At 40.5% G+C, this 222728-nt stretch overlaps 1 protein-coding gene and 1 long non-coding RNA gene across 11 annotated transcripts; one reads left to right on the top strand and one right to left on the bottom strand.

Annotated features, from left to right (window-relative positions):
• Positions 1-55683: 55683 nt before the first annotated feature.
• BICD1 (BICD cargo adaptor 1) lies at positions 55684-189427 on the bottom strand. 10 transcript variants are annotated; one of them, XM_081331433.1, is made up of 11 exons: positions 188706-189427; positions 129718-129930; positions 117121-117273; positions 110727-111164; positions 105434-106525; positions 100477-100628; positions 94075-94282; positions 92435-92597; positions 64426-64501; positions 62957-63130; positions 55684-57098 (listed from the first exon to the last, which is right to left on the bottom strand). In XM_081331433.1, exons 1-11 carry the CDS (start codon positions 188916-188918, stop codon positions 57014-57016), a joined length of 2967 nt encoding a protein of 988 aa, XP_081187559.1. In that variant the 5' UTR covers positions 188919-189427; the 3' UTR covers positions 55684-57013. The 10 variants fall into 10 exon arrangements, with proteins under 10 accessions (XP_081187559.1, XP_081187557.1, XP_081187561.1 ...); XM_081331431.1 differs by lacking the exon at positions 62957-63130 and adding an exon at positions 88667-88777 and having other exon boundaries at positions 92435-92625; positions 93965-94282; XM_081331435.1 differs by lacking the exon at positions 62957-63130.
• Positions 113657-119247, top strand: LOC308670163. The gene is made up of 3 exons (XR_014026959.1): positions 113657-114409; positions 114999-115039; positions 118302-119247. It is a non-coding gene; the product is annotated as an uncharacterized lncRNA (long non-coding RNA).
• Positions 189428-222728: the final 33301 nt, after the last annotated feature.

Raw genomic sequence — 222728 nt, forward strand, 5'->3', positions numbered from 1 at the left:
GCTCTTACCAACACCTCTTTTAATTTCAACCCACCAATTATTTATCCTGCATTTGTTTTCAATCAAATCAAGAATTGTTCTCTCTTACATATTTCCAGACTGCCATTTTATCTTCCCTATTCTTCTGTTTTGGCAAGCCAAACACACTTGACAGAGCCTGGCTTCCAATTCCATTATGATATGAACTGGTTCCAGTACTTCAATATCCCAAAGTTGGACACAGAACTGGTACCAGAACTGGACATAATACTGCAACTGCACTAGCACAGAGCCATTACTTCCCATGAGTTGAATATAATGCTTAGATTAATGCAGCCTCCAATTGCACTGTCCTTTTTAGAAGCTGCATCACACTGCTTGGTCACACTTATCTGGTGGTTCGTTGGCGCTCCTACATCTTTTCCTACCACAAGTAGAACCTTACATTTGTCACTGTCAGGAGCTAGAAATCAGAAAGCAAAGCGGTTCAAATGACTACAGGCATTCTTGTAGGCACAAAGGGACTTAAGACTGATGTTGTGTTTGACCCTCAAGCTCAGTCAAGTCATCTCCTATAATCACAACTGAATAGTACTTTGATAAAACAAATTAGAAATCAGGGTCCAGCACATATTAAACGGATATATCTTGCATTGATAGAGATTGACTCAGAAACAGAACTTGTTAAGGATTGTATGATAAAATGGGCCCAAAACATCCAAGAAGTTATTACAATGGACACGTGGGAAAAGATTTGGGTGAGGAACGTAAAATTTACACAAGCTCAAAATTTAAGAGAGAACTTTTATAAAATGTTTTATAGATGGCATCTAGATCCTAAAAAGCTTGCAAGTATGTACCCGAATTATCAGCCAAAATGCTGGAGGTGTGGCGATGAAGATGCAACATATTTTCACATATGGTGGACTTGCAAAAAGGTGAAGGCCTTCTGGATAAAAATTTGGTGGAATATGCAGAAGATTTTCAAGCAAAGGATAAAGTTTTGTCCGCAACTTTTTTTGTTGGGAATAATTACAGATGCTACGGTTGTGGACACCAAGTTGATGTTGAATTTAATTACGGCAGCAAGACTCTTAATAGGTCAGTATTGGAAGAAGGAGGAACTGCCGACAATAGAAGAATGGACTTTAAAGGTTTCTGACCTGGCAGAGATGGCAAAGATCTCGGCTTATTTGAAAGATCACTCGCAAGAACGTTATATCATGGAATGGAGAAAATGGATTGAGTATATCCAGAACAAATATAGGACTAAAAAGTTTCATGTAGCATTTGAATAAGTCTTCCTTTTCTTTTTTCTTTTTTCTCTTTTTTTTCTATATATACTTAATATTAACAGTGTTTGTATTATCCTATATGAGCCAGAGAGTGATAGATTTTAGAGTTTATGGTTGTTAGCATATGGATGTTTATGATTGTTTTTTTTGTTTTTATACCCTGTACTTAGCTCTGGGAAGTGGGGGGGGAGGGGGAGAGGGGTAGGGAGGGAGGGAGAAGGGAGGGGGAGGGGGGACTGTTAAAGATAAAATGTATGTTAAAACTTTTCAATAAAAAAAAGAGTATAGTCAACATTCAATCTGTTAAGGAAATTGAGGGTTTTTTTCTGCCAAGTAACTAGCATGCCATGTGCGAATATGATAATTTTTTCATCTTCTAAGTCAGTGTTTTTCAACCACTGTTCCGCGGCACACTAGTGTGCCGCGAGATGTTGCCTGGTGTGCCGTGGGAAAAATTGAAAAGTAATTATAAAATACTTTCTTTGTGTTTATTTGATTCCTATTCAAGAGAATTACTTTATATATAGTCAATATAGGCACAGAGTTAAATTTTTTAACATTTTCTAATGGTGGAGTGCCTCGTGATTTTTTTCATGAAACAAGTGTGCCTTTGCCCAAAAAAGGTTGAAAAACACTGTTCTAAGTTACAGTATTTATAGATATGGAGAATATCACTGAAACAACAAAAGAGTTGTGAGGAAACCCACTCAATATTTCTCTTCATAAGCACCCTTGGTGCTTGGTGTGTACAACCAACCTCAAATCCATTCGCCTATATTTTTACTCCTTGTCCACAAGGCTATCATGACATTCCTTGTCAAAAGCTTTCCTACAATCAAAGTACACCATATCCATAGCAGTCCTTTGGTCTCCCACACTAGTCATTCTGCCATTAAAAAAGAGAAAGTGAGTCACTCTCCTGAGACCATATAATTAACGAACTGCTTGGTGGAAACATTTCTCATCAGGCTATTCGACTTCAATACCAGAAGAATGAGGTATAGAATTAAATGAACAAGCTACATTATGATATAAAGATAATAACCTCACACTGACACTCAGTGGGATCCCTCCATTTTTCCAGCCTGATGCTAAGCTGATTGACACGTGGTCCGCTATTCATTGCTACCCCTACTTGTACAATCATGGATGCTCTGGAACAGGACGTGATATGGCACGGGTGGCAACAATAGACAGGGAAGGTTGAACAAAAACAGAATGCCCGGCCTTACAGGAGAGTATTTTATATCCATGCAAATCCAATGCTGGAAACAACTCACTGTTATTTTCTAATACATAGTAGGGTCATTATGGTTTCAGAGGAAAATGGAGGGCAATCTGAGGCATCTGCATTTTTTCTTTAAAAAGACAAAGCTTTTTGATTTCTTAGGGTTGCCCAGCAATAGCAACTGTTTTGCCTTCCCACATGCAGTATTATTAGAATTTCTTCACTATTCAGTAGTTGAACGCAGGGTTTGAAAACAGGAACATTTTGGATCATCTGCCAGATTTAACCTTGAGGCACTGATGCTCCCTTAGACTGGAACTCACAGACTTTTTAACAGTATCTTTTATACTAAAACCTTGAAAATGTAACAAAAATGAAATAAAATCTACAGACCATCAGCTTGAATGCAAAAGAGAACTCTAAGTCATTCCCATCAACATTCCAGAATAATGTGTCAAAGAGAGAGAAGCAGAAAGACTTTTCTGTTGGAAGGAAACAATTGGGTCAGTTGATTGCCATTCATCTAGACTTCTATACATTGAGTCAAACTTAATCACTCTATACTAGGTTTCCTTTTCAACCACTTCTTCTATACATGAGAATACAACATCTGTGGTGGAACCCCATGTGACCATTCTAATTCCTGAACAAAAGCAATGGGGTAATGTTTTCTTCTGTTCAGAAAGCAATCAAAGATTCAGTCTGGCATCTATTATAGCATGGATGCACAATATCTATACAATTTCCTATTTCCCTCTAGCAATCCTCAGACCGAATTTCCCAAGTTGTTTGTGAACTATATAAATAAAGATATTGAGCAAGATCAACATAAAATAGGGACACCCATGTAGATAAACATACCCCATATATTATCCATATTTAGTTTTTAAAGATTACTTTTACAAAAAAGGGAAGCTGCCTTATTCCCAAGGAAAGCACTACACTTTAGCACTGTCTTGTGTGTCTGTGTTGTGTGGCTCTGTTATAGGTCACATCAATATGAAAATAGAAATTGGCAGATGACTGCATCCCAGGGCTTTAGTAGATATGCACCCATCTGGCCATAACAAGAGACAGTAATAAATTGAGATAGTATAGATTATCTTGAAGCTAATCCCATCATTATATATTATGCCAACCATTAGCAGTCAATTGGAGATCCTATCCCTCATAGTAGGCATTCTTTGAGAATTCTGTCAGCATTGTTTCAAAATTTCAAATGTATTCACCATCTTCCCAAAATTTCTAACCATTGGTATAAAATAAGTTGTAGCTAACTGGGACTCCAATAACACAGATATAAACAAACACTGCTTGTAGTAGTAAAATCAGTTCCATTAAGCAACATAAAATGATATAAATTTAGCAGCACATCTTCCAGAAATGATCCACCCAACAATCATGATTGAAGCCTCAATCTCCATTCATTTAAATAACTGAATTTTCTGAGATCTTCTATTTTTCACACAAACAGGCGGATACCTAGGGAACACTGAGAGAGCAAAGTTTGAACTTTATGAAAAAAATAAATGCCTGAATCCAACTGAGGCACGCAAAATTTAACACAAATGATCGTGGTTATTTCTGTCAATGACCAGATGAAACAAAAGATATACAGTACACACAAGCTACAGTAGGAAGCATCTACACAAAGCATCTACACAAACAGCATACATTTGAGCATAAGGAAATAAGGGAATAATAATGCATACTATCAATAGTAAAAAGAAGAGGTGAATGTTCAAGGATGCAATAAGTTAACAATGTGAGTATAAATGTGCTACGGATTCTGATAGTCTGAGATAATGAAATATTGATTAGAGCGAGGTTTTAAAGTGATGTCGATTGATATTTCAATCCCATGTAACAGAAGGTTGGTAGATTAGGTATGGGCATGTATATATTACATCTTAAATACAGGTTTCTCAGGTTTTAGTTTCTGAAACACTTAACATTGTTCATTTTTATAAAAAAAATAGAAATATTTCATTAAAAATATGCGCAAATTTAACACTGAGGGGCTAATGTCCTTTTGGAAAATAATACTTGGAATGTCTTTGATCACAGAGAAGCTTCATATATGGATGGCAGTGAAGAGAATAGCCAATAGGGGACAAACTTGCCACTAAATTGTACCAAATATAAATTAAGGATGCTTGAATAACAGGTCTTCTGACCTGATCCAGTTGGGAAATTCTTACCATTATGGAGAATAATTAGCTTCATGGGAAAAACGCATTTAGGTACTTGTTTCATCAAGGAAATGGCATGTGGGGAAATGGTTCATTGCCTACCCAAGGCAACAGTCTAATCTTAGAGGAAGTGTACACATCTTTAATTTTATTTGACTTAATAGAGAATCCTATTCCGAGCTCTCCTGTACAAGATCTCTGGCTCTAAAATAGGTTTCTGACTTATACCTGCGTTCTAAGTGGAAATAACAGAGGGGGAAATCTTAGTTCTGAAGAATATGATTCAAGAAGCAACTATCACCCTCATATTGCAAAAGAAAATTATAATTGTATCAAGATCTAGTGTCTCTTTTCTATTTACTTTGGAGAATACAAGAGTAAAGAATCTTTAAATCAATGATAGTAAAGTGTGATTGCAGGGAATTACTACTCCTGACCTCTTCTTACCAAAGCCCATTCATTTCTATAGATTTCTCCATTATCATCACATCTTCCAGGTTTCTAAAGAAATAACATTTTGGATGCATGTATCTATATTTATAACCTTACATTTATTTTTTAGGTATTAATCTGCCACAAGCAAACAGAAACTGAATTCTGAGCAAACATACCAGGAATTGGCAAATAGTTCCAATACCACTAACTTTAGTTGGGAATTCACATTGATAGAACTATGCACAACACATTCTCACAATTTGCTAGTGCCCCATTGGCAACCTAGATCAAGTGAGAGGATAATAACTTACGTTACTACTCTTGCCTAAGACTGTAATTCATTACTACACCCTCCTGAATTACTGCAATGGATTCTACAAAAGGTTCCTTTGAAGACCATTCCGGAGCTTCAATTCGTCTAGAATATATAGCAACCTATTGGCAGAAACTTGCTGACATGAGCATATTACCATCCTGTGGTTCAGGCCCTCCAATGGCTCCCCATTAACTTTCAAGTGTATTTCTAAGTACTTGTTTTGAAGTACTTTAAAGGCTTGATCTTGAATTCCTTCAGGAATACCTTCATTCTACTTGATGCGGACATCCCAGAAGAAATTTCTGCTGCTCCCCAAACTTTTGTGAGGTAAGGGAGGGGCAGGCTTGTCAGCACGCCTTTTCTGTAAATGGACCAAAACTCTGCAAAAGCCTAAATTATTTACAAATGTATGAAAAATCTAAATTATTTGGAGATGTCTTAGGGGATGAGTTGGCACCGTCAGACTGACTGATGATGCTTTTTTAATTTTTTAATATACATTTGTATACTTGCATTTCCGCTGATACAAACAAACCCCACCAAGAGTTTTGGTTTTTTTCATCACAGCAATGTACAAATCTAATTTTTAAAAAAATAATTCCAAAGATGTCTATTAGGATGTTATGGTATGAATTCTTGAAGTATTATTGGGCATGTCCAACCCATGGCCCAAGGGCCTCATATGGCCCTAGACAGCAACTAATGTGGCTCCACAAGATAGTAAACTTTTAACAATATAATGTGATCTATATACATTAATTATATTATATATTTTATATGTCGGCCAAGACAATTCCTCGTCACTCAATGTCGAGGCAAACCGATCTTCCCAAGCAAACCAAAAGTTTTTGACACCCATGATCTGGCTCAGGAATTCTGGAAATTGAAGTGCACAAGTGCATAAAAGGGCCAGAGTTCCTCTGGTCTATACAAACACAGACCTTTGATAAATGTAACAACAATGCAGCACCAACACTGAACATGGTGCTTTAGAGTGTTCCTACACATAACAGATAACAAAGAAATATTCAAGGAAAATAGAAAAAGGTGAAACTGAATAAATATATAAAGTAAGCAAAAGATAAATCTGCTGTAACAGCAGTGGCCAGCATATAGGACAGCAAGGAAGAAGGGAATGGCTTTTGGACAACCAGACACCATTGGGCAGCAAAGAGCAAGGCAACTAAACTCATTAGAGGTAGTCTCTATTTACAACAATTCCTTTAATAACCAGTTACAATGGCGCTTAAAAAAGTGACTTATGACCGTGTTTCACTCTTACAACCATTGCAGCATCCCCATGGTCACATGATCAAAATTTGCATGCTTGGCAACTGACTCATATTTATGACAGCTTGCAGTGCCCCAGGGTCATGTGTTCACCTTTTTGTGACTTTCTGACAAGCAAAGTCAATGGGGAAGACAGATTGACTTAACCACCATGTTACTATGGTAACTTAACAACTGCAGTGATTTACTTAACTGTTTCAAGAAAGGTCGTAAAATGGGGCAAAACTCACTAAACAACTGTCTTGCTTAGCAACAGACATTTTGGGCTCAATCGTGGTCGTAAGTCAAGGGCTACCTGGATAAAAACAGAAGGATAGCAATGGCAAGAAGCGTTTTAAACGGCATGATCAAATTAAGAGAAAAATGAATATAGGCTAATCTGCATAAAAATTAAAGATCTAATATCTACTCTGATATGCTGATAATACAATTAGAAAAAAAATCAGAAGACCCCCATAAAACTCACTGTGCCCTACAGGACAATTCATCATTCAGTTCAAATCTAGCACTCACTTATGACTACTTTGCAACACAAGCAATCTTGCATTTCTCCTAGAAGATGGTACAGTTCTGGCAGAGCCCTCTGGGAAGGGAGTTAAAAGCCGAGGAGCAAACATTGAGAAAACTATTCCATTCACACTTGCTCTATAGAGAGCTCCTAAGGAAAGGTCACCTTTTAACAGTCACAGAGACCAAAAGAAGGACCTTCTCAATGGGGCAGTTGCTAATGTAAGTAAGCAATGTTTACATCCCATCACTCTGATTTCACACTAGGATTTACTTTTTTATTTTTATTTTTTTTAAATGTTAATGTACTTCAATTTTACCTGATTTGTACCTTTAAGAAATTCATGAGCCAGTTATTCCCTGTTCTGATCTATTAAGATGGGAAATATACAGGAAACTGGTAGAATTAACCAACTAACATAGTTTAATTAAAAGGCACTCTAGCTATTCCGTATTTCCACGTAAAATGAAAATGATAGCCTTAGCAAAAGGAACGGAGCACATGAGATGAAAAGGGGAAGGGCAGAGAATCCTCCCCCCAAATCCATCTTGTATAAATCTCGTAATGCTCGTCTTAAAATAAATCTGTTTATTCACAAATGGTTTTAAGAAGCAAAAGCCCACTTGATCAATCTATGTATGATTAGAACTTAACCCCGTTTAATCATAAATATGGATCGATTCTACCCATAGAGAAGTTCTATCTTCATCTACAACAGCATTTATAAAAGAAATGTTTAAAAAATTAGCAGCATGGAAAAAGCTAAAGACATTGCTTATGCTGCTGTAGCGTTTATCAAAAAAAGAAAAATGCCAAGAAAATCGTGTTGCTTTTTTTCCACATGCATGCATCTTCTGAAAACTTGTCCAAAAGTCAATGCACAATAATCACTAATGGTGTGGAGTGTGATTCAAGAGAAATGAGTCTCATAGTCAGTCATCACTGTTTCCAGCAACATCCGCATTTTATGCACAATTTTACCAAAACCAAATATCCATTGTCTTCATCACACCCCACAAACAACCAGCTCCTCTAGAACATCAACTATAGCTTTTAATATGGATTTTTTCATTATTATTCTAGGCAAGCCAACATGTGAATCTGCCATATATTCTTTAGATTCTATCTCTGCAGAAAGGGACATTAGGCAAAAAAAAAAGACATTTAAATTCAGGTATGGCTTGCTGAGACTGTCCCTTTAAAACAATATGAAATTAAGCCACTGGAAAGAAGACAAAAGAGCCTTGCTCTCTCTTGCTCTGTTCTACAGAAACACACACACAACCTCCAGGCTGAACATCTATAGAAAGAATGGCTGACAATGAGAGTTCATTGATAAAACATCAATATCATCAGCCATGCTGCCACCGATAACCCAAACGTTTTGCATTTAGCACTTACCTTTCACCGGCAAAATTCACTCCCCTTGGTGGCAAAATTGCATTTGCTTTTTTTAAAAAAAAATAAAAAAAAACAATAAACAAGCACATTTACATGTTTCTCCAGCAAGCTAGTCTAAGCCTCCCATTAACACACTCCATTGCAGATAATTGCAGGCAGTACACACACCCCTGCTTTTCCCAGTTCCCAACACACCAAGGATAATCACATTCCAGTGGGGAGTGAACAGATGGTGGATTCCATGGTAACCAGCCCTCCAAAGGCTATTGGTAGAAGTGTGTGACTACTGCTTATTTGGTAACAATTCCTCTTTGTGCTTTGGCTGTGCAAATCTTGAACAGAGGACAGGACGACCGCGGAGAAGGTTTTAGCAGGCGTGAGGCACGGGGGAGCAGGTGATTTGGCACACTGAACAGCACTGCACTAAAAAACCAACTAGGTTCAAACACGTTACATGTACACTCCACGCAAGGCTGTGTACTCCAATGTAAAACTCATTTCATTTATTTTACGTGTCTTGCCAACCCTACCGCAAAGCCTTGAAGTGGTTAACCAAGGGCAAGCAGCTGCAACAGGACAACAACAATCCGAATTAAAACTAACCAAAGCAAAGCTTAGCACGCACTTCCATATTTCTATATGGACTTGTACACTTGCACCATGCCTGGTTACCAAGTTTGAGATCTCCAGATGGGAATGCACTTCTTTTAATTCGGACTTTAACTTAATTAATTTCATCAGAACACATGTGATCCATATGGCCCTAAGCAAATAAAAAAGGTATTGACCAAACCCTACAGAAAAAAAGAAAGAAAAATCACATTTATAACAAACAGGTAATCCTTGACTTAAAACAGTTTGTTTAGTGACCATTCAAACTTAAAATGACACTGAAAAAAGTAACTTACAACTGTTTTTTACAATTACGTGACCTCGTGGACATGGGATCAAAATTCGGATGCTTAGAAACTGACTTGTATCTATGGCAGGTTGCAGTGTCCTGGGATCATGTGCTCACCTTTTGCAACCTTCTGAAAAGCAAAGTCAATCGGGAAGCCAGACCCACTTAACAACCGTGTTACTAACTCAACAACTGCAATGATTCACTTAACAACTGTGGTTAAGAAAGGTCATAAAATGGGGCAAAATTCACTTAACCATTGTCTCACTTAGCAACATAATTGTTGGGCTCAATTGTGAGCGTAAGTTGAGGACTACTAGTAATGTGAGTGTGCATTTCTCTACTAGGAACAAAAAATGAGAAAACCCAAGATATAAAACCAAAACTTCTGTTGGAGACAATCAGTGCCCAATACACAAAGCACTTAGTTTCCAAGGTAATAGGCCAAATTAATTAATTGATTGATTGAAAAAGACAGCTTACATTACACGGTCACGTTCATTCTTTAATACAGTCTTTCTCATCTTGGTACTTTCCAAAGGTTTATTTCAATCATATTTCTATATTCTCCAGCTGAAGACTTGAAAAATATATCTGAAAAAATATATCTAGAAATATACATACATACATACATACATACATACATATATGTATATATGTATATGTATATGTATGTATATGTATATGTATATATATATATATATATATATATATATATATATATATATATATATATATATATATATATATATATATATATATATATATATATATATATATATATATATGTGTGTGTGTGTGTGTGTGTGTGTGTGTGTGTGTGTGTTTGTATGTAGATCTTTGGTCATTCGGGTTTTTTCCCACATAGAATTGGAGGTATCAGGGCAACGTTTCGATGAAATCTCATCCGTCATCCTCAGGCTAGTGACTTCAGCTTCGTTCTTCTGGGAGAAGTATATATATATAAATATATCTGGAGACAACCATTTTGGGGGAGATTACTGTAATTTCCCCCTTCATGGATTACTGCCTTGTCGTGGCGAAGGGGCTTGCGTAATTCAATGAAGCTATGAGCTATGCCGTGCAGGGCCACCCAAGACGGACAGGTCATAGCAGAGAGTTCTGACAAAACGTGATCCACTGGAGAAGGAAATGGCAACCCACTCCAGTATCTTTGCCATGAAAACCCTATGGACAGTACCAAAAGGCAAAACGATATGACGCTGGAAGATGAGCCCCTCAGGTCGGAAGGCGTCCAATATGCTACTGGGGAAGAGCAGAGGGCTAGTACTAGTAGCGCCAGAAAGAATGAAGCGACTGGGCCAAAGCCGAAAGGACGCTCAGCTGTGGATGTGTCTGGTGGTGAAAGGAAAGTCCAATGCTGTAAAGATTTTTTCTCCATAGGAACCTGGAATGTAAGATCCATGAATCAAGGAAAGCTGGACGTGGTCAAACAAGAGATGACAAGACTGAACATTGACATCTTAGGTATCAGCGAACTAAAATGGACAGGAATGGGTGAATTTAATTCAGATGACCATCAGGTATACTACTGTGGGCAAGAATCCTTCAGAAGAAATGGAGTAGCCTTCATAGTCAATAAAAGAGTAGGAAAAGCAATACTGGGATACAATCCTCAAAATGACAGAATGATCTCAGTTCGAATCCAAGGCAAACCATTCAATATCACAGTAGTCCAAGTCTATGCCCCAACCACCAGTGCTGAAGAGGATGAAATTGACCAGTTCTATGAAGCACTACAGCACCTTATAGAACTAACACCAAAAAATGATGTTCTTATCATCATGGGGGATTGGAATGCTAAAGTAGGAAGCCAAAAGATAACTGGAATAACAGGCAAGTTTGGCCTTGGAGTGCAAAATGAAGCAGGGCACAGGCTGATAGAATTCTGTCAAGAGAATGCGATGGTCATAGCAAACACTCTTTTCCAACAACCCAAGAGACGGCTCTACACATGGACATCACCAGATGGTCAACACAGAAATCAGATTGACTATATGCTCTGCAGCCAAAGATGGAGAAGCTCTATACAGTCAGTAAAAACAAGACCAGGAGCTGACTGTGGCTCAGACCATGAGCTTCTCCTTGCAAAGTTTAGGCTTAAACTGAAGAAAGTAGGGAAAAGCACTAGGCCACTCAGGTATGAATTAAATCATATCCCTGTTGAATATACAGTAGAGGTGACAAATAGATTTAAGGAATTAGATCTGATAGACAGAGTGCCTGAAGAACTATGGACAGAGGTTCGCGACATTGTACAAGAGGTAGCAACCAAAACCGTCCCAAAGAAAAAGAAATGCAAGAAAGCAAAATGGCTGTCTGAGGAAGCTTTGCAAATAGCTGAGGAAAGGAGGGAAGCGAAAGGCAAGGGAGAAAAAGAAAGATACGCCCAATTGAATGCAGAATTCCAGAGAATAGCTAGAAGAGATAAGAATGCCTTCTTAAATGAACAGTGCAAAGAAATAGAAGAAAACAATAGAATAGGGAGGACCAGAGATCTTTTCAAGAAAATTGGAGAAATGAAGGGCACGTTTAATGCAAAAATGGGCATGATAAAGGACCAAAATGGCAGGGACCTAACAGAGGCAGAAGAGATTAAGAAGAGGTGGCAAAATTACACAGAAGAACTATACAAGAATGAGCTTAACGTCCCTGATAATCACAATGAGGTGGTCACTGACCTCGAGCCAGACATCTTAGAATGTGAAGTGAAGTGGGCCTTAGAAAAACTGAGCAACAACAAAGCTAGTGGAAGTGACAGTATTCCAGCTGAGCTATTCAAAATCTTAAAAGACAATGCAGTAAAAGTGCTACACTCAATTTGCCAGCAAATTTGGAAAACTCAACAGTGGCCACAGGATTGGAAAAGATCAGTTTACATTCCAATTCCAAAGAAAGGCAGTGCCAAAGAATGTTCAAACTATCGCACCATTGCACTCATTTCTCATGCTAGTAAAGTCATGCTTAAAATCCTACAAGCTAGACTTCAGCAGTATGTGGATCGAGAACTACCAGAAGTACAGGCAGGATTTCGAAGAGGCAGAGGAACTAGAGATCAAATTGCCAATATACGCTGGATCATGGAGAAAGCTAGGGAGTTCCAGAAAAACATCTACTTCTGCTTCATTGACTATGCTAAAGCCTTTGATTGTGTGGATCACAACAAACTGTGGCAAGTTCTTAAAGAGATGGGAGTACCAGACCATCTTATTTGTCTCTTGAGAAACCTATATGCGGGTCAAGAAGCAACAGTGAGAACTGGACACGGAACCACTGATTGGTTCAAAATTGGGAAAGGAGTCCGGCAAGGCTGTATACTGTCGCCCTGCCTATTTAACTTTTATGCAGAGCACATCATGAGAAAGGCAGGGCTAGATGAATCAAAAGTTGGAATTAAGATTGCCGGAAGAAATATCAACAACCTAAGATACGCAGATGATACCACTCTAATGGCAGAAAGTGAAGAAGAACTAAAGAGCCTCTTGTTGCAGGTGAAGAAGGAGAGTGCAAAACTTGGGTTGAAACTTAACATTAAGAAAACCAAGATCATGGCATCTGGCCCTCTCAATTCCTGGCAAATAGATGGGGAAGAAATGGAGGTAGTGACAGATTTTATTTTCCTGGGCTCCAAGATCACTGCAGACGGGGACTGTAGCCAAGAAATTAAAAGACGCTTGCTCCTGGGGAGGAAAGCCATGGCAAATCTAGACAGCACACTAAAAAGCAGAGACATCACCCTGTCAACAAAAGTGCGTATAGTCAAGGCTATGGTCTTCCCAGTTGCAATGTATGGCAGTGAAAGTTGGACCATAAGAAAGGCTGAGCGCCAAAGAATTGAGACCTTTGAACTGTGGTGCTGGAGAAGACTCCTGCGAGTCCCTTGGACTGCAAGGCGATCAAACCGGTCAGTCCTAGAGGAGATCAATCCTGACTGCTCTTTAGAAGGCCAGATTCTGAAGCTAAAACTCAAGTACTTTGGCCACCTAATGAGAAGGAAGGACTCACTGGAGAAGAGCCTAATGCTGGGAAAGATCGAGGGCAATAGAAGAAGGGGACGACAGAGAATGAGGTGGCTGGATGGAGTCACTGAAGCAGTAGGCGCGAGCTTAAATGGACTCCAGAAGATGGTAGAGGACAGGAAGGCCTGGAGGAATGTTGTCCATAGGGTCGCGATGGGTCGGACACGACTTCGCAGCTAACAACAACACTGTAATTTCTGCAGGTATTTCTTATTCTTATGTTTTAAACCATTTTTTTTCTGTAAAAGGATGGAATTTTCTAATTTAAGAATTTATTTTATACAATTGCAATTGTTATCCCCCCCACCCAGGTTTCTACCAGGGAATGTATGATCCTGACTAGTCTACATAATAATTTGGGGTCTTTTGAAGTTGTGTTGAAACCAAAGCAGAACTGGAAATCTCTTTGCAAAACTGCATCTCTGGGAAACTTAGTATTTTCTTTTCAGCAGGAATTTGTGGTTACCCACTACCTCTATAACAGGGGTGTCAAACTCAATTTCATTGAGGGCTGCATCAGCATTGCAGGGCCAGGTGGGTATGGCCAGGGTGGGCGTGGCCTACTGGGTGGGCGCGGCTAGAGTGCGTATGGCCTACTGGGTGGGCATGGCCAGCTCTACATCGTTCGCCTCAAGGGTGCCTATGGGAGCCTGGGCAGGAGTGGGACAGATCTGAGGGTCTCTGGCAGGAGGAGGGTCTCTGGGCCAGGGCCAAGGCAGTGGGGGCCGTTCCCTCACTGTTTCCAGGATGGCTTCACGGGCCACATGAAACCACTTCGCGGGCCGGATCCGGCCCCCGGGCCTTGTGTTTGACATGTCTGCTCTATAACATCAGATAAGGTGACATAATGTGATTGCAAGGGACGCGGTGGCTCAGTGGGTTAGGACGCTGAGCCTTGTCGATCAGAAGATCGGCAGTTTGGCGGGTCAAATCCCGAGTGCCGCATAGCAGAGTGAACGCCTGTTACTTGTCCCAGCTTCTGCCAACCTAGCAGTTCGAAAGCATGTAAAAATGCAAGTAGAAAAATAGGGACCACTACGGTGGGAAGGTAACAGCGTTCCGTGCGCCTTTGGCATCTAGTCATGCCGGCCACATGACCACGGAGACGTCCTCAGACAAACGCTTTGAAACGGAGATGAGCACCGGCCCCTAGAGTCGGAAACGACTAGCACGCATGTGCGGGGGAACCTTTACCTTTACCTTTAATGTGATTATTATTTCACCTTGTGAGACTTTTATTAAATGCAGTGCAGAAATAGTGTCAAGGAAGTTTGTATACTCACAACAGATCTTTAATTGGCTCACTTCACACCATGGCAACATAGAAGAGCTGATTACTTGCAGGCCATTTATTTTATACTCTTTTCCCATTAAGGAAGCAGGCACTTCTTGACTATCATTTTTGCATTTGCTCAGCTGCAGGAAAAGCAATTGGTTCTTGGTGGTTCTGATGTCTCAGAATTTTAACATCAATAAAAGTGAAGATGATTGTCAATTGGGTCTGAAATGCTCTGGTGGGATTTATGATGGCAACAGTGATGGTGTAAAATTGTTTTCAGGTTTTCTGCAAGATTTCCATGCTTCAATTATCAAGGGGAATTATCTTGAGAAGTCTATACAGGCAGTCCTCAACTTACAACCATTCATTTAGTGACTGTTCAAAGTTACAATGGCATTGAAAAAAGTGACTTATGACTGTTTTCACACTTACGACTATCACAGCATCCCCAGGGTCATGTGAACAAAATACAAATGCTTGGCAACTGGCATGTATTTATGACAGTTGCAGCATCCCGGGGTCATTGTGATCATCTTTTGCAACTTTCTGACAAGCAAAGTCAATGGGGAAACCAGATTCATTTAACAACCATGTTACTAACAGAACAACTGCAGTGATTCACTTAACAACTGTAGCAAGAAAAGTCTTAAAACGAGGCAAAACTCACTTAACAACTGACTTGCTTAGCAATGGAAATTTTGAGCTCAGCTATGGTTGTAAGTCAGGGACTAACTGTACATTGCTCAGTGGTATCCTTAGAGCAGCAATTATCACCTAACTATCTCTCATAAAGGAAAAACTATACTGTATGGAATTTCTGCATAATAATCCACTAATACTTTTTTAAGTGGAAGTACATTCAGATATGCTACTAATTAAAAGCAGTTTAGCAAAAAAAAAAACAGTTTAAGTACATTTAGAAAATGTGCATAAATAGAGCCTCTTGCATGTGTTGCATATACAACCGTAGCAATAATTGCTCATTTTGTTAACTAGGGATCAGGTAAGAACTCGCCTAAGACCCTTTTGCAGACTAAGGAAATTCTGACTAGACATTTTCAATTATCTCTTCTCATCTTTTTCAAGCAATTTTTACTCCATGGCTACCCGATGCAATCATGGGGAAAGAAACCACAGTACAACTGAAGCAGTCCCATTTTTGTGAACCTTCTAACATACAGAAACTCTCTTCTTCAGCTCTGAAAAAACAGGGGAGAAAGCAGTGTGGTTACAGTGTTCTGCCTTTATTCAAGGCTTAGGTTTGAATGACATACAAAATGCTGTTTTGCAACATTTGTAGAGCAAGGTCTAAGAGGCAAAATCTAGAAATGATTACAAACTGTTGCAAGGAAACAAAACACGATCCCTTCACTTCTTAGAAGAAAAGGACAGGGAGACTTATGAGAGGTCCAAATATTTTCAGATCCCCTGATAGCTGTGGGAACCCTGATGCAAGTCATCATTAAGTCATCGTTAATGTAGCTCTCCAGTCATCAGGCTACAATAGGAAGGGTTTGATGGACTAAGGTCCAAAACTGTTTGGGAAAGTTCTGCCTTTGGTGAAGATGATAGTCTTGTTGTCTGATGTACCTAATTTTTATCCTTGAAGCAACTACCTGCCCTAGCAGAGTTGGTCTTTGCTTGTTTATGGGAAAAGTGTGTTAAAAACTATTTGAAGCAAGCACTTTCTAAGCAAGTGAAAACAGCTGAACCAGAGCTGTTATATCTGCTGTTATAAATCAAGGAAACCAAACCATTAGTTAGCTCATTATACTGTCAAGCCCAGGACCTTGATTCAGCCAACCTATGCTCTTTGCCTCCTACAAATACCATGGATTTCTAATAGTTACTTTTTCTACACCTAGCAGAGAAACTTTGGGGAAAGACGGTCTTTCTCCCACTTATGGAAATTAAGGTTGGGGGTCTTGCTCTGAACCAGAGGCCCTCAACCTTTTGGGCACCAGGGACCAGTTCCGTGGAGAGAGGTTTGTCCGCGGACTGGAGAGTGTGTGGTTTTGTGTGCTGCCTGCATCCCACGGGTGGGGCTTTGTTTGTGCGGACCACTTGCTGTCATGGCGCGGCCCAGTACTGGTCCATGGACCGGGGGTTGGGGACCTCTGCTCTGAACTATAAATGGGTATAGTTCTTCATACCATGCATAGTTCAACAGATTACAATGCTATGCAATATATTGACAGCCACACATTTAGACAGTCTTTCAAGACAACCAGGCAATATTACGACAGGGTGTGTTTTTATGGCTACTATTATGACAAGATGTGTTCTCATGCCTACTATACTAGATGGTTGCATTTTATCTCTGACCACAGGCAATGCACTTTAAGTGCCAGCTGCTAGGAAGGAACAATAGGAAAGAGCGCTTGCTTTCACACCCCATTTGTAAGCTTCCTGGATGCATCTGTCTGGCCACTGTGAGATAGAACATCAGGTTGGAAGGGCTGTTTAATGTTCTCATGCAATGCAGGTAGCAAGTCCCTGGCATTTTTTGTTGCAAAAGCAATTGGCTGAACTAGATCCCATTAAACATACTTAAAGCCATCAAAAGATTAAAATAAAATGATGGCCAGAGTGAGCTGAGGAATGTGCCTTCTACCAGTTACCCAATGTTACAGTTGTCAGAACAATTAATATATAGGTTTGTTCATCAATTATACTGTAGACTCTTTATTTTTATTTGGTTATTTTTAGACATTTTAATCACATACTATAGGCTGACTAATTACTTCCTAATTGATAATGCATGCATACATACCATGTTTCCCCCAAAATAAGATCGGGTCTTATATTAATTCTTGCTCCAAAAGACACATTAGGGCTTATTTTCTGGTTACGGCTTATGTTCGGGAAAATATGGTACTAAATGGGTCCATCAGGCTAACAATTTTAACTGGGCCTTAGTTTTGGGGTGGGGGCTTATATTACAAGCATCCTGAAAAATCATTCTAGGCCTTATTTTCCAGTTGGGTCTTATTTTCGGGGTAACACGGTACATACTTACGACTAATTGGGTCCAGAATTTGTTGTGGCATTTCACCATTTAACTGCAGCAGATTTTATGACCATTTTTGCAGCAGTTGTTAAGCGAACATGGCACTTGTTAAACTAATAACTTTATACCCAATGAATATTTTTGCTGGAAATTGAAAGTATATTGGAAACCAACAAAAAAAATGCCAAATGTCGGGCACATGTGACTGCAGGGAGCCGTGTGCAGCAGCCAGAACTTCAAAACTGGGCTGTGCGTATCCCTTTTGGAGGATCCATCCTAACATCAAACAGTTGCTAAATGAGCAGTCATTAAATGTAGACTACCTGTATTCATGTATATTTGTTTGTTTGTTTTTTGCTATTTATGTCATGTCTTTATATTCTGAAAATGCACATTCTAAAACTAATTTTACAAATTCTTCTTAGCCATCAAATACGTAATAACTCACTAGTGATCTCCACTGGATAGATCAGCAGTACAAAACCTACCTGAAAATCTCAGAACAGCGTCTGAAAAATGTGAAGGTTATTATAGAAAAACAGTTTCTTCCCACTGTTAGACAGCAGCACTTTAAAATAATGCTCAGTTCCCTTTGAGGTTAAGTTTGCTACAGACCTAAAAAGTGATCTGCTTTTATATTCATGACACCCACGCCATACTTACTTTAAATAATGTTTTTGTTTACAACCCTTATATAAATTATTTAAATGATACTTTAAGTAAAAACAATAAGTCAATGGTTTCCTACTAGAATTATGTTATGGTTTGAACTCTGGAATAAATCTGGTATCTATAGTTTATATTCAAGCAGGTTTTAGCATTTCCAGCTACACACAGTTGTCTTCAGTTTTAATTAGAAATCCTGCTCTAAAAATAGAGCAGTTTCATATGTACAGCACTGTTCTTCATATACATGCTGATGGCCTCAGAGAAATAAATGCTCATTCTTCATAACATGAGGTGGAGGGAAAACTACCATGAATTGCCCTGCTTGTTTTACAGCAGCTAACAACATGGAGTTTGATAAAGACAATTTTGTTGCTTCAGGTCTTAGGCAAACTCCAAAGCCTGGCTGAACATCCACAGGCAGATGACAGGAAGCAGCTGGCAGAGCAAGATCAAAGCCACCATCACCCCCATCCGTGACATCCTTCTGAGGAACAAGAAACCTCTTGGCTGGAACAAAGCTGCATACAATATATATCTGATTAGGCATAAATCCTGACAGTCCAATCTGTGTACACAGGAAATAATGTTCACTTCATACTTTATAAGCAGCATTCTTTAGTCAGTCTGTCTTGTCTGTTTGTCTTATCTATCATCTACATTTACAATATCTATCTATCTATCTATCTATCTATCTATCTATCTATCTATCTATCTATCTATCTATCTATCTATCTATCTATCTATCTCAGCTATCACAGCTGCCCACCTCACAAGCAAATGACTCTGGGTGTTGCACAAGACTAAAACAATATTATTTTATCTGTTAGAGACTGTCTGTCTTGCCCAGTGTTCAGCAGCTCAATCCACCAACTGTAGTTTGTATAGACAGTCTAAGATGTTTATTTAAAAGTCATGCATTACTAAGTTTAGACACTAGGTTTTCTTCTACATGCGTTGACAATTTGTGTTTGGAATTATCCAGAATTATCATTTCTATAAAAGCTGCTGCCACGTTTCACATTATTGTATTTTGATACCTTTATTATTTATTTATATAGTGATAAATAGCAGCTCCCGTTATAATGCTCTCCTTTTCACTGTTTGGGATTCTTCAGTTCTCCAGATGAACTGATTTATGGATTTCACATAAACTCATATCCTTATCTTAATATATGAGCAATCAAACTATTATGCATTGAAGAGATTCTACATCAATCACTTTACATTTTAGTCAGCCTTAAATATTTATGGAATGATGCAGTCTAGTTGCGTGTGTTTTTGTGTTTGTTTGTTTGTTTGTTTGTGAGTATGTGTTGCGTGTGTTTATAAATCCTTTTTTACCTCTATGGGTGTTATGTGTCTTCCACCATTTCAGAAGCCTGGGAATTTGAGGGTTCTGTACAGTATCTTAGCTCTTCCTAGCACTGCAGTCTTCTGGAGAGAGCGCTATGATATTGCTTCTGGGATCTGTTAAAGCCCCTCTCCCAATTTAAGAGTCACAACCAAAGTGCTTCTACCACCATTATGACTTTTACTTTTTGTATCCTCTCTAGTTTCTCTTTCAGCCCTTAGTATTTCTCCAGTTACTTCTCCAACTTCTCATACTCCTCCTGCCTGATGCTGCTTCATTCAGCACAATATCACCACCACTGTCTTCTGCTCCTTGTCTACAACTATCTGGTTGACTGGCCAATGTCTGTCTGTCAGTCTAGAAATCCCACCAGATTTTAGCCCTGTTGTAGAAAACAAGTTCCTGCCTGCACCATGTTCCCTGACACTATTTGTTGGATTATCTCTGAAATTTCTCTTCATAGTTTGCACCTTGGATCCTGTCTAGCATGGTAGACCCTGTTTCTATGTATCTAGTGCTTAGTGCCTTTTCTTGTCAGAAAGTTAGTCTCATATTTGGTTATCTGCACTGCAGTGTGTCTGCCACAGGAGCCTCCCAAGTACCAATAGTTATTTATCTCCCTTGGCTGATTCCAAAGCAAAATTCAAATAAACATATTTCTGAGAGAGAAATACCTCCCTCTATAGCAAACCAGATTTCAGTTCAGTCAATAAGAAAATTGTAGCATCAAATCCATTGGTGACCATAACCCTCTGCTTTACCTAGTTTGCCCATGCAGTAAATTATTTAGATTTCTAAAATGGGGGGGAGGAGGCAGAGAAAGAGAACAAACAGCAAAATTCAATGCTCCTGGCATGTAGAATTGGTTCCAATCAGTTTCTTCTCGGGTTTTAGAGCCAATTTTCTTAGATTTGCATCATATTGTCAACACTTAAAAACAAATTCTGCTTTGGAGTTTAATAGCAAAAGCCAGTTCAATTCAGCCTAAGGAGGAAGTTGTTCCCACACAGTGCAAAAGAAAGGGGAAGGGAAAAGGAACACAGCGGGCTTACCGATAATGCAAAACTGAAAGTGCATCAAAGCCACCCACCAGAACACCATGGTGGTGAAGGGGGACGAACAAAATATCTGCATGCTAAATATTAACCAATTAATATCTGGGACGTTGTACACTACTGTTAACAACTCTAAGTAGGCATTTCTCTTAGAGACAATCCTGCAGAAACTTGGGGGGGGGGGAATAGCAACCTGCCAACATAATGAACTCATTTCTAAATCACGAAGAGAAACCAAAATGCTAGTTAATTTCAGACTTAGGTATACTGATCTACTCAGTCAAGTGGCCCTGTAGGTCAGGGGTGTCAAACTCAATTTCATTGAGGGCCGCATCAGCAGTGCGGTTGCTCTCAGGGGGCCGGGTGGGTATGGAGAGGGTGGGCGTGGCCTACTGGATGGGCGTGGCTAGAGTGCATATGGCCTACTGGGTGAGCATGGCTAGCTATACATCGTTTGCATCAAGGGTGCCTATGGGGGCCTGGACAGGAGTGGGACAGATCTGAGGGTCTCTGGCAGAAGGAGGGTCTCTGGGCCAGGGCCAAGGCAGTGGGGGCCGTTCCCTCACTGTTTCCAGGATGGCTTCGCGGGCCACATGAAACCAGTTTGTGGGCCGGATCCGGCCCCCGGGCCTTGTGTTTGACATGTCTGCTGTAGGTTGACCTAATTGTCATCCCACCACTGGAGAAAAAGTCCTCGACTTATGACCGCAATTGCTAAGCAAGGCAGTTGTTAAGTAAGCTTTGCCCCATTTTACAACCATTTTTGCCACAGTTGTTAAGTTAATGATTGCAGTTGTTAAATGAATTATGCAATCGTTAAGCGAACCTGGCTTTCCCCCATTGACTCTGGCTAGGAAGGTTACAAATGATGGTCACATGACACCAGGATAGTGCAACTATTATAAATATGTGCTTGTTGCCCAGGACCCAAATTTTGATCATGCAATCCTCATAAGTACAAAAAACGATCATGTCACTTTTTTCAATGCTGTTGTAACTTTGAATGGTCACTAAAAGAACCACTGCAAGTAGAGCACTTCCTGTATTTCATTAGCAGTATACTTATATGGTGTTTTCTGGACCTTTTCTGAACCCAAATTAAACAAATGTTCACAAACACAATTATAAGGCTTTATTCCTCACCGATAAGGTTTTGTTTGCCAAGAAATCGATCGATGTAGCTGTAAAGTTGGAATATTTATGCCGCTGTGACTGATCTGTAGGAGTGAGCTACCCTGCAGTGAAAGAGAGTATTTTGAAAGGACTAACACATGCCTAAAGCAATATGTGTCTCTCTATATAATCTATGCACTCAAGACTGCACAAAGCCACACTGTAGATGGAAGTATGCCACCCAGCAACTCTTTCCTCTTATCTAACCTATTGTTCTGGAGGGCCTATATGCTCAAGGCTGCCTTCAAGCCTGGTTATAGATGGCATATCAGGACTATCTGTAAGGGGTGTTTGAAAGAGAAGCAAAGTGACAGATTAAAAGAACACCGAGAGTCTAACAGTTTAAATGAGATCAAACAGTTGCGTCATTAATATATGGGACTTGTTGACATTAGATGTGGGGATAACCTTCCAAGAGCACTGTAAACACCATTTATGACATATTAACAATGGAGGTGGGTCACTGCTCTCCTGTCACTCACTGTTATGAAATTTCTGAATACAGCTATTTGGTCACTTGGTTACACAGACTGCTTATATGAGTCATTTACCTGATCCAAAAGGGTTGATTTTTAATGTTCTTATTGAGTTTGTATGTACAGCGTCAGTTCAGTTAGTACCAGCTTGCTCTGGGTCCTATCAACTAAATAACATCACCTTATGGGACTCAAAGGATATCCCTTCTCTATGCTGTAACTATCCCAGGGGTAGGCAACCTTGGCTCTTTTATGACTCGGGGATTTCAACTTCCAGAATTCCTGAGCCAGCACAGCTCAGATGGCGGCGCCTGGAATGGCTGCGGCTGCATTGGCTCTTGAAGGTGAATAGTTTTGGGAGGGATAGTAAGGGCTATAGGCCACATGATCAGGAAGATTTTAATGTGTTTGAGCAACATGGTGGAACTAAGGTAACATACGACATACGACCGACAATCTTTGCTGGCCTGGCGAGTTTCTAGTTGTTTTGGAACTGTTGGTGAGACCGTTAAAACTCGTTGGCGCTGTTTGAATTTGTTCTACCAGCAGCAAGATCTGACTGCTGGCCCAGTGATGGATTCTACTGCAAATCAGGGCTGTTTCCAGAGGAGGCAGAGGACCTGGAGTTTATGGGGCGAAGGAACTGGATGAGGCTGTCGGCAGGCCCAGAGGAAGAGAGAGAGGCTTTTGGAGGAGTTGGTGGCGGCGGCAGCAGCGTGCTCCAGGGGCGAAAAGAAGCAAGGCCTCTTTAAGGAAAGGATGGAAGAGTCAGGATCAGAAAAAGGAAAGAAGGCGAGGTTGTCAGAATACAAGCTAACTTGAGGGCTAATCCACAGGGAGCCCCATTTCCATCTGTCCTGTTTGCCATCGTTCACTCCCTAGAGACTAAAATGGACAATGTGAAATTTGAGCGGGCCCCGAACAAGGAGTATATATCGGAGGTGGTGACCCTTTGAGAGCTGTATGCAACGAAATTTCATTTTGATGTATGCCGATTGGTGTACATTCAAAGTGACAATAAAGTTATCATCATCATCAAAATAAAGTTATCCTCATCAACTATCCTCAGGAGCAGCGTTTTCCCATGGCCTCTATGATTCTGGCCTTGCTGCCTTCAGGAAAGCCTTAAAAAATCTGAATCTCCAAGCAGGCACCAGGCCAGAACAATTTGTGAATTCACTAGAATATGATATGATTGAAATGTCTGTCTTTGATGCTTGCAGTGGTTTTCTTTTCTGGTTTAGTCTTGTTATTATGATGTACTTCAACCCCTTTGCCTGCTACCATAGAACCCAAATAAATAAAGAAAATGTCCAAAGATTAATAAAACGTTCTAAATCTGCTTCTAGACAAGGTTCTTATGGGGCAAATCATCCTGCTTGCTTCAAGGGTTTTTCAGAAAGGATCGAGATGGATATACTTTGATTTTTCCCAACACTTCTGTCATTTTCAATTAACCAGGCAATGGCTTTTAGCTAAGAACATTAGAGTCTATCCATCTGGAAGCACCCAACAGTGAAAAATATTGTTATAACAGAATTAGAGCATCATTTAGATCACGAAATGATCTTCACCCAGAGAATAATGACCTTCCTCTCAGCATTCAGATTTCTTGTGATAATAGCTATCATGTTACAATTAAGCATGATTTCTTATGAGCAATTAGTAGAGGTTTCTGGAACAGAAACTCTTACCACAAGAATAATTGTTGCTAAACGTGACCTGGTCATTTCAAAATTGTTCACAAAATGTTGCAATAAGCCTACAGTTTTTGTCAAGTATGTAAGTTTAAATATGTATTTGGAGATGCCAGCAAATCTGGAAGAGCTTACCTTTTAAATTTTTAAAAGAAAAACAGCATTTTTGACTTTGTTTATTGCTACATTTATCAAATGCTTTTGTATTAATTGCAATTGCACCATTTTTAGAAAAGTGTTATGTGAATTGGATTATGAGCGTTATTGCTACTGTATTTTTATGAAATTAAGCACACCATCTGAATGGCTCTAATGTCCCATAAGATAATTTATAAAGCGATGCAATGAATAAAAACAACTCATTTTTCCCTCCAAGGTAAACCCCAATTATACCTAAGCAAGACATGTATTTAAATCATTAACCTTTTCAACCATTAATATGTACTGAATATATGGATTCTGCAGCACATCAACCCAACAGGAAGAAGTGTAATTCATACCACCAGTTTCCCCCCACCCCCAACCTTTTACCCTTTAGGGTAAATTATAGTTATAAACCACTGAAATAACAACAAACTTTCCAAAACAATAATGTTCCAATGTGAACCTTAGAAATCTTAATTCTGCTTTTCTACATTCTACATAAAAATGGCATGGCAAGCTAAGAATAGGAAAATACAGTCTGCGTAAACTTTTAATTATAAATCTGCATGAAATTATTCCTCCAGAAATGCAAATAATTGCATTTATAAAACTATGCATTGTTCCCAGGATATTTTGTGCCTTTTGTTGACAGTCCCCTGGTATAGTACTACCATGCCCTTAACTATCCAATTTCAAAATAACAACCAAAGAACAATCACTCAAATAAAACACAGTTATCCAGATTAGTAACAGACTACATTTACTTACAAGTATACCTGAACATATTTCAACTTGATACACTTCTAGAAAGGTCTCCGCTGCATTTCTAAGCTGTTAATCCTTTTCTTCACATAATTCACCATAGCTCTTTTTTGCATGAGAATCTCTTGCTGCAGTTTCCAAAAAGGAAGTGCTGACTTTCATCATTGTTACCATGTGTGATGTGCCTCAGGAAACATGCTAGAGTTTAAAAAGTACCAGCTGTTTTAGAAGAAAGAGAATACTAGATATTTACTAAGAAAAAAATAAATGTTATGGTGATTGTAAGGCACAATTCAGACAAATCTCTCCAAGTCTGATTTTAGAATTGATTTAAACATTTATTTCACTTTTTGCTGAAAATCAAGGGCCCCATCTCTTTAAACTCTGTTTATATTCTGTCTAGATTGCGCCTGTATTTCCTTAACCACAACTTTTAATTCCACCACCATTTGGACCCCAAATGTGTGCCGCTTGTGTATTTAAATTCTGTCTAGAACATGTCTGTGTTGAGCCCAGAATTATTGTCATAAGTTGTTGTCATTGTAAGTCAAGAGTTCATATGATCGGCCCCAATTTTTTGACATTGGGTAGGGGGAATCATACTGTTTCACCTGCAGGAAAAGAAACTACTACTCCTACGTTAAAAAAAATACAAATCTCACATGAATGTCAGGATCCTCAATACAATGTATTGAGTCTGTCATTTGTACCTCGATAACTGACTGATTTGGCACAGCAAGCAAACAGGGCAGGTACAGATTTCAACAGATAGTTAGGACTGCAGAAAAAAACAACTGCAACCAGCCTGCCTTCCATTGAGGACCTGTATACTGTATGAACCAAAAAGAGGGCTGAGAAAATATCTACAGACCGCTCACATCCTGAACACAAACTGTTTCAACTTCTCCCCTCAGGACATCACTAAAGGTAAAGGTAAACGTTCCCCCGCACATGCATGCTAGTCGTTTCCAACTCTAGGGGCCGGTGCTCATCTTCATTTCAAAGCTGAAGAGCCAGCGCTTGTCCGAGGACGTCTCCGTGGTCATGTGGCTGGCATGACTAGACACCAAAGGTGCACGGAACGCTGTTACCTTCCCACCATAGTGGTCCCTATTTTTCTACTTGCATTTTTACGTGATTTTGAACTGCTAGGTTGGCAGAAGCTGGGATGAGTAACAGGCGCTCACTCTGTTACGCAGCAGTTGGGATTCGACACGCCAAACTGCCGACCATCTGATCAACAAGCTCAGCGCCCTAACCCACTGAGCCACCACGTTCCTTAGGACATCACTACTGCATGCCAAAACAATTAGACACAAAAATAGTTTCTTTCCCCATGCCATCACTCTGCTGAATATTTAATTCCAACAACACTGTCTCATTTCTCATCTTTTCTCATCTTCTCATCTTTCCTACTATTTTCTCCTATTGGTTTCTTATGATTTATTCACTGTTGTTTGTAACTTATAATGATTTAACTATGATTTATGATCTATAGTCTATTACTGACTGTTCATATGTACACTGTGAGCTTATGCGTGTGTCCAATCACACACTTGGCCAATAAAGAAATCTATTCTATTCTACATATATTGAAAAAATATATGCCATTTGCCAACAATACTTCTCTGGATTCATAAGAAAAAGAAGTCAAACTGCTGAAAAGAATTAATGAACACAAGTGTGATATCAAAACTCAAATCAAGGACAAAAATAATATCAAAGCATTTCTTCCTCCCACGACATTCAACTGCAGACCTCAAAGTATCTATTTCGAAACAAATAACAAGATATTGGGCAATATATACGGACAGAAAAGAGTTAAAATGAAGCCAGAGAGAGTAAGGAAAAGTGAAGAGGAGAAAGTGTGAGATTTGGGTGCAAGACATAAGAATGAAAGAAAATGTCTCCAGCAGAGTGAATGGAATTAAAAATTAAAGTGAAGAAATTATCTGGGATAATAGCAATTAAATGAAGCAGTGCTAAAAGAAATACCTTACAGATTTATAGGGGAACACCAGTGAAAGTGGAATTGAAATGAAGGCTATGAATTAGTGACCAAGAAAAAAAGATGAAAAGAAACTCATAAATATCATGAGAATCAGTAAGGGTACGGATATATTTCGTATAAGTGGAGAAATATTAAAGAATCAGTGACATTTGCTTATATTTATTTATTTATTTATTCGGTTTATATACTGCCCTATTCCCAAAGGACTCAGGGCGGTTTACAAGGCAAAATTTAAAAACAATCCAATATAAAATTAAAATAAATTAAAATAAATTAAATTAAGTCTAGCCACAAAAATTAAATCACAATTTAAAAACATTAAACCCCTCAGTCCAGACCAGATAGCTCAAAGAGCCAGGTTTTTAGGTCCCGGCGAAATGAACGAAGGTCGGGGGCAGTCCGGAGTTCCACAGGTAGGTCATTCCATAGGGCAGGCGTGCCCACAGAGAACGCCCTCCCCCTGTGGATCGCCTGTCGGCAATCCTTGACCGGCGGTACCCTGAGGAGGCCCTCCCTGTGGGAGCGCACAGGACGATGGGAAATTGACGCTGGCAGCAGGTGCTCCCTCAGATAATCCGGGCCCATGCCATTTAGGGCTTTATAGGTCATCACCAGCACCTTGAATCTCACCCAGAGGGCAACTGGAAGCCAATGCAGCTCACGGAGAAGAGGTGTTACATGGGAGTATCGGGAGACTCCCATTACAACTCGCGCGGCTGCATTCTGCACCAGTTGAAGCCTCCGAGTGGTCCTCAGGGGCAGCCCCATGTAGAGAGCATTGCAGTAGTCTAGCCGGGAGGTCACGAGCGCATGGGTGACTGTGCGTATGGCATCTTGGTCCAGATAAGGCCGTAACTGGCGCACCAGGCGAACCTGGGCAAAAGCCCCCCTGGCCACGGCTCCTATATGATCTTCCAAACTGAGCCGTGAATCCAGGAGGACGCCCAAGTTGCGGGCCCTATATGGTGACAGTTTGACTTAAGGATGCTGCTATAAGAAGATAACATGTGTGCTGATGATTGGAAGAAAAGTATTATCATCCCCCTGCATAACAGAACAATAAGAGTGAACGCAGAAGCAACAGAAAAGTACCTGGGAAGGCATCTGGAAGAACTCTGACCAAAAGGACAGAAGAGACGACCACTGCAAAATATTAAAAGTGCAATGAATTTTAAGGTGTGCAGATCAGATTTTGTTCTTCTGCAGGTCACTGAAAAATGTACACAGATTTAGAAAAACAAAACGATAAAGTGAATCATGGAATATTTTGCAGAAACCTGTGGTTAATGGTTTGTTAAGAGCAGTACAAGTAGTCCTCGACTTACAACCACAACTGAGCCCAAAATTTATGTTGCCAAGCGAGACATTTGTTAAGTGAATTTTGTCGCATTAACAACTGTAGCAAGTGGTTAAATGAATCACTGCAGTTGTTAAGTGAGTAATACAGTTGTTAGGTGAATCTCCCCATTGACTTTGCTTGTCAGGTCACAAAAGATGACCACATGACCCCAGGACACTGCAACCGTCATAAATATGAGTCAGTTGCCAAGTGACTGAATTTTGATCATGTGACCCTGGGAATGCTGCAACGGTCATAAGTCACTTTTTTCAGTGCTCTTGTAACTTTTGATGGTCACTAAATGAACTGTTGTAAGTCGAAGACTACCTGTATATGGTAGAGATAAGTCATATAGTACATGAAAATGCAATGCTTAGCCACTGATTCAGCATCAGTGAGGCAATAAGACAAAGATGTATAAGTATCTCCACGATGTTTAATATATTTATGGATAGTCATACAAGGAATGGTTTGTTAGCATTGGCAGGTTTTTTTCCTTGAGAACATAGGTGTGGTTCTCTATTTGAGATGAGGCCACAGTATTGCCTGATAACCTGCTAAATCTATAACAAACATTAGATAAATCCAGGGCTTTTTTTTTCATAGAACGCTCAGAACGGAGTTCCGGCACCTTTTTTGGATGGAACCTTGTAGAGTAGGCAAGGCAGGTTGTATGACATGTGTGAGTTCCGGCACCTTTTTCTTTTACAAAAAAAAAGCACTGGATAAATCATATGATGCAACACAAGAAGTATGGTTTTGAAAACTACTCTATGAAAGACCACAGTTACGTATGTTTGGAAGGAAAGTGGAGTGAGCAACTGTAAGTTATATATAGATGGTGTTTTTCTAAGTCACAGCAAATAGATGGATTTGAATAGTCAGATAGAATGCTCACTATAGGTGCACAAATTCATGAAAGCATTTAAAGATGTGTAAATATTGCTAGAGAAGTAGTGAATAATATGAGATCTGTTATAAAAGAAGCAACTTCTGCCTATGTTCTTTTATGGAAATAAGAACTGAGTATGCCGGGAAAAGTAAAGAAGTTGAATGCAGTGGGCCTGGGAAATTTCAGATGTAATTGTGGTCAATCAAAAAAAGATAGGCTAAGGCAGGAATGGGTGCTGAACAAGTGTGACTTGAATACAAAAATATGTCAGCAGTGCAAGAGATGTATATTGAAATGATGTGGTCCTGTAGATAGAATAATTGAGGATCAAGTCAGAAAACAAATCTATGAAGAAAAAATAAATCAGCCAAGGGAAGACTGAAAATGTCAAGGCTAGATAGAATTGATGAGATCTTTAAAACAAAACGAATGGTAATTTTTTACAAAAATGGCTAACTTCAAAGCAGTATATCCATACAGTTGAAACAAAACTAGAAGTATAGAAAGAAGCACAGTGAGTTGTGTTGGTATAAATTAGTTTTAGCTAAATTTCTCAAGCCTCTAATTATTTTGCTCACTGATTATTACTCCTCTGCCTAATGTGCGTAAGGCTGTTTACTCCCCAAAGGGAATAAATCGTATGATAGTTGTGTGCCTCTGATTGCTGAAAATGTATGAAACATTTAACACCTTGTTAATGTTTGTTCTCAGTAATGGCATTTCAGTTATTAGAGTGGCATGCCTGCATTTTAATTTTGTAATAGATACAAGTCAAGTTCTACCTTTATAAATCTGAAAAAAAAATTCATTTTATTGGCAATTTTGGAGAAATAGTGGATATTATAGCAAGTCACAAAGATCCTATTAGCAGAAGTTAAACTAATCCATAAAATGCTCTCTGTCATCCTTGTAGAAGTGTGAGAGATCCAAAATATGCCTGCAACAAGCTAATATTAGAAACTAGCCTATTTAATGTTTAATATGTATATTATTTTTATCAGAATTGTGATAGGAGCCTATAGAGGTGTCCATGACTGCATCTATTCTAAATACATAAACCATATCTGAATAATAGGAGAAAGAACATATTAATATTCCAGAATAGTGGATATCATTTGTCACTTACCGGTAATTGAATAATACATCCGCCTTATTATTTTACAAGATTTCAGTAAAATGAATTCACTTAAAAGAGAACATTTATTTGATTTATAAGTTGCTCTTCATCAATGGCTGGACTCAGATTGTTGGGGGCAATATGCTAACATTGTAAACCACCCAGAGAGTGATGTAAAGCATTATGGGGTAGTATATAAGTTTAAGTGATATTGCTATTGCAAAGTATAGACAGAGACAGAAGACAAAGTCATCTCATTAGTAGAGAAACTGTACTTTTCTGCAGAAGCCTGGGGCGAAATTTCTCTGTTATGTATTAAATGTTATGTATTAAAGGTTATGTATTACATGTAAATAGTTATGAGGTAAAACCGGTCTGGAACACGCGGCAGCTTTTGACAGCTGTCAGAAGCTGCCGAAGGTAATGCGCAGGCGCGACGGCTTGACAGCTCTCAGCTGTCAAGCGCAGGAAAACAGCGCAGGCACGGCTAACATTGACAGCTCCGGGCTGTCAGAGCTAGCCGCCGCCGATTGGTCCTTGCCGGCAGCGGGAAACCGGCACGGCTCAGATTGGTCGCCAGCCTGCCAGCTGGGGTATAAAAGTAGGCACTGTAAATCTGTCTGTGCCCGGTTCCTCACCAATAAAGGTTGTCAACTTGAGCCAGCTGTCTCGCGTGATCCTTACCAGAAGACACTACATTCTCAGTCCCAGCGACTTTAAGAAGTGTGGACTATAACTCCCAGAATTCCACAGCTGGAGAATTCTGGAACTGAAGTCCAACAACTTAAAGTTGCTGAGCTTAAGAAACACTGCCCTGTGGTCCTACAAGAATTAAAAGACATTCTGTGAAAGACCAAAAGCAAGAAAATAGTTGAAACAACCAAGATATATCTCCAGAGTTTTTCATCTTGAGTGGTTTCAGTAGATCTGGCTATCTTTAATAACAGCTTAAATAACAGCCTGAAAAAGTTCGAAAGCCCCTAGCCTAACCTATGCACATAACTCCCTTCCTATGTTTATATTTATACCTCTAATTGAAATATAAATAGTCCTCAACTTACAACAGTTCATTTAGTGACTGTTCAAAGTTACAACATCCCTGAAAAAGTGACTTATGACCATTTTTTACACTTACAGCATCCTCATGGTCACGTGATCAAAATTCAGAGGCTTGGCAACTGACTCATATTTATGGCGGTTGCAGTGTGTCCCGGGGTCATGTGATCAGCTTTTGCAACCTTCTGACAAGCAACGTCAATGGGGAAACCAGATTCACTTCAGAACAGTATTACTAATTTAACAAGTGCAGCGATTCACTTAACAACTGTGGAAAGAGAGGCTGTAAAATGAGGCAAAACTCTCACTCAGCAACACAAATTTTGGGCTCAATTGTGGTTATAAGTCGAGGACTACCTATACTCTCATTTTCCTCAGAGAACACAAGCCTCACAAGCATATCAAGGTAGTACCTTACTGGTAGATTATGATTATTATACTTTTGTCACCCAGTCTGTCAGATGTTCTATAAAGCCCTAAATGGCATGTGTCCGGATTACTTACGGGAGCACCTGCTGCCGGCATCAACTTCCCTTCGTCCAGTGCGCTCCCACAGAGAGGGCCTCCTCAGGGTGCCGTCGGTCAGAGAGTGTCGACTGGCGGCCCCCAGGGGGAGGGCGTTCTCTGTGGGCGCGCCAGACCTTTGGAACCGTTTACCGGTTGAGCTCCGGATGGCTCCTGACCTTCGCTCCTTCCGCCGTGACCTAAAAACTTATTTATTTGAACAAGCTGGCCTGGTCTGATGGGTTTGGGGTATTTTAATATTAATTTTATTAATTTTTACTGTAATTGGGCTACTATATTTAATTTTTTCTTAACTTTTGTACATTGTATTTTTATTGTATTTATCGCCCTGTACACTGCCCTGAGTCCTTCGGGAGAAGGGCGGTATAGAAATTAAATTATTATTATTATTATTATTATTATTATTATTATTATTATTATTATTATTATTATTATTATTATTATTATTATTATTATTATTATTATTATTATTATTAGGCAGATGCCAATCTGTTTGAATGTTAAAGTCCACAGAATAATTTAGTTCTTCATTTTCTATTACTTTCTCTATTTTATAGTTCTTGCTTGCAAGCAAATGGTATAACTTTAGGTTAGGGGCAAGAAGGATTGTGCCTAATACTACTATTAGTGAAAGTTTTTGAATATATTCACACATATTTAGAGCAAAGCACACCAATACACACTTTGTCATATTAATGAACCAGCAGTATAAAAGAACACAAAATATACCAGTATGCAAATTGTCTCCTTAGTTTATGTATCCTATTTTAATAGGTCCCATTTTCAAAACTACCATTTGGCATTAATATTTACTGTATATTTGTTAAGTTTCCCACTAGGTTTCACTGTTGTGTATCCTCTGTTATGTAATTATTTCCAAACAAACAGGTTTTTTTTTAAGTAGACAATGACTGACGTGCCTAAATACAGGTTGTCCTGGACTTACAACAGTTCATTTAGTGACCGTTCAAAGTTACAATGGCACTGGAAAAAGTGACTTATGACCATTTTTCACACTTATGGCCATTGCAGCATCCTCATGGTCATGTAATTTACTTTTGGATGCTTGGCAACTGACTCACATTTATGACAGTCTGGGGTCATGTGTCCTGGGGTCATGTGATTGTCTTTTGTGACCTTCTGATAAGCAAAATCAATGGGGAAGCCAGATTCACTTAACAACTGTGTTACTAACTTAACAAGTGCAGTGGCAAGAAAAGTCGTAAAATGGGGCAAGACTCACTTAACAAATTTCTCACTTAGCAACATAAATTCTGGGCTCAAATGTAGTCGTATGTTGAGGACTACCTTTATATGTTTTATTTCCTGAAATAGCTAGAACATCCAGTTTGATTGCAACAAATCTTTAAGAAAACCAAGAGATTGTACAATTCTCTCTCTCTCTCTCTTTTTTTTGAATTGTCAGACTCAAATACATGCACAATCTAAGTAAAGAGTAAATGTGATATCATACTATCTGTTCAAAGTAATGTATTTAAAAATCACCAGTAAAGCAAACAAGAGGACATTGGCTTAGGAAAATATGAGTTCAGGTTGTTGTATTAACCTCAATTTGTTTCCTTAGTTGGGTGAACTTCCTGCTTATATATTCAACCCCAATATGCAGAGGACAGACAGTAGTTCAATATTGAAGGACTAGCAGTATCTCATTTCCTTTGTGGCTTTAAAGGTTCAAGAGAAATTATCAGCAACATTAGCAATGGGAAAATCTGAACGTAGGGCTTGCTGGAGTCAGAGAATGAAGTAATGTTCCCAGGTTTCTTCTGAGCTATGAGCTGCCCAGCTGTTATGTCCCATTATGCCATCTTCCCTTACAACCCTGTGAAACTAATGCAGTCTGATGTCCACTGTGTGTATTAGACTGAGATTCCCAGTTTTATACAGACCAGTCCAACCTATGACTATTCAAAGTTACAGTGAATCTCCCCAGCATTAATTACAACCCAGAATTGAAATGGCAATGGCCACCAAGCCCTCCCTTCCAGTCACATGACTGCATTTTCAGCAACTGGCCCTCATTTATGGTCATTTCCAACATCCTGCAGTCATGTGACTGTGATTTACCATATTATTTTTCTGGAAACTGGAATTTACTTCTGATTTCTAAGAAAAATGTCCATTGTGGACAATAGATTACTTAACGATTGCCATGTTCACTTAACTACCACCCCCAAAAAAGTTGTAAAATCAGGCAGTCACATGGTTAACACCCCCCCAACAACTGGCATCATTTATGACTATAATTTCGGGCTCAATTACGGTTATAAGTTGAGGATTGCACGTATGTGCCTCATCTCAAATGTAGTGCTTGTAATATAAAACTGCCTCCATTGGAATATCAGGAGTGGTCATTCAAGTACTCTGTCTGAATGTCTGGTACATGGCTCAGGCAGTATTTAATGCATTGTTTCTCAATCTTGGCAACTTTAAGATGTGTGGACTTCAGCACAAAGCATCATCCAAAGTTGCCTGCATGAAATGGCAATCTACATCAATGTAATAAATAAATAATAAACTTCCTAAAATTGGGAAGGGGTTGGGAATTCTGGTGTTTGAAATGATGTAGCCAGCTGAAGATCAATAGCTTGGTCATTTCAACACAAAGTAGACATCCAACCAAGGGGCAAAGTGGGATGTTTCTTATATTGAACTATTCATCTTCTTTGTGTAGTGAAGTCAAAGAGACACCAACCAGCTCTACGGCATCCTTAAAGCAGGATGTGATGCAAGGGCTTCTTACTTACAGTCACATAAATACTAGCTAAATTATGCAATTCTTCCCCATTTTACAAAAGGAAGGGAAACAAGAATATTCCCTTCATATTTATATATCTTTATCTATATTTGTTTGTGCTGCAATATTCATGCAAAAAAAAATCAGAAATGTACTTAATCTTAGGCAAAGCAACGAATATGCTATACCTCTTTCTAAACTCTTTCTAAAATTAATGTGCTTTTTCCAGGGTCCCATTCTTATATCTCATACAAAATCAATGTTAATCACAGAGGAGAAAATCTAAATATTATTGTCTGTGGAAATGATGTCACAGTGCACGTCAGACCTCCTTTAGAAATTACATGTAAACTTATGGAGGACTAATTCAGCTACAAGCTGTGTTTATAGCAAACTTCTGCATTCTATCCCTTGGAGCAGAATTTGAAACAACCAAACCACAAAGAGAAGTTGGCAATCCACAGTCAAGCAGGAATATAAATCAACAAAGCCTGCAAGGACTGGAAGAAATAATTATTAAGTTGTAGAATACACATCCTCAGTCTGGAACCAAATCAGCAAGCTTCTATTATAACAAGTTCATTTTTCATACTTAACTCAAATGGGCAGAATAATGTTTATATTGTCAAATGCAAGTAGGTACTACAAAGAACGAAAAATATGGATTATTTTTTTTATTGGAGCAACTGCACAAGCTGAAAAGCAAAACAGAAAACAAGGAACTTCCTAATCATTTCCTCCAGTGACCTCTATTGGGTGAAATGGTATAATGCAAGGGTTCTTTTTTTTTTAAAAAAAGTAGTAGAAGAAAGCATATTTCTACACTGTTCGAATATAGTAAAACATACAGCAAACCATTTATCTTAACATCCAGCTTGTTTCTTCGTGTACTTTTTTCCAATAAAAAAGGCAGGGGGTTTGTACAGATAGTCTGTTTCCAGGAGCACTGTCTGTCTGTGTAGCAAAAATTTTTTTTTAGGGCAGCTTAAAGAGTACTACGTATAGCAATATATTTCATGCTTTCATGTTATTCTATGGACTACAATGGACAGTAACCAGTACAGTTTCTGTTGGGGTGGGCAGTGTATGGCATCTGGGAATCAAATAGCACAAATAACATTTACTTGGTGTCAGCCAGATTTCCTATACCAACAGACTATTAAATCAGAAGCTGCTTCTTACAAACCCAAGTTCCAGCTTCAGTGTCATCTTTACTTCCACAAAGCAATAGCAGAAGCATTTAGACCTGTGGTGGTGAACCTATGGCACGGGTGCCACAGGTGGCACACAGAGCCTCTCTGTGGGCACATGCGTCATCGCCCCAGTCCTAGGCCTTCAGCTGAGTTTTATAAAACCTTTTCGCTTCAGGCCTCCACCGCTGTGTGCAAAAAAAAAAAAGTTCAATCAATCAATTTCAACTTCTTGCGGGGGGGGGGGGGAAGATCTCGCAAAGTTGGAATTGATTGATTGAACTTTTTAGTCCCACCCAGTCTGCCGTTACCACCGCAGCCATGCCCACCCAATGGGCCAAACCCACCCAATGGGCCATGCCCACCTGGCACCCAATGATACATAAGTGGGTTTTGGGTTGCAGTTTGGGCACTCGGTCTCTAAAAGGTTCGCCATGACTGATCTAGACTTATAAAGCACTCCATGGAGCTTTACAGAACTCGGGGGGGGGGAGTGTTTTACAACATCACCATAATGCACCCAACAATCTGGGTCCTCATTTTACTGACTTCAGAAAGAAGGAAAGCTGAGTCACCCTTGAGCCTGTCAGGATCAAATTCCAGGCTCTGGGCAGAGTTCGCCTGCAATAATGCATTCTAATTTCTCTGTGCCACCACGGCTCATTCAAAGGCCTAATAAAAATATAGATACTGTGGTGGCAATGTGGAAGACTATTGTTATTTTAATATTATTTTAACATTAAGAAAAATCTAGAAGTTTAGAGCTCATTCGGAGCTAATCTGCTTGTTTTTCATTCTTCTTTGCTGAATAACGCAGAAAGGGGGGGTGGGGTATGGATGTTTACACAGCTGCAAACCTGTAAAAATTTCATACTGTCAGTTCCCATCCCAGAATCATGTGCCACCTAGTCAAGATCAGGTCTTGCAATCTCATGAGCATAGCAGAGCCATGAAGTCACAGTGTTAGGCTTTCATAGAAACCTTGGGGTTGCTGTAGTTTGTGGGGAGTTTCTGCACAGAAGCTAGCACTGGGTATTGTGGAAATGGGCTGCCCTTTGTGTATCTCTGCTGTCATTATTAAAGAGCTCCTGGAAGCTTGAAAGAGGTTTGGCTATCATCTTGCTTGTTATGTACGCTTTTTATGGTATGCTTTTAAATCTGTTTGCTTCAGTTAACAATAAAACTTAAAATCTCTTTGTTTACTGGTGTGCTTATTGTTTCTAGATACTAAAGAACCATTTGCCTGGACACCTGATCACTGCCCTGATGCTCGGCAAAGCAGATAGTTGCACCAAGCACAGGTAAGATGAGGTGACAGGAAGCATCCTTAATGACTCCTTGAAATAACAATGGTCTTCCACACTGCCATCACAATATCTATACTTTTATTAGACCTTGGAGTGAGCCCAGGTGACACAGTGGTTAAAGTGCAGTGTTGCAGACAAAAACTCTGCCCACAGCCATAAGTTCAATCCTGACTCAGGTTGACTCAGCCTTCATCCTTCAGAGGTCAGTAAAATAAGGACCCAGAGGCTGATGGCACTACTCTGAAAAGCAGTGTTTCCTAAACTATGATCCTAGGACCCCTGGAGATCCCCCAAGACTCTGTCAAGTCTCCCCAACACCTCACAATATCTTTAATACCTAGCAAAATAATTTGCTAGGTATAAAAGGTATTTGAAAAAATTTAAAACAATGTCACTCTTCTCATTTTTGTTAAAAATATAGGGCATTTTCATTACAATGTTTCATTTATGTTAACATCTAACAGGGTAATATTATTATCCATTTTAATCTGTAATATGGTCAATATTGATAAATATAACCTTTACAAACAGAAGCTCTTTTAGGGTTTTTAAAAGTTGAAAAGGGTTCTGAGAGGAACAGTATTTAAGAAATACTGCTGTAAATTATCATGGCCTATCGTGACATAATACAGTTTAAACTGAGACAAAACGAACGAGTTAAAGGGAATGTGACAGTTCGATAAAGAGAAAAATAGAACTAAACTAAGAGGGACTTGCCTAGATTTTCTTTTCCATACAATCTTCTACAGCAGAAGCAAAAAGGAGCCAATATGTATAAACAAAAACAGGTTTAATTTCAAAATTATTATAGAGGGGAAGCAAACTTACCAACAAGTTTATGCCTGCTGAGGTTCAAAAACATTGTTGCATAAGAGCAGTTCTTACAAATCCAAAGGCATGCAATTATATTTTCCAAGCTTTTATTTACATTATGATCACAGCTGAAGATGTTTTAACTATTTAAACAAAATAAACACCTCTTTTCTAACAAATATATTTTTTTAAAAAAATGTCATACCACCATGCCTTCCAGGGTTCAGCTCTTAAACTAAGTGTTCAGACTGACACTTTTGCACCAATACACATAGTTTTTTGGTAATCTGACTGCATTAGACAAATCTTAATGCAAAAATTTCCAAGTTCCATAGGGTTACTAGGACAAAGTAAGATAATACAACCTACACATAATTATCTATTATAAGATTTGGACCACATATACAGTACATATACAGGCTATCCTTGACTTACAACCACAATTGAGCCGAAAATGTGTTCCTAAGCGAGACAGTCATTAAGTGAGTTTTCTTCCATCTTAGACCTTTCTTGCCACAGTTGTTAAGTGAATCAATGCAATTGTTAAGTTAGTAACCCATTTCTTGAGTGAATCTGGCTTCCCCATTGCTTGTCAGAAGGTCACAAAAGATGATCACATGGACCCAGGACACCTCAACTATTGTAAATACATGCCAGTTAGCAAGCATCTGCATTTTGATCACATGACCACAGAGACGCTGCGACAGTCGTAAATGTGAAAATGATCACAAGTCACTTTTTTCAATGCCATTGGCTTCCCCATTAACTTTGCTTGTCAGAAGGTTGCAAAAGATGATCACATGACCTGGGACACTGCAACCATAATAAATATGAGTCAGATGCCAAGCCTCTGAATTTTGATTATGTGACCATGGGGATTCTGCAATGGTTGTGTGAAAAATGGTCATAAGTCAGTGCTGTTGTAACTTTGAACAGTCACTAAATGAGCTACTATAAATCAAGGATTACCTATATTGAAAACTAAATGCCCGTGTTGTGCAGACGTCAAAACAGCTTCGCCTACAGTTTAGTTTCTTTCTGCTTGCTTAGATGATATTTGGTTAAAAATATAGTTTTAAGTATGTACTCAAGAGCTGCCCTTCATATTATTGCCACCAAGGTAGCTTCCAGGCAGAGAAAATAATATGAATTGCAAGGGCGGATCAAAATTATGCCTAAAATGTCATAAGCCTGATAACCTGGTTAAGAGAAATCTGCAACACAGTTTTATCTCTATTAAGACCTCAGAGCATTCAAGTCCAAACTGTTATTATAGATGGTCCTCATTTTGTGACTACAGTTACGACTGGCAATTCAATTGTTAAGCAATGCAATCACTAAGTGAAACTCAAGTGTGCTTACAATCTTCCTTCTGCCTTCCTCAGCTTTACAAGTCTCGGAAGGTCACCAGAAGGATTTGGTGGCAAAGTAACTTTTTCCTGACCTTCTGAATTGTGAAAGGTTGCTATACCAAGCAGTCACTAAAGCTAGAACTAACTGTGTTTCATTGCACATCAATTTTGCATATTTCTCATGTTACAGGTAATGATCCAAATCTAACTCAACATAAAGCATAAATAAAAACTGCAATAATTGGATCACCGCTTCTAGTTAAAATAAAAGCATCTACAGAACTGCAGCCATAGAAGAGCCTTTAGATATTACAGTGTTAACACCTTTCCTTGGATAAAAGATTTCTGTCTGCAGAATTGTAAAAATATTGAAAAAGATTACCAGTTCTGCAAAAAAAAATAGTTTTGGAATAAACACTAAGATAGAAAATCTATAACTTCCATCAATCTCAGGATGAAATAGAAATTATTGCAACTGCATGCTAAGAGCTAAATGTCAGAACCATTTAATCTTTTTTTTCCAATTTGAAAACCTAGTATCAGCAGATTGTGAAATCTTAGGGCCACAAAGGCTAAGAAATTTGTCACCTTAGTGAAAATTCTACCACCATTCTTTGAAGTTATAGAACTATTCCTATATTTGAGAACTGTTCCTGATGCTAACAGCTGCAGAAAATGTGCTTTACCAAGTGCAATTTCCAATGCAGGACAGTAGGATTTTCCTGGCAGACTTCACTTTCACCTTACCTGGAAGTGAGCCAAGACAAGTACTTCTGTTTCAAGGTGAAATGTAATCTGCCATCAGTTGAACCTAAATTCAATAAAAGTGAAATGCACACATAGAGGCAAGTCTCATGATTCTTTAATGTAGCTCAGGGGTGTCCAACTGCCGGCCCATGGGCTGGATGCGTCATGCCAAAAACAGGCCCACCCCATTACCCGCAATGGAAAAAAAGTCACGATACGTCGTGACAAGTCACATGACGTTGCAAGTTTGACACCCCTGATCTAGCTGGTTAACTGGATTGTGCAGAAGGGAGGTTTAATCATCTTCAGTGAGTACGGTAAATAATAAAAGGTCTCTAGCAAAAAAAAACCTGTTTAGGAAGGACTAATGAAAAAGGAAGCATGTAGAACCTCTGGGACATTTTTGAGTTTTCCTTTATTGATTTTATGATATGGCTCTCAAGACTTTTAACTCTTTAAAAATACCTTTCAGTTATAAGGTCATTTATACGGTACCCATGGTTCTAAATTCAGGCAGCATGTACATTGAATAACTTGTTACCTTTATTAACTTACCCAGAGGTTGTATCAGATAGTTTTCAATAACAGTGTTAAAGACTGAAATTATCTACTACATCAATTCTCGAAACAGGAATCCTTAGACGCAAAGAACATCACACAGAGACTAAGATGGGGAGCATAGATGGCTGAAATAAATGAACTGGCTTGCTCTGTTTTCTTTTAAATAGAACTTAAAAGATCATTTGGGAGTTAGGAAGTTGAATTAAAAGTGCGTGCATATTTTAAGCCCTCAACCCTGTATGTAAGACATCCATACATGAAAACTATCACCAGTAGATACCAGATTTATCTTTGGTCTCCCATCAAAGAATTTTATATACACATTTCTCATGGCAGAGTGGGTTTAAAGAAATAGCTTTAAACCTACCAAAAAAGGGAACTGTCATGGCTAACCAAAACAAGCACAGATCGTTTCTCATGACAGCCTAAAGCCACCCAGGAATGCGGATCAAGAAAAGTCACCAATCAAAGCTCTTAGCTTTAGCACCAGTGCCCTTGGGGGCAACTCAGTTTCCTATAGCAGCCTTCCAAACCTGATATCCTTCAAATATACTGTATTGAGACCAGATCATCAATAAATTCTTACTATTTTAACTGGGATTCTAAAAAGTGCAGTAGCAACGAATGTGGAGGATGTCCAAGAGGAATTAGGCAGAAAGAAATCAGAAAGGGTACTGATATATTAGTTGTTTCACCTGCTGATGTAGAGAGTAGACTAAGGTGTAAAGGGGAAAACCTGGAACATTTTTCAGTCCTTGTCCTTTGGTCTAACCCAGGGGTAGGCAACCTTGGCTCTTTTATGACTCGTGGACTTCAACTCCCAGCTGACTCAGGAATTCTGGGAGTTGAAGTCCACGAGTCATGAAAGAGCCAAGGTTGCCTACCCCTGGACCCATTCCTTCAGTTAATAATCTTGGAAGAGGATAGCATTTCTTCCCAACTGAACAACTTAAAACCAAAGTTTTTTATTCCATTCAATACAGAGAAGAAACTATTCAATCACAGCATCATTTACTGACTTCGGAAGACTTTTCAATTAATCATAAAGCACCCTTTAAGCCTGTACTGTACCACTGAAGACAGCATTTAGTCCACCAGATCAATGCAGGATACAGAAAACATAATATAATAAAATAATAAAAGATACAGAAAGAATAATATAACCATAAATCAAACAAGGGCTAGTAGCAAAAGAAGAAACATTTGGTGTAATCTTCCATTTCATTGAACACTAGTCGCTTTCTATTCCCTGAGTAGCTATAATAACTAGAATTTAGAAAGTAATGTATAGAGAATTCATTTCAGGTAAGACAAATGGGTCAACAGATACCAGGGAAATTAATTTCACATAGCTAGGAGCCTTTCTGAAACTCTCAAAACCCAGAATACTTTGGTTGAAATCCCCACTCACTCACAAAGCAGGGTAGTTGACAATCTTCAGTCTTAAAAGACTGAAGCAATGGAAAATTAAGGAAAGGAGAACATCATACACTGAATCTTAAAACCAGAGTATAAATGGTACATTTTAAAAAAATTATTACATTATTACATTAAAAATAGCACTGATCCGGGGGGGGGGGGAAATAAGCTAGGTTACTTGAAGTTTGTTGTACTTTGAAACTGTTGTATTGTATGCAGCTCATTAAAGTTAGTGATTAACTAAAACATCCTGACCTCTTATTTCCAGTTGGTTCTCACCTAATGTGGCATGTGGATTTTAGTGGCTTGGCATGGCTAGAGGTCTGCTGGTGTGGGGCAGCAAATAGAATGAGAACTTGGAGAAAGAGCTCAATTCTGGCCATGAGTGAGGTTGGTAAGCTGATCTGGCTCTTAGCCAGGGCTGTGGTGGAGCAGTGTAGACACAGCAATCCTATTATCCAGTCTAGAATATAGGTGCTGGGGACTGCGGGAAGAGAGCCAGGGACAAACAATTCCTTAGTTACTGGGGGAATATGATGATGGTCTGCCCAAAGTTGGGAAATGAGAGAGAGCAGGGTAGGATAGAAGGAGAAGACATAAAAAGTTGGTGCAAACCAAAGAGGCCAGAGAGAAAAATTGGAGATTGAAGTTATGTAAGTATTGCAGATCAGTTGACCGTTGTTGATCAGGGAGGGAAAAATGAAGTCCACCCGTGGTTTCCCTGGAAGAAAAAAAATCAAAAGAGGACATCTCCATGCCAGAAGGAAAAGAACACCCTGAAAGAGGTTTTTTCCACAATGGAGAAGCAGTAGGTGTTTGCTGACCAGATCCAGAAGAAAGTCATGCTGTGTTGAGCACAGTAAATCTAGCCCACTCCTTCCTTTTCACTCTTGATAAGCCTAGCAAGGGGAAGGAAGCAGGAAAGCTAAAAGGGGATTTTCTCTGGAAGGGAGACAGGAGGAAACCTGACTCCAGGTGAAAACTAGTACAGTGTCGTATTGTATGCACCTGTTGTAAATAACTGCTGTAATAACCTTATTGTAAATAGTAAAAATAAGTTTTTTTTACCCTTGCAAAGCAAAATACACACACACCAGTTCAAAAAGAACTTGGGTCACATGTGACACCTAAGACAAAACCTCCTTCTTCTTATGCCTTCTTGAGGAAGCAAGAAATGGGAAAGTTAGCTGAAAGATATTTCTGGTTCCTGTTCAGGGACACATTCATCTCCATCCTATTTATACTCTCTCTTGGATCCTGAACTAGTTTAGAAAATAGTTAAAGACAGGTAGAATTTACTTAATTACTTAAAATCCTGGTAAATCCCCTGGTGGCAATCATGCTGGAGATCTTGCTCTAAACAGGTATTTCCAAAGCTTATTTATCAAAATGTAATTAATATTTTTTCTAGAGATGCTCCACTTCCTGTTTATGTTAACACTGCTTTATATTATGGAAGTATCTTAGAATTTTCCCTAACGCTTTCAACAGTGTCGGCAAGCCTTCCATACTCATTTTCATTGCTAAGAGAGTCACAATCAACCACATACTATAAAACTGTGGACAATTTTTAAAACTACAGATCAACTGGAATGTATATTTAAGAAGGAAGCAGAATAATGGCTATCTATCCATTAATGCTGCAGTTGTAAAAATTCTCTCCCTGCAGCCATAACTCAAATAGCTAACATATTTCCAAACGCCTTACATGATTTATGTTCAGCAAGTGAACGGAGCACAACAGGAGAAAGCAGTGAAATTGGGAGACGTTCCTAAGGTCTTGTTCACTTTTTCCAAATGAAAAAGAGCATGTACAATACTCTGAAATTGTCAGGCCCAAAGAACCAAGAACCACACATGGAGTTATTTCTGAGTAGTCTACAAACAGAAATCTTGCCAGTCTAAAGCAACTATCTGCAGAATTATTAGATACAGACTGTGAATTGCTAGGGAGAGGCAACCCTCTTTTAAACCTCTTTCTGACAAACAAACTTACACAGTTCCACCGTCTCTTTGCCCTCCTGCAATTCCGGACTTCCCTCACATTAATCATCTGAGCTCACTAGGACATAACCTTAATTAGTATGGTTTTTATTTTCAATTTTTTACATGTCACATATTCACATGCTACAATCAGCTATGGTTTGGTTAAACTTAGCTTATTGAACAACCCATGCTTGGCTGGCTTTATACAAAATGATGATCCATAAGATGCTATTTAAAAACCAGAGTTATTGAAATCACACAAAATGCTAAAACTCAAAGCAATCACCATGATGGCTTAAAGTGTTGCATCAATCAGCTAGAATATTTCTCATGGTCAGTATTCTTATGGCTAGTCAACTAGATTTAGTCAAGTTTTGAATTATTCCCCCAAAAGAAAGATGCACTGTAGCTGAAGTGGGAGCTCTGTTGCTAAGCAACATGGTTGTAAAGTTTTTAACAGTCACATGACTGTGCCAACTTATCACAGTAATTCTGGCGGAAATCATTAAGCGATTCAGCATGGGTCATTAAGCGCAATGTCAGATGACTACAACTTGTGACTTTTTGTTGACTTTCCTCATTGGAAGCCAGCAATGAAGACTGCAAATGCCACGATTGTGGGATGCTGCAACTCACAAATTAGAATTGTGAGCCAGTCACCAAGCATCCAAATTGTAATTACATGATTGCAAGGATGCTGCAACAATTGCAATTCTGAGCAGCATCAGCAAATCTCTTTGTTCAGGGCTGTCACACCTTGGTTGTTGAATGAGCAGTCGCTAAGCAAGAACTACTTGTAACTCTCTGAGTAGGCTAAAATTTCCAATAAACATTTTGTAAATTGCTGAGATAACAAATGTTACATTTTTTAAAAAAGTCCTTATTAATTAAAATACAATATTTTCTGATTCTTTCCACAGGTCTTAAAAGTATAATATCATAAATATCAGATCTATTTTGCTACTTGATACACATTTTACCTCTGTGGGTACGCAGAAACTTTAATATTCATACATTGTGTTAATAATAATATTCTCATATTCACTAGCACATCCTAAAACTCTGAGGTGTGCATTCCTTTAAAAAAACATCAATTTCCCCTTCAACTGATAAAATTGATCAAATGCATTTTTCTTACAAGTATCTTTCTTGATTTATTAGAAGCCAGGAGTTTGTCAAAATGTCCTTTAATACATTCATATTAATTGCAAATTCCACAGTATTTGCCTGTTTGGTTTGGTATGGTTTAGTTTTAAGATGTAAAGTCTCTGACTGAGCCTATTATTCTGCACAAAGCAAAACTTCAAGATTTGTACAAGTGAGACCAGAAAGATGAATGGGTGGCTTATGCATCCTTATTTCCAATTGGCCCAGATCAGTGCTCTTTAAACTGGGAGCAAGTTGGGCATATCCTGAGGGTAATGGAGCAATCTGCTTGCTTGTAATTTGTGTCTGCTCATTTGTGAGTTGATGATCCAGTTTGGGACTACTGTTGCTGCTAAGACAGTGTGTAAAATAACAGTGTCTTTTTTTCTTTTTTCTTTTGTGGGGATAATGGTATTATTCCAGACCAGGAAAAGGGATAATTGGGTCAAAGAGTTTAAGAACCAGTGGTTTAGGTCACCGTGACTTTGGTCACCAAAGTGTAGGAGCAAGTTTTTAAAAACTTTAAACAGCATTCCTTACTAAAAAAAAAAAGTAAATCCCACAGAATCAGAAGTGTGTTCTTTGAGATGACAAGTGTAGAAAGAGTCTCGTATAATAGATTGTACAAGAAAATGGCCATTTTAACCTATGGTTAAAATAAAATCTTGTGGCACTGTAGAAACTAAAATATCCTATCCACATAACCTTCATAGGTCCCAATCCTTTTTGTCAAAAGTACACACTGTAGTCCAGAGAGACTGTTGACATCCTCACAGTTCTTGTTAAACAGAGAGAAAGGTGGACAACAGGTGCCAAGCAAATCTCACATTAATAGGAAAAACATAATAAGCAGGAGGATGTCTTAACAAAGCATTTTTTTTTGTTTAAACTACATTACTTGCAGAGATCATTCTCTTTCAAATGGCCTCTCCCACTGATGCCTGCAGGGATCCAAATGGACAGATCAAGTGAAGAAGCAGCCCAGCACTTAGTACTCTCGTTTTGTTGCTTGAAGTACACGTAGGCCCCGACTTACAACAATTCATTTAATGACCATGCAGTTATAATGGGCAAAACTCACTTAACAAATGTTTCACTTAGCAGCATAAATTTTGGGTTTAATTGTGATCATAAGTACAGTTAGTCCTTGACCTATGACCAAAATTGAGCCCAAAATTTATGTTGCTAAGTGAGACCTTTGTTAAGTAACTTTTGCTTCATTTTACAATTTTTCTTGCCACATTTGTTAAGTGAATCACTGCCATTGTTAAAGTAATAACACGGCTGTTAAGTGAATCTGGCTTCCCCGCTGACTTTTGCTTGTCAGAAGGCTGCAAACACTGCAACCTGTGAGTCAGTTGCCAAGCATCCAGATTTTGATCACATGAGCAAGGGGACGCTACAATGGTTATAAATGTGAAAAACGGTGATATGTCACTTTTTCAGTGTCATTGTTCACTTCGGTCACTAAATGAACCGTTGTAAGTCAAGGACTACCGGTATTTGTACAGGAAAAAAGGAACACAATTTAAACAACTTTGACTGTCACCCTTGGCTTACGACTGCAGCAAAATGCATCCCCTGCCTAACCCTAAAACGATCCTCACCCGAAGTGCAAACAATCCCTACGTGCTTTTCGACGCAGCTCCTTTAAAGCTTCTTATGTAAGCGCCCCTATTCCCTTCCTAATACAATACTTCGCTTAGTCCTCAAACTGCCGCGAAACTTATCCTCGGAGTTGGTACTACAAGGTTGTCGCTCCAAGGGGTTTGCAGCCGCTCAGAAAAGTCAGGGGAGGAAGGGACTTCGTTGGAATTTCGCCCCCGGGCGCTTTCTTCGCCTCAGCGACTTTTCTTTCTTATCGCAAAGCGACCTTAAACCCGCAAGTGGCGGGCAGAGCTCCAGGAGAAAAAAGGAAAGGCCGAGACCTGGCGGAGAGCCAGCGGGAAGTGTACCTGTTGCTGCCGCCGCCGCCGGTCCCACTCCCCTCGGGAGCGCCGTGGGGGTCTGAAGCGAAGCGGCGGCGGGGCTCTGGAAGACGAAAGCGGAGCTGTGCAAGCTGGGGCTGGATTTCCTACGGATGGCCATCCGCCTGAAATTGATGCTTTCGGCCCCGTTCATCTCGCCTTCTCTCCTCAACAAGCCAACAACTGGCGCCCGTGTCGAAACTGCCCTTTCCTCGGCCCCCTACCCGGAGCGCATCCTACCGGCGCCCAGCAACGCGCGCTTGGCCGGCTGACTGAGTTCGCCTCAACCTTCCAAGGCTCGCAGCCGCCTCCTGGCCCCGCCCGGCGTCGGTCGGCCGCGAAGTCTCCTTGCGCCGCGCGTCTCTGGCCCCGAGAGAGACCCCGCCCTCCCGGCGGGTGGAGGAAGCGGGGCGGAAGCCTCGGAGTCCCCGCCTGCGCCCAAGGTACGCGCGTACCTGGTTTTAGGGTTACCTGACCGTCGCGGAAGGTGCGCGCCTGTTCTAAGCGCTCCAAGTTACAGGGGTCTTCAAACTTGGCCCTTTTATGACTTGTGGACTTCAACTCCCAGAATTCCTTAGCCAGCGTGCCTGGCTGAGGAATTCTGGGAGTTGAAGTCCACAAGTCATAAAAGGGCCAAGTTTGAAGACCCCCCTGCTCCAAGAGTTCTCACTTTGGAATGGGGGAGGTGAGTCAAAGACGGCCCCGCTGTTCCCCCACCTCCTCAACTTAGGAAAGTTTTGCTCTGGCTTTGCTCCTCCCCATTTCGTGACCTTTCTTGCCACAGTGGTTAAATCAATCTGGCTTTCCCACTGGCTGATTGTAAGAAGGTTGCGGAAAGGTGACCCTGCATGACCCCAGGAAGCCTTGCAACCATTGTAAACATGAACCGGAGTGCCAAGTGCCTGCATTTTGATCACGTGACCATGGGGAATGCTGCGATGGTCATAAGTGTGAAAAAGGGTCATAAGTCAGTTTTTCCCAGTGCTGTTTTAACTTCAAATAGTCACTAAATGAACTGTTGTAAATCAAGGACTATCTGTACTTTAGCAGAACATGTAGCTCGAACACAGCCTTTAAATTCAACAGTAATCAGCCCTAAGAAAGGCTGATGTTTATTGGGATATGTGGGAGGAGATTACCAGTTAAGTATTTAATATGGTTAGGTATTTAGTTTATCCTGTTTGAGGGAGGAGCAGTATAAGCTTATTGACCAGGGATTTTCTGCCTGGGTTCACACTTGGTCCTTAAACCAGGGTATAAAAAAAAGGGGGGGGAATGGGGCAGAGTTGAACAGATTGGAATTAAGGAGTTAATTTGTAGTCTTAAACCCACTTTTAGTGTATGCAAAGCCAGGGATAGTTCTTGAATTGGCAAAAGCTCTGCAGTTTTATGCTAAGCCATGATGGTTTAATCTTGGTTTATCAAATAATCCACAATTAGCTGAGCTGATAAAATGTAGTAAACTATAAGTTACAGAGGTCCCTGCTATTTTCTTGGCAATTTTTTTCAATGGTGGTTTGCCATTGCTTCCTAAGTAGGGCTGAGAGAAAGTGGTTGGCCCAAGGTCACCCAAATGGCTTTGTATCTAAAATAGGACTAGAACTCACCAGTCTCCTGGTTTCTAGCCTGATGCCTTACACAAAACTGGCTCCCAGTGTTTATTACTTCACTTTCTTCCACCCCCACCCCCCACAGTAGTAGATCCCCCATTTTTTCTTTCAACCCTTCCCAGCCTGACCCTGTCCAAATGTCACAGAGGCACAGAGAAAGGGAGGTCTCGTTGATGTAAAGCCCAGGTCATGTAAATACTTCCTGTGTTGTTCAAATCCAGCACCTGAGTCATAATGTGATGGGGTGAAACAGAAGAGTGAGAGAAGCTAAATCCCAGTGATCATATAGATCAGTGCTTCCCATACTCAGCAACTTTTAAGATGTATGGACTTCAACTACCAGAATTTCCCACCAAGTATGTATCAAAGTTATCTTAAAGTTGCTGAGGTTGAAAAACACTGATATAGATGGTGGGGATTTTAGACAAAATAACCACTGCAGTAGCCTTTGTTTCTTTGGTTTTCTTGTGCAAAACACACAACCTCATAAGTCAAGTATTCAGGACAAGCATTCAACTGGGTCTGCCATGAACTTGAGAATGCACCAATATATTTAATAAACAGAAGGGAAAACTTGGCTAGAATTAAATTTGTTGTCAGTACAGGTCTTATTCCATATGTAGCAGAGTTGGGGTGCGAATGAGACCAGCTGAGAGGCTTTGCAGGAACCCTGCTGATTAGGCAGGAAGATGAGGAGCTGCCATGGGTCTGGTGGTGGGGCGTGGCTTGGAGGAGGGAAGAAAAAGGAGGAGGAAGCCAATAGAAGGGAGGAAGAGAGAAGGTTTGGTGGAGCTTGCCATTCTGAGCCAGCTGATCGAAGAGAGAGTAAGAAGCTGGGGTTTCTGATCGAAGAGAGAGTAAGAAGCTGGGGTTTTTGCATTTGCTTTTTTTGCTTTGTTACAGGCAAGCCGGATGAGAGGGGGAGGGATAGTAGTTGCTGGAGCTGTTTGGTTGAAACAGGCCAGGCAGGGAGGGGTAGAGGGTGAGAGTAGTTGCTGGAGCTGTTTGCTGGGAGAGAGAGAGAGAGAGAGAGAGAGAGAGAGAGAGAGAGAGAGAGAGAGAGAGAGAGAAATATATATCTGTATGTATGTATGTATATGTATATAGATATAGATATATAGAGACATAAATATAGGTACAGATACAGATATATATCAGTTTGATTCTCACCTGCTCAAGGTTGACTCAGCCTTCCATCTTTCCGAGGATGGTAAAATGAGTTCCCAGATTGTTGGGGGCAATATGCTGACTCAGTAAACCGCTTAGAGATGGCTGCAAGGCCATCTAAATAGTCTAAATGCTATTGCTATATTTAAAGTAATAATATGGGGTTAGGGCTGGATTTTGCTTACTGTTCTTTCCAGCTGGCCAGATAAGGAAGAGACTAAAAGGAAAAATTCAACACTCTGCTGAAGTCCTGCCTTTTGATGGAAAACAATTCCTCCCCATTTTCTCCTGCGCAAGAAAAAGCGGATTCCTTGCAAGAGGAACCTGCATTACATGAGCTCAGGAGAAGGAGATGAGGGGTTTGTCTAAACAACATTCAGGCTATGTTTAATCTGTCCCCGTCAAGATTATTTTGATTGTGGCTTGATCTGGACTTCATCTGTCTATCAGCTGAAAAATGGAGCAATTAAATATATGCCATATATTTTTCTGGTTACATATCTGAAACTAGTAAAAATAGAACAAATGAGATTTGCAAATATTAGCTGGTGAGGTATTGCAAATTTCTTGTGAATTCTGATGTCCTCTGGATTTCTGCATAGATGTTCCTTCCATTGGCAGAGAGCTCATGAATATGTAGGAATTCATCAAAGCAGGGACAGCACAGTTCGGTGAACAAAAAATGACCCATTTATTTAGTGGGATACTTATGCATTACATCATAATTTAAATTGGACATAATGATGTAAGTAAGAATCATATATAAGCTCCTAATTTAATTTATTCAGTTCTGGAGTGTCTATTCAACCTGAATTATATCAAGAGGTTTCATAAGCACATGGTTCTGGAATTGAGAATTAGTCAATATACTTTCCTTAAAACCAGTGGTTGCAACACAAGAATTCCTAACATTCAATCTTTAAATCATTGAGCACATCTATTTGTTTTCACCATCTAGAAATAATCATTCAACCTCAAAATTTTATAACAGTATCATTTCCGTTTAGAAATAGCCAACCTCCACAGCAGGCAGATTTAAGTATACAATCATGTTTAACACAAACTTCACCAGCATTTCAAAACCATTTGGAATATAACACAATACATTTTTGTGTGTGTGGTCGATTAGTTAAGAAACATTCATGCAAAGGGAAACATTCAGAGATTACAAAAGTCACAAAACATCAGGATTTAAAGTATTTTGAACAAAGGGACGGTTGAATTAATCCTTTAACAGTCAAACCAAAAGGTTTGAAATGCAGGATCAAAAACTAGTGAGGGTGCACTTCCATTTAATCAGAGATATGGTACACAAAGCCATACCCATGAATAAATTTTTAAAAGCTAGATTATTTTTATTTCTCCCCCTCATCAAACTCACATAGCTGGTTAGCAGAATTATTCCACTTGGTATCAAACACTTGTGACAAATTTCAAAACAGTTTTAATAATGAACTCAAGGTTTCAACAAAATAAGTGATTTATACTGCAAAATATAAAAACTTGCCACTGCTGTTGTTGTTTTTTTTTAGTGCATAATAATGGACAGAAAAGGAGCCCCCGCAGACTTTACTCTCCTAGTCATAACCGACTGTAGGGGTGGTGCTCATCTCCATTTCAAGGGCTGTTGACCCAGTGCTGTCCAAAGATGTTTCTATGGTCATGTGACCAGCATGACATTGCAGAACACTGTTTCCTCCCCACGGAAGTGGTACCTATTTCTCTACTCGCATTTGCTTGCTTTCAAACTGCTAGGTGGGCAGGAGCTAGGCGAAGACGGGAGCTCACTGCATCACACAACGCTCAGATCTCAAACCTGGGTTGTTGAGCCATCACACTGCCCCATAATAAAGAGCAGCAGATATATTTTTATGTAAAGATGCTATCTGAAAAACAAGACCCCTATACATCCAGAGTCTTATAGCAAATTAACACAGCAACAATCACAGTAATACACATCTATTTTTTTTTCTTTTGTATGTTGTCAGTTATCACCATGTTGCCTTCCAATTTAATAGAGAGGATTTCAAGAGCTCTGTAGAAGGGAAATTAAAATAGATGGAAGTCTTAGGTAATATGGCTCTTCACAAAGTTATACTGGCCTTGCATTTCCAATATGCAGGAAAAGGGAAAGAGAAATCTTCATGAAATAAAAATCCTCTAGCTTTATTATAGATGATTGAAAAGGGTAAATGAAATTAAGTCATGCAAGCTTTTTATTATATTGCATATTCAGATGCATTCTGCCCTGAGGCCAATGCAATTAATTGCTTTTTTAAATTTTATACACAGGATAATTTTTTTAAAAAAGTCAAATGCCAGAAACATTCTGAGTACTCTGTCTCGTTTAGCTTTAACAGATAGAAAATTGGAGAAAAACCTGAAGAACAAAATATAATTTTTAAGACAAGATATAAGGAAGAAAATCACTGTGCTTTTAATGAAGCAACTCAGCACTTGGAACATTAAAACAAATATTTCATAAGGAAGGAAAGATAATTAAAAAAATGGAATAGCTGTAGAAATCATGAAATAAAAGAATCAATTAGAAAATCATATATACCTTTCTTAGAGATTAGGTAACAACTTGAGGCTTTATTGGCTTTACTGATAAAAGGATAACATTAGACCCCCACAATAAAAGATTTACTCCTCTCCAGCTGTGCAGTTAGGCTTAGTCCTATGTAATTAATTCCAGTAAAGTTCAATTAAGCAAAAAAAAGGTTGGGTAGAGTACTGTATAATCACGTTTAGAAAATACTCCCTTTTGGACTTTTTCCATTACTAAAAGATTCCTTCCAAAGAACGAATAACTATGTTTTTTTTTACTAAAAGGCCTTCTGAATACTGTTATTTTCTTTGTAATATTCTGTCATTTTTCTCATTTGAGAACTTTCTAGATCTTGAGTTTTCATCACTTGACATAGCAGTAAAAAATCTGGATGTTTCCTTTTTTAATACACAAATTCACCCTGCTACAGACAAGAAAAAAATGAAACTGCACAAAAGTCCAAATCTTAACTCATTGAAAATTGATGTTGGATGTTTCCATGTCCAGCTAAGCCAATTTAAATGTGTGCACATATGTGCAAAATACATAGCAGACTCTCTTCCCTCATCGCTCTTCGTATTGTGAATGTACTGTCTTTCTCATCTGTTTCTAGATTTGAATTGGAAAATGTATGCTTGCCTATCTCTGGACTGGACCCATACTTTCAATATTCAAATGTCTAAAATTATCCACCAAAATTTTAAAAAGAAAGGCTTGGGAGATATGGCTGACTATAGTGTATTTCCAGTATTTTGAATACTCTGGACATTTCATGAAGATAATAAAGGTTTATTTCCAGCTATGAAGTATAACCCATATTAAAAAAAGAACCTGATATTTTAGCACAGTTACTCAGGTATGAGCCCATAATTTGTACAGCGGTAAGTGAAATTTATGTTCGAGCAATTCCATTTTTTTTTTACTTTTCAGCACAACTTTTCCTAAAGTGAGCATTCATAGGACTGCAGCCTGATATTACTTAAATATATATATATTTTTTGCAAAATATAGTACCAAAAAAGGCAAGAATGAGATTAGCCACTATAGCATAGCATATGTTGTAGGACCTATAGTCACAGCTCAGTTACATGGACAGTTTGATCTAACAGTTATTCTGAGGTATACATTAGGTCAGTTGAAATCATTTTTAATAGAATACAAATCAAAGTGAAGGTATGATCCAATCATTTCTAAGCACTTTTAAGGCCTTTTGATTTCACTGGCTAAGAAATCATGTGCTTCTCTCTTGCAAAACAACATGCATAAATTAATTTGCATTATCCACAAGTAAAACTACAACAAAACTCTCCATAGGACTCTTTTCATTGTTCACCAGTATTAGCTGCAACTTCTGTTCCTGGATGGAAATCACACTTGTTCAAAAACAACATTATCAAGTTTAGGATGACTGTTAAAGTGAGATGAATGGTTGAAGTTCCTGGTAATCTTGAGGAACTCTCAATTCAGCCACAAACTTCTGCTCGATGACTAACAGTCAATATAACCCAATGCAAAGTTGGCAATGGCAACCCTAGGAGATGCTGAAATATTCCCTTGCTAGATATGAACGTGAAGTGAAGCATTTAATTGCTCAATGTAGCACAAGAGAAGCAACATGGAAGCACACTAAATGAGAGCCATTAGCTCCTACAGTTCTAGCAACAGAGCTATGCATCATTTGGACTGTCGCATGGAGGTCATTTATTTCCATCTAGTCAATTCCCTATCGTGCTATTTGTCACTAGGACACTGGAGGTTGCTTTCAAGTTTGTGGATTTCATTGGTAACTTAAACCACTGTCTCTTGGCAAAACTTCAACTGCTCCACATTACAACAATTGCTGATTAGGCTTATCCTGTTTTTAGCACCTTGTTTTCAATGATATTTATTTTTAGGCACAAAGATGACTGCTTAAACTTCATAGTTCCCTTGGCTGAAGATCCCCCTTCTTCCCCCTTTTTGGTATGTATTCTAAGAAGGAGCATTTTCTTTAAGATTTTTTTTGGGGGGGGGGGGTTGATGTCAAGTCACTCCAGATGATCTGATATCTTTCAGAATGGATGATTTCCCCAGATATCTTACGATTTCTGTCTTTTAATTCTTATCAGCACTGCAGAGATGGAACGAAGAGACCTGGATCTACTTAGCTCTTCCTTGTTATAATGTATTAAGGCTATCTGACTCAGAATAAGAATTCCACCAACAGGAGAAATTGGTAACAGTATAACTGAGAGACCCAGCAGAAAGCCCAAAATAATAACTTGAAATCTTGCAAGTAAGCCATCTTTCTTCTGAGCATTGTGCAAAACAATGTAGTTATCCTTCTTTTTCTTTCATACCCAGCATTTCTCAAATTTATTGGAGAAATACTTGAAGAAAGAACGCCAAGCCATGCAGAAACAACCTGTGTGCTCTGACCTGAGTTATTTGTTATGGAATGGGCTAGAATAAAAATTGCTGACATCTCTAAAAGCAAGAATCTAAAACTATGTTCTTCAATCCAAGATACAGATCCCACTTCCTTTGCTCAATTCACCACCAAATGCACTAATTTTGATCATCTGATATTCCACCCCACTTGATTTTACCAAAGGAAGGCCCTAGTCCAGTGGTGGCGAACCTATGGCACGAGTGCCAGAGGCGGCACTCAGAGCCCTCTCTGTGGGCACTCGCAACATTGCCCCAGCCTCACCTCCCCCTGTGGCCCCCCTCCTCACCATCAGCCCCCCCGGAGAGTCGCCCCTGAGCACAGCCCGCGTGGAGCAGCACAGCCAAGGACATGGCAGCCGGGCAGCCGGGACAAGACTCCACCCTCATGCCCCGTCGCGCACAGATGCTGCTGCTGGACCGTCTGGGCAATCTGTGGAGGCAGTGGGTGGCCCTGTGGATGGGCGGGGCCAGTGTGGGGGCAGAACAGATGGGACGGGGTGGAGCGGGGGCAGGTGGGTGGGACCGTTTTTTGGACACTTGGTCTCTAAAAGGTTCACCATCACTGCCCTAGTCTGATAATACTGGATTTGGGAGTAAAGCGAAATGCATCCTGCACTTTTCAATTATCATAAAAATATAGTATGTTTACTTCAAGTTCATTTGAATTGTTTTCTTTTGTCTGGATACCAAACAGTAAAACAGAAAAAAAAGCACCAAGTCATTAACTTGCCCAGAAAAAAAAGGAAGGATCTTTAAAACAAAATGATACCCTGAAACACAAAAATAAGCACAAGGAAACAGTTATACATATATTTTTCAATAAAACCCCTTTTCAGGCTTAATCAGATTGAAGGTATAAAGCATGGGTGTCAAACTTGCCATGTCATGTGACGTGTCGTGACGTATCGTGCCTTTTTTGCATTGCTGGAGCTGAGGTGGGCACGGCCTCCGTATGATGCAACCAGCCTGCGGGCTGGCAGTTTGACACCCCTGATATAAAGGAACCAGCAGCTAATACAGTATTGTATAAAACAACTATGTAAACAATGCCAATGCAGCTGAGTGCTGTAGTACCAGTCAAAAGACACAGTTCAGAGAAAATCAGGCATGCCAGAATTCTGTTGAAATCAATGCAATTTAAGTGCTTCATTGTGTGCCTATTTATTTTAATTTTGGCACACCCAACTTCCTCTACATTCCCCCCCCCCAAGTACACATTCATTTCAATGTATCTTCTACAATGTTGTGCAATAAAACAAACCAACACCGGGCTGTATTTTGCCCAAGGTGAACTATCTCCAAATAAAATATATACATCTTTAAATTTAAAAATAAAAACATATCCTAACTGGGGAAAAAAAACAAATCTCAATGTAAATTATCTCTATATTACTTTAAAAAAAGTGGAAGAAATCCATCAATGCGTCATTTCTAATAACCATATTTTTGGTGCAAATATGTCAGGAAAAAATAAAATAAAATGCTATTTAAACCTCAGAAAGAAACATGGAGTCAGTAGCTTGAGCTGAATGAGCAAAATAAGATTTGTACTGTACTTTCTTTGCTTTATTTCAGTAGGAGTCTAGGTTCCCAGCACATTAGTAGTTTTAGCCAAACAACTGGAAGGAATAAGTTTGACTTCCGTTGTGTAGTTTTGATCAGGTGATGTACACAGAGGAACCTTGAAGATTTTCAGCAGTCTGGGCACTGTGCTTTAAGCTTTTCCACATGCCTTCCTTTGTTAAGACTGTACATGGTGCAGCAACAAGGCAGTCATGCTTGATACAAACTGTTCCTTTGCTGTCAGAACTCGAATTCAGTCCATGTGGTTAGATTTCCCCCAACTCTTAAATTGCAAATGAAGCACGATGTTAAGGAGGAGGCTTAAGTAGACAGCTGACAGGGGTATATTGAGAGCTGGAATGTGGCTGTTCTTCTGGAAGAGCTACATCAGGACTGGAATGAAAAAAGCAGCTATTTAAAATACATGTCAAAGTTAGAAATGTGCAAAGAAAAAAACTGTTATCATGGAGAACGGTGACACTTTGCACCTTCATGGTATTTTAATTATTCTGCATCTACCTATAATTCTTAAATTATATGGAAGTAACCGTATGTGCACATAGAAGACAAACACCGAGCCATCAGTGCCATATTTACAATGAAACCAGAAGAAATTATATGATGTTAACTTAATTTAAACAGCCTTCTAAACCATCTTGGAATAGATGGGAAAGATGATTTAGCCCAAACATTCAAAATTAGATGTTTCTAAATAAGCATTTTTATTGCTGTTGCTGTTGTAAGAATTCCAAGGAGTATCAACAATTTTGAAGTCTGTTATCCATATACTGCAATCCAGAATCATTTATGAAAAATTATGAAGTGGAAATAGCTTTATTTGAAACACCTGTTGACATATAGATTTTGGCCAGCAATCTTCAGACCCTGCTCTACACTGGAAGATTTAACATGTTCACCAAATAATACAGCTGTAGCCTGTAACAATTATTTTTAGAGGAAATTAAAACACTTTAAATTAGATGTTAAAAATACAAGGATGCATGGAAATGAAATGTCTGCTTCAGATCTGTACGTATGTTATATTTCTATGCATTTTAAATTATTTGCACTATTTTGGATTTATTGGACACAGCTTTTCAGAAGGACATTTATGGGTGCAGTGATATCTTCTAGAAGCAATTGAGTCACACATTAATTTTGTTCCACAAAACTCATTGATTTCTAAGCCTAATTTTATAATTCTGAACTGTGTATCAATGGATTAGGAACTAACAGGATTGCAGAAATAGATAATTTATGACTACAAAACTATCTTCACTACAAAGTTGAAGTGAAACAAATTCTCAATGATTAATCCAGTGATCTGACAAATTCTCTTTTATATTTGAACAAGCCTTTTGCACCAAATCCTCTATTTAGAGCATGAGTGTCAAACTCGATGGTGTCATGTGATGTATTGTGACTTTTTTGCCTTTGCAGAACTGAGGTGGGCGTGGCCTGTGCGTGACGCATGTGGTCCGTGGGCCACCAGTTTGACACCCCTGATTTAGAGCATTTTTGGGATGCAAACTGTACGTCTGCGTTTAAAAACAATTTCTTTTTTTATATTACATAAAAACATCAAAATGTTAATTCTGCAACATGAAAATAATATATCTGAAGTATTGGTTGGTATACTTTTGTGGAACTATTTTCTCTCTTCTTTGTCTTTCTTTTTTTCTTTCTCACTTACATAGTAAAAACAATACAAATGGACCTATTGCAGCAAAACATGCTTCAAGGAACTCTAACCATTAGAAAAAACAGTTGACATCATGGATCACACCATTTTAAGACTCAGGTGAAGAACCCCCAAGCTGTATGTGACCCTTGTTTCTTCACAAGGCAACCCCTGCCCATTCTTTTTCCATAATTAGCCCATCACTGAAGGATGGAAATAGTTTGCTGCTTTTCAGTAGCTAATATCAATAGGGAACTAGCAGTCTGGGGCACACTCCCACTGACTTAATATTTTTAAAGCACAAACATGACAATTAGCAGAGCTAAAATTAACATGCCATAAAGTTGCAAGTTTAAAGGAATAGAGAAAAAAAATAAACATGTATTAATGTAACAGTTTGCTTTTGTCCAAATGAGAAAGGATGATCTAATGGCACTTTAAAATCAAACAAATGAAGATAAAAAATTTAGGATAGTTATCAAGAACAACATAACACCAGTTAACAATTTTACAGTACAAAATAAGTATCTTTACAAATTGCTTCAGATTGCATTTTCTAATTTTTCCTGACTTACTTTTTCGTTCCATCACAACCATGTGATGTGCAGAAATATGGTTTTCTCAGATACAGATATACAGTGTTACAGAATGGAATTACAGCAATGAAATATCTGTTAATAGTTAATATTTTAGCTGAGGCCTGCTTGGTGAGTGACTCCAGAGCAGTTAGCTATCTTGCCCAACAACTAAAAGAGGCTCTGTCCATTCCTTATGGAACCAAAAGTTATTTTGATGGAACATACAGTCTTCTCTCAGTAGGTCATATCATATCCAAGGTAGGCTAAAGAACTTATTTTGTAGTTCCTTAAAATATTTTGAAAAAATATATTGAAATAATAAACAGAACAGCTAAAAAGCCACATAAAACCAGGCACCATATAAATACAACGCCTAGAAAAGCCCAGCGCACGCATTCTGGAGAGAGAGAAGTTTCCTGAGGATGGGCTTGGAAGAATAAACCTTTTTTTTTTTGTGGCTGACTCAGATTGAATCCTATATAACAGCTAAGATTCTGGAAGTTTAATTATGGAATATAGTCATATAACTATTGTGCAGATAAAAATATAAAGCATTTGCCAAACAATAGGATGCCTTACAATCTACTGTTTTGAAATTCTCAAATGAGACTGCAGTTCAATATCATGCCTAGAGTTCTATCAGTTAGATAAATATCCGTGTAAATTTGTTTCATAAATAAATACATTTTTGAAGCAGCAGTATTGTCCAGGTTTGGAGCAGTAAGCTTCCCTGAGCATTCATGTAGGAAAACTGCAGGAAATAGCTCATGCTAGAAAGTCACATTTCAAAGCAAAATAATCCTTTGAAGTATTTTAGAACTTTCCACATATGAGAAGACCTGAAAAAAATCAGGTTAGGGACAGATCATAATGGGGAAAAATCTAACTATGTGGTCTCCAAGAGTCAACGATAACTTAATGGGACATAATCAATTCCATTTACGGCATGGTCTACATAAGCATGGAAATAGTTAGAGACTCTATCCACAAAGTATCTCCTATCCCATCACTAAACAAGAACATTGTGCAACATAATCTGGCTTACTACAAAGATAAGGAAAGGAATGCTTTAGTCCAATTCCCCTCAAGGATTATGATAAAGCCACTTTATCTTAGTATTTCTAAACAAGATTTCCAACTCATTAAGTAGAGAGCATACACATATCATTTTTGCTGCATCTTTGCAAACAATTTCATAAAATGAGTAAACAATAAAATGTTTAACTAGTACTGCACCCTGAAGTTGTACCTAATTGTATCATTTATTGACAAAGTTAAAAAAAACATACAATCGGGCCGGGGAGAAAACACTAGAAGATAATTCTCCATATAATATTTCTCAACCAATGCATTCCAGATGCTTTGAATTTCTAGGTAAAAATTAGAATGGTGTTCAGAAATAAATCCAAGAGAGTGGATAACAATAGACTGGAGAAGATTGCTGTGTAGCTCATCTAAACACCATATTCTTATTTTTTTTACTTTTATTTGAATTAATAAATAAGAATAAAGATAGTCACTGAATTTTTAGATTGCAAAATTTGCGGTTTTTCTGATTTGCTGATTAGATAGCTGGAAATAGAGGAAAGCAATGCCTATTTCCCATCCTGACATAATGATTTTTTATTTTAATCCTGCTCTGCAATACTTTCCCAGGTGACTTTTCCAGCTTCAGTTTGAAGAGGAACCCACCATCTTTCTGTCACTGGTTCCATATTATTAGGATTTTTTTTCTTAACATTCAGCTAGAATCCATTTTTCTATAACACCACTGTTCCTTGTTTGAGTGTGTGCAATTATGTTTGCTGTTGTGCATTCATTTCCTTGGGCACCATTGTAATTCTCCTAGCAAGCTCTGCCAAACAAAATGAGTTTGTTGCAACTGCAGTGTTTAATTGATGTGTGTGTGAGAGAGAGAGGGTGAGGGAGGGAGAGAATTTGTTATGATTTGTTAACAGAATGTTTAACAAAGTAATTATTCTTGCTGATAGGAAAAAATGTTTGTGACTCAGGATTCAACTGTGGGGTCCTTGGTGCTCTCTTAGCTTGGTGGTTTTCTTGGAGACCTTTCATTACCAAACTAGATAACATCATCAGTGCATTGTTTTTAATTTAACTGTTATAAAAATGGATAAAGCAGTGAAGGTCACTGAGGACAGTGTCTATTGTCTCATGTTCCTGCATATCTAAAATAAAGACTGGAGATATCTTTTTTTCTGGCATGAAGTCACTTCTTAAGATTAATGATGGGTGGGAACTAATGGACTGGACTTTGCCTTCCTTCCGTTTTGGTCTTTTGTCAACAGGAACAGATCATTCTAACTTCTGTTATCATACAAAGACTGCATATGACCCCAGTGGTCAAGATTGGTGAATCCTGATCTAACACTGAGACAGGTTAATGCATCTGTATTCCTTTCAAACCAACCATTTCAACCATGTCCGGCAGGTAAACTACAGAACTCTCAATGAATTTCAAGGAGCTCTGTCTCATGCATCTATCAGGCAAAAGGATGATATGTTACCCAAAAATTATTCAGCCCAGATATTAGGCTCAGTGTGAATTCAGTACACCAGAGAGTAGCTAAATCAGCTACTTGGCAACTTTAAGACTTGTAGACTTCAACTCCCAGAATTCCTCAGCCACAAGTTCTTAAAAGTTGCCAAGTTTGGAGACCCCTGACCTAAATAGACGGGGCCTGATAGTACAGGTGGCTGAAGGCACAATTAATTGCTTATTATAGCGACACAATACACTAGATGATACAAAATAATGGGACTGTATCTTGCATGTAGATGGGGCTTGGAATTTAAGGCTTTGTAGAGTTCAGGTTTTCTTTAAATAAAACAAATGTTAATCCCAATTTTAAGCTTGGCTTGTGGCTCACCCGTCTTCCCCATTTCAAAGCTGACATGCAACTGGATTTCAGTGGTGCATCTGTCTGAGGCTTTGGGAAGCACAAAAAAGGCCCTTTCATCTTCCACTTCAGTTCTAGTGATATAGCAATTTTTTTATTTTATTTTATTTTAATCCCATTTATATCCCGCCTTTCTCCGAAGACTCTAAGCACAAATCAATGTGCTTAGCAATAGCCTTCATTCTATGTATATGCCTGCTTATTAGGGCTTTTGCCCCCCCCCCAAGCGGCATTATTACAAAGTCAGCTTAATTGCCCCCAACAATCTGGGTCCTCATTTTACCTACCTCGGAAGGATGGAAGGCTGAGTCAACCTTGAGCCTGGTGGGATGCGAACCTGCACTAATTGCAGGCAGCTGGTGTTACTTAAGGAGGCATTAGCCCATTTAAATGTCATGCTCAGATCTAGGTGTGCCCACAAATTTAAAGCAGTCACCAGGAGTCCAGTTCCAGTTAAAATTATAGCCCAGAGGGGATAAAAGCAATTGGATTAATCTTTTCATCCCATTTTGTTTGGGAACAAACAAGCCCTTGAGAGTTTGTTTATTTTGGCCAGGGCAACAGGAAAAGCCAGCATCCCTTCTCATGGTGAAATCCCTACCCGGCTCTTTCCACATTTGCTTCATGTTGTGCAAATAGGAATCTGCCTAATACCATCTCAGACTGGTCCGTCAATCTAAACCATACCTGTTCTGACTCTCAGTGGCTTTTTACGATTCCACAGCTCAGTCCTGTCTGGAGAGGCCAAGCATAGAACTTAGAGCTTTCTCACCCACAGCATGTCAAGGGGTCCTTGGTGCTCTCTGAGCTTTGTTGGGTTTTTTGCAGATGTTTCATTACCCAAACTAGGCAATATCATCAGTGCTGGTGATGTTACTTAGCTTGGGTAGTGAAAGGTCTGCAAAGAAACAACCAAGCTCAGAGAGCACCAAGACCCCTCATTTCAATCCTGAGCTACAAATATTCTCCTTTATTGGCACAGCATCTCCTTTCCCACTCTGTTACAGTGCTTCCTATAAAGGAAAAAGGATGTATATCCGATCTTCAAGATGCTGTAAGACAGAAGCCCCCAACCTTTTGGGCACTAGGGACCGGTTCCGTGGAGAAAGATTTTTCCATGTACTGGAGAGGGAGAGGTTTTGTGTGCTGCCTGCATCCCACGGATGGGGCTTTGCTTGTTTCTGCGGACTGGTTGCTGGCATGCTGCGGACTGGTACCTGTCCACGGCCCGGAGGTTGGGGACCCCTGCTGTAAGACACAACCAGAGGCAACACAAGAAGCTGATCAGAGTGGTATGTTTATTGCCTATTGATAGGAATCTCACCAGACAAATGCACTTTAAACAGAACTTCTAGATAAACCCTGCAAAGCTTTGGGAGGATCACCTTTCAGCCATTTTCCTCCAGTGATTCAAGGCTAGCCAACAGTTTTACTCCTCCCCTCAACTCAGCTCCAGAATGTACCACAGATGCTACTTAAATAGCTTCCTAAATTAAACATTTAATGGTCTAATCCTGTGTTGTTTTCAACTTTGGCCATGTTCAGATCTGTGGACTTCAACTCCCAAAATTCTCTCCAGGCAGCCATGCTGAGGAATTCTGGGAGTTGAAATCCACCTATCTGAAAATGGTTAAGGTTGAGAAAGACAGATCTAATCCTTGTATATTCCTATTTGCCTACACAGCAGTGCTATTTTCTTTTAAAACGCAGACACTTTTGCCTCGGCTTCACAGGTAGTCCTCAATTTGCAACCATTCATTTAGCAGCCACTCAAAGTTACCAAGGCACTGAAAAAAGTGACTGATGACTGGTCTTCACATTTATGACTGTTGCAACATCCCCACAATTATGTGATCAAAATTTGGGTGCTTGGCAACCTGTATGTATTATTTACAACAGCTGCAGCATTCTAGGATTATGTGATCGTCATCTGAGACCTTCCCTGTTGGCTACTGATAAGTAAAGTCACTTGGGGAATCCAGATTCACTTAAAAAAAAGCTCATAAAATAGGGTGCAAATCACTTAGCAATCACCTTGCTTAGCAACAGAAATTTTGGTCCCAATTTGATCATAAGTTGAAGACTTCCTATAATCTGTTTGCTACCCACAGATTCGTAGACTTAACATCTTTGTTTTTGGTAGTCTGCATGTGAATATTGTAGTGGTGCAGGCAAGTCTACAAAAGAAATGGCTTAAGTTTTGCAATTTTATCTATTGTCCAGTGATATTACCTTCTTTAAGCATGATGTGTTAATACATATTGTTGCATGATCCCTGCAGTCATGCAGGTATGATTAACTGCTTGAACACCACACCACAAGTAATCTTTCCACATCAATTACAAAACTTTAAATTTGATTCATTTTAATTTGCTTTTTCTGTTGGTTTGTTTTAAGGGTCTGCCAAACATACTGATAGCAGCCAGTTGGAAGACAGAGTAGAGATTAGGGTTGGGAGTAATAGATGCAGGGGTGATGAGAATCCCTACATAGCATGCAGAGAAAGCCAAAAGGTGAAGAAAGGAGATTTAGCAGAACATTACCTGACAGTCTGGCAGCGTTGCCTCCTGGTTAGTTGTGAGCCGTGTGGCGGTAGTGAGGCAGCAGGCTGCTGACAATCTACAAGAGACTGATAAATTAGGCATATATACAAAGAGATGACACAAAAGGTTAGTAAGTAATAAACACACAAGGCAGGTGGTAGAAGAGATTTAGTGAGGAATGCATGCTCTATTTACAAGTCAAGAGGGTTAGTCGGTTAAAGCATTGATAAATGCTGACAGAAACACTCAACTGTTTCAAACAGGAGTCTTATTTTAAAGGTATCCCTGAGGTGCTCTAAGTTAACAGCCTGAGTTAACGTTGGGCAGTTTCAAAGTGTATTCTCAAAGATCGCTTGCTAATCTAAGTGGTATTTACTATTGCCCTACTAAGTTGTCATCCTCTGTGGTTCTCGGATTGGTATAGGATGCAGAAGGGAAAGAAGATTGATCCTTGACTACAATCAACTGGGTTAATTTCTAAACCTTGGGTTTAGAAATTGGCTTTGCTTCTTTTATTGCAAAATCTAGTAAAAAAAATTGCTACACTTGAATTGAAAAAACATGAAATCATTTATATTAGGTGCAAAGGGACTGTGATTAATTTCAACTGTACTTGAATCAGGCTATCAATAAATAGATTTCCTCCAAGTTCCTAATCAATATCTAAATTAGCCATAAACATAATTTTTGTTTGGTGTTAAGTAATCTGAACACTGTCAAATTCTATAAAGGTCTACACTGCCCTCCTATGGCATATATGTGGTATGACTGTTAAAGCAAATTACAATGGTAAAATAGGACTGTAGTGGTGTATTTAATGACCTTGAGAAGGAAAGTGCTACATTTCACAATACTATTTCACCAACACAACTGTAAAATGTTGAGTAATGCTCTGAGAAAAGTCATTTATATTTCAGATTTGTAACTGTATTTATAATTATATACTGATGCCTGGAAAAAAAATCATGGCACATGATAAAAAAAATTATAAAAATGTTTCATCATCTGAACTCAGTACTCAGTTAAAGAACTTGAAAATGGGAGAATTTCCCTCAGGAAAAAATCTTGTTGATTATTTTAAAAAGTGTAATTGCATTCAAGAATTTAGATGGATGTGTTCAACCACCTTTATCTCACTAGGTTCTAGAGCAGTTGGAGAATAACCTACATGGAGTACAAAAGGCAATTTATTTATTATTTTTATTTCTACTATTTTTTTAAAAAAAGCAGGATTTAAAAGAAACCTCTAGTGTTTTAGAAAAAAATATAAATAGTGGTGTTTTATATATAAGGACTCTAAGTGATGGGAGAAGGTTTTCAGAAAGAATTTCAGTTATTTTAGAATATTCTTATAGTTTGATTGCTGGAAGATTATTTGAATTTGTAAATTGAATTTTTATATAAATGGTGAATTTATATATATTTTTGTTTGGTATTAAGTAATCTGAACACTGTCAAATTATATATATAACCAATAATAATATATTAATACATATTAAAGACAAAGCAGTGGAATTCTTACATTTTCATAATGTAAGAATTCTTACATTTTCAAAAATGACATAAGAACATAAAAGGGCTTAACAAGAGCTAGGAGAGCCTTCACACAACTTCATGTTGTATGCCAGTTGTGCTGTTTCTTGGATCGTGAGGCCCTGTGCACAATCACTCATGCCCTAGTCATTTCCTGGCTGAATTACTGCAACACACTACCTGGGGGTACTCTTAATTCAGAGATGAGATCTGCTAACCCCCCACCCCCACCCCGCACTCTGGAACAGCCTAAAACATGGCTATGCTGTTTAGCCTAGGGTCCCAATAGAGGTATGCTACATGGGGGTGGGGGGATGACAGGTGAATATGCTTATCCAGGCTGCTGATCTTCTTGGTTCTTCACTTTTAATCTTTTTATTCTGTTTTTTTAAAGAACTTTTTACTTTTTATTATTTTGTAAGCCACCCAGAGTTGCTGAACTAGTGAGATAGAAGGTCTATACATTTAACAAATAAATAAACAAACGTATGGATCTTCTTGGTTCTTCACTTTTAATCTTTTTATTCTGTTTTTTTAAAGAACTTTTTACTTTTTATTATTTTGTAAACCACCCAGAGTTGCTGAACTAGTGAGATAGGTGGTCTATAAATTTAATAAATAAATAAACGTATGGACCTCTTCTTGTAAGAATCTATCACTTATAAACTTCTTTGACAGTTCTCTGTTTCTTTAGCTTTGGTTCAGTATAATTTGAATCCATTTCCACCCTCCCACAAACCATAGCAAAGGCACTTATACATACAAAAAGCATTAAAACTTGCCTCCACAGATTATTATCTCATTGCCTGAAAGATGGGCGTCTTTATTTCTGCTGTCAGCAAAGCTAAAGTTTTACATTCTGAGTAATTTTCTAGCTACTTCATACTGGCCCAATTTGTAGAATCGAAATATAATGAATTGGACTATGTACTTGTGTTTAATAAGCATTTGTGTGTGTGTGTGTGTACAATTTGAGGTGTGCAATTTAAATATGCTTATATATAATTTATGTGTGTGTGTCTTTGTGATAGGTGTGTAATTTGTGTGTGTTTGTGTGTGTGTGTGCATGTGTGTATATAATTTAAAGATGTTCCTAATTTTACCAGCAGCTTCATCCAATTCATCCTTTCATTTTTGTGGATTGACACACTGGACAAAATATGTGATATATTTAGTTTTGGCTTATTGTGATAAGTTCTAAACTAAGTCTTAGTGCAATATGGGAACCCAGTGAGTATATGCATGATTTTATAAACTGAGTTCACACATATGTGATACATACATACATATGTGGTTCACACAACATGCAAAACTAAAGTCAGAAAAACTATATTACAGTATGTTGTGCAAACCAGCTTAAATCTTAAATCTTTTACCTGACATTTCATCCACATCAAGGTCTCAAGGTGGCTCTGGGGGATAACCAAGGAATCACTCCATACATATGTTGACAGATAGCTCCATAGTACATCAAATACTTTGGATTGCCTTCTGACCTTTAGCCTGACGTGCATTTGTCAAGTGGCAAGTGTTTTTAGGAGTTTATCTTCTCTGCCTGTTTTTCATATGAAAGTGTGAATCTGAAGAAATGTAAATGAGCCATAACTATTTGCTGAATATTTATTTGTTCAGTCTAACCAGCATGGCAGCAACGTTCCTTAACTTTAACAGTAAGGATCAGGGAATAGCACACGCCATGTTCCATTGTGGCCATGCTAAGAGACTAAAGGAAAATAAATAAAGGTTATTCTTTTATAAATTGTATCAAATGTAACACTAAGATGTGAGGCTATCTATTTCCTGCTCAGACAGAGAACTCACAAATGGTAATCAGCAAGGACTTGCTAAAAGCTTCCGAGAGACAAGAACATAGGCCCAAGGTGGAAATTACAACCAAGGTGGAAATTACAAGTAAACGAGATAAGATCTAGATAAGATCATAAGGGATAGATGGAAATGGTCAGAAGGACCCCTTTAGAAATAGGAAACAACTTCAAAGTATGACTTAAGCTTCTTAGGAATGGCGTGTATCGTGAAAGAGTATAAAATGCCTACTTTGAAACTTGCTCAGGGCGCTCTTTGAACCCAATCCAATTTGGGAAGGGTCTAAGAGGCCGCGTTTGCAAACATTTTCTTTCTTTATTATTTTCTTTATTATTTTCAATTTTCTTTTCAATAAATCTTTGCCTTTGTTAACCAGACTTGTCTTCGAGTTCTGAGTATCAGATTTTGGGTTTTTAAATCTCACAAGACCATTTTCTTTCTGTTTCTCCCACATTTGCCTTTTATCCTTTTTCCCAATAATTCTACTTCTTCATTAGAAAGGATGGAAATGCCACTATGTTCTTCTTGTGAACTGACTCCAAGAGTTTTTGTTTTCCTAAGATGTGGATTGGGGTGGGTCCTGACAATATGCAAGGATCACAGCAGAAGAAAAAAGACCGAGATGAGTAGGTACAAAATCCTTTCTCAGAACAAGTCAGAGTTCCTTTCTGAATTATATCTATTTTCTTTTACAGAGAGAAGAGGCAGACTGTGATGACATTAGCAATGTTTTAACACTTAGCTCAATTATGTTGGAAGTCATTACATGACTTAATAATGCTATTCAAAGAAAATATGTTGAAGCACATTCTGTGAAACATTGTATTTTCACATTTCCTTCATTTCCATTCCTAACACAGAGAGTGCTAGCCTATATAGTTGGATGTCAAGATCAGGTTGCACAACCCACTAAATCATAATATATTAAGGCCACATGTGATGTACAAACACAAGAAACACTTTATGTTTACAACAAAAGACTGCACTGTGTCTTTTTCATCTCATCATCTAACTAGTTTGCTTATCATCAGTCTTCTCTTGACCTGGAAGGATAAGTAGGATATTCTACTTATCTTTCTATTTTTGTTTGTTGGTGAGTTAAGATCTTAACCTTCTAGAAGTCCCTGAGGATGCTAATTTTAATGTTTTATGAACAGTTGATACTGTTTCTCCTGTTTCTTGATAGACCTAGCAATGGTCACCTCAGTTTCTTGCCTAAAATATCAAGTCATACTAAACCAAAAATCCATCTAATCCAACATCTTCAGTTGCTCTGTGAGGTGAGCAGTTTCTAAATTTAATAAAGAAACAAAGAAGCAAATAAATAAAATCTTGACTATTGGCCAACACTGCCAAACTCCATTAACAGCAATTGCCACAATAGTTGCCACGAATCTTTATCACTAATAGCAATAGCACTTAGACTTATATATTACTTCAAAGTGCTTTACAGCCCTCTCTAAGCGATTTACAGGATCAGCATATTGCCCCCAACAATCCGAGTTCTCATTTTACAGACCTCAGAAGGATGGAAGGCTGAGTCCAGTTTAATAAGAGTACAGTTTAATCTGGAGCATATTGAGTTGGAGTTATACTGTTTGGAGCAGCAAATAAGGTTGAAGTTGTCCATATCTCTGTTTTGCCATAAATGTGGAGATTTAAACTATGAGGATTGTGTTAAAATCTGTTTAATAGATTTTAAAGAATATTCACTTGTGGAACAAATATCAGAATAAGACTACAGCATATTATTTGTGCCTCATTACCAATTTGCTTTCAGATCTCAACAATCTCATACGGAATATATCTATTTGTTGTTACTCCATGGGGAAAAACAATCACCTAATCTTCATTTATAAATCACAGTAAAAAGTGAGATCACATTCTGCCAATGCTTTTTATAATAACATAGATGTGCATATTATTAGTATATTAGAACATGTTTAAAATCTAGGGTGAGTTTGGGTTAACTATCTCAAGTAGATTTGGGACAAGCAAAATAATTTTTCATGTATACATATCAGACCTCAAGATGTGGAAATTTTCATTGATTTAGCTAACTTTAAAAAGGGTATTAAACACATCATGCAATTTTTAAATAGAATTTCCATAATCAAAGACATTATACCATTGAATTAGGCCCTAGAATTTAAAGAATGAAGAAGACTTTTTCCTTCACAACCTACTTGTAAGCATCACCATGGACTTCTTGAAGACCTTTGTCTCTGTCTTACCATTGTAGGAAAAGGGGTCCTTAACATTAACAAACACATCTTTCTGAGTCTTGGATTTTGCACTGTAAATTCTAGTAAAATGGGAGGGCATCATGTGAGAGACTGTAGAACAACTGACATTCTGACTTGCTCAGAAGCAAGAAAACAAGCATTCAGCTCTTACACTTAATATATGCAAATGTTCTTCTGTTACAATTAAATGATATCATAGACCAGTGTTTCTCAACCTTCGCTACTTCAAGATATGTGGATTTCAATTCCCATGCTGGCTGAGGAATTCTGGGAGCTAAAGTCATGCATCTTGAAGTTGTTAAAATTGAGAAACACTATAATAGATTAAACAACATATATGTTGACACTGAGTACAGAGTATAACCATGGGATTCTACATTTAATTTTTTTTAATACTGAAATTTTCTACAGAAATACGATTTTAGTCATTCCTCACTAAATCAGCTGAAAGATTAGCCAGCAGGTTAGTGAAGTAGCAGACACAGACAGACAGAAAAAGTAACATTTTTCCTTTCTTTCCTTCAGAAATAATAATGGGCAACACTTAAATGAATGTACTGTACCTCCTCATTTAAATACATAGCACATAAATTCAAGATTCAACAGAAAAAAAACTTTCAAGATATCATTTTGCAGAACATAACTCTGAAGAAAGAGGTAGCTTACTGCTCGTTTACTATATTTTTTTACAATCTCTATGGGCCAAAATGTAAAGGTAAGTCCAAAATTGTTCCCTTAATGAACTCAATAGTATAGGTGTAGGCAATCTTTAGATGATGGAATGGGGGTAGTCATGCCAAGAGGGTGGGGCAGCATTTTCCAGAGGGGAGCATTTTGAGGGGAGCTTCTCTCTGAATTTTTTGAACTACATTCATCTTATCTCAGCTTTGGAATAGTACTCAAAATGGCGGGAAGTTCTGCAAAATTACCATAACTGTGGACACAATACAACTAAGTGATATAGTAATAATTTACAACAAAAACATCTAGATAGTTAAAAAGAGAGAGTTCATTCATTGTGCAACTCTTGCTGCAGTGAGTGTGTGCCAAACGGATCACCATTCAAATGTGAGCACAATTTCAGAAATGAATGTAAATCTGCTTAATGCAGACTAAGCACTTTCTATCAAATTGCAATTTGTTTTAATGAACCCATTTCAATTTTTAAAACTACATGGTGCGGAAACCTGACATTTCATGGCAAGGTAGAGAGGGTCCGCAAGGAAGATTGGAATCAATATGTTACAGGTGCAATCAATGTTGCAGTGCACGTAGAGTTACTCTGTAGGAACAAAGGAATAAGTAGAATACTTTTAGATAAGGAAATATTCCTAGAGAGTAGTAAATTTAGTAAGCTGGAAAATATATGACTGACATAGTGGCCTATCAACTGGACCCAAGGAGAAGGGACTCTGGGGCTGGAAAAAAATCGTACTTAAACTGCTCAGATCTGTAACTAGGTGTGGTCTCTTGATTGAAGCTCAGAGTTCCACTAGCCTTTGCAAATGCTTTGTTAATAAAAACTTTGTCATCACGAATAATTTTAGTGTGAGCCTTTTTTCTCACATCAGGGAACAATTAGGATTTCTCCCAGACAATCATGCCTCTCAGATCCATTTCATTCTTCTTTTTCTATACTCACTCACAACCTCCAATACAGGAATGGGCAACTATGGTCCCTTTGTTACCTGTGGATTTCAACTCCCAGAATTCCTGAGCCAGCCATGTTGATTCAGGAATTCTGGGAGTTGATGTCTTGTAAAAGAGCCATAGCTATCCACCACTGAACTGCCTAACTGCTGCATTCATGCTCATTGGTCCATATTGACCAATTCTGGGGTCTCTCCACAGTTTTTCCCCCAAGTTTACATTTACATTTACACCAATTTCTGGATTCCACAGGTCCTGTTTTAGCACTATATCTACTAGCCATTTATATAGCAATTATATCAATTTCCCAGATTTGAGAAAAAGCACAGCTCCACAAAGCTTTTTATCTGTCATTTGTGAACTTTCCATACAAGATTAAAAAAGGTATGGTTATTTTCTGCCTGTAAAGATGGGTACAATTGGCAATTAGACTATTTTGTATCTGCTACATTTCTAGGATGAAAAAGAAAGAGAGCAACCAAATCTTAAGTATTCCCATGTGAAACTGTTTTTCTGATGGATACATCTACATCCTCAAATTAATAACCCAATAAGATTTGCTCAAATAGGGTTAAGAAACAACAGGCTACACATAAAGCTCTCATTAAGCCTTCCAGGAAAAATGTTCTAAATATATGCATGGACATCTTTTTTTTAAAAAAAATGTTCTTGTTAAAAATATCTACCGGTATACTTTCTTCTTTTTGTCATGGTTTCACGCACTTTGTTTTTCATTCTTTGAGGATGTCAACTGTTTTATTTGCTGGTCTGTGACCATAATGTATATCATCACAAAATGTTCATTTCTGGAATTCCTAAAAGATTTCAATAAATATTTAAGAAAGTGTGGATATAGTGCAACAGCAGTTTTATGCAGAATGATTTATAAGTCAAAAGCTTCTTTGTTTTGGTTGAAATCACCACAATTAGGAACATCATGCACTTTGCCACATGCAAGGTAAAAAGATCTGAAGAAAATACGTGAGAAAATAACTTGTGATATCACAAATGCTTACATCATGTTTCTTAGAATGGAATGTAAATTCTCAGACTTGACTAAAGGACACAAAAATATAACCAGATCTTAGAAAACAGCTCAAAGCAGTGGCACCAAGAGGTAAAGTGTGATTAATTAGTTGGTTTGCTAAATAGATTAAATCAAATAATATCCTTGAATTCCTTCCCCTTCCCTTGAGGGGAAATTATTTCCAGATTTGAAATAGGATTCGCATAAAATTGTACCACCTCTGGAATGATTCTGTGCATATACAATGCTCACTGAATTAGTTCAGTGCATATTATCCAAACGTGGTTGACCTAAAATAATGATGAACAGACACTGGTAAAGGATATATTAAACCAAAAACAGAGAATCATGGACACAAAAGAATACTTTAAGAAAATGGAAGTAGGTTTGATAAGGAATACTGTTTTTCATTTCCCAGCAGAATTAACTAATTGCCTAAATACAGAATGCAGAAGTTTTTAGACTTCCTACTCATCCACTTTGGTGAATTCCATGTGCAAATAAGGTTCTCTACTTTTATCTGAGGCCTCATTCATTTCACTTTTTTTCTGTATACAGGTAGTCCTCAATTTACAGCAATTCATTTAGCAACTATTCAAAGTGAAAAAAGTGACTTTTGGCCATTTTTCACACTTATAACCATTGCAACATTCCTATGGTCAAATGATCAAAATTCAGATGCTTGCAACTGACTCATATTTATGATGGTTACAGTGTCCTGCAGTCATGTGATCCGCTTTTGCAAACTTCTGACAAGCAAAATCAATGCAGAAGCCAAATTCACTTAACCACCATGTTACTAATTTACCAAGTGCAGTGATTCACTTAACAACTGTGGCAAATAAAGTTGTGAAAGGGGGCAAAACTCACTTAACAAATGTTTCACTTAGCAACAGAAATTTTGGGCTCAATTGTGGTCGTAAGTCAAGGACTATCTGTAGTGAATGGGGCATACATAAGCCATAAATCACATTCACGTTAGCTTGCAAATATCAACCAGGATGGCTTTATAATGTCTTCTTGTTTGAACTATATAGTGCAATCCCTTTTCACATGTTCTAATCTCAATGTACACATGTTGTACTTTGACAATAAAGGTTTATTATTTCTGAAATTCAGCCTTTCTTAGCTATAATTATGACTGCCAGAACATTATTATGATGATACACAGGGGCAGCTGCAACAAGAGAAAGGACCGGGGAGTTCATTCTTGCATTCTTGATAAAACACAAGCTGTGAACTTTTCCCTTGAATAATCAAGCTCTGTTAAAACAATTATCCAGCTATTGTTTGAAATGCATACATAAATCCAAGCTGCATGTGAAAATACTGAACATATGGCAGGTCTGTGGGAGAGTTGGCTGCCTTCAAATGAATTGCTTTTTGTTGTTTTCCATGGCCAGGACTGGAGTTATGAAAATTGCATAGCCAGTGAGAGCAGTTTCGTTGTCCCATCTTCTCATTAACTAGAATAACAAGTATTTTACTACATAGCTCCAGAATTACTGTAGATCTTTGCCTATGTTAGGGGACAGGTCTGCCACAAAATGGTATGCAAATTGTGCAGCATACAAGGGTACCTACCACATGATTGGTGGCACCAGTTGCCTTTTTAAAAACAAAAATATCAAAAGCTAAATGGTACAGTTATATAAAAAGAGAAGAAGGACCTGGAAGGGGACTTTTAAACTGTTTTTTTTTATTTTAGATGTTTTAAAACTTGGGCGGCCTGGGAGAGGACACAAAATGGAATTCTACACAATGGTGCCTTGTATGTCAGCAGTGGGTCTAGTTAAGGATATGAAGGAGGTTCCTCTGTATCACATATAAATGATATATTAGATCAGGGGTCCACAAACCCCAGTCCAGGGACTGGTACCAGTCCACAGCATGCCAGCAACCAGTCCGCACAAACAAGCAAAGCCCCATCCACGGGATGCAGGCAGCACACAAAACCACAGACTCTCCGGTCCATGGATTTCTAGGTAGCATGGACAAGGCTTGACTGATTTTTGTGAGTTAATTCTTTTAATAATTTGTTCTAGACACTGGGTGGCAGCTTAACCCAACTGTTTGGAAGCAACTTTAAACAATGTCTGGATGGAAGAAAACCTGTCCCATATGTAAAGGATAATATAATGAGATCATAAATTGTTATCGTTGGAGTTTTCTGATTGTGGGACTTGAGGAAGTATGAATCCAGTCATAACAGTATGTAGCTACCATAAGTCTCTAAGCCAATTTATAGCATGGCTTGGTTCAGAAACCTTATCTGCTAACACATTCTATTCTGGAATGCTTGTCAAATATAGTATTGAAATGAAGGGGCAACATTTGAGTTTCTTTCCAGATGGATGGTTTGCTGGCAATTGTTAGATTACTTATTCTAATTCAGTCCGCCTTAATATGTATGAAATACCAGTATTTGTTTAAGTATCAGAAAAAAATCACTGGCAATTTTCTAATAACTTTTTGCTTTGTATCATCTTCTTTGGAACAATTCATCTCCCTTATAAACACTCATGGAAAAACAGCTTAGTTTATTTCAAGTAAATGTAAAGTGATTCAATACTGATTTTATTTCCAAAAGTTATCTTAAATTTTGAAAAACTTTACAAACATTGTGTTATTTCATCCTGATGTAATTCATACAATTAAAATCTCTAGAAATAGCCCTTTCAGATGAAAGATTTAAAGCCATCAGAGGATCAAAATACCAGGTGGCATAGATGAATTACCTTCATCCATCTTCATGATTGATAAATTTGTTTTCATATTCATCCACAAAGCTCCTAATCTGCTGGCCCATAAAAACCTTAATATGGTATGATCACATCTAATGATCAGAAAATGATGACAATACTACTAGTAATTTTAATCATAATAAAACTGTTTGTTCAAAAAACATTCCTCTTAAGTCAATCAGACATGATTAATGGTTGCAAATGGCAAAACCATATGCTGTTAGACTAACATAAAAGTGATTATGTCAGAAAACAGACTAGTTAGCAAGATAAGAAGATAAAGATTGCATATTCCAGGTACCAAAAGAATAACATGATTTTTTAATACAGTTGAGCAAGTTAGCCATTTTTAGCAATGCTACTTTATTTTTATTTTTTTCTTTTAATGACCTTGTAATCCCTTGTACTGGTATGGAATCAGGGCAACTGAAGAGAGCTTGAGAATTAACTAGCCAGATGCCCTTCCTGACATTTACGCAGAGTTCAGAGCAGATAATTACTCACTGCACCCAGAAAGAAATATCTGCTGCTGCCTAGGATCAAACTCACGCCCCCGTGATTATGAGGTGAGAATTCTACCTCTAGGCCACCATGCCACTGAGTAATGCTACTTTAAATATCAGAATAGAAATACTCAAAAGGCAGGCATCGCTGAAAACTAGGCATTGATATTGGAGGATGTTTTTTTATACTATTATGTAATATTATTTTTAATGAGATGCAATATAGTAAAGATAAAGGTAAAGGTTCCCCTGCACATGCGTGCTAGTCGTTTCCAACTCTAGGGGCTGGTGCTCATCTCTGTTTCAAAGCCAAAGAGCCAGCTCTTGTCCGAGGACATCTCCATGGTCATGTGGCCAGCATGACTAGACACCAAAGGCGCATGGAACGCTGTTACCTTCCCACCGTAGTGGTCCCTATTTTTCTACTTGCATTTTTATGTGCTTTTGAACTGCTAGGTTGGCAGAAGCTGGGACGAGTAACAGGCACTCACTCTGTTACACGGTACTCAGGATTCGACCCGCCAAACTGCCGACCTTCTGATCGACAAGCTCAGCATCCTAACCCACTGAGCCACCGCGTCCCTTGATGTAATATAACAAATGCTTTAAATAAGTGAGAGTTAATTTAGGAGATTATGTTTGCACAGTGCAGCAAGCTGTAGTACAGTTTATTTGAGGCTAGTTTATTCCACGATTTTACTCTACTTCAATAAAAGATAAATTACCAATGGATACGATAAAGTATACATAAAGTTTAGTCAGCAGACAGGATTTAATCTTCTTCATCTCTTTCATGACTTTCTTACATTGGTAACATCTTTGCTATAATTATGAGGAAAAAAATATGATTGACGTAATTGTTCTTCCTCCCTGACCATCCCATCCCCATTGTTGTATGTTGGAGTTCGCTTATTGACAATTGGGATACAGTATTTGGACTACAAAAATCCAGATGATTAGTGATGCCTCCATTGAATGGTTGCCTTGAATGGGACAACCAGATATGATATGCCTACATTTCTCCACACATACACAAAGTAAGAAAAATTGGGTAGGCTGCTCTAACCATGGACATGATTGATCAAATGCTCATAAGCACTTTTCACTTGAGGGAGCAGCAGATGTCTGTGTCAAGTTGCACACAATCAAGCTGGACAGGAGTAACTGAAAGTTCACAAGAACCTGTCAGAAGAATAATTTGGGGCTCCAACTCCAGCCGGGATTGCACAAGAATAAATAAAAATGAGATCCAGAAAACTGTGAGGAAAGAAGAAATATTTATTCCTAAAGGCAAGGTATTTGCCTTTAGGGACAGTTGCAGATAAATGGGCTACAGCAACATAGTTCTATAGGGGAGTTTGTCCTGGGTGTGATAGTGTCTATGTGCTGATATTAGGGTGACACTTGAGAGGTGTGTGTGTGTGTTTGTGTGTGAGTGAGTGTGTGTGTGTGTGTGTGTGTGTGTGTGTGTGTGTGTGTGTGAGAGAGAGAGAGAGAGAGAGAGAGAGAGATCATGTTTATTCTTGTGAACATGCTGGGACACCAAATTTAATTAACTCTGTCTGTGTTTACAGACTTTATCCTTTGATATGTGGATTAAGTCTGGGTAATTTATTTGGGAATAAAAGATTTTCCCCCATTTGCTATTTTTATTTGATTAACTTAGTTTCAGCTTGATTGTCAACTATTTAGTGGAGATGCTGATTTGCAGTCCATTATAGATTCTGTTAATGTTTTAAGGGAAGATAGACTATAAAGCAGGGATCCCCAACTTGTGGGCCCCGGTCACGGCTTATTGGATACTGGGCTGCATGAGTGGCTGGCTGGTGCACACGGGTGCACCCATGCAGATAGCCCCACTTGCGCAAATATCTCTGCAAGCACGGGCGTTTGTGGCCCCACATGTGAGCGCTTGCGTCACCACGAGCATTGCAGGCGCCCGTGGCCCCATGCACACAAGCGCTCACGGTCCCACTCAAATGAGCAATGGGTGTTCGTGTGCGTGCATGTTTGTGCATGCATTCACACATCCCCACAAAACCATTCCTTTTTTCTTGCCTCCCCCCCCACCCCGGCCACCAACCGCAAAAGGTTGGAGAACTCTGCTATAAAGAATAAAATATATTTTGATATAAAACTTCCCACAAACCTGATAAGCAATGTTTATTGAAGAAAGTCAGGAGGAATTCCAACAAGTACCATGATTCAAGAACTAGCCATTTTTGTAGAAATAATGTTCAAATCCTCTTTGTGGAAAACAGTAAAATGTTGTTTTTGCAGCAACCATGCCTGACACACTTTAAGAACTTTTACCCAGGAAGCTGACACGGCCAAGAATACTAAGAAAGAGCAAAGGGAAACATTTGTAACCTAAAGATAGGTAGTTAGACCATAAGAGTTTGCGGAAAGCATAAATTGCTGTCTCTGTGTCAGTTACACCTGTCTGACCTTTAAGAATGTGCACTCGGAAGTTGATGTGGCTGACAATACTGAGAAAAGAGTAAACAGTAAGCTTGGTAGGAAGCTTTTCACAGCTCCACAGAGACGTAGCTTAACAGCAACAGCTTGCAGAAAGGCATGCAATGGAAAAGCATGATCTAGTAATTTTATCTTCCAAGGTTTAAACAAAGAGGGAACCAAAGCAACTACAGAGTGCTGTATATGCTATAAAAGGAAATAAATAAGTAAATAAGGATTAGGGAGCTGGTAATGGAAGATGTCAACAGGGGTGGAGATACACTTGGGGTGAGGAGACACTGGATAGGCAGTGCACCTTGCAGTACTCAACTGATGGGGAAACAGGGGAGGGACTTGTACTTCAGGAAAAGGGAATAAATATGTAGCCATTTGATGCCTGGATGTGCCTACTTGCTAACCACCCACTTTTGCAAGAACGTATTTTTCAATAAACTGCTTGCTGCTTCACTTAATGACTCTGTCAAATCCTTGGAAGCTCAGTGTGTTTCTCATACTCTTGCATTTCATTTTCCTTCTGTTCTTTGTAACAACTTGTGGCCTAGTGGACCCCCTTTTATGCAGACTGACCTTGTTTCTGCAGTGATCAGATTTACTCATATCTTGTTTTATTTTTATTATTGGTAGTGTGAAAATTAATTCTCACAGGTCAGAGAAGAGCAAGGAAAGACTATAATTGCCAAGAAGGAACAGTCAAATATAATTATACTCCCTACAATTTCTGTTCCCCGAAGTGGATGTGTGAACATGGGATGAACACTTGGGTAACTCCACCTTAGTTTCTTCAATTATTATATTTATATTTATATTTATTAGATTTTTATACCGCCCTTCTCCCGAAGGACTCAGGGCGGTGTACAGGGCAATAAATATTAAAATACAAAGTACAAAAGTTAAAAAAACAATTAAATAATTCTGCCCAATATATACAATAGTTAAAACCATATTAAAACCCAACCCCGAAACCCATCAGACCAGGCCGGCTTGCTCAAATAAATAGGTTTTTAGATCCCGCCGGAAGGAGCGAAGGTCGGGGGCCATCCGGAGCTCAACCGGCAAGCGGTTCCACAGGTCTGGCGCACCCACAGAGAACGCCCTCCCCCTGGGGGCCACCAGTCGACATTCTCTGATCGGAGGCACCCTGAGGAGGCCCTCTCTGTGGGCGCGCACTGGACGGAGGGAAGTTGACGCCGGCCGCAGGTGCTACCGTAGGTAATCCGGACCCATGCCATGTAGGGCTTTGTAGGTCATTACCAGCACCTTGAATCTCACCCGGAGGGCAACCAGCAGCCAATGCAGCTCGCGGAGCAAAGGTGTAACATGGGAGTATCGGGAGACCCCCAACACAACTCGCGCAGCTGCATTCTGCACCAGTTGATGCCTCCGAGTGGTCTTCAAGGGCAGCCCCATGTAGAGAGCATTACAGTAGTCCAAACGAGAGGTCACGAGCGCATGAGTGACTGTACGCAAGGCATCCCGGTCCAGATAGGGCCGCAACTGGCACACCAGGCGAACCTGGGCAAAGGCCCCCCTAGTCACAGCTCCTATATGATCTTCTAAAGAGAGCTGTGAATCTAGGAGGACCCCCAAGTTGCGCACCCTATCTATGGGGGGCAATAACTCACCCCCCATAGTAAGAGATGGAATAATCTGAATTTCCCGGGATGCCGGCATGAACAGCCACTCAGTCTTGTCAGGGTTGAGCCGAAGCCTGTTCCTCCCCATCCAGACCCGGACCACCTCCAGGCAACGGGACATCACGTCGAGGGCATCACTGGGGTGGTTTGGGATTGAAATGAAAAGCTGGGTATCATCAGCATACTGATGATACCCAACTCCAAAACCACGAATGATCTCACCCAGAGGCTTCATATAGATGTTGAACAGGAGAGGCGAGAGGACCGATCCCTGGGGAACTCCACAAATGAGAGGCCTCAAGGTCGACCTCTGCCCCCCTGCCAACACTGACTGCGAACGTCCCAGAAGGTAGGAGGAGAACCACTGAAAAACTGTGCCTCCCACTCCCAACCCCCTGAGAGCCGCAGCAGGATACCATGGTCGATGGTATCGAAAGCCGCTGAGAGGTCTAACAGGACTAGGACAGAGGAACAACCCCTGTCCCGAGCCCGCCAGAGATCATTCACCAGCGCGACCAATGCCATCTCCGTGCTGTACCCGGGCCTGAAACCCAATTGGTACAGGTCCAGATAATCAGCTTCATCCAAGAACAAAGGGAGCTGTTGCGCCACCACGCTCTCGACAACCTTCGCAAGAAAGCGAAGGTTGGAGACCGGACGAAAGTTGTTTAATACAGCTGCGTCCAGGGCAGGCTTCTTGAGGAGGGTTCTCACCACCGCCTCCTTCAAGGTGGCGGGAAAACTACCCTCACTCAAGGAAGCAGTTATCACTGCCCGGAGCCAGCCTCGTGTCCCATCCCGGGCCGCATAAATCAGCCAGGAGGGGCACGGGTCCAATAAACACATGGTGGAGCTCAGCTTCCCCATGATCCTGTCCATGTCTTCAGGAGTCACAGGATCGAACACCGCCCAGATAACATCGACAAGATTGCCCGTGTCCTCATCATCAGACTCTGCCCAGTCGGAGTCCAAACCGGTCCGAATCCGAGCGATTTTGTCCGACAGATATTGGCTAAACTCCTTGGCACGACCCTGCAAGGGCTTCTCCCTCGCCTCCCGATTAAGGAGGGAGCGAGTCACCCTAAACAGGGCGGCCGGGTGATTATCTGCGGACGCGATGAGGGTAGCAAAGTGGTTAGACCTTGCCATCCTCATCGCCGCGAGATAAGATCTCGTGAACGACCTTAGTTGCAACCGGTCGGATTCAGATCAGCTGGACCTCCAACAGCTCTCTAGGCCCCGTCTCCGACGCTTCATCTCCCAGAGCTCCATAGAAAACCATGGAGCCCATTGGGATCTGCACCGGGTCAAGGGCCGCATGGGTACAACTCAGTCGAGTGCCACTGTGGCCGCCTTTTCCCAGGCTTCCACTAGGGCATCGGCCAAGCTGTGGGCAAAGGAGGCAGGTGGGGACCCAAGCGCTGCCTGGAACCGCTCAGGGTCCATTAAGCACCTAGGGCGGAACCAGCTCATTGGTTCAACAGCCCCATGACGGGGGTGTGTGGCAAAATGGAAGACCAGCCGCAGGAGATGATGATCGGTCCATGACAGGGGTATAACAATTGGAGAACCCCCACCCAGATCATCTAACCACCATCCAGATAGAAAAACCAGATCGAGCGTGTGACACCCCCCATGAGTTGGACCCTGAATAACTTGCATCAGGTCCATGGCCGTCATGGAAGCCATGAACTCCTGAGCTAACTCAGATGATCCCCCCAGGGATGGTAGATTGAAGTCACCCAAAACCATAAGTTTGGGGAACTCAATCACCAACCCTGAGAGGATGTCGAGAAGCTCAGGCAGGGCTGCTGCTACGCGACTGGGCGAAAAGTACACCAGCAGCAAGCCCAACTGAGCTCTAGGGCCACATCTCAGAAGGAGGGACTCACACCCGACTATTTGGACCATGGTGGCCTCCCACGGACATAAGGTCTCCCTCGCAACTACCGCCACTCCACCGCCCCTACCCTGAGCCCGAGGCTGGTGCAGCACCCGGAAACCTGATGGGCAAAGATCAGCCAGGGGGACACCGCCCTCTGGGCCCAACCAGGTCTCCGTAATGCAAGCCAGGTCCGCATGCTCCTCCTCAACCAACTCACGTATGAGAGGAGCCTTATTCATTACGGACCTGGCATTAAAATACACGAGCCTGAGCCCAGGTGGCTGCTCATCCTCGCTCCCGGTACCATGGGCCGAAACCAGAGGGTCAGAGCTCATCACTGCTTGGAGACAGCAGGGACGCACTCCCAGATATTGATGCGGCCCTCTGTTCACACATCTGCTGCCATTCCCTACCGCCGTGGGAATAGGCAATCCCACACCCCGCTCCGGGGCCCCAGAGGCACCCAACCCAAGCCTTGTCATGGTGTGATCAATCCCAGGCCTGGTCTGAGTAACGGTTGGTGGAACCCCGCCAGTTTCCAACCAAACCTGTGAACCCTCCCCCCTCCCTAACCCCACAAAAAATTTAGCTAAAAAGCGCACCAGGGGCCTCTTATTAAATTTGTGATAGAGGCTCCTGTCCCTGCCCAACCATCTCTCAGGGTCCCAATAATTGGGCCCGTCATCAAGAGGAAAGGTGGAAACAAAGGCGGGTCGTGCCCAAGAAGGGGGGCACCCCTGAGCGCATATAAATCTGTGCTTGAATAAGGCAAATAAACCATTGTCCGGGTAGGTCCAGCCAGGCAGTCCCATAGTCAGTCAGGAAGATGTAAAATAGAAGGTCAAAAATGTCCAGTCCACCAGCTCCCTGCCACTTGAGCTGGGTATTTTCCAGGTAACTTCTGAAACAGATCAGGCACCTCCCTCTCACGGAGGGCCCAAATCTATCTGGGAGCGGACGGGATACCAACCCAAATAAGGCATAGTTCCCTAGATCTCTCACCTCTAGGGAGGCAGCAGATGGTATAGGTTGGTATAATTGATGGTACATATGAGCCACCCTCTCACAGCAGCTCATCCAAGACCTTCTGAGTCCAATGGGTTCGTGGGGGAAAAGAGAAAGAAGAGCAACAATTGCCAGGCATAACAACCTGAAGATGACAATGTTCAAATTGGAGAGGTTCTTCTCAAAAGCGGGGAGAGCAAGGAAGGCTGAACAGCAGATGGACCCCAAAGCAGGCAACTCAAGTCCAAATGGCCAGAACACAGGCGCCACGAGCTAACCTGTGTTGTCCGGCCAGCAAAGCACCAACAGTCCAACACCAGCCGTAGGTCTCCCCCGCTGAAAACGGGCGTGAAACAGCCTCAGATAGCCACCAAACGGACCACGAACAAACCACGAACAGCCGTAACGCTCCCACTTAACTCTCTGCCCGCTGCTCCACAGCAACGCCGGGCCATCCTCCATTTCACGAGCATACGGCAATTCCGGAGGCCACTCTAGGCCGCAGCTCTATCGGCTCTGAAGATCAGCTGCTCAGAGCCCTCCAAGCCGCGGCTCCTCCCAGCTCCATATGCACCCATTTTTTTCAGTATTTCATACTTTCATTCACTTAGTATGCTTCTCCAAAAGATATGGTTCATGTGACCATGCAGCTCCAAAGCTGATCATGGTGGATATGGAATTCTGGGAGTTGAAGTCCACACATCTTAAAGTTGCCAAGATTGAGAAACACTGCTCCACTGACCCAAAGATGCTTTTTCACGAGGCAACGGGACTTACTTGTTTTTCTTTGAAGACATTTCACTTTTCATCCAAGAAACTTCTTCACCTCTGACTGGATGGTGGAGAATGGAAGGATTTATACTCCTTGAAGCCAGCTGGTCATTTGCATTATTTTAGAGAGTCACTGAGGCCACTTGGAGGTTTATCTGAGTAGTGCAAATTTGTGTGGACTTTTAAAAGACAGAGGCCACTCTTTCTAAGACAGCAAAGTCCACATTTTAGACAGAGAGGACCACTGGTTTGAAAGAGGGTCAAAGAGGCCATCTATGTCAAAATTGAACAGCCCTCTCTCAACAGAGGGGGAGGGCTACGACACCATCTATCTCCATTCTACAACATAGTCCTTTCAACAATTCCAAGAAGGCACTCCACACATTTGTGCTACTCAGGTGACCCTGATGACACAGATAAACCTCCAAGTGATATCAATGACTCTCTTAAAAGGATGCAAATGTTCAGCTGCCTGCATGGAGTATAAATTATTCTATTCCCCACCATCCAGTCAGAGCTAAAGAAGTTTCTTGGATGAGAAGCAAAATGTCTTCAAAGAAAAACAAGAAAATCCAGTTGCCTCATGAAAAAACATCTTTGGGAAAACTATGACCTGGATGACTGAGAATCGCCATAGACATATTCCTCCACTGACTTAGTAGCTGCATCAATCCTTCCATGTCCCTGCCCAATTGTACTAGCTTGATGAGTTCCTTCAATACATTGCTGTTCTTTTACAGCATGAGAAACAAAATCTGTATTTATTTAATAAAGTACAAAGCAATTTAAATGTTCTTGTAAAGATGTTAAATTGTATTTAAAAATGCATTTAGCACTTCCTGCTTAAGAAAATGATAACTGCATTAAATACTGTAAGCCTGTGTGCCTTATTTACATTCTCTTCTATCATATGGATCGCAATGAAAGAGGCAACAGTTTTAACTAGGAAGCTACACATATATTTAAAATACTGCTCTACAATCATAAATGGGGAAAGACACCTGTCCGCCACTATCAAAGGAGCAGATGTTCCTCTAGTTGAAGTCGAGAAATTCCAGTCAATATTTTAAAACTTCAGGCAGTCTAATCTTTGTTTAGAAAACATGGCCACTAAAAAGATAAAAAAAATATCAACATACTTTGATCCTACAATTGTTCATGCTTACACTGAAAATTAATTCATTGCTGTTATTTTCACGATCTGTGAAATCTGGTTGTTTAATTCCCCCTATGCTGGTTCCCATGTACTTGTATAATAACTAAGATGGAAATGTGAAACATGCCTACAAAGAAGTAAGCATCATCCAACAGTGGAGGTCTTACTTTCTCAAGGTGTGGAAGCCTAAAGGGGAAATATCTTCCAGTTTTTGCCTGCTCTTCACATTTCTGCAATTCAAAAGTATAATTCAAACCAAATCCATTCATTTGTCAATAAAGGAGAATGTTTGTAACTCAGGGTTGAAATGAGGGATCCTTGGTGCTCTCTGAGCTTGCTTGTTTTCTTGCAGATGTGTCATTACCCAAAGTAGGTAACACTGATAAATGTTACCTAGTTTGGGTAGTGAAACATCTGCAAGAAAACAAGCAAGCTCAAAGAGCACCAAGGACACTCCTCCCCCTTCACTTATTATTGGCATGAATAAGATTCTAAATAATTTTACCTCAGCTGCCCACAATCTTCTTTTGCTTTATACAGATTTGGACACTTACTAATACCCTTGGTACAGACTCTGCAGATCTCACCCATCAACTATACACAAGTGGACTTTCCCTATGCATCCACTTGACTAGGGACTTTTTTTTTGCTATTTACAAGGCACTTATTTTGGAATGCAAAAGTCATCCCTTCATCCAGTCCTTCCTTGCCTTTCCTTGTGTGAGCACTGTTTACAAAAAAAAATATTCTTCACTCCCAACTCTTTTAAGCACTGTGGACTGAATGCTATGTTTCATTTTGTTTTTAACCATTTAATTGTGTCCAATTCTTGGTGACTTTATATAGGCAAGTGCTCTCCATACTACCCTGTCAAGCACAGCTTCTCTCAATTGTTGTATGATCACCTTTGCATCAGAACTGATGTTATCAAGCCAGCATGTTGCCTCTTCTTCTTTGTCCACTAACCATTCTTACCATCATTGCTTTCTCCAATGAATTTGCAAGCCTAACATGGCCAAAGTAAATCAGATGTAGTCTTATGATTTTATCTTCCAGGGATGTGTCTGGTTTTATACAATTTAACACCTCTCTGTTAGTTACTCTAGCTGTCCATGGTATACACCAGCACTCCAGTTCAAAGGCATCAATTCTTCTTCAATGAGCCATTCTCAGTGTCCAACTCTAATAATGCTACATTTATTGCAAATATGGGTGGTTCATTTTTAAATGATATTTATAATTCAATTTTTGGAATTCAGTTACTCTGAGTTGCCTTTCACATTGTTTTTTTTATTTTTATCCTACCATTATACGTAACTCAGGGTGGTGTACAGTACTTCTTCCTATTTTTCCAACACAAAAAAAGCTGAAAGAAAGCAACTGGCCCAAAGCCACCCACCTGGTTTTCTTGCCTAAGTCAGGATTAAAATTCATGGTCTCCTGGTTTCTAGGTCAGCACCTTAACCACTATACCAAACTGAGTCTCTACATTGAAAATCATATAAAACAGATTAAATAATATTTGAAGTATAAATACAGTAGCTTTGAGCTACACGAGCCAAAGCAAAGTATCACACACACTTTAAAATGTATGTTGTAATAACTGGAGTTAATTTTGCAAAAAAGAGAGAATTATAAGGAGTACACAGGTGTACCTGTGTTTTTCTATTAAATATGTGGCCTGGTTAAGCCTCTTTTTAATAAAAGCAAATTTAGTGTAATGTATAGTTTGAGCTTAATATATCTGATTGATCTTAAGGAGACAGCCCTTTTAACCTATTTTATTTATGCATTGATATATCATTTTAATTCATGTATTGCTTATTATTTACTACATAGCTGTAGCTGTGGCATTTTGTACCTATTTCACTGGTTAATCTGCTTGTTAGCTGTATATGATGGCACTAGAGGGAAACCAGACCATCCCATCTTCCTTTGCAATTAGGAATTCCTGCTTGTCAACATGATAGATAACAGCCTGGCACCAAGTTACGTAGGAATGTTTGTTAGTGCAGGAATATTATTGTAAGATAAAAGCCTTTGAAAGGACCTTATTGTACTTATGATTTCATTATGCTTATGATTTTATTATGTTTAAGTTTGACATTAGTAGTGTTAGTTTGTAGCCATTTTATATAAATTTACTTATATGCAAGCAACCTTACAAGTGCCTCATATCAGGAAATTACTTACATAAAAAAGCAAGTGTTCATGTATATTGAAAAAGCAATGTCTCATGCCAAATATACAGGAGATTGCTCAGGAGGATTGCTTACATGAAAAAAGCAAGGTAAGATCCAGTGGTCCAAGAAATAAGAAGGAAGGAGAGGAAAATGAGTTATGGTTGGAACTTGGATGGATGTGTATGAGTCATCATCTTGGAATTTGTTTTTCTGTGCTTCCTTGCCCTTGGTACAGAGACCTGGATCTCTTTGTTCTGAAAGAGTATAAATGGTAGAAGAAATGTCTTCTGGGTGTGCCTTCGTCCCTCTAAGCAGCCACGAAGAGGGAGAAGGTTACCCAACTCTATCTTGGCCAAAATAAAGTTGTTGTCTTTACTGGAACCTCGGCTCAGGAGTTTCTTTTGGCTCTTTGAAATTTCTGAGTAGCGCAGAGAAGTCTGTGAGGTTAAGTGGAAAACCTTACAACTCCAAGAAGAGATATGTGCTCAGTTTGAAATTTCCTTCTGGGAAACCTTTTATTTTCAAATAAAAGCCTTACTCCTTTCCACCTATGTGGTGTGGTTTATCAGGCCTGGACACAGGGTGAAGTTCCTGAGCTTTCAGAATAACAGCCTCAATAAAGAGAGAGACAAAGTGGAATAACTCAGAAGTTCATGTGTATGACTTTACTGTGAGCATATATATACTGGGTGTTTTCAACATTACAGTCCTTGTAGGGGGACTATGAGGTCATCTTACAACTATAGACCCCAGTTACTGCAATAGGCACTCTTTTGGGGAAAGATTGTTCTCCCCTCAATCTGAAAGAAGGAAAACCTGTTGGTGTTACTGCTGCGGCCTCCCCATATCTGTTCTGTGTAGAGTGTAGCTGAATAGAACAGTGCATTGCAACCCTAGCAACTTTAAAATGTGTGAACTCCCCAGAATTTAAGTACTCCCACGTTGGCTGGAGAATTCTGGGAGTTGAAGTCCACAAATCTTACAGTTGCCAAGATTGAAAAATGCTGGAATAGAATCTGATTTCTTTCATATTTTTAATTTTTTTCTTGGCTGATACTTGTATCTGTAATTTAGAAAAGGACGAATAACCAAAGGAATCAGTCTCTGAGATTGTGCTGGCAGTGTTATAAAAGATGTTCTTTTCAATTCTCTTCGTCTCTGGAAGTACAGAACCTAACCCTCACTGTATTTCATTTTCTTTGTTCCTACAGGCATTTTTAATGGAAATATTATTTAATGGAAATAAGGAAAAGGCTGTTTTCCCTTTATTTGCCTTTATAAAGAAAAATAATAAATATAATATTTCCCTGGAACATTTTATTCTATGTCACATTGCTTTGAAACATTAAAAGGGCATTCAAACAAACTTCTCTACATTTGAGTGGAACAATAAAGCAAAAATATGGACTATAAGAAATTACAAGAGAGTAATTGGAAAAGGGGTGTTGGGCTATTAGTCGTCTCTTGCACTTAACATTTAAAATATATCAGTTCAACCTATTTCCACCAAAGACACAGTATCTTGGGACTAACTTTAGCACAATCCAACAAAGTAATTATTAGTGGTGGTGGAATTACTTATATAATTAAAAATACCCCCACCTTGTATTTGGTAACATGTTTTGGGCCTAGATGCCAAATCCATCAACATGGCTCTCAAATGTTCCTCATGAGAGATGTCCTGTACTGGGAAACGTTGCACTGGAGCCACGACTTTAAAGAGGTAGAAGAGAGGAACTTGTAAGTAACAAGCAAGGTACAAGAGAGATGATTTTGTCAAGGTAACATTAACAATGATTTGTTTTGATTGCCTCTCACAATGTGAAATTTCACTGTATGTGAAATCATACAACGGTTTAAATTTGAACAATGCCACGCCATTTGTTTTCATCCTTTCTTGTTCACTAGAATCTCGGCCATATAACCTCATCAAAGGTGGGCTGGCCAATTTCTGATTTTTTTTTCCTTCCATTTTTCAGTCAGGACTTTAGTTAAAAAAGAGCATTTTGCCTGGATGCTTCTAAAGTTATGGGAGATATTTTTAGAAGGGCTTTTTGTGGTACGTATCTGCTAGGTCCTATAGAGATAGTAGATTCTGGAACATCACAGCAAATGGCAGTACTTAGCGGATCTTGAAAAAACTAACTGCAGGTAGTCCTCGACTTACAACCACAACTCAGCCCAAAATTTCTGTTGCTACACAAAACATTTGTTAAGTGAATTTTGCTCCAGTTGTTAAGTGAACCACTGCAGTTGTTAACACAGCAACATGGTTGTTAAGAGAATTTGGCTTTCCCATTGACTTTGCTTGTAAAACGGCTGCAAAAGGTGATCAATCACATGACCCTTAGACACTGCAACCATCATAAATATGAGTCAGTCGCCAAGCGTCCAAATCTTAATCACATGACCGAGGAGATGCTGGAATGGTAATAAGTGTGAAAAACAGTCAGAAGTCGCTTTTTTCAGTGCCGTTTGTAATTTTGAAGTCACTAAATGAACTGTTGTAAGTCGAGGAACTATCTGTACAGTCAGACGAGGCGGGAATTCACCAGGAAACTCTAATGCTGTAAGAAGTTTTTTATTTTTTTAAAGGCAATGGCACACTGCTTGCATAAAACCAAAACACCAACATGGATGTTTGCATTTAGAGCCCAGGAGTCAAGTTTGACTCACTAGCTCAAAAACGTGATGCTTGTGGAATTTTGCCGGAATATAATCCCAGCCACAAAATTATATATTGGATTATAGTTTTTTAAAAATATATAAACTGCCTCATATTCTTTGAAGTGTACAAAATAAAACACGGTACAAAACATAATATAGTAACAATAATAAATCTGTAATCAACAGTCAAGGATAATGAGAACGGGCTTCCCTTCAAATGTGGAAGTTATACAAAGGATGAGTGACACCACTGCAGTTTGTTGAAATGTGTCAAGGTTCTCTGTCTAAGAAAATATGCCAATATGAGTTTTCAGATTTTACTTATACTAAGTAGTAAACAGCTATCTTTGTTCTAAACTAATTATTCTTGAGCTCCACATACAGTATTCTCTCAAACTATGCTTTGAACTGTAAACGTATGGCAAGATTTTCCTTTCTTATAAAACAAGCACCTACAACTATTTATAACCTTGTTCTTCACGGTCTCCAAGATATTTAGACAATTTTTAACCTGGGTTCTTTGAGACTGTTGAAAAACAAACAAGTTGATATTATACAGTTCCATATCAAACATAGTAGTTTAGACTGTAGTTCTATTACAAAGTGAATTCCAATTGAGTTCCAGGATGGAGCGGGACAGATTTGTATCTTAAGATGTTTCCTCTTCAGCATTCCCACACAGCAACTTAAAGCTGTACAGGAAGGTGGTGTAAGTACTACAAAGTTCTCTTTTGCAAAAGTGGTATTTGTTATGCTTTGCGGAGGAGGGAGAGAAATCAGACTTCAGCCCTGTCTTTTATTTATGTTCTGTAACTAAATCACTTTTTTATTTTTTAAAAAAACTGGTTCTGTTGAAAAAAGAAATCTGTTTTATATTTTGACTGTCTACATACCACTACAGATATTTCTGCGGACAGCTGTTCATTTTCTTATTGGCCTGGCAGTCACTTTATGAAAATGTTCATTGCATTTTATCTAACTGATTAATGCGTCCCAGATCAAAAAGGATGAGGTATCCCAATTTCATTGATATTAAATCAATTGGTCTAGGGAAACATTTAACCCATCTTAAACAATGTATAATTAATGCTTGGTATCAACATTTGCTCCCTTTAAGAATTTTTCATTTTGCACTAAATCAGTATTATCTACATTTTCAGAGCAATAGTCTTTTTCTATGAAAAGCAACAGAAAAAACAAACCAGGAGCATTCTGACATTGCCAGAATGCTAGATAAGGAAAGGGTTGAGCAGGGAAACTTGAAGGTTGAGGGTGAATGAAAAGGGAGGAAATGAGGGTGAGAGGAGCAATAAAAAGCAATTTAGCCAAAGGAATGTTTTTTTCTGTTTTTATCTTCTCTACTCTCATAGTTTTACATATTAGCAAGGGTCAAGACTTGAAAACCAATTAAAAATAAGCTAGCATTATAATCTTGGCCATAATAAACATAGCACACTGGCATTTTAAAGTAAGTTTAAATCATGGCTACAGGTTGGGAATAATTGCAAAAAATATATACAAAAAGATTTTTTTGGGGGAGTCAGTAACTTCTGAAGGTAAATCCATGGTTTTTTTGAGTATTTACACTAATGTTTTGAGACTGCATATGTTTTCACCCTCTTTGAAGCTGATTGACATGGGTGACTAAAAGCTCTGTTACGGTAGGAGAAGGTTCTTGAAAATCAAAGGTGCAGAACAGCCAAAGCCCTCCAAATATCAGTTCAAGAAAAAGATATTTCTTTTAGAGGTAATAGATTACTTTCTGCCTTGTGTGTGCAGTACTTTCCTAAGCTTCTGTAGATGTGCATTTTTAAAATCATGATTCATAGGGAAAGTAAGGACTTATTCTTATCATAATGTTCCCAAAGAATGCAATTTGAGAAAATATTGTTTTCTGTATAAAAATATATCCATCGTATTCTATTTGTATAGTGTGTAGGTATGCAAAAGATTTCTTTTTGCTATATTTTTCTTTTGCTTTGCCAATATGTTATACTCACGGACCTATAGAAAGGAAATTTAAAAGATAGTGGCTAAAGTATTATAGGCACTGGTCACATTACATGAGACTTCATAAACCATTTTTACAAACTGTGAATCAATGTTGGGACAGAAGATCTTTTCTGTCATTCGTCCTGTGGTTGACAGCCTTCAGTATTTATCTAGAGAGCATTTCTACCTTTGAACTCGGAAAAAAAATTGTCTTAACTTTTATTTAATCCAGGCAAAACACATACCTGTGGCTTAATATGGGCTAGAAAGTCTACAATTTACTTAGTTCATAATGAGAGAAGAAGGGCCAGGGAAGCTTATTTCATTGAGATGCTTTTATCACTAACTCAGTGTTTCTCAACCTTAGCAACTTTAAGATATGTGGACTTCAACTCCCAGAATTCCACATACCTTAAAGTTGCCAAAGTTGAGAAACACTGATCTAACCCTTCACCAGCTGGGTTAGAGAGAAATATGAACCACTATATCTTTTGTGTAGTAGAAATTTAAATAAGTAAATGACACTTTGTATTAAACCCTCCGTCTGCTTAGTCAAAAATAAGCTTTGGGAAAGTACTTTGAGGATGCTCATCTCTAAAGAGGTGAGCATATGTCCTAATTAAAGATAGCATGTAGAGCATTTGGAGAGGATTCCCCTTCTACTTAAGCTAACCATTTTACACTAGATGCACCCAAGGAAAAAATGTTTACCTGGGATGGCTACGGTTAACCTTTTTTCCTTGCTGAGACGGTGCCCATGGAAGGATTCATTCATGGAAATGGGACCCCTCAGAAGAAATGACTCTGTGGAGGTGTGACCTGGGGGGGTTCTTAATAAAGGCAGTAGATAGGTCCCTGAAGTCCTGGAATGGCTCTGATCACAAGGGGAAGGTGAGAATTGTCTTGCAGGAGATCCAAGAAAAAAATACATACGGAAACAAAGAGTTTTTACTTTAATTACTGAGCAATGACCCCTGGAATTACATCACACATCACCCACCCTCCTGAAAAATCACCCAAAATATTTTTTTTTAAATTCCATTTATATCCCGCCCTTCTCCGAAGACTCAGGGCGGCTTACAAGCTTAGCAGTAGCCTTCATTCTATGTATATGCCTGCTTATTAGGGCTTTCACACACACCCCAAGCGGCATTATTACAAAGTCAGCTTAATTGCCCCCAACAATCTGGGTCCTCATTTTACCTACCTTGGAAGGATGGAAGGCTGAGTCAACCTTGAGCCTGGTGGGAGTCGAACCTGCACTAATTGCAGGCAGCTGGTGTAACTTAAGGAGGCATTAGCCCACTGCTCCACCAAGGCTCTTTTTATTGCTAACATCTTCTATAATTGCTGCCATCCCATAATAGAATGCTATGGGGGAGGGGGGATTTTGTATAGCTGAGGGGGAAAATAGGTATTCAACTTGAGTGATCAATCAAGCCAAGTCAATACTGCGATGTCCCAGTGAATGCATTCTATACAATCTATTCTTGCTGCCACTTGCCACACTAGGATGGCATCTGCCCCTCCATTTCTTGGAGATGGTTTTTGGCTGTTGCCAGGAATCAACATAGTTCTACAGCAACATAAATTTACTACAAATCAACATCGTAAATACATTGTCATGTATGGCTTGGTGGGTCACCGGCTGTTCTTTCCTTAGAATGTAGACTTCCAGACATATTTACATGATTGTAGTTAAAAGTTACACCGAACAGAACTGTATCTACAGGGACACACTTGAAGTGGTTCTTACAGTGGTGCAGCCTTTAGCAGGATAGTCAAATATGTGTTTGTCTTAGACGTTTGTTCTTTCTTTGTGCTTTTTTGACACATACACTGAGAAGCACATGGGAATGAAAACACCTCTACCCACTGAGGGAGATATATTAGCACCAAAGTTTATTAGAATGTTCCATTTTCGGTGGATGTACTTTTTTTCAACATAGGCTCAGCCCTGCACCTGAGGTATTCAGCTCTATCTCAAACAGAGGCATTCAAGACATTCAGACTATGCTGAAATACTAAGAAGATAAGAACTAAGACCGTATCAAAAAGGACAAGAAAATACCATGGCAGATGGAATTAACAGCCCATGTTTACAGTTTGAAAAGCCATTACTTCTCTTCCCCCCATCCCCAACCTCTTCTTATAAAATATATAATGTATTTGCAATTCAGTGGATGACCTTAAATCAAGTCAGGCCATTACACTGTACTATAAATAGGACTGCATGCATACCTTTTCCTCTGAGTGCCACTGCTGACCAGTATGTTTGGTGGTTGTGGGCCCTGACTATGCAGGAGGAAAGTGTCTATGGTTGACACGGTGGCTGATGCCTCCTCACTTACTTTAGGGCTGCCAATCTTGGTTTTCCCAAGTTTGCCTTTGCTCCGCCGGGACTGCTCATGATCAAACTCTAAGTCTTCCAAGCGTTGAGTCAGGGCGAGTTTTTGCTGGATAGCCATCCGCAGCAAAGAATCTAAGGTCTTTTTCTCATCCTCTGCAGCTGCCAGTTGCCTCTGCATCTCATCCAATTGGGTGACATACTCATCACATCTGGAGGGAAAGAAGGAAAGAGGAACAGGTCAAGCTGTCCTGGTCAGCATTTTTCCCCCATACATCAAGCATGTCAAACTGCCAGCCCGCGGGCCAGATGCATCACGCCGAAACCCCGAGCACCCTATTGCCAGCAATGGGGGGAAAAGTCCCAATATGTCATTTGCGATGTCACATGATGTCACGAGTTTGACAGGCCTGGCATACATGAACCATGTGGACATCAGCACCAACACTTTCTAAGTGAGGAGAGGGGTCCTGACAGTGAGAAGAATCAACCAATAGAACAGACAGCCTTCAGATGTTGTTGGTGTTTCTTCACTTTCAAGAAGAGACTGAACTGCCATCTGTCAGAAATGATGTAAGGACTCCTGCTTGGGCAGGAGGTTGGACTAGATGACCTACAAGGTCCCTTCCAACTCTGTTATTCTATTCTATTCTATTCTATTCTATTCTATTCTATTCTATTCTATTCTATTCTATTCTATTCTATTCTATTCTATTCCTCTTCTGTTCTATTCTATAAGCCATTCCTCTGGGTTTCAGCAGCATCAAAAGTCCTTTGAGGCACTTCAGATTCAAAATAAAAAGGAGCTTCATAGAGGCTAGTTGCAAACCTGGCAACTGTCAGCAACTCTTTAAAATAACTAGACCTTTCATCAAGAGTGTTGCCCTGACTTGTTCACACCTCCACACATTCCAGAGCAGCTTTTGTTCTTTCTGGCACAGCTTTTGCCCTAATCTTACCATGGATATACTCTTATATACTCTTACTGAGTCCTTCGGGAGAAGGGCAGTATAGAAATTACGGTAAACTATTATTATTATTATTATTATCTACTCTTCTTCCAAAGCAACTGAACTAAGGATAACTTGGGTACACAAATCCATAACAGTAAGTGCTGCCTAAAGCAGAGCACTCCAGGAGACCCACTGAAATAAAATTTAGCCCTTGACTACCAATTGCCTCTTTTAACAACTGTTTGAAATTATGACAGTGTAAAAAAAAAGGCTTTCAACCTTTCATTTATGACTGTCACAGCATCCTACAGCCACATTATTGCATTGGTGTGCTTCGTAACTGGCTTGCAGGAAGCAGTTAATAAGGAAGGCAGAAGTAAAATCATAAGTCTCACTTAAGGATCTTGGTGATTAACTTAATGGTCAAAGGGACATGAGTGTAGTTATCCTAGACTCCCAAAGACTTTTTGCCTTCTATATTGAAAGTTGTAAAGTTCTGCATTCCTGTCTTTAGTGATAAACCTCTGCCTCCTCCATTTACAATTGTATACAACAAATACCTCTGCCTCCTCCATTTACAATTGTATATAACAAGACTTGTCTCCTGTAATTGCCCTTGCCTCAAGATATGGCTTCCTGTCTCCTGTAATTGTCCTTGCCTCAAGTTATGCCTTCCTGTGATAACCCTTGTCTTCTCTGTTAGCATTTGTATACGATAAGTTATGCTTTATTGCTTCCTGTGATGACCTTTGCCCTCTTCATTAGCAGTTGTATGCAATGAGCTATGTTTTCCTATGACCTTCCATATGTTAATTCCTCATGTGTGTACTTCCCCCTCCCTGGTGAAACTGCTCAATAAAAGAGTGCTGTGCAAAGCTGTTCGGGGGGCAACACCATCCACCCCGGGCACTCTGTGCTCTCTCACCTTGAACAAACTCGTGTTGGTGCCTCAGTTTGTCCTAGGATTCTGTTCCTGCGCTATCGCAGTTCCCGAGTGTGACCGTCGGAACGTCCGGCACACCGGGTCGGTGGCAAAGGGCAAATCCTTCAATGTTCAAGGTGTTCACCCTTGCGAGGGTCCCTCTAAATTCTCACCCCTGTTACGGGGCTCTAAGAGTTGAGGCCGGAACCCTGATCGGTCGCTCGACGCGACACATGAGATCATAAGTCTGTTGCTGTCACATGATGCTTCACTTAGTGACCATGGTGCTTAGCCATGGAATTGCCGATCCTGTACTCTTAACACCTTGTCATGTTTCTACCAATATGGTATTCTATATTATATATAGTGACTAATAAGCGTTTAGCCTTCTCCTCTCCCTCTGTGCCACGTATTAATATGAAAGTATTAACATTTATGAATATAGAATATACAAGACCATCTCAAAACAGAACTTAAAGGTCAAAGAATTGTTCTGATAGACATTAGCTTCTGCAATATGTCAGAAACTACCAGAATAGACAAGACACAACAAGAGGTGCTTCTCAAAACAAGACATGGGTATACAAAATGCTTAAAAAGATCTATTCTGAAATGCAATTATGAAATGAAACCTATAGGTATTTTACACTATTTCTATTTATTTTTATTTCTATTTTGAGTTATTTCTATTATTCTGTTATTTAAAAGTATTTTTCATGCTTTATTGTATTCATAAACCAGCTAGCTACTGAAAGCACTTTCCTTTCATTTGCTTTTGCTGCTACTATATTTCTTACTTTAAAAGTGACTTCCGCTGCTACATTTACATGGGCTGTTTTCAGGGTAGGAAGATGACTGTTTCTTTTTTAAAAAAATTACCTTGATGCTTGATGTAATCATCATTTACAAATTGGAACAGAAATTATCTAGATCAAAACAGTATTTTTCCAGAGAGTCACATACTGGGTTATTGTTTCAGTCACTGAGTGAAGCATCTGTAATTTTACTGATTTTTTTTTCTCTTTGCTTACCGAAATATATATTGTATATAAGCCAAGTTTTAGAAAATCACATTATGCTGCATTTAAGTGGAGTCTGACACCATTATTTATCAAGGGCTCAGACTTAATTCTACAAATGTTTTAATGGCTAATATAAGCAAGAGATTATAAAATAAAACCAATGGGAAATAAGAATGGTAGTTTTGTACATGCAACATACAGAATCAACAGATTTTGGAAAATTGTATTAAATAGTATAAGTAAAAGATTTCTTCTAGACAGGGCCTTTTTTTAGTCATAGGACACACCGGAACAGAGTTCCGGCACCTTTTTTCGACGGATTTTCCAGAGTTGGGTTCTTTTTCTATTGTTTTCCTTACTATCCTCCTTTGTTTTTGAAAATGCCCCGCTGGTGGTACGGTGCGAGCGGGGTCCCCTCCGGCGCTGTCTGCCTCCTCTAGGAGGAGCCATGAGGCACCAGAACACCAGAGCCAGAGCGAGGCTTAATTGGCTGGGTCGGACCATGTGGTGTGGAAGCCGATGGGAGACACATAAACATGGAGGCCATCTTTCAAGAGAGGGTGAGCAAGCCTTTTGCCTTCCCTTACAGAAGGTGCCAGGTTAAAAAGAGGCAAAGCGAGAGGAAAGAAAGGTGGCTGGCGTAGAAGCTTGCCGGACAGCGAAACGTTACTGTTTCAGTTCCTTGGGTAGTTCAAAGGCTGGGATGTCTACGAAAATCTCTTTTTAGTCTTTTACATTTTATATTCAAACTGCAGAGGGGAAGAATAAGAATAAAGCAATATCTTGTGATTTGGAGGTATTATTATTAATAATAATAATATACATTAATTATGTATTGGTCAGATGTAAAGGTAGACCTACAGTATAAGGTTTAATCAGATCTATTTATTAAATTGGGTTTAACTTAAAGGTAAATTAATAGTAATCTGTTCACTGACAAAGTTTCAACTTTAATTTGTTGCAAGTCACTATCCATATTAAACTCCAAATGTAAATTTTTCCAACTTGTTTGACAACTTCTTAAAAATAATTCAATCTTTTACAAGCAACCAAATTTTGTTTTATTGGGCCAATTTCATTCCACATAAAAAGCTGACATTTCCACTCATTAAACTAAAAGGGTATGCCAGTGATAAAATGTCCCAAAAGATTAATAAAATGCCTTCTTGTAATTTAAAGCCACACAGTGCATGGTAACATTAATAGTATTAACTTACCTTGAACAAAATCCTAGTTTTTTAGATACACTAAAAATTGAAGGGTTGTTTTTTTTCCAACTACAAAGATAAACCTTGTAGGGTAGGCAAGACGGGTTTTATGACCTATAAACCCTGTGAGAGTTCCGGCATCTTTTTTTTTTTTTTACAAAAAAAGCACTGCTTCTAGATGCTTAATCTACATTTTTTATTACTTCCTTTCACCAAAAGCAAATTGAAGGGACTTCTTTTATGAGCTGCCATATGGTGCTCCTAAAGCCTGTTTAAAGTTAACAATGAACCAAGAAAAGAAATAACATTTTTTTAAAAAAAATACTTAATTTGATAAAGTATCAGGTTAAAAAAAAAGTTGACATTTTAGAGGATTTTTTAAAAAGTTATCTGCTTTGTCTTCCTTCTAAACTACAAAATCCTAAAATGTAAATATTGTGGAGGATATCTTTCTTGTTTCTATGCACCTATCTGTGTGTTTACAACTTCCCCTATTCAAAGTGGGAGAGTGTTAGATTAGAATAACCATCAGCTTAATTGGTTCCCACAGGCTAAGTATTCTGCATAACAAAGTGTTCTCACACAGGGGCAGTCAGATTCCTTTGTACTCTTAACTGTCTTCCTTATCAGGGCTAAAATAATTATTGGTCAATGGTGAAATGTGTACTACACTCAACTTAAATCTCTACCACTCTTTGTAAGAGTTTGATTGGTGTTCTTCTCTCTTGATAGCTGGAGAACAGAGACTCACTGTAACTTGTTAGCTTTAATAAAATAATTCTTGGATAATTTCCAATTGCTAGTGTATTCTTAAGTGATTTTTTCCCCATTGTCGATATATCTTGAAGTCCACTTTCTTTTCTTATCAGCTTCACCAGTCCACGTTATGCTCATTTTTATCCTTTTAAATAAATAAGTGTGGCCTTGGTAAGGCCACACTTGGAATACTGCATCCAGTTTTGGTCACCATGATGTAAAAAAAGATGTTGAGACTCTTTATATGAGAACGGCTGCTGGAATTGGATACTGTATGTCTAGTTTAATGAAGAGAAGGACTGGGGTGACATGATAGCAATGTTCCAATATCTCAGGGGCGCCACAAAGAAGAGGGAGTCAAGCTATTCTCCAAAGCACCTGAAGGCAGGACAAGAAGCAACGGATGGAAACTAATCAAGGAGAGAAGCAACCTAGAATTAAGGAGAAATTTCCTGACAGAACAATTAATCAGTGCCTCCAGAAGTTGTGAATGCCCCAACATTGGAAGTTTTCAAGAAGAGATTGGACAACCGTTTGTCGGAAATGGTATAGGGCAGAGGTCCCCAACCTTTTGGGCACCAGGAACCATTTTCCATAGACCAGAGGGGGCTTGGTTTCGCTGTCTGCATCCCAGAAATGGGATTGCATGCCGTGGCCCGGTACCAGTCCATGGACTGGTGGTTGGGGATCCCTAGTATAGGGTTTCCTGCCTGCGCAGGGGTTGGACTAGAAGACCTCCAAGGTCCCTTCCAACTTTTTAAAATAATAATAATAATAATAATAATAATAATAATAATTATTATTATTATTATTATTATTATTATTATTATTATTATTATTATTATTATTATTATTATTATTATTATTATTATATTCTATTTTTTTTAAAAAAAAGAATAGGAGCGAAAGGAAGCATGCTTACTGACTTTACTGTACCTTCACAAATTAATACTATGAACAGATCAGAATCTCATGGACAAATTATTTAGGGATGCAGATATATAGAGCTAATACATAATTAGGAACTGATTGTTCTGGAGAATTTTTCTGCAGATAAAGTTAAAATCAACCCTTGCCTGAACCCCTGGAGAATAGTTGGCTGAGACAATGGCTTGAATACTGCTAGGAATATAAAACACTTGATAAAATTATGTCATAGAAAAACTGCTCCCACGGAGTGGTATTGCATACACAGAGAGCTTGTAAGTCAGCACCCCTAATTCAAGTGCCTGTTCCCTCCATTTTGTTCTCCAGGATTCTGTTGAATTGGCTGAAATGGGAACCATGTGTCCTGAGTATGGAGAAGACTAACAAAAACCACAGTTCTTAGAAGAATATGCTTGAATACTTATTGCTAGGAGAATAAAAGCTTACTGTTGAAATCATTCTAGGCCCTTCCAGTTTTATGGGAGGACCCACTTTTGTTCAGATCTGAATAAAAGTGTGACTGAGAGTGACTGGTCTTTTCCTCTTTGTCTGCACCAAGCCAAACCTAAACTCCTGCTTAATAAGCTAAACTCCTGTCTTAACAATTAGTTTCTGTACCTGGTTGCAAACATGGCTCTCAAGGATGAGAAGGTTGCTGCATCTTCTTTCAAAGCTTTTAATTCGTTGCGCAGTTTAGTCATCGTTTCTGTTACCATGCCTTTCTCATTCTCGTATTTATTTTTCAGGTTGGCCAGGGCCACTTCTGCTGTCTAAAACAAAGAGACATATCTTATGTCACCAAGCAAAGAATAAAAGCTTGCTGTTGAAATCATTCTGGATTCTTCCAGGTTTATGCATTTATTGTAAAACATATGCATTTATTTTCATCTGGTTGATACAAGTACGAGATTGAACTCAAAGGATAACTTGGAATTTTCTTCTTGGCTGAAAAGAAAGGTAAATCTATAATAACTAATCATGAAGTGCCTAAAAGAAAGAAAGAAGACTTCCTCAACTGAACAATATAGAACTGTGTTTTCCAAACTTGACAACCTTAATATGTATGGACTTCAACGCAGTGGTGGGATTCAAATATGTGAACAACTGGTTCTCTGTGTGGATGCCACTTCCGGACGTCCGTTCTGGGCCTGGGCAACAAAAAAATAGCCACCGGTTCTGCCGAACTGGTACGAACCGGCTGAATCCACCACTGCTTCAACTCCCAGAATACCTCAGCATGCTGGGTAAGGAATGCTGGGAGTTGAAACTCACACATTTTAAAGTTGTCAAGTTTGAAAAACACTGATTTAGAAGGAGACAAATGTCAAGAAAATCCCCTTCTTTTCTTCTTCATTAAGAGATTAAAAGGTTGGGAGGGAAAATAAAGTTTAGGAATTTCAAATAGAAGAACCTTTTTAGAAACATGAGATTATAGTAGAAGATTTTAAGAAAATATTTTATGTATTGGAATGGAGAATTTGAAGGATATATACTATAGTTAAAACGAAGATGATTTTAAGTTAGCCTTCTTTCCCAACACATCTGAAGTGCACCAGGCTGGAAGTCTGATTTATGGAAACCTTTATTTATATTGTAAAAATTACACCAACATTCAATACCTGATATGTGCTAATGTGCTGGGTTGAGGTATGTCCATGTAGTGGTAGCATGTATTTAGGCCTTCATAATTATGGGATTAGGACAATATTGGGTAATACAGGAAAAAGTCAGTTATATGCTTTCTGAAATGTTTTATCCCTTTTCAGTTCCACTGTTTTATACCTTAAACACAGAAGTGCATGACCCCTGGGGTCATAATGGCAATTGAGCCAGTTCCTTGTTCCTGTTCACACTCATTCATGTTCTTACCACAACTTTCCACACTACCGTTCCAGCACATATCATTGCAAAATGCACATGCCATTGCAAAACCAGTTCCTCAATTCCCATACTTTCTGGTTCCTTACTCTAAGGCAGGGTTCTTCAAACTTGGCCCTTTTATGACTTGTGGATTTCAACTCCCAGAATTCCTCAGCCAGGAACGCTAGCTGAGGAATTCTGGGAGTTGAAGTCCACAAGTCATAAAAGGGCCAAGTTTGAAGACCCCTGCTCTAAGGACATGAGGAAATATATAGATGCTACAAAAGGATAATGTTATATAGAAGGCCACAATTCAAGCTTTGCTTAAATCACTCTTAACAGGCACTTAATTATCAACTATCTCTGGTAGTTAGCAACCTCCTTTTTTATCTAGGAGATACTAAACCAGATATAAACCAGATATAAAACTGAATTTTTTTTCCAGTTAATCATAGAATAGTAGATTTGGCTGGAATATATGCTATCTTTTCAATTTTAACATCCACATTTTATTTTCATATTGGAAATTAATATAATGTTCCTGAGAAATGTCTCAACAAACATACAGGATATATTTCAAAAATCAAGTATCCATGACATATTAACAAATCAAAAAGTGTCACAATATCTTAAAATATCTAAACTATAGACCTCTAATTTCTGAAATTAATAATAATAATAATAATAATAATAATAATAATAATAATAATAATAATGATAATGATGATGATGATGATGATGATGATGATGATGATGTTGGAAGGGACCTTGGAGGTCATCTAGTCCAACCCCCTGCTCAGGCAGGAAACCCTATACCATTTCGGAAAAATGGCTGTCCAGTCTCTTCTTAAAAACTTCCAGTGTTGGAGCATTCACCGCTTCTGAAGGTGGGTTGTTCCACTGATTAATTGGTCTAACTGTCAGGAAGTTTCTCCTTAGTTCTAGGTTGCTTCTCTCCTTGACTAGTTTCCATCCATTGCTTCTTGTCCTGCCTTCAGGTGCTTTGGAGAATAGCTTGACTCCCTCTTCTTTGTGGTAGCCCCTGAGATATTGGAACACTGCTATCATGTCCCCCCTCATCCTTCTCTTCATTAAACTAGACATACCCAATTCCAGCAACCATTCCTTATATGTTTTAGCCTCCAGTCTCCTAATCATCCTTGTTGCTCTTCTCTGTACTCTTTCTAGAGTCTCAACATCTTTTTTACATCATGGTGACCAAAACTGGATGCAGTATTCCAAGTGTGGCCTTACCAAGGCATTGTAAAGTGGTATTAATACTTCACGTGATCTTGATTCTATCTCTCTGTTAATGCAGCCTAGCACTGTGTTGGCTTTTTTGGCAGCTGCAGCACACTGTTGGCTCATATTTAAGTGATTGTCCACTAGGACTCCAAGATCACTCTCACAGTTACTACTATTGAGCAAGGCACCCCCTTTACTATACCTGTAGATTTGGTTTTTCTTGCCCAAATGTAGAACCTTACTTTTTTCACCATTGAATTTCATTTTGTTAGATAGCGCCCAGTGTTCAAGTCTGTCGCCTGTTTTCTGCAGTGTTGGCTATTCCTGCCAGTTTGGTGCCATCTGCAAATTAGATGAGTTCCCCATCTATCCCCTCATCCAAATCGTTGATGAAGATGTTGAAGAGCACTGGGCCCAGAACAGAGCCCTGGGGCACCCCACTACACACTTCCCTCCATGTAGATGCGGTTCCATTGAGGACCACACGCTGAGTACTGCTGGTCAGCCAACCAGGAATCCATCTGGTGGTGTTGCTGTCTAACCCACATTTTTATGTCTTATCAAGTAGTAGGTTGTAATCTACTTTATCAAATGCCTTACTGAAGTCCAAGTAAATTATATCCACAGCATTTGTCTGGTCCACTAGAAGAATTTTGTCACTTTACTAAAGAATGTAATAAGACTTGTCTGGCATGATCTGTTTTTGACAAACCCGTGTTGGCTTTTAGTAATGACTTTGTTTGCCTCTAGGTGTTTTCTGATTCATTGTTTGATTATCTTTTCCAGAATCTTCCCAGGTATTGAGGTCAGGCTGATAGATCTTTTAAATATGAACAGTCCCATAATCAGGAACTTCGTTAAATAACATTGTAGGATGAAATGTCATATTCATATAGCATCCCTGCTACCCTCTCTATTCATGAAACTCACAGCCTCACCTGAAGCCAGAACATACAAGATACAAGATAGAAGAAGAAATAATGGTGTGAGAATCTCTTAAACGTCTTTCAGCTGATAATTAACAGCCAGATAAGTTCAGCCAGGCTGAAACTGATAAAATCATCTGTCTCACAAAGAATAGCAACCAGATGGGAAGCTCCTTCCCCCTAGAGAATGAAATATTTGAGGGAATATTAAAAAAGGCAGAATATTAAATTTCCCCCTAAAGGAGAAGAGGAGAAACATGTTCTTAAAGGCAGAAATAAAAGAAACAGCTTCAAGCAGAAGCCTGAAGTCTCTAGAAATGGAAATTTTGGGGGGCCTGTTCATAAGCAAAATGCCTTCAGCCACAGCTCCCACAGAAGGCTGGAGGTGATGGGATTAGAAAAACAGAGACTCCTAAAATCTACATTCCCCATCCAGCTCCAAGGACATGACCTCCCAGCCACAATGGGAGTCAGGCAACAATACTTAGAATACGAAAAGGGCACACTCAAACACAGGCCAAAATACATTTCACAAGGAACAAGCATCTCAAACACAAAGTCCTCCATTTTATTTTTCAGTGTCTTTTTCCCAGTTTGGAACCGGACCTGATTCTTCCAACAGAGCTTTCCTGGATATATAAACGTGTCACCCCAACTTCAGCACATAGACATACACAAAAGGGAGATAAGGACAGATTCCTCCACTGGAGTTGCACGTCCACCAGAATAAAGATTTCAGATGACACATTCACAAACCTCACAAAGGACCAATTTTCCTGTAATATTACCAGTCCCAATACCACAAATTTGTAGCTATCTCAATTGCTGAACTCTATGCTATCAAATAAAGTATAGGTAATCCTTGATTTACAACAGTTCATTTAGTGACCATTTAAAGTTACAGTGGCACTGAAAAAGTGACTTATGGCTATTTTTCACACTTATGACCATTGCAACATCCCCGTGATCACGTGATCAAAATACAGATGCTTGGCAACTGACTCATATTTATAATGGTTGCAGTGTCCCTGGGTCATGTGATCATCTTTTTGCAACTTTCTAACAAACAAAATCAATGGGGAAGCTAGATTCACTTAACAACCATGCAGTGATTCACTTAAAAACTGTAACAAGAAAAGTCGTAAAATGAGGCAAGTTTCACTTAACAAATGTTTCATTTGGCAACAGAGGTTTTGGGCTCATTTGTGGTCATAAGTGAAGGACTACCTGTACTTTCTTTTCAAGCAGCTCATCCAGTGCATTTCTTTCATGATCCAGCTTGAAACCAGATCAGAATTTTCTAACAGTATCAGAACAAGGGTAAAAATTTAATCCAAGTTGATTTGAAATGTAATTAGCAAAATGTACCTGTTTCTTGTCTTTTGGGACTTCATACAAACCTAAAAATATTCCACTGTTTAATTTCACAAAAGCTCAAAAATAAACAATTGTAAAGTCAACTGTAAAATCGCTCTTTAAGCAATTTTAAAAATCCATAAATTACATACCAAATTATAAAAAGGACATTACAGTTTCCAAATTACCTGTTTGTTGGCTTTCAACACTGCCCTGAGGGTTGCTATCTGCTCCCGTTTTGTACTCAGCAGGGACTTTAATTTCATTATTTCTTCCATCAAAGCCTCCTTGTCCTTATCAATCATAGGTGCCAGTTCACGGGCCGCTGCGCGCTGCCGGGACAGCTGCAGTGACCGGTCTACCGCTTTCTGCAAGTGCTTGATTTGGTCCCGTATTATGGCATTGAGGTTGTAAATATTCATCGGCTCTTTCCGAATGTCACTGGTGTCGGAAACCGGGGAGGAAGGAGGGGCTGTAATGACAGGAGAAATGGTGGGGGTCTTTGTTGGACTTGGCTCTTTATTGGCTTCAGTGCTCTCTTTTGAACCCTGTTCGGTTGGCACCCTGGCTTCGACAGGCAGCACCGTTGCTCTTCTGGCAAGGCGGGGAGATAGAAGTCCTCTTGGATCATCAGGCCCCTTCAAGCTCCCGCTTCTAGTAACTCGGCTTTGCCTGTAGTAGTCCAGCATAACCCTATTGGGCGTCTCATTGTTGCAGAGACAGACATGGTGATAGAGCTGAGCAAGCTCTTCACTGAAAGTCACCAGCTCATCCTGAGCGGCATTGAGGGTGTTGTGGTTCTCGTTGGCAACGCCTGTAATCCTTTGCAGCTCCTTCTCCATCTGCATCATTTTCTCGTGGCTTTCCTTCGTTGACTTTTCTAAGCCGGATACCTGCTCATCGTAGATTTGGATCTTGCTCTCATACTTGTCCTTTTCTTCAGTGTAGCTTTCAACACATTTATTATACTTCTCTTTTAAGGCTTTGATTTCGGCTTTGAGGTCTATCACCTCGGTAACAGCTACCTTGTATTTACACTCTAGGATCTCTAAGCCATTTATGTCCACTTCATAATCATGGGTTTCTTCCCCAGAATCCCGGCCTTTCTCAAAATCCACGTCTTTCAGCTCTTTGTGGCTTTGCAGTCCCCTCATTGCGTTGACATGTTCAGTGAGCCTGTGGACCCGTTCGTGCTGCTCGGTGAGGGCCCCTTTGGTGTGTTCCAGCTGGGTCTGAGATTCCTGAAGATTTGCCAGCAGAATAGCTTTCTCGCGCTCCACCTGCAATAGCCCAGAAAAAGGATATAAATATCTCCAGAAAGGAACTGGGGTACAAGGGCTCTACAATTAAAGGTGCAGTTTAACAGCGGAACCTTATACAGTGCAAGTATCCTTGACGTAATCATCATTTGAAGTTACAACGGCACTGAAAAAAGTAACCTATAATTGATCCTTGCACTCAGACTGTCACCACATTCCCATAGTCACGTGAAATTTGGGTTCTTGGCAATGAGCATGTATTTAGGAGGGTTGCAGCATTTCAAGATTATCTGGTTGCTATTTGCAATCTTTCTAGCTGGTTTCTGACAAGCAAAGTCAATGGGGGAAGCCAGCTTTGTTTAATCACCGCATGATTCACTTTAAAACCATGGCAAAGAAAGGTAGTCTGACTCACTTAACAACTGCCTTGCTTAGCAACAGCAATTCTGGTCCCAACTGTGGTTGTAAATCAAGGATTACCTGTATCTGTGCATGGATTGCTGCACAGTTCAAGAAGCATGTTCCTCCTAATTGAGTCGTATTTCCTAATCAACTGCATACAGCTAAAATAATCCAAGCTTTATCAAATGCACTATTTCAAATGCCACTCGGCAGACAAGTTGACTGTGTATAAAATATTAAGTCTATGTGAGTCTTTTAAATAAATAAATAAAACCTGAATCGCTTTTCTATCGTCTGAAAAAAATGTAAACATTTACAGTAACTTTAAGATAATAGAAATAGCTTGAGCGGTATGTCTGTTTTATTACTGCTTTGTCCTTATCATAAAGCAAGGTTTCTCAGTCTTGGCAACTTGAAGATGGGTGGACTTCAATTCAAGTTTTACCAACACTGTCATAAAGCATCTAATGTTGCAGCAACCGCTTTGCAGCTGATCAGCAACAAAGCAAATATATACTTCCTCATGAATATAGTCAGCTATTAAAATGAGACTAAGGGGTATCAAACACTGCCTATAATTTTTCTAAACCTGAAAAACTTCAATGTACAGTTTCAAATGCATATTTTAGTGCATCTAAAAAAAATCTTCTAACAATTTAACCATAAAACACACTGACTAAAATCAATCATTTTAAATGTAAATGTTTTAGCTTGCTTGATGAGTAATAACGAAACCAAACTTAATTAGTTTGCTGCAGTGTAGTCATTACTATTTCAAATCTCTTGATGCATAAAAAATAATTTATGAAAACATTTAATGGAAATATAATTAAAGCACAGCTGAAGATTGACTGGTTGGATTTATATCCTGTTGCAATCTCATAATGACAACTTAGTATGCAGCATCTGTAAAATCTGGGAAGCCAATCCTAAGAAAGGGATTGAAAATCAAACAACCAACATGATAGATGCTGTTAAAAAATCTGTGCTATATCTATCTCTAGGATCTGATGTACAATTCTGATTGTAAGATAAAACGGTGCTGGAAAAAATCTAAAAAAAAGGGCAACCAAAGTGAGTAGAGGGATTGGGCCCTTTGTGTACAAGAAAAAAAATATGATCGAGTGTTTTTAGGTTTGCAAAATGGTTATTGAAGGGCTGCATGTTCAAGGTATAGGGAATTGTACACAGTATGGAGAAAATCAATGGAAAGAATTTTTTTTTTCTTTCCCTGTACAAATACTGAGACCACAAGTCATCCAACGAAGCTGACTGGAAGAAGGAATTAACTTGAGGAATGCATTAACATAAGACATAGCAATTGCCACTAAACTGAATATCTATACAAGGCAACCTGTTATGCCAGGAACCCTGGATTCTTAGCCTGCTGTTCCCACACCAAATAGAGATCTTTTTCCAATTCACTCCATATGGAAGAAAAGGATGCTTGGGATTAATTTCACAACACTCTCAGCATCACAATTTATACATTGCTACAGAAGGAAAACATAAACTATCATTGGTTCACAGGACTGGAGGCACTGAAAATCCTTTACTTAGTAATGTAAATGATGGGGCAAAAAGTAGAAGGGCAAAAGATGGGACAAGATAAATTGTATTGTAGTGCAAAATAGACTCATAAAGTATTTCATTAGAAAGACAATCAAGTTCTTCAAAGAACATCAGAAAAACAAGACAACACTGGTCAAAAACTCTGTCAAATAGGAGGTAAATGAGCTCTTCTGTTGAAGCAGGGTCACCCATTCAGATGGAGATAGAGGGCAATATAACAATTGTCTTCTCCCAGTTAACAAAGCAAGGCCAGCAATGATCTTAGGCAGCATCAGGAAGCAATAACTTGGACATTTGTCAATTCAGTTGGGTTTACAACCTGCAAGGGACCTCCCTTGCCTTTCCCAAATGAATGGGGAGGTATTAAGCATAAAGTCATAAAGTATTAAGATGCAAATGTGACATTAATACAAATGAAATGACCCACTGTAATACATGCTCAGTGGCTTAAGCCCTCCTCATCTCACACTCGCCTGTTGCAATGTGGCCTTCATGGGGCTACTCTTGAAGAGCATTTCGGAAGCTACAACTACTGCAGAGGGAGGCAGTGCCAGCAATTCTTGGGGCCCCTTGGGTTGGGAACAACCTGCCTCTAAATTCCAGCTGCAGGAAATAAGTGTGGGAGAAGGTATGTCTCCAACTGGCCATTGTAAAAAACAAATGCTAGGCTTAGGTGGACCTTGGCTCAATCCAGCTGGATTATTTTTTTATTTTTATGTTTATTTTTATGTTAGATGGGTGCCATGGCCTCCTTAGAGGCGGATTCAGAGGAAGAGTTGGAAATGGGAGCAGCTGACAAGGAAGGCACACCAGGGGCTGTGGGTGATGCAATCCTGGGCCTCTCAGGCATTGGGGGAGGTGGTGGACAAGGCAGAGAGCTGCCTGCCTGCACAGACACAGGGGAGGAGTGGCTGCTGAGGGCAGTGTTGACAAGCAATTAATCCCCTATGATGAGGAACAGCTGCCTACTCCACTGATCCAAGGACAAGGAGAGTGGAGCATAGGCATGCCCAGAGAAGGGCTGCAAGTCTACTGAGGAGGAGATTGCCCCACCCCTTCTCACAAGGAACACCTGGAGGGGAGTAACTTAAGAAGAACCTGTGGAGTTAGTCTTTGCTAGAAACAATTGTTTGTTTTGGATTATATTCCTCCAGCTTTGACTCATGACATTTGCCTTGCTTTGGGAACTGCTGTTTGTCTTGTACTAACTTTGTGGACCGCTTTTGGCTCTTTGTTTTACCTCCAAACTATCTTTGCCTTGTACTTTGTTGTTGTCCTGAGGAATTTATCTTATGCCTGGACTTTTGCCTTGTGGACTTTCTTCCTAATTTATGGGCTATTGCAGGGGTGTCAAACTCAATTTCATTGAGGGCTGCATCAGCATTGCGGTTACCCTCAGGGGGCTGGGTGGGCGTGGCCTACTGGGTGGGCATGGCCAGCTCTACATCGTTCGCATCAAGGGTGCCTAAGGGGGCCTGAGCAGGAGTGGGACAGATCTGAGGGTCTCTGGCAGAAGGAGGGTCTCGGGGCCAGGGCCAAGGCAGCGGGGGCCGTTCCCTCACTGTTTCCAGGATGGCTTCGCGGGCCGCATGAAACCACTTCGCGGGCCGGATCTGGCCCCCGGGCCTTGTGTTTGACATATCTGGACTATTGTATTGGGGACTGTGGGTGGAGCCTTACTGGTCATTGGAAGGGAATTTGTTTAACACTTCTCAAGAGAAATAACTCTAGAGGCCTGTCTTGCCTTGACCACCTGGATCATAACAATGGGCTACAAAAAAAAGCGGTAAAATGGCAGTAGCAATTCAAAAATGAATCCAACAAAAAAAGTGAAAAATTGATAGAAGAGAATGTGTGTAGCTGAGGATTGAACTATGGGATCCTTAGTGGTCCCCGAGATTGGTGATTTTCTTGCAGACAATTCATTACCAAACTAGGTAACGTCATCGGTCCTGATGACGTTACCTAGTTTGGTAATGAAATGTCTGCAAGAAAACCATCAATCTGGGGGACCACTAAGGACGCCAAAATGAAAAATACATAAAACACGAAACCACATTGTTAAGATACAGTATATTTGAAGTGGAGAAACACTTTTTTTTTTAAAAAAAAAGGCACGTTTACTTCTTTTTCCCAAATAGTTTTTTCTCAGAGGAATAAATGCTCTTGGTATCTTTGTACACAATATGAACATTTGTAAGTAAGGTGATCTCTTCTTACAAAGAACCTCTTGAATCTTCCATGTTACCTGCATGAGCTGCTGCTTCAGTTTCTGTATTTCAGAGATGTTCAGCTCACTGAAGAGATCAGAGGCCGGGTGCAAAGATTCTCCTTTCCTGACGCTGGGAGTCCGAAAATCCCCATTCAGTTTCATGTGAGGTCCATGAATGTGTCCATTCATTTTGTCATCATTATTAGGTTCGTTCCCATCTTCTCCAAACTTTAATCCATCTACTGAGATATTAATATGATTATTATACATGCTATCATTTAAATTGATATACTGAGACAGTTCCTTCCTCAGACTGTTCTTCTGCTCTCTTTCATTCTTTAACGTCTCCAAGGCCTCCTCTAGCTGATGTTCTGCAATCTCCTTTAACCGGATGGCGTCTTCTAGCTGGCTATTAAGCAACACCGTCTCTTCCTCAAATCGTTTTATCTCATGTTTCAAGCCTTCATATTCAACCTGAATTAAATAAAATAAAGAAGATTCATAATGCTAAAAGTTGGATTTATACACCATCTGCCATTTGCCGCATCTCTTCAAATAAATGTCTACAAATGAGGCATTATGCCATGGGTAAGGAAAGGATATATTACAAATTTAATAAACTTAGCCCCATGAAGTCATGGTAATTCTATCATAATTTATCTCTGCTAATAATTGACAATTGTGTCACTACAGAATTGCCATATATTAGCAGAGATAAAATATAACAATAGAATTGATCCCTAGGTCAGCCTGTTTTCCAAAGCCCCAGGAAGTAAGACAAGAAATGATGGAAACTAATCAAGGAGAGAAGCAACCTAGAACTAAGGATAAATTTCCTAACAGTGAGAACAATTAACCTGTGGAACGGCTTGCCTCCAGAAGTTGTGGGTGCTCCATCACTGGAGGCTTTTAAGAAAAGGCTGGACAGACACTCATCTGGAATGGTATAGGGCACTGATCCCCAACCTTTTGGCACCAGTTTTGTGGAAGACAATTTTTCCATCGATCAGGGGATAGGGGTGGAGGATGAACACACAACCTAGATCACTCGCGTATGCAGTTTACAATAGGGTTTACACTCCTATGAGAATCTAATGCCTGATGATCTGAGGTGGAGCTGAGATGGTGATGCTAATACTGGGGAGTGACTGCAAAAACAGATGAAGCTTCACTCACTTGCCGGCCATCCACCTCCAGCTGTGTGACCCAGTTCCTAATAGCCCATGGACCGATACCAGTCTGTGGCTCAGGAGTTGATGAACCCCTGGTATAAGGGGTTGAGCAGGGGGTTGAACTAGAAGACCTCCGAGGTCCCTTCCAATGCTGTTATTTTGTTATATTTTATCTCTGCTAACCTATGGCAATTCTGGTGCTAAATTTTATCTCTACTAATATATGACAATTCAATCACAATATTTTATCTAATAAGACATAGGTCGTAAGAGTAACCAAGATTTGTACGGTTCCCGTCACCAAAATGAACATTATCAAGCCCATTTCATGATGCGCATTTCTCAGTAAAATGAACTGACCTTTAAGCATAACCATCATATTCAAAAGGGAAAAGTTTTAAAAAAACAAAGAGTTCAAGTGCTTTTAACGTGCTATTCAGGCCACAGTAATTACAGGTTTTTAAAAGGACTGTATACAAAGATGTTCCTTGCATAAAAAGATTATATTCAGGGATCGTCTTTGTAAAAAGTATTTGCTGAGAGTTCCTAATCCCTTTACTGGCATAAGGACAAATGCTCACTCTTCTTTGTTGTTTGCTGCCTTCCATTTTAACTACAATACTGCCTAATTTTGACTTTGCCTCTTGATTTTTTATATTCTTTCTCAACAGACTGGACTCTCTCCACATTAGATATTAGTGAGCAAACCCATGCGGATGCCAGCCTCTCCCCCAACATTCCTATAACTGAAAGACATTCATATGTTGTCTGCTGTTATGTTGACCTCTTTCCAAGCTCTTCTCACATCTTTTAAATACTGTCATTCACAGGTTGCATTAGCTATGCCCAAGAAACCATTACATCCCTGCCGTTCATTGAAAGTTGGTGATTGGGTTCTGACAAAAGTATTTCAGCATAAGAATTGCTGGGCTCCTCATTTGAAGGGACCGTTCCAGATCTTGTTGACCACCAACACTGCTGTGAAGTGTCAAGGTCTGACCTCCTAGGTCAGGGGTGTCAAACCCGTGACGTCACGTGATGTCACACAATGTATCGGAGCGTTTTCCCCATTGCCGGCAATGGGGTGGGCGTGGTTTTGTCATGACGCATCCGGCCCACAGGCTGGCAGTTTGACGCCCCTGTCCTAAGTGCATGCTTTGCACTATATGAAGGCACTGGCCCCAGATGAGGAAGCTGTGCAACCCCAGCTATCCAAATCCAGTGAGACAAAGACTGAAGCTATGTTCAATAAGGGAGCAAGTGCTAATCTCTGCTCCCCACCAGCATACAGTCATCAGCCCAGTCAGCACCAACAAGCAGTGGGCTCCGATCTGATTTTCTCAGACAACTGAAGACCTTTATGCCACCTTTTCCAACACAATGGAAGCCCAGAAGTGCATGAACGATGCCTCACGCCTGCTGTATGGCCTAGGGTTGTGTTGTTGTTTATTGCTACTTGTTTCAGTTTGTATAACACTGTGATGCCCTCCTGTGTTAATGTAATGTATGTTTTCTATATTGGTGGTCCTAATTGTGCTGTTGTCCTGAAGGACAAGAAGTGGGTACTGTGAAAGGAAAAATATATCAATAGCTATTTTATGAGTGATCTAATTAATTAGATTAATTAGCTTTCACTTGCTGCTGACCTTCAACAGGAAAAGATGACTGTTTCTGGTTGGCACGATTTTCTTAAGAAAAACAGAACATAGAACAAGAATGTGGAGAAAAGAGGAACTGAGCCCTGTGTATGGGTGCAACTTTTGCAATGACACATGTAGGAATGGTAGTGAGGAAAGTAGTGGTTAGAACAAGGACAGGAAAGAACAGGGAAGTGGCCCGATAACCAGTACAACAGCAGAAGAATAAGGAACTACCTTAATGGTCAGTTCCAAGAATAGGGAGGCAACCCGAGGGAGGATTCTGAGAAATATGATGTATTTAACAAGAAAAGGCAAATGGGATGGCTATTGGGTGGCACCAAAATGCTAGAGGTGGGCACAATGTTAAGATATAAAGCCAGCCTCAAAGATTTGGGTGTTGTATTTGGCCCAGCCATCACACTTAATGACTGCTGTCCATTTGGTCCTTATTACAATAGGTTGTTGAAATGTAAGTACTGAATTTGAGCGTCAAATTTAAATAAAACTCTGGATCCTAAAGTGAGAATTTTGTTGTATGTTGTCTTTTGTTTCTCAAGTTTTTCCCCTGATACACAACAGTCCTTGATTTTATATTTGGTAAATTGATTGTGTATCATCAAGTTGTTGTCAATGCTTAGTAATTTAGATTTTCTCCAATCTCTACATAGTACCTTTATTTTTTTACATTCTATTTTTTACATTTTATTTTTTTACATTCTATTTTTACATTTTATTTTTTTACATTCCCTAAATATATTATTTTATATTTTCTGAGACTGGCTGAACCAAAAGGAAGGAAAGGGGAAAGGGGAAAGATAAAACAGCTGAAGAATGCAGAAGTAACCATCAATTAGCACCCTTCAGGACTGATAAAAGAAACTAAAGGTTGTCTAATATGAATTCCATGGTTAGTACAAATAAACAAAGCAGTTATTGTGTTATTTCAGAACAGCAAGCTCCACCAAGCTTTCTCTCTCTCTCTCCCTCCCTCCCTCCCTCTCTCTCCTGCTTCCAGCAAAGGGCTCCAGCAACTACTCTCACCCTTTATCCCTCCCTGCCTGGCCTGCTTCAAGCAAAGAGCTGCAGCAACCACTATCACTTTATCTCTCCTCCTTTCATCCGGCTTGCCTGTAACAAGCAAAAAAAAAGCCAATGTGAAAACCCCAGCTTCTTAATCAATCTTCAATCAGCTGGCTCAGAATGGCAAGCTCCACCAAGCCTTCTCTCTTCCTCCCTTCTATTGGCTTCCTCCTCCTTTTTCTTCCCTCCTCCAAGCCACGCCCCACCACCAGACCCATGGCAGCTGCAGGAGCTCCTCATCTTCCTCCCTAATGGGCAGGGTTCCTGCAAAGCCTTTCAGCTGGCCCCATTCTCACCCCAACTCCAAGTTAAGATTCACCTTCATTTCATCTGGATAGAGTGCCCTTTCTCAAAGCCCTTTGGTCTACTATGTGGAAAATAAAGGTTTTATTTTCTTCTTCTTACTTCCCTTTTAGAGTTCCATCCTTTAGATAACTTGTGTTCATATGTATGAATGGTAGGTATGCTTATATATGTTATAACTAAATATTTCAAAACAGTTTAGCATGCTCTTGGCCTCTTAAATAGGGCAGTCACTGTGCCTGCTCTGACATTGCATATAAGTTCTTTAAAAGTTACCATAACAAAAACTGGGTTGATAGTCAAATCCTTACATATTTTGTAACCAAAACCCTGAGCTGTGCTGAAGCCAAGAAGACACAAAGCAATTTATTTTCCTTAAAAGAATCCCCATTTTGTAAATTGGGAATGGAACAGCAAACTTTCCATTCTGAAATGGTGAACATATTCATGAAGTGTGGGCAAGGGATTTAAAATTACCAAAAGAAATTACATTTACCTTATTCACTTCGATTTACATCATTTCCAAAATGGCATAATTATGCAAATGGCTTAGTTATGTCATTTAAATACATAAAACAACCAATGTCAATTATGAATTTGCATAAGACAATTGCATAAATGACATACTTCTGTATTTAATAGGCATTGGGGAACAATGAACATCCTCTCATCTCAAATTGTTACTAAAATCAAGATTTCATTGCACTGATAAGAAGTGATAGTAGTTATTATTATTATAATATATATTAATTAATTCTTCAGAGTGTTCACTGCAAAACCCATTTACTATACCTCAATGCAACAGACTTCATATGCAATAGACCAGAATTCTTCTGTAATTTGCATTATTGTTATTTGCAAAATGGAATTATCAGTCAAATGCTGTATTTCCTTCTGATGCCCCTAGTCTCTGACTCAAAATTGACCTTTCTCAATAATAGTGATCCCTTTAACCGATCAATAAATTGCAACAAAATTCCTTTCCTTCTTTTCTATTTTGAAGTGACTTTAAAGATACTTTAAATATTGTTTTCCTATTTATCTGAGTTAAAAAGTCATCTCTATGAACATATACATCCAGGGGATTCTTATTCAATCAATCAATCAATCAATCAATATTTATGTATGTATGTATGTATGTACGTACGATGACCATGCTAATCCCATGTAATATCGGACTACATTGGTGTTGTAGTAAGATGCCTTTAGAATTATTCTTAGTATGATTCAACATATTGTCTCAATCAATTACGAGTAAATACTGTACTACAAACCTGTTTAAGCCTTATTAAGTATTATTGTTAAGGCTCAACATAGTGTCAGAGGAAAGTTTTGGGTTCAAATCTAACTGGGTCCAGAATAAATATGCTGGGCAGCTGCTTGAAAAGAAGGGTAGTTTTATTCAGATATGTCAATTGAGGTGTTTGCCCTGAGGATGTGTGAAGTCTAATGGTGAGGAAATGTTTTCTCTCACCCTCCAGATTACCTTAATCTGGGGTCTGGGATTTGAGTGAGGGGGTGGGGCAGTATAGTGATTAAGAAATTTACTTATTTTGAGAAAATTTTGCTTCGTGGGAACACTCAATTTGTCAGTTTTAGCCTATATAGGATGAAAGGGCTTTAAGTGGTGTTTTTTTTAACTTTTTATGTGGGCTTTTTAGAAGGTTTAAAGGTAAAGGTAAAGGTTCCCCCGCACATGCGTACTAGTCGTTTCCGACTCTAAGGGCCGGTGCTCATCTCCGTTTCAAAGCCGAAGAGCCAGCACTTGTCTGAGGACGTCTCCGTGGTCATGTGGCCAGCATGACTAGACGCCAAAGGCGCACGGAACGCTGTTACCTTCCCACCGTAGTGGTCCCTATTTTTCTACTTGCATTTTTACGTGCTTTCGAACTGCTAGGTTGGCAGAAGCTGGGATGAGTAACAGGCGCTCACTCTGTTACGCGGCACTGCCGACCTTCTGATCGACAAGCTCAGCGTCCTAACCCACTGAGCCACCGCGTCCCTTTGTTAGAAGGTTTAGGGAAGGCTTTTGCCTGTGAGATGGATTGCAAGGGATTGACCCGGGTGGCATGTGGGTATTTTTGTCTTACAATAGTTACTGAAATGCTAGAATTTTTCTTGAAACAGCATCTCTCTTATTTATAGGCTGCATTTTGTAATAAGTTACTTACTGCATCTGAGAATTTGACATTACTATTTTTTAAATCTTTTATTAAAAATTCCATCTCTGCTCACCTGATTCTGCTTCAGTGTGGAAACCAACTTTTGCAAAGTGATGTTTTCTTCTTCAAGTTCAGTGTAATCCTGAAGAAGCCGCGCCTCCCTAAATTTATACTCTCTGATTTCATCTTTCATCCGAATTCTCTGCAGCTCTGCCATTTCACTGTTCTGAAAAAGAGAAAATAATTCAGCTTATTAGTTTTTCATTTCCAAAATAATAAACAAACAAAAAGACACAATCAAACTCTGTTTGAAATATAGAATCAAAATACCATTGCTAGGAGGGGGGACTAGCCTCAAGTTTTGTTTTTCCGTTGAACACAAACACGCAGTCATGACATGAATAATTTTTGATTTTGATTGTTACAATTTGGTAACAAATTGTGGGTGTACCTTTGAGGAAAACAAGTCCCTAAATTTTTCTTGGCAAAATTTTGGGAAGTGGTTTGTCCTTCCTAGGGCTCAGAGCGAGTGGCCCAAGGTCTCCAGCTGGCTTTATACCCAAGGTTTCATGCCCTCCTGCTTTATAGCCTGGTACTTAGCCAATGCAGATAGTCCTTGACTTACAACTATTCGTTTAGTGACCATTCAAAATTACAAGAGCACTGAAAAAAGTGACTTATGACCATTTTTCAACTTATGACGATTGCAGCATCCCATGGTCACATGATCAAAATTTGGACTCTTAGCAACTGCTTGGTATTTATGAAGGTTGCAGTGTTCCTGGGTCCTGTAATCACTTTTTACAAATTTCTGACAAGCAAAGTCAATGGGAAATCCAGATTCATTTTACAACCACTCTACTAACTTAACAACTGCACCCATTAACAACTGTGACAAGAAAGGTCGTAAAATGGGGCAACATTCACTTAACAAATGTCTCACTTAGCAACAGAAATCTGGGGCTCAATTGTGGTCGTACGTTGAGGACGACCTGTACATCCAACTCTCAAAGATATTGTAGCCATATCCCTTCCACTTGACCTTCTTGACTGTATAAAGTCATAGAGTTACAGGCTTTAGAAGGCTATTATTCTGTATGTTCCAATCAATAATATTGGCCTATCTTTCATGGTTACTGTAAACAACATTACTTCAATTAAGCAAAATATGTTCTATAAACTGAATGACCATTATTATTAATTGGCTTACATTGTCTGAAGTAAAAATACACTGTAGTTTTTCCTCCCTATCAGGGAACTTTGCCTGTTGGATATCCTGGGAACAAAGAAAAGGAAGCGAAGGGAAGATCAAGTGAGCTCATCTTCAGTTGAAACGTCATGCTGATTGGCAGACCACACCATCCCCTCTAGGTATGGAAGAAAAATGCTTCAATTCAACTCTGTTTGACTGACTTATTGGCCAGCATTTGTTCCCAGGAGCCAAGAACACATAGGCTCTCCATCTGGATACTTTCCAAAGAGGAACACAAAGGCACAACCTTTTATGCATACTGACGCAGGAAATTGCACTTGGCAGAGATGGCAAATGTTCACGAACTCAGCAATTCAACAAGACATCCTTTCATCTGATCATGAAACAGTTGACTTTTCCCTCCATTCTCCTTTCCTTGTATGTCTTATCCAAACCTGCATAACATGTCGCTGCTGCATTTTTCTTTTTTGAAAACTTAGAAAATATAAATTGTCCCTCTCTTTTGGAAATAAACTGTGGGAAGATACTGTCAAGATGACTACTGTAAGCTACTGTGAGTCAGTTTGGTCTAATGGTCAAGGCACTAGACCAAAGTCCAGGCTAGAAATCTGGAGACTGTGAATTTTAATCCTGCCTTAGGCATCAAAGCCAGCTGGGCCATCTTGGGCCAGTCACTTCCTCTCAGCCCATCCCACCTCACACGGTTGTTGTTGTTGTTGTTGTGGGTAAAATAGGAGGAGGAAGGATATTATGCATGTTCACTGCCTTGAATTATTTATAAAAGTAATAAAAGCGGGACATTAATAAATAAAATTAATGAATGAATCAGTAAGATTGGTCCCTTTGCTGTAAGTCTCCAAACTTATAAAATGTATCAAAGAAATGCTGAAACTTGATCTGAAGAATCTGATGGAAGTTCTCCATTGAAAGAGAAAGAAAGAAAGAAAGAAAGAAAGAAAGAAAGAAAGAAAGAAAGAAAGAAAGAAAGAGCGAGCAAAAAGACTGGAATGGTCCAATGACCACTTCATTGGACAAGAAATATCCAAACACTATTGCATTATTTATTTACAAACTTTCTGCAATAAAAATCTGAGCATATGACGCAGCTGGCTGCCTCTGTTTAAATCCCAAATATGCTTTTTCACGAGGCAATTGAACTTTCTTGTTTTTCTTTGAAGACATTTCACTTCTCATCCAGGAAGCTTCTTGGAAAGTTCAGTTGCCTCATGAAAAATCAGCTTTGAGATAACTATAACCTGGATGACTGGGAATCTCCATAGCCTCTGTTAAAAAGAAATCCAGTTTGTTCCAAGCTGGAACAACCAATATAATGCAAAACATTGGCATTGCTTGAAGCAGAGGTGAAATTTATGTTCCATATCAGAATACAGGGAGAGTATCAGATCAGCAATTGGATGTGGCCACCCAAAGTTCTTGCCACACGCGTTTTTCATACAAAAAAAAACCCCTTGCTTTTGTTCTCTGAAGTTGCATAGAAAAGAGCTCAGCCATTAGGAATACCTTAAAAATGTAATTGACAAGTTCTCCAAAAGGGAGCAGTCTAGGTCAGATAACCTCTAAGATCAGTTACCCTGCTGAGTTTTACTTTTCTGCTCATTTCCTCTCAATTAGTATTATAAAGAACAATGGCAATTTCATGAAAGAAAGGAGATTTTTTTTTTAATGGGCAGAATCTCTGACATCCTGAAAAGGAAGTTTACCTGAATGAGCTATTGCCTTTGGCCAATTTCAATCTCTTTGTCAAGTTTGTTAGCTTTTGTTGTTTTTGTATAATTTTTCACCTTTTGTCCTGGAAAATGAGTATGAGGCACCCTTGCCTGGGAAACAAGGGAAATTGAAAGACAGGGAAGATTTAATTTTCTTCCCACCCCTCCACAGTTAACTATCTGCACAGCAGTAGACCAAAACCGAGCAAGATATTCCAAACATTTCTTCAAGAGAAATTGAATATAATGGAAAGAAAAACCGTTGAGTCACCCTCCCGTTTCAGTATTTTGTTATACTAAAAGACAAAATAAAGTAGCAAAGTTTCTTGTAAGTGAGCCAAGAAAATTCAAAGAGCTCAAAGATGAAAAATGGAAGAATTTTCTTTTTAAGTATCACCTAACTAACAGACTCTGCAATGTGAAGGAAAAGATCAACCAATCCTTAAAATGTATAATTCAGTAAAAGCATTTAACATAAAATTATATATTTCTAAGAGAAAACTGAAGAAAAGAGAAACGGGTCCCTCTGCTATTTGGGTTCAGCCTAGTCATCAAGGCAACCACCTAAGCTAGACTGGGATTGTTCTAGTCATTAATATGATTGGCTACGCTTGCAAGTTAAATGCAGGGACAATAGAGTGGTAAAGAACTGTATGCTGTGGAATAAGAAGCGAGAGAATCGGGAATGTATAAGCGCCGAATGAATCAAATACTTCTCATCCCAATGGGGTTGGCCTGCCCAACCCATGCCAGAAGAGGAGGCATGCTGTAGGCCCCATTGGCATGAGGGTTGTGGCTGGCAGTATCCAGGAGGAGAGCCTTCTCTGCTATGGCTCCTGCCTTTTGGAACATCTTGCTCCCTGGAGTGAGGTCGGGTCCCCCCCCCCTCCTGATCTTCCACAAGAGCCTGAAGACCTGGCTCTGCCAGCTGACTTGGGGTTCCAGTGGGGGGAGCATCAGGATGGAGGCATTTGATCAATTAACAACAGACCTCATGCACTCCCATCCTGCTCCTGCCCTCCCCATCTTTTAATTGTGCCAGAGTTACCCTGTGGTAAGATGAGAGACCAATAAATTTTACAAATAAATAAATAAATAAATGGTCACCATGGAAGAAACACAATGAAGCTGTTTGATTATATACAGAAAGTCCAATAGTGACTGGAACAGGGCTCAGATTCCAAAGACAAACAAACTCACTTGGGATTCCAGGAACAAAAGTTTTATTGGAACATAACATTTGCAAAGGCTGGTGGATTTACCGTATTTTTCAGACCATAAGACACACTTCCCCCCCCCCAAAAAAAGTGGGGGGGAAAACGAGGGTGCGTTTTATGGTCTGAAGGTGATCCGTATGGCCAGCCCCAACCTCCGTAAGTGGAAAGCAAGGGAGATTGCCAGGAGCACGAATCGGCACGTGCTGAGAAACGTCGATCTCACGCTCCTGCACTCTCCCTCGCTCGCAGTGGCGTAGCGTGGGTTGTCAGCACCCGGGGCGGGGCAAGGCAACCGGAAGCGGAAATAGAGGGGCGGGCGGGCGGTGACGTCACGGCACTGCTGAAAAGACGCGCCCCGCAGCGGCGCTCTCCAAGCAGGAAGCGCAGGCGTGAGACCGCGTGCACTTGTTCACTTCGGGTTTTGGGTTTGGACCAGATATTTTCCATCGCCGGCTATCACGGAGCCGAACCGGGCGACTTTTAAGGAAGGCTCTTATCTGGAGCAGTCCGGTGCGTTGAGAAAGAAGGGACCCCAGTTTCTTCCTTCGCGGAACTGGAATCCAAAGTCACCCTGCCGCCGCCCTCCCGCACGCCCGTCCGTCCGTCCACTACCCTTTCTGGCTCGCTCTCCCGGAGCGGATGAAGGAGACACAGGAGGGGGCGGGGGCCGGGAGAGGGGGAGGGCCTCTGCAGCAGGGGGCCTCTCCTGGTTGGGCCCGCGTGCGCCGCCTGTCACTGGGCGGCGTGTATGTCGGCGGCCTGGCCCCGCCCCGCCTCTTCGCAGCCCGCGGCGCGGACAGAAATGACACAGAGCCTCGGTGGCTACCGAGCAGCTCAGTGCGAGCGCGCCCCCCCAGATGTTGCGCCCGGTGCGGCCGGCCCCCCCTGCACCCCCCACGCTACGCCACTGCTCGCTCGGTTTCAGCTTCCCTTGCTACAAGAGAAAGCAGGCTGAAACGGAGCAAGGGAGATTGCCAGGAACGTGAATCGGCTGATCTCACACTGCTGCAGTCTCCCTCGCTCCGTTTCAGCCTGCTTTCTCTTGTAGCAAGGAAAGCTGAAACCGAGCGAGGGAGATTGCAGGAATGCGAGATCGGCCGATTTGCATTCCTGGCAATCTCCCTCGCTCGGTTTCAGCTTGCTTTCTGCAAGAGAAAGCAGGGCCGCCTCCGCGGGTACTGCTCTAACGCGGAGAGGGAAGGACAAAGAGGGAGGGAAGGAAGAAAGGAAGGAAGGAAAGAAGGAAGGAACAATGGGAGAGGGAGGGAGAGAGAGAAAGAGAGAGAGAGAGGGAGAGAGAGAGAGAAGGAGAAAGAAAGAGGGAGGGAAATAGAGGGAGAGAGAGAAAGGGAGAAATAGAGGGAAAGAGAAAAATAGAGAGGGAGAGAAAGAGGGAGAGAGAGAGAAGGAGAAAGAAAGGGAGGGAAATATAGGGAGAGAGAGAAAGGGAGAAATAGAGGGAAAGAGAAAAATAGGGAGAGAAAGAGGGAGAGGGAGAGAAAGGGAGAGAAAGAGACAGAGGGAGAGAGAGGAGAGAGAAAGAAAGAGGGAGGGGGAGAGAGGGAAAGAAAGAGAAGGAGAGAGAGAAATTAAATTAGTAACATGATTTGTTAAGTGAATCTGGTTTCCCCACTAACTTTGCTTGTCAGAAGGTTGCAAAAGGTGATCACGTGACCCTGGAACAATGTGACCATCATAAATATGAATCGATTGCCAAGCATCCGAATGTAAATCACATGACCCTGGGGATGCTGCAACGGTCGTAAGTGTGAAAAATGGTCATAAGTCACTTTTTTCAGTGCCATCATAACTTTGAACAGTCACTAAGTGAATCGTTGTAAGTCGAGGACTACCTGTACTTTATCATTTTTTTCCTTTTTTGGGGGGGTCAAGTTTTTAACACTTTGCTGGGCGACTGGTGGTACTCGGACATTGCCTTGTCCTAAAAGTGGTACAATGGATGAAAAGGTTGAAAAGCCCTGTTTTAGTATACCGGTAGTATTTGGTTCAGAATATTTTTTTTCTTGTTTTCCTGCTCTAAAAACTGGGTGCGTCTTATGGTCAGGTGCGTCTTATGGTCCGAAAAATACGGTAACTCGCACAGGAGAATAAGACACACACACAATTTTCAACAGCATACATTTATACCCTTTCATGAAGCTGATTTCCCCCACCCCTAACGCACTCAACAGCGCACCTGCTTATCTCGATCAGCTAATCTGAAGCGCCTAAACAGAATACATTTCCTTCCCCCCTCCCAGGAAGACCCGTGCACCTGCTATACCTATTGTGTTTAACCATGATGTACTTTTTGCTAGGCTAAGCTCTATCTTTATACATCATTTTGTACGATTGCAAAATTCATAAGAATTCCTTTCATAAAAGTTTAACCATATGGTTGTTTCTGACATTCCCGAAGTCGCGTTTATTTTTGGAAAAAAATACTTCCCTACATTTTGTAATGTGCCTTCTTGGAGTAACAACCTGTCACTCATCTTCTATTTAAAGAATGCATTTTCTCCTTGAAACCATATTATTAAAACTGGCTATGATCCAAATATGTCATTAAGAAAATCTCTAGTGACTTGATGGGTTCCGTAAAGACCTTTACTCTCACTCTTAAAGCTTTTGGGAGAACATGTTAAACTTGGATTTTCTAAAAAAGACTTTTATACAATTAAGCAGCTAAAATAATGTTTATATCATTATATTTTTGTTACAGAGTATACTATTGCATTGATATTTTATATTGTGTTTTTATTATTCTGTACTCCACCTGGAGCAGAGTTCCCAAAAATTTCCGAGTCTGCGGACCGGCGGGTGGGGGAGGGAGAGGAGATGGTTCCATGTAAGCAGTGCAGCTCCGTTTGTGTGAATGGCATGCACGCATGCCAGCGACTAACTTAAATGGTGTGCCCGCACTCTCACCTGCTGCTCAAGCAAGTGAGGATGCACACGTACGCTTCCGGCTGTATCCGTGGCCCGGTTGCAAGCCCTCACAGCCCACTAGTGGGCCACAGCCCACAGGTTGGGGGACCCCTGACCTAGAGTTTGTGGACTAATGTTGTTATATTCTTGGAGTTAAGTAGCCAATTAATGTCAAATAACAATAATAGATACCTTGGGAGCAATCCCAAAACAATTGGAGCTCCATGTAAACACTATTGGCATTGACAAAATCCCCATCAATCAACTGCAAAAGGCAGCTTTACTTGGAACAGCTTATATCTGTAAACCATCGAAGTCTTGGAAAAGACTTGATTAGGCAGACAAAAATTCCAAATCCAGTCTGAACACCTCGATGACTGCATGACTAACCATAATAATAAGCCTGAAGGAAAGGTAAATAAAGTTAAAATCTGGCAATGTCTTACAAATGTAACATTTAAAAAAGTGAAGGCTCGATTTTGGTTGCTCAAGAGCAAAGCTATCCAAAGTAACACAATCAAGGCCCGAATTAAAAAATATATATCATGAAATGATACAAAGGATAGATTGTGCAAAGAAGAAATAGCCAATCATATACTTAGCTCATGCAAGAAGATTATGCAAAGTATAAACAATGACATAACACTGTCATCAAAATGATTCACTAAACAACTATGAAAAATATCATTTGCTACTAATGATAAATTGGTGGGAAGTCTTGGTGCATAATTCAAAACATTTAACTGCAGTAGAAAAGAAGAAAGTGTGGACAATGAATATGGCAGTATCAGGAGATAGTAAAAAAAAAAGGAGTCCCTACGGATTTTACTCTGCTAGTCATCGCCGACTACAGGGGTGGTGTTCATCTCTGTTTCAAAGCCAGAGCTGTCCAAATACATTTCTGTGGTCAGGTGACCAACATGATATCATGGAGTGCTGTTACCTTCCCACCAAAGTGTTACCTTTTTTATTTATTCACATTTACATGCTTTCAAACTGCTAGGTTGACAGGTGCTGGTATGAAGACGAAAGCTCACCCCATCACATTTGAGCCCAGGGTCTCAAACCTGGGCTGCCATCTTTCCAGCCGAAAAGCCCAGCATCTGAACCTCTGAGCCATCGTGCTGCCGCCATGAGGGGATAAAACAATATTTTTAATTTATTTATTTTTATGAAATTTATATGCTCCCCATCTCACTATCCAAACAACTCTGGAAGGAATAGAAGACAAAGAATTGGAGAAGATGATGAAGTATCAAGATCTGAAAATCTAAATTTATGGCATAAATCGACAATGATGGTCCCAGGGGTTATCAGCACACCAGAAGCCATACCAAAAAGTCTTGGATGACATTTGGAAAATCTGCATATTGACAAAATTTCCATACAAAAGGCCACACTGCTTGTGAGGGCCTGGGCCTGGCGTATGAATCTATTAACCTATACATAAATTATTAAGGGCTTTTACAAATAAGTCATGAAGCCGCTGCAGTTAAAACCATTCTATATTATTCATTCTATTCGTGCCTTGATAAATGTTGTTAGGATTAGCTGTTAAGATTAGATAAACACAGCTGCTCACCAGTGGAGACCACAAGCTAGAGGTGTTGGTTAAGATAACGAGATAGGATCTTGCAAACCTAGAGCTGAAGGATTGTGGTCTTGCTATTTTGCTTAGAAACTTTGCAAGTGGGCTGGTTACTAGGATACAGCAAGGTAACAAGACATTTACCGGTAGCTTAAACTGCGGTTAATGACATCTGGGCATTCACCGATACATTACAATATTCTAGGTTTTGGGAAGAACTTGGTGAAAAAGAAGGCCAGCACCAGCTAGCAAAAATTGGCAGCTCTGATTTCACCCTTTGGTGTATAATAAAAATAATAATGCCTATCCCAGGTCCTTGGGAAGGACTCAAAAGGTGGACAAAAATGCCAAATCCGGTCTGAACTTATAGTTAATTGTGCGATGAACAGTAATAAGTTTTTTAAAAAATCAAATGAGCAATTAACATATTATTGAAAAGAATATATGTAACATGTTGGCCTAAAGGAAGAATATGAATTTTATAAGACAATCAATCATTTAATGATATCCATTCAGTATTATTACTTTTAAAGAAGCACACAGGCAAGCTGTAATTATGGATAAGCAGCTGCTACTATATATCTGAAGCATTTAAAGCACTGGTCAACTAAAATAATCAAACTCATTCAATCCTAAAGCTTTGGTAGATTTGACCATCACAATGAAAGAGTCCAAATAACCTTTGTATCTCCTTCCTGAATGCTGACAGGCCTGGCTGCTGAGAATTACTAAAAATAAACAGCTTGCCCAACACACAACAATGCAATTAAACAGACTGCCACCTCTTTTCCATATTCTGCTTTTCTCCTAAGAATAGTAGGACAAGTCACAGAAGAACCCATTAAACCAGAAAACAAGAGCCAAGAACTTGTTTGCTCTAATAATGAGATTTGGGATTTCAGTCAAAAAGGGAATTAAGCTACAGAATTTAACCTCCAGGGAAACACGTAGATTAGATAAGTAAAGGCATTCATTATAATGCACAGCATGATCTGCATTGTATGTCTTTATAGATGATTATTTTCTGTTCAATAAAGTGACATAAGGGTAGCCAAAGAATAGGCAAGATTAAATCTATATTTCCAATTTAGGAAAACCGACTTATCATTTAATTTGTAAAATAAAGTTATCTAAGCAGATTGGATTGCTAGCTGACTAAGTGGGATGGATGACACAATGTGTGAGCATGTGACCAACGAGGCGAGTATTAGAACTTCGGAACTGGGTTCTGAAGTACTCTCAGGGAGGTCCATCATAACTGGTTAATGACCAGTCATAAATGGAGGACTATCTTTATATACAAAAATATCTCAAGTCATTACCCCAAATAACAATGCACAAAACAGAAGCTAATATGCAGAATATATTGTCTTAATATGCAGTATGTGTTGAATTAACCACAAAAATTATATAACTGAACATATCTATATTTGAAAGAGGATTTTTTTCACTCAGAAAGTAGTTTGAAGGATTACTGCAAATTTAAACAAGATATCTTGATTTATATATATTATTTTCTTTTCTTCCTTATTATTAATAAAAACTGATTTAATATTTTTACCCTTCTAAGATTAATGATAGTGTAGATTTATAACACTGTTATTAGAATATTTGATGATATTTATACTAGCTACATTAAGAGCAATATATCAAAAAATTACAACAAAACAATGCTGAATCAGACAATAAATAGAAATCCTTATAAAATAGGTTTGGGTTATTTTATTAAGATTGAGATGCTTCTTATTTTTAAGCCCCAATAATATCAGTATTTTAATTGTGATTCCTGTTGTGTACTGGGTTCTTTTCTTGAAGCAAGAGACAAGGCGAGAGAGTTCAGGCAGGAACATGCTTAATTTGAACTGCAGGAACTCAACTGAGAAACAGGGCTGCAATGCAGCTATTTATACTCTGGCCTCTAGGCGGCGGCCAATAGGTTTAAAGCAACCTATTGCTGCCCTAGAGTCAACCAATGACAGTCCTGGAGACTCACTGTCTGAGGAGCTGGCGACCGTTAGCCAGCTCCTTGCTTAAGCAGTCTTCCAGCATTCAAACCCACGTGGTACCCTCAAGTTAAACAAGGCCCAATACATTACAATTCCTCCATCTAATTAACAAAAATTGTTGGACAATTTCTTCAACATTGCTTTCATTTGTATCTTTCCATGATTACCAACTACTGTTTTTCCTCCTTCCACAAAAGATCTCTATTTAATGTTTTCACAGATAAAATCATACATAATATGAATAAATAGAAATTTATGTGTCATCCACATGCTGGAACTCAGAATCATCAATTAAAATTAAATATGGAGAGATTCAGGATGAATAAAAGTACTACACATAGTTAGCTGTGGAATTTGCTGCCAGCAGATACGCTGATGGTCATAAATTTAAAGGGTTTTAAAAGAGAACTAGATAAATCCAAGAGGCTAAAGTAGACAGTTTAATGACAGGATGTGATGTCCCAATTGCTAGCAATTATGCTGTCAATACCAGCCACCATTAAGCGAGAGAGCTATCACTTTCCTCTTTGTATTTGTAACATTCCTCAAAAAGTATAGTTGCTCTGTATGTAACACGAAATGTCTTTTGTGGGCCAGGCCAGAGGTCTGATCCAGCTGAATTCTCATAATCTTATCAATTAGAGGCATTCTCAATGGCCCACTTTAAACTTGATTTAAAGGAGAAACAGCAAGAAACTTCTAAGCAAAGATTGAAGAATTTACTTCCAAGTTTAATCGCACCAGAAGTTCTCATTTTGTCCAAACTGGGTTGTCTACTTCAGCCTTCACACCATGTTAAAATAATTAATGAAACCTGGCTTATGTGACCCATTCATTTACATACACTGAAAAATGAGTTCATTTAAAACAAGTAATTAATAGTTTCTTGTCCATCTCTTTTCCTTCTCCAATTTATTGTCTGTAGATTTAAAAGATTATTTGAAACATGATAAATATATGGAAATATTTATGTATAGGGAAAAGTGCAAGCAGCATACAGATTACTTGACTACAATTTTATAACCTTATAGGTTTCTGCAAAAACATTATAAATCACCATTATGTGAGCACAGGATACATCAAATGGCTATAAATGAAGACCGCATGACAAGTGCTCAAAATGCAGTCACATGATTGCAGGAGGCGGGCCATCAGACCTTTGGAACTGGATCATAAGTACCTTTGGGGAGGTATGTTGTAACTTTTTTTAATAAATATTTTATTAATTGCCTAGTTTTACAATCAAATGCTTAATAGACAACATGTTGTCTGGGTCCATTAGTAATTCAGTGGTATATATTAACTTCTTCAGTCTAGATCCAACATTACACCAGCAAACGTTTCCTCTCTTCTTCCAGTAGTACCTGTTTTCCCACACTAGGCAAATACAGTTCCTATTGTTATTAATAAATATACAATTGAATATCAACATCTTTGTTACATTTTTTTCATAATAGCAATAATGTCAATTTTAGATAACTTTTCTAACCAAAACATATCTTAATTGCATTTGCACTTAACATCCGTATGTTCAATCAGTATCCTGTTTTTTGTTTTGTTTTTTAATTTTAATTTCCCATCAGTGTTCAAAATGTCTCTATTATTTATAATTTCAAAGTAAGTTATATTTGGGTAACCAAAAGCTTCCCTTATTCAAACTTCTTAGCGTTTTCCTGTTTCCCTTCTTATACCAAAATCTAATATTCTAGTTACAAATCTTATCTTTCTAATTATGATAGTACTTCCATTTCTAGCAATTATCTATTCTCCACCATATTCAAACATCTAGTTAATAATATAATATCCCATCCAATGGTATGTTGCAACTTTGAATGGTCACTAAGTTGAGGACTACTTGTAGGTACGTCTTGAGAAACAAAGAGTATGTGAGTAAATCCAATTCAGGGAACTTCTCCATCCTATCTTTATATCATGTGTTTTCAAACTACATGAAATTAAAACATTTTTCACACGTTCTTAACCTGATTTACCTCTTTCAAGTCCTGCATAACTGCTGTCAACTGTTCGTTCTCTGCTTGAACGTTGGTAACCACAGTTCTGCTTTGCTTCAGCTCGTTCTGCATTTCCAAAATCTTCCCAAGGTAATAAGCTTCCTTTGATGCTGACTCCTGCAGTAGTGTCTCTTCTCTGGTCTCACCATCTTCCGCTACTTTACGGTGGACTGAGAATGAGTGTCCAAATGCCTGCAAGATTAAAATAAGAGCCCACTGAATAAATAAGTAAACAGACAAGCGAACAGGTAGTCCTCAATTTACAGCTACTGGATTCAGATAAGGTCTCCTAAAATATCCAATGTCAGCAAGCAGATTGAATATTAATTTTAAAACAACAGACACCATTTTAAATAACTAATCAATAGATTCTCTAGCAAGACCCCAAGCTACATGGCAATACAAAGGATGATGAGCAGCATTTTGTTTTGTAAAGGCAGAACTGAAATTAATAATGATCATAAAAATTAAATATAACTTTATGGCATTATTTATTATTTAAACAAAGTTCTGTGATCAATTTTATAAAATACAATTGAAAACAAATGAAAATCAGCACAATAAAAGCTAAATAAATCCAATAAAAATAATAAATTTTATTTTAATGTACAGCACATAAAGTCATAGCAAAACTAACAATTGAACAAGAAGCATAAAAGATAATTAAGATGAAACCATTATAAAAGCATAAATATCTTGATTATTTGTATATGGATAAGAATTTCAGTATGATCAAAGAGAGTTCCACAATTTGCATAGTTTAGAATGGATGATATCATTTATTCAATACCCAGATACTGCTGACCGAATAATTATAAAACACATAAGTTTCTGACAAAAAAATCCTATAGGCTTTACGCTTGTTTCAGAAGGATGAGATTCCTTTCTTTTAATAATAATAATAATAATAATAATAATAATAATAATAATAATAATAATAATAATAATAATAATAATAGAATTGGAAGGGACCTTGGAGGTCTTATAGTCTAGTGTCTGTTCGTTCCAAAGCTGTGAATTTAATAGAAATCACCAGACAAAGTGGAGAGGCAACATGTATTTATTCACCCAAAGTTGCTTTGAGTTGGAGGCTGCTCCACAGAATGGTTTTCTCCATCCTTTTATATGTCTTTTAGTAATTCGGCCAATCAGAATGCATCACTTATCTCAATATTTTTTGTTCTACCAGCATGAACATCTGGTCTCCACATCCTGTTCCTCCTAGCATGACATTGTTCTTTTGTATCCTGTTTAAATGTTCTCTTATATCAAAATTACGCCAAACTTCCTTATCTATGGTTAGCAGAATCTCTTTTCTATAGCAAAAGGAAGAAACGTGGCTTCCTTTGCTACATGATACACTCATTTGCCTATTTGGGAGTCAGTTACTGACAGGAACCGGCATTATTATATTAAAATACAGATCTTCCTTTCCTTGTTGGAAATGAATCCGCAAATGAATCCGCAAAAGAAGACCTTGAAAGGAAAAATGGAAATAATAAAACATAAATTTGTTGGACTCAGAATAATTGGCACCGCAAATAAAAAGAGCAAAACCTTTTTGAAAATGCAAATAAACCAGGAAGATGGTTAGCTTATAAACTTAAAAAACAGTAGGAGAAGAAAATGATAAACAAATTAGTAGATGAAAAAGGTGGTCTACAATTTAAAAATGAAGAAATAAAAAAGATAATCAAAGAATACTACAAGAAATTTAATGACATAGAAGAAATTCCAAGAGAGAATGAGCCAATATTTGGAAGGAAATAACCTTCCAAAAATTCCAGAAACTTATAAGACTATATTAGAGGAAAAAATAACAATGATGGAAATAACAGATGCCATAAGAATACAAAAAAATGGAAAAAAAAACCCGGGCTAGATGGACTACCGGCGGAGTTATATAAAACCCTACAAGATACACTAAGAGAATCGTTGAAAGACGTTTGTAATGAACTCTTGTTGGAGGCTAAACTTCCAAACATATGGATAGAAGCAAATATTACTTTAACACCAAAAGAAGATTCAGATTTGACACAGATAAAAAATTACAGACCGATATTGTTACTGAATGTGGATTATAAAATCTTTACTTCAATAATGGCAGAGAGACTGAAAAGATATTTAACTGAATTTATACATTCAGACCAGAATGTTTTTTTTTATCAAAGAGACAAATTAAAAACAATTTAAGAGTGATAATGGATGTATTAGAATACTATGAATTGCATCCAGGAAAACAAATGGCACTAGTATTTCTAGATGCCCAAAAGGCATTTGATAATGTTTCTTGGCAATTTATGATTCAACAATTCCAAATAATGGACTTTGGACAGAATTTTACAAACATGATAAAAACGATATATAACAAACATACAGCGAAAGTGATTGTGAATGGACACTATACGAAGAACTTTGAGATAAGGAAAGGCACAATGCAAGGATGTCTATTATTTCCACTGTTATTTATTTTCACTTTGAAAGTTTTAAATAGAAATTAAAGGATTAGAAATAAAAGGCGAAACATATAAATTGCAAGCATTTGCTGATGATTTGGTGTTTATTTTAGAAGAACCTTTGGAGATGATTCCTAAACTATTGGGAAAGATAGAAGAGTATGGAGAAATGGCAGGACTGAAAATAAACAGAGAAAAAACTAAAGTAATAGTTAAAAACCTTATAGACAAACAAAAAAAAATATCGGAAAAAACAGAATTGCAGATAGTTAAAAAGGTTAAATATCTGGGTATACAATTAATGGCAAGATGTTCAATGATAAGAAGATAATTGCACAAAATTATTGACTCAAATAAAACTGGATTTAGAAAAAAGGAAACAATTGCAATTGTTAATATTAGGAAGAATTTCCACAGTGAAAATGAATTTACTACTGAAAATCTTATTTCTATTTCAAACAACTGGAGAATTTTTTTTTTGAAGATTTGAACTCACTAATTGTGAAATTTATTTTGCAAGGAAAGAAAGCTAGAATTAAGATGAAATTATTACAAGATGCCAAGGAAAATGGAGGATTTGGCCTACCGGAGTGGGTTCTATATTATCAAGCATCCGTATTAACATGGGTAAAACAATGGATAATTCTTAAAAATGAAAGGTTGTTATATCTGGAGGGGCATGATTTACAACTGGGGTGGCTCGTATTTTTATGGTATGGGAAAAATAAAGTTCATAAATATTTCCAAAATCATTATATAAGAAATGCATTGTTGGCTTCCGGTTCCGGATTTTTGGTGCAGCCAGACGTGTGAGGGAATCACTCCTCATGTCACCTGGATTTCTTCATTGGGGGGGCCCTGTAAAGGGGTCGAAAGTCACCCTGGAGGGGCAATGAGTGGGGGAGAGGTCTCTCCAGTTGGCTGTAGAAGGGCGGCGGCCCTCCCATCAGCTTGGAGCTACTCTCCGAACCAAAGAAGAAAGGATAGGCCACTCCCATGGCCCCTCATTTTCCTGCTGAAGCCAAAAGCACAACAAAGCACTTGAAAGCACTTGAAAACTGGGTGAGAATTGCCTTCTTGTTTTCCTAATTGTTTACTTTCCCTGCCAAAAGCTTCTCAAATTTGCTTCCACCTGCGAGGAGAGAGGGAAGGGATTTTTTTCCCCACCCACCTTAACAGCGGCCTTTGTCTACATTGGGAGAGAAAAGAAAAAACCTTCTACTAAATTTTACTGATTTACTGGACTTACTGCCTTTCTACTTTTGGCCCAAAGTTCCTATATTTACAGAAAGGGACTATTCTACTGATCAGTCTAAAAAAGGGGATCCCCCAAAAAAGAAATAAATAAAAAGATACTGTCTGAAAAGAATTTGAAGTACTCTGGGGATATCTAGTGAATACTATTGGCAAACAAGCTTGCTTACATTTTGGACTGACCTTGGCATTAAGATAAAAACCTGAAACAGCTGGAGATGAATCTGGCTTAGACTTGTGGAGGTGGACTGTTACTGATTTTTGTTTGAAAAATAGCCTCCACCAAGGACTATTTATAATTATTACAAAATGGAGAAGGATCAGCCACAAAACTCACTTGACTATAACCTCATACTTGAAACAATCTACAGAGTCACTGAGATGTCTATCTCCAGATTTAATAATTTACATGCCAACCTTAAGTCACAAATTGAAACCCAGACTGCAACTAAAGAATTTATACTTCAGAATATAACAAAATTCGAAGATATTACTATTGAGACAGAGGAATATAAGCAACAACTATCCAAAGAACTGACAACTCTAAAAGTACAAGGAATTATCACTATGGCAAATCACCTTAAGGACCAACAACAAACTATGGGAAAACTTAACACTGAACTTCTGATTCCATCAAAAGAACCTATAACTTTAGAAATATACTATGTACAAGGTAGTGATGCCAACATAGAGGATGTGGAAGATCAACAAAGACAGTTTCCTGAAAGCCTGGATAGCCAAGCATTAATTATAAAATTGGATAAGACTCTTTACTTAAAGCAGATGAACCCAGATGGAAGAGGAATCCAGACCGAACTGAAGATAAAGTTTTTAGAGCAGAGACTAGAACTAACAGGGCAACAACATAATGATTACAAATGGTTTGGTTTTTGTGGATCACTGATGGCTAGATGGCCTCCTTCAATTCAAATAATATGTATTGGAGTGAAGGGAGACCTATCTGGCAATGCAAAGGCCTTGGTCTGGAAACCTGATTGGCAAAAAAAGAAAGCCAGAGTTAGATTTTTAAAGTGAGTTCTTACAGAACCATTAAAGGTTATCCTCTTAGTAATCAGTGATCTATCAGAATCTAAAATAGAAAATGTTTATGAGATAGAACTAGAATGTGTTTATGTATCTATTAGGCTTATTTTAGACATTATAATTTGTGCACTGACATAATGGAAATTTGGTATATAGATCCCATGTTTGATGTTAAAAGACATTTGATTATTCTATTTAAGAATTAAGAATTAGCTAAAATTTAAAACAGAATCTGGTTGTGTATAAATAGTTGTAGATTGATAAACATAGGCTGTGGTCCTGTCAGTAATGTGTGATGTATTAGGATGTGAAACAGACGATGTTTATTAGGTAGAACATAGCTACTCAGCCACTGCATACATGTTAGATGCTATAGTTTTTGCTGTAATGAAATAAGGGAAATTTGGGTTGTGAATATTATTTGGGATGTTAAAGGCTAAATTTGAATAATATAATTAAAATTAAAATTAGGTAAACTTTAATAACAGGACATAGATATATTTCAATGAAATTTAATTGACAAATTTTTCAACTGACCATGCTATTTCTAGAAATTTATTAGTTTAAACTGGTTGTATGAAATGTTAAGGGAAATTGAGAAGGATATTTTGATAATGTAACTTGAATTATGTACTGAAAACTCTGTTACTGAATCTCTGATTACCCAGTCATCATGATGCTTTCTAAATATGTAGATTTTAACTGAAAAACCAATAAAACTTGTTTTTAAAAAAAAAGAAATGCATTGTTAACAACATGGGAAAAAATAAAAAGTTAAATATATTTGAAAATTCCAGGGTGGTTGTCAAGCATTTGTACACCCAAATTTAGTGGACTTTGAAAAAAATCTAGACATATAAAGATATTCTAAACTCTGAAGGAAATTTAAAATCTAAACAAGAAATGGAAAATCAGGGTATTAACCTAACATGGTGGACACATTTACAAATGCAAACTAGATATGATAAAGATGTTAAAATGTATGGATTTTACAAGGAACAAACTGTGTTTGTTAACTTTGTTAACTTCGGATGAAAAATAAATTAAGAAAATGTATAATTTTTTATTAACTTTGGAAAGCGAACATGTCAAAGAAACAATGATAAGATGGGCGAAAATTTTTGGTTATAATATAGAATTAGAAAAATGGCAAAATTTATGGGTAAGAAACTATAAATTGACAATGTCAGCTTCTTATAAAGAAAACTTATATAAAATGTTTTATAGATGGCACTCACCAGCAAGATTAGCAAAAATGTTTAAAAATATGTCAGATAGATGTTGGAAATGTAAACACAAGTCAGGCACGTATTATGTTTGGTGGACATGTGATAAAGTAAAGAATTATTGGAAAAAGATACATACTTGGCTAGAAAAGATGTTAGGAGAACATGTTGATTTTAAACCTGAACTTTTTTTATTAGGTATAATGCCAGAAAAGACTAATAAACAAAGCTTATACTTGACTTTGCATGTCACAACAGCAGCAAGAATTATATTTGCACAACACTGGAAAAATGAATACCATCAGATGAAGAAATAATAATAAAAAAACTAAAATGCGCAGAGATGGACAGATTAACTATGAGACTGAAAGAAAAGGAAGAAACGGACTATTATCAAACCTGGGACTTATTTTACCATTGGCTAGAGGAAAGTATAAAGGATTAGGAATTAAATATGTATTAGTGTGTAAATTCAGACAGCACATTGGTTGAAAAATTACTATTGTATGCATGGAAAAAATGAATAAAACACTTCTATATAAAAATGGGTTGAGAGTTGCCCTGTCAACAAGCAAGGAGGGGACCCCCGCTTGATCGCGGGAGGGTGGTAGCCCTTCCGTCAATCTGGGGCAGCCCTCCAAACCGGCGGACAAAAGACCAGCCATAGATATATGGCACGTCACTAGGCTACAGACAGCTGAAGTCAAACTTACCACCAGGCACTTCTAAAGCAGCGCGGATGAGACTGGGTGAGATCTGAACCTCTCTTCAATCCCAAGTATTTTCTTTTCCTGTAAAAGCTGCCCAAAGCATCTTTCCCCCTGTGAGAAGGAAGGGAACTTCCATCCCACCCTCTAAGAATAGCAGTGACTGACTATCCAGGGGAGTTAAAACCCTGAAAGAATAACCTTAACTTTAAAGAATAACCTTAAAAAAGAGCCTTGGTGGAGCAGTGGGCTAATGCCTCCTTAAGTAACACCAGCTGCCTGCAATTAGTGCAGGTTCGCATCCCACCAGGCTCAAGGTTGACTCAGCCTTCCATCCTTCCGAGGTAGGTAAAATGAGGACCCAGATTGTTGGGGGCAATAAGCTGACTTTGTAATAATGCCGCTTGGGTGTGTGTGTGTGAAAGCCCTAATAAGCAGGCATATACATAGAATGAAGGCTACTGCTAAGCTTGTAAGCCACCCTGAGTCTTCGGAGAAGGGCGGGATATAAATGGAATTAAAATAAAATAAAAATAAAATTAAATAATCTAACTGGATTTATATGCTAAAATTTGGGAACCAAAAGATTTCTAATCTTTACAGAAGACTTTGGTTTTTATTTACAAAAAAGAAATAAAATTGGAAAAAGGATTATAAAAAATTTGGACTTAAAAAACCTTATAATATTTTATTAGTTTTCCGATGTTTACAATAATATCTTTAAGAAGCAACGTGGTATCCGAGTTACAATATTTTCATTTCAAACAAATACATATTATTACAGATCTCCACATTATTATAACCAATACTTCCTCTCTCTTTTTTCTTCAATATATACTATCTCTTATCTAAATTAACATACTTCTTATTGCTATCCATCAATCATTTAATAGTTTATTTTATTTTATTTTTTGAATATATATCCATCAATCTTTTAGTATATTTCATATTTTAACATTCCATCTTTAAAACATCAAACACCTTATCTATTTTTTCTAGCTTAATTTTACATTATTAAAATTAAAACATTTAAGATTTCTCAATTTCATATCACTAAAAAATCTCTTTTTCCTTTATACAATTATCTTCAATATCTAGTAATGTAATCTGGTTCTCATTTATCTCATTTCCATATCTATAACAATTATACAATATTTAAAATAGTAGTCATTAAAATACAAATCACAAGGAGGAGAAAAAAAGGGGGAAAAAGAGGAAAAAAAAGAAGAAAAAAAGGAAAGAAAAAAGAAAAAGAAAAGAGGACAATAAAATATTCTTATTTCTCATTTATAGTTTCCACGTATTAAAAATTAACCAAAATTTGTTCCATTTTAACATTCAATACATCCTTCATGTCTCTGCATCCAAATATATTAGTTATATTCTATCATTTTTAGCATATATACATCTTATTTATTTATTTATTTATTTATTTATTTATTTATTTATTTATTTATTTATTATTTATTAATTCGGTTTATATACCGCCCTACTCCCAAAGGACTCAGGGCAGTTTACAAGGCAAAATTTAAAAACAATACAATATAAAATTAAAATTAAATTAAATTAAGTCTAGCCCCCAAAAATTAAAATCACAATTTAAAAACATTAAACCCCTCAGTCCAGACCAGATAGCTCAAAGAGCCAGGTTTTTAGGTCCCAGCGAAATGAATGAAGGTTGGGGGCAGTCCGGAGTTCCGTTGGCAGTTGATTCCATAGGGCAGGCGCACCCACAGAGAACGCCCTCCCCCTGGGGATCGCCCGTCACCAATCCTTGACCGGCGGTACCCTGAGGAGGCCCTCCCTGTGGGAGCGCACAGGACGATGGGAAATTGATGCTGGCAGCAGGTGCTCCCTCAGATAATCCGGGCCCATGCCATTTAGGGCTTTATAGGTCATCACCAGCACCTTGAATCTCACGCGGAGGGCAACTGGAAGCCATATCATTTAGAAAAACTCAATATTTCAATGTTAATATTCATACATTTGTATTTTATTATTTATTTTTATTATTATTTTTATTAATCAATATTTTTATCTACTCATCAAAACATTCTCGTAATCCCAGTACCATCCTGTCTATTTTAATATTATCTATTTGGCCTCTTTAAAATGTTCATATTTCTTCAATCTTATTCTTGCTTTCTTCCTTTGCCATGTCATTTTACGCTTCTTTGCCTCAGGGTCATCAAAGCATTCTTGTATTACTATATCATATTGAAGTGGACCCCCAGACTCCACCATTGAAGAATTAAAGAATCTGCCAACAGCACCAAATCTTATTATTTTCACCTCTTGGTACAATTGTCCTGGTCCAAATAAACTTCCTTCCATATTTTCTCCATCACCATATTCAAAAACCTGTATTTGTTGACTATTTAATTCTTCTGCCGGTATATTTAATTGCTCAATTTCTTCTGTTAAGTTCTGTCCCAGTAAAATATTAGTTGTAGTCACAGCCTGAATTTGAGTTTGTTTCATCAAGATACTTTCTAATTCTTTCCCAAAAGCTCTTATTTCATCGCCAGCTGTAGAAAGGAGCTGATAAGTTTGGTAAGATATTTCCCACAGAGCATGAATTTGTTTTTGAAACTCTTCCATTGTAAGCTTTCACATCTGGTGTTCAAGGTTACTCTTTATCTTATTTTCTTAAATATTTTCTTGGTTTTTTTTTAAAAGAGAAAGTCAGAATTACAATTTCAAATTTAGCCACTGGGTGTCCCCAAGTACTTTAAGAATTCTTTTCTTTTGTTATTTCTTTCTTAAATGTTCTTTTGTTTCCAAAAAACACCCCTGAGTTTGTTCGCCGCCTTCCGAAGGGAGGGTTAAATTCCCCCTCCCTCTCCACAGGGGGAAAAGTAATTAGCAGCTTAATTAGGTGAAAAGAAGATGATTAAGGTACAAGAGAGGAATCTTACCCTCATCTCTTCCATGCTGCTTTAATGTTGCCTGATGGTAGCTTGACTTCAGCTGTCGGCAGCCTAGGAGCTGGCCATATTCCTATGGTCAGTCTTTCGTCCGCCGGTACAAAGGGAATTCAGGCACTAACGAGTGGGTTGCTGCCCCCCCATGTTTCTGCAAAAGCCCCTTCTGTCTGGACACCCCTCCAGGGCGACTCTTCGGTCCTTTTAGGACCCCCCAGCAATGCGAATCTGGAATGGAAGATGGGAGCCATCCTCCAAGTGTCCATTTATGGCTGTCGGCAAACCGGAAGCCTGGACTTAAAAAACCTTAAATGGCATTGGTGACATCTTGTGGCCAGGTTTGATATTACAACTTATTGTCTAAAGGAGACTTGGCTTGAAGCCCAGACTATAGATAAGGTTTTTTCAACCTTGACAAATACCAGCTGTGAGAAGCTCAGCTGTGTCCTATACCCAGTTATAAAATTATTTTCATTCTCTGACTTTAAAGCCCTCAACTTACCATCAAGAGAATATGGGTGAAGACCAGGAACAGATTCTTTTTATGTTGAAAGCAATACATGAAACCATTCTTTCAGCTTGTGATGAAATAAGATGCTACAGAAAAGAACAACATGTCAGCCTAGATATACGAATCCAAATTTTGATCACAATTAAAGAATCAGCTACACAGAAGATAACAGAAGAAGTGGAACAATTAAATACTATCATAGAGGATTCAACTGACCAACAAATACAGTCAATGGAAAATCCAGAAAAGGGACTGACAACACTGAAAATGGAAGAAATTTGAGGAGCAAGAAGAACAGACTGAAGGGAAGACAAACATATCAGGACAACTATGGGGATTTGGAATAATAGAGAGACAATTCGTTAGCCCTTCCAAAAAAATGGCAACTGGATGGTCTCTCTTATTTCAATTAATATATATAACAACAGAGGGAGATCTATTTGATAACTTAAAAGCACTGACATGGAAGGCGAGCTGGCAAAGGAAGAAAGCTAGAATAAGGCTGAAAAAAATTGGGATTTTGATTTATTAGACAGGATTTTATATTACTAATTAAAATAGAATATACTCAAATAGACAAGATGTGTATTTTGAATACTAGATTTTGTTATGAATTGAGATAAAAAAACTTTGGTCACTTAAAACTTGGAAGTATAAATATTAAAAGTTAAATTTGAATATTGATGGGAAATTAAAAATTGGGGAAAACAAATAAATAGGATATTGATTGTCTATAAAAATTGAATGTAAAAGTAATTAAGATATGTATAAACTGAAAATTTATTGATAAATGTAATAAGCATGTTTTTACTTAGTTGATATAATAAGAACTGTATTAGCTTAAATATGAGACTGTAGATATTAAGGGAAAAAAGGAGGAAGTATTTGATGTTGAAATAAGGGAAATTTTGGTCATTAAATTTAAGACATTTGGAAATTAGTTGAAAATAAGGATGTTATATATATTGTATTATTAACTAGATGATGCAAGATGGTGGGAAACAGAATATATTTAAATAGGTAAGATGTGTATCTTGAATATTAGACTTTGTTATGAATTGAGATAAAGGAAACTTTGGTTACCTAAAACTTGGAAATTATAAATATCAAATGTTAAATTTAAATATTGATGGGAAACTAAAAATTGGGAAAAACAAGCAACTAGGATATGTATAAGCTAAAAATTTATTGATAAATGTAATAATGCTATTTTTACTCAATTGATATAATAAGAACTGTATTAGTTCAAATATGAAACAGTATATATTAAGGGGAAAAGAGAGGAAATATTTGTTGTGGTACCTTGAGATTTGTAGTAAAGATTTTTGTATGCTATTGAATTATCGATTAACCCAGCCACCACGTTGCTTTTTAAGTTTGTTCTTTTTTATTTTGGTTTTAAAAAACAATCACATATTTATTCCCTCAGTTTATTGCAAGGAGAAACATTTAATCAGACTGAATCCTTTGTTTCTTTAACTACAAATTCATATCTCTGTAATCAAATTTTCTATGCTATTTTGCAATTTTATTATGCGTGCAGTCTGCCACTCTGGTTGCTTGAGGCTATGTAAATTCTGGCAAATTAGTTTTATTGTGCTTTCCCATCAACATTACTTGTAGAGTTTTGTAGCCATGCAAAGTTGTTTTTAATTTTACAGCAAACATTAATTTAGACTTATAGTATATAATTGGCATCTGATTGAGGTTCATAGATCTGAAAAACATATAATCCTGAGAAAATTGGATTTTCTGCCTAGTATTTCTGCTTAACAAATTTGTTGAGCCAATAGCAAGGAGTCAGGTGCCTGGTTCTGCGGAACTTCAGAAAGGGAATCGCACCAAGTGTATTCCAAGAATTCTCAGGGCTACCTGCCTTCCAGTGGTGGGATTCAGCCAGTTCACACCACTTCAGCAGAACTGGTAACTAATTTTTTGTTGCCCAGGCCCAGAATGGACTTCCAGAAGTGGCATCCACACAGAGAACCGGTTGTTCACAAATTTGAATCCCACCACTGCTGCCTTTCTGATTTTTTTGTAAGACTTCAAAGGCGAATAAGAGTTGCTTCTCTTCCTTCTTTCAGAGACCACGTTCTTCTGCAATATGGTCATTCTCTGACTAACAATGTCTCTTCTATTTCTGAAGCTTTTCAGACTGTCCATCTTCCAGGTTTAGACCATCTGTGTTCTGCCCTGGAGACTGGGTACTAGTGAAATTCTGGACTACTGATGATCTGCCTACCAACGATCTGCTTTCTGAGAAGTGGAAGGCCCCCTATCTCATTCTTCTTACCACACACACTATGCCAGCATCCAGACTTGCATCCATCACACCTACTCAAAGACCTCTTTTCCACCTGTGGATTGGGCTAATTGAACTGTAGCCCCTCGTGCTGAATATGACCTTGGGATGAAGCTTTTATTCAAACAGCTGTGTTCTTGTACTGTATGTCCAGTACAGACTTCATGCCAGCTCTTTAGGAAAGGAAAGGTTTTTATTGCGCAGGTTCAGACAGCTAAACAAAGCAAAGGGTCTGAACCCCGAAGGGCGTATCAACAAACATATTTATAACCCACCATTTCCTGGTTGGACATTGTTTTTTATATGGCTATTTTCTATACATTCTTATCAGGAAGACAGTTTACAGATGACAGTTGCAGAGGAGCACGTGTAGTTACAAAAACAGGATATGGCTATCTGGATCAGCATCTGTCTGGAGGACAAGAATATCTTTTGCTCATTCAGCAGTTTTACCAACACTCTGGTATTTTTCCACTTTACAAATGCCACCACATTTTATCAGATTGTTCCTGCTCAATTGCCTCATCAATTTTTTTCTCCTTTTGTTCTGTCCTAATCATTTCCATTTTTCACTGGGGGGGGGGGAAGACTATGAGAGCTGTAAGAATGAGATAACTGATGCACAGGTGATTTAGACTATCCATTTGAATGGTAAAATGTTTGACAGACTGGTTGCCTGGGTGGAGATGGCTTAATGAAATATTCTTGTTTTTACTCTTCACTGTTTTCCTGATTCTCTTTTTGTGTTGCTGCCTATGTTTTACATTGTTGTGCATGCAAGCTTGCCCTCAGAAGCATATCCATCCCATAACTATACTTCCTGTTTTCCTAAGCAGTACCTCTCTGCAATGCTCAAAGTATCAAAGGGGGGATTATGTCGACCAGGATTCTGATGATTAAGATTTGTATACCGAAATGACTAAAATATATTTCACATGTCCCGACTAAGGGAAAGAACGATGGGGAAACAACAAAGGTTTTGAGAGAAAGTCTTGCTCAAAATATGTATTGCAGTAGGATATGGTCACAGTTTCAGTAACTTCTGTATTTTACTTTTGTACAAACAGCTGTATTTCCTGCTTGTGTAACCATGTAAGATATAAACGCTTGTTGAAAAAATCATTCAGGACTCTTCCCAGCCTTATAGGCGAACCCACCTTTGTCCAGAGCTGAATAAACGTGTAACTCAAAGAGAATTTGACTTTGCCTCTTTCTTCTATCTCTCTATCTGTATCTATATATCAAGATCTAGTTAAGCCAACAGGCTTGGAGGCACCAGGGATGGGTGAACACGTGACGTGGCTCTGTTATTATTGGCATCCCTCCGTCTATTTTTTTTTCTCGTTTAGCTCTACTTTTATAATTTTTAATATTTTAATAATAATTTAGCATGGTTTTAGACAATGTTTGTTTTACACTCATTTGTTTTATTTAGGTTTTTTAATCCCACTTTTATTATTTTTTTTAGATAACTCAAAGTGGCTAACTTTCCTAATGCTCCTTCCTCTTCCTTTTTCCCTCACATCAACAACCCTGTGAGATGGGTTGGGCTGAGAGAGTGATGGGTCCAAGGTCACCCAGCTGGCTTTATTTGTTTGTTTGTAGGTATCCCGCTTTATTATTTTTACAAATAACTCAAGACAACAAACATATCCAACATACCTTCCTCCTCCTATTTTTCCCCACAACAACTCTGTGAGGTGGGTTGGGCTAGAAAGTGACTGGCCCAAAGTCAGCCAGCTGACTTTTACTTTTACTGCACTGCCCACAATCATTTTCAGTGAGATGGGCAACAATATCAATTTGATTAATATCTATCATCTATCTATCTATCTATCTATCTATCTATCTATCTATCTATCCATCCATCCATCCATCCATCCATCCATCTATCTATCTTTTATCTATCTATCATCTATCTACCATCATCATCGATCTATCATCGATCTATCTCAAAACACAGAACTTTCCAGAACTGTTGATCAGGATTCTGATAATTCTGACAACTGGTTGAAAAGGTTCTTATGTTGAAATGACAGAATTGAAGTTCAGGCTTTAGCCAGCCTTTAGGGTTGTGGAAAGTTTCATAGGAAACCACAAACCTGTAGGTTAGACATGTGATCGAAACCACAGAATGCATACTTGAGTATTTTTATAAATTTATACCTTATACCTTACCTTTTTTTTTTTTTTGCCCAAGATGGCGACGGCCGCAACCTAAGCTTCGGGCGCTCTTCGAGGGCTCCAAGGGAATTAGCTTAGGGAGGCCCACGGTATGTTCAGGCGACTCTGGGGGTGGGGGATTTAATAAACAGCTGCTGGGCGCTATTCTTTGCGGCGCTGAGCCCCCCCCCTCCGAACTAGCAGCGCTGGAGAACTGCCGCCTGCCGACCTGTCGAGCTCCATTATGGCGCCGAACGCTGTTGCAGCGCCGTGAAGCCCGGGACGCCTTGCCTGATTTCTTTCTTCTGCCGGCTTGCCGAGGCGACTTTGGGGATTGGGAGGATTCTGGAACAGCTGCTGGGCACTGCTCTTCGTGGCGCTGAGCCCCCCCCTCCGAACTGGCAGCTTGCTGATCTGAACTGGCGGCGCTCGAGAACTGCCTGCCTGCCGATCTGCCGAGCTTCGCTATGGCGCTGAGCACTGCTACAGCGATGTGAAATCCGGGACGCCTTGCCTTGCTTCCTTCTTCTGCCGGCTTGCCGAGGCGACTTTGGGGATTGGGGGGATTTTAAAACAGCTGCTGGGCGCTGCTTTTTGTGGCACTGAGCCCCCCCTCCGAACTAGCGGCTTGCTGATTTGAACTAGCGGCGTTTGAGAATCTGCCTGCCTGCCGACCTGCCGAGCTCCGCTATGGCGCCGAGAAGTCCGGGACGCCTTGCCCTGCCTTCCCTCTTCTGCCTGCTCGCCGTGGATACCCTCTGCTTGTCGGAGGGGCAGCGGCGACGATCCCACCGGTCGGAGATCTTTCTACGATCATCAACTGGCTGGCGCCGTTTTTTGGCGGCGCGGAGCCTTTTTCTCCTCCCGGATGGTGGTTGCAGACGGTGGGCCTGGTCATCGGCCTCGGCGGACATGTTGGCGAATTCCCGGACTCAATACATCTGCTGGGATTGCCTCTCTCCGCCGTTGGAAGATTGCCTGGACTGGCGGACGGGCGTTTGGGAAAGAATGCTTCTGTTCTCCCCCCCCCCCAGACTGGCGGCGCTGGCCGGAGATGCGAGGATCGACAGAGGCCTGGCCTGCCTGTTCTTACTTTCCCTGTTGACAGGCAGGCATTATGGCTAGCTCCATGCCTGATGGGAATTAAGATCCCTCCTATTGATAGTCCAGTGTGGCCGGGACCGGACCGTGGTGGGAGGACGGTTTTGGACTGGTCAGCGACCACCTCACTGGTGTGAGAGACCAGTTGGGGTGGCCCTGGCTCAGGATCCCCTTTTCTCTCTCTGCTCCAGATTGGACTCCTCAGCCGGAGTGAGAGGACGACTGAGGTTGTCCCTTGGATTTCCATCTCAGGTGAGAGCTGAGATGGCTTTGCAGACTAGGAGATATGCCTACTGGACTTTTTTACCATCTATACACCATCATTGAGCGATCCTTTGGACATATTCATAACATCTGCCCTAAAAGACTATTCCAGCGCAGTATGATTTATCATTACTCCGAAGCGGACTTGTACGCCCTTAGGGCAGTTCCTGCCTCATGGGCGCGACCTGTCGCCTGTTTCCATACTCCCCTTAATGACGATCCCAAGCTTTGGGACTCCGAGAGGTGGCTGGGCTTAGATAGGGGCCTCGAGTCAAGACATGCTAAGAGGCCCCTGATAAAATTTTTAGCCGGTTATTTTAAGAGGTTAGGGAGGGGGAGGGAGGGGGGGGGTAGGGAGGGAATCTTTAACCGGCACTCAGTCTGGTCCTGTTAGAGGTCCTGACGGGACGGGGTCGGGGGAGGTGGCTGCTGGTTCTGGGAATGTGGGGGTGGGGCTTCAAATCTCCACGGCGATAGGGAATGGCAGCAGGTGTTTGCGCGGAGGGCCATATCAACATCTGGGATCGCGCCCCCGCTATCTCCGAGCGGTGGCGCGCTCCGACCCTCCGGTTAGCGCCCTCTTACCCGGGGATGAGGGTGATCAGGCCCCTGAGCTCAGGTTGGTCTATTTTAACGCTAGATCCGTAGTTAACAAAGCTCCCCTCATCCATGATCTGATCGAGGAGGAATGTGCGGATCTAGCGTGCATCACGGAAACTTGGTTGGGTTCGGAGGGAGGGGTGCCTCTCACCGAGTTATGCCTGCCAGGTTTCCGGGTGCTGCACCAGCCACGGGCTCAGGGCAGGGGTGGTGGGGTGGCAGTGGTTATTCGGGAGACTTTGTGTCCCCGGGAGGCCACCATTGTCCAGATGGCCGGGAGTGAATCCCTCCTCTTGAGATGTGGTCCTCGGGTTCAGTTGGGCTTGTTGCTCACATACCTGGCGCCCAGCTGTGTGGCAACAGCCCTGCCTGAGCTGCTCGACACCCTCTCAGGGTTGGCGGTGGAGTTCCCCAGGCTTATAGTCCTGGGTGACTTCAACCTGCCATCGCTGGGGGGGTCGTCGGAGTTAGCTCGGGAGTTCATGGCTTCCATGACAGCCATGGGCCTGACCCAGGTTATTGAGGGCCCTACTCACGAGGGGGATCATACTCTCGACCTGGTGTTCCTGTCTGGACAGTGGTTGGATGATCTGGGAGGGGGTTCTCCGTCCATCACCCCTCTGTCATGGTCAGATCATCACCTCCTGAGGCTGGTTTTCCGTCATGCCATCCCCCGCCGCTGGGCGGCGGAACCGACCAGGTGGTTCCGCCCCAGGCGCCTAATGGACCTGGACCGGTTCCAGAGGGCGCTTGGGCCGATACCTATTACCCTTACCCACAGCCCAGTCGATGCTCTGGTGGAGGCCTGGGAAACGGCTGCCGCCAGGGCACTCGACTGCGTTGTACCCATGCGACCTCTGACCCGGCGCAGATCCCGCTGGGCCCCATGGTTCTCTGTGGAGCTCCGGGAGATGAAGCGTCGGAGACGAGGTCTAGAGAGCGGTTGGAGATCCAGCCGATCCGAATCCGACCGATTGCAGTTAAGAACCTTTATAAGGTCTTATCTTGCGGCGATAAGGACGGCGAAGTCCAACTACTTTGCCGCCCTTATCGCGTCCGCAGATAATCGCCCGGCCGCCCTGTTTAGGGTGACTCGCTCCCTCCTTAACCAGGAGGTGAGAGAGGATCCCTTGCAGGGACGAGCCGAGGAGTTTAGTCATCATCTGGCGGACAAAATCGCTCGGATCCGGACTGGCCTGGACTCTGACTGGGCAGAGTCTGATGTGGAGGAATCAGGCGGTCTTGAGCATGTTATCTGGACTGAGTTCGACCCTGTTTCCCCTGATGATGTGGACAGGATCATGGGGAGACTGAGCACCACCACCTGTTTGTTGGATCCGTGCCCCTCCTGGCTAGCTTATGCGGCTCGGGAGGGAACACGAGGCTGGTTCCATGCAGTAATAACTGCTTCTTTGAAGGAGGGTGTCTTCCCTGCCGCCTTGAAGGAGGCGGTGGTGAGACCCCTCCTCAAGAAGCCTGCTTTGGACCCGGCTGTTTTAAACAACTATCATCCAGTCTCCAACCTTCGCTTTCTGGCGAAGGTTGTTGAGAGTGTGGTGGCGCATCAGCTCCCTCTATTCCTGGAGGAAACTGATTATCTGGACCCGTACCAATCGGGCTTCAGGCCCGGACACAGCACGGAGACGGCATTGGTCGCGCTGGTGAATGATCTCTGGAGGGCTAGGGACATGGGTTGCTCCTCTGTCCTGGTCCTATTAGATCTCTCAGCGGCTTTCGATACCATCGACCATGGTATCCTGCTGCGGTGTCTCAGGGGGTTGGGAGTGGGAGGCACCGTTCTACGGTGGTTCTCCTCCTACCTCCAGGGCCGCTCGCAGTCGGTGTTGACAGGAGGGCAGAGATCCGCCCCGAGGTCTCTCATTTGTGGAGTTCCTCAGGGGTCGGTTCTCTCGCCTCTCCTGTTCAACATCTACATGAAGCCGCTGGGCGAGATCATTCGTGGTTTTCGGGTGGGGTATCACCAGTACGCTGATGATACCCAACTCTTTCTTTCCACCCCGAACCAACCCAGTGATGCCCTCTCCGTGATGTCCCGGTGCCTGGAGGCGGTTCAGGTCTGGATGGGGAGAAACAGGCTTCGTCTCAATCCCGCCAAGACTGAGTGGCTGTGCATATCGGCATCTCGGGTTAACCAAGTTATTCCACCTCTAACGATGGGGGGTGAGGTGTTACCCCCCCGTTGATAGGGCTCGCAACTTGGGCGTCCTCCTGGATTCACGGCTCAATTTTGAAAATCACATAGGAGCCGTGACCAGGGGGGCTTTTGCACAGGTTCGCCTGGTGCGCCAGTTGCGTCCCTATCTGGAACGAGATGCCCTACGCACAGTCACTCATGCGCTTGTGACCTCCCGTTTGGACTACTGTAACGCTCTCTACATGGGGCTGCCCTTGAAGACCACTCGGAGGCTTCAACTGGTGCAGAATGCGGCCGCGCGAGTTGTAATGGGGGTCTCCCGATACTCCCATGTAACACCTCTACTCCGTGAGCTGCATTGGCTTCCGGTTGCCTTCCGGGTGAAATTCAAGGTGCTGGTTATCACCTATAAAGCCCTACATGGCCTGGGTCCGGGTTATTTGAGGGAACACCTGCTGCCGGCATCAAACGCCCTTCGCCCAGTGCACTCCCACAGGGAGGGTCTGCTCAGGGTTCCGCCGGTAAGAGATTGCCGGCGGGTGACACCCAGGGATAGGGCCTTCTCAGTGGGAGCGCCTGCCCTCTGGAACCAGCTGCCGGTGGAGCTGAGGACCGCCCCCGACCTCCGATCATTCCGCCGGGGCCTGAAGACCTGGCTCTTTGAGCTCCCGGGCCCAGGCTGAGGAGAAAATTTTTAACTGGGGTTTTTAAGAGTACAGGGTGAATTTAATATTTTTTAACTTGGTTTTTAACTTTTGTATGTTAGATTTTTAATTCCCTGTAAACCGCCCTGAGTCCTCAGGGAAAGGGCGGTATACAAATGTAATAAAAAAAAATAAAAAAATAAAAAATAAAATAAAATAAATAAATTTACTGTGTGCTGATTTCCTCTTATGTAACCAAACAAAACTAAGAAATCTATATATACTTGCTTCCAATTACATTAGGAGTTCTTCTAATCTTATGGGAGGACACACCTTTGTTCAGCTGAATAAACGTGTCCATTTATCAATAGAGAACTGGACTCCTTCACTTTGTTCACACCAAGCCACACAGTGGTCGGATTTAGCCCGTACACACCACTTTGGCAGAACCGGTAGCTATTTTTTTGTTGCCCAGCCCAGAATGGACTTCCAGAAGCAGCATCCACACAGAGAACCGGTTGTTCACATATCTGAATCCCACCACTCAAGCCATACCTGATCCCTCTTCCACAGAACCACTGGAAATAGTACTGTGGGTAATTACTATGGAAAATACCAAATAGTGTGGCTTTTTGTTATTCCAACCTTAGCCCTTTTGTAACAATAGAAAGACAGTGATGCAAAGTGAGGATCAGATGATTCTGCCTCTGCAGCATGAAAGAAACATTTTGTGCATGGGGATGATGTATCTAATAATATAAACTGTGAAGGAGCACTGATGGGAAATAATTTATCATAATGATGTATTATAGATGGAGTCTTTATTGCTAATGGAATATTGATTCTACTAATGTGTTTCTGTACTGTCATTTGAGAGTAGAATATCCCTGTTTATTAAGCAGTATTTCAGTTCATTCAAGGTAATGCTTAATGTAACTGGACCCTGTAATTCAGCAAGAGAATTTATTCTGAATTTTATTCTCAGAATGACTTATTGATGATTGGAAAAGCTTACTCAGAGAGTACAAAACCAAGTATCCGGTATTTAGAGATGGACCATCATAATGGGTCTGGTCTCCATGTTATACTTGATGATGCCAGCATACCTATAGTTACCAGAAAGTTATCTATTCATGATAAACAGCTGATTACAATGTTCCTTTCCCCATCACATCAGATTGCTCAGAGATATCAAGTCAAAAGCCTTATACAGCAGTGGCCAAAATTGTGGAAACCTTTTGGGAAAAGTGTATTTTTGAGGTTTGATGGCTAATAACACCAATTTGGGGGGAGTAGCACCATAAAATTATATATCAATGGAAAGATAATTTAATCAAGAATGTAATGCAACAAAGTTTGTTCAACTGTTCAATTATCTGTACTGTATTCTATGAAAAGTTATAGCCAAATAACAGAAAAAGGAAGCACAAGTTGCTTAGGTTGCTATCAGGTAGCTTTCCTTCATCAGATTGTAGCCAGTGAGCACGAGTGTTTAGAGACCCAATCAGGTGTCATCCTGTTTTGGCAATGAGCCAATCAGATCATAGTAGGATTCAGTTATTGATGTCATGTATTGATGCTGAGAGGAGGACATTTGTCAGTGTGTTATGTGATCGCTGTCAAGTTGATTGGGATTTTTGTGTTCTTTCATTTAGTGAGCTTGTAAAACGTAATAAAATTAAAGTAATGGTGCAAAGAGTTGACTTGTTGCCCAGAAAGCAATGTAAAATAGTATTATCAAGTGAACAAAGCTACAGTTATAAAGAAATTAGAACTAAAATTGGTGGAAACTTAACCAAAGGTGGCATTTCTACTGTACACTTTTCCTAAAAGCTTTCCACAATTTTGGTCACTACTGTATATAAATTAGACCTTGAAGACATGGGACAAGCCATGAAAACCTAAATTTAACTTGGTCTACAAAGAAGGAATAAATCACCTGCAGGAAGATCAAACACTTGTTTTGGAGAATGTTTCTATTATTTAAATACCTTATGTTGCAAATGTTGTAAATAACATATCATATTTGACCACCAGAAGATCAGGTCAAGGTTTCCCAGAAAATTATTCCCATAAGCTTTTCCTAGCAGATTTGATTGGAACCAATTAAACTGACCCACTCTTTCTTTCTGGCTCAATTGTACCTACGCTCATCAGCATCTTGATTTTTTTTAAAAATGGTTGTTTTGCTTTGAAAAAGAATTAAGGAGAAATACATGATATTTCATTGTCTTCGAAGAGGACAGTACTTGTTTAAAAGGTAAAGGTAAAGGTTCCCCCGCACATGCGTGCTAGTCATTTCTGACTCTAGCTCATCTCCGTTTCAAAGACGAAGAGCCAGCGCTTGTCCAAGGACGTCTCTGTGGTCATGTGGCTGGCATGACTAGATGCCAAAGGCGCACGGAACGCTGTTACCTCCCCACCATAGTGGTCCTATTTTTCTACTTGCATTTTTACATGCTTTCGAACTGCTAGGTTGGCAGAAGCTGGGACGAGTAACAGGCGCTCACTCTGTTATGCAGCACTCGGGATTCGACCCGCCAAACTGCCGACCTTCTGATCGACAAGCTCAGCATCCTAACCCACTGAGCCACCACGTCCCTCAGTACTTGTTTATGAGGACAAAAATATAAAGGATACACTCAGATATCATAAGGTGCACTGGAAATAAAGAGAATAATTCAATAACTATATAGCTCAAAGGTCCCCAACTTGTGGCCTTCTGACCACCAGGCCATAGGACAGGCTGGCCAGTATGCGCGTGTGCGCGTGCACACCCCCTCACTTGTGCTATAGGTGCGGGCCGCAAAAATGAGCTGCCGCCTCATGTCAGGGTGCGAAAATGGGCCACCACTGCTGTGCCTTCGGGCGCGAAAATGGGCTGCCGCACCGCAGGGTGCAGAAATGGGGCACTGCCACACTGTGCGGTACAAAAACAGGCTGCTGCTACACTGTAAGGTGCAAAAATGGATGCTACCGCACTGCAGGGCGTAAAAACAAGCCGCTGCCATGCTGTAAGCTGCAAAAATGGGCTGCTGCCTTGCTGCAAGGTGAAAAAACAGACGTCGTCACACTATGGGGTGCAAAAATGGGTGCCGCCACACCACAAGGCACAAAGACAGGCTGCTGCTGCTCTGCAAGGCACAAAAATGGCTGCCACCGAGTGTTGAGGCTGATATTTATAGGTCAATTGATCCTCTGTCGTGTGAACACATCTTTTGTGATGTTTATTCTGATGGATGTGCAGGTCCGATGGGGGTGTAAGAAAATAATAACAATGAAGTGTTGTTTTTGCATTAGACTATGTTTAATACATTTTAAGAGCAAAAAGTTGGAAAATGAATGTGGCCTAGAATAACAAGAAAAAGCAAAGATTAGAACAGGAACTGTCTGCAGTCCTAAAACAAGCTAGCTGACAGTTTTAGCCACAACAGCTCACACATAATGTAGAAATAAACTGCTTGTTTTGGTTTATGCAGCTGAGTTCGAAGAAAGCAGGAACTGTGGGTTTAAGCAAAATTGCACGCATTGCTAATAGAAAAACCAGCTTAAAGGGCAACGGTGATTTATGGAAGTTGCAAAAAGTGGGGAACTGGGCATTCCAGAAAGATTGTAAACTTTGTGTTCCTCGTCAAATGGGATTGCAAGGGAGGGACTTGCACTTCAGGCCAAGGGAATAAAATGCTATTGAAATCTATTTTCGGGTGTGCTTACTTGCTAGCCACCCACTCTTGCAAGAACACATTTTTCAATAAACTGCTTGCTACTTCACTTAATGACTGTCAAATTCTTGGAAGTTGAAAGTGTTTCTCACAGGGGAGACGTCCTTATTTCACTTTGCTGAGCGTTTAGATCTTTTCCTTTTTCGTATGTGCTGAATTTGAGGCGCTACTTTCGTATGTTCAGAAAAACTCTGTATAAAAGGGATTTCTCCTGTTTACTACTCTTTGGGGAGATGTGACTTTATCCACTTCAACCCGGTGGTCAGTTGAAAGGAGCTTAAGCAATCCTCACAACATTGAATTTTTGTTTGTTTGTAACATAATCTATTCTGGTTTCAGTTAGGTATAGTCCACATTTTATGATTAAAAAGTGTGTCAGAGATGTTGATAATTTTTCCTTGAATAATGTTCCTCCTATAGGGCTAAAAATTATAATTTAACCTTGTCAATCACAAGGATTAAAGAAAACATACAAGTAGTTCTCATCTTATGACCACAATTGAGCCCAAAATTTCTGTTGCTAAGCGAGACAGTTAAGTGAGTTTTGCCCATTTAATGATCTTTCTTGCCACAGTTGTTGTTGTTTTTTAATACAAGTTTTATTATTTTTTTAATTTTACATTCAGGTATTTATGAAGCAATACGGTGGTTGGGTAGTTAAAAGTAAACAATAGCAAATAACAAAATCATTTGTAGATAGCTCAAGTTACATCAACAAAAATTCCCTCTCCAATTCCCTTAGTTATAATAACATAGTCAAATTAATCAAATTAATACCTTTCTAATTTTAACACAGTCAATTAGAACAATTTTCACAATATTTTCACTTATACATATCCATGTCCTGTTTTTGAGTTTTACCTAATTGCAATAGAATATTTCAAAGTAGCCTATAATATATAAAAGAAAACTTAATTTTCAGGTAACCCACATTTTCCCCATTTCATTATATAGTAATTATCCTGTCTAAAATACATACATTGTTCATTTCGGTGCATTCTTATTTTATACAAGTTTTTTCTGTTTAACATCTTAATAGTATAAATCAATTCTAATAGCTAACTTTCCTTTCCCTTAAAGGTCTAAAAGTTAAGTATAAAATCAGTATGTATCTTTTAAAGATTCCCCTTAGCCCATTAAGAAAAATTTTAAGCTCTATCATTACAACAAATATATTCTATTTATCATGTTAATAGTTCATCAATTATTAAAATAATATCTTTTATTATATCCTTGCAAATTCTATAATATAATTCAAGGTTATGTTCTAATAGCTAATCTATTTCATTATATAGTAATTTTCATATCTGAAATACATACATATTCTATTTGTCATCCTTACAATTCATCTATAATTAACAAGGTATGTATTATTGTTTGTGGCTAATTTTCATTCCCTTAAAAATCTAGATCTTAAATATAAAATCAGTTTATATCTTATAACAGTTCCCCTTGGCCCATTAAAGGAAAATTTAAGCTTTATTATTGCAAATCCCAACATTTACAACAGAAAAAAAGGGGAAAAAATCATTTTTTAAATCTAACTCTAGCTTTCTTCTTGTGCCAGGCAGGCTTCCATATTATTACCTTTAACTTCTCAAATGTGTCTCCCTTTCTTGCTACACACATTGTTTGGATCCAGGGAGACCATCCAGTTATCAATTTTTGAAAGAGAGTGACCCCTTTATAGTCATTAAATTTTCATTGTAATAAATCCAATCTCCATATTTGGCATAGTACAGTTGTCATTAATTCAGTCTGGTCTTCTTCTCCTTTCAAATCCATCTGGCTTAGATAAGAGGTCATGTCTGGTGTTGTAATTATTGTTTGGTTAGTTAAAGTCTTAATGTACTGTATTTGAAAGCCTTTGGCATCCTCCATCTTAGTATTGCTTTCTTCAGCTTCTATTGTTTGTTGAATTGTAGGTTTTATAGTTGAAATCAAAGTTTGGGCATCAAGGCTCTCAGTAGATTGTACTTGTTGAACTTTAAAGTCCCCTATTTTGTTGTTGATTTCCTCATCCTCTGTTAGTTTTTGGGTTGTCAGTTTGTCAATTGAAGTCAAGGTCTCATTAGGTGAATTTATGCTGTTAGATTTGTCTTTAAGTCTGGCTTTTATTTCTGCAGTCATTGCCAAAATTGTATCAAGTATGAGTTTATAGTCAAGTGGTGGGATGTATTCTTCCATTTCTTTAGCATTTTGCAGATATGCCTTTAGTGGAGGCTAATTTAAGAAAAGTTAATAAATGTCCACTTCCATTATTCCTAAAGGTTGTTTTCAGTGCCAGGTGTTCCCAATTTTTATCTTTAAAGATAATGTCAAGGACAAGTCTGTTACACCCATATCTCAGAGTAAAAAAAAAGGTTTACTTGCTATACCAGGTTTCGCCACAAGATGTCCTCAATAGCATATATAATCCTTTTCCAAACTAATATAAGGCTTTTATCCAATTAATTCATTTTTAGCAGTAAATAGGGTAGTAGGTCCCCGCAGAAATAAGCAATAAAAACTTTTTAGTAACCCAAAAATTCCAGAAGTAGAAATAAGGTTGCTTAGTTATTTAGCTTGGTCTTTTGATTTCTTTTGAGGCTTTAAGGTTTTAATTCCCCAAGTGAGCAGTCGCCTATCTTTCAAGAAGCGGGGAAGAGATTGCCGGGAAAGTCCCACAGGGAAGTAATTAGGGAAGTAAGAAAGGTAAGGTCTCACCCAAATCCTCCAGATTGCTTCGTTGTGCTTGATAGTGATTTTGGCTTTTGGCAGGGAACGGCTTAGTGATCGGCCATGTTAATGGCTGATCTCTTCTTCTTTGAGCCAGAGGAGCAACTCTGGATCAAACGGAGAGCTGCCGCCCTTCTGTGATCGCAGAGAGAGCCTCCTCACAGTGGTTGCCCCTCCAGGGCAACTTTTAACCATTTTCAGGGTTCTCCGAAGAAGAAAGCCCAGACGGCAGGGAGAGGCTTCTTCCCTGCGTGTCCGCCAGCACCGTGCACACAAACCGGAAGCCCCCACAGTTTTTAAGTAAATCCATGCAGTCGTTAAGTGAATCCAGCTTCCCCATTGACTTTGCTTGTCAGAAGCTCACGGTAACCATCACCTAAATTTTGATCACATGATCATGGGGATGCTGCAACAGTTGTAAATGTGAAAAACAATCATAAGTCCCTTTCTTCAAGTCTGTTGTAACTTTGAACGGTCACTAAACTAACAGTTGCAAGTCAAGGACTACCTGTATACTCACCTAGAAAACACGAATGGGATTCTACCCTGGAAGAAAAAGACATGTTCCTTGCTTTCCCAGTAATCCGATTTCTCCTAGCTTTGAGGGAGGGGAGCAGCTTGGCCCATTAGCCTGGACAATGAACCAGACTAAATTTGGTAAATTTAGTTCCTTTATTCTCTTACGGCAAGAAAATTACATTCCACAAGTAATGGAAGTTTCCCCCCCCCCAGCTCAGTATATGTGACGTTTTTATAGAATCAAATGGCAAGCAATTAATGTCAGCAATTTTGTTACAACATGCAATGAGTAATAATACAAATTAGCAGTTTTTTACACTCTTCCTGCTGGTAGCACCACTGGTGTCAGACCCTCACTTATGCTTTTCCTTTCTATGTTCAGGTCTACCATTCTGTTGGGAGGGGGCAGGAGGATTCTCTGCTGTTCTGCTGCGAGGGGGAGGCTGGTATGTACTTTGATGCATCAGGTGGAAACGGAAGAAGGAATATGCCCTGAGCCATTTATGCCCTTCAAGTGAATACAATTTGGGGGGACAAACTGCCTGGAAATATTTTCTACAACCTTTCTTGAAGATAGATTATGTATCCTTCTAAAAATGTGCTTAACTGGAAGATGATGCATAAATATGCAACTCTCCAACCACTAGATGGTGCTATCCATATTCTTAACACAGCCCTATTAAAATAGGTCCATTCTAAAGATATTCTAATACCTTTACCACACATTGAACCAAGTGGTTGGGTCAGGAATTTTAGGTTGGGTCATAATCAAATCATGAGATCAGCAATCCTGATGACAGAGGATATATTTAAATCATAGAATATTTGTTTACGTACTAAACACTTGCTCCATATTCTGTATATTTTAGGAGAGAATACTGATGGACTGTGCACTTTGCCTGCAGAATATTCAAAATGCAATCCCTTAAATTCCCAGGTAAGGCTGGAAAAACTGGCCTGGAAAGTCATGGTCAGTCAATGGCTAGGTTCACAGATAAATGAAAAACATTTAAATGTAAGCATTTAAATAACATAGAAAAGACCATGGCAGGGTAATGGAGTTCATGCTTCAGTGGCAGAAGCATGTTCAAAAGAATTAGTTTGCAAGTGATGCATAAAACTATATTAGATGCTTTCCATTCTTGACCTCTTATTTGTTTCTTTGTTTGTATTTTGCCTTTATTATTTTTACAAATAAAGAAGGTGGCAAACATATCCAACAGAGCTTCTTCCTCCTGTTTCCCCAAAATAATAAACCCTGTGAGGTGAGTTGGGCTGAAAGAAAGTGACTGGGCCAAAAGTCCCTCCAGCTTGCTTTTATGTCTAAGGCAGAACTTACTCACAACCTCCTGCTTTCTAGCCTGGAGCCCTAACCATTAGACCAGGGGTAGGCAACCTTGGCTCTTTTATGACTCATGGACTGTGCTGACACAGGAATTCTGGAAGTTAAAGTCCATGAGTCATAAAAGAGCCGAAGTTGCCTACCCCTGCATTAGACCAAACTCTACTATAATTATGGACCTTGCTCTAGAATGCAGTATGCTTTTCCAGAGGACCTACTTCTATTGGTTTATTTCAGGAGCCGCAATATGATTTGGGATATCTTAGCTTGTGAGCTAAGTTGCTATGAAACATAGTAAAGTTTATTTTGTATGGACAATTAGAAAGAATTAAATGATAGATGATAAACAATCCTGTGTATCAGTGATGGAATAGGCAGGAGATATAAAATTAAAACAAAGAAATGTTATGTATGGTCCCGTACTGACCTTCACGGGTTGCTGGGAAGAAAGCAGATAATTCAGTTGCCAAATTCCTTTCTCAGAGCATCTTATCAGTAAAAATTACACCAAGTGAGAAGTTTAATTGGTGGGAGTTGAAACCGAGAAGGGCAAAAGAAATCTCCCCCACAGAACAGAATGAGGCAAGAATTAAGCATGCTAGCAACAGAAGAAATAAGATAACCCCAACCAATCAGATCATATTTCCCTAGCAATAATCTGCCCATCTTCTCACTAACAGTATCCACCTTTGGGAGTATTGTGTTAATTGTGTTAACTGATGAAACTGCAGTTATCAATAATGTCATGACTGTAGCCTTTTAAAATCGCCTGCCTTAAAACAAATCGGATGTTTGATTTGGAAAGGAATATCCTTTATTCAGAATAAGGTTATTAAAGAGATTCCCTGTCTTGCATGCTTAATTGGCTTTGTATGCCAGGTGCAAAGGACCCAGCATTTCATGGGAGAACATAAGTGAGAAAGACCTTGAGAAGTTCCCATTTTCCTGTTATTGATATTAATGAGGTATATTATTTCAAGACTGGCCGTGTTTTTGAATACTGCTGTTCTTAGTTCGGTTAGGCATTGATGAGCCAGAGCGTTGAAACAGCAAGCATCTTTATTAACTCACAATAGAAGCAGCCCTAAAGGCTGCTTAACAGCTATATATACATGGTTGCCTCTAGGCGGCAACCAATAGGTTTAAAGCAACAGTTTCCCACCCCAAACATAATTATCAGCTTGGAGACAGACAGTCTGCATTGCAGTAACAGAAACCGTTAAGCAATCCTACATTTAAATACAGCAACTAAGGTCACACATTAAGCAAGTGATTTCAACAGTTGATGCCAATACATTACAACTGCTGTCAGCAGATTTCTGGGGGCTGACAGTAATAATTAACTGTGCAATTAAAAATATTCCTGGCTATCAATAGACATCCTCAGTCCTGTGATATAAAGACCCAGCAGCCTGTATTCTACCTAGGTTTCATATATGCCAAAGTGAAAGGTAAATATTCTGAATGAGGTCATTCACTCACTACTGTATTACTCACTGTTGGTAATGGAATATCTTCAAGCCTCCCAAAGGTCTATTAAAAAAAGTCATGCTTGAGCAATGTATAATTCTTTTAGTATATTTACCAACCTCTTTACATGGACATTTTCTGGGGCAATAAACTATAGTCCTGAAATTCAAAATAATCTCCTTTCAGATGCTTCTCTAAAAAGACCACTTGTATACCAGAATTCATTCCCAGACTATAAATTGGGCAGATAATGAGGCATACATCAAATCCTCTTCAAGACTGAAAGTGCCTCTGACTCTTACACTACTCTAAAAAAAGTGAAAACACAAGAGCCTTGGCCTAGGCAACCGTTTCCATGGAGAAGAGACATTTAGTACATCTGAGCTCTACTTGAACTGAGAGGACAAACACCAACCCACGGAGAATTACCTCATGCGATATAATTAGCAAACATGTTAATTAAGAAATACTGGTTGCTGATTTAGGCAGAGATTTGTCCTCCAAACTTGCTGCTTGGCTCCTGTGTTGCAGAAATCAAGAGACTCAGACCCCGGAATCAAAAGAAGTTTGTTTTATTTGCGCAAAGGTTCAGAGCAATATAGCCGTAGCAACATCTGAACAAGTTCTTATGGAAAAGCAAGCACATATATACTCTTCAGAAGCAGCAAAGCACGGAAATGTATCTTACTAGCATTGATTGGTTACATGAGTTACAGCCCCCTGTTGCTATGCTGAATTAGCTAAATATCTTGCTACCTATCAAGGTCACAGGTGTCTTGCAAAAGCACCTAAGTTCCTAACATGTGGTTAGTTGCAAGCGAGACATATGTGGTTAGCTGTCACTGAGCTCTGTGCTTGACAAATAGGTGTGACAGACAGATGAGCTTGTGGTTTGACATTTTCCATTTCCTTGTTCTTTTCTAACTAATATACACATATCACTATCTATAAGGCTCATGCTAGTACAGGGGTGTCAAACTCAATTTCATTGAGGGCCGCATCAGCATTGCGGTTGCCCTCAGGGGGCCGGGTGGGTATGGCCAGGGTGGGCGTGGCCTACTGGGTGGGCGTGGCTAGAGTGCGTATGGCCTACTGGGTGGCCGTGGCCAGCTCTACATCGTTTGCATCAAGGGTGCCTATGGGGGCCTGGGCAGGAGTGGGACAGATCTGAGGGTCTCTGGCAGAAGGAGGGTCTCTGGGCCAGGGCCAAGGCAGTGGGGGCCGTACCCTCACTGTTTCTACGATGGCTTCGCGGGCCACATGAAACCACTTCGCGGGCCGGATCTGGCCCCCGGGCCTTGTGTTTGACATGTCTGTGCTAGTATTTCTCTATTTGCAATACTTTTCTTCTTTATGTCCTTCTTTATGGCCTGCCGCACCTGGACGTTTTGTTACCAAATCAGGTACCATCTTCAGTTGGGGGGGTGTTTTGCTTTGGGGGTGGGTGAAGTGTCTTGTTCATTTATATAGGTCCTGGGTAGTCAGTTGGTCTTGTAACTAGCTGAATCACAGGACTGACTGAATCACAAGGCTGGTTCATTCTCAAAACTGGTTCTGGACTTGTGACTTCTGACTGCTTGCCAGGTGCGAAATTCAGCTGGTGAGGGGGTGGTCAGTTCTGTAGTCAGTTGGTACTTCGGATGGTCCACTTCCTTATTGGTTCATACACTGGTTCTAAGTCAACGTTGATGGACCTGTTGGTAGAACCAGTCACAAGACTAAACGACCACCCAGGATCTATATAAATGAACAAGACTCTTCACCCCACAAAAAACCCGCTGAAGATGTTACCTAGGCTGGTAATGAAACATCCGGGAGCCAAGCAGCAAGCTCAGAGGACAAATCTCTGTCTAAATGTACAACCTGAGCTATGGATATTCACCACATTTTCTAAACTGGTTGCTGAGTTCTTCCTGCCCAACTCATATTCCAAAGAGAGGAAGTCAAAGGTTGATCAATTTCTCTGTGATGCTACAACTCTATCTGAAAAGCTTCCGACAGCTGGGACATCAGATGGATCAGACAATCAGACCCCATAAACTGAGTAGGTAATCCAGCAGCTTCAGTCAGAGGATGGGATCTGCTTTACACAGTGAAATCCATTGAAATCCTCCATGGTATTAAGAAAGGCTTAGTATACCTCATTCTTCTTTCAGAAGGCAGGCAGCTAAGAGTAGATAGATGCAAGCCCTCCCTTTGGATGATCTGGGGCAAAACCAGGTATTAATAACAGTATGTAAGATTACTCCTCTCCCATAAAGGAAAGTTTAATATAAGTTCAATATTAATATAAGGCCTATTAAAATCTATTTATATCCTGCCTTTATTTTCTACAACTCAAGGCAGCAAACATAAAGCTTCTTCCTATGTTCTCTACAACAACCCTGTAAGGCACTTTGTGATGAGAAAGGATGGCTTTCATGGTCTGCCAATTTAGTCCAGTACTTCAGAGGTCACCAATCTTTGTCGGTTGGCAGACTGGAGGAAAAGGGAGAGGGAAGCATTTTACACACACGTATGGGGCCAGAGCACACATGTGTCACAAACAGAGTGGGGCTAGTTAGTGCCCACATGATAGTCACTAGCTCTGCCCTGTTCTTGCATGGTGCAGCACCTTGTTTCAGCGGCCATTTTTGCGCCTTGCACTGCGGCGGCACCCCATGTTTGCACCCCACAGTGCAGCAGCAGCCTGTTTTCACACACTGAGGCGTGGTAGTGGTGGCCCATTTTCTCGCCCCAAAGTACAGTTTTTGCACCCCATGGCCACAGTGCTAGCATAAGTAAGGGGGTGTACATGCACACATGCACACACTGGCCAGCCTGTCCCATGGCCCAGTGGCCAGCAGGCCACGGCCCCCTACTGGGCTGCAGCCTACAGGTTGGGGTCCCCTGCAGTACTTAAACCACTACACCAAACTGGATTTTGAAAGCTGTATCTTGCTGACACTAACCATAGTTGGATAATGTGGAAAACAACAAAAGGGAATATTTTGGAAAACATTCTATTATCTAATAATGAAAATCTCAATGTGTAAATAGAAAGTTTCTTTACCAAAGCTGCAATAGTTATTAGATCTTCCTGCTGCAGATGCTGATTCAAATACCAAAAATCATACGTATTTATTAGTATAGGAAATCTTCGACTTACCATACTTCATTTAGTGACTGTTCAAAATTACAATGGTACTGAAAAAAGTGATTTATGACCGGTTTTTCCCCACTTACGACAAACATCCCCATGGTCATGTGATCAAAGTTCAGATGCTTGGTTCATATTTAGGACAGTCGCAGTGTCCCAGGGTCATGTGATCACCTTTTGCAACCTTCTGAAAAGCAAAGTCAATGGGGCAGCCAGATTCACTTAACAACCATGTTACTAACTTAACTGCAATGATTCACTTAACAACTCTGGCCAGAAGAGTAGTAAAATGGGGCAAAACTCAGTTAACATCTCCTTTAGTAACATAAATTTTGGGCTCAATTGTGGTAATAAGTCAAGGACTACCTGTATTTGCTCATGCTTAATCGGCAAATTGACTTTGCCAATAGATCCAAGTGATTTGAATCACATAGTACTGTATTTATGCCAATAATTCCTTAGTATGCTTAGCATTTTTCCTATCTTGGTAATTTTTGTTAAGTTTGTGATTGTGGGAGAAGGAATGGTAGAACCTGGGGGTGGAGTCAAAAGAGGAATCAGCCTACAGTCTTTATGTTGCCCTGAACAACTACTGTATTTCCCCGAAAATAAGACCAGGTCTTATTTTTGGAGGATTTCTTTTATACTCACCTCTGGCACCAACACCTCCAGCACCCAGCCGATCCACTTCTTCTGTGGCCAAAGGAGCACTTTCATTTTGCAGCTGCATTCTGGCCTGCATTTCACAGTCAGGTCCTTTTCAGAAGGCCTATGCAGCCGAGTACCGAGCAAAATGTAGGCCTGGCTGCAGAAGATGCCGCAGAAGAAATGGGCCAGTGAGGAGAGGCCTGACTGCAAGGTAAATGGGTGCAGGTCGCGTGAGGCAGGTCCACACTCCCCACCCTCGCCCTAGATTGATTTTTCAGTGTGCGCTTCACCCCCAAACTAGAGCTTATTTTTGGGGTAGGGCTTATATTAGGCCCACTGCAAAAATCAAGCTAGGGTTTATTTTCAGGGTAGGTCTTACCTTTGGGGAAATACGGTACATCCAGCCTCTCTTGAATTCCGTTGCCCTCCGGGTGAGATTCAAGGTGCTGGTGATGACCTATAGAGCCCTAAATGGGATGGGTCTGGACTATCTTCGGGAGCACCTGCTGCCAGCATCAACTTCCCATCGTCCTGTGCGCTCCCACAGGGAGGGCCTCCTCAGAGTGCCGCCAGTCAGGGAGTGCCAGTTGGCGGGCCCAGGGGGAGAGCGTTCTCGGTGGGCACGCCTGCCCTTTGGAATCAGCTGCCTGTGGAACTCAGGATGGCCCCCGACCTTCGCTCGTTTCGCCGGGACCTACAAACTTGGCTATTCGAGCTTGCCGGCCTGGACTGAGGGTTTTGGGTTAAGGTTTTAATTTTTAATTATTTTGGGGCTATTTAATTTAATTTTATTTTAACCTGTATATATTTTACTGTGTTAATTTGCCCTGTAAACCACCCTGAGTACTTCGGGAAAAGGGCAGTATATAAATCGAAATAAATAAATAAATAAATAAATAAATAAATAAATAAATAAATAAATAAATAAATAAATCTAATGCCAAGATAGTGCTAACTTGTAGCTGAGTAGATTCATCTGCATAATCATGATTAGTAATACATCAATTTAATTGGAACTTCATGTGTGGTCCTATTCTTTCACACCTGACATTACCGTATTATATTGTAACTTGTATGTTATTGCTTATAGAGTCAGATGACTTACAGCTAAAAAGGACATACAGTAATAAATAAATAAATACTGTCTGGAAGTTCAGGTTCACCTCAGACCTTAATAAAGGCAGATGATGCCATACTAATTGACATAATTATCTCTGTTACTTAAAGAGATGCTAATATCAATGCGTACTAAGATCAGAAATAAATTGTTTCCTTGCTCTATGAAGCCACCAGAATTTTATTCATTTGTGTGTGTGTGTGTCTGTGTGTGCAATAAAAGATTTGTAGTCAGAATTAATTACAGAAGAATTTCAGACAAATACCAAAACAAAAAAGAAATGTAGACTCGGAGGAGGAAGACAGTATGATGGATTCCAGAAGAGGCAACAATTCATTCTAAAATCCCCCACATTCTTCAAGACTTAGATTTCCATTTAAAAGGCCATTAAATACTGCAGATCTTTCTTCTTACTAATCACGTGCCTCTCTGGAAGTTCCTGAAGTAGATCCCCTTCGTCCACTGTTATTTTCCATGTTAAGGACGGCAAACGGTTCAACAAGTCAATATGTCCCCATATTGTGTACTTACAAAAACTTTAAAATATTCAGCTTTTCCATTTTCCAATAAAAGGAGCATTTAAATATATCTTCTTATTTTTAATGCTATTTTTTTCATTCAAAATACCCTAAAAAATATAGTGACTGGGTGACCTTGGGCCAATCACTCTATCTCAGTTCAACCCACCTCACAGGGTTGTTGTTGTGAAGAAAATAGGGGGAAGAAAGATTACCAGTAGTCCTCGACTTACAACAGTTCACTTAGTGACCATTCAAAGTTACAACACCACTGAAAAAAGTGACATGACCGTTTTTCACAGTTACAACCTTTGCAGCATCCCCATGGTCATGTGATCAAAATTCAGATGCTTGGCACCTGATTCATATTTATGACATTGCACCATCTTGGGGTCATATGATCCCCTTTTGCAATCTTCTGATAAACAAAGTCAATGGGGAAGCCAGATTCACTTAACAACCAAATTACTAACTTATCAACTGCAGTGATTCACTTAACAACTGTGGTAAGAAATATCATAAAATGGGGCAAAAGTCACTTAACAAATGTCTCACTTAACAACAGAAATTTTGGTCATACGTTGAGGATTACCTGTATTCTGTACATTTGCCACCTTGAGTTAATTATAAAATTATAAATGCAGGATAAAATTAATTAATTAATTGATTGATTGATTGATTAAATAGTTGATGAACTATGCAAACTGCTAAGAAGAGTATAAGTGCCTGTGGGCATGTATTTTAATTAGCAGCCATTTTCTCATTGATTTCCATTTTAGCAATTTTTATGAATGTAATCTCTTTGTATTGTTAACCTTTGTTTTTTTCAGTACTAAACCCATTTTTAAAAAAAGCACAAAGTAAATGCAAATTATTATGTTTTACTGTCCTTCCTTACTTTAAAATAGCAAAAAGCTATCTAAATAAACCTTCGAGGCCATGGAATTTTAAGATTCACTATTGATTTACTGGTCTTTAATTATATAATTTTTGCACACTGAGCCAGATCATAGTTCCTGAAACATTTTGACATCAATACGAGATGTCTCGCATATCAAATAAGTGTCCTAAAGAAATGCCACTTCCAAAATATGAATTTTTGATTAAGCTTTTCTATTGTAATTTATGTGTTGGATGAAAATAGATCCTATTTACTAGGAAAAGTTTACTGAAATCCTCAAATGGTAGAAATGAAAATACACTTTAACAATGAAATAAAGATCTGCATCTCATTTCTTCAGAGATCAAATGCTTTCAAAAACAAATAAAATAATATGAACAATAAAAGCAATAATGAGAATATAAGACCAACAATAATAATATATATTATTGTTGGTCTTGTATAACACATAGCCAAAATGTTTCCAAAATGTTTCCAAGGACTTTTAGAATACAAGTAGTGCTTGACTTACAATCATCATGGAGTCTGGCCATTACGGTCGTAAGTCATGACAGTCGCAAAGCAGGTCATTACATAATCAACCAGATTTTTTGTGTTGGTTGTTAAGTCTATCACCATAGTCATTAAGTGAATCCTCAGCCATTAAGCAAACCTTTGTTTGCTGTGGAGCATAACCACTGGTTTTCAGCAAAAATGCAGTACATCGCAGTTATGCAACTATGGGACTCTACATATGGCCATAAAAGTTGGCTACATACCATGGTGGGATTCAAATAATTTAACAACCGGTTCTTGGAATGAAATCCTTTAAGAGCTTTCCTGCTCATCATTAGTTGCGCTGGAAAAAGTTCCAGAGCCACAAGCCCAGCTAATACTTGGTGGCCTCGTCCCCTTTCCCGTATGCACCAATCGGGAAACTAGAGAGATAAGCGTCTATTCCTGAAATTACCTCTGAGAAGCACCACCTAGTTTTCACCTGAGTGACGTGATCAAACGCGTTGTGTCTCTCTTGGACTTTTGGGGAGGGATTTTTTTTTCCCACCTGGAAGTTGGACAAAAACCAGACATGTTCTGGAAAACACAGATTTATCATAACCGGTTCGCTGAACTCAACAAAAAATTAGGTATGGTTCTGCTGAACCAGTGAAAACCAACTGCATCTACCCTCCACCTAGATGCAGTTCCATTGAGGAATACACGTTGAGTGCGGTTGGTCAGCTAGTTACGAATCCATCTGATGTTTTTGCTGTCTAACCCACATTTTTCTATCTTATCCATTAGTAGGTTGTGGTCTACTTTATCATGCCTTACTGAAGTCCAAGTAAATTATATCCACAGCATTCTTCTGGTCCACTAGAAGAATTTTGTCACTTTGTTAAAGAATGCAATAAGATTTGTCTGGCATGATCTGTTTTTAACAAACTCATGTTGGCTTTTGGTTATGACTTTGTTTGCCTCTAGGTCACAGGTCTGCAACCTGCGGCTCCGGAGCCGCATGCGGCTCTTTCAGCCGTCTCCTGCGGCTCCCAGTCCTCTGCCATGTGCAGTCCAAAAAAAAAAGTGGGACTAAAAAAGTTCAACCAATCAATTCAAAAATGCAGGGTAGGTGCGTATCTCGCGTTGGCTCCACTCTTCACTCAAACCCTGTTCTGCGCATGCACGCATGTACGCCCATGCGCACACATTTTTTGCGGCTCCCAGTTTTTCCTTTTGTGAGGGAACCGGTTCTGAGTGGCTCTTTCACTGTTTCAGGTTGCCGACCCCTGCTCTAGGTGTTTGCTGATTCGTTGCTTGATTATTAGTTTGGTCTACAGGTTAAGGCACCAGGCTAGAAAGCAAGAGACCATGAGTTGGAGTCCCATCTTAGCCATTAAAGCCAGCTGGATGACCTTAAGCCAGACATTCTCTCAGTCCAACCCACCTGTTGTTGTGGGAAAAGTAAGAGGAGGAAGGAGTGTCGGATATGTTCGTCGCCTTGAGTAATTTGTAAAAATAATAAAGGCGGGATATAAATAATCAAATAAAGAAATAAAATAAATCACTGGTATAGAATGGAGTATTTTCATGCTCATTCAGACATGACTCTTTCCTTACTGATGTTTACAAACAAATGGATCATTTTAGCATAACTCTTTTATTAAGCAACTACTACTTATGTACCTAATTATCAATGAATATATTCACAGTGGCTGTTTGGTGCTCAAACATAGATATTTTACTAGATTTGGTGAAGTTCTTTCATATTTTTTTTTCATGGACCATCCCAACATGAATTGGCAGGTGGAAATATAAAGTGCATAATGCTTAAAAAGGGGGAGGCTTGGTTGAAGAGATAGGAGCCTTAACATCATATGAGAAGAATAGTGTGTAGAAATGTAGTCAATCAATCTCTCAAGAAGGTTGCTAGAAAAAATATTTGTTGTTGTTAGCTGCGAAGTCGTGTCCGACCCATCGCAACCCTATGGACAACATTCCTCCAGGCCTTCCTGTCCTCTACCATCTTCTGGAGTCCATTTAAGCTCACATCTACTGCTTCAGTGACTCCATCCAGCCACCTCATTCTCTGTCGTCCCCTTCTTCTCTTGCCCTCAATCTTTCCCAGCATTAGGCTCTTCTCCAGTGAGTCCTTCCTTTTCATTAGGTGGCCAAAGTATTTGAGTTTTAGCTTCAGGATCTGGCCTTCTAAAGAGCAGTCAGAGTTGATTTCCTCTAGGACTGACCGGTTTGATCGCCTTGCAGTCCAAGGGACTTGCAGGAGTCTTCTCCAGCACCATAATTCAAAGGCCTTAATTCTTTGGCGCTCAGCTTTTCTTATGGTCCAGCTTTCACTGCCATACAACTTCCCATTGCAACTGGGAAGACCATAGCCTTGACTATATGCACTTTTGTTGACAGGGTGATATCTCTGCTTTTTAGTGTGCTGTCTAGATTTGCCATGGCTTTCCTCCCCAGGAGCAAGCATCTTTTAATTTCTTGGCTACAGTCCCCATCTGCAGTGATCTTGGAGCCCAGGAAAATAAAATCTGTCACTACCTCCATTTCTTCCCCATCTATTTGCCAGGAATTGAGAGGGCCGGATGCCATGATCTTGGTTTTCTTAATGTTAAGTTTCAACCCACGTTTTGCACTCTCCTTCTTCACCCGCAACAAGAGGCTCTTTAGTTCCTGTTCACTTTCTGCCATTAGAGTGGTATCATCTGCATATCTTCGGTTGTTAATATTTCTTCCGGCAATCTTAATTCCAACTTTTGATTCATCTAGCCCTGCCTTTCTCATGATGTGCTCTGCATATAAGTTAAATATAGGGTGACAGTATACAGCCTTGCCGGACTCCTTTCCCAATTTTGAACCAATCAGTGGTTCCGTGTCCAGTTCTCACTGTTGCTTCTTGGCCCACATATAGGTTTCTCAAGAGACAAATAAGATGGTCTGGTACGCCCATCTCTTTAAGAACTTGCCACAGTTTGTTATGATCCATACAATCAAAGGCTTTAGCATAGTCAATGAAGCAAAAGTAGATGTTTTTCTAGAACTCTAGCTTTCTCCATGATCCAGCGTATGTTGGCAATTTGATCTCTAGTTCCTCTGCCTCTTCGAAATCCTGCCTGTACTTCTGGTAGTTCTCGATCCACATACTTCTGGAGTCTAGCTTGTAGGATTTTAAGCATAACTTTACTAGCATGAGAAATGAGTGCAATGGTGTGATAGTTTGAACATTCTTTGGCACTGCCTTTCTTTGGAATTGGAATGTAAACTGATCTTTTCCAATCCTGTGGCCACTGTTGAGTTTTCCAAATTTGCTGGCAAATTGAGTGTAGCACTTTTACTGCATCGTCTTTTAAGATTTTGAATAGCTCAGCTGGAATACTGTCACCTCCACTAGCTTTGTTGTTGCTCAGCTTTTCTAAGGCCCACTTCACTTCACATTCTAGGATGTCTGGCTCGAGGTCAGTGACCACCTCATTGTGATTATCAGGGACGTTAAGCTCATTCTTGTATAGTTCTTCTGTGTAATTTTGCCACCTCTTCTTAATCTCTTCTGCCTCTGTTAGGTCCCTGCCATTTTGGTCCTTTATCATGCCCATTTTTGCATTAAACATTCCCTTCATCTCTCCAATTTTCTTGAAAAGATCTCTGGTCCTCCCTATTCTATTGTTTTCTTTTATTTCTTTGCACTGTTCATTTAAGAAGGCATTCTTATCTCTTCTAGCTATTCTCTGGAATTCTGCATTCAATTGGGCGTATCTTTCTTTTTCTCCCTTGCCTTTCGCTTCCCTCCTTTCCTCAGCTATTTGCAAAGCTTCCTCAGACAGCCATTTTGCTTTCTTGCATTTCTTTTTCTTTGGGATGGTTTTGGTTGCTACCTCTTGTACAATGTTGCGAACCTCTGTCCATAATTCTTCAGGCACTCTGTCTATCAGATCTAATTCCTTAAATCTATTTGTCACCTCTACTGTATATTCAACAGGGATATGATTTAATTCATACCTGAGTGGCCTAGTGCTTTTCCCTACTTTATTCAGTTTAAGCCTAAACTTTGCGATGAGAAGCTCATGGTCTGAGCCACAGTCAGCTCCTGGTCTTGTTTTTACTGACTGTACAGAGTTTCACCATCTTTGGCTGCAGAGCATATAGTCAATTGATTTCTGTGTTGACCGTCTGGTGATGTCCATGTGTAGAGGTGTCTCGTGGGTTGTTGGAAAAGAGTGTTTGATATCACCATCGTATTCTCTTGACAAAATTCTATCAGCCTGTGCCCTGCTTCATTTTGTACTTCAAGGACAAACTTGCCTGTTATTCCGCTTATCTTTTGGCTTCCTACTTTAGCATTCCAATCCCCCATGATGATAAGGACATCATTTTTTGGTGTTAGTTCTATAAAGTGCTGTAGGGCTTCATAGAACCGGTCAATTTCATCCTCTTCAGCACTGGTGGTTGGGGCATAGACTTGGACTACTGTGATATTGAATGGTTTGCCTTGGATTCGAACTGAGTTCATTCTGTCATTTTGAGGATTGTATCCCAGTATTGCTATTCCTACTCTTTTATTGACTATGAAGGCTACTCCATTTCTTCTGAGGGATTCTTGCCTGATGGTCATCTGAATTAGATTCACCCATTCCTGTCCATTTTAGTTCACTGATTCCTAAGATGTCGATGTTCAGTCTTGTCATCTCTTGTTTGACCACGTCCAGCTTTCCTTGATTCATGGATCTTACATTCCAGGTTCCTATGGAGAAAAAATCTTTACAGCATCAGACTTTCCTTTCACCACCAGACACATCCACAGCTGAACGTCCTTTCGGCTTTGGCCCAGTCCCTTCATTCTTTCTGGCGCTACTAGTACTAGCCCTCTCCTCTTCCCCAGTAGCATATTGGACACCTTCCGACCTGAGGGGCTCATCTTCCAGCGTCATATCGTATTGCCTTTTGGTACTGTCCATAGGGTTTTCATGGCAAAGATACTGGAGTGGTTTGCCATTTCCTTCTCCAGTGGATCACGTTTTGTCAGAACTCTCTGCTATGACCTTTCCGTCTTGGGTGGCCCTGCACGGCATAGCTTATAGCTTCATTGAATTACGCAAGCCCCTTCGCCACGACAAGGCAGTAATCCATGAAGGGGAGGGACAGTATAGGAAATATCAATTGTGAATGTGCAGATGGCCCTACTGTCTTTGGGCTCTTGCACAGTCCTGGATGCAGGGTCATAAAAGGCCAGCAAGGAAAATACCCAATGTCCTAACCCGCCCAAGAACCTACGATATCTTTAGGGAAACACCCAAAAGGGAACATGTTTGTTACTTCTGCTCTCTTATCTACAGTATACCAGACTTACATGGTGAAATCTTTATCGTATGCATGTCAGCTTTGCTGGATGGCTTGCTTATGTAACCAGAAAGAATAAATACAAGGATTTATTGTCTTTTGGGGCTGCTCTCATTTAGAGGAGCCTGTCTTTTTGTTCAGCTGAATAAAAACATAAAACTTGAAGGCAACTTCTGGTTTCCTGTATTTTTTACCAGCAAAACTTCAGACCCTGCATATCAGTATCACTGAGATAATACAAATTTTCATTTCATTATAAACAGGGTTCATATTTCATACGCAGCGGTTACAGACACTCTTTAGTAATTACATCATATCTTTTCTACGGTAAATATAACTGAGTTTGCCTTTCTACAAATGACTGAATTTTCTCTAAATACAATATCAGCAGTATACTTTTTTCCACAGTTTTTAACATTATAATAGTTCTATATTTTAGATTAGTAATTTTACCATTCTATTTTTCTAAATAATCATTCAATTGTCTAATTCAAATGGCATAATGCCTTACTATATTAATTTTAAAGGCCAAAATTCTTAAATTTGCAATTTTGCTTGTATTGTTATATGATGTTATAGCTTGTTTAATTCTAACAAATTTCTGTGCTATATAGGCTGCGTTGATATTCAGTGAGTTAAGTCTGACTCTTTTTTCAAAGAACTGTTTTGCCGGTCTCTGAACAAAATAAATTGAGTGATTGGCCAATTGAGGCTGTGTCCTTGGTCCTTAGGGATGCGGTGGCTCAGTGGGTTAGGACGCTGAGCTTGTCGATCAGAAGATCGGCAATTTGGCGGGTTGAATCCCGAGTGGCGTGTAGCAGAGTGAGCGCCTGTTACTTGTCCCAGCTTCTGCCAACCTAGCAGTTCGAAAGCACGTAAAAATGCAAGTAGAAAAATAGGGACCACTACGGTGGGAAGGTAACAGTGTTCTGTGCACCTTTGGCATCTAGTCATGCCGGCCACATGACCATGAAGACGTCCTCGGACAAACGCTGGCTCTTCAGCTTTGAAACGGAGATGAGCACCAGCCCCTAGAGTTGGAAACGACTAGCATGCATGTGTGGGGGAACCTTTACCTTTACCTTTTACCTTGGTCTTATTTTTGAAGACTTTTTTATACTGTTAATTAAGGGAAGCCTAACACTTTGAATCCAGTGTGAGTACTCTCCCTGTATCTGTCAGGTGTTTTTTAAAGAAGCTGCAACTTTAAGGAAAATCTGCTATGCAAAATCTTAAGCATCCTTGCTTGCTTCAGATCCAAATACTGGACACCTCTAGCCCTTGAACTGCAGATAGTCACCCACCCAAGAATTATCCATATCTGATCTTGCTTAGTTTTTTTTAGTGAAGCAAGATCAGCTTTTGCTGCCATTTGTTACAAGCATTAGGCATTTATTCAGGGAAAGTGCCTTAAATGTAACTTGATATGTATGCACATGTAATCTTATACACAAAATCACCTTCATAAGGTAATGTGAGTCCTTTTAAAAATGTTCAGGACTTTCAAAAACTCATTTTCCTTTTATGTAATTCAGTTTTAGAACACTGCTTTTGAAAACATCACACAGGCAGTGCACATATAGTATTTTCTTGGCTGAAACTGGCAGAATTACTGCAATTTTTGCTCCCAGGTTTATGTCTTATGCTATTTTGAAGATGTTTGTCCCTGAAAAAATATAAATTGCATCCCCTCTTTTAAAACAGACCATTCATTATTTAGCTTCAAGGAAAAAGGCTGAAAACATCAGTTGCCCCATTATACAGAAAGCCAACTCTGTGTAGTAAATGGCATACCACAGTCTAAATATATTGTCTCCCAAGTCAACAATTTTAGTTCAGAGAACTGCTGACACATTTCTAGCTTTATTTAGATATTTTTCTTTTTTTTTATTGAAAAGTTTTAAAGTACAATTTTCCTTTAAAAATCCCCCCTTCCCCCTCCCTCCTCCCCCCCTACCTCCCCCCCTCCCCTCCCCCCCTCCCCCCCCCGACTTCCCAGAGCTAAATACAAGGTATATATATAAAAAGCAATCATAAACAATCATATGCTAACAACTATAAACTCTAAAATCCAACACTCTCTAGCTTATATAGGATAAGACAAGCCTTAATAATATCAAATATATGTAAAAAGAAGCTAAAATAAGAAAAGAAAAGAAAGAAAAAAAAAGAAAAAAATACGAAAGAAGACTCATTCAAATGCTACATAAAACTTCTTAACCCTATACTTGATCTGGATAAACTCAATCCATTTTCTCCATTCCATAATATAGCGTTCTTGCGAGTGATCTTTCAAATAGGCCGAAATCTTCGCCATCTCTGCCAGGTCGGAAACCTTTAAAGTCCACTCTTCTATGGTCGGCAGTTCCTCTTTCTTCCAATATTGGCCTATCAAAAGTCTTGCTGCCGTAATTAAGTTCAACATCAACTTAGTGTCCACAACTGTAGCGTCTGCAATTATTCCCAACAAAAAAAGTTGCGGACAAAACTTTATCCTCTGTTTAAAAATCTTCTGCATATTCCACCAGACTTTTATCCAAAAAGCCTTAACCTTCTTACATGTCCACCATATGTGAAAATATGTTGCATCTTCATCTCTGCACCTCCAACATTTAGGCTGATAATTCGGATACATACTTGCAAGCTTTTTAGGATCTAAATGCCATCTATAAAACATTTTGTAAAAGTTCTCCCTTAGATTTTGAGCTTGAGTAAATTTTACGTTCCTCACCCAAATCTTTTCCCAGGTGTCCATTGTGATAACTTCCTGGATGTTTTGGGCCCATTTTATCATACAATCCTTAACAAGCTCTGTTTCTGAGTCAATCTCTATCAATGCAAGATATATCCGTTTGATATGTGCTGGTCCCTGATTTCTAATTTGCTTTATCAAATTTTCATCAGTCATTGTAAATCCATTTTTCTGATCTTCTTTCCACCTGGCCCGTAACTGAGTATATTGAAACCAATTTTGAACAACCTTCTCATCTCGCAAGAGGCTATATGATTTCAAACACCAAACATTTCTTTCCAAGCTAAGGATCTCCTTGTACGTAGTCACATCATGTTTGAAGCCAGCATGTATATTTTCTATTGCGTGTTTTGGAATTGCCCACAATGGTATCTTGCAACTTAACTTATGTCTATACTTCTTCCAAACTCTCAGAAAATATTTAGATATTTTTCTGTACGGCTGTGCAGTAATCCAGATTTGAAGGACAAAATGTGATTTGTGGGTATGCCCATAACATTTAGGAGGAACAGGGTGAAACAGCTAATCTATTCCTATGGAGCTGTCTTGTGTGGTTCCCATAAAATCCTGGGAAAACACATCCAGGTAGTCCATAACTGACAATCATAATTACGACCATAATTGACCCCAAAATTTCTGTTGTTAAGTGAAACATTTGTTAAGTGAGTTTTGCCCCATTTTACAACTTTCCTTGCCACAGTTGTTAAGTGAGATATCAATTATAGACTTAAGAAAAACACAACCATACTTCGTAAATAAAATAATAGCATAAGGAGGCATAAGGAGGAAGTATCCATTCTTGAATAAGATTTTTTTAAACAAAATTAGAGAGAAAGCTAAACATGTCAACTATATGACTATAACTAATGCTGAAGTTTTAAAAATATAAGTAGCAATTAAAAAAGGGCAGAACAGCATTAAATCAAAAGGGGGAGCTAAAATTTCCTATAGCCCACTGTTCTGGAAAACTCTGAAAATCCTATTTGCATAAGGAAAAATATTACAGGCTGCATTTTAATAAATTGGACTTTAAGAGGGCTAATTTCAATAAACTTAGAGAGAGCTTGGGAAAAATTCCACGGATGAGAATCCTCAAGGGGAAAACAAGTCAAGAAGCTTGGGAAATTTTGAAAAGTGAGATTATAAAAGCCCAGTCTAGCACAATACCAATGAAGAAGAAAAATAACAGCTCTCAAAAGAAACCATCATGGCTGCATAAAGAACTCTCTAATAAATTGAAAGACAAAAAGGACAAATATAAAATGTGGAAAGAGGGGCACATAACTAATGCAGAATATGAGCAAATAGCCCAAGCCTTCAAACATGATTTGAGGAAAGCTAAGGCTCAAAATGAACTAAGGCTTGCAACAAAAGTAAAAAAGTAACAACAAAAAAGCTTCTTTCAACATGTAAAAAACAAGAAAAAAGTTAAGGAAATGATTAGTCCATTAGTGAGAAAAAATGGAAAGAAGGTGCCAAGCAACAGGGAGAAAGCACAACTACTTAACTCAATTTTTGCAACCTTCTTTACACAAAGGGAAAAAACAGTCCAACCTATCAAAAACAGTACCGTAAAAAACAGATTACAAACACGTTAAGATACGCAAAAAAATGGTAAGTGAACACCTGTCCACCCTAGATGAGTTCAGATCACCAGGACCAGATGGATTACACCTCAAGGTTCTGAAGGAACTGGTAGATGTGATCTCAGAACCACTGAACTACAGTATATCTTCTAAAGATCCTGGAGCACTGGGGAACTACCAGAGGACTGGAAAAGAGCTGATGCAGTTCCCATCTTCAAAAAAGGGGAAAAAACATATCCAGGAAACTACAGATGTATCAGCCTGACCTCAATACCTGGGAAGATTCTGGGAAAGATAATCAAGCAATGAATTAGTGAACACCTAGAGGCAAACAAAATTATTACCAAAACCCAAGAATGCAAATCTTATTGCATTCTTTGACCAGGTGACAAAATTAGTGGAGCAGAGGAATGCAGTGGATATAATTTACTTGGACTTCAGTAAGGCATTTGATATAGTAAACCACAACCTATTACTTGATAAGATAGAAAAATGAGGGTTAGACAGCATCACCACCAGATGGATTCGTACCTGGCTGACTGGCTGTACTCAGCATGTAGTCCTCAATGGAACTGTATCTACATAGAGGGAAGTGTGTGGTGGGATGCCCCAGGGCTCTGTTCTGGGCCCAGTGCTCTTCAACATTTTCATCAATGATTTGGAAGAGGGGATAGATGGGAAACTCATCAAATTTGCAGATGACACCAACCTGGCAGGAATAGCCAACACTCCAGAAGACAGGCTTAAGATACAGAAGGATCTTGACAGGCTTGAACATTGGGCACTATCTGACAAAATGAAACTCAATTGTGAAAAAAGTAAGGTTCTACATTTAGGCAAGAAAAACCAAATGCACAGGTATAATATAGGTGGAATCTTGCACAATAGTAGCAACTGTGAGAGGGATCTTGGAGTCCTAGTGGACAATTGCTTAAATATGAGCCAGCAGTGTGTTGCAGCTGCCAAAAAAGTCAACACAGTGCTAGGCTGCATTAACAGAGGGATAGAATCAAGATCACGTGAAGTGTTAATACCACTTTACAATGCCTTGGTAAGGTCACACTTGGAATACTGCATCCAGTTTCAGTCACCACAATGTAAAAAAGATATTGAGACTCTAGAAAGAGTACAGAGAAGAGCAACAAAGATGATTAGGAGACTGGAGGCTAAAACATATAAAGTTGTTGGAATTGGGTATGCCTAGTTTAATGAAGAGAAGGACGAGGGGTGACATGATAGCAGTCTTCCAATATCTCAGGGGCTGCCACAAGGAAGAGGGAGTCAAGCTATTCTCCAAAGCACCTGAAGGCAGGACAAGAAGCAATGGATGGAAACTAACCAAAGAGAGAAGCAACCTGGAACTAAGAAGAAGGGGCGTTGTCTTACCTGAACGCCTTTTCTCAGCATGATGATAGAGAATCCATGAATGGGTTAACTCTTTCTTCCTGCCCAATTAGACTAAGTCAGTCAAACTTGCCACGCTCTCCTGGGCCAGTACACCTCCCAGTCACGACAAAGGCGAAGCAAATGACGACAGTCTGACGTGTTAGCTCCCATACCCCTGACATAGGACCTGACGGACACTAAGGGGTGGGTGTGGATTCTCCATCATCATACTGAGAAAAGGTGTTCAGGTAAGACAACGCCCCTTCTCCAGCATGATAGATGTAGAATCCACAAATGGGACATACCAAAGCTGCCCTGTCCCTATGGGAGAGAATCCGTCTGGGCCTGTGTCCCACCCTGTGGCACTACCTGTTGCAGCACTCTCCGACCAAATGAGGCGTCTGTGGAGGCAAACCTATCCAGTTTATAATGCCTCATGAAAGGGGAAGGCGAGGACCATGTCACCGCCCTACAAATGTCCTCAATGGACGCCTGTGTTGTCCAAGCCACAGAAGTTGCAGCACTAAGAGTGGAGTGAGCAGTGATATGCCTGAGAACTGACAGGGAATGAGATTGGCAAGCCCCTGCAATAAAAGCCCTGATCCACCTGCTTATAGTGGAGGCAGAAACCTTCTGCCCCATAGTAGAGGGTTGAAAGGAAACAAAGAGAGCTTCAGAAATGCATCTAGCCGACGTGACAGCTATCAAAAAGGCCACCTTAATTGTCAAGAACCACAGAGTACAGGTCCTGATGGGTTCAAATGGAGGAGAGGTAAGGGCCTGCAAGACCCATGACAAATCCCAAGAGGGATACCAGTGAACCACTGGAGGTGTGGTGTTGGTCGCTCCTTTGAGAAATGAGCGTACCATAGAATGTTGAGCCAATGCCTCTGAATTGCCCCAAGTAAATATGGTGGAGAGAGCTGCTACTTGTCAGTGAATGGTATTGGGCACCAAGCCCTTGTTAAGCCCCTCCAATAAATAGTCCAAGATCCTTGGGATAGTAATAGCTGAAAGATCTAACTGGTTCTTATCACACCAACTACAGAAACTCTTCCAAGTGGAGTCATAGATCCTGTTTGTTGTAGGCCATCTGGAGGCCTGAATCATCGTAATTACCTCCAATGAATAAGACTCATATGTCAGGAACTGCTGTTCAAGTGCCAAGCGGTCAACTGGAGCCACTGGGGTTCTGGATGATGCAGAGCTCCCTGGCTGAGTAGAACACAATCTGGAGGGATCCTCCATGGGGGAGAGATTGACAGACTCACGAGGTTGACAAATCACAGCCGTCTTGGCCAGTGTGATGCAACAAGTATCACCTCTGCCCGCTCTTGCAGTAATGTGCGGATGACTGCTGGGATGACCTAACCTCTCCAATATCTCCTCGAAGAGACCGGGATGCAGGCGCCATTCAGAGTGATCCACTATCGACCTGCTGAGAAAGCCCGCCTGCTGATTTGCTTCCCCCAAGATATGCTCGGCCCTGAGTAATGAGAGGTTGGTCTCTGCCCAAGGGACCTGGAACGGGTACCCCCTTGCTGGTTCACATGGGCTTTTGCTGCTACGTTGTCCGTGAGGACCAGAACATGTTGTCTCGCCACCCTGTTGCAGAAGTGGCATAGGGCCAGATGTATGGCTCTGAGCTCCAACCAATTTATGTTGTGCTTCAGGTCGGACCCGGACCACCGGCCCTGAGCCAACTGAGATCCTAGATGCGCCCCCCAGCCAAACAGGCTGGTGTCTGTAGTCAGGGTGATCCTAAAGGGCTCCTGGAACAAAGAGCCCCTGGCTACCTCTGGCGAGGTCCACCACTGGAGGGAGTTTAGGGTCTGAGACGGAACCCTTACCCTTTGGTTGGAGGAGCTGGTATCCAGTCTCTGAAACGGGAGCAAAAACCATTGCAGGTCCCTGGAATGTAGTCTGGCCCATGGGACTATTCCCATGCAGGAAACCAACTTCCCTAACAGTTGGGAAAGAACGGCCAGGGTAACTACACGCTCCCTCTGGACCTGAAGGACCAGGGCTCTGATGCTGTTCTGATGGTCCTGAGATAAACAGACCATGCACAGTTCAGTGTCTATGACTCCGCCCAAATGAAGAAGGTGGGTTGAGTCTGGCTCTTTTGAAGTTCACCGAGAAACTGTGGTCCTGGAGAGTCTTGATAGACAAAGCCAGATCCGATTGAGCCTCCTGGACTGATAGGGACTGGATGAGAATGTCATCCAGATAGCACTGGATGCGTATGGGGACGAACCTCAAATGCACAGTCAGCGCCACCAAGATCTTTGAAAACACTCTTGGGGCCTATTAAAGGCCAAATGGCAAGGCTCTGTACTGGTAATAGTAAGTCTTTTAGCAAAACCTGAGGAACCTCCGGTGGGCGGGAAGGATGGGAATGTGAAGGTATGCTTTTGTGAGGTCGATGGACATCAGGAAGTCTCCCCTCCTGATGCTGGCCAAGATGGACTGTAGTGTTTGCATCTTGAACTTCATGTATGCGAGATGAGCGTTCAGCCCCTTTATATCGAGTATTGCCCTCCATCCTCCAGACGTCTTCAGAACAATGAAGAGGATGGAATAGAACCCCCTTCCTAGCTGCCCATCCGGGACTGGCTCTATGGCCCTTATTTCTAAGAGGTGCTGAATAGCCTCTGACATGAGAGCCTTCCTTACCACATTTTTTGATAGCGGACAAGGAATGAAGCACTGTGGGGGGACAGACATGAATTCTAGGGACAGACCACTCTTGATAAGTGTTGAGGACCCAAGCATCTGTGGTGGTGGTCTCCCATTTTTGAACAAACAACATCAGTCTGCCACCAATTGGGGAGATCGCCCTGAAGTCATTTAGATTTTCTGAAGGGATGGCCCCTCGTGCCTCGAAAAGGCCGCTTTGCTTGGAATTGTGACTTGGGTCTTTTTCTGGTTCCCAGTCGGTCGAATTGATGGTCAGACCTGGGAGGGAAGGAATGGGGGGGGCTGAGCAAACTCCGATCCTGACCCAGACTGGAAAAATTGTCTGTGGACGTACGGGGTAGGCCATCTATCTGCCCATCTAAAAAGATAAGACATCACCTTATGCTTCTCCTTGTTTTCCACCAAATAAGCTGTCAAGGCCTCCCCCAAAAGCTGACCACCATGGTAAGGGGCAGCTGCCAAGCGCCACTTGGATTTAACATCCACTCGCCAGTGTTTGAGCCACAGAAGTCTTTGAGTGGTAACATTGTAGGCTATGGCCCTAGAAGAGAACCTGGTGGCATGTAGAGATGTGTCTGCCATGTACTCCGAAGCAGCCACTAACTTGGCTAAGTCCTGGTGCATTCGGACTTCCTCCAGGGGTACTCTGGCCTGAAGTTGGCGGAGCCAGAGAAGGGAGATTCTGGCAAAGAAAGAGGTGGATGTGGCCACTCTCACCGCCCGTGCTGAGCCCTGGTGGGTCCTGCGGAAGGAAAATTCAGATTTCCTGTCATCCACCTTCAAGGTCTCAGCCATATCACTGGACACCATAGAGAAGAAGAGTGGAGTCAGAGGTTCATCTACAGAAGGAACCGCTAGCACTTCCAACAAGGCCAGATCAACATTAAAGAGCTTCTTGTCCATCACCCCTGGAGAGGGAAAAGTGCCAGGTGTTCCCCATTGCTTCTGTACCATGTTGAAGAAGAGAGGGGGACAGGGGATGTGATGGTCAGTGACCACATGCTCTGAAAATACCGGCCTTGCATCTTGGCTGGTGGACGAACCAGGATGGGGAACCTGGTCAGGACCAATCTTAGCAGTAGCGCTGGCCTTATGAAGCAGAGATTTAAAGAGCGCCGGATTGAATAGACCAACAAAGGGAGGAGGGTCCGGAGTAAGATCCTCATCCTCCAAGAGCGGCATTTCCATCGGGTCGTACTCCTCAGAAAAAGATACTCCGCTGCCAGGAGACCAGGTGGGAAAAATAGGGTCAGAATATTCTGGTGCTCCCAACTGGGGGAGATAAGGCGGTGTCATTGAGGCCACTGATTTGGGTGCATACCTTTGTTGACATTGTAAGGCCAATCCCTGGGCGACCGCCTGGGAGATCAGAGCCTGAAACTGCTCCGGCGACCACACTCCCTGTGCCTCTGAGGGCCGAAGCCCAGCTGCTGTGGGCATAAAGGTGGCCTCAGGCCTGGACTGCATTGCTCTTGGGACTGGAGGTGTCAGTCGAATACCTGGTCCCTGGGTAAAGGAAACCATCTGCTCCTGCTCAGCCCTGGGAAGATAAGGTTGGTCATCATCATCCCCCTCTGGAGACCAGATCCTCTGGGCAGACGAGGGAGGAGGAGCAAGCTGTGGCCCAAATACAGATTCTTCTACCAGAGGAGAAGAGACTTGTTCAGCACCCATCGTGCCCTGTTTCTGGGCCTTGGCAAACTGCCTTTCTAAGGCCTGGTGCTTCCTGCTGGCCTCTTTCTCTGCCACCTTGGAGGACCTTTTGCCAGAGATGGCCTTGGCTTTGGCCTTGAGCTTTCCAGCAGCCTCCGGATTGGAGGACTTATGCTTTGATTGTGCAGGAGTGTTGGGGGCACCGTGTCAAGCCTGAGGTGTGGTGTTGTCTGCCATCACAATTGGGAGATATCTCAGTGGAATGCTGAGGGGGATCTCAAACAGAGGAGCAGAATACTGATCTGAGGCTGTGTGCCACTCCCAGGGATCAATAAGTATTCTATGGCAATGGTGGATGCAGGACCAACTTAATGGACAACTGGGACACCTGCAAAGCTCCTGATGGACTTAAGACCAGTTGAAGCACCTTTGGAGCACAGGCCAAGTCTACTGTGGTGGCGGATCACCTCAGTGATAACAGCCAGCTCACATGTAGAAACCTAGTGGCGACAGATCACCTCGGTGATAACAGCCAGCTCACTAGTCCTAGTTGGTGGTGGCGAGGCCAAGAATGGCATGGCCAACACACATCTTCTGTTGGAATCGAGAATTAGACTGCTAGGTTGAGGCTAGAGCTACAGTTGAAGCCTCCTGTACTTGACCATCCACTTTGAAAGGTTTTGGGCAAGGCAAACAATGATTGTGCTACAGTCAGAAGGAATCTGAACTCAGAACCCTCTGCAATGATTGGGAGAGGAAGAGCCTGAAAAAGGACCCCTGCGAACTGACCAGAGGCTCAGGGACCAACTTCCCTGAGCTGGAAAGCAAGGTAAGCACCTTTGAAGTCTGTGGGGTTTTTTTGGGGGGTGGGGGTGGGTGGGGCTGAAATCTCCCCCCTCCTTCTGCTGATAGTGAAAAAAAGAGAAGCAACCTGTCCTTCCCGCTTAATTCAGGAGAGAAGGCAGGCAGTTCTGAGAGTCTTCGCGTGCCTCTGATGCTATCAACGCACTTTAAAAAGGCTTTCTGATGAAGAGCCTCCTCTTGGCCAGCTGCTGGTAAGCTGGAATTCAAAATGGCGGCCACAACTAGCATGCCACAAAAGAACAGCCTGGGGCTTCTGAGAGAAAGATAAGATCTTGAAAAGAACTACAGCGAAAGCTATCTAATTGAGAAACCTTCCCCACGGACTTGCAACAGTGAAACAGTTGTCCGGAAGGCTGAAGCTCCATCAGAGCTACAGCTGGAAGGAGAAAAGCAAACTGCGTATCCTGAGAAGAATGCTATCTAATTGAAGAATCCACGAAGGGGAAAAAATATATATGACCTGCTTAATTACTCAGAAGAGATGACTCCGCAAGATTCTGGGAGCCAAAATTACCATGTCTATTCTGGGCACAGACTAAGTCATGACTGGGAGGTGTCCTGGCCCAGGAGAGGCATGGCAAGTTTGACTGACTTAGTCCAATTGGGCAGGAAGACAGAGTTAACCCATTTGTGGATTCTCCGTCTATCATGCTGGAGAATTTTACTGACAGTTAGACCAATTAATCAGTGGAACAACTTGCCTCCAGAAGCTGTGAATGCTCCAACACTGGAAGTTTTTAAGAAGAGACTGGACAGCCATTTGTCTAAAATGGTATAGGGCAGGGGTGTCAAACTGCCGGCCCATGGGCCGGATGCATCATGTGGAAGCCGCACCCACCCCATTGCCAGCAATGGTAAAACTGTCCTGATATGTTTGACATGTTTGGTATAGGGTTTCCTGCCTGAGCAGGGAATTGGATAGATGATCTCCAAGGTCCCTTCCAATTATTATTACTATTATTATTACTATTATTATTATTATCATCATCATTATCATCATCGTCATCCTAATTTAATCAATGCTTATAACATCACACCTAGTTTAGCCTCTGGTATCAATATATGCTATGTTCTAGTTACTTCCAGGGCCTTCCAATCTGTAAAGCACTTTTTTCCTGGTAGTCCTCACTTAATATCATTCATTCAATGACCATTCAAAGTTACAACAGCACCAAACAAAAGGACTTACAGTCCCCAAATTTGGTGGGACTGCCATAGTAAGTCGGTATGGTCGTGTGATTTTTTCACTTTATGAGCACAGGGCTTAACAAAGAAGTTGCCAGCCCCAGCTATCATCATTAATCCATGGCTGCCTGTGATGACTTTTTAAAGAGAAAGTATTACTATACTATAATTTTCATCCCGAACTATTTGCATGCATTTATGTTTTCATGCATTTTTAATTGGTGTTGTCTTAACCTGACCTAACTGCTAGAATTAGATATTGTACAGTATTTTTCCTACAGCCATACACTTGTTCTGTTCTGGCAACCAGCAGTGTTGCTTCAAAATAATCCTTTGGTCTGAGTGTGGAGACCCATACACAAGGAAAATATTACAAGTTGTGTCAAAACATGTTGGAAATGGTTAACATGATGAGCAGAGTATTATAAATTTCATTACATGATGATTTGAAGCACAATCCCTCAAAGTGCCCTGAACAATGAAAGATGTGAGTTTGTGTGTGTTTGCTTGTGTTTGTGCATCTGTGTGTGTGGAGGGAGGGAGGGAGGAAAGGAGAGAGAGAGAGAAAGAGAGAAAGAGATAGATAGATTTATTAGCTGGCTAATATGCAGTATAGGTTGAAATACATAGCTTGGCGGTTTTACATTTAGAACATATGCACATCTTGGGTGTTCCTTATCACAACAAGAAGCTTCTGCATTCTCTCTGCTTAACCATTTCTAATAGAAATTGGAGTTTAGGGAGTAAGTATATATCTTGAGGTTAACTGAAGTTTAACTTTCTATGCAGGCTAAGGTGGATGCTTCTTTCATTCAAAGCACATCTTTTATTAAGAAATTTGTCTAAATATAATCCCTAAAGGTCTAAGAATGAATGAATCAATCAATCAATCAGTCAGTCAGTCTGTGTGGAGTGTGTATATGTGTTTTTTTGTTTGTGTATGTAGGACGCTGAGCTTGTCGATCTGAAGGTCGGCAGTTTGGCGGGTCGAATCCCGAGTGTCGCGTAACAGAGTGAGCGCCTGTTACTCGTCCCTGCTTCTGCCAACCTAGCAGTTCGAAAGCACGTAAAAATGCAAGTAGAAAAATAGGGACCACTACGGTGGGAAGGTAACAGCGTTCCGTGTGCCTTTGGCGTCTAGTCATGCCGGCCACATGACCACGGAGACGTCCTCGGACAAGCGCTGGCTCTTCGGCTTTGAAACGGAGATGAGCACCGGCCCCTAGAGTTGGAAACGACTAGCACGCATGTGTGGGGGAACCTTTACCTTTACCTTATGATGTAAGATTAAAATTCTATCACAACAACATTGGTATGGCACTAGTGAGTTGGCACTGATGAGTCAGATGTCAATTAAAACAAAAAGAGTGGCAAAAAAGTTGAGGACTTCATTGTTGAGGCTAAATGGCAACCACTATAAGACCAACTCAACAATGGGAGTTCACTGTGTCGAGGCTCAATCAGTAAGCCATGGTGTACCCAATAAAATCAGCCACTTTCTATCCCCTATGCCTATGGAATGACATAGATGCTGACACAGCAGCCCTTTGCTCTGCTCTTCCCAGAAAGCTAAAACATCTGCAGACCTACTGCAGATGTTTGTATACAAAATGAACTCCTGGTGAATTCACTGGGGCTGAAGAATGCAGCCTCAAGGAAGAAAGAGATCCAAGAGGGTCCCAGAATGCTTGTGATGGACTGTAAGTATACAAATAAATAAACACAAGAATGCAGCAGGTGAAGAGAGGATTATCCACGAAGGGCACCACCCAGAGCCTTACAAATACGTCTTACAAAACTTATTTATTAATAAATAAATAAATAAATAAATAAATAAATAAATAAATAAATAAATAAGCAAACTTATGACAACAGTACCAGAATTATTTCACGCCAATAAAAATAAGCTGTATCCTTTTTTTTCTGGTTAATTCAGCTGCTTCTTAAATTACTTCCAGATGCCTCTGCAGGGTGCAAAGTGGCTGTGCAAGCATACACATGCAAAGATAGTCACTGAGGAGCATGCCTGGCTGGGGAATTCTGGGAGTTGAAGTCCACAATTCTGAAAGTCAACAAGGTTAGACTTCTTTGCTTTATGTATTGAGAAGTACTTCACCCAATAGAAAACCTATGAGCAGTAGAAAACTAATAAGCCGTGCAAGTTCTCTCTGCAGTTTTTATAAGGTTTGTGTAGCTCTATAATACATACTGTACATTGTATAAATGCAGTGCTAAGACTGGATTATCACAGGGTAAATCCAATTAGAAGATTACTTCCAAAACTGATAAGGTTTATCAAGCTATTAATTCAATCCCATTTTACTTGATTGTATTTCAGACCAGTTAATTTTTTAACACAATCAGTTAAACTAAAAAATATCACATTGCTGTTTTTAGTGCATATAAATAAGGTTATCAGTTAAAGAAATCTTAACGGCTTTAATCAAATCAGCAGAGTAAATCTAAATATATCTGCATGATATTTACACAAAGACATGAAAAAAACACTTTATTTTGTTTTTAAGCAATGCAGTCACGTTTAGAGAAAATATTTTAGAAGAAATATAAGTATCACTTTATAAAATAGGCTCGCTAACTTTTCTTTTACACTTTGCATTCAACCAATGCATGTCTCTTTATTGTGGGCATGTCAAGCAAAATGCTAGTTGATCTATTGTATTTATATATATTATTTTGGTACAATGGATTTTAATATCAGAAATTACAGGTAGTCCTCGACTTACAACAGTTCATTTAGTGACCAAGTCACAATGGCATGGAAAAAAGTGACATTTTTCACTTTTACATTTACAACAGTTGCAGCATCAACATGGTTACATGATCAAAATTCAGATGCTTGGCAACTGACTCATATTTACAGTACGAAGGTTGCCTAAAAGGGGGACATGTGATCCCCTTTTGTGACTTTTGATTAGCAAAGTCAATGAGGAAGCCAGATTCACTTAACAACTGTGTTGCTAACTTAACAATTGCAATGATTCATTTAACTGTGGGAAGAAAGTTTGTAAAACGGGGCAACTTTCACTTAACAACTGTCTCACTTAGCAGCATAAATTTGGGGCTTAATTGTGGTCATATGTCGGGGACTACCTATACTACTTTATGAAAATGCTGAGAATTATATGTAAAATTATAAAATCACCACTGCCATTTCTAAAATAAAAGACCAATGAGACCTCTTTATATAGCAACATCCAAGCATCACCGTGATGATTCTTTATGAATGAAAATGAACTATATATTACTACAGACAGGATATAGTACACCAACAGTAAACACATTGGATTTACCTTTTTTCCCATGCATTGAGAATTTTCTTCATTACTCACATATTCAGGTTGCCACTGGAAATGATCTTCCTTTTTCTTCACCTCCTGGTTTATCAATATGGTATGTCATCCTTCTCCATGCCAACCTGCCTAGTCATTCTCTTGCTCCTGATGAACTACTCAGCAATGCCTTGTTTTTCCCTGGAGCTATCATATGCCTAATGGTAGGACTTATCTTACACTCTGATCCTTTTCTCATCCAGACTACACACTGCCAGCAATTGTGCAACCTCTCCCCCACCCCGTCCTTTGATATTATACTAATCCATTTCACTTTAGCAACTAACATCTATGTAACTTTTATTTCATAAAGTCTCCTTCAAGTCTAACTTGACTCATGATGACTTCACAGACAATCCATGTAGCTAGCTTTCCTGGCCATGGTGAAGTCATTTCCACTGATCATGTGCAAAATGTTTTTCAACTTCCAGTTTCCTATAATCTTAGCATTTCCAGGTGGTGTCCAAATCAAGTACTAATCCAATCCAATCCTTCTAAATGTTCAAGATCAGTCCATATGATTTATGTTGTCATCTAGCTGACCTCATTGCATAGATGTATATTAGATTTTTAAAGATTTTTGTTAATCCCACCTTTATTATTTTTTATAAAGAAGTCAAAGGCAGTGAACATGACTAATGTGCCTTCTTCCTTCTATTTTTCCCTACAACAGCCCTGTGGGGTGAATTTCTGTTCCTATCAGCAATAGTCAGCTTTCTTCGACAAGTTCACTATCTTCAGTGGGAGAGAGTTGTAATCCAACATATCTGACAGATATAGACACAAACAGAAATTTCTACTAAACTTTAGAGCCAGGACCCAGAAGCTTTGAGGGAACAAAGTCAAATTTTCACTCGCGTCCACATACCAAAGAATATTGCCAGTTTGGAGTAATGGTGAAGGTACTGGCCTACAAACCAGTAGACTGTGAGTTCTAGTCAGTGGTGGGATTCAAATATGTCAACAACCAGTTCTCTGTGTTGATGCCGCTTCCAGAAGTCCATTGTGGGCCTGGGCAACAAAAAATTAGCTACCAGTTCTGCCGAACTGGTTCGAACTGACTGAATCCCACCACTGGCTCTAGTCCTGCCTTAGCAATGAAGGCATCTAGGCTACTTCAGGTTGGTCACTCTCAGCCAAGCCCACCTCAGAGGGTTGTTTTGTTCTTGTGGAGAAAATAGAAGGAGGAAGGAGAAATATATATGTTCACTGCCTTGAGTTACTTATAAAGTAATAAAGGCAAGATTTAAAAAGTCAGTTAAATAAGTAAATATTCACAGGGAAGAATCCAGCCATTTCAGTTACCACTGATGTTTTCTATGAGCATTTTTGTCAAAATTGAGTACATACATACACAGATTCATTGAGTTATACTTATTCCCATACTAGTGCATATCAGAATTTACCTTTAGGTTTCTATTATTTGTAAAATATAATATACGGACATAAATATGAATTTAGAATTCACAATTTGATTAATTTATCATAAATACCTATCTGCAATCTGCATTATGAGATTATAAATCTTTGCTTGTATTTCTTCAATAATATGCCAAAAAAATACAGATTGCTCAGTAACATGCACAGATTAGATACCTATTAGTTTCTTTTTAGGCAAACATGACTGACCCAGAACAAATATATCTTTCTAGACACAAATGGATGCCTATGACGTATCCCATTGACAGGTAAATTATAAAAGGATGTAAACAAATGTAATAAAGAATTGTTAGTTTTTTAAAAATGTAAAGATGTTCATGTTTCTTTTTAAATGTGTTTTTCTTGATATGAACCAAGCTATTCAGTGCAACATGCATGTTTACCCTCAAATATCAGAAAACCAAAAGTCGTGTCTATGCACAGTTAAGCGGTGCATGTATTGTCATATTTTGATCAGTAATACATTTAAAGTCAGATCCCTAATAACTTTTAAACTTCTTTGTTGACCAGTGCTGGTCCCTGTATCTTGAATCACTGCCATTTCAGTCTTATCATACACTTATAGATCCAGATTCAAAATGTTTGGCCTACAATACACTTCTTTTTAGATGAAATAGTTCAGAAAATACCACAAAGCAAGGAGATCTGGTGGATATTTTCCTTCCCTTTCTTTTTTAAGCATACATGGCATATGCCAGGAATCAGGACAGAAAACAAAAAAAGATGATGCCATATTGAGGAATGAAGAATGAGATCAGCCGGTTTTCCAAGCCAACTCACCTCTCTCAGCTGCTCCAGCTCCTGTTTGAGGACATCATATTCAGCTTCTAGCTCATCGTACTGCTGTTTAAGGGTCAGCTTCTCTTCCAAGACCACCAGCCCATATTCAGCCGCCTGGATCTTTTCATGGGTGGTCTCTGTCAGTTCTTTGGTCAAGCGCTCAATCTCAGATTTATAGTGATCCACAGTCTCCAAGATCTTTTCTGCAGCCATGGCTTTGGAGGATGGTGGTGGCAGCAGGGGAGGAGGGGGGAGGAGGGGGGAGGAACAGGAGAAAGAGATAGAGAATGAGAGGAAGAAAGAAGGATGGAGACAGATGGGAAGAAGTGGAAGGGAGGGCGAGGGAGGGATGAAGGCAGCCACACGACGGATGGATGGAGGGATGGACAGCAATTCGCCCTGGATGTTGTTGGGAAGCAGCCAGGCAGCCAGCTACCTCAGCTTAAGGCCAAGGGAGAGGATGAGATGCAAGATGAAGAAGTAGATGCGAGGGGAAGGAGTCCAAGGCTCCCCAAAGCTGCTGCACCGTTTGTCCTTCGGCCGCTCCGCATCGGGACAGCATAATTGCGCTGGGGAAGGAGGAAAAGGGGAAATCGGGAGGGAGCCTGTTTCGTTGCCCTCCCCACCCCCGCGCTCAATTTTTGCTTATTCAGAGGCCCCGGTCCGCCATGTCTCCAGGGCAGCTTCTCCGCAGTCTCTCTCTCTGTCTGTCTCTCTCTCTCTCAGCTGCCCACCTGCTCTCCCTCGCCCTTTCCCTTTCCGGGCTGCCGCTGGTGCTGGTGCTGCCGTCGCTGCAGCGCCAAAGGGGGCGGGGGAGATGCTGGAAATGCAAGTCAATCAATAAAAGCAGGCAGCCCTGGCTATATATGGTGCAGCTTCAGCCTCCTGATCCCCTGGAATCGAATGAGGAAGGAAGGAAGGAAGGAAGGAAGGAAGGAAGGAAGGAAGGAAGGAAGGAAGGAAGGAAGGAAGGAAGGAAGGAAGGAAGGAGGGAGGGAGGGAGGGAGGGAGGGAGGGAGGGAGGGAAGGAAGGAAGGAAGGAAGGAAGGAAGGAAGGAAGGAAGGAAGGAAGGAAGGAAGGTGAGATAGGCTATTACCAAACAGAGCTGCGGAAGGGAAGCGACCATCCAAGAATGCCTCCGATTGCCTCGCCGGCCTCTTCCTCCTTCTTCTACGTGCGGCTGGGCGAAAGGACAGCGGGACCGATGACGAGCGCCTTTCCCTCCTCCTCCTCCTCCTCCTCCTCCTCCTTAGGGCATCTCTCTTCCCACTCTTGTAAGGAACGAGCAGGCGGAGGAAGGCTGCGCTCCTCTACCGCATTTCCCAGCTTTCTGCTCCCTCCTTTCAGAGACCTGCTCAAAGAAGGAAAGCCGTGTAGGTGTTTAACCTGCCACTAAGAGGTTGGGAAGGATCCAGGTGTTTCTTTACCTGGCCAGTGTTTCCCATTCCCCTGGAGGATGATTGGTCCTTCTTATTTCAACAAGAAATAGGGTAAAGCACCCCGCCCAATATGGCAGTTGAGGCATGGATAGGGTTTGCAGTCTGCTGAGCCCTCATATGATTGGTTTGGCCTTGGTGGGTTGTGTGAACTCAGCCACTGGGATTTTTTTTTCCCCACAAGCCACAGTATAAAAAACTATATAATAATTCTAAGGATGTATCCTTTCGCTGGATTACTTAAGGAAAGGAACAAATTGTGAAAAAAAGGGGAATTCCATGCTGGAGATCTTTAGGAAAGGGCATGACAAATTAAAATGCCAACATTGTAATGCCCCTGCAATAGAGAAAAGTCCACATCTGGAACACTGGTTCTGATGGCCACATGGGAAAAAGCTTGGGGGGAAGTACAGAAGTGAGCTACTAGCCAGTTTGAACACTTTCCTTAGGAAAAAGAGATTAGAATGCCGGGGATTTTCTAGCTTAACAAAAAGACAGTTGGAGGGGGACATATGATTGAAACATGAAAAAATCATGCATAGCATAGGGCAAGTGGTTATGAAGATTTTTTTTTCTGTCAGAATCTTAAAGCTGTCTGGGAGGACATTAAAAAGAGACAAAGCATTTTTTCACACAGTGCAAAATTAATCTCTGGAATTCATTGCCACAAGGGAAGGTTCTGGCCACTAACGTGGATGCTTGTCAAATGCACTTGGATAAACTTGTGAAGAACAGGCCAACAGTGCTGCTGGACCTAAAGACTCGGTGTATCCACTGGGTTGGAAGCAAAGATACCTCCAAATTCCAGATGCAGGAAGGCTGCGTCTATACCTCTTGCTTACACGCATGGTAGATATCTTTGGCCACTGTGAGAAAGAGATGCTGTACTAAGATGAGTCTCAACCTGATCCAACAGGGAAGTTCTTATTTTCAATGTGACTATAAGCAACACGGTGTATTGTACAGTATAGATCTACTTCATCTGACCAACTTCAAAGCAGTATTCTATTTTTCTTTACATTCTGCAGCAGCAGTAATGCCAAATGTGACAATATTTCTAAAGGAAATATTAAAAGGAGAGTAGAAAATAGAAAAGAAAGTAACTACCAGTATTTATGCCATCATAAAGCATGATAATATTTTGCTTTGAGTGGGATTTGTTTCCCCATGTGATAGCAGTTTCTTCATAAGATGGCTTCTGTTTTAGCCACATTACTTCTCTTTCATTCCCAAAGGTGTTTTCCTGTTAGATCACAGGAATATTCCCCATACTCGATTATACACTCAGAAAACCTTCATTATTTTTGAGCCTAATGATCCCAAAGGTTTATTAATTGCTGTGCTTATTACATAATTTGCCAATACAATGGACAACTCAACAAATCAACTATTTCTCCATAAATGAATAAACAAGCCTGGATGATCAAGCCAACATCTTATGGTCAAAGAACTCTCTTACAAAAGCCCAGCATCTTGTTCCCATTCTGCATACTTTTAAATTTATGAGTAATTTATCAGAGAGCAATAGCACTTAGATTTATATACCGCTCCATAGTGCTTTATAGCCCTAAGTGGTTTACAGGGTCAGCATATTGCCCACAATAATCTGGACCCTCATTTTACTGAAGAATGGAAGATTGAATCAACCTTGAATCGGTCAGGATCAAACAGCTGGCAGAGGGCAGAGTCAGCCTGCAATACAGCATTCATTCCTGAGTCAGAGCATCTATCCAGGATTCCTCTCTTCTAAACACTCCAATAAAACATTGGGTGAATGATCTTACCAGGTTTGGTATGTTTTAAGTGGGTTGCTAAGATCCATGATTTTGCAATGGAATGTTTTAATTTCCTCTGGTCTGTCAAGAAGACTGGATACCAGATGCAGGAAGCATGAGATGGCTAGACAAGATTTTACATTACAACAGTCTTGAAGAACCTCTCAGTGTCACTCTACCCTACAAAGTCTTGTGGTCTTTTCTTGTTATCCAAGCAATTTAACCACATTCTTGGAACTGGAATTTCCTACTGGCACTTACTTCAGTTAGACTTTTTCTGTTCCAGATTGATCTACTCTCTTATCTCAAGATCACTTCACACAAATTATGCAACCTACCTTCCTTTTAGGAAACATCCTTCACATAATCTTAATAAAGGTACCTAGATGTAAAGGGAAGAAGTCTTGGGTCCAACTGTATCAGTGGCCCTCATGATAGTTCATTTCATGATATTGCCCATGGCTTCATCTCTGCAGATGTTTGCAGTCTTGATCTTCAGCCACTTGTCTAAGTTATTTTGTTTGACCATATATCATGCTTCCCTCTTGTTTCCTCCTTATGGAAGTAAAGCAAATATGCTAATTGACAACATATCATCAAGCTATGGGGTAGGCAACCTTGGCTCTTTTATGACTCGTGGACTTCAACTCCCAGAATTCCTGAGCCAGCATGGCTGGGTCAAGAATTCTAGGAGTTGAAGTCCACGAGTCATAAAAGAGCCAAGGTTGCCTACCCCCGGTATAGTAGATCATGCAAAATGCCATATCAAACAAAAACATCAAAATCAAGGGAAATTCCCAGATATCAATCCAGGAGTCAGTCCCTACAGCTTCACTGCAAAATCATGCACATGTCTTAGCTTTGTTGAAATAAACAAAAGTACATTGTCATATTTTGCATTGTCATTATATCTCTGATTCATCCCCTTTCTTTCCTTTGACAGTAAAGTGGGAAAATTACAGTGCTGCTTTGAGTTTGTGTATTTATTCATCTTTGTTTCAACTGTAAGTGCAGTTCTGATGTGTTGTTATAAATAGAAGCTGAGATTCATTCCATTTATCCATCAGCATGGGGCAAAAGCACAGCCTGTAGACTTACTTCACCTGCTATTTCAACAAGCTGGTTGCTATGGAATAAATACTGCCTGTTCCAATCACAGGGAAAACCTGGGGTTAACTATTGTGCTTGTGAAGTAGGGTTAGGAAAGCAAAAAGTAACATGTTTAGCTTTTTTTGAATTGGCATAATTTATTTATAGTGTGCCTATACACTATGTCTTGCTAGCAGTGGCCAACCAAAGCTAAGAGGTACTTTTAGGATTCAGAACTAGGGTGTTTATTTGCTACCAGAGTTAAAGTACTCACAGAGAAGCATAAGGAAAATATCAGCCAAATACATACCCATTCTACTGCCAGATCATGGAGAAAAATCTATCTATGTAGTCACTAGGAGTTGAAAATGGCTTGATGGCACATAATCAATCACTGTACTGCCAGAGGCTCCTTTCAAGCAGAAGGCAACCCCCAGCTGGTCCAATTAAATGAAGCACCTTTCAACCCATTCTATGCCTAACCCTCTCCCCCCCCAATCTGCAGGTGTCCTTGACTGACTTTTATATTCAGACTTGTTTTGATGATGCATTTGCCTTTGACCCAAATGACAAGAACAGCATTATCTGGGTATGTCTGATGTAGATGTACTTTTAGGGAGCATCCGGATATTAGGTAGAAGCATCCATCTATATAGCTTTGGTTTATTTTTTTACACTGTGACAAGTCCAAATACAAATGGATAAAATGGGAAAAGAAATAAACTATTTTTAACCTGTTCATGTGAAAAATCTGGCACCTCACTAAAACTCCTTGCCAAATCGTCCACAGCACCAATACATATTGCATGTACTTAGATAGTACAGGTGACCATCTAAGTTAGACAACAACCAATCCTTACCAACTAAGAGGCAAACCAAGACAAACACCAAGAGATGAGGCTGGCTGAAACAACGTACTCAAATATTAATCTCCGCACTAGGAAGTTTGGCTCCTCCTCATCCTGGGCTCTCTGGTTGATGAACTTGGCACCTTACCTTATGTTTAATATGTGGCTCATCTGGTGATTGGTCTGGTTCTTTAGAAACTCTCTGGACAAAGAGGGCATAGGAGATGACCATCTGTGGTCTGGATGGTTGCTCCTCATGAGGAGATTGCAGGACAGTGATTCCCCTCCCATTTCAGTGCCAGCAGACAAGGGGTTTAAGTTCACAAGTGTAGTGGAGCCTTTTAAAGGACACTAAATTCACTAACCTTGTTTCGAATCACTTTCTGCCCCCGGGCAATGGCGGCGTCTCCGAAGACCAAGGAAGGCGCCGCGGATCAGCTGGATCAGCTGGGCGGCGGAAGTGGCAGCCGTTGCAGCCACCCTGAGCAGGACCAGAGTCGCTGCTCTGCCTCGGCCTCCTGGCCTGCCCCTGATTAGCGGCGGCATCTCCATGGGATCAAGGAGACACCACAGACCGGCTATGCGGGCCCGATCGACCACCCTCCGAGGGGCCTTTGACAGCGGCGCTAGCAGCGGCGGCGTGGCGTCTCCGGCCCGCCCCCTGAACCTCTGCAGCCGTCTCGAGTGAGGGCCAGCGCCTCATCCTTCCCCGACCACCTTGACCTAGCCCTAGGCGGCGGCACCTCTGATCTACATCAAGGAGACGCCGCGGTCCAGCGGATCAGGGGAACAGCTATGCAACGGAGCAGCAGCGAAAGCCTCTCCAGACCCCGGTCGACCACCTTTACCAAGAACCCTCGACGGCAGCACTATTAGACGCGGCGTGGCGTCTCCGGCCCGCACCCTGGGTGCCGACGGTGTCTCCGTGCCGATCTTCAACCAAAAGACGCCACGATGCAGCTGATCAGTGGAGACAGCGGCGACTGGACCACCAAAGCCATCATCATCTTGCCTCTACCAACTCTCAACCCCCCCCTGCCCACCCTCGCCCCACAGGACATGATGGGCCTGGGTGCAAGCCATGGTGGCAGAGTGGCTTGACCTTACACCTGCAGCCCCATAGAGGTGAGAGCTCTATGGGGTATGCTTCACCCAGAGTGGGTCCTGGACCACCCCCGGAAACAGAGTCACAACTCATCGTGAGAGGATGGGGAGTGGCCTGCTTCTGGGGTTCACCCAGCCAAGTGGCAGTGGCTGGGTGACGGTCCAGATACCCACCACCCATCTCGACCCTCCTGCCAATTCTCCATCCAGGGGACCGCCTTCCCAAAAAACCCCGTGACTCTATGCTTCTCCAATATTTGAGCACAGACCTACACGCCCTCAGGGGTTCCTCCCTCTCCTGGGTGCGTCCTGCCTACAATACATCCAATCTCGATGACGGGCCCGACCATTGGGCCTCTGAGAGATGGCCGGGCAGGGTCAGGGGCCTCCAGCACAAGTCCAACGAGAGGCCCCTGGTTAAGTTCCTAGTTAATTTTTTTGTCGGGTTAGGGAGGGGGGCGGGAAAAGACTATGGTTGTTCGGCGAAGGGGGGCCTTCCAACTACCATAGCGCAGGCCAGGCCTACGACTGTTCACGAAGGTGAGGAACGAGGGCCAGTCACCGACAAAGCCCAGTGGCGAGCTGACAAACAGCCAATTCCCAGGATGGTGGGGAACGGCAGAAGGTGCACAAGCAGAGGGCTGTATCGTCACCGGGAGAGTCATCTCCACTCTGTACAAGCGGTGAGACGCTCCGACCCTCTGTACTTCCCCCGAGGACCCGGGAGCGAAGGTGTGCAGCCTCCTAAGCTCAGGCTGGTCTACCTAAATGCCAGGTCCGTAGCTAACAAGGCTCACCTTGTTCGTGACCTAGTGGAGAGTGAGCACGCGGACCTGGCTTGCATCACGGAAACCTGGCTGGGCCCAGAGGGTGGTGTCCCTCTGGTTGACCTCTGCCCGCCTGGTTTCCAGGTGCTGCACCAGCCTCGGGCCCATGGGAGGGGCGGAGGAGTGGCAGTAATCATCAGGGAGACCCTTAGCCCGCGAGAGACCACCGTCCCTCAGATAGTCGGGTGTGAGTCTCTCCTTCTGAGATACAGCCCGGGGGCGCAGTTGGGCCTGCTGCTGGCGTACCTACCACCTAATCGTGCAGCGGCAGCCCTGCCCAAGCTACTCGATGTCCTCTCAGGGTTGGTGGTTGAATACCCAAAACTCATGGTCTTGGGCGACTTTAACCTACCGTCCCTGGGAGGATCGTCCGAACTAGCTCGGGAGTTCATGGCTTCCATGGCGGCCATGGACCTGTCGCAAATAATTTCTGGACCGACTCATGAGGGAGGCCACACCCCTGACTTGGTGTTCTTGTCTGGACGGTGGCGTGATGATATCGGTGGGGGCGCCACGACCGTTATGCCCCTGTCATGGACCGATCATCACCTCCTACGGCTAGACTTCCCCTTTGCCACCCCCCGCTGTGGGTGCACGGTGCCAACCAGATGGTACCGCCCTAGGCGCCTAATGGACCCTGATAGGTTCCAGGCAGCGCTTGGGAACCCACATGCACTCCCTGCTCACAGCTCGGCGGACACCTTAGTGGAAGCCTGGGAAAGGGCAGCCATGGAGGCTCTGGACCGAGTTGTACCCCTGCGGCCCCTGACCCGGCGCAGATCCCAGCGAGCCCCATGGTTCACCGCGGAGCTCTGGGAGATGAAGCGTCGGAGACGGGGCCTAGAGAGCCGTTGGAGATCCAGTCGATCCGAATCCGACCAATTGCGACTAAGAATCCTCACCAGGTCTTATCTCGCAGTGATAAGGGTGGCGAAATCCAATTACTTTTCCACCCTCATCGCGTCCGCAGATAATCGCCCAGCTGCCTTGTTCAGAGTGACTCGCTCCCTACTGAACCAAGAGGTGAGGGAGGAACCCTTACAGGGTCGAGCCGAGGAATTCGGTCAATATCTGTTGGATAAAATCGCTCGGATTCGAACCGGCCTGGACTCCAACTGGGCAGAGTTGGAGGAACAGGACATGGACAGTCTTGTTGACGTCATCTGGGAGGAATTTGATCCTGTGACTCCGAAGGAAGTGGACAGGATTATGAGGAGGTTGAGCTCCTCCACATGCTTACTGGACCCGTGCCCTTCCTGGCTGGCCTATGCAGCTCGAGAGGGGACACGAGGCTGGTTTCAGGCGGTCATCTCTGCTTCTCTGAGCGAGGGTCACTTCCCCACCGCCTTGAAGGAGGCGGTGGTGAGACCTCTCCTCAAGAAGCCCACCTTGGACCCAACCTCATTGAATAACTTTCGTCCAGTCTCCAACCTTCGCTTCCTTGCGAAGGTTGTTGAGAGTGTGGTGGCGCATCAACTTCCTCAGGTCCTGGATGAAGCGGTTTATCTAGACCCGTGCCAATCGGGCTTCAGGCCGGGCTACAGCACGGAGACGGCATTGGTCGCTCTGATGAATGATCTCTGGAGAGCCCGGGACAGGGGCCATTCCTCTGTCCTAGTCTTATTAGACCTTTCGGTGGCTTTCGATACCATCGACCATGGTATCTTACTGCGGCGCCTCAGGGGACTGGGAGTGGGAGGCACGGTTCTGCGGTGGTTCTCCTCCTTTCTCCTGGGTCGCTCGCAGTCGGTGCTGGCAGGAGGACAGAGGTCGACTCCGAGGCCTCTCGTTTGCGGAGTCCCTCAAGGGTCGGTCCTCTCGCCTCTCCTGTTCAACATCTACATGAAACCGCTGGGTGAGATCATTCGTGGTTTTGGAGTAGGGTACCATCAGTATGTTGATGACACCCAGCTTTTCATCTCAACTCCAAACAGCATCAGTGATGCCCTCGACGTGATGTCCCGCTGCCTGAAAGCGGTCCGGGAATGGATGGGGAGGAACAGGCTTCAACTCAACCCTGACAAGACTGAATGGCTGTACATACCGGCAAGCCAGGATACTCAGATCATTCCATCCCTTAACAACGGGGATGAGTTATTACCCCCTATTGATAGGGCCCGCAACCTGGGTGTCCTCCTAGACTCACAGCTATCCTTGGAAGATCACATAGGAGCTGTGACCAAGGGGGCCTTCTCCCGGGTTCGACTGGTGCGCCAACTACGACCTTATCTGGACCTGGATGCCTTACGTACAGTCACCCATGCACTTGTGACCTCTCGCCTAGACTACTGTAACGCTCTCTACATGGGGCTGCCCTTGAGAGCCACTCGGAAGCTTCAACTGGTGCAAAGTGCAGCTGCACGGACACTTTTGGGGGCCTCCCGATACTCCCATATCACACCTCTCCTCCGTGAGCTGCACTGGCTTCCGGTTGCCTTCCGAGTGAAATTCAAGGTGCTAACAATGACATACAAAGCCCTACATGGCATGGGTCCGGACTACCTACGGGAGCACCTTCTGCCAACGTCAACACCCCTCCGTCCTGTGCGCTCCCACAGAGAGGGCCTCCTCAGGGTGCCACCGCTCAAGGAATGTCGGCTGATGGCCCCCAGGGGGAGGGCATTCTCAGTGGGTGCGCCAGCCCTCTGGAACTGCTTGCCTACCGAAATCCGGATGGCCCCCGACCTCCGCACCTTCCGGCGCGATTTAAAAACTTACCTGTTCCAGCAGTCCGGCCTGGCCTGATAGCTCTTGGGGTTTCAGTTGTTTTTACTATTGTTCTTCTCTATTGTTCAATCTGTATACCTACCTTACTCTGTACACCGCCCCGAGTCCCTCGGGAGAAGGGCGGTATATAAAAACAAATAAATAAATAAATAAATAAATAAATAAATAAATAAATAAATAAATAAATAAATAAATTAGAAATCTAGAAAAAGGAGAGGAAGGAAGGAAGGAAGGAAGGAAGGAAGGAAGGAAGGAAGGAAGGAAGGAAGGAAGGAAGGAAGGAAGGAAGGAAGGAGGGAGGGAAGGAAGGAAGGAAGGAAGGAAGGAAGGAAGGAAGGAAGGAAGGAAGGAAGGAAGGAAGGAAGGAAGATAAAATATTCACAGCATTCTGAATTTTATACTGTTTCTCTCTGAGGCTTCGAAATGAAGATTTGCTGCTAAATACAAGTAGACCTTGACTTATTTATTTATTTATTTATTTATTAGTTTTTATAAACCGCCCTTCTCCCGAGGGACTCGGGGCGGTGTACAGAGGAAGGAAGGTATACAGATGAACAATAAAAATAATAAAAACAATAGTGAAAACAAACTGGGACCCCAATTAACGCTATCATGCCAGGCCGGACTGAGCCCAAAATGTCTGTTGTTAAGTGTGTTTTGCCCCATTTTACAACCTTTCTTGCCACATTTGTTAAGTGAATCTCTGCAGCTGATAAATTAATAGTCTGGTTGCTAAATGAATCTGTCTTCCCCACTGACTTTGTCAGAAGGTCGCAAAAGGTGGTCACATGACCTTGGGACACAGCAACCATCATAAATATGAACCAGTTGCCATGCATCTGAATTTTGGTTACATGATCATGGGGATGCTGCAAAGGCTGTAACTGTGAAGAATGGTCATAAGTCACATTTTCCAATGCCACTGTAACTTTGGGCGGTCACTAAATTAACTGTTGTAAATCGAGGACTACCTGTAGTGTCTCTGCTTAGACTGAAGTATATTTATAAATAAATGAAAACTATTTAAAAAACGCAGAAGTTGCAGGATCCAATCCGGGTCAGTCACCAGGACCAGAGTTCTAGTCTTCCAGGCTTTCAGACTTGTGCGGGAGCCCATCTTCAGGGAACTTCTCTCTAGCAGAGTACGTGCTTTGGTCTATTCTGTATGTGGTATTTATATGGTGCCTATTGTTAATCGCTAGCTGTAAGTCATTGGTTATTGTTTCCTTGTGTTGCCAAGCCTTCACCTCCTAAGTACTTGATAAGCTGGTGGTCAGGGCTTTTTTTCTCATAGAACACTCAGAACGGAGTTCCGGCACCTTTTTTGGACAGAACCTTGTAGGGTAGGCAAGGCGGGTTGTATGACATGTGTGAGTTCCGGCACCTTTTTCTTTTACAAAAAAAGCACTGCTGGTGGTAAACTAGCATTACTGTTGACTGCTCTTCCATTTCCCATAGAAGTCTTTATTCATTCAAGAGGGGGTCAAACTATTCTCCAAAGCACCAGAGGGCAAGACATGAAACAATGGTTGGAAACTGACCAAACAGAGAAGCAACCTGGAATTAGGGAGAAACATCCTGACAGTGAGGACAATTAACCAGTGGAACAGCTTGCCTCCAGAAATCATGGGCGCTACATCACTGGAGATTTTAAAGAAGAAACTAGGCAGTCATTTGTCTGAAATGGTATAGGTATTGTAAATGAAATTATGGTATAAAACAACCCATACATTTATAGTATAATAAATGAAGCAATAGCACTTAGATTTATATACTGCTCCAGAGTGCTTTACTGCAGGATGTTTCAACTGATGGTACATGTATCACTGGTGGTACATTGGCACCTGTCAGGTGGTACGTGGCCCTGCCCAGCCCAGCCAAGTAAAGCAGGGGAGGGAATGAGCCAAAGCGGCCCATCACAGGAATTGCCGCAGGATCGGCACTTCTGGCACACCTGGAAGAGAAAGGAGGAGGGGGGTGGATACAAGCAAGACTATAAAAGGAGGTAGTTTTGGGGGGAGAGGAAGAGAAAAAAAGAGGCAGAAAAGGCTTTTGTCAGAGAAGCGGTGAGAGGGGGAAAGGCTTTTGGAAAGGCATGTATGCGAGAATGGGGAGGATATTAGAGGAACATGTGTGTGAGAATGGGGAGGATATTGGAGAAATGTGTGTGAGAGAATGGGGAGGATATTGCAGGAATGTATGTGTGAGAATGGGGAGGATATTGCAGGAATGTGTGCATAAGAAAGTTAGGAAAGGCTTTTTGTGAGAGAAGCCATGAGGAGAAATGGAGAAGAGAAAAGAAGGAAGAACATGGGAATGAGAAAGAGAGAAGGAGGGAGGGAAGGAGACTAACACTAACCCCCTCCACCAGAGACCCCAGGATCCCCCCCACAGGTGCCCCCTGACCTGTGTGATGTAGAGCTGCCCCCACCCACAGTAACCACAATGCTGATGCAGCCCTCAATGAAATCGAGTGTCAAGTTTCCGACGTTTGGGCTTTTCAAGTGACTCTGAGGCATTGTTTACCTTAAAAATCCTTTATTAGCCTAATACACCGGGAAATGCTTGCTCGAAGGAAGCTGGAATATGAAATCTCCACCCCTTGCACAATATATTAAAACACAATTCTCCACCTTTCTAATTTTGTCATTAATCATATTCTCCAATTAATTTAAAGAATCAGTTTCCCTTCTGTTAGAAAACCCGCCAAGGTCTTATCTTCTTAGTTAGAGATGGCCTTGAAAGGTGCAATCCAACTTGCCCACACTCCCATCCTTAAACTAAATGTCTTAAAGCAATACACAAGTTTAACTTATGAAATAACTACTTCTTCATCTCTTGTCAAGCAATAACATTCGATGTTAGTAGCATTGACATCAAGTTTGACTCCCGATATAAAAGGAGGAGGGGGGAGAGGAGAGGATATATAAGAGGAGGAGGAGAAAGGAGAGGATATAAAAGGAGGGGAAAGATGAGACGATATAAAAGGAGGAGGGGGAGAGGAAAGGATATAAAAGGAGGAAGGAGAGAGGAGAGGATATAAAAGGAGGGGGAGACAGGAGAGGATGTAAAACAGATTTGTCAAACGCCCAACGTCATGTGATATCGCACGACCTATCAGAGCTTTTTTTCCATTGCCAGGAATGGCGTGGGTGGGGTTTCCTGGTGACATATCTGGCCTGCAGGCCAGCAGTTTGACACCCCTGATGTAAAAGGAGAAGGGGTGAGAAATTTGTTAAATGAGTTTTGCCCCATTTTACGACTTTTATTGCCACATTTGTTAAGTGAATCACTGCAGTTGTTAAACTAGTAACATGGTTGTTAAGTGAATCTAGTTACACATTGACTTTAATTCAAATTTCTCCCCTCGCTTTTATCCTGTTTACTGTTCCGCTTTAAGGATCAATTGTTCGCTGAGCTTAATAGCCAAGCCTCCTGGAATTTAGTGCCTACGTACAGTTTCGGCTTGACTAATCCCTTAACTGTTAAACAATGGAAACCTTTTATTTTTAAACTTCCTTGTTCCTCACAAACCCATCCTTTCTATTATTTAAACTTCTTTTAAAAATAAAACATACTCTGTTGTGTACATAGTTGAGGTAATTTGACAGCTCGGCCACTGGCAACAGCAGGTGGTGCCAGTGTGCACTCGGATTGGCTGACCAGCAATCCGTGGGATATTCCAACATGGGGATTGGTCAAGAGCGCACCGGCTAGAGTATTTAAGGGGCTCTAAAAGGGCTCTGGGTTTGTCTTGTTCGGAACTGAAATAAAGCTGAGTTACTGAGTCTCCGTTGTCAGCTGTTCCCTCACGGTCCAGACCACACTACATTACAGTGGCGACGAAGGTGGGATGGATACTGCTTCATGCTGAGCTGAAGCACTAGCTGAGTCACTGGGAAGCTGGAAAGAGAAAACTCTTCCAGGGAAAAAAATTCCTTCCCGCTGAAGCAGTATCCAGGACCGGGACAGCATGACACAACTTGGGCACATCTGCGAGTTCGATATCCGCTCCCTGATCACTGGGAGTCGCATTTAGGTCATATCGAAGGCTACCTCCTGGTAAACTGAATAACAGAAGACCGCATGAAGGCGGCGGCTTTGCTGTGCCTCAGCAGTCCAGCCATTTACGATATAGCCGTCAGATTGTGTAACCCAGATCCTGTCACAACCTTATCATACGCTGACCACACCGACAAACTGAGCCAACATTTCATGCCGAAGAGGTCTGAACTTTTCTGGCGGCTACAGTTCATCCAGTGGAACCAGCTCCCCAGCGAATCATCGACTGACTTTGTCACGGCAGTATGGCAAGCCGCTCGCATGTGTAAATTTCCCGATCTGGAAGACCGGATTTGAGATTGAATCGTCTTCGGATTGAGTGATGAGCGGCTTCAGCAAAAAATAATCGCTAAGCCAACTCTGAGCCTGTCAGAAGTCATTGATGAAATAATGGCCCAGGAGGCAATCAACCAAAAGAATACACTCCGACCCAGCAACAACTCCAGTGGATCTGTACACCAGGAGAGCGTTGCGGACGGCGGAGGTGAAGAACCCAAAAATGAAGCGGAAATCAATGCCATACTACAAAGGCTTGAGAAATTCAAAGTCCGACGCGACAACAGTGTGAACCAAAAGAAACCGGGGACAGCCAACAAAAACTCAAGATACCCGAGCTACAGTTCCAGAGACAATGACCAAAGATTTGCCAGCTGCCGCGGCAATCATCCCAGAGCGTCCTGCTGGTTCCGCAGCGCGAAGTGCTGGTTTTGCAGTAAAACCGGGCCCATATGAGCCATCTGCCACAACCGCGACTACATCAACCTGAACGAACTTGACTCATCGCCAGCAGGTACAGATAACCTGCCATTTCCCGGCACTGAGCCCACTGGGACCCTGTCACAAACAATTGTAGAAAGTATGGAAGTGGTGTGCCAGTCAACAATCCACCAGTTGCTTAAGCCAAAAATCAAAATTGAGATCCGTTTGCAAGGAATTCCTTGCAAAATGGAAGTGGATTCGGGTTCATCTGTCTCAATAATATCGTATGAGACATATTTATTGATTTGTGGCCAGAGCAGGTGACGGATTCCTTGGAGCCAACCCAAATTAAATTAGCGGATTTCCAACGCGCCCCAATTAAAATGAAGGGACAGGCCACAGTATTAGTAGGTTATAAGGGGTTCCTGGGTCACTTAGATGTATTAGTAACGGAGGGCAAGAGGACTAATTTGGTGGGGCTGGACTGGTTCGATGCCCTGGGCATTTGGCTTGGGGGAGTTAATACCATCCAGTGCGGAAGCCTCGAATCTGTCTGCAAAAAATTTGCAGACGTGTTCGATGGCAAACTGGGAAAATACACGGGGGCCCCCATTAAGCTAAAATTAAGACCTGATGTCCTGCCGGTAATGGAAAGGACGCTGAAGGGTATTCCTGGAGTGTGTCCGTATTTTGATGATGTTTTAATTGCTGGGGAGTCAGAGGAAGTTTTAGCAAATAGGCTGCAGGCTGTATTAAGTAGATTCTGTGCTGCTGGCCTCAAACGTAAGAAGGAAAAATGCAGTATTGGAGTGGCTTCCATGGAGTTCCTAGGATTCAGGGTAGATGCACAGGGCATCCACCCCACCGACTCCAAGGTAAGAGCAATTAAGACAGCTCCTACCCCTAAAAACAAGGCAGAGCTACAGGCTTTTCTAGGGCTGCTTAACTTTTATCATTCATTTTTGCCCCACAAGGCAACTATTGCAGAGCCATTACATAGGTTACTGGACAAGAAAACCCCTTGGAAGTGGTCCACTATACATGACAAAAGTTTTAAGAGCCTTAAGCAATTGCTGTCCAGCAATTCAGCAGTAACTCATTTCATTGAAAAGAAGCTCATCTGTTTAGCATGCGATGCCTCTCCTTATGGTGTGGGATTGGTCAAAAGCGCACCGGCTAGAGTATTTAAGGGGCTCTAAAAGGGCTCCGGGTTTGTCTTGTTCGGAACTGAAATAAAGCTGAGTTACTGAGTCTCTGTTGTCAGCTGTTCCCTCACAGTCCAGACCACACTACATTACATACTCTATTTTTCAAATGGTTTGAGACTTTCCCATTTTTCTGATACATTCTCAAAATCGATTATAGCTATATGCTCAGTTACATCTTTTAACATCAACATTTGCTTGTTGTTTTTATTAGTCACGTCTACCATTCCTTCCACGGTACTCTGTATAAGGCTCCTTATTATGGGAATTAAACAGGGTAAGCACATTAACCCTAAAAATATTACCAACAACATGAATAAAGCCTGCTTCCATTTTCTAAAGATTCCTCCCAGAAATCCTCCATCATCCAATATTCCAGTCTAGGTTTGTACAGGTATATGAGCTATTTTCCTCATATTATCTGCAATTTCCTCAATAGCTTTCCCTTTATTATCAATCTGAAGACAGCAATTTGTCAAGTTGAACTTCCCACAAACACCTCCTTCTTCTTTTGCTAATAAATAATCTAAAGCTGGCCTATTCTGATAAATAGACGTTCACATCTGGGTGTTTTGTTTAGCCAAGATGTTAAGAGCTAGGGCAGTGTCATTTGTTACATTTTCCAAAACCGCCTGTAGTCGTATGATGCGGTTTAACATATAAATAGGGGTTTGGTATCCCCAGGATCCGTCTTCAGCCCAAGTGGCTAGTCCATATACCTGAATGATTCTTTGAGGAGGCCATTCATTATCTTTCCAATTCCCTATCTCTAAGGATCGTTTCCTTCTTATACCCTTTTCCTCGTATACCGCTACTCCAAATTTTTCTCTCCTTGTGGAATGGGAAACAAGAAAAAGCTAAGTTTAATATTACACAATACACAAGACCCGCACCAATTAACAGGCAACACAGTGTATGCAAATTTTCCACATATCCAGTAAAATCCTAAGGAAGCAAGCCATTCTTAGAGGCATTACCCCATAATTCCTGCAGGAATGTATTATTAAAGGGGTTTTCTTCCATACTGTACATAATACCCCAATTTTGAATGGTAGAGTTCCCATATGATCATTGGCCTTCACATACCATAGTACCTACTTCCTCCTGGTCCTTTGAACAGTTTCATTGGAAGCAAAAGTGACCTATAATAGAAGTGGTTAATGCCCATTTCTGATTTTTCTTAACAGGTTTAGTTGTCCAATTAGATGTAATGTTAGTATTTTGAATATCCACTTCCCTAGCTTCCCAAGGCCACTGCTTTCCCATATTTGTTCCTCCACACACATAGCAGTTTTTCACTCCTAATGTGGTGGCTATTTTTCGGCCAGATCTATAAATATTTTTTTAGTCATGAAGGTAAGACCCAAGGTATCAGGATGATCAGCTTTTCCGAGCTCCTCATAGAAGGAGTGGAACAATTTCCTTTCTATTGGGGTCAGGTCTCTTCTGGTCACATTGATGGTGATGCAGGTATTTGGGTCTCCCTGTTCCTTCAATTCCCAGTCCATACTGTTGTGATCCTCCTTCAGGGTCTGCAAAATGCAAACATATAGGGGTACAATGGTCTTTTGAACAGTCAGACTGTCCAACACCCTTGGTTAGATTGAACCAACTGTCCTGTTCTGGCCAAACTCTGGGTGGGCCCTTACCATCTGAATACCAGTAGGTTTGAGAAGTGCCCTGAAAGCTTCCTCTCTGTTGTTGTAAGCTGTAAACATATATCCTTTGCGTGAGATAGCTTCATTGCCAGTTTAGGCCCCAACAAGTAGTCCAAGGACCAAACTACATTGCATAGCAAGCATTGAAGCAAATCTGGCTTTTGTGATTAGCGGAGGTGCTGGTGTTTCATCCTAATAGGAGCCCCTGACTCTTCCCACTTTGAAATGCTAAAACCTGGATGGTTTTCTGATATTTTATATTTGAGGGGTCAACTCATGTGATCTCTTTGGTATCGTTACAAAGGGAAAATCGGGTGGTATTATGGACACAACTTCCGACAACATTATTGCAGTTTTTCTGAGTGTGGTATATCAGGGTTTCAGTTATTTGATTTCCTCTCTTAGTGGTTTTGATACACTCTATGCACTCTTTTTCTTTATTTACTTTTTCTGGCCTTATTTTCCTAACTCCTGATATGAGTATTAGGATTATTATTATTTGCCTAATCATGGGCATACCGAGGTAAGATAGTCTTCCAATTCTTTCCAAGTTTGAGGGTTTGTTTCTTGGATCCCCTTTACTGTTACTGTAGACAGGAAAGGTTTCCCGTATTTGAGGTACAAGTCTTCTATTACAGTGTTTTTCAACCTTTTTTGGGCAAAGGCACACTTGTTTCATGAAAAAAATCACGAGGCACTCCACCATTAGAAAATGTTAAAAAATTTAACTCTGTGCCTATATTGACTATATATAAAGTAATTCTCTTGAATAGGAATCAAATAAACACAAAGAAAGTATTTTATAATTACTTTTCAATTTTTCCCACGGCACACCAGGCAACATCTCGCGGCACACTAGTGTGCCGCGGAACAGTGGTTGAAAAACACTGTTCTATTATTACTATATCACACTCTTCTTTACAGTCCCCGTGTACTGGGGCACAATCTGGAGAATGGGTACAACAACAACAATCACACCGACATTTACAATCGTAAAACCAACATATAAGAAAAACTTTTCTCTAGATACTATTAAGACTTCAAATCCTATCTTTTCTTATTATTAACTTCAGAGGATCATGCTGTGGCACATTTTTCCACTCAGTAGGAGCCTCCACTGGTCCTTTAACTCTGGTGTAATGGGTCTAGCCTTTCTCTGCAGTCCAGACAGCCGTCTCAGATTTCAACAAAACTTGGAATGGGCCTTCCCACTTTGAAACCAGCTTTTCCTCCTTCCAACTCTGAATCAGCACCCAATCTCCGATCTGGAATCTATGGACAGGAAACTCCAAGGGTGGTGCTTATGCCAGCAATCCTTGTTTCCTAAGATAATCAAAATATCTGGACAGTTTATGCACATATTGTCTCAAGACTCTATCTTTCGTTTGCAAAGAATCTATATAAATCTGTCCTGGAGTAAATGTGACTCCGAATAACAATTCATATGGTGATAAACCAATATCCTTTTGGGGTTGTGTCCTGATTCGTAACAAGGCTAATGGTAAACATTTTGTCCAAGGCATGTGAGTTTCTAAAATTACTTTGGTTAATGATTCCTTTATTTTCCCATTAGCCCTTTCAATTTTCCCACTGCTCTCTGGGTGCCAAGGGGTGTGAAATTTCCAATCCATTCCCAAGGCTTCCATAATATTCTGCAACACCTTTGCCTTGAAATGGTTCCCTTGATCACTATTGATCTGAGTGACCATCCCGTACCTGGGAATATTTTAATCTAACAACACCCTGTATACCACCTTGGTAGTAGCATTACTACACGGATAAGCCTCTACCCATCCAGTTAGATGACCAACAAAAACTTTATTTTGCCTCCGTGAAATCTACCTGAATTCATTGGAATGGTCTCAGGACAGGTGGCCTTCCTCCTAGTTGCTGTTTTCTCATAGGTTGTCTTTTGATTTTCTTGCATATTAGACATTTTTCAATGACTTGTTTGGACAAGGTATAAATTCCAATACACCCATAATGTTTCAGTAGCTCATCTACCAATGCCTGAAACACTCCCCCCCAGTGACTTCCTTCATTTAACTTCTCCAATAATCCCCGCGCTATAAGTTTATTGATTACCTGCCTCCCATCTGGGAGAAACCATTTACCCTTCTCTCCTTGTTGTCCACCTATCTGCACTATTTCTTTTTCCTCTGTTTCTGAAAACCCAGGGACTCTTCTATTGTTTCTACAATGGGTATTGGGACATTTATACTTCATTCATTTGCTGCCCTTTTGGCTTCCTCATCTGCAATCCTGTTGCCTATATTCTCAAAAGAATTGCCCTTGTGGTGAATGCTGACATGTGTTACCACTACCCTCTTGGGCTTACAGAGAGATTCCATTATTTGTTTTATTAATTCCTCATGAACTAACTCCTTTCCTTTACTATTAACCATTCCTCTTTCCATCCATATTTTCCCAAAGGTATGGACCACCCCAAAGGCGTATTTTGAATCTGTATAAACAGTTCCAGCCTTGCCTTCTAACAATTTTAGGGCCTGATTTAACACATACAGTTCGCAAGTTTAGGCCGACCAGTTTTTTGGCAAGCTGCCGGATTCTACCAACTCTTTGGTGTGTCCACTTATGATTACATATCCATTTTTCTTCAACCCAATCTTTATCCGGGAGGAGCCATCTATAAATAATGCCTCTCTGTCTTCTAGTGGGTATTCTTCCAGATCTGGTATGATTTTAGTTTGCAAATCAATCACCTCTGTACAATAATGTTCCAAACCCTCTTGATCTATTTGTCTAGTGTTGGCCAGAAACTGGGCAGGGTTTAAATTGTGATCAGTGGTTAGTACCAGATCACTCCTCTGTATTAATATGGTTTCATATTTTAAAATTCTAGAATACGTAAGCCACCTTCCTGCTTTTTGTTGCAATATTGTCCTGACTTGGTGGGGAGTACTTACGATAAGCACTCCTCCAAAGGTTAGTTTTCTGCTTTCTTGAACCAAAAGCGCAGTGGCCACTATTGCTTGTATGCATATGGGCCACCCCCTTATTACAGGGTCCATAATTTTTGAAAGGAAGGCGACTGGCTTCCTTTGTCCAACCCAGTTTTGGGTCAATGCCCCTTGTGTTATTTCATCTTCTGTATTTACAAACAGATGGAAAGGCTTTTCGAAATTTGGGAGACTTAAAACTGGAGCTTTTACTAAAGCTTGTTTCAATTTTTCAAAGTTTCCTCTTTCGTGGCCCTCCCATTTTAAATTCCTTGGTTCAGTATCTATTAATTTAGAATAAATATAAGGTTTTAGTTAAATCTGCATATCCATCAATCCACAATCTGCAATATCCCACTAATCCAAGAAATTTTCTCAGTTCCTTTTTATTTTTGGGTAGGGGTTGTGAGGCCACCCCTTCTATTCTGTCAGGGGTGATTCACTGACTCCCTTCACTAATTAAATGTCTTAAGTATTTTACCTCCCTTTCTATGTACTGCAGTTTGGTTTTGGAAACCCTCAGTCCCTGTTATCCCAGAAAATTTAGTAACACATTGGTAACACATTGGTAATATCCCAGATATTAAAAGATCATCTACATATTGTATTAAACATGTCCCCTTGGGTACCTGCAAAGCCTCCAAAACTTGTTCTAAGACCTGTCCAAACAAGTTGGGAGATTCTGTAAACCCCTGAGGGAGTACAGTCCATTGATATTGTTGCTTCCTTCTGGTGTAAGGAATCTCCCATTCAAAGGCAAACATGGACCTTGACTCAGTATCTAGAGAACATGCCCAGAAGGCGTCCTTCAGGTCCACTACACTAAACTATTGGTGGTCAGGGGAAATTCTTCCCATTAACGTAGAGGGGTTTGGTACAACTGGGTGTCGGGTCTGGTCAATTTTATTCAGTAGTCTTAAATCTTGGATCATTCGATAGGTCCCATCTGGTTTCTTAACTGGTAATATCGGAATATTATAAGGTAACATTGAGGATTCCAAAAGACCATCTTTTAAGAGATTATCAGTCACTGGTTGCAGACCTTTTCTCCCTTTCATTGAAATGGAATATTGTTTTTGCCTAATTATTTCATTAGGTTCTTTCAAGTTGATTTTTAAAGGAGGGATCTATAATCCCCCTCGGTTCCCCTCTTTCACACAAACAGAGGGGTCGATCTTATCTTCTTCCTCCTGGGTCAATTTTCTCATGAATGCCTCAGGCTTGAATTCTAATTTTAATTTTAATGCCATCAGAGTATCTTGCCCTAACAAATTTACTCCAGCCTCAGGAATATTAATCTGAATATTAATTTTCTACTCCAATTTCCAGGGGATTTATTTGGGGGACTTCAAATCCTTCCCCTGTTACCCCAGAAACCTTTATCATTTGCCCACTTAAATTCCTTTCAGGGGTTAATACAGAAATTGAGGTTCAGGCTGCTCCTGTATCTATTAGAAACACTAATTCTTCCTCTCTGGGTTCCACTAATAAATTTATCAAGGGCTCTTCATAGGATCTAAATATAAAGTGCCCCTGATGCCCCTAATATTGATTCTCATCCTCTTCCATTAACTTGTATACTTGTATTTCCTTCTGTTGCACGGGAAAATCTCTCTTAAAATGTCCGGGTTGGCCACACCCAAAACATCTCCTTATGCATTCCTCTCAGCCCATGCTATTTCCTTGTATACTTCCTCTGAATCCTTGAGTCCAACTTTCTCTGTTCCAATCTGTTCTCCCATGTCCTGGTCCTCCTTCCAGAGCTCGAGGAGTTGGGGGTCCTTGTTACTTCACTACCTCCTTAACTGTAGCCACCATCGTTCTCGCTTTTTGCTTTACTTTTGCCGCATTCCTCTGGATATATACTTTCTGAGCTTCTTTTAATGTTAACTATGGATTTGGTAGTCCAATTATCCAATTTTTGCAATTTCTTTGAAATATCTGGCCATGCCTTTGCTACAAACTGGATTCTGACAAGCGGCACATTAACTGTGTCATCAGTACTTCCTGAGTACTTCCTCATATCGTCTTTTAATCACTGAAGGAAGGTGGCTGGTGACTCTTCTTTTTCTTGTTCTATATTTAAAGCTTTTATCATATTTTGTGCTTTGGGGATTGCCTCTTTTATTCCCCTTATAATCATATTCCTCAAATCTTCCATATTTTCTCTATGTGCCTGATTGTTATTATCCCAATTAGGTCTCACAAGGGGAAATTTATCCCCTCCTCTTATATTATTATTACTTGCAGGGGGGTGATCCTGCTCCCAGACTCGTATTGCAGCGGTCCAGATCAATTGCCTTTCTTCTGCCGAGAACAACATGTTTTGTATTGCCATTAACTCATCCCATGTATAAATATTAGGACCTAATAAATTATCTAGTTGTTCGGGGATCTTCTATGATATTCTTCATTTCTTTCTTGAAAGACCATACCTCAGAAGATCGGAGGGGGTCTTGTACAAAACTTATTACTGGCTGACCTTGAGGATTTATTCCATTCGGGACTTCCCTCAAGGGGAACATTGTTAGTTCTTTTTCTTCTATTAATGGATACTGTTTGAATGGAAAGTTTTTTATATCCTCTTTACACTGTTCCAGCTTTTTCCGTAAGGCTCTATATTGATTAACCTTTTGTCTTATTTGGGGGCTCCCTGCTGGTGATGGCACACCGGGTGGAGCCTGAGCTATATTAATCGGACCCGGATTATAAGGTGGGGGTAAATACTTTCTTTTCTCATTTTCTTCCTCTTCCTCATTTACTAGGAAGACACTAGAAGAGATTTCTTCTAATATATTGGTCCATTTCTCCAGATTCTAGACCAGGGCATAATCTATCTCATTATCCAGGGATTTACAAGCCTTAGTTTTAACGTAATCATATAAGTTTTGGCAAGCAAAATATTGTTAGTTCCTAGTTGGGGCCATATTCTTGTTCTCCCACCATATGAAGCAACACAAATTTACCATGTCTTCTTTTGTTAAATTTAACTTAGTAATCAACTTGTTATATGGTGGTTTATCCCAGTTTTCTAACAATTTTCCTAATGGACTGTGGGGATCTATTTTTAGTTTTGGATTTTTCCTAATCTTTTTCACACACTTCTTCTCCTGGGACCCTCCCAAATTACCCATGGTTGGTTTACCATATAATTCTCTTGTCCTTACCTATCTAATGAGACCACAGTTCACTTCACCAAGCCGCTTCCTCCTTTTCCAACCAATCTCCTCACGGAGGTATGGAAGTGTGTACTTAGGAGTCCACTTTCGCTTCGCCTTGCCAGCCCTTATGACCCTCAGGGCATCTCTCACACACACATCTCACAGATCTTAGACTCAAACTGTCCTTCCCAACCCTCTGACTGCCTAGGTTTTATTGCTTGGTTTACCCCCAAGATTGTGCACAAAGATACCTGGTCCGTTTCTGGCAATTCTTTGGTCCCTCTCCTCTGTTCTTACCAATCTCTATTTGGTTGTGGACCTGACTCCGTTCTGCTTCCTCGACCTGCGGCTGCAACCTTGGACCATTGAAATCAACGGGGCGTGCTGTCCTCAGTTGACCTCGCCTCCCGAAGATTGCAGGAACTGAGGCCCAAGGCCCCACGTTTGGGTGCCAATTTGTTGGAAATGGAATTAAAACACCAACAAAATTGGATTGGTATGAAAAGAGTTTTATTCTTCAGAAAATAGAAAAGCAGTTTGCAAAGCACGGTGGATCCTGGTGAAAGACTCCAACAGGAATTTCTAAACCAGAGACCACACACAAGCATTCAAATTCATGATATTATATACAGTTCTATCGCAATGCCTTGTTTCCTTCCCTTCGGTCCCATTGAATAGGTCCTCCGGGTGTACAGTCTGTCTGAGGCACCTAGTAAGAATATATTATCCCTACCTTTGTTTGCTTACATTAATTCAAATTTCTCCCCTCCCTGTTATCCTGTTTACTGATCCCCTTTAAGGATCAATTGTTCTTTGAGCTTAATAGCCAAGCCTCCTGGAATTTAGTGCCTATGTGCTGTTTCGGCTTGACTAATCCCCTAACTGTTAAACAATAGAAACCTTTTATTGTTCCTCACATATTCAAGGTGTGCAGCAGTGTGCAGCAGCAACCAAAAAAGCTAATACAATCCTGGGTTGTATAAACAGAGGCATAGAATCAAGATCACATGAAGTATTAGTACCACTTTACAAAACCCTAGTAAGACCACATCTGGAATACTGCAGCCAATTTTGGTCACTATATCAGAAAAAAGATGTTTGGGAAAAAATCAGAGAAGAGCAACTAAGATGATCAAGGGCCTGGAGGCTAAAACATATGCAGAAAGGCTGCAGACTTGGGTTTAGCTAATCTAAAGAAAAGAAGAAACAGGGGAGACATGATAGCACTATTCCAGTATCTGAGGAGCTGCCACAAGGCAGGGGGGGTCAGGTTGTTTACCAGAGCACCAGAGGGAAGGACGAGAAACAATGGTTGGAAACTGATCAAGGAGAGAAGCAACCTGGAATTAAGAAGAAACTTCCTAACAGTGAGGACAATCAACCAGTGGAACCGCTTACCCCCAGAAATCATGGGCACTCCATCACTGGAGATTTTTAAGAAAAGACTAGACAATCACCTGTCCGAAATGGGGTAGGCTCGCCTGCTTGAGCAGGGGGCTGGACTGGAAAACCTCCAAGGTCCCTTCCAGCTCTATTCTATTCTATTCTTATTCTGTTCTATTCTATTCTATTCTATTCTATTCTATTCTATTCTATGATTTGATTCAAAAAGCTGATGGAATTGTTGCAGTGTCTACTGTTTCCATTTGCAGAGGGGAAAAGCTTTCTGTATTTTCCTCCTCTGAAGATAGGCCTTAATAAGCCTTTTCACTCTACCATAGACTTGATTATAGATTATAGGTAAAGGTAAAGGTTCCCCCGCACATGCGTGCTAGTCGTTTCTGACTCTAGGGGCCGGTGCTCATCTCCGTTTCAAAGCCGAAGAGCCAGCGCTTGTCTGAGGACATCTCCGTGGTCATGTGGCCGGCATGACTAGACGCCAAAGGCGCATGGAACGCTGTTACCTTCCCACCGTGGTGGTCCCTATTTTTCTACTTGCATTTTTACGTGCTTTTGAACTGCTAGGTTGGCAGAAGCTAGGACGAGTAACAAGCGCTCACTCTGTTACGCGGCACTCGGGATTTGACCCGCCAAACTGCCGACCTTCTGATCAACAAGCTCAGCATCCTAACCCACTGAGCCACCGCGTCCCTTTATAGATTATAGAACATCACAAATTAATAAAATAATGCAAGAGAGTAATTACAATTGGGTAGATAGCTTGCTTTTGCTCTGTTTTTTGTTAATGTCCAGCTGAATCTGGAGAAAAACAAGCAAGCAAGCAAGCTGGATAGCAGGAAAGGAACTAATATGTGATAAATATGATAATAAGGGAAAGGAGTATTTGCAACAAGTGGCAGCCAGCAGCAATTTCCCGAGTGGCCCCAGCAGATCCACCAAGTTTTCAGACATCAAACTACTCAAGAACAAATTGTGTTGCAAGAGGATCAAATGAATTCACATGGAATCTGTCCTTTTAAGCAAAGAGATTCTTGATTTGCAACTCCAATTAGCTCTAAACTTTGTTAACATTAATCCTGATTCCTGGTTTTCATGAACTTTGAAGTATAAGAAGCAGCTCAGGAATCTTCAATTGGCATTTTTCCTTTCTGTGCCTTGTGGAGCAAGAAAACTTAGCTGTGTTTAAGCAAGTTTGGCATCTCCTTTATATTACAAAAGAGTTGTTTGATTCTGAAAAGCCCTGAGTATTATCCCTTCCCCCTTTTGCATCCTATTTGTGCAAATGGCAAAATGACATCATGCAAGAAACTTCTCCTTCTCTCTTTCCCTCCCTCTCTTCCTTTGTATGTCTTGTTTTCACAGAGTTCCTTGACATATATTAGGCACCAAGTCAAAATCAGACTTCTGAAGCAGTTCTTAAAGGAAATTGGTGAAATTACTTCTTCTAAGGATTTATTTTACCTGTTTTCTTCTTCTTGGAATACAGTAAAGCATTGTTGCTAATGCAACTATGCCATTCTCTCCTTTTCTTGCTCCTGCTTTTTTCATTGCCTACTCCTGTTTGTTCCACTGTATCAGCAACATGTATAGCATTTGCTTGATAAAACAAACATACCATTCTAAAGCCTGTTTTCATTAAGAGCAACAGCATTCTGGGGACAGAGATTGAAGTCTTTTCCAGACAGATCTGTCCTGAGCAGAGATTAAGTCCAGGATCTTCTGTACTGAAAAACAGACTTAGATCTCTTAGTTAGTTAATTAGTTTGAGGTTTTTCCTTCATCTGGGAAACAAAATTCAAACAGAATTCAATTTGATTCTGACTGGCTCAAGGCTGACTCAGCCTTCCATCCTTCCAAGGTGGGTAACATGAAGACCCAGGTTATTGGGGACAATATGCTGATTCTGTAAACCACTCAGAGAGGGCTGTAAAGCACTGTGAAGAGTTATATAAGTCGAAGTGCTATTGCTAATAGCAGGAGGATTGCCAGTGTTTAAAACTGCTTATTTTCATATTGTTGATGAAGTGTTGTTTTCATCAGCTAACACAATTCAACTTTTACATTACTTTAAATTTATATTGCTTCATATTTTTTGTTTAGTCACATTTTTAATTTTTAAAAATGCTTAGTAGTACTAGAAAATACAAAGGGATGCGGTGGCTCAGTGGGTTAGGACGCTGAGCTTGTCGATCAGAAGGTCAGCAGTTTGGCAGGTCGAATCCCGAGTGCCGCGTAGCAGAGTGAGCGCCTGTTATTCATCCCAGCTTCTGCCAACCTAGCAATTCGAAAGCACATAAAAATGCAAGTAGAAAAATAGGGACCACTACGGTGGGAAGGTAAGTGTTCCGTGCGCCTTTGGTGTCTAGTCATGCTGGCCACATGACCACAGAGACGTCCTCGGACAAACGCTGGCTCTTCGGCTTTGAAACGGAGATGAGCACTGGCCCCTAGAGTCAGAAACGACTAGCACGCATGTGCGGGGGAACCTTTACCTTTACTAGAAAATATGTATATAGTTTCCAGTATTTCTCAGCAAGTTGACCAGGAGAGATAACCTGACCTTGAAAAATTACTAACTATTCTTCTTTTGGGGGAGTCAACTGAAATACTCAACGTCTGGGCCATGACCCACTACCGGGCTACGGCCTATTCACAACCAAGCTGCGTGAGTGGCAGGTTGGCACGCTCCTGTATGCTTGCACAACTCAACTTGCATAAGTTGAGCTGCGTGTGTGTGTGCATGCATGCATGCTGGCCTGCCAATCTTGAGAGTTGAACTGCTAGTGTGCACACCCTCTCGCAGTTCACGTTGCTCAGTTGTGAATAGGCTGGTAGTGGGCCATGGCCCAGAAATTGGGAACCCCTGATCTAGGTCCTCATTTTACTGACCTTGGAAGGATGGATCAATTTGGGAGCCTGTCAGGATTGAACTCCAGACTGTGGGCAGTTTGCTTGCAATACTGCATTCTGACCACTGGGCCATCAGGACTCATAATATCAAAAACTGTTGCGCCTGTATTATTCTTTGGTTCCAATGTTGGACCAAGGCATTGATTGGCTGCCATGAAGCTGCCAGGGGGTCTGTAGCCATTGTATTAATCCTATATGGCACGGGTGTCAAACTCGCAATGTCATGTGACAAGCCGCGATGTATTGTGACATTTTTTGCCATTGCATGGTTTTGCTATGATGCATCTGGCCCACAGGTCAGCAGTTTGACATCCCTGCTATATGGCTCTTCTATATTAATGGGTATAGAATGATCAGTCAAGTTGTCCAGCTTCATACTGGAGTGTAAAACAGGAATGAGGCCACATGCACAAGTTAATGGCCCATTGCAGCATAAAGTTGTCAGACATGTTTATATATTCTCATGGGATTAACCTGAGAGTTTTGTTCCACAAAGTTAATGGATACTTAGCACAACTTTAGGTGAGTTTGAAAATGGGTGATGGCTGTATATCTACACCTGGAAACTGCTGGTTCCTTCATCCTCCTCAATCCTACAGTTTGATTGAACAGAGCGAAAAGCCACCCTCTTTAAAGAAACTGATGATTACTTTGTCTTGTCAATAAAAAATGTTCCATTACAGTCTAAAACTGTAAACCAGGCATCATTTAAAGCCTGAAGTTATCTTCCAAATGATCCCACGGGGAAATGAAAAAGGTATAGGCCAGTTTTGCCTGGTGTTTGAAAAGGATTATAACTGAGTGGGGAATTTCTTTTTTTAAAAAAATTCTATCTATTCAGCCTGTCAGCATGAGATCATTTAAAATTTGAGGTTTGTCATACTTTCTGAAAAAAGATTACAGATAGTCCTTATTTAGCAACCATACCTGGGACTGGCAAAGAATCACAAGATTGTGATGTTATGACCTTGCTTTTGCTACAGACGTCAAGCAAATCTGGTAGGTTGTTAAGGAAGACATCACATGACTGCAACTTGCCATTTTAAGGCCGGTTTCTCAGTTGTTTCTGGTTATTGAAAGCCAGCTATTAAGTACCCAGATATCAATCACATGACTGGGAGATGCTGCAATGATCAGAAGTACAAGGACTTTTGTAAAGTTACTTTTTTTTAGCCCGCATGCCAATAAAATATAATCAACCATCAACTTGGATTGCATAGCAGATGGTATGATTTTAGTCTTTATCTTACACATTCACCCATTGCTATGAAGCAATTCAAGTTTGTTAAAAGTTTTGTGGGTGATGTTTATTAACTCTTTGTAATGCCAGGATTGATTATTCTGATGCATCAGAAATCCATCCTTGCTTTAACACAAAATAGGTTTCATAAGCAAAAAATTCCCTAGTACAGAATATAACAACTATACTGTCATCTAGTGGAATCGACAATAATGTCCTGTAATCCTTTCCAGCATATTGCGTATCTTTTATTTTACCTGCTCTTGTCTTTGTTGTCTTCTGTTTCACCATTGTTGGGATGGAGTTTTGTGGACTTTCCACATCCTCTTCAAAACCTGAGAATAGTCATTATTTTACTTCAACATAGAGCTTGTCAGTGCTGGAGTGCAATTTTTCCAGGAAATGTGTGGATGCTTTAGCAGGAAATTGCAAAATGGGAATTACTGTCAATTTTCAGCGATTAAGTTAAGGTAGGATTCTAAGGGCTACATCCTTGAGAAAATATGTTGGAATGGAATGGTCCAGATTTGGGTGAAAGCTGTTGTATTTGAACTTCTCTGTTCTACTGTGCTCTCTTTATAGCATTTCCCCAGCCTTCAATAATGCTACACAGAACAGTCAAGGGACCCAAATAATTGTACTGTCCTATGGTTGATGGGGAAATTCCTTGAAAGTGGGCACATCTCACTAATTTTTAGAGATTAAAAATTGCTAAATCCAGTGCCCTATCAATGCTTTACTGCTGCAAGTCTAATATGTATGGTAATGCTCTTAGCTACACCATATGCATAGTGCAGCAATAGTAAGACAAGTCGAACCATATCAATTAATACTCCATTTCTTGAGCACGTCTTAGCAAGAGGATGCTATTTTTTTAAAAAATGCCTTCCATTGAAAAACAGTTCAGCTATTATGGTCACTAGAGTTATCGGTAAGATTGAAACAACCAAGTCGTTCAAATTCCTCATGTCCTGCACAAAGTAGGAGATAATCTATAGTTAGCTTAGGTGATGGCTCCCTCACACCTTGGCTCGGATGAGTAGGAAGAGCTGGTATTGGAGTCATTCAAGAAAGACTATTGGGAGAGCATCAGGGAAACACTGGAAGGGTCTGTGGCTTAGTCAAGACCAGAAAGAGCAGAAGTGGGTGATTGGGGTGAAGCAGTCGTGGGATGTTGGGGAAATCTGAGCGACAGAATCCAGTTAAACAGCCAGATACGCAATCCAGAGAGGAGATGCAGCTGCAGTCAATCAGCACTGACAAGAAGTTACCACCCTTGCCTGATCCAAGGATGTGCAAGGCACAATGGAAAAAGGCACAACGGTGATCGGTGAGGCTACTTGAGAGGAGGCAGCCTTGCACCTCTTAATGAGGCACACCAGTCAGTGTCTCTTTAACTAGGGTTTGGAAATTGGTCAATGTCAAAGACAACCTCTTTAGTTCTAGATAGCTTCTCTCCTTTAGTTTCCATCCATTGTTTCTTATCTTGCCTTCTGATGCTTTGGAAAATATGTTGACCCCTCTTCTTTGTGGCAGGTCCTCAAATACTGGAATACTGCTATCATATCACCTCCTAGTCCTTCTTTTCATTAAACTAGCCATACCCAATTCCTGCAATCGTTCTTCACATGTTTTAGTTTCCAGGCCTCTAATCATCTTTGTTGCTTTTATCTGCACTCTTTCCAGAATCCAAGTGGTTCGAAACCTTTGACCCTTTGCCTTGATCCTGTTTGAGTCTCATTGGCCTTTGTCTTGCTCAGAATTCATTGAAGTCACATTTTGCCCTTGTCTTGCCTTGGAGTCACATTTGCCTTCATTCTGTGTTAAACTCGGGAGTCAAGATAGCCTTCATCTTGCTTCAAACCTATTGGGGATTTCTTTGCCTTAGATATGCTGGATCCATGTTTACCTCAACATTGCCTTGAACTGATGAGGAGCCATGGTTGCTTTTGTTGAGGTAGTACTTTGGAAAACACTTAAACGGGACTGCCCAAACACTTTACATGCAGAGGGGGCTTGGGGAATGTCCATGGTTAATTGTGTGCATAAACACATCTAACACCTTAGTGGATCTGCATGCTTGTGTCCTGGAACAGGACAGCTTTTGTTTAATTCAGCCTCTCTCTGACTTCCTCCAGAAGATCTGAAATCATGACTGAAGTAAGATTTGAGGTATTAACTAGAATGAACGTTAAACAACTTTTCTAGATAGCATATATTCAACTAGTGCTGGGATTTGCATCAAAACATCAAAAAAGCAGCCTACTGCACTCTTTTTAAAAAATATGTTTTATTAATTTTTAACATACACCTTAATAGTTGGTAAACATTGTGTTGTCTGGGTTAGTATTTAAAAAACAATCAATAACAATTAATTTCTATAATTCTGTAGTCCATATAATAGCTTTACTTGATTTCCTCTTCTTCCAATAATATTCTTTTACAAACCTTAAATACAGTTCTTATTTAAATAAATGACAATTAAATATAAACATTTTTCTTATATTTCTGCAAATAATAACCACATCAATATAAAGCTTCTTTTCATTGATCATCTTGATTGCCTCGTCATAAATCCTGTTTACATTCTTATTTAAATTTCTTTTCCCCACAATATTGAAATCATTCTTACTGGTTAAGATTTTCTCACAATTACGGTAGTTACACTTAAGTATTTAAGTCTTTTTTCTCATACAAGCCGTCACATTTTTACATTTCTCATATTTTTTTAAAAAAATGAGAACAAAAAAAGACAAAACAGAGAAAACATTACTTTTATGTAAACCATCCCAACATTTTTATATTTCTCATGTGAAAAAACTAAACACAAAAGAAAAAAAAGAAGGCATACTACCGTATATTACTTAAGGGGTTCATCCCTCTTAAACTAATCTTCATTTATATTCAAAATCTTTCTATTTCTTTAACCATATTCAAACAAATGTTTAATTTTTAAATACTGCCTCTGGTAATTCCCATCATCTAATTTCTTAATTCTCACTTTAGCCTTTTTTTTTTTGCCCAACATCTTTCCTATTCAATAAAGGTAAAGGTAAAGGTTCCCCCGCACATGCGTGCTAGTCGTTTCCAACTCTAGGGGTCGGTGCTCATCTCCGTTTCAAAGCCGAAGAGCCAGCGCTTGTCCGAGGACATGTCCGTGGTCATGTGGCCGGCATGACTAGACGCCAAAGGCGCACGGAACGCTGTTACCTTCCCACCGTAGTGGTCCCTATTTTTCTACTTGCATTTTTACGTGCTTTCGAACTGCTAGGTTGGCAGAAGCTGGGACGAGTAACAGGCGCTCACTCTGTTACGCGGCACTCGGGATTCGACCCGCCAAACTGCCGACCTTCCGATCGACAAGCTCAGCGTCCTAACCCACTGAGCCACCGCGTCCCTCTTCCTATTCAATATGCTTCCCATAATCTTATGTTATTGCAGCTACAAAAGGCAAAACCGGTAAGATGTTTTTATAGGAAGGTTTCGCCCCTTCGTATTTATTGAAAATCTTTTTTTTCTTTTTTGATTTTATTATTTTTTGTCTCTCAAGTTCTTGTAATTCTTCTGGCAAAATCCATTTTGCCAAAAAAATTTCTTATAATAATAATAATAATAATAATAAAGTTGGAAGGGACCTTGGAGGTCATCTAGTCCAACCCCCTGCTCAGGCAGGAAACCTTATACCATTTCAGGCAAATGGCTGTCCAGTCTCTTCTTAAAAACCTCCAGTGTTGGAGCATTCACCACCTCTGGAGGCAGGTTGTTCCACTGGTTAATTGTTCTAACTGTCAGGAAGTCTTGCCCACAAACTTATTTTAAAGTGTGTTTTCTTTTCCATGTCCAGAGTTTTCTGTAAAAAAAATTTTCCCATCTGGGTTAAGTCATACTTCCTTATATTGTTAAATTCCATCTTCAAATCTCTCTTCTCTGTCTCGTATTCAGTTATGTTTTTTCTGCTTACTCTCTATTTTTATTTTCTGAGAATTTTTAGTTGTTAAGTTAAATTGGAGATGTGTTCATTTATGTTTTCAAGGTTATGTTCAATTTCCTCGTGGTTTGAGATTATTGTTGTTTTGATTAGTTGCAACATAAGATAGCTCTCCTGGAAAGTATTTGTTTTTTCTTGGTATATTCTTTTTGCAGATCTCTGGTTTTCTATGATAGCCAAAAATCAGGATTTTCCTTTCTCTGCAGACAGCTTTAGAGTCACAGGTAAGTTAATATTTGTAATCCAGAAAGGTCAATTCTTTTTTTTAGAGTTTATAATTCTCACTTTGTAGAAAGCCCAAGATGTTTTCTTTTTTCTTTTTTGTCACAGCTGTTCTCTGTTATTAAGATATTGAAGGTCACCAGAATCAAATTTACCTTTTCCTGGGCCTTGCCAATCCCTGTAATAGAGCAGCTGTTGTTGTATGTTTTCATCCATCACTAGATGTCAGCACCAGTTCTTTCAGTTCTTTTCAGCAATGAACAATTTTTTACCTCTCTTTTCGTGATATAAAAGGAAAATCTTAACAGATTCCACCAATTTCAAACTTATCCAAATTTAATCTTATATTCTTTTCATTTCAATATATTTCTGTTTTCCCTGAAAGGTATAATTCGCCACTTCCGTCTGCAGGAGTGTGGGACAAAGATCCCCCTCCTTCTCACTTTCGGAGGGTTTTTGTTTCTTGGGGTTTTTCTTTTTTCCCCCCAGGAAATCAATTTACAGGTAGAAGAGAGAAAAATCACTGTTCTTACCCAGTTCCAAACACATTGTTTACAGTCAGCTTGAAGTAGTACTTTTGGACTTCAGTTGCTTGTAGCTTGGGCTAGACTCGGAAGTTAAGCTAGCCTCTTCTCCTGCCGGTTTCTGGTGGGCTTTTCCCAAACTGATCTGATAAATTGCTGTCTCTCCGCAATCAGCGGGACTTCCTC

Source organism: Vipera berus (assembly GCF_964194415.1).
Source record: "Vipera berus genome assembly, chromosome: 6".
Taxonomy (NCBI): Eukaryota; Metazoa; Chordata; class Lepidosauria; order Squamata; family Viperidae; genus Vipera; species Vipera berus.

Excerpts from the sequence above, each read along its gene's own strand:
- BICD1 (XM_081331431.1), bottom strand. The coding sequence starts at position 188,918 with ATGGCTGCAGAAAAGATCTTGGAGACTGTGGATCACTATAAATCTGAG. Across the intron at positions 129,931-188,705 it reads AGCTGGAGCAGCTGAGAGAG|GCATTTGGACACTCATTCTC; the intron begins GTGAGTTGGCTT and ends TTAATCTTGCAG. Across the intron at positions 100,629-105,433 it reads TGTTGAAAGCCAACAAACAG|ACAGCAGAAGTGGCCCTGGC; the intron begins GTAATTTGGAAA and ends TCTTTGTTTTAG.